This window comes from Homo sapiens, chromosome 4, assembly GCF_000001405.40.
Source record: "Homo sapiens chromosome 4, GRCh38.p14 Primary Assembly".
Taxonomy (NCBI): Eukaryota; Metazoa; Chordata; class Mammalia; order Primates; family Hominidae; genus Homo; species Homo sapiens.
In genome coordinates, this window is record NC_000004.12 from 99,808,204 (window position 1) to 100,096,561 (window position 288,358).

General features: G+C 38.5%; 4 protein-coding genes, 1 long non-coding RNA gene and 2 pseudogenes across 19 annotated transcripts, besides 13 other annotated features; 2 read left to right on the forward strand and 5 right to left on the reverse strand.

Annotated features, from left to right (window-relative positions):
• Positions 1-8,623: 8,623 nt before the first annotated feature.
• On the forward strand, positions 8,624-64,130 carry DAPP1 (dual adaptor of phosphotyrosine and 3-phosphoinositides 1). Of its 7 annotated transcripts, none has more exons than XM_017008024.2 (10): positions 8,624-8,811; positions 27,420-27,542; positions 32,086-32,219; positions 45,015-45,145; positions 53,375-53,422; positions 54,807-54,869; positions 55,567-55,652; positions 57,593-57,633; positions 57,831-57,918; positions 63,951-64,130. In XM_017008024.2, the coding sequence occupies exons 1-9, from the start codon at positions 8,711-8,713 to the stop codon at positions 57,878-57,880; spliced, it is 777 nt and encodes a 258-aa protein (XP_016863513.1). In that variant the 5' UTR covers positions 8,624-8,710; the 3' UTR covers positions 57,881-57,918; positions 63,951-64,130. The 7 variants fall into 7 exon arrangements, 6 of the variants coding, with proteins under 6 accessions (XP_016863513.1, NP_001293080.1, XP_016863512.1 ...); NM_001306151.2 differs by lacking the exons at positions 57,593-57,633; positions 63,951-64,130 and adding exons at positions 58,354-58,415; positions 59,914-61,987; XM_017008023.2 differs by lacking the exon at positions 63,951-64,130 and adding an exon at positions 58,354-58,415.
• Positions 13,844-14,213: an enhancer, noted in NCBI's record as "active region_21741". NCBI's record gives its function as "activates an Ori minimal core promoter by ATAC-STARR-seq in GM12878 lymphoblastoid cells {active_cell/tissue: GM12878}" and the evidence as "EXISTENCE:reporter gene assay evidence [ECO:0000049][PMID:35858748]".
• Positions 64,131-70,132: 6,002 nt separating the features above from the next.
• Positions 70,133-86,343, reverse strand: LAMTOR3 (late endosomal/lysosomal adaptor, MAPK and MTOR activator 3). 3 transcript variants are annotated; one of them, NM_021970.4, is made up of 7 exons: positions 86,132-86,224; positions 85,752-85,797; positions 83,797-83,831; positions 79,093-79,151; positions 77,339-77,472; positions 75,859-75,922; positions 70,133-73,864 (listed from the first exon to the last, which is right to left on the reverse strand). In NM_021970.4, exons 2-7 carry the CDS (start codon positions 85,758-85,760, stop codon positions 73,791-73,793), a joined length of 375 nt encoding a protein of 124 aa, NP_068805.1. In that variant the 5' UTR covers positions 85,761-85,797; positions 86,132-86,224; the 3' UTR covers positions 70,133-73,790. The 3 variants fall into 3 exon arrangements, 2 of the variants coding, with proteins under 2 accessions (NP_068805.1, NP_001230665.1); NM_001243736.1 differs by having other exon boundaries at positions 70,135-73,864; positions 77,339-77,451; positions 86,132-86,343; NR_024170.1 differs by lacking the exon at positions 85,752-85,797 and having other exon boundaries at positions 70,135-73,864; positions 86,132-86,343.
• Positions 86,323-86,412: a silencer, noted in NCBI's record as "silent region_15583". NCBI's record gives its function as "represses an Ori minimal core promoter by ATAC-STARR-seq in GM12878 lymphoblastoid cells {active_cell/tissue: GM12878}" and the evidence as "EXISTENCE:reporter gene assay evidence [ECO:0000049][PMID:35858748]".
• DNAJB14 (DnaJ heat shock protein family (Hsp40) member B14) lies at positions 88,045-138,415 on the reverse strand. 7 transcript variants are annotated; one of them, XM_047416185.1, is made up of 9 exons: positions 122,247-122,336; positions 120,339-120,414; positions 119,514-119,635; positions 114,837-114,982; positions 100,508-100,693; positions 98,314-98,408; positions 97,394-97,503; positions 95,523-95,695; positions 88,045-92,949 (listed from the first exon to the last, which is right to left on the reverse strand). In XM_047416185.1, exons 3-9 carry the CDS (start codon positions 119,552-119,554, stop codon positions 92,825-92,827), a joined length of 876 nt encoding a protein of 291 aa, XP_047272141.1. In that variant the 5' UTR covers positions 119,555-119,635; positions 120,339-120,414; positions 122,247-122,336; the 3' UTR covers positions 88,045-92,824. The 7 variants fall into 7 exon arrangements, 6 of the variants coding, with proteins under 6 accessions (XP_047272141.1, NP_001026893.1, XP_047272140.1 ...); NM_001031723.4 differs by lacking the exons at positions 119,514-119,635; positions 120,339-120,414 and adding an exon at positions 138,236-138,415 and having other exon boundaries at positions 122,247-122,418; XM_047416184.1 differs by lacking the exons at positions 119,514-119,635; positions 120,339-120,414 and adding an exon at positions 116,557-116,612 and having other exon boundaries at positions 122,247-122,318.
• Positions 137,799-137,848: an enhancer, noted in NCBI's record as "active region_21742". NCBI's record gives its function as "activates an Ori minimal core promoter by ATAC-STARR-seq in GM12878 lymphoblastoid cells {active_cell/tissue: GM12878}" and the evidence as "EXISTENCE:reporter gene assay evidence [ECO:0000049][PMID:35858748]".
• Positions 138,019-138,678: a silencer, noted in NCBI's record as "silent region_15584". NCBI's record gives its function as "represses an Ori minimal core promoter by ATAC-STARR-seq in GM12878 lymphoblastoid cells {active_cell/tissue: GM12878}" and the evidence as "EXISTENCE:reporter gene assay evidence [ECO:0000049][PMID:35858748]".
• H2AZ1 (H2A.Z variant histone 1) lies at positions 139,885-142,072 on the reverse strand. The gene is made up of 5 exons (NM_002106.4): positions 141,965-142,072; positions 141,460-141,537; positions 141,070-141,183; positions 140,608-140,737; positions 139,885-140,320 (listed from the first exon to the last, which is right to left on the reverse strand). Exons 1-5 carry the CDS (start codon positions 141,965-141,967, stop codon positions 140,259-140,261), a joined length of 387 nt encoding a protein of 128 aa, NP_002097.1. The 5' UTR covers positions 141,968-142,072; the 3' UTR covers positions 139,885-140,258.
• Positions 140,726-141,331: an enhancer, noted in NCBI's record as "NANOG-H3K27ac-H3K4me1 hESC enhancer chr4:100870086-100870691 (GRCh37/hg19 assembly coordinates)". NCBI's record gives its function as "activates a minimal SCP1, AML or CMV promoter by ChIP-STARR-seq in naive and primed H9 embryonic stem cells {active_cell/tissue: H9 hESC(naive and primed)}" and the evidence as "EXISTENCE:reporter gene assay evidence [ECO:0000049][PMID:30033119]".
• Positions 140,813-140,862: an enhancer, noted in NCBI's record as "active region_21743". NCBI's record gives its function as "activates an Ori minimal core promoter by ATAC-STARR-seq in GM12878 lymphoblastoid cells {active_cell/tissue: GM12878}" and the evidence as "EXISTENCE:reporter gene assay evidence [ECO:0000049][PMID:35858748]".
• Positions 141,483-141,572: a silencer, noted in NCBI's record as "silent region_15585". NCBI's record gives its function as "represses an Ori minimal core promoter by ATAC-STARR-seq in GM12878 lymphoblastoid cells {active_cell/tissue: GM12878}" and the evidence as "EXISTENCE:reporter gene assay evidence [ECO:0000049][PMID:35858748]".
• Positions 141,653-141,702: a silencer, noted in NCBI's record as "silent region_15586". NCBI's record gives its function as "represses an Ori minimal core promoter by ATAC-STARR-seq in GM12878 lymphoblastoid cells {active_cell/tissue: GM12878}" and the evidence as "EXISTENCE:reporter gene assay evidence [ECO:0000049][PMID:35858748]".
• Positions 141,903-141,992: an enhancer, noted in NCBI's record as "active region_21744". NCBI's record gives its function as "activates an Ori minimal core promoter by ATAC-STARR-seq in GM12878 lymphoblastoid cells {active_cell/tissue: GM12878}" and the evidence as "EXISTENCE:reporter gene assay evidence [ECO:0000049][PMID:35858748]".
• Positions 141,903-142,662: a biological region, named in NCBI's record as "H3K27ac hESC enhancer GRCh37_chr4:100871297-100871901".
• Positions 141,937-142,541: an enhancer, noted in NCBI's record as "H3K27ac hESC enhancer chr4:100871297-100871901 (GRCh37/hg19 assembly coordinates)". NCBI's record gives its function as "activates a minimal SCP1, AML or CMV promoter by ChIP-STARR-seq in primed H9 embryonic stem cells {active_cell/tissue: H9 hESC(primed)}" and the evidence as "EXISTENCE:reporter gene assay evidence [ECO:0000049][PMID:30033119]".
• Positions 142,291-229,502, forward strand: H2AZ1-DT (H2AZ1 divergent transcript). The gene is made up of 4 exons (NR_125923.1): positions 142,291-142,477; positions 217,079-217,124; positions 225,731-225,817; positions 229,325-229,502. It is a non-coding gene; the product is annotated as a H2AZ1 divergent transcript (long non-coding RNA).
• Positions 142,363-142,412: a silencer, noted in NCBI's record as "silent region_15587". NCBI's record gives its function as "represses an Ori minimal core promoter by ATAC-STARR-seq in GM12878 lymphoblastoid cells {active_cell/tissue: GM12878}" and the evidence as "EXISTENCE:reporter gene assay evidence [ECO:0000049][PMID:35858748]".
• Positions 142,453-142,662: a silencer, noted in NCBI's record as "silent region_15588". NCBI's record gives its function as "represses an Ori minimal core promoter by ATAC-STARR-seq in GM12878 lymphoblastoid cells {active_cell/tissue: GM12878}" and the evidence as "EXISTENCE:reporter gene assay evidence [ECO:0000049][PMID:35858748]".
• Positions 182,331-183,292, reverse strand: RPL7L1P14 (RPL7L1 pseudogene 14; annotated as a pseudogene).
• On the reverse strand, positions 233,641-233,901 carry DYNLL1P6 (dynein light chain LC8-type 1 pseudogene 6; annotated as a pseudogene).

Below are 288,358 nucleotides of genomic sequence, written 5' to 3' on the forward strand. Positions count from 1 at the left end.
AGCAGAACTAAGAATTGAACCATTTAAAACTTGGTGAGACAGGTAATAAATTATACCTGAATCATTTAATGGTTTAGTAGTCTGGCGTTTAAGGAATCTTCTACAAATGTGGTGTTGGGTAGTATCACCTGAATTCAGCTACTTTAATAAAGAACTATACTTTCATAGAGAGGAAGGAAAAAGCGATGGATCTAATCTTGACTTCAGGTAAAACAGCTCCCCCGCGCCCACCAACGCGGTATTACTGCCACCTAGTGATAGCATATCCTCATCACAGAGGTCCTGCCTGTGGAAGTGGAGGGGAAGAGGTGTAGTAAGCACAGCCAGTAGGGCGAATCCACAAATTAAATACACCCGGGGGTTGGGGGTGGCGAGGGGAGCGCTAGAGTAAGGCTATATTTTCTATAATGTCCATTCTCATTGCTTCCAGGGCTATTTTAAGAAATATTTATTTTGATGGGGTTTCAAAGTAAGTCATATGAGGACCTGTAAGCCACAGTTTTTACTCCCGCGGAGTTTGTTTTACGCAGGCTTCAAATGGACAAATAACATACATCTGAGGTTCAAGCTTTCTATTAATTTAATGCTGGCCTGGAAAACATTTTGTGATTTAAAAGAAAGCACCAAAGTTAGCTGTATTATTACTGGACTCAGCAAGGAAAGAATTGGGCTCAGTCAGAAGTGCCAGAATCCCTGTAACTAGGGGTGAAATCTCAGGCAAGTATCTTAATAGTTTCCAACCCCACTTGCCCAACCTGTTAAATAGGGGAACTGAAGTAGGTTCCCTCTAAGATGCTCTCCATGAAAAGCTCTAAGACTCCTCTTATTCATTTCTGAAGTCCTACCCCAAGGTAGACCAAACGTTCTGACATTTTGGCTGAGCTGCTCCATTCACACACATTATCATGAACGATTTCAAATTTTACCCATTTTCAAAAGCTGAATCTACCCTGGTGCTTCGTGGAAGCTAAGAATCTGGGAGATATCTCAGCTGGCCAGTTGGTCAAATTATCTTTGTTATTTGCCATTAGCTCCCGTTAGTTAACACAGCAATCTTTTCAGATGAAGTGTGGACAAGAAGACAAAAAGTATTTGGATAGGGCCCACAGGATCCAAAAGTGCGTAACCTTGTTTAATTTCATTTGGTTGAGTTAGCAGCTACTTTTGCAGACTTAAATGCAAAAATGCTGGTGTGTTTGAAGTTTCATTTTTGTCCAGGCTTTCATTACTCAGAAATCAGTGCTGACACAATTAAGCATGACCTTTCCATGCAGATGGTGCCTTGCTTCACCAGCACAAACAGCATCTGCCACACTCACCCACAAGTGCACATGTTTGCATATTTTTAAGACACTGCATCTAAAAATGGTAAAGTAAGTGCTGAAGTAAAGCCTTTGCGGAAGGGAGCATAATATCACTTAATCTGTTTGCATTACCTGTTAAGAAAGCCAGAGTGAAGTTCTAGGAAATTAGGAGACATGCAAAACACAGCACTCTTCTTAAACCACACATGTGCTCTCTTAACATTATTGGAATAATGTATTAACACTGCTCTATCTGAAGGCATGTTGATTTGCTGTGCTAAGAGGTGTTTGGTTAAATATAAATCATCCCCAGCTTCAGCAAGAAAGCCTAATATATATTATGTATGTGTGCAGGATAGCTTCAGCAACCCTGGGTATTTGTTTCTAAAAAGTCACATTATTTCAAAGTTAAAAGGGAACTTAAAAGTGACTTAGAATAACTTTCCTTCTAATATAAGAATCTTTTTTACCAGTGACATACAAAGGTGAGGGGGTGCTTGGGAGCACTTTAATCCCTGGTATAGTCAATAACAATAAAGAAACAGGCTGTGCGTTGTGGCTCATGCCTATAAACCTAACACTTTGGGAGCCTGAGGCGGGAGGATTGCTTCAACCCAGGAATTCAAGACCAGCCTGGAAAGAATGGCAAAATCGTGTCTCTACCAAAAAATACAAAAATAAGCCTGGTGTAGTGGTGCATGCTTGTAGTCCCAGCTATTCAGGAGGCTGAGGTGGGAGGATGGCTTGAGCTGAGGAGGCAGACATTGCAGTGAGGTGAGATCATGCCACTGCACTCCAGCCTGGGTGACAGAGCCAGACACTCTCTAAAAAAAAAAAAAAAAAAAAAAAAAAGAAAGAAAGGGAATAAAGAAACAATGATAATGATAAAACCAATGAGAAGTCATTCTGCTCTTTATTATCACCAGAAACCAGCAATTCTAACCAATGTCAATGACAGAATATACCTCTCAGCAGAGGCAAACCATTCCTCACTCCCTACCAAAAACTGAACATTTGTGTCCCACAAAATTCCTATGTAAAAGCCTAATCCCCAATGTGATGGTATTTGGAGGTGGAGCCTTTGGGAGGTGATTAAGTCATAAGGTCATAATTCTCATTAATGGGATTCATGTCTTATAAAAGAGGTCCCAGGGAACTTCCCAGCCCCTCCCACCATGTGAAGACACAGCAAGAAGACAGCCAGCATCTATGAACCATGAATCAGGCATTATCAGACCCCACATCTGCTGGTGCCTTGATCTTGGACTTCCTAGACTCCAGAAATGTGAGAAATAAATTTCTGTTTTGTGTAAGCTACCCAGTCTGTGGGATGGGGTGGGGAGAGTGACCCAGGACCCCTAGTGATGAAGGTGGGGAGAGTGACCCAGGACCCCTAGAAATGGGGTAAGGGAAGAGTAACCCAGGACCCCTAGGGATGGGGTGGGGAGAGTGACCCAGGACCCTAGGGATGGGGTGGGGAGAGTGACTCAGTACCCCTAGAAATGGGATGAGGTGACAGTGACCCAGGACCCCTAGGGATGGGGTGGGGAGAGTGACCCGGGACCCTTAGGGATGGGGTGGGGAGAGTGACCCACGTTATTCACAGTCATATGAATAAGAAATTCACTTCTGTGTTGAAGTGTTAAATTTTGGGTCTTTCTGAAGTAGCAATTTAGCATACCCTGATGAACACAGGAGAGAATGAGGCAGAGTGAAAAGAACCTTGAGTGAAAATGTTATGTGCTAGTTATTCATCAATTGGCTTCAGCTCCACTTCTGACCTCCTCTCCTCGCCTGGTATCATAGGGGACTGGAAGCCCACAAACTACATTTCACTAATTCCCTTGCCAGCTGTCTTCCAGAAAGAATTTGCTAACAGGAAGACTGGAGAAGGGTAGAAATCTGGGGTTTTTTTGTTTTTGTTTTTGTTTTTTTCTTCCTTAGGCAGTGCTTTCAGCACCATGAGCAGCCTTCAGCAATGGTGGGCAGCTGCATGCTCCAAAAGCCTCAGTCCCAGTTTTCAGCTGCATCAACAGAGTTGTGTCCTTCTGGTCCCACAGACCAGCAGTGGCAGCTAAATGTCTACAGTGGCTTCTCTTTTCTTAACTGGATAGTGACTGATGCACATAAATTCTCTTCCTGGTGCTGCTAATTTCTGACAATTTTCTTAACATTTCTGAGCTCCAATTTTCTTATCTATTAAAAAATAACAAGAATAGCAATACCTGCTCTGTGTCAATAACATAATGTTCATGATATACAAATGAAAATGATTATGAACACTCATAATCTAAAGAAATGTATTTTTATGGATCCTGGTTAAGTTTGCTGTTATTGGTCATGTCTTTCTCTTTCTAGACCTCCAGGAGCCTATTGAATGTTTCTAAATTGTGATCCAGTCAAATATGTTAGTTATTTTTTCATTTGAAAAGATGAATATAGCCTGCACCAACAGGGGGAGCTGTTCTTTTATAACCACTGAGAGTGGCTGTATTTCTTCTTTGAGGGCAAAGCTTTAATTGTTTCAACACCAGCTACTGGGAAATGTCACCAGTGAACCAATTAGCCTGGCTTCCTGAACCATGTAGAACTGATTATCCAAGTCAGGCCGGCAATGGGCTTGGGCACAGGGTATATGGTAGACACAAATGAAGAGTGACCTCAATGTCCCATTAATGTTACTTGACTTGTGCTCACTTGACCTCAGGTTGCTTGTAAAAAAGGTAGGGTCTTAGCCCTTTCTCCCTGAAATCCTCCCCAGTGATTTCTGGGAAGGGCTGGCTTTTTATTTCACTTTAGCTTTCTCGTTAGGTAGGTGACTTTGCATAGTTACCTTCAGTGGATTTACTGTATTATGGTTTTTAGGTTGCTCTTAAAGTGAGAAAAAAATGTGCTTGAGGTAGACCAGGTAGCCCTTTTGATACTTTTAGCCAGGTAATTCTTTATTGTGGGGGCTGTACTGCACACTAGGATATTCAGCATCACTGCACACTAAATGCCAGTAGGCTCCCCAGGTTGTGACAACTAACAATGAAAACCACCTCAAAAATGAGGACCCAATTGAGAACCACCATTTTAGGGGCTATGGATACTATATCAGTGAAGGTTCTCCAGAGAAACAAAACCAATAGTATGTATATATGTGGAGTGTGAGAGTGTGTGTGTGTGAGAGAGAGAGAGGGTGTGTGTGTGTGTGTGTGTGTGTGTGTGTGTGTGTGTGTGTGCGTTGTATAAAATAAGGAATTTCCTCACATAATTATGTAGGCTGGTAAGTCCAAGATCTGCAGGGTGGGCTCACAGGCTGGAGAACTAGTTCAAGTCCAAAGGCTGTCTACTATAGTACCAGGAAGAGTTGATGCTGCAAATGAAGACCAAATGCAGTCTACTGGAAAATTATGTTGCTCGGGGGAGGCTGGTCTTTTGGTTCTGTTCAAATTTTCAACTGGTTGGATGAGGTCCACCCACGTTATAGAGAGCAATCTGCTTTACTCAGAGCCTACCATTTAAATGTTAATTCACTCAAAAACACTCTTATAGAAACACCCCGAATAACATCTGACCAACTATCTGGGCAACCCGTGGTCTGGCCGAGTTGACACGTAAAAGTAACCATCAAAGATATAAGGTGATCAAGACCCTGGAAGTCCCTGCCTCTGGGAGCTCACATTCTAGGCATTGACCCAGATGATAGGCAAGTGTTTCAGTTATCTATCGCTGGCTGTATTAGTCCATTTTCATGCTGCTGATAAAGACATACCCAAGACTGGGCAATTTACAAAAGAAAGAGGTTTATTGGAATTACAGTTCCATATGGCTGGGGAGGCCTCACAATCATGGCAGAAGGCATGGAGGAGCAAGTCATCTTATGTGGATGGCAGCAGGCAAAGAGAGCGCTTGTTCAGGGAAACTCCCATTTTTAAAACCATCAGATCTCATGAGACCTATTCACTATCATGAGAACAGCAGGGGAAAGACCCACCCCATGATTCAGTTATTTCACACTGGGTCCTTCCCACAACATGTGGGAATTATGGGAGCTACAAGATGAGATTTGGGTGGGGACAAGGAGCCAAACCATATCACTGCCTAACAAACCATCCCAAGCTTCATGGCATCAAATAGCAAACATCTTATTAAGTGCATGTATTCTTTAGATCCAAAATTCAAACAGGGCATGGTTTGTCTCTCCTCTTTGATGTCTGGGGCCTCAGCTGGCAATATGCAAACCACTAGGAGAGAGTGATTTGAATGGCTGGAGGCTGGAATCATCTGGGGGCTTCTTCAATCAAGTCTGGCACCTGGACTAGAATGATTCAAGCTGGGATTATCTGGGACTGTTGACTGGAGCACACACATGAAGCATTCCACGTGGCTTGGGCTTCTAGGCATAACAATTATGTTCCTAAGGGGAACCCCTGAAAGTAACATTTGGAGAGTGAGCCTTCCAAGAGACCACAATAGAAACTGCAAGGCTTCTTCTGACCTAGCCTCAGAAGTGATCCAGTGTCACTTCCACCACATTTTATTGGTCACAAGTGAATCACAGAGGCCAGGCCAGATTCAAAGGAGGGGAGTTAGGTGCTGCCTCTTGACAGGGAGCAGCAAGGTCACATTGCAGAAGAGCATGTGGGTTGGGAGATGTATGTGTGTATGTATGTATGTATGTATGTATGTATCTATCTATCTATCTATCTATCTATCTATTTATCTATCATCTATCTACTATCTATCCATCAAGAGAATTTGCCACAAGTAAGCAAATATTCTATATAATTTCAGGTAGAGCTAAAAACAGAAGTGGTATTTAGACTGTTACAGATACAAAGGATCTTCTGGGGTGATAAAAACCATTCTAAAATTGTATTGCAATGATGGTTGCACGACTCTGCAAATTTACTCAAAATTATTGTACACCTAAGGAAAATGAACATTATGATATACAAATTGTACCTCAATATACCTGTTAAATATACAACTAGCATGCCACAGGCACTGAAGGATAAGAACAGACATGATGCTGGCCTTGGTTCCAAAACAAGGTTTTTTGTTTTTTGTTTTTTGTTTTTTTTGAGACGAAGTCTCACTCTGCTGCCCAGGCTGGAATGTAGTGGCATGATCTCAGCTCACTGCAAGCTCTGCCTTCCGGGTTCACGCCATTCTCCTGTCTCAGCTTCCTGAGTGGCTGGGATTACAGGCGTCCACCACCATGCCCGGCTAATTTTTTGAATTTTTAGTAGAGACAGGGTTTCACTGTATTAGCCAGGATGGTCTCGATCTCCTGACCTGGTGATCCACCCGCCTCGGCCTCCCAAAGTGCTGGGGTTATAGGCATGAGCCACCACGCCCGGCCCAGAACAAGATTCTAAATCCCCTTTCAGTTACACAGCAATAGATGTCCCGGGAGGGATGGGCTCCAGCATTTTGTTGAAACTATCTAGCAAGCCTCCTGCAGCTGTTACCACTGCAAAACTAAGTGTGTAGTTAGTGGAGTGGGCGGGGTGGTAGGGATACTGTGAAAAATTGAGTAAATGACAAAGTGGGACAATGACATCAAAGGAGAGGGCAACAGACAGGACAGCAACATGAGGAAGGGCAAAAGGCAGGAAGATTCAGCCAGAAAAGCAGGACGATCTTAGAAAATTCTGCTACTTGTACTTCCAAAAAAGTTAAGAAAAAGAACAACCAGAATTTGCTAAAAATGGGAATGAAATAGATACTAAAACACCAAATAAAGGGCTCTAGAGAGGGAACAGGAACTCTAGTGCCCAGGCTGTTCCCCTGTCACTGCTGTATGCATATTCAGTATCTCCCTGGCCTGCACTGGCCTCTCTGTTCAAGTGGGCCCTGTCCTTCTCTGTGAGCAAACTGTAGCCAAAAGAATTTAAGTGCTCATTTAGTCAGTTATATATGTATTATCAGAGCTTAGTCTTCAGCAGACTGCCTCCAGACACTCAGGAACTTCCCACTGGCAACCAGTGTTACCCGGGTCTCACCGATCCCGGGTGAACAGTGGTAATAGGGAGGAAGATGAAGGATAGAACCATTGCACAGCAGCCTTTTGCAATCATCTAGTCCTTTAGGAACAGTTCTGCTGTGCTGTTTAGTCCTCAGGCCACACTGTGAGAACAAGTTACAGAGCACTGTGGTGAGTGCTGAATGAGTCAGGGAGTAGAGATAGGAAGAGAGAGAGAGAAAGGGAGAGGGAGAGAGAGACCTGTAGGTACATAGAAAAGGCAGGAAGCAACATATGTCCTTGACTCATTTGATACTGCACTTTGTTCCACTTCCCAAGGATTCAGTCACTGCAATTTACCTTTAGCATTCCAGGCAGATAGAATCCTGCTCTACATATGAATCTGGGCACAAAGCCATGCAGGTGTGAGTAAGCCCATGAAGGAAGTGGCACTCAAAGACTCTAGGAGTTCAGGCCAGGTGCAGTGGCTCATGCCTATAAGCCCAGCACTTTGGGAGGCCGAGGTGAGTGTATCACCTGAGGGTGAAACCCTGTCTCTATAAAAACACAAAAATTAGCAGAGCATGATGACGGGTGCCTGTAATACCAGCTACTTGGGAGGCTGAGGCAGAAGAATCACTTGAACCCTGGGAGGTGGAGGTTGCAGTGATCTCAGGTCATGCCATTACACTCCAGACTGAGTGACAGAGCGAGACTGTCTCAAAAAAAAAAAAAAAAAAAGACTCCAGGAGTTCTAATATGCCCCATTAGGTGGGCACCAGAATGGCCCCTTGTAACTTTTTCCTACCTTCTCCTCTCCTAATTCTTTTTCTGTGGAGGAAACAATAATTGTCTCTGAATCATCCCTATTCGGAGCATTGAGGATATATTAGAAGGTCTGGGTAAACAAGCAGAAATATTGCAAAAGTGCTAAAACATCAAACTTCAGGGTCGAATTTGTGGTTTGCTTCTGCTTTTTCTATCCACTCTAAAGGTGTTCCTGATAGAGAAGCTTCCTCAGTGTTCCCTGTGTTGGTGTGTAAGACAGAAAGAAGATGGGGTAAAAGAGTGCACGCATCCTCCACTACAAACCAGAGGCTGATAGCATTAGGGAGAAGCTAGGGTTTGGCCTCACACAAGCAGTTTGCACTGTTGTCCAATCCCAGGTGGGGTGGTTGCCTCTTCATTTCCTTTGATAGCAACCGCCTGTTGCGTGATGTAGTGTGGGTGTCCTCAGAGGTAGCTACCTAAGTTTGCATACTTCCTGACTGACAGAACACTCCTGCCAGTGCCTCCAGGCCAGGGTGGTGGTGTTGGTGGGAGGAGTAAGTAACCAAGTTTCACTTCCTTGCCTTGGAGACTCAGAGCCATAGCAGGCTGCTGTCTCACAGAGCGAGAAGGTGTCAGGAGCAGCCCAGTTGTGTCTCTCTCTCTACCTCTGTGAAGGGCGCGAATGGGCAGAGCAGAACTTCTAGAAGGGAAGATGAGCACCCAGGATCCCTCAGATCTGTGGAGCAGATCCGATGGAGAGGCTGAGCTGCTCCAGGACTTGGGGTAAGGCAGCAGATCTCCTTTCAAAGTACCTAGTGGGTGGACATTGACTCCGCACTCCCACCTGCATGCTTTGATTAATGACTATCTTCAGTGCCTTGTTGCCCTCTGCCACCTCAACCATTTATTTTTTTCCACTTTATTCATTTGTATCTGTTAAGTATCTTCTTGTCTGGGGCTAATTCCATTGGAAAAGCAGGCATTATTTTTCTAGATGTGAAAACAAGTTGGTTGAGAAAATAGGGAAAAAAATCAAATGTTGGACATTCTTTGAGAAGAGGGACAGAATTGGGATATAGAGGTGATGTTGCCTGGCTTCCTTGATGTTGCTCTGGTTTATGAATAAATGCGCTGTTCAAGAGTTTCTAGCACTGACCCAGGGACAGTAAAAGGACTGTGTTTCTGGTAAGATAAACAGAAAGCTTACCCTACTGTAAGGGAGAGGGACTTTTTCAAAAGACAGAGAATGAGGAAGTTCCTGCAACAGTCTCGCTTGTATATTTCTTTCTCCTGATACTGCATTTGTGAGATTTGATATCGTATGTATGTCCAGAGAGCCAACTTTGAGCCTTTCAGTACCAACAATCCAGGAAGAGGATAAAATTTCTGCTTCAAACAGGTAAGCATAGGTAGGTGGAGTCATTGGAGCTCTGTCTTTAAGAAGGGACCCAGATGACAACTCATCCGGGTATTTAATAAGAAACAAGTATTACACAAGAGAGGAATTGGGGATTTCCCAGAGAAACTGCCTAATGCACTGGGAATATCCCAATGAAGGTGGCTTTGACACCTGTGCATGAGGAGAGGCAAAACCTTTACCTTCTGCCTGGACAAATAGCTCTAACTCTTCATAGCAATCCAATGACATAGGAGCTGTTGTCATCTTCATCTTACAAAGGATGAAAACAAGTACCAAACAGGTTTGAATAACTTGCTTGCTAGTCACACATCAATTACATAGCAAAGCTGGGCATCCAACCTACCACAGGCTATGTCCGAAACCAAAGAAAAACCAAAATAGAGTTGAAATCTCTCTGTGTTAAGGCTGCAGAGATTGTATCTTTTTATGTTGTATTACTGTAAAAGTTTATTAATAATTCCTGTCTTTAGATTATAAAACTGAGGTCTCGGAATTGAACTCTACTTTCATTTGGCAAATCAGATAAAACACCTGGAATTTTCATTAAAGAAAACTCCCCTTATTAGGAAGCCAGAGCTCTAGAATCTCTCTATCCCTCTAGATTGAATCCCCAAACAGAAGAGGTAAAAGGCCCTTCTGTGAGCATCCAGCACAGGTGTCACCAAGTCCAAAAGCTAAAGCTGAACTGTGGCCCTCAGTGTCTTATTGAACTATTAAGTTACAATGCTTTACATGTTCTGTTAACTGTATTCCCAGCCCACTGTAATAGAAAACCCCAAAGGAGGAGATAGAGGAATATATTCAATTCTGGTCCTTTAGTTAAACAAACAATCCTAGAACCCAGAGTCTATGGTTGAGTACTGTGGGAACACACTTAGATGACAAAGATGAATTAGATGCTGTCTCTGTGCCCCACCATGATGTCAACAGCAAGAAGCAACTACAGGTGAAACCCACGGGTGGAATAGGACTGTGTCTTTCCTCCATGTGCAAAGAATAGACATTGAATACAAAACTGAGTCACACCACTTCCCTGCAAAAAAAAAAGGGTACATTCATGGCCAGATTTCCCTATTTCAGAAGGCGTGAACAATTAATAAACATGAGGATGATTTCTATAGCAATGGGCAACCTGCAGTTATCTGGGAAAACTGCTCTACAGTCCTGGTTCTTGACCTTGGCTGTGCTCTGGAACATCTTGACACCCAAACCACAGACTTGACAAATGATTTCAGTATCTCTGGGGATGGGTGTTTTCTTGTCAAACTCTCCAAGTAATTCCAAAGTGAGACCCTAGGTTGATGATCACTGCATAGAATATGTATCTACCAAATGCATTAGGTAAATGTGGTCTTGTTTTTCATTTTAAGTCTGTTGGGTGTGTACTTGAATCTTAAAATTACTAATAAATGTTGATATTTTGTTTGTTGGTTTAGGGGCATTTCGATTAGCAACTTTATTGAGGTTATTTTACATATCATAAAATATACCCGTTTCAAGTGTACAATTCAATACTTTTGACTAACTTTACAGAGTGATACAACCATCACCATAAATCAGTTTTAGGACATTTCTGTTCTCCCAAAAAGAACCCTCAGATGTATGGCTTATTTAAGCATACTCAACAGTGTGCTGGAAAAACAGCTGGGAAGAGTTGGGGTGTGGAGAAAGCCCTGATTTCAAGAATTTGCCTAATTCCCTGGTATAAATACTCCCACTATAGACAATTTCAAGCTGCCAACAATTTAACATCATCGAATTGAATATTTAATAATCAACTTGTGCCAGTACTTGCTCCTGCAGCACCTCACTGATACATTTTTTATAGATAACAATTTGAGAACTCTTGACAATGACTTGTTGCCTCTGCCAGAATACTGAACATAACTCGAACATTATAATGACTTTTTCTTTGAACCTTTAACCACTGGCGAGATAGAATCTCTACCAAACCTTCTGATTAATTTAGTTTCCAAAGACCTCCTTAAAAACAAAATGATTTAATGTAATGGATAGATAAAAGGTAGCTGGTTTTAATGACTTAATTTTTCAATTATTTTTAAGAGGTTATTTGAGTAGTTAGATAAATCCTTACGTTTATGTTTTTGATAGACATAAACAGATAAGTTAGTGGTTAAATTACAGAAATAGCAGAAGTCTTTGTTCTTGGGCCTCTGTTTTTTTCAGGCTCTGGAATATGTAAATCCTGTAAATTGAGCCCTGAACTGCAGCAAATCCATCACTTGCCTTTCCAGGACATATACAACTTGCTCAGAGTACAGGTTTATTATTTTCTAAAATACCTAAATCAAGCAACACAGTGCTTTTCCATGTCTCATTTATAGAGTGTCAGCCTAAAATCATTAATTTTCTTTCATCTAAAATACATTAATGTGTCCAGAAGCAAAGGAGAAATAAAACCATCTTAAATTGTTGCTCAGCTTCGCTTACACTTCTCAGGGGAGGGTATGGGCTTAGGGGGAAGAGAGGTGTGGGGAGGGCAAGAAGTGAGGGTGTGGAGAATCAGGGGAGAGGAAGGAGGTGGACCATGAACGAGGAGATGGGTCAGGCTGTTTGCTGCTTGCAAAATGAAAATATGGCAAAATAAAACAAGTAACAAATACTGGAGATATCACCTAAGTAACAAACTGGTAAAGAATAGCTAGTTAAATTACTGAAAATTCCAGCAATTCTTTGGCTTTAACAAAGGTTACTATACTATTTCTACATATAGCTATATATATGTATAAACACAAAAGAAATAACAAAATGAAAGTGTTTTAGCATACTTTAAAATTAAATATTCAAATGATCTAGTCAGTTGTAACTCCAAGTGAGAAACATAATAAACGTTCTCTTTTTTAAATACTTTCTCAAATCGAAAGTTGTATAAGAAAGTGCCAGTGTTTGGCTGGATTGGCCAGTGCCAAAGAACTAGATTCCAAGCTCTGAATATTTAAATAAATTGATAACTAATTAGTCACATATAAGAGAAGTTTAGAGTAGACCATGGAGCAGCAAACCTTTTTTTTATAAAGGGCCGGGTAACGAATGTTTTAGGCTTTGCAGGCCTTACAGTCTCTACCTCAACTACTCACATCTGCTGTTGTGCAAAAACTACCAGAGAACACAGAAACAAATGACCGTGATGGTGTTCAAACAAAACGTTATTTATACACTGAAATGTGAATTTCATATAATTTTTATGAATATTTTTCTATTTCCCTCAAGCATTTCAAAATGTACAGCCATTCTTGGCTCCCAGTCCATACTAAAACAGGTGTCTGACAGGAATTAACCCTCAGCTGGTGGTTTGCTGACCCACGGAATAAATGATAATAAACAAAATGAGTCCGTATTATAAGGCAGGCATTTTGTAGACACCAGCTCTGGTCTTTGAAAGGCACTGGTATTCCAGCTTTACACAGGAAGAGACTCAAGAGCAGAAAAATCAGGTTGCCTACAGTCTCTGAGTGTCTGTGTTCAAAACCCATGCTGACTTCACAAACCAGGTTGTTTCCCTGCTGTGATAGTCCTAATTTACTGACCACCTACTATGCATCAGCACCATACCATTCACACGCATAATGCCATTTAGGCTTCACAATAACACTTTCAATACGATATCACCATACTCATTTCATAGACGCAAAAGGTGACTTCAATAAGCTAAGTATACGATCCAGGTCACAGACTTTGTAAGTAGTGGAGCTGAGAGACACACCTAGGAACTTACCCCAGAGCTTTCCACTGCATGGTGCTGCTTTGTAGAGCCCACTGGTCAAAGGTATGTATTCTAGTAATGGCAATTAGTAATTATTGGATGCTTATCATGTGCTAAGCACTAGTTTAAGCCCTTTGCCCATGTGAACTTGTTTAATTTACACATTGCTGTGAGGTGGGTATTATTACTAATGTTGTCCCCATTTATAGATGAGAAAAGTAAAGAACAGAGTTTTAATCACATGCTTAAGTTTCCATTCTAACATACCTTCAAATCCAAGAGTTTTGCTCCAGAGCCTTCATGCTTGACTGCTGATGTAACCTCCTGGTTTTCATCAAATTTCTCTCATCTTACTATACTAGTACATGTTCATAGTTCTTAATATGAACTGAGAGAAGCAAAGAAAGTTCTGTGATTATAACAAAGTTTACTATAAAAGACATTATTCTTTCTATTCCTCACATAATATACATGCACATGTACACAAAGCCAGGCCAGCATTCTAGTTAATCAGAACATTATTGAATTTTGTGTAGAATTCATTTTCAGGACTAGAAAAATTTATTCAGCTAAGAAACGTAAAGTCAAAATTTCAGTGGAACCTGTTTACAGCGGTGTGACACTAACTACAGCAATACAGCTTGTTCCTCTTCTGTGCACAGCTCTGTAATCTTGGATTCTAAAAACGGAAGGTGGTTCTTCTGTGGTTGTATAATTAGTATGTAACTAGTGTACAGTTCCATCTCTTCATAACTCAAGTGAATTTCCTCTTCAGTTGTGGTGTTTTTCTGTTCCTCCAAAGGGTGACTTCCTTCTACTTACAAGTGGAAATCTGTCCCACAGACTGTCCATGTTGTGGGGAGTCACTTTGTTTCATTCATTCACTCTTCTACTGGGTCATAGATCTATCTGTTGTATGATGACGCCAGGCAAGGCAGCATAGAGGAGACTACAATAAAGAAGGCATGGCTGTGCAGAGATGGAGGATTCATATGCATGTAGAGTTAGAATGCAGTGTTGTGTGGGCTGAGGGCTGTGACAGTGTCTAGATAAAACAATCTCCTATGGAAGGCTATCTTCTCCACAGTAGAAGTGGAGAAGATGGCCTTGGAGCTGATATGATTTTTGTCAGTTGAAGTTAGAAAAGGTGAAATTTTCTACAGAGAAAATGGCCTGAATAAAGGAGTGATGGTAGCAAAATATGCAAGGATTCAGAATTGAAAAAGCTCACATGAACTCAGACCCACCCAGTCCCCAAGACCCATCTGGTTTGTCAGCATTCTGGTGGTCTGGTTCTGGTCTCTACCTCTATCCATCTCATCCTATGAGAAGCTTCAACTTGGCTTTTCTCTTGTACTTCTGTTTTCATGACCATACTCTTAGATATTTTGTTAAAACCTGCATTAATTTCTGGCTCCTACCAACTCCCGTAGAGGATAAATTCCTATTCTGAGCCCATCGACCTCTGTGTCCTACTGCCTGATAGAGGCCTGCCTCTACCAAGAGCACAGTGAACACTGCTGGGCCTTATCAGTGTTCGCTGCTCACCACTTGCTTCTTTATGGTCATGCTTCCCCTGACCCTGCCCACTAGCACCTGCCCCCATTATCTGTTGTTAGACCTTCTTTGTTTAAAAATGTTTATAACTTTAAAAAGTGTAAGAGTAATCACTTGTTTTAATAACAGTATGATGATTATGTAAAAGAATGTCACTTTTGAGAGATGCATGTTGAATTATTTAGGGTTAAAGTGTCAGGATATCTGTAATTTACTTTAAAACTGTTCATCGAAAGAGTCAAAATTAAACGTTGTATTAAAAATGTGGCAAAAGGTTAAAAATTATTCTACCTGAAATATGGGTATTATTTCAATGCAGTAACATTGATGCTATTTTTCTACTTTCCAGTATATCTGAATTTATTTATAATAAATAGTTGAAAATAATAGTAATATATATTAATTATCAAAAATTAGAGAGATGAAGAGAAGCATCAAAATATAAAGAAAAGCACTAAAATGTCAGCCATGTACTACTACCTAAAATAACATTGTTCATCTTGATTCTAGTTTTTAAGAAATGTTTTTCTGTACACACACACAAACATATATAGAGATTGAATTGTAATCATATTATATGTATAATTTTGCTTTTGCTTTTTGGTAGGATATTTTTCCATCATCTCCTTCTTGATCTGTCTCAAAGTAGGCTCTTGCTTCCCTCTGAAAGCATGGATATTTAGGTTGATCTAGATTCTGGAGGGCCTAAAATAGATTTGGTCAATGAACAATGTGGACTCACTGAAGGTTCATAGGAATGTGGAATTACATAGTCATCATGTTTTGTTTTTAGGTAGATTAATCTGATAGTTCAGCATGATGGGTGGCAATGGGGCTAGAGCCAAGATAGTGGGTTAGTGAGGGAGTTTTCAGATTGGTGAGTAGGAAACTAGAGTGCTAACCCGGGAATAGTCAGGAAGGAACAAGGGTAGAATCCAGCAATTCCATTGAGCTAAGCAAAATAAGCGACTCATGTCCAAACAAAACTAGTTCTGCTTTTGTGTATGTTTTCAAAATGGTATCAAAGAAATTTTGAAAACCTTAATGTCTCACAAATATATTATAACTCATTGTTTGCTTTATCAGTATAAATTTCTAAATTTTCCTGGGTTTCATGTTACTGCTCCTAGAGTTCTGACTTATACAAGTTGATTGCATGTTTGGGTTGATTCACCAGATACTCTTGAAACCATTTTGCAGATGTCAGTCCTGAGGTACTAAGAGGTTTAGCCACTTGCTTTAGGCTAGAGCACAGTAAACTCCTTTTAATGGTGAACTCCTTAGGAGCAGGACAGTGGTTTATTCATCTTTGCCTTCTCCATCTGAGCATACCACTTGATAAAGAGCAGATGTTTAAATGTTGAATTGCCCCAAGTTGAGTCAAGGCCAAGACCAGAACTCAAGCCTCCTGACTTAAGCCAGTGAGCTTTCCACTGAACCAACGCTGATGATGTACTTGCATTCATCACTTTCAGACTCACTCAGTCCCCTTATGCCCAGTGGTTTTTACTGGTGGAATAAATTGACGTTGGTTAGAGGTATCGCCTAAACCATGGAATAGAGAAGAGATAACTAATGAAACAAGAATCTGCCTGTATTTTTTTTACAGACCCCAATGTACTTATAGCTCTTTCCTATAGCTGAAGCTTCCTGAAAGTGACCCTCTCTGTCTCCTACACTAGCCCACAATGGTAGGTTGTCAATGGCAACCACAGTTTGAAGACAATTACCCTGAACCAGCACTTTGTGAGGGATAAGTTACAAGAGTAACCATAGTAAGCCCAGAGTCAAGCTTGATTTTACTTGAAGATGAGCCCTCTTAAGAGAACCTCTGATTTTCATTCCCTGCCTAGTCATTCTAGGCCTTTTCAAGGTTTTTTCCAATCCAAATAAAATGTTCCCTGAGCCTCAGTTACTGGAGAGCAGTGGTGCTTTTTTGGTCTTGCAGCCATTCCTGTACTGTGAAGGCTTCCCTGGGGACCGAACAGAAGGATCTCAGTACAGTGAGATGCAGTTTTCACCCCTCCCGCAAGTAGTGGCTCTGTCCCTCAGGTCTGTCCAAATCTGACTTCCCTGGGTATGTTGGTCCATCTCTGAGTCAGGCTCTGTGGATTTTTCTTTATCTTTAAAGACATCTTTATCTTTCATTGTTTTCTCTGCCCCTGTCTCCTGGATCACTCTTTGGGTCTGCATGTGCATTCCCTAAGTCTCTGTCCCCATGTGCTTCTGGCTATCTGTGTGAGCTGGCGAGTCTATCTTGGTCTCTTGAGTTTTGTGTCTCTATCTTTCTATCCGTCTGTCTGCAGCTCTTTGACTTTTGTGTCTCTGAGACTTTGTGCCACTCTGTCTCTGAATCTCTGAGTCTCCATGTCTGTCTGTCTCTGTGTTTTCGTCTTCCAGAGCTTCTTGCATCATTTCTCAGACTTCTTCAAGAACAGGTTCATCCTGATCTCAAACTCCTACAGAATTCTCTCCTCCCTTTCAGTTTTGATTTCCATTAGCTGAGCCTTGACTCCCACCAAAAAACTTGGGACCTGCCTTTAACTCACAGATCAATGAGATATTTGCATGCTCCGCCTCTGTCATCACTCAGGTCTGTTTTCTAAAGCCTGGGGCAGCTGGTCTCACCATTTAGCTCTGCTCTTAGCTCATGTAAACATGGGCATTTAGAAAAGCAATTTTGAAAGATACAGCCCTGCTGGTTCCATCACAGAAACGTCTCTATTGGAGAGACTCTAGAGAATCTTTCTTTGGCCTCCCCTGTATATCACACTACACCTGTCTGAGACCATGTAAGAACTTCCAAAATCCTTTATAAGGCTTCGGCTTGATTCCCTCTATTTGAACAGGGTCCATTGCTATTATCAATGGAAAAATAAGCCCACACTTGTGAACATGTGACTTAATGGGCTTGTGTGGGCAACACCATCTTTCTTAGATATGTCACAACCTGATTCTAATATAAATTACAGCACTGGTAGCTCTTGAGTTACATAAGACACCCTAAACCCATGATTTCTAATGGCATAGAGGGCCAAACACTTTACCTTTCACAAAATCAAAGTATCTAGCACCGACCCTATGAACAAATGAGCATGAATGAAATCAGCAGCCAAGGAATCCCATGGAATAGTTCAAGTGGTAAGAACAGATTAAACCTTAGAGTGTGAACGCCTAATAGATTCATCTTTGTTCTATCACTGTTGTGTTCAGAAAGATTGTGAGGCTAAGTATAGGCTCAGCAAGAAAGACACATCAATTAGCTGTGCCATGTATGAACTTAGAGAAGGGGTGTGGCACATATGTTATGCATTTGTCATCTTTGGTCTAGATAGTTCAGAGGGGTGTCAGTGTCATATAAAAGTGAGAACAACTTTGAAAATGAAATAAGAGAAAATTTTCTAAAGAAGAATGCTTTTGTTGGCTGTTCAACTCCAGGGCATTTTGGCTGTTTTAACACAATCAGGAGTTTTTTTCCCACTTTGCGTTGAAATATATGTCCTCTTTATAACTCTGATGAAACAGAATTGAGGTTCTATTTCATGTATCTTTTCCAGGCAGGGAAAAATATATCATTAAATATGTGAATAATCTGTAGACATGAGTTACTAAGACATTTTGTCATCAAGAAATATACTATCTAAATGGATGTGTGGCATGTGTTTTAAAGTGCAAGATTGCTTTCTGTGTCCACCAGTTCTTCCAGAATTATTTTGCACCACTTCCCAACAGGGACCCTGTGCTCCAGCTAGGCATTTGGTTGCCCATGCACACCAAGCCCATGTCCACTCCAGTGCCTTTGCTTATGTCATTTCTCCTCTCAGAATGCCTCTCACTGCCTAATGAATCCTATATTCATTCTTCATACTGCAGTTTATCATTCTCCCGCTCCATGAAGTTTTCCCTGATCATTCCAGCCCACTGTGAGCTCCCCTTCCTATGCTATAATATTTACTGTCCATATCACTAAGATAGCAGCTATTTGGTGATTCTTCTATGTTAACCTGCAGATCCTTCTCTTTTCCATTCTGTTGGTACTGAAAAGTCACTTAGTACTTTGCTTTGCCCTTCTCTTCAAATGCCAAATTCTGTGAACTCAAACTGTTCACATTATTGAAGTGAATTAAAGTTTTCAGGCCCAAGAGTCCTTCCCATACATGCTCCTCAAACTCTAAAGTGCATAACAATCACGTGGGACTTAGCAGGTTGAGGGAGGGGCCTGAGGTTGTGTGTGGTCCATGTTGGCTGCTCATTAGCAACTCTTTTCACTTGACACTTCCCAGTAGTAAAAAGTTTCTTATTGCACCTGATTTTAAAACCATCACTCTTGGCTGGGCGCGGTCTGTAATCTCAGCACTTTGGGAGGCTGAGGCGGGCGGATCACGAGGTCAGGAGATCGAGACCATCCTGGCTAACAAGGTGAAACCCCGTCTCTACTAAAAATACAAAAATTAGCCAGGTGTGGTGGTGGGCACTTGTAGTCCCAGCTACTCGGGAGGCTGAGGCAGGAGAATGGCGTGAACCCGGGAGGCAGAGCTTGCAGTGAGCCGAGATCGAGCCACTGCACTCCAGCCTGGGCAACAGAGTCAGACTACGTCTCAAAAAAAAAACAACAAAAAAACAAAACAAAAAACACCATCACACTTATAAGTGCAGATGAAGGAAATGACCTAATTGGAAGTTTTAATCAACAGTAAGTCCAGTGTGAATCAGCTATGTGATGCAATTGTGAAGAAACTAATGCATTCTCGGGCTGCCTTATGTGTGCCCAGCAGCCAGAATAAGGGAGCTCCTGTGCTGCTTTGTTTTGCAGGTCAGAGTTTAACGTTAAGACAGATTTTTTAAGTTTGAAAGGTTTTCAGATGAGATGAGTTCTTTGGGTGATAAGGTCCCTGGATGATAAAGGAACTGAAAGCCTGTCATAAAAGGAAAAGCTGAAGATGATGGAAAGAGAAGAAGGTGCATTCTAAATGCTTTCAACTCTTTCTATAAGTATCATCTATGTAACTCCAAGAAGTAGCTCTGAAACCATCTGCTGAAAGCCATCTACACAGCAAAAAATGGCAATTCATTGTAGCCCAAGAGTTTTCTAACCATGAATCATGAACATATGGATTAAGCTTGCCTATACAAGTACTGAGTTCCCCATCATTAGCAATATGTAGGCAAAGATTGGATAAGAGTACTATAGAGTTTAGAAATTATTCAAACACTGTTGTTGTGCATTTCTGACAAGATCCCAGGTGATGCTGATGCTGTTGGTCCATACTTTAAGTAGCAAAGCTTTGCACTGTGGTTTAAACATCAGGTACAACCCGTTAGTAGGCTTAAAGTGAATTTAATGGGTCACATCAATATTCATTCAAAATAAAGAGAAAACAATATATTCAAGTTAATAGCCTATAGAAAGATAGGTGTTACGTCCTGTAACTTTTTGTTTTTTGTGCGTCTTTGTGACATATGTATGTTTATATATATACAGAGTGATATAAAATGTATTTTGTACTGTGAGTCAATTCAAAAAATTTAAAAGCCTCTCCTTTAAAGAACAGAACAAATGAGGTATAAAGTTAGATTAGTAAATTAAAACAGTAAAACCCAGTGGGATAAGAAACTATGAAGGTTCCACTATTCTGGAGCAATTTTCCAGAAGATTCTAGCTCAAAGAGGCCCCAGAATGAAAGGAAAGGAAGCTGAACCGAGGACCAGCTTTCTGGATCCAGCCTGTCCACATTCTCTGTGGCTGAGTTTATTTTCTGTATCTTACTAAGAGGCAGCTATGAAAATTCTTTAGTGGGTGGTGTTTCCTAGTTTTTTACTGTATCATGGAAAGGATAATATCACTGTTTCCTTCAAGTTGAATTGCTGGTTTTCATAATCTTATAAACCCAGTACAAATATTCTTTTGGAGCTTGATTAGTCTTTTCTCTGTTGACTTTATCAGACTTGAGACATAATTATGGCAATGTGTGGGCCTTGGGGAAAATGGAGACTATTAACATTCTTTCTAATAGGAGTTTCTTGCTCTTTTTTGCTTCTTCAGGGAAAATGAGACTAGAAGAATTTTTTTTTTAAGTTTCAAAAAATGAACCTATTCCCAACTGCATAACAGTGTGTTCCTACCACTTTGCAAATGTCTAGCATATCCATAATACATTGTTTAATTTAGCAAATCTAGTTTTTTTTCTGTAAAAGTTAAAGAATTGCATAAAAAATTTATAAAAGAAGAAAATTTTTCCAATACATGAAAATAAGAAGGTTCTCTGGCCAGGCGCAGTGACTCATGCCTGCAATCCCAACACTTTGGGAGGCTGAGGTTGGCAGATCACCTGAGGTCAGGAGTTTGAGACCAGCCTGGCCAATATGGTGAAACCCTGTCTCTATTAAAAATACAAAAATTTGCCAGGTGTGGTGGTGCACACCTGTAGTCCCACCTACTCAGAAGGCTGAGGCAGGAGAATTGCTTGAACCCGGGAGGTGGAGGTTGCAGTGAGCCGAGATCACACCATTGCACTCCAGCCTGGGTGACAAGAGTGAAACTCCGTCTCAAAAAAAAAAAGAAAGTTTTTTTCCTAGGCATTCTTACTAGTCACCTTGATGGATGAGAAAACTGAGGTTGCTACTTGCCAGGGGGTCACATAGTGAATAAGGTAAAAATTGTTGGAGCAGATAGACTACCTGAGGGAACGACCAGAGACAAATGCATGACCTCTCCTCACCAACAATTATAAAAACTTCATTACTAATCACATTGAGAAGCTGAAAATAGCTTTTCTATACTATCAAGAAGTTTTTAAAGTGTTCTAGATGAAAGACTGAATTATCATTCCATTCCCCCATAGAAAATTATATTATTAAATTATTACATGAAGAGACAATCAAATACCAGACAGCAAAAATATAGAGAAAAAAATTATAAGGTTTGATTCAACAGTTAATTAATACAAATACGTTATTTTCTCTGTGTTGTGATGTTTGTGATATTTTTGTTTTTAAAATTTGTAATTTGCGATTTCTCATTTTAAATAAATATTCCTTTCTTTTTTGTAATTTTGCATAATTTGTCTTAAAGAGACCTCCAGATTTTATAAGCTTCAAGACCATTGAAATCTGCCTCTTATCCCTAATAACTGGAATATTCAAATTTTTAAAAATTGAATATAGTTCTGGCCCGGCACAGTGGCTCACGCCTGTAATCCTAGCACTTTGGGAGGCCAAGGCCGGGAGATGACCTGAGGTCAGGAGCTCAAGACCAGTCTGGTCAACATGGTGAAACCTCATCTCTACTAAAAATACAAAAATTATGCAGGCATGGTGGCACATGCCTGTAGTCTCAGCTACTAGGAAGGCTGAGGCACGAGAATTGCGTGAACCCAGGAGGCAGAGGTTGCAGTGAGCCAAGATCATACCACTGTACTCCAGCCTGGGTGACAGAGCAAGACTCTATCTAGGAAAAAAAAAAATTGAATATAGAGCAAATTATAGAAACTGTAAGGTCCATGCAATTAGATTTTATGTAATGAGCTATTGGACATGCATATTAAGCCACAGGCAGCTCTATAAACATCAGACAAGGAACTGTCAGTATTCAGTGCCACATATAGAGCCTCAATATCCTCCACCTTCATCTCTCACCATTCCCAACTGCTGTCCTTCATCACTCACTTTGAATTCTCACATGACTACATGATATTCTGATTCTCATACACGCCTTGCATTCTCTCACTTCTAGGCCTTTGCTGCTGCTATTCCCTCCCATGTTATATCTCCCTGAACAACTGCGGATCCAAACCCCACCAGACTTTTAATAGGAAAAAGCCAAACTCTCTCTTTCTCTCTCTCTCTCTTTCTCTTTCTCTCTCTCTCTCTCAATCTTCACCTAAGTGCCTAGGCCAGTCCAAGTACTCAATAAGCAGTAGTTGAATAAATGAAAGAATATGGCAAATTATTAATAAGGTTATCTCTGGAAGTTGGATTAAGTAAGAAATTAGCTATTTTCTTTTTTTCTAATTAAATTTGTAGCTAACTAATATAGAAATCTATTTTTTTCATTAGAACAAGCTAAATTAGAAAAATCTGATCAAGCTAAAGTCTCCTTTGAACAAATTCTGGTTCCTTCTACAAAGAAAATCATACTTATGAATTTGGTGTATATTTTTAAAACTCTTATTTTATGTTTTTATATATCTTAATATGTAAGCATATTTTTGTTGTTGATATTTTATAGGGGAACGTGTTAAAACCAAGTGGTAACATTTGGTGCCTGCAACTAGTTCTTCTAACTTTACAATATATGTTGGGATCTATCAACTTTGATGTGTGTGTGTATACACACCTATCTTCAGTGATTCTCAGTGGTGGGGTGTAATTGACATCATGAACAAGACAATTCTTGGTTCTTCAAGACTGTATCATTTGTAGGATGTTAAGCATCCCTGGCACCCTCTCACAAAATAACAATAGCACCCCGACTCCCTGCCCTCATTATCTGGCAACCAAAAATATGCTCACAGCTTTTCAAACACTTTTGGTTAACTTTTTACATAATCTCATCCTTTTAGCACTCCACTTTATTTATCATCTCCATGTCGATGGACATTTAGGATGGCTCTAGATTTCTTACTCTTACAAACAATTCTGCAGTGAACACCCTTGTTCATATTTTCTTCTGCTCATGTATGGGTGTTTCACTAGGTGGAAACTAGAAGAGGAATCGCTGGTCATATGTGGAGGTTCAGTTACACCCTATGTGCTAAATTCCCCTCCAACTTAGACCCTTATCAACAATGGACAGTAATAGCCATTGCCCAAATTCTCCAATACTTAATACTATCCAATCCTTTCATTATAACCGATCTGGTGGATAAAGAAAAATATCACATTATTATTGTAATCTGCATTTCTCTGATTAATAGTGAGATTATTTATTTGAAACACATCTTTCCTCTTCTGAAAAACACATACTTTATCTTCTTTACATGTATATATTTTAACTTTTACTATATATGCTTTATAATCAGAATAAAAGGTAACACAACCTTAAAAAAAAAAAAACAGGTTATATTTCAAGGCCTATACAGATGTTGGCTCATTCAGGGAACCTGATTTCGATCTTTCTTTTTAGAACATCCCTTGGGTACTTTATTCTCTCTTGGATATAGTTTGCAATATGCTTGTCTTATTCTCCTGACTAGATTAATGGTTATTTGTCACCCAGTCTGAGGCTTTTCCATTTTTGTTCCCTTTGACCTGCCTAGCACAATGCCTTGCACAGATTTGAAGCAATGACTGAAGGCAGAAAAGGTTGATTATGGGAAAACTACCAACTTAACTCTATTTTTAACTTTTATGGACACAGTCTTGAATCATCCTTATCAAAGGTGGACATATTTCTACAAAGAATACAAATGTCATTAGGATATACATTCACTCCCCTGAAAGAAATGCTCATCAGAATGTTCCAGGAAAGGAATGCTTAACTCAATTAAAAGGGGAAGTTTAGGTTTTTGTGGAAAAGCTATTTGGGGAATGAGGATCCTTATTGCACCACTGACATCATGGAATGTAGGTGGCTGCCTGGAAAGCTCTATACTGGGCTTGCCCAGGCCCTGGAGTCTGTAAACTCCTGAAAAGGCAATATTGACTCAGGCAAAGCTGCCACCAAGGAATTGCAGTCTCCAAGAATTTTCCAGACTGCAGCTTAGTGTGATTCTTCTTGCATTATACTCAAGTATTTCTTATGTGTTTATGGTATATAGTTATTGTTTTTTAAATTATCATTAAAACATTATTAGTAAAAACTGTTATCAGGCTATAATTAGACGTCAAAAGAATTCTATAAATGTTTTAAACGCAAACTTCCAATTCTATTGAAAAGAATCCAAAGGAATGTCCAAATCCTTTAAATGTTTTGGAATTTTGCGAATCAAATATTGCTTTACATAAACAACTGTTATCAGGCTATATAATTAGATGTAAGAAGAATTCTATAAATGCTTTAAACACAAACTTCCAATTCCATTGAAAAGAATCCAAAGGAATGTCCAAATCCTTTAAATGTTTTGGAATTTCACAAATGAAGTATTGCTTTAAATAAACAATCTGCTGGCTCGAACTGAAACTTATGCTGAAATGTTTATTATAAAGTTAATTATTGGCAAAATATATCTAAGTTTTTATAACCTTGTGGAAATTTCACCTATCAAAAAGAATTAGAATTTTGGCTTCAGTTGAACTTGAACTTTATTATTGTTTCACTTATAATTCTTCCAATTGTTCTTTGAAAGCATTTTGTAGTGAACAGATTTGAACTTGTCTGGGAATCAGTTCAATGAATGGAGCTGCTTTGGGTAAATAGCTCTGTGTTTATTCTTATAAAATGTGTTTCATGCCATTGCTTTCAGCTAGCAAATATATTTCTAATATAGGATGAAAGCATCTCTGCCCCAAAGATAAAATATGCTAAGAAACATGCATTAGGAAATGCAGATTTAGAAAATAGGTATCTTGGAGACCTATGTAAAAACTTCCTTCCACAGGTGCACTTAGGTTTACTCTTTATTACTCAGGCTAAAAGTTTATGCCACAGGGATGTCTCAGTGGATATCAGTGTGGTTCATGACAACAAGATCCCTTAATGCCAGAATAGGGCTATTCCTCAAAGCTTTTTTACACTATACACACCTCTTTAATAGCATTTAGTTCATCACACTGACATTATTTGTATAATTGCCTGTCTCTCTTTCATCTTCACTGACCTAAACTGTGGTCCCTAGCAGTCAGCAACTGCCTCTGCTGTCTAGCTTTCTGTTATCTGATCTAAATAAAAAGTAACAAAAATTCTATTTGAGCAATAAGAAAGTCATGCCACAGAGGGTAAATTGAAAGTTACGGCTTTTTGGATCTCAATGGCTTCCTGGTAGCAATTAACGCATACTAAGCACTGCTTTAGTTGCCAGGCTTTATGGAGCACATCTCATCCATGTTAATGTGTGCAGGACTCACAACTGGCCTATGCCGTATGCCTATTAGTCATACTATTTTAAACATGAGGAACCAAAGCTCAGATTGGTTAAGTAACATGTCCAAGGCCATACAGCTAGTAAGAGGTACCACCTGGATTGGGACCCAGGCAAAGCAACCCCCGGGGCCACAATCCTAATCATCACATTTCATGCCTCTATGACATCGTTTAAAAGAATGTGAATGACCTGTTATTGGAGAAAAGAAAGATGGTGCAGAGCAATATGCCTAGAAAATAAAAATAATAAATAATGCTCGTATGTTTGTAGAATCAGGAGTGGAGGTACACATCCAATGCCTCTAAGTGTGTAGACTATCTCTTAAGAGGAAGCACAGGAAAATGGTTACCAAGGTGTCCTCTAGGAAAGGAACAGGGAGCCTGAGGGCCCAGGGTGAAGAAAACATGTTTTGCTATGTCTCCTTTTGGACAATTTGAATTTTTTTTTTTTTACCATAGATATATATTACCTTTTCTAAAACACAAATATCATTTTGAATCTCCTTGAGCATTCCCTAGCTCTTCAGATACTTGTCAGGCTGAAACAGTACTTGGTGGCATTTACTTCATACTATAATTCCTTCCATCCAGCTTCGTTTCACTCATGACAATAGCCTTTAGTATTATAGCACAGAGGTTTCGCCGTGAAAAGGTACCACACTTGAAAAAGAGTGTGAGAGACCAAAAAAAGAAGGAAATTGGTCAAAGCCTATTCTTATGGTATTTTGACTTGGACTTTAAAAACCAATTCTGATTACAAAGCAACACTGTATTAGTTTGCTAGGGCTGCTATAACAAAGAACCACAGCCTGGGCAGCTGACTATAAGAAATCGATTGCCTCACAGTTCTGAAGGCTCAAAGTCGGAAATCAAGGTGTCAACAGGATTGGTTCCTTCCGAGGGCCGTGAGGGAGAATCTGTTCCAGGCCTCTTCCTGTGGCTTGGAAGTGACTGTCATGTTCATGCGCTGTTCTCCCTGTAGGCAAATCTATCTCCTGATTTTCCCTTTTTACAAGAGGACACCAGTCATATTGAATTAGGGCCCACCCTAATGACCTCATTTTTTTTTTTTTTGAGATGGAATTGCACTCTGTTACCCAGGCTGGAGTGCAATGGCATGATCTTGGCTCACTGCAACCTCCGTCCCCCAGGTTCAAGTGATTCTCCTGCCTCAGCCTCCCGAGTAGCTGGGATTATAGGTGCCTGCCACCATGCCAGGCTAATTTTTGTGTTTTTAATGGAGACGGGGTGTCACCATGTTGGCCGGGCCGGTCTCGAACCCCTGACCTCAAGTGATCCGCCTGCCTTGGCCTCCCAAAGTGCTGGGATTACAGGTGTGAGTCACCACACCCAGCCATGACCTCATTTTAACTTGGTAAAGACCCTGTCTCCAAACAAGGTCACATTTTGAGGTACTGAGAGGTTAGCACTTCAACATAAGAACTTTCAGGACACAATTCAACCCATGTCACGCTACTATTAGTCAACTCTGTGCTCTCCTTTCAGCCCCACCCAGGGATTTCCTTGTCCTAATGTTGGGGCTGAGAGCTGGGTCTCTGGGCTACTTATCTTGAAGAATGTTGCTAGGTAATCTTTGCAAGGAAAAGCCAGTGCAGGGGGAGTCATGCCATGGTTTGGCCTGAGTGAAAGCGCTGTTCCCTCCTTTCTAGGTGGTATCACGGCAACCTCACACGCCATGCTGCTGAAGCTCTTCTCCTCTCAAATGGATGTGACGGCAGCTACCTTCTGAGGGACAGCAATGAGACCACCGGGCTGTACTCTCTCTCTGTGAGGTAAGGTGCTTCAGGGCTCTACGACTTCAGCATGGGCTCCTCTGTCACTTACTGACTTTATCATCACTCAAATTGCCAGACAGCAAAACTTCCCAATTCCTGTTGGACCACCAGGTTAAAGGATTCCAAACTCTAAATGATGAGGGTGTAAAACAACATTCCTGCTCCATTCATTAGCAGGAAAAAAATTGTTAGAGCTGGAGGAGACATGAGGAATTATTTGATGGAAACCTTTCATGGGACTGTTGAAGAATCTGAAACCCAAAGCGGTGGAATGTCTGGTACCTCAAAAATCAACAATAGAAACAGTGCCAGAATCCAAATTCCTGACACCTGGCTCAGTGTCCTTTTCACTATTCTTTGATTTCTCTGTAAATGCAGAATGATTTATGACTGTACGGCTTTCATAGTCACAACCTCAAGGAGGCAATATACATGTTTAAAATTTTTCCTATAGTGGGCTAGCTTTTCATATTGAGTCTCTATTTCTCCCAAATGGTAAGAAAGTTAATCCAGTCCCCACCAGGTTCATACAGCCAAATGCAGTCATTGTCCAGATCTTTCAGGTCCTCCCCACCTCACACCCCCTTCTTTCTGTCTGGTGCCCCAGATCAGAGAGGCTGACCAAGCTTCTGGTAGTCAGGGGAGGCGGCTGGTTCTCAGTCGCATCTGACACTCTGGCTTCCACTGACATGTAGCAAGTATTCTTGGGTTTTTAGGCGCTTCTCCATGGATTAGGCAGGGGATGTAAGGACTCCATGAAATTTCCCTCAGCCACCCACCCATTAAGCTCAAACTGTTATTGTGTTACTGTTCTGATGGCACCTCCATATACCCTGGAGAGTCACTCTTCCCTTCATAGTGCAGTTCCTCAAGCTAATCTGGCCTCAGAGGCTCTCTCACTTCTTTCCCAGTCTACACGGTCACTACTGGTCACTAACTCAGTAGCAGCATTCACATTGTCTCTTTGGGCTCTGGGCCTTGCTTCTATATTCATTTTCTATGCTACATAACAAATTATCAAAAACTTAGGGACTTAAAGCAACGCAACTGGATTATCTCACAGTTTCTGGCTGGATTCTCTGTCCAGGATCCTACCAGGCTGAAATAAAGGTGTTGGAGAAGCTTGTGGCTCTGATCTGGTATTTAGTGTCTTCTTCCTTCATTTTCTCCTTTCCTCTTCATCCTTTTTCATCCATTCCCTTGCTGCCGTAGAACTGAGGTCCTCCTTTTCCTTTTAGCTGTCAGCCAGGGGCCATTCTCAACTCCTAGACGCCACCCACAGTTCTTTGCCACATGGCACCCATGGCTGTTTACCACATGGGTGTTTGCTTTCTTGCATGCCAGCCAGAACACATCTCCCTGACTTTTTCTTCTGTGAGCAGCCAGAGAAAACTCTGTTTTACAGGGCTCATGTGATTAGTTCAGGCCCACTCAGATAATGTCCATATCTTAACATCAACTGACTTGGGACTTTATGACCTGCTAAATCCCTTCCCAGTAGCATGTAGACTAGTTTTTGATTGAATAATTGGGATAAAGTGTGTGTACTCCAGGGGCTGGGATTTGGGATCATCTTAGAATGCTGCCTGCCACAACTCCCATTCCTGGAACAGTGAAAATCTACAGGCCTACTTGAAGTGGGTGGGTGTGCGAAACAGGTAGAGGGTGATGGGGTAAGTAGGGGTCACAGAGGAAAAACAAGCATATTCATTAACATTTCTCATGTCACCCTGTTATATTTTATTTATAAATTTTCTGAATAACATAGATGAAAAAATTATTAATCCAAGATGGAATTCTGTTTGAGTGGCAACAAGAATTGTGCTTTCTCTGCTCAACAGCAAATGTTAAAAGTTCATCTAATGGTTAAGTTGTAGATGCTTTATTGCACACATCAGAGGTCCTCAACCTTTTTGGCACCAGGGACAATTTTGCCACAGACCGGAGCAGCGGCAGATGGTTTTGGGATGATTCAAGTGCATTACATTTATTGTGTGTTTTATTTTTGTTATTATTACACTGTAATGTATAATGAAATAATTATACAACTCACCATCATTCAGAATCAGTGGGAGCCCTGAACTTGTTTTCCTGCTACTAGATGGTCCCATCTGGGGGTGATGGGAGACAGTGACAGTTCGTCAGGCATTAGATTAACATCAGAGGCACACAGCCTAGATCCCTTGCATGTGCAGTTCACAATAGGGTTTGCACTCCTATGAGAATCTATTGCCTCTACTGATCTGATAGGAGGTGGAGCTCATTGAGAATGCAAACAATGGGGAGCAACTATAAATAAAAATGAGCTTCGCTAGCTCACCCATCACTCGTTTTCTTGCTACGTGGCTGGCAGGGGGATGGATGGGGACCCCTGGCATGAATCTTCCAAAAATGAAAAGTTAATTAACTTTTCACCTATGTATGTCTCATCTGAGCAATTAGATCATAAGCTTTTTATAAATCAATGACATACATATTTCATATACATAAAAAATAAAGAATAAATTATTGATTTTCATTGCAAGCACTAGAGAATGCTTATTAAAAAAATGACCAGCAGAGGTGACAAAAACCACAGACTAATTCAGGAGAATGACTATTTTTGTTTTATGAACAAATATTCACTTATTTGTTCATTCTTTTAATGATGAATATTTGAAAGCATTTATTCTGCACCAGCCACTTTGGTACGTGTTGTAGAACAGTGGTCCCCAACCTTTTTGGCACCAGGGGCTGGTTTTGTGGAAAATGCGGGTTCAGGATGAAACTGTTCCACCTCAGATCATCAGGTATTAGATTCTCATGAGGAGTGTGCCACCTAGATCCTTCACATGTGCAGTTCCCAATAGGGTTCAGGCTCCTGAGACTCTAATGCCATCACTGATCTGACAGGAGGCAGAGCTCAGGCAGTAATGCTTGCTCACCCACTGCTCACCTCCTGCTGTGCGGCCTGGTTCCTAACAGGTACCCAGTCTGCAGCCCCAGGATAGGGGATCCCTGCTGTAGAAGATTGAAATACCTTATTTTGGGGAATTACAGCCTCACAGAGCCAAAAAGACCACATACAAGTAACATACTACAAAGTAGAGGTTGACAAATAACATAAAAGAAAGCAAGATAAGTGTTTAGGTGGTTCAGAAGGGAAAAAGCAGTTAACTTAAGCTGGAATTATCATGTAATACTTGACAGAGGAGGTGGTACTTGAACTGCACCTTAATGAGTGGCTGGGATTTCTACCAGCAGAGACAAAGAGAAAGACCGTTTCAGGAAAAAGGAACAGTATGAACTAAGGGACAGAAGTGGAAACTCCTTGAAGAGCAGTAGATCCAGTTGGACTAGGGCAGCTGTTCTAAAGGTGTGGTCCCCAGACCAGGTGTGTCACCTAAGAACATGCTAGGAATGCACAGTCTCAGGCCCCACCTTGGATCTACCGAATCTCAATCTGCAGGGGTGGAGGTGGAGGTGGCAGCAAGCTGGGTTCTCACAAGCCCATCAGATGATTCTGAAGCATGCTAACATGGTAGCATGGGCTGCACTGAGAGTAATAGCAGGAAGTGAGGCTAGAAAGATAGAATGGGATCAAATAAAGTGGAGAGGCAGATATATATATATAGATATATATAGATATCTATAGATATATATAGATTAGATATCTATAGATATATATATAGATATATATATATTGTTTAATACTCTGCCTCATTTCAAAAATGAAGTGGAAAATGACAATGTAGGAAATTTGATATTTTATTCAGTAGGCAGTGGAACATGCACGGGAGGAAAAGGGCTAGGCTCACGTAACTAATCAAGCGACAGAGCTGAATTCTGATTGACTCCCAAACAAGCAAGGGAGAAAAGCCCAAGGCAGAGGAGAGTGTGGTGAGGGTGTCATATGTCATTTCTATCATTCCTATTCTCTGCCCTTCTTAAACTCATGCCCCTTAGCAGCATAATGTTCAAGGACTCTTTTGGTAAGTCTAGGAGTAGATAGGGAGAACAGTCTCTTGTCTTCCATTAGAGTGAAAAGTTGAGGCTGGGCGTGGTGGCTAACGCCTGTAATCTCAACACTTTGGGAAGCCGAGGCAGGAGGATCACCTGAGGTCAGGAGTTCAAGACAAGCCTGGCCAACATGGCAAAACCCAGTCTTTACTAAATATACAAAAATTAGCCAGGCATCGTGGCAGACACCTATAATCCCAGATACTCAGGAGGCTGAGGCCAGAGAATCACTTGAATCCAGGAGGCGGAGGTTGCAGTGAGCCTAGATCATGCCACTGCACTCCAGCCTGGGGGACAGAGCAAGACTCTGTCTCAAAATAGTAAATAAATAAATGAATTAATTAATTAATAAAAGTTGAAAAGAGCAAACTCTGCCAAAAGAAACTAGTGATGCTATTTAAAACTGTCAGTGGTTTCAATGATTGCCTAATTCTCAGTTCTTATAAAGGGTTAATAGTGATGCTAACATCTGAGATCATATTTCCCTTCAACAAGATATTTATTTGTTAAATAATATTAAATACTTCTTTTTCCCTTTTAGGGCCAAAGATTCTGTTAAACACTTTCATGTTGAATATACTGGATATTCATTTAAATTTGGCTTTAATGAATTCTCATCTTTGAAGGATTTTGTCAAGCATTTTGCAAATCAGCCTTTGATTGGAAGCGAGACAGGTAAGCTATGAGCAGACACTTGACTTATGAAATAATGTTTCGGGATGGAGGAGAGACAAGGCAGATTTCAATTTAAGAATGTCATTGTTGTCATTTATATTTCAGCATTATCTTGAAGAGAAAACAATGTATTTTGTATAAAGTAGATATTTTCTCAGAATGTGTTACTTAATGGATTGATTAAAAGCACACAATTTCTTTAAAATGGGCTCACCATTTTAAAATAACATATACAATACACACAAAAAGAACAAAGGTAAAAATGACTTTTTGATTACTCATAATTTCAGATATAGGCAGTTTGCATATGAGTGAGACCCACAGAAGTAAATTTTGAGCATTTTAAAAACTAAAATTCCCACTTAAATGTTCACAGAGATCACTGAATATTGAAAATATTAACTAGGAAGCACTCTCCTAAGTTATAAAATTCTGTTTCTATTGTCACGGTTTTTTAAATAAGATTTTAAGCTAGACTTAACTATGGCTGGAAAAGTTTGAATTTTCCTGTTTGAATGGTTAGAGAATTAAACCAGAAAAAAATTCATGTGTAAAGAAAAAAAACACAAAAAACAGTCTATCTTGGCACTTGAATTATCTAAGATTGAACATCTTGTTTATTTATATTATTTTAATGAAGTAAAATATCATCCCTGTATTTGTGATATAGAATCACAACACTTTTGTCCTAAATAATGATAAATCTTAGTTAATCAAAGACTAGGAAATTCCAAGAACCTGCGGCACAAGAGGAACTCAAGACTTAATAACACAACCAGTTACCATGAGTTTGTACATACGTGTTTTCTTGGCAAACTTGCCAGTGGGCTTTCTGTTAACTTCAGTGTGATGGGAAGAGATGGCATCATTGGCTTCTGTCTTTTCTGCTATTTATGTGGTGTGGGTAGTCCCTGATGTGACTCACACAGTGTCTAGTATACATGAAGTGCACAGCGGAAACTAGAAAATAGTTGCTCTGCTTTATACTGACCACACCAAGCCCAAGAAAGAATAACCCAAACTACGAAATGAAGTTATAACCTTTTTTTCCTTCTTTCTCCTGGTATAAATTCTCCCAATCAACCCTGAAAATTACTTCACCATTTAACAAGCAGTTGTTCCCATGAACAAATGGCCAGTGGAGGTGTATTTATTTCCACTGCTACCTTGGCCTTGGCAAGCATTTCAGTTTCTCAAATCCCTACACTTCAGTCTCCTTTCCTGCTTGCATCCAATTCCACACTTGATTTTGTTCAGTTATTGGTCACTGGCCATGTAGAGGAGATTTTTAAAGCCAGGGTTTTGTTTTGTGTACCTCTAATTTTTGTATTTCATATCCGCCAGGTCCTGGCCCACTGCAGGGCATTTTGGGTGAATAAATAAATGAATACATGGATAACTATGAGTAAGAACTCTTTGTAGTCTTCAAAGCCACTAGAGTTGTCATTTTTCTACTTTCTCTTTTTCTTCCAACCAAAGACAGCTCCCTTCTTTTAAATTCTTCTCCTAGACTCTATTTTCAACTTCTTTGATCATTCCCTGTGCTCCTTCCTGGGCCTTCTCCAAGTTAGGGAAAAGATACATATTCTGCCTACTGGCAGATTTCAAAACATTTAAGATCAAAGTGAAGGCAGTGCTTTCTGGTTGAACCTTTCTGGCACTGATCCAATCATCAGGCAAGAGGATCACCTAAGGATGCGCCAAAATAAAGATGTTTTGATATTGCATTTGGGACAATGATAAGCTTCCTTGTAAATACACTGTTCTGAGTAAAGAAGCCTTATGATTGATGCATTAGGGATTGTAAGGATTTGTCATCCAGACTTCTACAGTAGTTTCTCTAAAACTCAAACCTGCTGTATTATTATCTTGACTACAATTGCCATTTTATTTATTACAATATAACTCAGGAACCTAATATTTTTATCCTCTCCACTGCCTCTCCTCTGTTCTATTCATTATCCAATGAAGAATTTGCTGCTGTTTGAATTCCTGCTTTCGGCCCCTCGTGCTGATGGATATGCACTTGACTTGCTGGCTTCCAGCCCTTGAGTTAGAGTCCACCAGCTTTATTCCTCTTATCTGTCCCAGCCAGATGAAGGGAAAGCCATCAGGGCTAGGAACAACAGGCAAAACCCATGACAGATGAGTGTTCAAATCTTGCCCCTCTGGGAGTAATAGGCCTTGGGAAACAAGATAATGTGCTCAAGTCATGATGACTTGTAAGCCCAGAAATTCCTCAAGGTTACGGAGTCAGCATTGCAGACTATAAAGAATGGTGAATGGAAACTGACATGCCACCTTCTAAAAATAGGCCTTTTCTTCTTGTTCATTTAAGCATGGGCTCCTAGTATTGGCTCCCAGTGATCAGAAGATCTTCAGGCTAACGATTTCATGTTCACCTTCAGATGAAGTACAGATATTTCTTTCTTTTTTTTTTTTTTTTTGAGACGGAGTCTCGCTCTGTCGCCCAGGCTGGAGTGCAGTGGCGCGATCTCGGCCCACTGCAAGCTCCGCCTCCCGGGTTCACGCCAGAAGTACAGATATTTCTTATAGCTTATGTTTGATTAACATCACCAGGAAAAGCATTTGTCCACACAATGGACAAGCCCCTCCCAGGGCTCTCAACTTCAGATTACCAGAATGACAAGGACTAGAATTGGATATTTCAGGCCACTGCTCTCAGCCAGACCCCACCCAGGCCCAGCCTCACCCTGCAGGGTCTAGAGGGTAAGTTTATTAAAGAGTGACTTTCTTATAATACATTTATCTACTGGCACAAGTGGTATTACCTTTGAGGGCAACAGAAATGATATCCAAATAGCCAAAACTTTACACTTTTGCCTTGCAGTTATATATAATGCCTTCAGTAGAGTGAAACCCAGAATATTTGATTTTGGGTCGTAAGAACATTTTTGCACTCAAAATAGATAAAAGTGTTGACCTAAGGGGATTAATGCTATTTTAAGATATCTTTTTTTTCTATTCCCTACTCTTTACACTTTTAGGATTTCTGTTTGCTAATCTGAAAAGCAAGGATTTCCTAAGCAACATCTAAGCCTCTTGACAACTTTAAGAGTATTTTATGATAATTTCCCTTTCCCTTGCCATAATCTCTATTTCATCTCTCTAATCTCCATTAAAGTTTCTGTTCACTCTAATTTCTTTTTATCAATACCCATAAACACTCTTAAGATACTTCCAATTCTCAAAACCTAATAATTTCCCAAGTACATGATAGAGATATACAATGTACTCTCTTGCTTTATTTTTCTCAATGGCCCTTTTACCTTCTGACATCTATAATTCACTTATGTTTTTTAAAAAAATACCTTTTTTTCCACACTAGTGTGTGAACTCCATGAAGAAAGGGACTTTTGTCAGCTTTGCTTCCTGCTATGTCCCAGGACCTGAAAAAATAAGTACTGATCATTTCCACAATATGTCATGCTGGATGCCCCATTTCCAATGCCTGCATTGCAGTTTTTTGCATGGCAACATCAAAACTAGCAAACTTGTGACAATTTTAACTTTCAAAGTTTATAAAAACATAATTTGAAATGATATTTTGTGTTGCATGTATGCTCAGTGATGATTAAATTCAGAATTTGCCTTTCATTTGTGATAGTGTTGCAGGACTTTTCCTTAGTTCAGCTAAAGATCGGGTCCCTCTCCATCCCACGGCCACAAAAATTTAGGCTCGCAGACGGTTTGAAGGGTGAGTGAAGCAGGGTTTTATTGGATGAAAAGAAAGAAAAGAGGGAAACAGGGAAGCTAGAGCGCTTCCTGCCCAGCAGTTTGAATTCTATGTTCCTCACAGGAAGAGGAGGGGCCAGGCTCCTCCCCACTGCAAAGGACACGAACTTCCTAAGGCTTCACCTCAGTGGGCAGGCCGGTTGGAGTTTTTCTGTCTCAATAGTAGGATATCAAATAAAACATATTCATGTCTGTGCATGAACTCTAAACTAAACTCAAATAGACTTGAAAATTTGAGAAACTTTTTTATTAGTATAAATATGTTTGGTCCATTATTAATTTTGTCGTAGCCTCTTGTAATTAGCTAAGTTTCATATATATAGTCTTGAAAATGTAGACGGCATTTATCTTTATGCTTAAATGTCTAAATATGATTAGAACAAAAAATTACTTTTACCATTACCTTTTGTTTATGTTTCAATAATTCTTAACATGAAATTGCCATGTATAATTTATTACATTGTATTGTGACTGTAATCACCTAACAGGCATGAAAAAATATAATACAAGTCAAGTTCTATGTTTGTGCTTACCCTTTATAATAATTGGTTCCCAATTTTAAAGATCTCATCTGGTTTTTTGGTAAATGTCAAATCTCCATTTCTCTTTTTGTTTTGATATGGGGATTCCCAATCTTTTGACGACAGCTACCGCTATTATTATTTTGTTTTGTGACACCACCCAGGTGATATTTTTAAATAATGTGGTTAAAATTAATTTTAATTTGAGAATTGGGTGGTTCTTCAGAAAACAACTAGTGACAACTTAGAATTTTTCCAAACTTCCTTGGATGTTTGCCAAAAATACAAAATGTTCTCAGTTTATAGATGAGTTTTATTCGAAAAAGGAAAAAGCAGCTGAGGAAGGGAATTAAGCCAACATTTTTAGAGTGTTTGCTAGGTTCCAGGCATTCACCTACATCAACTTATTTCATCTCAGCCACCCACAATAATGCATACAACGGTCCTATTTTCAGATGAGGAAAGGAAAACTCAGAGGTTTTAAGTCACTTGCCCAAGTTTTCACTGCTGGTAAACATCAGGGCTGAGATTGGAATCTGGGCTAATCTGGTTCTAAAGCATAGATGCTTTCCATGCACCTTGCTATCTTTTGAAACTGGTCCCACAATAACAGTACATTGTTGCCATGGTACAGTGTGGCCTTAAATGGATTTGGAAGAACTCAGAGCTGAGATTGGAATCTGGGCTAACCTGGTCCTGAAGCATAGATGCTTTCCAGGCACCTTGCTATCTCTTGAAATTGGTCCTACAGCGACACTGCAATACATTGCTGCCATGGCACAGCATGGCCTTTAATAAATTTGGAAGAATTTCTGCTACAATAATGTAGTAGAATGATTGTAGGATATGGCAGGGCTGTAACACATGTCTTAGTCCTATCCCTCAGTCTCTTCTTTATCTCTTCTTTAAAGTCTACAATAACATGTTTGGTACATGAAGTAAACCTATTGTTCTAAAGAGTGTGAATCAACTTTAACTTCTGCCTTTGTATTTATTGTTATTCCCATTTTATTTACATGAATTGCTATTTCAGAAATTATACCAGAGGAAACTTTAAAACATAAAAAGGCTGAAAAGAAAACATCCCCCTAAATATACAGGCTCATCTTAGTCATGTGTCTTCAGCAAGGATATCAAACAGCCTGTCTAAGTATAACAAAGTAAAATAAAATTTACAGCTTGAGAGAGAAACTGAAAGAAAGGGAAAATGAGAGGTAAGATCAAATGACAGCAGGAACAAAGTATTTCAAATGAATATTGTACATTTACAGGAAGCAGTACAAGCATTTGGTAATGAAGCTTCTCGATGTTTTTTTCCCCTTATTTGGGCCTGTATGCTTAGTTAGATTTACAGGATGTTAGAATTGAAAGGGAGCTCAGGGACTATTGCATTTTTCCTTTATAAATGAAGAAACTGAGGCCTGGTTAGAAATGGGGAAGCAAAAACTCACATCTCCTTTCTCAAGCTGCCTCCTAAAGAATCAATTTCTTCAAACTTTGATTTATACATGTCAACTCTTGCCCACAATACAGCACAGTATTTCACATGCCCTAGAAGTTTCCATGGTGACTAGATTGAGGCTGAGAATAATTATGGTATAATGAGTAAACACACAAATTCTAAGTTTCAACTCCAGCCTCTGCCATTTGCCGGCTCTGTGTGTCTCCTCAGGTAAGTTAAATAATCTCTCTGAGCTTCAGTTTCATCATCTTATGAAACTGATTAGATGGTAGTAGCTCATACTTTAATGACTTATTGTGAAGATTGAATGAAATTAGGCACATAGGACATTTGGAATGATTCTTAGCATAGTATAAGTATTCAATAATTATTATTCATATTTAATAAAATGCTTTTATGGTTATTAATTCCATCAGATTCTATGCAAAAGCTGTACGTTCTTTGATAAATAATAAAGAATTAGTTTAGGGACAATTGAATTTGCATTTATCAAATGTTTGTGATGTCCTCTTCAAACTTTAATCTAGTTCCATAGTGGACTCATATAAGTGGTAGAATCAAGTGAGCACTCCAAAAATAGTGACTTGACTTGGATATTTGAACAGAATTTTCTCCTACACTGACTAACTGGTATGTCTCTCCTAGTTCAGTGCACTTCACCCTATGAGACTGGAAATTAAATATTAAAACCCCTTCACATGTAAATGAACAAGGCTTAAAGTCCATTTGCAGAGCAGGTGGCAAAGAAGGAAGGAAAAAGATCTTGAATAACCCTATTCTCTCCCACCAACCCCAAGAAATCTACTTCTCATTGGAAGGAGGGGAGAGAGGAACTCATTATGCCAGTTGCAGAGCTTATTTTCTGAACCTGAGGGCAGTAATGAAACACGGATGGACATGATCTGATTTTAATTTAATTCAACAAAATGTTTTGAGTGAAATGGCCCTGTGAGCCACTGATAACATAGAAAGATAAATCAGATATTATTCTTGCCTTCAAACACCTTACAGGCTAGCTGGGGTACCTGATGAATAAGCACTGACCTCACTGCATAAAATAAATACTCTAAACAAAAGTTTTTCTTTAGGAGTTTTGTGTACCCTGTGCTACACTCTATTTCAGATACCAAACCAATGCCTAAGAATTGAGACTGTTCTTACTCTCTTTCTGAGTTCCTGCTGGAATACAAGATAAAGGGTCCTTCAATGCAATTTCATATTATTGCATACAGTTATATATGTAACTCTTACACATAACTGTAAGTTACCATTCAGTCAAAGTAAATGGAAATGCCTGCCTTGGTCCAGCTCTGATCATCTCAAAAACATACCTCCGCTAAGCATGGCTGAAACCAGGTTTCATGTCAAAGGCAGGAAACAATAGTCACCTTTACGTAGTTCAGAAACTGAAGTGAAACTTATAGCCAAGTTTCCAAGGCCTGTGGTTACTGGTCTTCCTCATTCTTCTTGCTCTGCTACCCCTGCCTCCTGTTGCCTTTTTCTAAATCTCCCAGCTGAGTCCTGGAGTTCATTTGGTCTGAATCTCAGTAACCCAGGGTCCCTTTCTTCCCGAGCTGAGGCACTAACTTGGACCTTGGAGGCAAAGTATTAAGAGTCTGTGGTAGCGACAGTAGATAAGTTTGTTTGTTTGTTTGTTTGTTTGTTTGTTTTGAGACAGAGTCTCACTCTGTTGCCAGGCTGGAGTACAGTGGCGCCATCTCGGCTCACTGCAACCTCTGACTCCCTGGTTCAAGCGATTCTCCTGTCTCAGCCTCCCGAGTAGCTGGGATTACAGGCATGCGCCACCATGCCCGGCTAATTTTTGTATTTGTAGTAGAGACGGGGTTTCATCATGTTGGCCAGGATGGTCTTGATCTCCTGACCTCATGATCCGCCCCCTCGGCCTCCAAAAGTGCTGGGATTACAGGCATGAGCCACCGCGCCCGGCTGATAAGTTTCTTTTGATTGGAAATGACAGAAACCAGCTCTGGCTAGCTGGGTTTTTTTGGTCTTGTTTTTGATTTTGTTTTTAAGTGAGTAGGGTACAAGAACAGGGAACAGGAGCAGAATTTTTTTTTTTTTTTGTGATGGGGTCTCACTCTGTTGCCCAGGCTGGAGTGCAGTGGCACGATCTCGGCTCACTGCAACCTCCGCCTCCCGGGTTAAAGGGATTCTCCTGCTTCAGCCTCCCAAGTAGCTGGGACTACAGACGCATGCCACCACGCCTGGCTAATTTTTGTATTTTTTTTAGTAAAGACGGGGTTTCACCGTGTTAGCCAGGATGGTCTCCATCTCCTGACCTTGTGATCCGTATGCCTCGGCCTCCCAAAGTGCTGGGATTACAGGCATGGGCCACCGCGCCCTGCCCAGGAGCAGAATTTTTTAAAAGGATATTAACAATATACCCTCCCAGAATTTAAGGGCAAGTTGAACAACCAAGAGACAACAAGGAATCTGCTTAGTAATCATGGCAAGTCTGAGGCTTTCAGTCAATTGATGTGTCTGTCTTGATTCATCTCTGATCGTCTCAGAAGTGTACCTCCGCTCAGCCTTTCTGAAACCAGGTTTCATGTCAAAGGCAGGAAACAATAGTCTACTTCATGTAGTTCAGAAATTGAGTTGGTGGACCTTCTCTCTAGAGAAGCAATTAAGTGGATCCCCAAGAAGTGAATCCAATTAGTGTGACCAGGTCAGGTATTCGAGGGCCGGGCCAGGTCTGGAGGTATAACATGGTTATAGGGAACCTATCTCTGTATACTGGGAGGTACAATCTCTGCAGAAGGGGAAATCATTAAGCCTCACAGCCATGCCAAGAAGTCTGTATATTGGCTCTTCCTTGGGCAAGAATAGTCATCTAAGGAGAACTGTCTTTTAGGACACCAGATTTTTATCAGTATAAGTTGCCGTTTTATAAGTACTTTGTCATCTTCATCTCACAATTTAGTTTAGCCTCATTTGTGGGGTTACTAGTTAAAATCAATCTACAGTCAGTTTTACTCTCTTGGTTGACTCAATGCCATTTTCCTTTGTTTTACTTTTGTTGAATTAAACTTTAGAGGAGGTTTTCAAAATAGAATTTGGGTTCCTCCAACAGAGATTTGAAAAGTTATGCCTGCGGTTATTGTCCTTTCTTGCCTCAGGCCTGGAGAATTGTGGACCTGGGAGGCTGGTTCATCCCAGGTTCTTTCTTGGTTCAAGCCTGCATTACTGTAGCATTCATTCATTAATTCATTCACTCATCTGCCTTCATTATGTCAGAAACTCTATCAAGTGGTAGGGATACAAAGATAAATTTGACTGATAGGTGCGCTGAAGAGGCTCACAGAGGTTGGAAATGCACACGTTGGAAAGGCAGTGGCTGTCTAATACCAAGAGGTGACAGCACTGCAGGCTCAGGCAGCAGCCCAGCCCAGAGATCCTTACCCTGCAGCGCAACTGGCCCCGGTGGCTATTTCTCCTCCAGGGACTGATACTGTGGTAGGAGGATAATGCCCCCACAGGACGTCCACATGTCTCCCTGGACCTGTGAATATATTGTTACATGGCAAGAGGGAATTAAGTTTGCAGATGGAATTAAGGCAGCTGATCAAATAACTTTGGGGTGGGGAGATTATCCTAGATGGTCTAAGTAAGACCACTGTAATTGACAGGGTCCTCATAAGTAGTAGGGAGCCAGAAGGGAGAGAACCAGAAAGATGGCAGCAGGAGAAGGATCTGACTGGCTGTTACTGGCTTTGAAGACAGAGGAAAATGGCCACAAGTCAAGACATGAGGGCACCTCTGAAAGCTGGAAAATGCAAAGGAATGAATCCTCCCTAGAGCCTCCACTAGGAAAGCAGCCTTGCCAGTTTTAGACTAGTGAGACCCATTTCGAACTTCTGACTTCCAGAATTGTAAGATGATAAATCTGAGTTGTTTTAAGCTGTTATGTTTGTGGCAATTTGCTACAATAGCAATAAAAAATTAGGCCAGGCACAGTGGCTCACGCCTGTAATCCCAACACTTTGGGAGGCCGAGGCGGGTGGATCACCTGAGGTCACGAGTTCGAGACCAGTCTGGCCAACATGACGAAACCCCGTCTCTACTGAAAATACGAAAATTGGCCCGGTGTGGTGGTGGATGCCTGTATTCCCAGCTACTTGGGAGGCAGAGGCAGGAGAATCGCTTGAACCTGGGAGGCAGACGTTGCAGTGAGCTGAGATCGTGACATTGCACTCCAGCCTGGGTGACAGAGCAAGACTCCGCCTCAAAAAAAAAAAATTAACACAGGTATTATTATGTGAAGTGTGTGCCTGGTCGTATCAACTAAGTACATCTTTCTGGAGTGTCATTTAAAGCATTATTTTCATATTAAGTATTAAATATATGAAGTAGAATGAAAATTAAGCATCAACTTTGAAGATAAAGTATAAGAGTTCAAAATGTATCTAATTTGGGAGCTGCTTTGATCCCTAGGCTTCAGTTCCCCTCTCCTCTTCTGTAAGGTGAAAGTGTTTGAGAGGCACCAATTTAACTATAGTTAATCACAAGTAGTGATTACTAGACTACCACCATTTTTATTCCTAGCAGAATGTTGCGTCTAGGTCTTTTTTAAGATTTCAAAATCCATGTCCCCAAAGATGCAATCATTCAAATTTTATTTAAGGATTTAAAAATATTCTGTCAAAGAATAATAATATCTAATATGTTATCATTCTCCCACAAACATTTATTTGGTGCCTTCTGAAGGAAGCATAATTATTCTCACTAGTAAGGAGCAGAAGCTTGTAATGGTTGTCCAAGGCCGATAAGTACTGAATGGCGGTAGTGACAATTGAACCCTGTTCCTCTGCCTGTGCATCCAGTGCTCTTTCCAAGGGTCCAGAGTGACTATGAAGCACATCACTGGGAGTGTTTCTTAGGGTTGGGAGCCAGCGCTGAATTTACCATGCATCTACAATGTGAGCACTGTGTTCACAGAGCCCCTGAGCCTGCACAGCAGCTACTCTTGATATAGGTACTGCTGCTTTCATTCTGACTGTAAAACTGTAGCCGGCCCCTTCTCCTCATATGACTGGATCTGTTCTTATGGGAAGATCACATTGACAAAAGAGAGCACAATGTGCAAGAATGGGACGGTTCTGATAATGGCAAAATCTGTTTTTCATTGTGATCCCAATGCTGCAATGCCAATGAGAGACAGAAAGAGGAAGGGCCAGAGGCTTTCATTCTTCTCTGAGGTCGAGATCAGACACCCTCTTCTGGCTTTTCTCAACAGCTTTTCATTTTACAGCAGCACCTTATCTGGGCCCAAGTATCAAAAGCCACAGTTCTGTTTTTGCAGTCAGACATTGTATGTATTCAAGTATCATAGACAGGTTTTGTTTTGTGTAGTTTTTTTTTTTTTTTTTTTTTTTTGAGACAGAGTCTCACTCTGTCACTCAGGCTGGAGTGCAGTGGTGCGATCTCGGCTCACCGCAACCCCCGCCTCCCGGGTTCAAGCAATTTCCCTGCCTCAGCCTCCCGAGTAGCTGAGACTACAGGTGCCTGCCACCACGCTCGGCTAATTTATTTTTGTTTTTATTTTGTATTTTAGTAGAGATGGGGTTTCACTATGTTGGCCAGGATGCTCTCGATCTCCTGACCTCATGATCCACCCACCTCAGCCTTCCAAAGTGCTGGGATTACAGATGTGAGCCACTGTGCCCGGCCTGTTTTGTGTAGATTTATCATTAACATTAGGGTGTTTTTTAACCACAGAGGAGACATTTTTCTTTTTCATTTTCTCACTCTTACTCTAATTCAGGTTCTATACTCTCCAGATCTTTCAAATCTTTTCAAAGACGCCCTTCCTGATGACCCTTGTAAAATATCACCCTCTCCCAACCCTACCTTTTCTATTCTCTATCCCTTTACCATGCCCTATTCATTTTTTCCATAACACTTCTCACACATAAAATATTTTTTAAATTTTTTTTCTGTCTCCTCTACCTAGAACATAAGCTCGATAAGAGCATTTAAACTCCTTTGTGTGCTATTGCATTCCCAGTACCTAGACAAGTGCCTGGCAGAGTGCAAAGCTCTGTAAATATTCGTTGAATGAATTGCTGAATTCTTTACATCTCTTCCATGTCTGGTACAATCTTAGGCTTGCTATAGAAAAGACCCTAGTAAAATTAAAAGCAAGAAACCATAGCAAGAAGAAAAAAAATCCCCTTAAGTTGCCTCTTTTTGTAGTTAGTTTCTAGTTTCTGATTGACTGATTGATTGAGGGAAGGATTTCAAGAAGGAAATGTCAGAAACATAGACTCAGAACTGCTCTGAGCCCTTGGAACAAAGTTCCCCAGCCCCCCATGCCTGGACCCCCTGGGCTGAGCCCTTTTTCTGCCTGGAGGCTCCCCTCTCCAGATGGAAGGGGAAGGAGGCAATCACTTGTGAGCACCAGCTTGTTCAGGTCATGTTCACTTAGTAATGCAAAGACTTTGCTTGGTTACTTTCATTAATTGGGTAGTATCAGAGAGTAGGGAGAATGCTCACTTTTTTGAAATCCACTAATTTGTTACACGTTTATTCGGAAACTGATTGATAGGAAATAAGGGCAATGGAATGGATCTTCCTCTACCCTAGTGCTTTTGTTTAGTCTTGTTCTCATGGCTTTCATAAAGCCTTCCTGGAAAACTTCCAGTTACTACTTAAGATCTAAATCAAATGTCACCTCCTTTATGAAAGCTGTCCTGAATCCTTTCATGGAAAGGTTCTTCAAGCAGTCTGGGGATGATTATCATGCTTTGCTCACACGGCTGCCATTGGTCTCATCACCCTGTTCATTTAAACGACCATATCTGTTACCAGTTCTGAGCACCAGGAGGCCAAGGAACATCTCCATCATGCTTTATATCTCAGTGTCCAGCTTAAGTGCCTTATACCTAATTGGTATTTGATAACTGTTGAGATAATGAGCGAGGGAATACATGAAAAAAACAAAAGACTTTCCAATCCAGCCACAGTTATCCAGTTAGCATTTGGACCTTCCTTCTGGGAACACTGTTCGATTATATATTTTTCATCTTCATTCAGGCACTCTGATGGTTCTAAAACATCCCTACCCAAGAAAAGTGGAAGAACCCTCCATTTATGAATCTGTCCGGGTTCACACAGCAATGCAGACAGGAAGAACAGAAGATGACCTTGTGCCCACAGCACCTTCTGTAAGTGACCTTCAACGTGACCACAAGCTCTCTCCCTGTCTAAAATCAATCAAGTTCAATAAAAGTTAATAAGAGTGTATTTGTTCACATAAAAATTCTAGCTTGGAATATAAAACTTGGAAAGGAATGTGAGATTTGAAGCCTATGACTCAGTTCATCTGGTCCTGGGTAGATCATAAAAATTACAATGCAGCCAGACATGGTGGTTCATGCCTGTAATCCCAACATTTTGGGAGGCCAAGGTAAGAGAATTGCTTGAGCCCAGGAGTTGGAGACCAGCCTGGGCAACATAAACATCTCTACAACAAACTTTAAAAAATATTAGCTGGGCATGGTGGCATGCACCTGTAGTCCCAGCTACTCAGGAGGCTAAGGTGGAAGGATTACTTGAGTCAAGGAGGTTGAGGCTGCAGTGAGCTGTGATTGTGCCACTGCACTCCAGTCTGGGTTACAGAGTGAGACCTTGTCTCAAAACGAACAAATGAAAGCAATGCAATAGTAATAGGATTTTAAATACTTCGAAAATGGAACTTAAATCTCTGTCCTTAGTTAACCAAACAACTTCAAAGTAGAATGGAAAAGAGAAGTTTGCATTCACATAGTTTTCTAAACTGTTTTCTCCTACAATTTTCTTATATTAAGAAAATATATTTTTTTAAATATTTCAACTATCTATGGAAGACAAATATTCTCCACCTTTACTATAAAAACTCAGGGTATTATTTTTTCTAGCTTTTTTTCCTTTACTGACTGAAGTTTACAGACAGAAAACACTTGTGCTTCTTTGCAACGTGAGCCATTGTTCAATTTCAGTGCAATTGGAGCACTCATTGTTTGTCCAAGAGTCCATTTATGTTTGTTCTGTGAACTGTGACTCTGCAGAGGTTCCTCTCCAACACCCTTTTCCCTTCATTATTCTGAAGGCCCTTCTATTTGTTGTCTCTTCCTTGTTTGCTGAATACTCCTGGTATAAGAAACCTCTATTTGGGCAGATGATAAAGAAGATAATACCCAAATAAATATCAAGAACTAATTCTGGATAGTAATCATGACACTTGAAAAATAATCACTTGAAGATATTCAGCTACAAATTATATTAAAATAAGTGTAACTTTCTATATCTGCAGTACTTTTCTCTACCCTTGACCAGAGAGATCTTTCTTAAAAAGAAGGCTTGCCACATGACCTCTGCTTTACATCCTTTGGTGATGCCTTTTGTGTTCATGGCCCACCTGGACCCTGCTTGCCTCTCTGTCTTCATCTCATGCTACTCCCACACTCACACTGTGAAACCTGTCTCTCTCAACATTGTGCTCTTTCTCCTCTCCCTACATCTGAAATGCTGCCAACACCATTGCTATCTACTCATCCCTCAAGACTGGTATCACGGATCATTATCTTCCAGGAAGCCTTTCTTCACCCCCACTAGCTTCTTTTACAATGCTCCTCTTCTGTGCTCCAGAGCACCCTCTGTTTGCCTTTATTCTAAAATTACCATGCTGTGGGCTAATTACCTTCACATCTCTCTGCCCTCCCCACCAGCCAGAAACATCTAAGTACATGAATCATTGCTTGTCCTTGCAGCTTTACAGCCTAGCCTGGCTCATGGCACATCTTACATATTCATTGCAGTGCTACATCTCCTCAGAAATAAAAATCCTGAAAATTGACTGAGAAAGTTATTTTGGCTTTGTTAGAAGTGGGGGAGAAGGCATCAAGAACTCAGAACTTGAGAAATTTAGGAGTGCAAGACAATAAATAGTCCAAAGGCAGAAAAGACCAAAGAACAAATCAAGATCTACTCTGCAACCAATTCTTGTTTTCCAGTTGTCCAGTCCCTTCATAATTTCCTCTTTACCCACCCTTACCCTTAATATAGATCACCAGTCACTTCAACATCTCTTTCATTTGCCCTGTTAGTTTAACTTCACATTCTCCTCTGCTACACTTCCCCTAAAGATCTCCACTCAAGGTCAAACAAACCATGTCCTATTAAGCGTGTTCTTTATCGGCAATAAAATGCAGATAATACCTAATTTGTGAGATTGGTGTGAGCAGAAGATATAGTATCCTTATGCAGAAATAAACCTCTTTAAAGCACATTCTGGAAACCTTGTTACTTACCTTCTTTTCTCACTCCAGCTATCAGATGGATTCACCTCTTTTAAAATGGAGTTTTTAAAATAGTGGTGAGTGATTGGTTGACAATGACTTGAACTCACACTATATAATGACAAGCTTATGAAGTTGATTGTACATCACTATGGACAAAAAAAATGTAAAGGTTTCCTAGAGGATCTGAAATGTTTCTCATTACTTCTCATTGGGGAATCATTGGTGACTGGACCAGTATAGCTGCTGGGGAAAGAGTTCTGGTCTGATCAGAATGCTCTTGTCCCTTATTGAACACAAGTTCTAAGCCTTCATTTGCTACCCCAAATGGCTACATGATGCTGCACCTCCATCTCCAGCCTGAGAGCCCTGAGGGTTTTCAAACTTCTGCATTTTCTTTTTGGGGTGTAGTTCTTGCTCAAGGTCTAGCAGTGGAGGAAGAGAATTAAAAGAACTTCTTGTTTGAAGCGAAAGTGAAAGATGCCCCACTGCCCAGAAATGCAGATGACTGTGTATAACTGTTTAACATCTTTTAGTAACTGCATTTGGGGAAATTGCTATTTATGTCTTATAAACAACATAGCATTGAGTTCCCATGATAGGATTAAATTTAATTAATTCATTTATTAAACAAACTTTTTTTTTTTAAAGTGCTTCCAATACACTCAGAACTGTTTTAAGCACTGGGAGTTTGGCAGTAATTTTGACAAAGGTCCTCCTCCCCTCACTGAGCTCACATTCTAGTGAAGATCACAGACAATAATCAATGCAGTAATCTGATACCAGACAGTAATACATCATGAAAAGAAAAAGTAGGATAAGGGGAGAAGAGGGAAGCAAGGGAGGCCTCTGTGAGGAGGAACCATTAGTAAGAGATTTCACTGAAGGGAAGGAGTGACTCATGTCAAGATGTGGAAAGAGTGCTGCAGGCAGAGGAAACAGTACAAAGGCCCTGGAGTGGAAACAAAATTGAGGTGCTTCAAAGGCTAGGAAGGTCAGAATTACGGGATGAAGTGAGCTAGAGGAAAAGTTGTAGAAGGTGAGATTATTGAGGTAATGAGGGGTCAGATCACATAAGGCAATGGAGTTTTCAAAGAGCAGCACCTCCCAGCTGAGCATTTAGAAATATGAGTGTTTCTGTTGGTGCATTGCTTTGCGGCACTACTATCATGCGTGAGTGTCAAGAGCCATGAAGAGTCTGACTTTACTCTGCTTGCAAGCTAACAAGTTAGCCTGCTGCAGTTTCATGTATGCTGATGGATGACACAAGACTTCTGGGTAAGCGTTGAAAAATAGTTTGCTATTCACAGGAAGAGCAACAGCCAGGATATCAGTATTTATGCTAATTCCCTGTGCTGAGCCGAAGTTCCCAAAGGGCAATATTGAAAGGGCCAGGTGATATCCACAATGGGTTGCCCTACAGGAGAGGAACCCTGAGCCTTGGGAACCCAAATCTTTTCTAATGATCAGTAGACATGTCTTTTGTTCTGAAGGGAAATATTTCTTTATTCCAAGGCTGCTTGTATAAGCATACTTTAAATATCAGTCTGCAGCAAAGAACTGTTAATGCCTTGCTCATAAGACATTTGGAACCTTGACAAGAGACCCGTGGAGATTATTTCCCAACAGTGATCAGGGGCTAACTATTCTTCAAAGAGTGGTAGAGAATTATCTTGCCCAAAATCTCAGTAGTACCTTTTGTACATAACATGAGAATTCTTTACCTTCTGAGCTTGTTTAAAAAAATTCTTGCAGATGGATTGAATGTGATACACGAAAGAAAGAGTAGCAGAGTCATGGCAGAGAAGCCCTGCTATTTACTGAGAAGGCTAACTCTGCAGGAGGGGTGGGTTGAGGGGATGAGAAAGAAGAGCTCTATTTTGGACATGTTAAATGAGAAATACCAATTAGTTGTCTTGGTAGAGATTGAGATTAATATAGTTCAAGTTCCTGACATAATAGGTCCTATCTAAAATGTTAGTTTCCTTAGCTTCCCTTTTGTGGTATTTGACGTTTTTAACAACTCCCTCCTTCTAAAAATTCTGTTTCCTTAGCTTTGGCAACATCTTTCTGTCTTTATTCCGTAATCTTTGACACATTTTATAGTTCCTCTTCTTGGATACTTTCCTTGCACGTTGCCCTTTTCCAGTATTTTGTTTTTGAAACTCTTCTCAGGTTTAACATTTTGTTGCTTATCCTTTCAGTCTTTTACTTGAAAAAAAAAAGTATATGTATGTATATACACACACACACACACACACACACACACACACACATAAAATAATGAGCTCTTCATTGTAGAGTTGTAATATTCTTGTTTAATTAACTATATATTTAAAATTTTTTTCATGTAATTACTTAGTTTTCTGGAACACCATTAAACAAATTCCATAATATTCCATTATTTGAGTATATCAATTTATTCAGTTAATCCACTATTATGTTTTAACATGCTTTTTTATTTGAAATAATGTCAAAGTTACAGAATAATTGCTAGAATAGTACACAGAACTTGGTTTTCCCCAAGTCGTTTGATAGTAAATTGCCTACATGATGCCCCATCACCCTGAATATTTCAGTGTGTATTTCCAAAAATAAGGGCATTTGCCTGCGTGACCAGATAGAGCCTTCCAAACTAGAAAATTAACATTGAGGCTGTGCCACTGTTTCATCCACAGATCTCATTCAAGCTTCACTAGTTTTCTCAGTAAGTTCCGTCAGAGTAAAAGATCCAGTCCTCAAGCACAAGTTGCACTTATCTGTCCTGTCTCTGGAAGATTCTTCACTTTGGAACACTTCCTCAGTTTTTCCTTAATTTCGTGACTTTGACACATCTGAAATTAAAGACCAGTTATTTTGTAAATAGTTTCCCAACTTTGGTTTATATGATATTGAATCATGATTAGATACAGGTTTTTTCATGTTGGCTACAAATACCACAAAAGTGATGCTTTGTTTGTGCTTCTCACTGTGTCTTCTCAGATGGAACACAATTGCAATCTGTCTCATAATGGTGTGTTTGATTACTTAAGTGGTGTCTGCCAGGTTTCTTCACTCTAAAGTCACCATATTCCCTTTGTTATTAAAAAATGTTTGGGGTGAGGTTATTTGAGACTATAAGAATATTCTGTTACTTATTAAATTTTTACTTGCCAATTTTAGCATTTACTGATGTGTCTTGGCTGTTTTAATCATTACTATGATTGTTACCAAACGATGACTCTCTGATTTTCTTATTCCTTTTTACATTCATTGGTTGTCATTCTACTGTAAGGAAAAGCTTTTTATTCTTCAAAATTTTCAATCATTTTTATATCAAATGGTTATAATCATGACTATCATTATTTATTTTGATCCTTCAAAATTTCCCTGATTTGGCCAGTCGGGGAAAGAGCCCTTTCAAGTGGTGTCTGTGTTCATATGACCTCAAAAAAAATTTTTTTTTTTTGGAGACAGTGTGTCACTCCGTCACTCTGTCTCCCAAGCTGGAGTGCAGTGGTGTGATCACGGCTCATGAAGCCTCGACCTCCTGGGTTCAGGTGACTCTCCCTCCTCAGCCTCCTGAGTAGCAGGGACTACAGGTGTGTACCACCACTCCTGGCTAATATTTGTATTTTCATTTTTTTATTTTTTTTTGTAGAGTCAAGGTTTCACCATTTTAACCAGGCTGGTATCGAACTCCTGGGTGCAAGCAATGCTCATGCTTCAGCCTCCCAAAGTGCTGGGATTATAGTTGTGAGCCTCCGTGCCTGGCCTGGCCTCAAAATTCTTTTAAGAACTTTCTTACTTTCTGAATAGCAAGATGATCCAGACTTATCTTGTTCTTTCTTTGTACCCAGCTCTAGAACCAGCTATTTCTCCAAGAAACTCTGCTCTTTTTCCACAGAATAGTACTCTAGAAATCGACATCTAGGTACTATGTGCTTATTGTTATCAGGATGTCACTCTCCCAGCCCACTCAGTGAGCAGAGCTGGGAAAATATGTATGTATATACATATGTACACATATATACTTTTACATCTGTATTTATCTGTCGATTCATTCATCGATCCATGAGTTCACAACAATGCTTCCAATACCACAAAGTTCATTCTAGTGTTTTCCCTTCTCCCACAGTGAGAAAATATGGATCTTATCATCCTCAGTACACTTATGTGGTGATCAATTGAATATAAGCAATCTCCCATTGCTGTTTCTACTACTCAACCCTTACCCCGACACTCCAACCACCCAGTCATGCTTCAATGCTCAGTTCCAGGCCACTGCTGCTCCCACCCTCACTACAGATGTCCACCTAGCCCAACTTGGCTCTGAAACTGTGCAGTAGCTGCCACCTCCACCCCTTCAGGCAGAAGCCCTCCACACCCTGCCAGGCTTCAATGCCTCGCACACAGCTGCTGCTGCCACTGTCACTGCCAGTGTCCACACAGAGGCTCCCTGTGCCCTACTTGGGCTCCACCACCCTGTACTAAGGTGCTTGAAAGCCCTCCACACACACATCAATGCCTGCCTTGCTTCACCTGAACTGTGTTGGCTACTGACTTCATTTAAGGCTGGCAGGCAAGTAGGTAGTAGGATGGCAGGAAGGACAGTCCTTTGTTTTTGAACATTTAGATGGTACCCCAATGGGGGCTCTTATAAACAGCTTTTCTGTTACAGTTCATAGATTTTTAAAGATAAATGTGCTCTATAATTATTTACTTTCTTACATCTGGAGACCCTGAATAAAATTAATAGTCTCATTGCTTTCCCATGCAGCCTTTGGCTTACCTATCAAAACCTTAGAAGAATACTACACTTATAGTACATTGTTTGGGTGGAGGTAAGATGGGATTATTCCCTAGCTTGATTTTAGTAAATAATTCTATCAGGATCTTTTATACAACAATTTACTCCTAGTTATTTTGCCTCTACAGATTTTAACCTGCAACAGCCCAAAATAATTACTTTTTGCCATTCCTATAACACCTGAATTCAACTGAGTCAATTCAATTTATTTAATGTTAAAATAAATCACACCAATTATGAGATATCAAATTCACCAATATTGATTAATATTATTTAAGTGAACATTTGGTTAGTTTATCCTTACTTTTATATCATAAGATTTTAAAAGAAGTGTTTGCTTATTTCCTGCTTTAACTCTTTTTATTGTGGTAGAGATGGTTGTTCCTCTTTTTATTTGGTTGGGAAAATTCACCTTGGAAAAAAATATTCTGGAAATTACCATAGAAAGAACCTTGGTGTCAACCAAATCACTTCCCAATTTTTGTTAATTTTGTTTCTTACTAAGACATATGATGACATCACATTTGAACAAAATATTCTACCACGAATTGAATTTCTTGTGGAATTTATGAAATGATAAATTTCTTGATGTTAAGCTACTTGTCTTATGCAAATTTCTGTTCACACAATTCTCCACCCTTATATTTCGTAGGTGTTAGCTAAGTGTGTGCTATTATTTTTACGTTTGAATTAATGACAACATGAGTTAAAAGAACTGGCTCATTCTTATTTCAGATTCATTTTGGGTAAATCAGGTGTAAATAAATCTACGCTCCTGACAGTCTGTTTTTTGGAACATGGATCTCAAGAGAGTGTGGGGGTGGGGAGGAGGATTATGTGATAAAATAAATAGTAAAAATGCTATTTCTAAGGTTCCCTCTTAAAAATTTACAAAGTATATTAGCATAATACAGACTCTGGGAAGCCCTGAAGTAAAAACATCCTTTTAGTTTTCTTAATCCAGTCTCCCAAACGTATTGACAGTAGATGTGTGCGTGTTTATGTGCTAATAACCCTGTAACAATCCAAACAGCTGGATTTCACATGACACACCTTGACAAACACAGACTTTTATAAGTGAAATGATGTCGTTTATTGTTTGCAAATTGCTAACTGGAGTTAGGAGCTACAGAATGATGCCAGTAGATCCAGTCTGAAAACAATCTCTCACAACACATGGAAGCTTTTCAAGTGCCTAGGTGAAAAATGATAGACAGTAATTTAAAGATCAAAAGCAAACATTCTTCATTTAAAAATAGGACATGAAAGGAAGGACAAACGTCCTGTTGTGACAGTTCTGGTCTTCACTCAGTGCTTTTCTTTTTCAGCTGGGCACCAAAGAAGGTTACCTCACCAAACAGGGAGGCCTGGTCAAGGTAAGGAAGTGTGGTTTTGCTCATGCCAGCCACAGAAAAAAGAGAACACGTCATGTAGACTCAATTCTCATCTTGATAGTTTTTCTTGGAAGCATAATTGCCTGCTCATTTTAACCCATTTGTAATATTCACCTGACTCAAGAGTTCATTTTTATGGCTCATTAGTCAAAATTCTGGAAAATGACTTGACTGTTCTTTGACAAAGCCCTGCATAGGTGTAGCCTGCAGTTAAAAGTCAATAAAACATAGTCCTCATAATGGAATGATTGAGGATGAAGATAGCAAGTTTACTCTAGAACATCTTTCGTTCTTCTTCTAAAACAAGGAAGAAGTCAAAATTGTATAAAATGTTTCTTTAAGGATAGGCCAAAAACATCACTGATGCTACTGAAACTATGTTATAAAATCCAAAGAAAAACACAATTTAAGCTCTTACAAGTTCAGAGTATCCAAATGTTCCCCATTTATGAGACTGTATCTTTAGAATTCCTTTGTTTCATCTCAATGTGCCAAGAAGACCTTCATGGAATGTGTCTGCTCCTTCTCGTTTTAAGAGTCACGGTATTTAACCTCTCACAGACACTGACATGCTTGGAATTAGCCTAAATAATTTCATTATTTGTGTCCCTTCTAGATCGAATGCTCCCTGAGGACAGAGAGTATTCATATTCATAGCATATTTATGTTTAAATCCTCTGTTACTTCTTTTAACTGGGCACATTGACACCCAGGATAGAGTAGGATGCTGTTTGTATATAAGAAGGTAACAGCGGGCAATGATGGTTTTTACCACTGATACCTTGGAGTTCTTAGGCAAGGTTTAGAATATCATGTGAGTCAGGGTTCCTAAACCTCAGTTTTGTTGTTTGTAAGACAAGAATAATAATACTGGCATTGTTGTGTGAGGATTGGATATAATATATAAAGCCTCCAATGATAGTATATCGTCCATATTAGGTACTCAAAGAACAATATTTATCTTTATTATAGAGTTAATAAAATGGAAATTGTAGTGGTTTGTTATAAGTCACATTGAATATTTATGATAGACTAATTCTTTTTGTATTTAAAAATATACTAATGATATATCTGCCTTCATTATGAGCTTAATGCATGAAATTAATTTTTATAGATATTTTGAAACTTTTTTCTCAGAAATGACACAAAAGAATTTTTTGAGCTTAATGCATGAAATTATTTTAATTTTTATAGATATTTTGAAACTTTTTTCTCAGAAATGACACAAAAGAATTTTTTCAGGGTTATAGTATTTAATTTTTTAGATACTTTTAAAATGAAAGTAAATCATCTGGTTCAAATATTACATTCCTGTATTCAAAACTTTGTGTGTCTGTGTGTTTGTGTGTGTGTGTGTTTTTCTCAGACCTGGAAAACAAGATGGTTTACTCTGCACAGGAATGAACTGAAATACTTCAAAGACCAGATGGTGAGAAACATGATAATATATTTTTCCTTTAAAAATCAATTCTCTAGATGAAAGAAACTTAGGTCTTTAAAATCTCTGAAATTATTTTTATATCCACCTGAAATACCTAATAAATGATTGGAGATATGAATTCTTGATTCCTGAAATGAGCAGAGTTATTTTGCAAAGATGAGATGTATGTCCCAGAAATTGCTTTCTTGGATTGGCTAAACCATAGTTCCCCAGGGCACGTAATTCCCTCTGTTTAGGACAATGTAATTATTCTCTTGCCACAATTTATTAACTGTCTCTTTGCAGCAATTTGTCCCTTTATTAAAAATACAGTTTCTCCATTTCCCATGCCCATTTCATTAAGCCAATTTAAAATTATTTTTTCTCACTTTTCTTATATAACATTTCTAAGAAAGTAGAAGTTTTAAAAAATGAGAGAAAAATATACCTCTCTTCCATGTGTTAAAATCCATCTTCATCAGTAAGTTGATAAAGGTAGTAACTTAATGCCCAGTTTTATGAAAGGCTCATTCCAAAACCAAGGACTTCCCTTGGTAGGGCTTTTCTATTGTCAGTCCTGTTAGTGAAAGGAAATATGACAATTGCACATAGTGGAAAACTTGTGAGGGGAATAAGTGAGGGACAGATTTGTCTGTTTTTTTTTTTTTTTTTAATGGTGACATACGTTGCTTTTTATTTTATTTAGTCACCAGAACCAATTCGGATCCTAGACCTAACAGAATGTTCAGCTGTACAATTCGATTATTCACAAGAAAGGGTAAACTGTTTTTGGTAAGTTGTTTTATAAAGAAAACGTTTTTTAATGTCTTCTTGCCAGACACTTATTTTGGCTAAGGAATAGAAAGCTGTATATCTTAATGTCTACAAAGATCAGATATGAGGGGCATGCCTGCATGTAAGGAGTGTTTTCAGCTGAGTGTGACATAACACCTCATTTAAAGTAGCTTAAACAAACAGGCAGGTCAGCTCAGCTTATGTTGCGTACTGGAGAAGTATGACTCACATAGAGGATGCCATTCACATCTTAGACAATTTAATTTCTTTGAGGCTTTCTCCCTCATTTTATTTATAACTTTGTTGACTCTAATGATAGGTGATTTGTATTGTTATGACAATTTCTGGCAAATGGCACAAAAATATTTTGTTCTAACATAATCAGTATGTTATAAAAATGTTCTAACTGGGAGAAGAGTCTTGAGAAAGGAATGTCTTATTTCCCACTACCTTTTATTTTAAAGTTTTTCAAGCATACACAAGTTGAAAGACATACGTTTACATACCCTCCATAGCAGTTATTAATATATCTTACCATATTTGCTTTATCCTAGTCTATCCACTTTTTTTTTTTCCTGAACCAATTGAAAGTAAGTTGCAGACATCATGGCACTTTATTCCTAAAGACTTTAGTATGTGTCTCTTAAGAATAAAATATCACATATAGGACTACAGTATCATTATTACAACTGAAGAAATTAATGTTAATTCTATAATATCAACTGAGAATGGGTGTCTTTTTAAAATTTGCATAGACATGCCCTGTGAGCTAGCAGAGCTTTATTTTTCTCATATATCCAAAAATCAGGAGGCAAGCAGCTATGGTGACAAGGTCAGGTCCAGGGTCTCTACTGTTCTCCTGGCCTTTTCTCATGCTGGCTACTTCAGGATTTGAGTGTCTACTACACCTGTAGGTCTCATATTTTCAACAAAGTACAAAGAAAGATGTAGGGATGATATTACCCGTGTCTGTCCCTTTTTATCAGGAAAACCAATGTTTCTCCAGAAACTCCCCTATGAGACCGGGTGCCATGGCCATCCCCAGCAGCTGATCATAATTGGCTTAAACAAATTAGGATTTATTGCTTGGGGTTCTGTTAGCAAAAGAAAGGGATAATTATCTGTATTAATAGACAGTTAATAATGTCTCCCATAGGGAGTACCAAACAATGACAATGACAGAAACCAGTTTTCGAGTATATGCACTGTATCACTCCCTCCCCACCACTGTCCACTCACTCTCCACTAGACCTCACATCCAGGTATTAGCTTCTATGCACAGAGACTTACCTCTTACCTATTCAACTTTAATTGCTGGTATCAACAAAATACACTGCTTAGGCTTTAAGATATAGAAACCCTTCTGAAGGCTTTTTCACAAAAAGAAAAAAGATTTTTGGTATTTTTGCATCTCAACTGTAAGTAAGGAAGTATGTTCAGTATGTAATTTAGGGCTGACCTTATTGCTTACATAATTTTAACTAGGTAATCAGACACAGTCAAATGAAAAATTACTATACATTTAGGAAAAGTATTTTGTGCCAGTAGGAAAGTTCTTATTCCCTGCAGCAGAGACTGACTCTTGGCCAGAGATGGGAGAAATAACTAATTTAGTTTTATTGTCTCTTTTTATTGTCCCAATAGTTGAAATTGCCCACAACCACAGAAGGCAGAGTTATCCTCGTTGAAGCAAGCTAACACAAATGAGTTCTTTTTAGCAAACTTCTCTGTCTTGCCTATTCTTTGGATCATAGCACAAGTTTTTGAGAGATCAGCTGAATGAATACATAAGTGTTAGAGTTAACCTAAGACATGAACCACAAAAGGATCTAGGGGTGTCCTGAACATGTTTCTTTCTTCTTCAAAGTCTTATTCGAGTATATACATCTGACTTGGAATAATAATATGAATCTACAACTTCCTTAACATTTCTGCAGTTTGCTGGCAGGAGTAGGTGCATATATACCAGCACTTCAAGGTACTTACCTGCATCCTTTATCAATTCTTTTTTCCCTTGCAATACTCTAATTAGTGTTCAACTAATATATATATATATATATATATATAATATATATAATATATTATATTATATATTATATTATATATATTATATATATATATATATATATAGCTAATGATCTGCAATATCTTATGTTCTTTCTTTTGTCCTATTAGTTTGGTATTTCCATTCAGGACATTTTATCTCTGTGCAAAGACCGGAGTAGAAGCTGATGAGTGGATCAAGATATTACGCTGGAAATTGGTGAGAATTTTTAAGCCTTCAGATGTCAAGTCTTGAGAAATAACATGTTGATGATTTCAAACATATTTCTATCAAAAGAGTCAGACTAGACCCAAGAATCAAAGAGATGTCTGGGTGTCTACTTCCAGGCTTGCGGAACAGTCTGTTAATTCTTCTGGGACATGAGAAGAGATGGAGACAGGATTGTAAAAAAGAAAGAATTAAGCCATATTTGGGTCTTAGACATAGAGCCTTAGCCTAATAACCACCTATCAGACTTCCTATAAGGTGTGTCAGTTAGTTCAGTTTTGTCTGGAGGGGGACATTTAGAACCAGAAGGTCTGACAGAGGAAAGCTGACATACTTCTCTAGTTGAAAAGCCTTTTAAATTGTTAGAGAAGAAAGTTTGCCAGAGGCACTTAGCTTAGTTTCCAATGTAAGCATCACTTTGTGCAGGTCAAGGACAAAAGCTGATTTATTTTGTCTGCTCTCTGTATATCTCCCGAGGAGAAGACTGAGTGAGTACTTATAAAACTTCACCAATCTTCTACTTGTTTTTCATGTGCTTGCAAGTTAGTGAGTTCTTAGCCAAGAACTTGTCCTTAAAGCTGACTAAAATTTCCTATAAATACCATCTTAAAAACTTTGATGATTTCTTTTTTTCTATTTTTTTTTTTTTTTTTTTTTGAGACAGAGTCTCGTTCTGTTGCCCAGGCTGGAGTGCAGTGGTGTGATCTTGGCTCAGTGCAACTTCTGCCTCTTGAGTTCAAGTGACTTTCATGTCTCAGCCTCCCGAATAGCTGGGATTATAGGAGCTTGCCACCACGCCTGGTTAATTTTTGTATTTTTAGTAGAGAAGGGGTTTCACCATTTTGGCCAGGGTGGTCTCGAACTTCTCACCTCAAGTGATCCACCAGCCTCAGCCTCCCAAAGTGCTGGGATGACAGGTGTGAAGCACCATGCCCGGCCAGATGATTTCAAACAAAATATTTTTCTTAATTATTTTTTGCAAAATTGTCTGATATATATGAAAATTCCTTTCTAGATACTGAGACTTTTGCTTTCAGTTATGTTTTCAGTTTGAAATTCAAATAAGTATACCATTCATTTTTAAATTCTTCCAATGTATCAGTGAGGGATAATTTGTCTTGTGAAACCTTTGCTCAGATATGGATTAATTTCTTATTCTTTCTATTTTTAATTATCAAAGTAACACAAAATCATTATACAAGAATTATAGAAAAATATATCAAGTATACACACTTTTAGACTTCTCTCTTTACACATAAATATTTAAAAACAAAATTTAATCACTTGCTAGAAGTAAAAACCACAATGATGTACCACTACACACCCTTCAGAACGGATACAATGAAGACTGTCAATATCAAGTATTAGCATGAATGCGAAGGAACTAGAACTCTCCTACATTGCTAGAGGGAATGAAAATGTGTACGGCTACTTTGAAAAATTGCTTGGCAGTTTCTTTTAAAACTATACATATACCTACACTATAATTCAGCATTTTCATGCTTAGGTATATCTAAGAGAAATGAGTGCATGTATCCACTAAAAAATGTTACAATAATGTTCATAGCATCTTTATTGATAATATACAAACTCCAAACAAAACAAATCACTTGCCAGTGTTCTATATTTGCTCACTTCACTTAGCAATATATTATGAACATTTTTCCATATTATCAATTTTAGATCTATATCTTCCTTTTAACTCATTGAATAGTATTGCATTTTATAGATTACTGTAAGTATTAGACCAATTCCCAATTTGTACATGTTTTAGCAATCACTTTACAATATGTGTCCTAAAAAAAAATACAGAAAATTTTTCTGGACACATGATAATTAGCTTATAGTTGGGGGTGAGCACATGATAATTAACTTAGAGTTGTATGACATCCTTACTAATCAACATGTCTTATTTAATATTTGTTAGAAGCCAGGGTTCATTACAATCACTCAATAATGGATACACGTGTGTGTACTTTATTACAGTCACAAATAAGAAAACAGCTCAACCAAGGGGAAGGCACGATCCGATCTCGGTCGTTCATCTTTAAATAGATCTTTCTTGCCAAGGAATGCTCTGGCCCAGGAGCAAGGTGGAATGTTTCCCTGACGCTGTGATCTGCAGCAGGCTTCAAATGAAAACCGACTAAGGATTTTCTTTCAAAAACAAATCAGAAGCAGATGCTGATTGGGACCCATATACCACGTTGCTGACTCACGTTGCTGCCCTTCCATGATGTTGCCATCTCCTTGAGAACACTGAAGCAATCACCATTCTGATAGAAAGTGCTTAAACCACCACTCTTAGGTCTGCTCACTCTTAGAACACACAATGGAAGAGGAAGGGTTTTTGTTTTCACTCATTGTGGTCCCCAAGCCTATTGACACTAGTTGCCTAGAGTCCCACTGTGAGTCATGGTCAGCCTGTCTGACATCCAGGTTGTGCTATTAACCAAGAAGGAAACAGATACTTGGAGGCTTAGATGACTTCTGCAGGATTTATATTCAGATAGAAAACATCAAATATTTTCAGGGGAGAGGTTTTTTTTTTTAATTTTTCCCCCTTTATACAAAAAAAAAAGAACATTTCCAAAACTAAAATAGAAAATGCTTGTGGCATTTATTTTCTCTTTTTAAAAGGTTCAGAAATTTGGCAGGTCCTTTGCTTCTAATGACAAAACTGTGAGAGCTAGATGTCCTATGGGCAATTAGGTAGTATAATAAAGGTAAATGAAGGTACAATTTTTAAACCATTATTTTCACCCTGTTGGGGTAAATGTTTTAAAGAGTGAGAAAACATAAATTGAGAAAGGGTGATAAAGTAATAGATAACTTTTAGTTTAATAATAATTATTGTTATTATACTACTAATAATAGAGCACTTGTAAGCACTAAGTTATCTTTATCCAACATTTCTCCAAATGGACTGAAAGAAACTTTTCAAGGACAGTGTATTATAACAATCCCTTTCCCAGAATTAGTTGTATAGGGTTGGCCCAAGAGATGTAAGAAAAATCTCGCATTGCTCCCTAAGCACCCTGGGCCTTATTAAAGAGCAACTTCTATTTCCAGTCGGGGGAGTAACACTAAAGCTACAAGAAATATGTAATAATGATAGGTAATAATGTGTTCCAAAGCTTTTTCAAACTAGAATAAGGAGGCAAATAGAAGAATGAGATACTGATGTCCACAGTTCATTGGCAGAATCTAACCCCTTCTGTTATCTTTTTTAATACTATTTTTGTTTAGATAGAAGTTTCAAAGAAGATAAAAATGCTTGAAGAGCCTGAGAGTAAAAAGATTATGCTGCAAAGCTATGATATAAACTGCTCTTGCAGTCCAAAGGGATACCTGATTAAAGAAGTTTCTTATTTAAACATCTCAGACGCAAAAATTACATTAAATTTTTGTATATTTCAACAACATTTTAAATGTATTTTGTTATGTTTGTATTATATAGGATAAAGCAAATGTCAAGTTAAAATGTATTGTGTTGTTTGTAAAGTAAGAAGTTACTGGCCAGGAGCGGCGGCTCATGCCTGTAATCCCAGGACTTTGGTAGGCCAAGACAAGCAGATCACTTGAGGTCAGGAGTTCAACATCAGCCTGGCCAACATGATGAAACCTTGTCTTTACTAAAAATACAAAAATTAGCTGGGCATGGTGGCAGGCGCCTGTAATCCCAGCTACTCAGGAGGCTGAGGCAGGAGAATTGCTTGAACCCGGGAGGTGGAGGTTGCAGTGAACCAAGATCGCGGCGCTGCACTCTAGCCTGGGTGACAGAGTCAGACTCCGTCCCAAAAAAACAAACAAACAAAACAAAACAAAAAAAAACAGAAGTTACAAATGAATACTCACGGATATGTATAGTTTTATGTTTGTTTTCTTAGAAACAAATGTGTTTCTTTGGGTGGGTAATATTGTGTTTTACTATGTTTACCTTTTATAAAACATAACCTGTTTATTTATATTCTTTGGCTTTGTTTATTAAAAAGCATGATTTTGCTGTGCATGTACCATTTTGCTATTAAAATTTATTTTTAATATTTGTAACTTGAAAGAAATATACAACTGATTAATATCATAAATAGCAATGAAGAATTCACTTCAGTTAGACTATTAACCACAAAGGATTGGAAGTTGAAGAAATAGTCCAAGGCCTCAAGGAGTTCTTAGTTGAATATGGAGAAAACAATAAACATATATATATATATATGCGTGTATATATATATACATATGACAATATATAGCAGTAAATAAGATCATTACTGTAAGAGAAGTACACAAAGCTATCTGATGGAGCAGGTGCTTCAGCAGGGGATACAACAATTTGTTGGAGGGTTTTGACATGAAAAGGGTGAGCTAACATGTACCTGCTATGTAACTAGTACTAGACTAGGTGTTTTGCCTGCCCTCAGCAGTCCTGCAAAGAAATGATTCTAACTCCCAAGTGGAGCCTGTGAGGGTTCCTCAGCTATTTCTCCAAGTCCAGAGAGAGGGAGGATGTTTTGTGCCAACGGCAGATCAGAGCAGGGGAATATGGGAGAAAAGAGAGTGGGCTATCTGCATTATACCCTGTCTGCTAACAGGTATGAGCTTATCATTAAGACAAAGTATTCGCAGTTATTCTCAGAATTCCCTCTGGGAAAATCCTGGCCCACAGGAGCAGTTTTCTCTGGACAAATGGTGACACCAACATGGTGAGGGAAGGCTAATACAGATGGTTCCTGACTTACAATGATTTGATTTAGGATTGTTCAACTTCACAATGGGTCTATTGGGGTATTAAATGCATTTTCTCCTTATGATATCTTTGACTTAAAATGAGCTTATTGGAATGGAACCCCATCATAAGTCAAGGAACATCTGTACTGTTTCTGGGGGAAACCTTCCCCCTATGCCAGAACACCTGGACATCAGAGAACTCGGTGGGGCAGGACCCTTCTTTTCCCAACCACATGGCATGCAAGAGAGTGGGTTCCTCTCTCCTTATTTCTCACAAGGGCTTGGCATGCAGGTCAGGGCATTATGCTGTGTCCCTGTTTCAGGCAGAAAGCAAGAGAACTACTGTAAGGAGAAGGTCAGTTCTACTTCCTTCCCTCTCCACTACTTCAGATCCACTGCAGCAAATCCATGTTTCTACCAGACTCTTCCTAGCCAAGTATACTACACAGCAGAGTGCCAGGCTGAGCCTACGGTCTGCTCTCTATGAATTCAGGCTGTCTGACCATGATGTCAAGCAGAGTTTCTTAAACCATCTATTGCAAAGGATCTTATTTTCTTTTTTTTTTAAATTTATAATCTATCACAGACTGAGATTTCATAAAATTCAATAAATTTTTAGAAAAATCAAGAAAAAAATACAAATATCACAATCCCAGTTTATTATTATCAGATTCAACAGGCATAAAGTTACTATCTCAAATTGTTGTAAGTTTTTCAACACTTAAAACTGGCATTTCTGTACTTATCTTGCTAGCAAACAGTGTGCACAACAGCCCAGTCTGTGGACCACGTTGTGAGTAGCACAGGTCTAGCTGACTGGCAGGTAAAAGGAAACAGCCTTCTTGAGAAAGAATTCACCTGAAGATAGGAAGGGTTGAGGTTGAGTTGCACATGCTTTGTTGATGGAATACAGGCATCATTAGAGGGGAAAGGTGATTCGGAGCACATTCTTGACTGTTACTCAGCCCCTCCTCAGCAAAATCTAAAAGAGCTATTTCACCAGTCTCCAGTGGCCAGACAATGAGATTGTAAGTTGTGTCACATTTTCAGCTGTGAACAAAGATGGCACCCTTGGCCTTAAGCAGGGGTTGTGTGCCCTTGTAGACAACAGCAGCCACAACCTGACTTAGCAGTAGCAACAATGGCCAGGGTTGTGGGGCATAATCATCCCAGAGAGCAAGAACAAAGAAAAAAAAATGGCAGATGCCATATAGTTTCAGGAGTACATGTGAAGAAGGGTCTATGAGGACTTCCAGAAATATCTGGGAGGCATTTGAGAATGACCATATTTTCCACAGAAAAAGCAAGATTGGAGCCAGAGAAGTTAGACCAGCAGGTCCCTGATCCCATCCTACGGTTATTTCCCCAGTTCCAGATGCATCGTTGGTATAGCCATCCAGGCATACCTTGAAGATATTGCAGGTTTGGATCCACACCACCACAATAAAGCAAATATTGCAATAAAGTAAGTCACACCATTTTTTTTTGTTTCCCAATTCATACTAAAGTTATTGCTAAAAAAAATTATAATGATCATCTGAGCTTTCAGCAAGTTGCAATCACTTTGCTGGTGGAGAGTCTTGCCTGGATGGTGATGGCTGTTGACTGATCAGGGTGATGCTTGTTAAGGGTTGGGGTGGCTGCAGCAATTTCTGAAAATAAGACAAAAATGAAGTTTGCTGCATCAATTGATTCTTCCTTTCCTGAAAGCTTTCACTGTAGCATAAGGTGCTGGTTGATAGCATTTTACTAACAGTAGAATTTCTTTCAAAATTGCAGTCAATCCTCTCAAACCCTGCAACTGCTTTATCAACTAAATTTATGTAACATTCTAAATCTTTTGTTGTCATTTCAAAAGTTCACAGCATCTTCACCAGAAGTAGATTTCATCTCAAGAAACCACTTTATTTGCTCATCCATAAGAAACAACTCATCATCCATTGAAGTTTAATCATGAGATTGCAGCAATTCAGTCCCATCTTCAGGCTTCACTTCTAATTCTAGTTCTCTTACTATTTCCATCACATCTGCTGTTACTTCCTCCACTAAGTCTTGAACCCCTCATAGTCATTCATAAGGGCTGAAATCAAGTTCTTCTCCACTCCTGTTAATGTTGATATTTTGACCTCCTCCTGTAAATCACAAACGTTCTTATTTTTGTTTGTTCTTTGGGTTTTGCGTGTGTGTGTGTGTGTTTTGTTTGTTTGTTTGTTTGTTTTTGAGATGAAGTCTCACTCTGTCACTCAGGCTGGAGTGCAGTGGTGTGATCTCAGCTCACTGCAGCCTCCGCCTCCCGGGTTCAAGCGATTCTCCTGCCTCAGCCTCCCGAGAAGCTGGGACTATGGGTGTGCACCACCATGCCCTGCTAATTTTTGTATTTTTAGTGAAGACAGGATTTCATCATGATAGCCTGGCTGGTCTTTAACTCCTGACCTCCTCTTGGGAGGCCTTGGCCTCCCAAAGTGTTGGAATTACAGGTGCAAGCCACTGTACCTGGCCACAAATGTTCTTAATGGCATTTAGAAGGTGAATCCTTCCTGGAAGGTTTTCTGTTCACTTTGCCTGGATACGTCAAAGGAATCACTATCTATGGCAGTGATAGCCTTATTAAATGTATAACTTAAATAATAAGATTTGAAAGTTGAAAGTCAAAATTACTCCCTCATCTATGGGCTGCAGAATGGATCCTGTTACTAGGTATGAAAACAACATTAATCTTATTGTACATATCAGAACTCTTGTGTGACCAGGTGCATTTTCAATGAGCAGTAATATTTTGAAAGAATTCTTGTTTCTGAGCAGTAGGTCCCAACAGCGGGTTTGAAATATCCAGTGAACCATCCTGTGAACAGACGTATTATTATCAGGCTTTGTCTCATTTATAGAGCAGGGGCAGGGTAGATTTAGCATAACTCTTAAGAGCCCTAGGATTTTCAAAATGGTAAGTAAGCACTGGCTTCAGGTTAAACACCAGCTGTATTAACCCCTAACAAGAGAGTCAGCCTATCCTTTGAAGCTCTGAAAGCAGGCATCAACTTCTCTTTAGCTATGAGAGTGCTAGAGAGGAGAAATCAATGACTGGCTTCAAAGCTTCAAAGGATGGCATCTTCTTCCAATAGAAGGCTATTCAGCTACATTGAAAATGTGGTGTTTAGTGTAGGCACCTATCATCAATGATCTTAGCTAGGTCGTTTGGATACCTTGCAGCATCTACATCATCACTTGCTGTTTCACCTTGCTCTTTTGTTATGGAGATGGTTTCTTTCCTTAAAATTTCATGAACCAACGTCTGCTGGCTTTGAACTTTTCTTCTGCACTTCTTTACCTCTCTCAGCCTTCATAGAATTGAAGGGAGTTAGGGCTTTGATCTGGATTAGGATTTGATTTAAGGGAATATTGTGGCTAGTTTGGTCTTCAATCCAGACCACTCACACTCAAACTTTCTCCATCTTAGCAATAAGGCTGTCTTGCTTCATATTCATGTGTTGATTAGAGTAGCACTTTTAATTTTCTTCAAAAATGTTTCCTTTGTGCTGGGCATGGTGGCTCACGCCTATAATCCCAACACTTTGGGAGGCCGAGGCGGGCAGATAAAGAGGTCAGGAGATCAAGAGGTCAGAAGATCAAGACCATCCTAGCTGACACGGTGAAACCTCGTCTCTACTAAAAATACAAAAAATTAGCTGGGTGTGGGGGCGGGCGCCTTTAGTCCCAGCTACTCGGGAGGCTGAGGCAGGAAAATGGTGGGAACCCGGGAGGCAGAGCTTGCAGTGAGCCGAGATGGAGCCACTGCACTCCAGCCTGGGCAACAGAGTGAGACTCCATCTCAAAAAAAAAAAAATGTTTCCTTTGCATTCACAATTTTTTGGCACAAGAGGCCTAGTTTCTGGCCTATCTCAGCTTTCAACATGCCTTTTTCACTAAGCTTGATCATTTCTAGCTTTTGATTAAAAATGAGAGATGTGAGACTTTTCCTTTCATGTGAACACTTAGAGGCCATTTTAGGATTATTAATTGGCCTAATTTCAATACTGTTGTGTCTCAGGGAAGGGGGTGCCCAAGGGTAGGGAGAGAGATAGAGGAACAGCAAGTCAGCGAAGCAGCCAGAACACACACATTTATTAAGTTTGTTGCCTTATGTGGATGTGGTTTATCGCACCCCAAAATATTAAAATAGTAACATCAAAGATCACTGATTACAGATCACCACAACAGATGTAATAATCATCAAACCAGTTTGAAATATTGCAAGAATTACCAAACTGTGACACAGAGACAAAAAGTGAATATATGCTGTTGAACAAATGGTGCCAATAGACTTGCTCAACTCAGGGTTGCCATAAATCTTTGTGAGAAACACATCTACAAAACACAGTAAAGCAAAGGGCAATAAAACAAGGTATGCCTGGGTAGATGAACTTAGCTATTCAAGACAGCTAAGCACAGCCTCAGACAATAAAGTATCCTTCATGTGATGAAACCAGAATAACAAGTCCAGCCTGGTTTGTTTAAATCAGATACTGAAGTTGGCCTTTATTTAAAAAAAAAATAGGGGCAAACTATGATCCAAAAAGACAGGTCTCAAACAAGGGCAAACTGCATGATCAAAAAACTTACAATTTTTTTTCCTTCCCTACACAAAGATACCATCTGCAACAATGTCATCTTTTTTTTTTGCTTAACTTTTCCTGAAATTTTCAAAATATCATCAATATTTTGCCATATTGTTGAACTCTCCTACACTTAAAAATTTCTTTTTTCTGTTTGGAACACTTTAAAGCAAATTCTAGACATAGTTAATAAATGAGGTATGGTTGTACTCAGCAACTGACAGAACCCCAACATTGGCTCCCTGATCTATAGAGTGTGGGCTATTATCAAAGGAAAGGCCAAGTAGAAACCAGTAGAACTGCCTCCATCTGGAAGATATAAACCAAAAGCAATCCCACATTCCCAGAGGGACTTAGAGGTTAGTGCCACCATCAAGGACTTGATGGATGCAGTGGTGGTGATTCCACTGCATCTCCATTCAGCCCACCTATTTGACCTATGCAGAAAAAGATAGGTCTTGGAGAATGAGTAGATTATCACAAACTTACTCATGTGGTGACTCCAGTTGCAGCTGCTTTTCCAGATGTGATTTCATTGCTTAAGCAAATTAACACATCCCCTGGCACCTGGTATGCAGCTACTGATCTGGCAAATGCCTTTTTCTCCATATCTGTCCATAAGCCCCACCAACAGCTGTATGCTTTCAGCTGGTAAAGCCAACAACATACCTTTACTGTCCTACCCCAAGGGTATATCAGCTCTCTGGCCCTATGTCATAATTTTTCCACAGGGTCTTTGATCACATTTCCCTTCCACAAGACATCACACTGGTCCATTACATTGATGACATTACGCTGATTGGACCTAGTCAACAAGAAGTAGCAAATACCCTAGACATATTGGTAAGACATTTGTCTCAGAGAGTGGGAAATAAATATGACAAAAATTCAAGTGCCTTCCAATTTACCAAAATTTCTAGGGGTCCGGTGGTGTGGGGCCTGTCAAGTATCTCTTCTAAGGTAAAGAATAACTTGTTGCATCTGGCCCTCTGACAAACAAAACAAAACAAAAAAACAGTACATACCTAACAAGCATCTTTGGATTTTGGAGGCAACATTGTTTTCTATATTGCTCATGTAATTCATTGGTCTTACCATGTTCCCCACCATCCTGGAGCAGCTGGCTTGATAAAATGGTAGACTAGCCTTTTGAAAACTCAGTTACAGCACTAGGTAGGTGGTGATATCTTGCAGGGGTGGGGAAATGTTCTCCAGGAGGCTATATATGTTGTAAAATCAGCATCCAATATATGGTGTTCTTCCTTCCATAGCCAGGATTCACAGATCCAGCAATAAAGGGGTGGAAATGGGAGCCATGCCACTCACTATCACCCCTTGTCCACTACCACAATTTTTGTTTTCTGTCCCCAAGTTCCTATGCTCTTTAGGTCTAGAAGACTTTGTTCCAAAACCAGTAATACCTCAACCAGGAGACACAATGATTCTATTAAACTGGACATTAAGTAAGATTGCCACTCTGCCACTTCGCACTCCTCATGCCTCTGACTCAACACATAAAGAAGAGAATTACTGTACTGACTAGGGTAACTAGTCCTGATTGCCCGGGGAAACAGGGCTGCTACTGCACAAGGAAATAAAGAAGGGTATGTCTGAAATACAGGAGATCCACCAGATCTGTTTTACCAAGCCCTGATTAAAGTCAGTGGAAAACTTTAAAACCTATTACAGGCAGGACAACGAATGGCTCAGATTCTTCAGGAATGAAGGTTTGGAATACCTCACCAGGCAGAACCACAAATAGCCAAGTTGCTTGCTGAGTGCAAGGAAATATGGAATAGGCAATGAAAGGTAGTTAAAAATACCAGATACAATCACATGTCCAATTGCCAAAATAAGAATTGTGATTGTCTATTTATGTATACAAATATGTATATATTACACATACACACATATATACTGAACAAATCTTTTCCCCCCTCCTTTATCCTCTTAGCTAATATAAGACATATTAACAGTGGTATCCTTACATCACAGTATTAAGGTACAGGATAGCAAGGAAAAAAGTGATCACCAAAGGACTTTGCATCCTCCTTTGGGGAATGGATTGCATCCTCTTCTGAGGAAACCTCCTCCAGGAAATATTTGTCGTTGTACATGTTAGAAGTACAACCTAGTCTTTATTTGGAGACTAAAATATGGTTTAAGATGCATACAGGCCAGGTGCGGTGGCTCATGCCTGTAATCCCAGCACTTTGGGAGGCCAAGGCAGGCGGATCACCTGAGGTCGGGAGTTTGAGATCAGCCTGGCCAACATGGCAAAACCCCGTCTCTACTAAAAATACAAAAATTAGCCAGGCGTGGTGGTGCACATCTGCAATCCCAGCTACTCAGGAGGCTGAGGCAGGAGACTCGCTTTAACCCAGGAGGCAGAGGTTGCAGTGAGCTGAGATCAGGCCACAGCACTCAAGCCTAAGTGACAGAGTGAGACTCTGTCTCACAAAACAAAAAACAACAAAAAAGATGCATACAGGTGCCAAGCTGACTAGGAATGGACTGTGAACGTTAGTTTTATGCATCAACTTGGCTAGGACACATTGCCTAGTTATTAAAACATGAATCCAGGTACTGCTGTGGATGTATTCTGGAGATGTACTTAACATTTATAATCCCTTAAATTTAAGTAAAAGAGATAATCCTCCATAATGTGGGTGAGACTCATCCAATCAACTGAAAGGCTTTAAGAGCAAAACTGAAGTTTCCAAGAGGACGAACTTCTGCTCTGAAACTGCAGCCTCAGCTCCTACCTGAGACTTTTCAGTCTTCTGGCCCGTCCAACAGATGTTAGACTTGCCAGTCCCCGCAATAGTATAAGCCATTTCCTTGAAATAAATACACATATGTCCAACCGGTTCTGCTTCTTTGGAGAGCCCTGAGACAACTTTCTTCCCCAAATATCCCATTTTATTGTTTGTTGAAATATTTTATTTCTAATTTTATTATTTTTGAACAGTTAAAAACTCAAAGTACAATGAAGTTTACAATGAAAAGGCTCACTCCTGGGATCCTTATCCCCCAGGTATCTAGTTCTGCTCCTTGGAGACTACCAATGTGATCAGGTTCTTCCATATATGTCTTCAGAGACAGTCTACCATATACAAACAAATAGGAATACATACACATTTTTTCTTCTTATACATCAATTGTAGCATGCCATACAGTTTGACACCATGCTTTTCTCAATAAACATTATTATGCCTTAGAGATCTTTTCATCTCAGTACCTAAAGCACTTCTTCATTCCTTTTTCCATTGGGCAAATTAGTTTCACCAATCCTCTGTAATTTATTATCTAAAGTGAGACATTGAGAATGAAAGCACTATTAATAATTATCCAAGAACAGCAGGTATAAACTGGTAGTGTTCAAAAAGCCAAAGCATATGGTTATCCTACCTATGGCAGATATTTAGGTTGCTTCCAATTCTTTGACATTACCAAGTTGCAAAGAATATACTTGTAAATACATACTTTTGCACATCTATGTGCTTTGTTTGGTAGGATAAATTTCTAGAAGTGGAATTGCAGGGCAAAAGGTTATGTATATGAATTTAAAAGTTTCACAGACTGCCAATTGCTGTACATAAAGAGTATAACAAGTCACACTTCCCTAGCAGGCATAGAGAATGCCTGCCCTACTTATTGAATAATCCTTTTCCCATTGTGATCCCGTCTTTATAACAATGTTTTAAGCCCTCACATGTATGTACTGAAGTCTTTTTTCTGGGTGAGTACATACCATTGATATCTAGTTGTGCATTCAGTTCTGTACTACCTTTCAAAAACAGTTAATCTAGGTTTACATTACCCTTTCAAAAATTTCTTAGCAATTTTCACCACCTTATTTTTCCAGATGAACTATGGGATAGTTTATCTATTATACCCCCTCAGAAATTTTAACAGTGGCAGCATTCAACATGTAAAGGTTAAGTAGCTCCATTTGTTATCATTTCTTTTTCTAGGATTTTTAGATATACAATTATTATCTGCAAATAGAAATCTGGCCACCTCATTTCTAAAAGACATTGTTTCATGCACCATTGCACTGGCAAAAATTTCCTGAACGATATTAAATAATCCAGATAATGGGAATTCTGGATTTCAATGAGTACATCTAGTATTTCAATTGTAACAATTAACTACAGTCATGTGTTACGTAACAATGTGGATACATTTCGAGACATGCTTTGTTAGGTGATTTCATCATTATGTGAACATCATACTGTACTGACAGGAACCCCAGATGGTATAGCCTACTACTACACACCTAGGCTATATGGTATAGCCTACTACTACATACCTAGGCTATATGGTATAGCCTACTACACACCTAGGCTATATGGTATAGCCTACTACTATACACCTAGGCTATATGGTATAGCCTACTACTACACACCTAGGCTATATGGTATCGCCTACTACTACACACCTAGGCTATATGGTATAGCCTACTACTACACACCTAGGCTATATGGTATAGCCTACTACACACCTAGGCTATATGGTATAGCCTGCTGTTCTGACCACCCTCGTATGTGGTCCTTCACTAACTGAAACATCATTATATGGTACATGGCTGTATTTATAGCTCTTTGCAGGTAAAGCATTATATCTCTTGCCTCTATTTTATTTACAAAGGCTATTTTCTTGCCCATTTTAAGTGCCCCTAGTCTGTGGTTCTATACCATCCTATGTATAGCTTTATCATAGCACTTTCTATACCTGCTTCCTTTACTGAACTCTAAGTTCTTTAAAGTAAGGTATCACAAATTAATCTCATATTTACACTGAAGAAGGGAGGAAGGATGGAAGGAAGAAAAAGTAGCACATGGCCCGGTGCAGTGGCTCACACCTATAATCCTAGCATTTTGGGAGGCCAAAGCAGGTGGATCACTTTAAGTCAGGAGTTCAAGACCAGCCTGGCCAACATGGTGAATTCCTGTCTCTACTAAAAATACACAAATTTGCCAAGTGCGATGGTGTAAGCCTGTAATCCCAGCTACAAGGGAGAATGGGGCATGAGAACAGCTTGAACCCAGGAGGCAGAGGTTACAGTGAGGCAAGATCATGCCACCACTGCACTCCAGACTGGGCAACACAGCAAGACTCTGTCTCTTAAAAAAAAAAAGAAAGAAAGAAAAAGCAGCACAGCACCTAGCCAATTGCCTCACTGCACAATTCTAGGGATAACAATCACACATATTCTATGTGAAAGGCAACTCCCAGAGCATAGAAATATGATGAGACATGAATGGTGCTTCTTAGAATTGTGCAATGTGATAGCTCGGCTGACTGGCACACAGGTGCTCAATGCATATGTACTGAACTGATCCAGGGAAAAACTGATTGTCAAAGAGCCTAGAAAGAAATTAACTCTGAATGATAGACTGCATTCCTGAACATAAAGGGTATATTCTAGAACTGTAGTACCTCTTTCATGGAGATTAAATTAGGTTCATGCCTGAGGTTTCTTGGTTTCTTTTCTTTTTTGTTTTTGAGACGGAGTCTCTGTTGCCCAGGCTGGGGTGCAGTGGCACAATCTTGGCTGACTGCAATCTCAGGTTTCTTTTCCAGTTAACAGTTCATACTACCGTAAAACAATCTCCAAACCAATACCTACAAGAAACACTCATTATTTATTCATGTGGCTGAAAGAGTATATTAATTATGTTTAGATTTTTGGAAAAAGTCTGAACAAAAAAAGGACCTATACAGTGCTCAAACTATATTTTTAAAAATACTATTTTATTTTTACTCACATATGAAAAAAATGGCTGTACTATCATGTTTACATACATACTAACATTGGAAACAGAATAACGAATTGTATTTAAATTTTATGAAGAACACACAAACATTAAAACACTGATTGGTTACAGAAAGCAGAGTTTGAGGAAAAAACATTAGCTATAATTTTCATTTTCATTAAAGAGCAGCACCCTCTGAGAATAATCAAACTGATTAGTAATATTCATCTATACTGCAAAATAATATGTACAAAGGAAAGTTAGTGATTGTACTGATTTTATTACTTTTACCAAGCCATTTTATGTTCCTCACTCAATGCAAAGAAATAAAACATAATCTGAAGAAAAATATGTCCTTATTATTATTCACAATAAAAAGTTGGCTTTATTCTGCAAGCCTGGGCATATTGTACAATTGGCAGCACTTAACGGCTCAAGTGGATCAATGTACCAGTTTGATTCTGATCCACTGAATAGAATCTCTCATCCATATCTGGTGACCAGACTAACTCCATGGGAGCTGTGATAGACTGAACCATTTCTGTGGTATCCCTAGATCTCACTAAATAAGAAAGACCCTACACCAGAAAATATAGCAACTGATCTATCTATAAATTACATCTATATGCTAGCTCTTTAGTATAAGTTGGAAAAAGGGGCCCTTTCTTGAGCACATGGATAAAAGTATTATTGTAGTCTAAAGATTGCTGGATTGATATTGTGTTGTTATAATGAAGATAAGGTACACACTGAAACCACTGTCAGATTAAGAAACTTCCACAACTTGTCTCAGTTCTTCAAACAATGGAGCAAGTTCCTTTTCTAGGCTGACAATTAGTCCTAAAATAAAGAGATTAAGAAAATTACATGTTAGAAAAATGTTCCTCAAAGCCTGAAACTCAGATTTCCTTATGTCCAAAATACATAGTTACCAAAAGTAAATCAGAACATAGTTTATTTCCCATGACTGAAACAAAATACAGGTTGAATATCCCTTATCCAAAATGCTGGGTATCAGAAGTGTTTTGAATTCTGGAATATTTGTACAATACTTACTATTTGAGCATCCCTAACCCAAAAATCTCAAATATGAAATGCTCCAGTGAGCATTTTCTTTGAATGCCATATTAGTGCTCAGAAAGTTTCAGACTTTAGAATGTTTTGGATTTCAAATTTTTGGATTAGGGATGTTCAACCTGTACTATAACCCTAAATAAAGCAACCAAAAACTTTGTAGTCATTAATAAGTTTATTTTCAGCATCTATTACTAAAGTGAATGAGTGAAAAATACTTATATATTAGGAAATACAGAATAAATTATATGCACTATAATTTGTTAAGAGTTTTGAAAGGAAAATCTTAATTTATACCTTACTGCTTCAAAATTTGCCTTGACTCAGAAATAATACATATGATTTTTACTAAATAAAGCATACTTTTGTCTCTAAGCAAATTTTAACAGATTATATCAAAAGATAGGTGCTTCTATATTGAACAAAGAAAATCAGAAATTTATTTTTATAAATTTGACAAAGCTAAGACATAAATAAATATTTCAAATGAAAAAATATTTTAAAAATAAATGGTAGAGTACAAAACACACTGGAGTTCAATGATGAACCTGGGAGATAAACATCTAGAAATAAGCATATCTTGCTTCTCCTTAGTTTACTAGAGTGAAAGGCTATCTGCCTCAAACAGAGCCTGTTTTATGTTCAAACAAATAAAGATCTTTCTCTGTCTTATAGAATATAAAAAGCATCTGAACTCTCAAGGAAAGGGTCCAAGTACTAAAATATTGTTCTGTACATTATCATAGTATATAACAACTGGTGACTTAGTATGTGATGATAGGTGATTTATCAAAACTCAGATTTAGTATATTTCCTAAATATACTTAAAATCTTAACACCATTACTATCCTATATAATTCAGAAAGTGTTTTTACATACAGTATTTTACAGATTCCTAAAATGTTTTGAAATGGAAGAGATCTAATAGATCATCAAATCTAAACCTCTCATTCTAAAGATGAGGTATCTAAGAACAGGCTTCAGTGACATAGCTAGAAGAACTTGCTCAGTTTGGAAGAAAAAACAAATAGAAAAAAATATATTACAATTCTCAACAGCAATCAAATCTAAAGGAGACAGACCTTTTAATAAAAATCCTACTTTATATAAAATGAAGTAAAAAAATTACAACCAAGTGAATAGTCATTATTTTACACATAAATATCCAGTGAAGGTATTGGATACAATGGAATTTTACTATTCTCTATAAAGGGTACAGCTTCCTAGCATTTGTTCTCAAATTCTTCAGTTCTCAAGAAGAGTGAGACTATGTTCATCCTATTCATGCTCTTTAAATTCTCAATCACATTCATTTTCCCCATTAGGTAAAATTTAAAAAATTCTAATTTAATAGATTGGTCTGTAACTCATCGATCATTTTAATGCGTTTTGTTGGGTTATCTTCACCTTGTTTTCTTAAACTGCTGTAATGGGAGCAAGATGTAGCACTCAGATAACATTTAATTTTCCTGTCTCCAAAAAAAAAAAAAAAAAATCACTTACCCATACACTGTCTCATTTGAACTAGAAAATAACATTGTAAGATGGAGAAAGCATATATTATCTCCATTATACAGATATGGAAACCAGGATTCAGAGAAATCACTTTTCCCAAGACATGGAAAAAAGACAGTGAAACTGGGCCACAAGTTCAAGATTTTTGGCTCTAAATCTACTATTCCTCTTAAATTAAGGTATGGTAATTAAATTAATTTTTTAAAATTAAGGATTAAAGTGATATTTAAGGTCATTAAACACACCTGTATTGGCACTGCTGCTGGCTATGAAACTCACCACCAAAGGTAAACGATTAAATTGAACCACCTAAAAAGAAAATAAGAGCCAAATAATATGTTGCATTATGAAAAGGTAGTATAACTAAACTGAAATGTCTTAATCTTTCAAAAACTTTAAAATCATCAATGTTTTAGCCCAACATTATGGTATTATATTATGAAACAGAAAGGAACTTTATATTTCAGTGAATATTTCCATAAAACAGAATTAGTGATGATCTCTTAGAGACATTAATACCATTTGGCCTGGAAAGTTTTTAAGGTGAAACCATATCTTCATCTTTTTATCTCTAAAGCCCAACAGAATATCAATTACATTGTAAGGACTTAATAAATAGTTGATAATTAAATGGATAAATGCAGTATTTCTCAGTTATTCAAGTAGTTTTATCTTCATGATATTTTCTGGTTCTTGTGTATTACTGTAATTTAAATTAAATTTAAAGTAACTTTAAATCAACTACCTTCAAAAAAAAAGAAAACTTAGTTTAAACCTAATCCTTATTGATGAAATTAAAGGTCAGATGGTTTGGTTATCTTTTACTTAATACACATTAAAATATATAACTTTTAAAATAAAAGATGGGCCTGGCACGGTGGCTCACATCTGTAATCCCAGCACTCTGGGAGGCTGAGGTGGATGGATCACTTGAGGCCAAGAGTTCAAGACCAGCCTGGCCAACATGGTGAAAGTCCGTCTCTACCAAAAATACAAAAATTAGCCAGGCCTGGTGGCACATGCCTGTAATCCCAGCTACTTGGGAGGCTGAGGCGTGAGAATCACTTGAACCTGAGAGGCGGAGGCTGCAGTGAGCTGAGATCATGCCACTGCACTCCAGCATGGGGCAACAGAGCCAGACTCTGTCTTGGAAGAAAAAAAAAAAAAGAGTAACTTACATCAATTGATTAGGAAACATCGCTCTAAAGCACAAGGAATTAATTTAGTCTTAAGAAAATGTAGCTTGAGATCAAGAGACATGCAAAAACTAAAAACTAACTTCTTTCCCACAAATAATAATCTCATTTATTACATATATATATTTCCAAAAAATGAAGGAATTAGCAGCAAGAGCAAATTTAATAAACTTTCAAGGAAAGTTTTTTTTATCTGTTACTACAACAAAAAAAGTGTGTCAGCTGAGAAATCACAGTTGTTTAGCTAACGGCACCATCTACTGGAGGTAACAGTGACCTGACATACTCTTTTTAGGATAACATGTACTTTATTAAATCACTTAATTACTTTTCCATAGTAATTATTTCCTGGTATGAAATGTGAAGAAAATTACTACATTTTAATACAACCAATTTGAAGGCTAAAATTTTACAATTTCATCCTCTTCAAAACTAAAATTGAGAACTATAACACAAACTATTTTATATATATAAAAGGCACAAAAATGACAACTGAAATCAGCAAATCATTTTATAATTATGAACTTACCTGGTAGGTGTTATAGTAACAGATGATACTTTTATTTTTGGAAAGTCCAAGTTTGCTTCCTTGGTCTGTTGCAAGGGCAAAAGTGGATAAGAAACCAGGTCGCAAAGCATGCTCTGGAGCATTGTCATTTGCCACTAGAAAAATAAGTGATTTAAATAAAAATTATGCAGAGGATATGGTAGAGAGATTTACAGCCCTTTTTTTTCATAAACCTCTTTTTAAAATTGAACACAAAGGTTATGTTTCACAATATTGAAAATCATATCACTAATGGGGTCTCATCACTAATCAGGAAAAACTGCTCAATCAAAAGTTCACTGATCACAAGTAAGAGAAAAAATGCTGACTCTCACAATTTTTTTAAATTTTAAAAAGAAAACTAAATGTTTACATTTTCTTGATATCTAACTTAAAACAGATTAATCAAGTACATTTAACTGGTTATCTGAGGACTAGGCTAGAATAAACTAATGAAAAAAGTTACAAAACTTCTGCTCTTATAAAACCCACAGCAGCAGTATCTCTCATAGATATTAACAATCTGCAGCTGGTTACCTGTTTCATGTTTCTCTCACTCATTAAAAGGTTTGCATGGAGTTTGTTATATTAATGAGTGCAGGGCTCAAGGCTTTAACACAGAGATCCTCATGAAGAATATTAGAGCTGGAAAATCTGAGATTATTTTGTTCAAATCCCTCATTACGGAATTAAGAGAAGGCAAGCAATCTGTCCACAGCCATTCAACAGCCATTTTATAGTGGGTTAGAAAGCACACTGGACCACACATCAGGAGATTATGGGTTCTATTACTGTTTTGTTACTGACTCATGTCCGACTTTGGACGGCAATGTCCGAAGATTATAAACCACAGGACCTCCTTTGTTCTTATAATGTGTTTGCCAAAATTCTCCCAGAAATGGAATCAATGTGTATTACAGAAATGTTTATAATCTTTACAAATTCATGCAGTTTATTAATAAGAATCTAAGACATAGCTAACTCTCCATTAAAACTGCTAAGAAGTCCAAGTGTCTTTGCACTTTATCACCTTCACTTATAAAATGAAAGAACTACATTAGTTGACTTCTAAACCTCCTTTCATTTCTAAAGTCTAAAATTATCTGATATATATGACAACTCCAGGTGGAAAATTGTAAACAAAATATACAGAACATTATCCAATCTTTAATCTTTGATAAAGCCACTATAGTGTCCCAATAAAACTAGGAACATCCATTCTCATAATACCATAATATAGAAATAGTAAAAATTGTCTGAATCCATACTGACTCTCTGTGACATCATGTTTACTTATGATCCAAATACATGGGTATTATCCTAAAACAACTAGCAATTTGATAAAATGTGTGTGTGGTATGTATATATATACACACACACATATATATATAGTAGGGGTGTCTGTGTGTATATCTAGCTGAATACATGCTCACTCTCATCACTTAGATTTACTAATGGTTTACGTTACACTGTAAATGTCTTTAATGGGAAATGGGTCTGTGATAAATCCATGCTTAAACTCTAGATGTTAATATGATACATGTGATATATAATACATTGTAGATTCAAATTCAACCTTCAACATACAAAAGCAAACACTTTCCCCAATACTAAGACCATCTCCCAAATTTACTAAAATGAATTTTATGTTTGCCTGCTGTACTACTCAGATGTAAATTACACACATTTTTAGTCAAAAGCAAAGAAGACATTTGCATTTAAATGTTCAGTTTTACCTTTAATAACAGGTACTCCATCTCTATCTGACACAACAATGGCATGGAGCCCTTCAACACTAGAAAAAGAAAATAGTTAAAATATAAAAAAAGTTAAAATATAAAATTTTAAAAAGTTAAAATATAAAATATTTCATTTTCTCAAACTATGCACCTCAAAGACATAATAATTCTCATGTATTTTCTGAAAAACCACAGACCCCAAAATTCTCCCAGAAATTGAATCAATGTGTATTATAGAAATGTTTATAATATTTACAAGTTCATGCAGTTTATTAATAAGAATCTAAGACATAGATAACTCTCCATTAAAACTACTAATGAATGATCAGTCCATGGTACACAAAAGCATGAAAGATTATCAGCAGGGGCTATAGTGACAAAAAACAGCCTTTTTCCTTTTTCATTCATGCAAATATTAAGCGGCCAGTATTTGTGGCACTTAATACTTTGATACTATGAAAAACAGAAATAAGCACAATCATTGCCTTCACATGGCTTCCAATGTAAAAAGTGAATGTGTTACCAATAAAATAATCTCACAATAACAAACGTAAAACTAAAACTGGTGGCAAGTGTTGTTAAAAAGTTCATAGGGATATGAGAACCTAGAAAAGAGGAGGCTGATGCAGACAGACAGTGGGCCAGAGAAGGCTTTCCTGGAGGCAGTAATACATCAGCTGAGACGTTATGGCACTAAGTGAAAAGACGTGGAAAAACTGTTCCTGGCTGAAGAAACAGGGCAAAAGGAATGCAGGCTATGCAGTAATCCTTTCAGCCATGCTTACGTAAGAAGTAGTAAGCAGAACGGTCAAGCTATAGCTCTAAAGTTAGAAAGATCTGGGTTCCAGTCCAGGCTCTGCCACTTATTATTTATGCTATCTTGGGCTAGTTATGAAACCTTTACAAGCCTCAGATTAACAATTTGAAAATGGGAATAACTGTACTTACTTAGATACTGTGAAATTTAATAATACAAGGCATGTAAAGTGTAGGCTGGCACATAATTCAAAAATATCACTTATTAACTAATACCAGTGGTGTCAATTGTGCACACTGACAATGACATAATTTATCACTAAAGTACTAAGTTATCAGTGAGAATCCCTGGGAAATTAGCAATTAAGAAACATATGGTAGAGCACAAATATACTGTGTTAAAAAATATAAGGTGACACTCCTCGACTTTCAACATTTATGCAAAACCCTTTCATTGTTAACATAAATCTTATAGTCCTGTAACTATCTTATGGTATCTATAAACTACAACTCAGAGATATGTTCAATGTCCCTACAGCAACCCGGAATGATCTATTCTTTGTGTTAACTTTAATGTATTAACTAAGGAATAAGAAATACTTATATTAACCTAATGTTTAAATACTGACATTAAATTTTTTAAAATCCCATTGTCAAAAACTTTTAAGTCAGAAAAGTGTTATTAAATATGAATGGAAAATGTTACAAACAAAATCATTTGTCTTCCTTACATTAAAAATAAGAATAAAATAACTTTATAAATGACTTTTATACTATTTTTATCCTATTATTGGCATGATTTCCTAATCATTCAATCCTAAACTTATTTATAGATTAAAATATATCTCTAAGATTAATACATAACATAGGCCGGGCACAGTGGCTGACGCCTGTAATCCCAGCAATTTGGGAGGCCAAGGTGGGCAGATCACCTGAGGTCAGGAGTTTGAGACCAGCCTGGCCAACATGATGAAACCCCGTCTCAGCCAAAAACACAAAAATTAGCTGGGTGTGGTGGTGCTTGTCTGTAATCCCAGCTACTTGGGAGACTGAGGCATAAGAATCGATTGAACCTGGGTTGCAGTGAGCCAAGATTGCGCCACTGCACTCCCAGCCTGGGTGACAGAACGAGAGTCTGTCTCAACAACAACAACAAAAAGATTAATACATAAAATAAATATATTCTTCTAAGTTAAAAACTAGGTTATATAAAACATATACTACAGATATTTGTACATAAGCCAATTATTTTGTGCAGTTACCAAAAGCAACATCATTTGAAACAGTAAAGCATTACAAATCCAACTGTCCATCAAGAAGGACAAGGTAAGTTATGATATACACCTACAAAGGAATACTCTGGAATACTCTGCAGCCATGAGAAAGAGGAAGTTCTCTATGTACCAGGAAAGATTACTCTCAAAGTTACATTCTTAAGTGAAAAAATACACAGTTTAGAACAGTGTATAGAAGAAGCAATAAATTATGTACCAAAATATGCAGGCATATGTGTATGTTGTGTGTATAAATACGTGTATATACATGTCTGCTCATAGGTACATAAAATATCTCTGTAGGTAATGGTGGGTGCCTCTTTGAGGGGAAACTGTGCATGTGGCTGGAGAGGAAGGATGGGCAGCTTCTCACTCTATGTTCTTCAGTTAAGTCTTGAATCTGAACTCTGTGAATGTACTACTTACCCCCAAAATAAATTAAAAAGCAGGTAAAAAGAGGACCACAAAAATGTTTAGAAAAATTAGTGCCACCACAGGTAGCTTCTTTTTTTAAATTTCCATGGAAATTACTTTAAATACAACTAATGCTCCAAAGAAAATAAAAGGACTTTCTTTTTGATGGACTTCACAGAGAAATGAATCAAGAAAGTAGAAAAATTACTTACACTCTTAAGTATATAATTTTAGAAATCAGGTCACAAATATAAAAGCTGTTTTCAATTCTACATACAATGCGCAAAGAGTAATATAAATAGAATTTACTAATAATTAAAAATAACTGGCTCATTAAGAGATACTACACTTTTAGAAGAAATGAATTAAATTTTGTGAAATATTCTGAAGAAATCTAAACCTTAAGCTTACTAAAACAACCATTTTTTTCTAAAAACAAATGTTGCATTACTAATCAAAGACATCGGATTTAGTTTTATACACATAATTATGAAATATTTGGTTGTTTTAAAACATACAAAGTGGGATTATTAAAGCCTGAGACTGCTTTGGGTCACAACCAGATTTTAAATTGCAAATACAAGAACGATATTTTGCAGAGAATTCAAAAAACGCACAAAAACACACATTCCATTAGTATCCGTAGCTGGCTGACTTTGTTACTGAGAGGCACTGAGGTACAACAGTTAAAAGCATGAATCCATGGCTCTGAAGCAGGATGCCTGCATCCAAACCCATACATCTAGCAACAAATCAAAGCGTATATTCTACTATTCTTCATAAATGTTCAAAACATTATTATTTCTTCATTATTACTGTTCTGGGATGCAATAAGCCTATTTTCAATAAATGATATAATGAGTTGAACTGGCTTTTTTTCATTATTAAAAAAAAAACTGACAGTACTAATACCTTTCCTGCCATTATGAAAGATTTTCATAAAGCTTTTAACAAATATCCTTTAACTGAATTTATTTCTTGGATAAGCACAACAACCTGATATTTCCCCTTTTGTTAAAAGATAAGAGACATCTAAATTCAAAGAAGAAGCAAGCATTTACTTTCCAACTATTTTTGATCAACATTAGAACTACTCAGTAATATAATAAATACTTTTGGTATTATTCTCTAATTCCTTTACACAGACAGCTTCATCATATCCAGTGTCACACGCTATTATGATTTTGAGAGCACACTTAATAGTTAAAATGAGATCCCCATTGTCTGAAACATTTTTATTGCTTATAATCACAGATGATGTAATTAGAATCAATTATTGCTTTATTAGATCTCCAGGTGACTAATGAGTATCTTTCTGGTCGGTTTATAACTTAAGAACATTGAATGCAATTTTGCTGTTTCTTCAATAAGAGATGCTAACACTCAAAAGAGGACTGTAAATCACTAAGACTTCTAAGTGAATTAACTATGTACTATTAACTATTTCATCATATCACCAGCGTAGTGGGGTATCTCTCCGTCCCAATTTGAGCGCCCTTTCATTACGCTAAGGTAACTACAGAAAAACACAGAAAGCCCTCATTTTGCATAGTTCCAATATGCACATTTTAGTTACTATGGTTAAGTAATACCACTCCCTGCAGAAGAGCACAGGTCAAATTTTAGTTAGCATGGCATAATACCTCAATAACTACGTAAAGTATAAACTTTTCTAACTCTTTAGTCCACAAATCACTACATAAATAATTATGTAATTAACAGATGCACACTGTCATCAGTAACCAGCCACATCATTTCTTTCAAAGTATGTTGATGGTTGGTCACTGTGCATCTGTTATGCAGCTCATGCAGAGATAGCAAAGCATGTAGTTTTGTACCTCCTTGTCTCCCAATGATAAAGTATGTGACATTTAGAAAAAGAGATAATAAAAAGAGGAAACTGGCCAACAAAGACGAAATACAGCAAAGAAATGAAAAGTAATAATGCTGAAATTTCAAATAGAAATGCTGAATTTCAAATAGAAAGTAAAGAATTATAGAAGAAACAGATGACCAAGGGAATGCTGACACTATCGCTCTAGATACACAGAGAACTCAGTGAAGGCAAACTTATTGACATAAATGAGGAAAGCGGTTGTGACGAAAATTTTCCAGAGGACGTGAGGCTGGCAAAAAATATTCATATTAAAGGAAATCTCAGAGATACTTCACAACATGGAAAATACAGACAAAATGCTTCATAAAATTAACATATGGCATATAGAATTTATTCAATAACAAATTAAAAATTTCTTACCTTGGTAACTTTTTATACAAGAATCGCTTTAGGTCCTGAAAGAGAGCATTAAAAAATAATGTTGTAATAATAGGCCTTCCACTGTTTTCTAGATCCTGTCCTATCCAAATTTTAAGGAACTTCAGTTATCATTCATAACCTTTCTTGCTGTGTTTTATCTTTCTCTGTCTGATTTGGATGTTTACTAGTCACGCAACTTGGAGTAAGTTAACCAACCTTTTTTCGCTAAGCTTATTTCATTATTTGTTGAATAGGGCTAATATAGAACCTACATCATAAAAGTGTTGTTAAAAGTTTATTGAGAAGATGCATGGATTAGCATACCTAGAAATGGGAAACACATTTTAGCCATAAAATTACATCATAATTTTCATACTAGTGTTTTACATCCTGTTGCTATTGTGTTCACTTGAGAAGACGTTATAAACACCTTTCCATGTTCAAAGATAGACTTTCCACCATCATCTTAATGGTCTTGGGTAAGGTGATATGACCTCTGTAAGACTGTTGTCTCACGTGACTATCACATTATAAAAATATGCCTTCCATTGTTTCATTATTTGTTGAACTCACCTACTCAACAAATAATGAAACAGTGTAAGGCATATTATTATAACGTAATTTTTAAAATATTTTGTTTAAGGACCTAAAATAAATTCTATATGACTATGTGAGGCAACATTTTTTTTTTTTTTTGAGACGGAGTTTCGCTCTTGTTGTCCAGGCTGGAGTGCAATGGCGCGATCTCGGCTCACTGCGACCTCTGCCTCCCAGGTTCAAACGATTCTCCTGCCTCAACCTCCCGAGTAGCTGGGATTACAAGCACCTGCCACCATGCCCAGCTAATTTTTTGTATTTTTAGAAAAGACAACGTTTTACCATGTTGGCCAGGCTGGTCTCGAACTCCTGACCTCAGGTGATCCACCCGCCTTGGCCTCCCAAAGTGCTGGGATTACAGACGTGAGCCACCGCGCCCAGCCCAGTGTTACAGAATATAAAATAAATGACAATGTGTGTCAAGTGTTTAACACGAAACACAGTTAAGACTAAAGAAGTAGAAGACTATTTTATTTTTCTAAGCTGGGGCTCACTGCAACTTCCAACTTCTGGGCTCAAGCAATCGTCTCGCCTCACTTCCAGCATAGCTGTGACTACAGAGGTATCAATGCGCCTGGCTGATTTTTAAATTTCTTTTTGTAGAACGGGGTCTTGCTATGTTGCCCAGGCTGATCTTGAACTCCCGGCCTCAAGTGATCCTTCCATCTCGGCCTCCCAAAGTGCTGAGATTACAGACTAAGCAACCGCATTGGCCAGAAGACTATCTTATTTTGTCTCATTACACTCTCTTATCCCAGGAATTTCACTGACAATTTAGGTATCAATTTTGACCTCACATGGATTAATCAGGTATCTCTTGTTTTGAGCATCCAGCACTTACTATTCTCCAAACCCGACTGATCATTTTATCCTCCTACACACACACACACACACGTTACCATGTTTCTAAAGAGGCATGGGTTAGAAATCATCGTAAATTGCTACAATAAACCAAATGAGATATTGTTATCACTTACTGGAAAAAAGTATTGTGGGTACATGTCCTACTGACCAAATTCTGACAGGAAAAGCAGCAAACCATCATTCAGAATTTCAAATGGTAAATATACAGAGCCTCTCTTATGCCCCAGCTGGACTGGGGAGTAGGGAGAACCTAATTTTCTCAGTCTCAAGCACCTTAGTGTCCTACACCCCCATTCGAGGCAGAAACTCAGGATCCTGCAAATTCATTCATATTAGTCTCCCACTTCAGATATCAGAGAAAATAATTAACTGGGATGGGTGGGGCTGGGAGGATCAAAACAAATTTCTGTTTGGGAAGTTCTACCTCTCCCCGCTCAGTATGCCCCTCAAAATTCCCCACTCTCCCCTTCCTCTTATGTAGGGGTGTCACTCACATCCGCCATGATGAACCCCCTTCTCTCGCAGGATCAATCTCCACGCCTGGAAGAGAAACTCCCGGTGACTCTTCCCTCTTTGGCTTCCTCGTCCTCCCCACCCACAACTTAATACGCGAGATCAGCCCTGGTCAGAACCAGGTAAAACCCCCGCGGTTCTAGGGCTTGGCCCAGCGAGCCCAGTGGGAGTCGGAGTGCCCCAGCACCCCCACAGGTACTCAGCTGGCACACCTTACCTCAGCCCACCCCATCCCTGCCCCTCCACCCCAAAGAGCTAGGCCCAAAGAAAAGAAGAGAGGGTCCTCTCCTTCTGTTTAATCTCACCACCCGCGCCACCTGCGGGACTAGGCCTCAAAACCAGGCAAAGTAGCGCCAGTTACCTGGGGTTTCTGGGCTGCCTGGTTCTCTCCGCTGTCACTTCAGGGACAGCTTTAAAGACAGGTTCCTCCTCAAGCCACCGTCACATGATTCATGACCTCGTCTGCGCTCCAGGAAGCACTTTCTAAGCCGCCGTCGCCCTACGATACGGGATTTCCGGAGGGGCCCGGCGGAAGCTGCGAGGGCGCGTCCGGCGGCCGCGCCCCTCCCCTCCCCCCCGCCCCGCACGCGCCCCGCCCCTCCCCCGCCCACCGCGGGCCGCGTCTTGCGCCTGCGCCTTGTGTCACGGGCCGAAGGAAGTCAGCTGTGGGGTAGATTTGTACGAGATCGCTGGACCCTAAGGAACCCAGAAAATGCAAGCAAGGTTATGTGTTACAAGACATTCTTGTGCAGAGAGGGTGTATAAATGTCATTAGTTTTGCAGGGTCTGTTATCTTAAAACCTTTTCTTGTAGATGAAGAAATTTGAGGGGATGGTGTGATGAGCTGAAGAGCAAGCACCAGATTGCCTGTGATTGGAAGTACCAGGTCCACAGGTTTCTGACCTGTTTCCTAGGCTCTTGTGACTTCCCCATGGGTGCTCTTTACTGAAGGCCTTACCTAGATTGAATGGGGAGGAGCCATGGGTTTTCTGGAGCACTTCAAGCGTCTACTTTTAACATGCAGACACTGATTACGGGCACCTTCTATGTTCCCTTTTACATCAGAATTTTTAAAAATTAGTAAGGTCTCATGTAATAAATAATAATTGAAAAAAATAAAAGGCTTTCCGGGTGCGGTGGCTGACGCCTGTAGTCGCAGCACTTTGGGAGTCCGAGGCGGGACGATCCTTTGAGCCCAGGAGTTCCACAGCAGCCTGGCAAGATAGGACCCCATCTCTACAAATAATAATAATAATTAAGAATTATCCGAACGTGGCGTGCACCAGGTACTCGGGAGGCTGAGGCAGGAGGATCCCTTGAGCCCAGGGTTTGAGGCTGCATCGAGTGGTGATCGCCCCACTGAACTCCAGCTTGTGTGACAGAGCGAGACCCTCAAAAGAAAAGCTTCTTTAGAAATCGCATCCTCTTTCAGCTACCACACTGTTTTTCCTCTACTCCCTTTCATAGCCAAATTTTCAGAAAACTTTAGCCTGGTTTTCAATTGCTGCTTCCATATGTCACAAATCTAATCAGAGTTCTGTTGATTCTACCTCCTATCTTTGAAAACTATTCACCTATCTATATTCCTACCCTACTCCAAGCCATGATCATCTCTCTTTTGACAACAACCTCCTATTCTTCTTACATTCTCTTTTGCCCTCCAGTCTCCACACAGCAACAAAAATGATGTTCTAAAGACCCAAATCACATCATTTAACTCCTTCCTTGAAAATCAAGTTTATTGACTTAGGATAAAGTTCAATATCAGCATCATGGTTTATATATCATTCTTATGGGGATCTGGCCCCTATCTTAATTCTCTCACCTACCCTGGATTCCTTATGCTATGATCATACAAGTTTGTTTTCACTTCCATAAAGATTTTTATCACTTTACCAACTTAGCACGTTCTGCCTGAGATATTTCTCTAGCATACCTTAATCCTACTAATCTCATCTTTTGCATTTTGGCTTAAACTCACTCTCAGAGAAGCCTTCCCTGACCCTCACTGAATAGTTTAGGTCTTCTAGATAAATGCTTTCATTGTACCCTGTAATTTTCTTTGTAGAATTTATCATAATTATAATTATTTACTTGATATTTATTTTCTTTGCTAGATGTAAACTCTTTAAGGTTTTTGTCTTTCTTATTCAGTGATTAATTCCCAGCACCCAGCTCACTGCCTGGGATATAGCAAGCATTGACATACTTGTTGAATAGTTGAATGAATGAAAGAGTGGCCATATTGAGTATAAAACATGATAAAAACAAACATTTTACAGTGAGAACAGACCTTTTTATTAATATATTGAGATAAACTACAGAGACTGAAAGACAAAAATTCATATTTCATTCAGAACATTCATTAAAAATCAAATGCATTTGAGTTCTCACAGAAAATTTTATGTAAGTCTGATATAACATTAAATATTTTACAAATCAGACATTTCATTTTGAAATCTAATTTTTAATCCTGAATGCATTATAGACAAAGTAAGCTCTCCTTTACCAATTTCATTTAACTTATACAAGGCTTCCATTATAATTCCATCAAACCTTAAAAATTACCTGCAGCTTTTAAAAACACATAAAGTAAATGGAAAGAAAGTCTTATGTAGCAATCCAAAAACTAAAACTAGAAATTGGCAAGAAGCATTTCTTAATACAGATAAACTGCAAAATATCATTTATGTGTGTTTCTTCTCATTGGTTTAATCATCCTATTAAAAATAATTTTTTGAAAGTAATAATTACAATACTCCAATGTCACTGAAAATCTCTATGATTTTAATGGTGTCCTTAAATGGCAAAGTAGAATATCAGACTGAAATGTACAGAGTGTTGTGCTGAAGTGAATGAGACTTGCCATGCCAGGTGTCATCTGCTATGCAGTTACAAGACATCTTGGCAACTAGTCATCCCAGTTTTTACTAACTTACTAAACAAGGACATTTCAAGAAATACTTCTTACCCCTATGTATTTCCAGATGGCTGGATATAGAAAGATATAATTATGTTTGAAGCATGGGCCTTATAATAGGAATCTCTCCATTAAAATATGAAAAAGAGCAACAAATAATTCACACCAATGAAATTGTGTTGACTGATTTTCAAAGTCAGACATAAAAATATCCACTGCTAATGGAAGCCCTGCTCTGTGCAAACATAGTGTGGTATATATTAAACAATCACACATTTGAGGTAATTAGCTGGGAAAAAAAAAAAAAAATATATATATATATATATACACCTATACATAGACACATCCACAGAATATTCACAAATCTATTGGCCCCAACACCAGCAGATAGTCATATTAAATGAAAAATATCACATACCAACAGGAAAAAGTTACACATAGGGAATATACAAAAAATATGGTGCTATAATCCTTAATATAAGGAGTATGTTTTGAATTAATGTTTTGAGGAAAAGTGTTTCCATTTATATGAAAGTATCTATTTAATAGTAATAAAACCAAAAAGGAAGCTGAATTCTAGGACTGTTTTACCTGCCAAATAATTGAAGGGATGAGCAAGAATTCCTTGAAAAGCCTCATTCTATCCTTTTTCTTTGTAACTAAAAATTAGAATTTAAAATGTTGGAAATTATTGCCAGACAAGTTTCTTTTCATTGGTTTATAGGGAATTTTATGGATTTTAACTAGGCAATGGTCCAATGTGGTCAACAGACATGGTTTTTCAGCTGTTGAATGAAAATTAAAATAAAGATTTATTGTTGATTTTCATTAGTTTTTCTGTTCAGATAAGAAAAAAGATTATGAATTCCCTTTCAGTTTGCTTCACTCATTATGAAGATGGATAGTAATAGGATAGTACTGAACCCAAGCTTCACATGGGGAAGCTCAAGAAATGTACAAATTCTCTTCTTAACCATTTGGTCCTCTGATATAAAACTTGCTTAACTGGCAAGATGGCTCACTTGGTCCTCAAGCCAACATCAAGAAATATTTAGCTGTCTTAACACAGGTGGGAGACTTTTTTTTAATGAAATACATAGGAATCCATTAAGTAACATTAGCATGTCATGTGTTAAATAGCTTCATTTAAAAATGTTACAGATCAACAGAAGGGAAATCAAAAACTTATTTTTCTCAGTAACTACTTTACATACTAGTGTAATTAAAGGTTTAACTGGAAGAAAAATTCAGCATAAAAGTATAATTAAAGTAAAAAGCTGGTATTCCACATTCCTGTTCCTATGAACACCTGAGCTGGCACAAAAGCTGAGTAGTTTAATGCATTGGCATATATATGCCTTAAGGACTGTACTTTTCTCTACCAAATCTTTGTAAATCATAAACAAGCATGTAATGATTATGAAACAAATACTTATTTAGGTGTTCAAATGTAATCTGTTTACAAAATATATTATTTTCACTTATTAGATGAATTCAACTTGACATTTTTCATTGCTGAGAATTCAGTTCACATTTAATCAAACTACATTTCGAAATTTACAGATGACTAAATGACTAGCACCAGTCTATTTGGGAACTAAGGAATCAAAAGAAGAGGAGAAAGGTACTATTTTTCATTTCCCCCAAACCCTCACAAGGACAATAATGTTTGTGTGTATATGCATGGGTGTATTTGTGTTTACACAAAAAGGGGTAAAAATGTAAAGCATTAATAAATATAAGTGCTGCTAAACTGTTAGAATACCAGTTAGAGGAGCTAATAAAGCAATATTCAAAGATTGAGGACTTTTAGGTGGTCATTAGAATGAGCCGATGAAATTGCGAAGTTCATGTAGCTAAACATAAGATGGCAAAATGTTGGGATTTTTATTATAAAAAAAGCAGCAAACATGAAAATCTTTTATCAAGATATCCAAACTCTTCTTACTTTATAAAGTTAACTCCAAATTATAAGATACTTGTTGAGCTTTTATACCATGATATAGATGACATTAAGGACTGAATCTTTACTTGCATACTTCATATGTGGCTTAAATTGTCAGGCACTCAGTCTGTCATTTCTCACTGCAGAAAATTTTATCAAACACATTTTCCCTAGCATTTTATGAAATTTAATGGAATGCAGCACTGCAACTGAAATATAATACTGTCCAAAAGCCATGTATGACTTTATAATATATACTTTATGGTATCACTTAACTTTGTACAATAACTTCACCTATCTCCTTAAAGCTGGGATTAAGGGAAAAAGAATCAGTCAACAAGAAGGTAAGTTCACAGAATTATCAGCCATAATAGTGTAAATTTGCCATTAAAATTAGAAAAATAAATAGATGAAATTTTTTTCATTCAAATTTTCATAAATTTTCTGATGCATATGAACTTTCAAAGTTAATTAAAATGCTATGAACTTATATTTTTAAAAACTTACTCTGCAGGCTCAACAAAATAATTAAAATTGTATTTTCTCTTAAGCACTGCTTTTTTTTTTTTTTTAAGGTAACATTTCTAAGAGCAAGTTGGTTAAGCTCTCCAGTTTTCCTATGACAGTATGTTGTTTAGTTTAACCTACTAATTCAATCAGGCATTTCTATTGATTCACCTGGAAAAGGGGATACAACAGAACATTTTTAAGAGGTCATTTTAGCAGTTTTATTCAACAGATGCCATAAATTAACTACATTCAGGAAAAAAAACTTAAACAAAGAACAAAGCCACCCTATCTAGCATTCTCTCACTCACAAAGAAGTATCAAAGATATGTTTATGTTCCATTAACCGAGTATGAAGCAAAATCATTAAAATATTACAACTGCTAAACACAGAAGACTAGAAATCAAATAGTTTCATATCCAGTATACAGGCATCAAAAACTTCAATTTCCAGCTGTTTTTTTTTTCTAATTCATATCATGGATTTACTTACAAGGAGCTTATTCCTATGGGATTAATTCAATTACTCAATGGTAAATAGATTTTAGCTCAGAATTTTTAAAGGATGACTTGCTTTAAGTTACTATTCTACGTGCTGCTCTATTTCTGCTCACACTTGCATGTGGCCAAACAGATCATGCTCTGATCAGATAAGTATACTGTAATCTACTTATATGTTTAGGAGTTGGCATAGGGTTAAAAGGCACAAAGCTGTATTTTAGTACTCATTTTTCTTATTACTTATTTGTAAAGGAACTTCTTTGGATCCTGCTTAAATGATCACCAAGAAACTGCAAATTTCTATGGGGGAAAATGTGAGTCCTCTTCATAAATTTTAGCAGCCCTTCAAGGACATATACATCAAAATTTGGTGGCCTTTAAAGTATTGGAATTTTAAATGACATAACTGCACTTTACTGTTGAAGACCCTTTTAGTTTAATATTTATAGCCATTTCCTCATATTTTCTTTAAAATTTATCAGTATAGCATTTCATTTCTATGCATGTATATGTATAGTAATTCATAAAACTAAATAGCAAACTGATATTCTACACCAGTTCATTTATCTCAATATATATTTTGGAATATAACGGCAATATTAAAAATATCAATTCCCTCTAAGCTGATAATACTATAAGATTTTACACAAAGTTAAAGTTTTTGTTTTTTCTTTTTGAAAAAGTTTCATTGTTTAAAGTCCACATATTTGACACCTTGATAAGGAAAATGTAAATGTGTCATATAACATTTATTCCATCAATTTAAACTGAAGTGTCTCATGGAGCTAAACACTAAAAGAATTTAAATAAAAAAGCAGTAACCTGTATGTACACAAAATGATCATTCCATAAATATTTACATGACAAGGGAAAAAATGGAGAATCACTAAAACTGGAAATTGCTACAGGTGTGATAATCCTTTCTCATGACACTTTAGTTAGGAATCATGTAAGCTTTTAAAATGAAAATACTTGTAGAAGCGTTAACTAAAATATTCCATTTTAGTTTTCAGTTACTATTTAAAGGAGCCAGTAGGTCATAAACAGTCCAAGATTTCAGGAACCAACTATTCAGTTTAGTTTTCAGTATCAAATCTTTTCCTTCATCCCTCATGATGAAACCAAACTTACTTACAGAAAAAATAAAGAGTACGCTAAAAGGTATAAATAAAAATTCCAGTTCATCCTCCTTTATAAAGACTGGTAAGCCGCTCTAATTCTTTACAGTTGTCCATGCTCAAGGCATCTGCCTTCCTTCGGAGTCGATCATCACGGTATACTTTTGCTGCATACTGCATATCTGTTTCTGTTAATAAAGAAAAATATTTTGCTAATTGAATAAAATTTTTGTCACCTAGTTGCTTAAGCTCAAGTGATGCTTTACAGGAGCCCTTTGATATATTTTGATTAACTGACTTAAAAAAAATCAAAGTACAATTCCTAAAAGCCATTTTAGTAGGAAAAAAATTTTAATGAAAACTTTATTTGAAGTATAGCAGGTAAAACAAACACAGAAAATAAATAAGGATAGAATCCTGTCAACTCACGTTGGAATCCTTTCTCTCTACTCCTGTTCCCCAGTGGTTTAAAAACTATTCCTCTGAAGCATCATCTTGGACTCTTTTCCTAAAAATATTATATGCTTTTCAATACTGCCAGTGGTTGTTTCACTGTGGCCTTCTGTTAAGATTTCAGATTATCCCAAGACTTAAGTATTTAATAAAAAATTTAAAATCTTGTTCTGAGTTTACTTAAATTAAAAAATACATATAATAATATTACTGAAGGAACACAGATAAAAAAAATGCTTGTTATACGATCGTAATATTGCTATTCAGCAAATAAGTACTTCTGAGGCTTCCTTCAGTGTGTGGGACAGCACAGCTACTAATGATATACAGACTACAAATCAAAATTCTTCAAGGAGTATTTCTTGTTTTTTCCTGTTACTCTCAGTCATTTCACTGTTTATTAATACCTGTAAAGACTAGGAGCACTTAAAGAAGATGTAACAGAAAAAGAAATCAGTTACTTTCTGGAACACAATGGCCAAAGTAGAAGACATCTGGTTTATATGGATTAGTCAAGATCACATTCAAGATATACTCACAGTTAAGACAGTATTCCATTTGTAAAGATCTCCAGAAATAATCTTTACTAAATCAACTGGACTAGGATTAACAACTCAATCAATATTATCCTATGCCTTTTATTTACACATAATGCGCTTATATCTATTTACAGATGACTCTTCCCAAAGAAGAAATTTGAGACTTAGATAAACCGAAGTTCACACTGCTAACGAATGGCAGAGTCTAGATTCCAGTCCAACTCTCCAATGCCTAGCCTAATATTCTTTCCATTATTTCAAGTACTGCTTGGGCTGGATAATTTTTTTGTTGTGGGGGGTCTGTGCATTGTAGGATGTTTAGCAGCATCCCTGGCCTTAACCCGCTAGATGCTAGTAGCAATCCCTTTCCATTCCCATCCCATGATGACACACAAAAGTATCTCCAGACGTTACCAAACATCTCTAGGGATGGGTGGGGTGGGGGAAGGGTGGCAACTCACTCCCAGCTGAAAACATAAAAATCACTAGTCTAATGTAAGCTTCTCCACACTGAGGACAGACTGATTTCACAAACTCATTGAGTTAGAAGTCAAAGAGGTCACATCTCTAACTGCCACTAAATAGAGGAGAAAACCAAGACCAGAGAGGTTAAGGACTCTCTTAGAAGTTACATTTTATCAACTTTTCCCTAGCAAGGGGGAGATGATGATAATTGCTGACATTTTCTGAGCATTCACTATGTGTGAAGTACTTTATTGCCTGATTTAATTTTCACAACAAACCCCATAAAGTTGGTTATTTCTGAGAAGACGTTGGAGCACAGGGCCTGGATTCTAGAGACAAATTGTCTGGTTTTCAATCACAAACGACCTCTATGACCTTGGGCAAGTTAGTAATCTCTCTTTGCTTCAGTTTCTTCATGTGTAAAATAAGTATAATCTCACAGGGTTGTTGTGAAGATTAAATGAGTTAATACTTACAATGTGCTTGGGACAGTGACTGAAACAGGCATTATATAAATGATAGCTATTATTTCCTCCTCCCACTCATCATCACCCATTTTACACATGAAACTCATAGAGGTTACAATTCGTCAGCTAAAAATTTCAGAGCTAGGATTCAACTTTACTCAGTTTAATTCCAAAGTCAGTTCTCCTAACACTACACTATATGGTCTACATTATTATTCACAACAATGGTCACAAAAACAAGAACCACAACACTCAATTCACATGCAACATCTCAGCAGATTCTTATATCAATCTTTATAGATGGAACTGTTCCTTAAATTAAGAAAACTGAGGCTGGAAAAGCCTAAGCAAATGAAGTGTTCTGAAGAGTCTCTCTGTGTACAAAGTAAAGAAAAAAGAAATGTCAACAAAACTCATTGTACATTAAATTCTAAATACAAAAGCTAAATTAATAGAGTTTCAAACTTAACTCTGAAAACAGTATGCATCTTAAAATTGATGACATAGTTTATCTGCCAGGATATTTTTTGTTTCTTGGTGGTACATAAAAGAATGATGTGTCTTATGATGGATATTATCAATACAATAAAATTTGGTATTACTTATTCAACCAAATATTTATTGATAACAATAGACAAGTACCATTTATTAAGTCCTTACTATGTGTCAATTCCGATGTTAGGCCACATGTATATAAAACACATGATCTCATTTAAGTACTGTGCTCCAATTATGTGCCAGGGAATTCCAGAACATTCCTTGAATAGGGAAATCTACATTAATCAGTTCCAAAGACTGCGAATAAGTTTTAAAATGTTAAACACATGACAAACTTACTTTGTTGTCTTTCTTTCCAGCAGTTATTTCGAATATTAGTCACATAATCTTCCTCCACACTCTTTTCTACCTTTTGTAATAACATTCCTTTATATTCATTTTTGAAGTCCTTGTTGACATAATAAACAACACCCAAGTTTTCTGTTTGCATTTTAATAGTTTGCCCAGTTCCACTGTAAAAGAGATGCATCATTATTTTAATTAAAATTGGACATTCCAATATGCTGCTATAAACCAAGCAAACAAAAACAATTAAAAATCATTGAAAAGTTAATATTGGTAATACAGGTTGAGCATCCCTAATCCGAAACTCTGAAATCCGAAATGCTCTAAAATCTAAGACTTTCTGAGCATCGACAAGATGGCACAAGTGAAAAATTCCAAAGCTGACCTCATGTGATGGGTCACCTTTTAATCAAAACACAGCATCATAGGTGGAAACTAAAAGCCTGTAGTTGTTTGTCGTTGCTATTGTTTAACAGCTGACACGGGTATTCTGGTGATGCTAATATGCTGGTGGTTATTTAAACCTGAATACATTATTTTTTCACTGTTAAATACTTATATGTGAATTAGAGTAAGAAAATTATTGCTTATCAGTAGCATATAAATTCAGAGTCAGGAATGATGCCAAACAACCACAGGTTGTCCACATGGGTGGCTGAGATAGTGATACCTTTGCTTTCTGATAGTTCAATGTATACAAACTTTGTTTCATGTACAAAGTGACTAAAAATATTGTATAAAATTACCTTCAGGCTGTGTGAATAGGGTATATATAAAACATAAATTTCATTTTTAGACTTGGGTACCATCCTCAAGACATCTCATAAAATATATGCAAATATTACAAAATCTGAAAAAATCCAAAATCCCAAAATCCAAAACACTGCTGGTCCCAAGCATTTTGGATAAGAAATACTCAACTTTTAATTTATTTACATTCTCTCACATTGCCTAAAACCATGATTTCATGTCACAAAAAGTAACCACATTTTTAAATATACTATGCTTTTGTAAAGTATCTCAATTTTTTGTTAATAAAAATCTTATTTGTATTATAAATTACAAAAATCAACTTGTAATTTATTTACGTTATCTCAAATTGCCTAAAACCATGATTTCATGTCACAAAAAGTAACCACACTTTTAAATATACTGTGTTTTTATAAAGTTATCTCAATTTTTTGTTAATAAAAATCTTATTTGGAAGAAATAAGGTAATTGTTATTTTTAGACCAATGTGATTTTAATACTGTAAAATCACTGATTTTTATTATTTTTTCTTTATATGCTTCTTATTTATTCATGCTGCTATAACAGCCAATATGATGTTATAGTTTCCTTTATGTTCACTGTATTAAAGTTGTCTAGATTGCATGCTGTATTAAATTTCCTTTATGTCCTGACCTCTTACACATAAAGTATATGGTGAAAAAAATACATCATAAAAAAGTAATATTTGCTTTTATTTAATCGATATTTTGCAAAATGAAGAGTAAAGTCATTTTCCCCTTAATGATATAAATCTATGTAACATCAATCATTGCTCTGTCTTTAGTTTTGTCCTTTAGAGTATTTTTTGCCTTTAATGTCAACACATTACCTACCACATTAAATTGTTATCAAGTTCAAATATAGCATTTCTGTCCTTATCCACAGTGGAAGAATAGAAATGTAAATTAACAACATAAGACAAATTTATTACTTAAAGTAACTATTTTAAAAAATTAGATAGAAATTTAAAATCTGGTACACTTGCAGTAATAGATTTGGCACTTAAAAGTTTAAAAGAGCACAAGCTCTTTAAAGGAAGCTAGGTCAGAAATAGCAACAATTCATTTTTTGTAAAACTTCACTTGGCTACTTACGATCTGGGATATAAGGAATAAGGAGGATTAGAGACCATCAACTGGCTTAATAATGACACGAGGATCAATACAATTATGGGCATCAGCTGGATAAACACAGAAAAACCTCCCTATAAAAAATGATCAAAGAATAACAAATTGTAATATAACTGTAGTTGTTAATAATACAACAGTTGTCATACATTTTGAGGCAGAAAGCGCATTTGAGATCATCTAGTTCAGTGCTTTCAAATCTGCGTAACCATGCCAATAGGATGATTCTTAAATATAATTATCCAGGCATATCACCAGGAGATTCTGATTTGAAAAACACTGATAAAATTTGATTTCATTTTATAGATGAGGAAGTCTTCATTTCTTTCTCTTTCTCTTTCCCGACTCCCTCCCCCCCACACACAGAGACGCTATCAATATGCTGCAGGCTGTAAAACCATTTTTTACCTTGGATTTGAGGGTAGAAGATGGGAGCTGATGAGTGGCAAAGCTGGGGGCCAGGCCTTTTAATTTCTAGTCTAGTGCTCTTTCCATTTACCTTTCCACTTCATGTAATTAAATTGCTATAGGCAATTAGGTATAACTGCATTAGAACAAGGAAAGTTACCTCCAATTCAAGTTTTTCAGTACTCTAAATTCTTCAGGGCCAACAATAACAAGTTACCTTCACAACATGCATAGTGCAGGTGTACCTTCATTAGAATCATAGAATAACAAATCTAAAGGGGTCATACTATCCAACCACCCCTGGCTGACCTCTCTTCCTATTCCTACAATGTCCCTAAGGATTTTCTAGTCTCTACCAAACACCTCTAGTAAGAGAAAACTCATTATTTCCTACAACTACTTGCCCTCTTTTCAGACAACTCTAATTACTTTTCCTGAGCTGAAATTTGCCATTTTGTGATTTCTAGTCATAAACGTACATCTCCTCTTTCCTCTTCTCTTTCATGTCCACTATGTCGATGCTGATGTTGTTGGCTATAACCAGCTCTTCCATTTGAAAAAGAATGTACACTACCTAAAAAATTAAAAGCAAGGTTAAATTAGGGAGAGCAATTATGATCAGAAAAAATACATTTTCTTTCACATTTTTCTTTAATTTTAAAAAATTACTAAAATAATGCATGTGTATTTTCAGTAGTAAATACTTATTGCCCTCTCCTCTTGTAAGTGAAGGGTGGACAGAAATAGGAATGATTCTTCCCAATCTGCTTCCGTTACAGGTAGAAGTTCCTTCTTTATGAAAACTTGACTAAGAGTTTCTCTACACACATAGAGGTTTTTATAAACCTCTTTTGTTTATGATTAGTTGTGATTAGTTGTTTTTATAAATGTTGGATTATTACTTTGAAACTTTGCTTTTTGCATTTATCAATGAATCATAAACATCTCTAGAAATCAAAAGATAGTGTTCAAATTCATTTTTAAAAAATAGCCCTATAATATATCTTGGTATAGATGGACCAGAATTTATTCAAACACTCTCTTGCTGATAAACATTCAAGTTGTTTTCATATAAGATGACCAATCAGAAATGGCTACCATTGACAAACTATGTTATAACTAGCAAAATAACTGCAAATCAAGTATCAGAAGAAAATTTACTACTGCCTGAAAGATTTCTGATTGTTCCTAGTATACTTCCAGTCAAAATTACTAGTTTTAATAATTTTTCTGTAATTATGTATTCTAACATGTCAAAACACAGGTTATATTTTCAGTCATTAATTTGCATTTATATATCCTCTTTCCTTCAAGGATGCTTTGCAAAACGTCCTATCAATGACCACAACCTTGCCAGGCATGGTGGCTCACCTCTGTAATCCCAGCACAGGATTTGGGAGGCTAAGGTGGGAGGATTGCTTGAGGCTGGGAGTTCAAGACCAGCCTGGACAACATAGCAAGACCCTGTCTCTACAAAAAAGTTTTAAAAAAATTAGCCAGACATGTGGTACATGTCAGTAGTACCAGCAACTTGGGAGGCTGAGATGGGAGGATTGGTAGAGCCTAGGATTTTGAGGCTGCACTGAGCTATGATTGCCCCAGTGTACTCCAGCCTGGGCAACAGAGCAAGACCCTGTCTCTATTAAAAAATAGAAAGAAATGACCACAACCTTTCTCAATAATATTCAGAGAGGGCCACCAGGTCCAATTATACTGCTACATTCATGAAGATTCTCTTAATGTTGAATGGGATTTACTTCAGCACCTGAAGTAAATTTTGTAAACAAGACTAAAGCTATAATTTTAAGTACCTTAGAGGAGCTACATTCAAGGAAAATAGATTTCCACAATAACAACTCACAGTACAGTAAGTCCTCACTTAACGTCATCAAGAGGTCCTTGGAAACTGCAACTTCAAGTAAACATGATGTACTATATGCCTTAGCAATTTAACTGTTGTTTATATCAATTAGCCTGCGGTAAAATTAGTTGTTATACAGAACATTGTTTCACTTACAGTCACAGTTTCCAAAAACCTTATGTTAAGTGACCACTTACTGTAAATGTAAGTGGAGTTTGATACTATTTATGTTGGTACTATAAAATCTTAGTATCACTACAATATTTCACTTTGATAGTCTAGTTAAAGTTAGCTATTTCTATTTTAATGTAAACTTAAAAATCCACTTACTTTGTATATAACCTATGAATCAGATTTTCTACTGTTTAAATGGAAATAGAGATGAGTACCTCTACATATATCCAAATTAGCCAACTATAATGTTATTGATAAAATATTTACAAAGATCTCTAGGGAAGCAATGTCAAATAGTTATCCAGGTTTAAGTAAAGAAAACCATTCATAATTATAATAGTACTTACCTAAGACATTGCCATTACATTTCCTGCTTACATTCCCTTTCAGCTTTATATAAAATACAGAATATCTGTACTCTTCATTTTTTTAAATTAAAATATGTTCTAGGAAAAAGGCAGGCTATTATAAAAGTAATAACCCTAATATTTTTCTCCTGCTTTCATGAAAAACCATTACAGGATCGTAACACTACAAGAAATGTAGGGGAAAAGGTAGATACATCTCTAAATAACGTTAACTGGAGGTAAGACTATGTAGCTTCATAAAATATAATATCTATAATTACATTAAAATACCTGAAGGAAATCCACCCCCAAAAAATATATTAAACAAGTCTTCTGGAGTTATATCAGCTTCACAACCTCTATGGAAATTAAATCTGCCATTGTTTTGGTGGTTACATGCTTGTTCTTCATTGCCCGTGAGGTCATACTGTTTTCGCTTTTCTGGATTACTTAAAACAGCATAAGCATTTCCAATCTCTGAAAAAGTAATGAGTAAAAGTTGGTAAGCAAAGTTTTTATATTATAAAAGGCTGCCCCACATAAAAACTAACATCATGCTGAAAAAAAGACTACCTAAAACTATCCAGAAAATTGTTAAAAATAAGTTCTTTTAAAGATATACATTGTTTGCAATTACATATATTATCTCTCAACACAACTTTTTATACCAGACAAGTCTCTCTACTGCCTTGAAAACAAAGGAATATCCATCTTCCTTTTTTAATATTGTGCTCCATCTCCTAAAATCCTGCCTCTTAAGCCATTCTTCAAGTGGTTTAAACCAATAACAATAGCAGTAGCTATCATTTATTGAGTACCTAAGAACTGCCAGGCTCTGCACCCAATACCTTATTACATTGTCCATTATTATCCTCACTTTACAAATGAGGGCCCTGAAATTCAAGAAGGTTAAATAACTCATGCAAAGTCAAATTATTCTTAGCACGATAAATACACTCTCTTTATGCAGCCCATACCAAAAATCTTTTTTTGCACCCTGGAGCCTGAATGAGCTATTTTTTCATTCTATTATCCCAAACAATTTATCCCCTAAAACAGTAAACTCCATAAAGACAGGGACTGTGTTTATGTTTTCATGGCAATATCCCCAAGGTCCAGCATAAAGTCTGAATTAGTTTTTAAATAAATACAGACAGTCCTCAGTTTTTCTATTTCACTTTGCTACCTTCACAACATTTATTTATAAAAAAGAATTCTCTTTCCCATCTCACAGTCCCAAATCCAAAAGAGGTAATGTTACACTGGTTACCAGAATTTACTTAAAACAGCATAAGCATTTCCAATCTCTGAAAAAGAAATGAGTAAAAGTAGGTAAGCAAAGTTTTTATATTATAAAAGTCTGCCCCACATAAAAACTAATGTCATGCTGAAAAAAAAGACTACCTGAAACTAATCCAGAAAATTGTTAAAATTTACAAATTTACCAATTTACAAGTTGTAATGCTTTGAATCTAAAACTAAGAACTATCCTATTCGTACTCTGACACTTCTAATAGTTAATCACTTCATAAATACATCTTGCTTCTTAAACTAGATTGTAAGCCTCTTGCAATACAGAATATTTTAAAAATAGTTTTTGGATCCCATGTGGTGGCTGCCATAGGTACTGTACAAGCAAACAGATGCTCATTAGGTAGTTGTTTTTGGATGATTACACATTACACTGAAATTAATTATATACAATACTCTGGATATTTTCTTCTAATCGAGCTTCTTAAAACTGGGATTCAGAGATTGCTTTCAAATGGTGAGTATACCCTGCTGAATGAAAAATTAGGTGAATGATCCATCTATCTGAGGAGATACTTTCTTCAGATTCTCAAAGAATCTGTGACTCAGAACTGTGGCCATCATTTATGAGTTATTTCAAAGGGAAAGTATAATCAAAGATCCAAACAATGTACTTACAAACAACATCAAGGTATTAACTCATACCTAAAAAAAGAAGCATATCTATCAATCTCTGCTAAAATTGTATTTTTAGTAACAATATCAATTTTAGGATTTAACATCTATAAACTAAAAGGGCTATCCCATGTAATGCAATAATGCTACTTTAATAGTTTTAATACTTTAAAACTATTAATATATAGGCAACCCAATTCTATTTTAAGGCTTCCTTTTTTAGAAAAAATAATTTCTAAACATTAAGATATTTTAGATGGTATTTGAGAAATACTGTCATAATCTATAATTGTACACATAAGACAATTTATATATTGTGGCCAGAGTAAATTTCTATTCATTTACTTTGTGCTATACCCATATAATCAAGATTTTTTTGCAGTTCCTTATTATCTAAATAATTATATCCTAAATTTATTTTGGTATTCATAAGTTTTACAAAACGCATTTCTACCTCATTGTCACTTATTTCACCAAAAGGTACCTTCCACTTCATTTATTTTTCTTTAAACTTTTAATACACAGATCCACTGTACCTTTCCCCTAATTTTTCCCAACAGTAATATTTTGCAAAATTATCTTACAATATCACAAACAGGATATTGACACTGATATAGTCAGGATATAGAACATTTCTAACACCACTCTCATGTTGCTCTTTCATAACCACATCCAACTCCTCCTCCCTCCCTTCCCAACCCCTGACAACCATTCATCTATTCTCCATTTTGACAGTTTTGTCATTTCAAGAATATTATATTAATGAAATAACACAGTATATAAATGGGATATTATATGATATATAAATGGAATGAAACCTTTTGGGATTGGCTTTGTAAATCATAATACTCTGGAGATCCAGGTTGTCATATATGCCAACAGTTCATTTCTTTTTATTAGTGAGTAGTAGTCCATGGTTAAGGATGTACCACTGTTTAACCATTTACCACTGAATAACATCTAGTTTTTTTCTAGTTTTTGGCTATTACAAATAAAATTGCTATATATATTCATGTACAGGATTAGGTGTAAACATAAATCTTCATTCCTCTGGAATAAATCCCCAGGAGTGCATTGCTGGGTTGTATAGTAGCTGCACAGATTTTTGAGAAACTGCCCAACTGTTGTACAGAACAGCTGTGTCATTATATATCCCATTAACAATGTATGAGTGATCCATTCCCTGCATCCATACCAGCATTTGGTATTGTCATTATTTTTCACTCTAGCCATTCTGATAAATGTGTAGTGATATCCCATTTTGGTTTTACTTTGCATTTCTCTAATGACTAATGAATGACAGAGAAAATCTTTCACTGTGCTTATTTGCCCTCTGTATATCATCTTCAAAGGAATGCCTCTTCATTTTTTTGCCCATTCTAATTGGACTGTCTGTTATTTTACTTTTGAGTGTTTGGAGTTCTTTATATTTAATATATTCAAGATACCTGTCCTTTGTCAAATACGTGCCTGGCAAATCTTTTTTTCCATCCTGGAGCTTCTTTTCATCCTCGTAATAAGGCAGAGCAAGCTTAAAAAATCTTAAAGTCCAACTTAACAACTTTTCCTTTTATGTACTGTGCTTTTGGGATTAAGTCTTAAAAAATCATTGCCTCACCCTAGATCCTAAAGATTGACTCCCATTATTGTTGATTGTTATGTTTTATATTTACATTCATGATCTATTTCGAGTTCATTTTGTGTATAAGGGATGATACTTTTCGTCAGGGTTAATTTTTTGGCCTATGGGTGTCCAATTGCCTCAAAACCAACTGTTGAAAAGGCTATCTTTCCTCCATCGAACTGCTTTTGCATCTTTGTCAAAAAACAGTTGGCTATATTGGTATCAGTCTATTTCTGGGTTTCCTATCTCGTTCTATTGATCTATGTGTGTATCTCTCTGCCATTACCACGCAGTTTTGTTTACTGTTTATCTATACAGTAAATCCTGAAATCAGGAACACTGATTACTCCAACTACATTCTTTTAACAGAAATAAATGTTTTTAAATATTCAGGTTCTTTCTTCCCCTCATATGAATTTTAGAATAAAACTTGTTTCTATCTACAAAACAAATCCTGCTAGGATTTTGACAGGAATTGTGTTAAATCTGTATATCAATCTGTGATGACTTGACTTTTTTTTTTTTTTAAGACAGAGTTTTGCTCTTGTTGTCCTGGCTGGAGCGCAACGGCGCGATCTCGGCTCATTGCAACCTCCACCTCCCAGGTTCAAGTGATTCTCCTACCTCAGCCTCCTGAGTAGCTGGGATTACAGGCATGCGCCACCACGCCTCGCTAATGTTGTACTTTTAGTAGAGATGGGGTTTCTCCATGTTGGTCAGGCTGGTCTAAAGCTCCCGATCTCAGGTGATCTGCCCACCTCGGCCTCCCAAAGTGCTGGGATTACAGGTGTGAGTCACCGTGCCCAGCCGACTTGACATCTTTACTATGTTGAATCTTCCCATCCATGAACATGATATTTCAGTCCATTTATTTAGCTATTTTCTGATTTCTTTAATCAATATTGTATAGCTTTCAGTATATAAATGTGATAAAAGTTTTATTAAACTTACACCTAAGTATTTTTTTGTATGTATGATTGTAAATGCTAATGTATTATTAATTTTAGTGTCTAAATATTCATTGCTAGTAAATAGAAATGCAATTAATTTTTTGTAGATTTATATTGTGTCCTGCAATCTTACGGGATTTGCTTTGTAGTCACAGTTTTTTCTGTAGATTCCTTGGATTTCTACATAGATAATCATGTCATTTGCACATAACAACAGTTTTAGCTCTTCTTTTCCAGTCTGTATGCCTTTTATTTCCTTTTTCTCTCTTTAACGCAGTGATTACTACTTCCTGCACTTTGTTGAATATGAGTGGTAAAGAGATATTCTTGCTTTATTCTTGATCATAGGGGAAAAGCATTCAGTCTTTCACCATTTAATGTTAGCTTACAGGAGTTCTGTAGTTGCTCTTTATCAAGTTGAGGCAGGTCCCTTCTATTGCTATTTTTCTGACAGTTTTTATCATGAATGGGTGGTGAAATGTATCAAATGCTTTTATTCCACTGATTAATATAATCGTGGGATTTTTTTTCTTTAATTAATGTGGTGGATTACACTTATTGATCTTCAAATAGTGAATTGACTTTGCTACCTTGAAATAAACTTCTATTGTTTGGGGTATATAATTCTTTTTATATACTGCAAAATTCTGATATTTTGTTAAGGACATTTGGGTTTATCCCACAAAGTATACTGGTCTGTAGTTTTTTTTTTTTTTTTTTTCTGTAATGTCTTTGGTTTTGATATAAGCAAGGTAAAACATTTCTTAACATTAACTGGAAAATGTCTCTTCCTCTTCTATTTTCTGGAAGAGATTATGTAGAATTAGTTTTAATTCTTCCTTAAAAAGTTTGGTAGACTTCTTCAATAAGAGCATCTGAGCCTGGATATTTCTTTTTTGGGAATTTCATAATTACAACTTTAATTCACTGAACAGTTCTGTCTTAGTCCATTTTGTGTTGCTATAGAAAAATACCTGAGACTAGCTTATGGTTCTATAGGCTGAAAAGTTTGTGGGCATAGCCTTGGCTTCTGGTGAGGGCTTTTGTGCTGCATAACATGGTGGAGAAAATCAAAGGGGAAGCAGACAGGTGCAAAGAGGGGAAAACCTGAGGGGTGTCCTGGCTTTATAACAACCCACTCATTCGGGAAATAATCAATTCCTTCAAGAACTAATCTAGCCTCAAGAGAGCAAGAACTTACTACTGTGAGAACAGCAGCAAGACATTCATGAGGGATCTGCCCCCATAACACAAACACTTCCCACTAGGCTACACCTCCCAACACTGCCACATTGAGGATCAAATTTCAATATACTGAACCAACCCAAATGTCCAACAATGATAGACTGCATTAAGAAAATGTGGCACATATACACCATGGAATACTATGCAGCCATAAAAATGATGAGTTCATGTCCTTTCTAGGGACATGGATGAGGCTGGAAACCATCATTCTCAGCAAACTATCGCAAGGACAAAAAACCAAACACCGCATGTTCTTACTCATAGGTGGGAATTGAACAATGAGAACCCTTGGACGCAGGAAGGGGAACATCACACACTGGGGCCTGTTGTGGGGTGGGGGGAGTGGCGAGGGATAGCATTAGGAGAAATACCTTATGTAAATGACGAGTTAACGGATGCAGCACACCAACATGGCACATGTATACATATGTAACAAACCTGCACGTTGTGCACATGTACCCTAGAACTTAAAGGATAATAAAAATATATATATAAAATAAAAAATAAAAATAAAAATTAAAAAATTTCAATATACCCAAACCACAGCAATTTCTACAGGGCTATTCACGTTATCTATGTCAGACTGAGTTGTGATGATTTGTATTTTTCAACTAACTGGCCCATCTCATCTAACTTGTAAACTTATGTATATGGAATTGTTCATAGTATTCTCTTATTATCCGTTTGATGTCTGCAGTGATATCCTTGTCTCTGACACCATTTCTGACAATGGTCATTTCTGTCTTCTTTTTTTGGTCAGTCTTTCAATTTTATTGATTTTTTTCAGAGAACCAGCTCTGTTTCATTGATATTCACTATTGTTACTCTTTTCAATTGTACTGATTTCTACTCTTATAATTTCTTTTGCTTGCTTTGAGTTTATTTTGCTATTCTTTTTCTAGATTTGTAAGGTAGAAGCATAGATAACTGATTTGAGGCTGTTCTTCTTTTCTAACATATGCATTTCATGTTACAAGTTTCCTCTCAGCATTCCTTTAGCTGGTCTTCTCAAATTTTAATTGTTGTATTTTCATTTTTAGTTAGTTCACTGCGAGCTCCGCCTCCCAGGTTCATGCCATTCTCCTGCCTCAGCCTCCCGAGTAGCTGGGACCACAGGCGCCCGCCACCACGCCCGGCTACTTTTTTGTATTTTTAGTAGAGATGGGGTTTCATCGTGTTAGCCAAGATGGTCTCAAATTCCTGACCTTGCGATCCACCCACCTCGGCCTCCCAAAGTGCTGGGATCACAGGCGTGAGCCACTGTGCCTGGCCAAGTTAGATCAATATGTTTTTTCAAATTTGTTTTGATATTTCCTGTTTGACCCATGGATACTTAGAAATTTGTTGTTCAGTTTCCAAGGACTGGACGTTTTCCTATTACCTTTGTGTAACTGATTTCCACTTTGATTCCACTGTGGTTAGTGAACATACTTGTATGATTTCAATATTTTAAATTAGTGGAGGTTTATCTTATGAATCAGGATATGGTCTCTCTTCCTGTGTGTTCTGTGGGCACTTGAAAAGAATTTGTAGTCTGCTGTTGTTGAGCGGTATGTTGTATAAATGTTGATTAGATCTTGTTGAGTGATGGTGGTGTTTAGTTCTTCTATATTCTTGTTGATTTTCTGTCTAATTGTTCTATCAATTATTGAGAGAGAGGTGTCAGAGTCTCCAACTATAATTGTGACTTTGTCTATTTCTTCCTCCAGTTCTATTAGTTTTTGCTTTACATATTTTGCAGCTGTCTTTCGGTGCATATACATTTATGTCTTAAAGGACTGACCCTTTTATCATGTATGTGTTCATAATGTACTTCTCTGGTAATTTTTTTTACTCTAAAACCTACTTGCTCTAATATTAATATAGCAACTCCTGTTTTCTTTTGATTAATATTTACATGATATATTTTTTCAATCTTATTTTTATTCTGGATATAGTGTTATCAAATAATTTTCTTGTAGACAACATACAGCAAAATCATGTTTTGTTTTTGAAACAAGGTCTCGCTCTGTTACCCCAGCTGGAGTGCAGTGGCACAATCACAGGTCACTGCAGCCTCAACCCCCCAGGCTCAAGTGATTCTCCCACCTCAGCCTCCCAAGTAGCTGGGATAACAGACACGTGCTACCACATCCAGCTAATTTTTTAATTTTTTATAGAGATGGGGGTCTCACTGTTGGCTAGGTTGATCTTGAACCCATGGGCTCAAGTGATCCTCCCACCTTTGCCTCCCAAAGTGCTAGGAATATATAGGCATGAGCCACTTCACCTAGTGAAAACATGCTTTTAAAATGCATTATGCCAAAAGACTTTTAATTGGCATAGACAGGTCACTTACATGTAATGTAATTACTGATAAGTTAGGGTTTAAGCCTGCCATTTTATTTTTTATTTTCTGTTCTTTCATTCCTGTTTTCTTTTTCCTGACATCCTGTGAGTTAGTTTCTTGAACATTTTTTAGAATTCCATTTTGACTTATCAACAGTGTGTTCTGAGTATATATCTTTGTATAACTTTTTAGCGGTTGCTCTAGGTATTATATATACATTATATATACATAATTTATATGTGTTATATATACATAATTTATAACCCTCTGGTGTCATCATTTTGTTAGTCTGAATTAAGTACAGAATCCTTACCTCCCTTTACTTCCCTTTATCTTCCTCCATTTAAAACATAATTGCCAGCCGGGCGTGGTGGCTCAAGCCTGTAATCCCAGCACTTTGGGAGGCTGAGGCGGATGGATCATGCAATCGAGAGATAGAGACCATCCTGGCCAACATGGTGAAACCCTGTCTCTACTAAAAATACAAAAAAATTAGCTGGGTGTGGTGGCACATGCCTGTAATCCCAGCTACTCGGGAGGCTGAGGCAGGAAAATCGCTTGAACCTGGGAGGCGGAGGTTGCAGTGAGCAGAGATTGCACCACTGCACTCCAGCCTGGGTGACAGAGACTACGTCTCAAACAAACAAACAAACAAACAAAAAATTGCCTTATATATTTTCTTTACATACATCTAAAACCTTATCAATGTTATAATTTTTGCTTCAAATATCAAACATAATTTAGAAACTCGAGAAGCAAAAGTATATTGTATTTAACCATATTTTTGCTTACCATGTGTCTTAGTCCATTCAGACTACTATAACAAAATATCATAAACTGCATAGTTTATAACCAAATCTATTTCTCACAGCTACAGAGGCTAAGGCTTAGATCAAGACACTGGCAGACTCAGTGTCTGGTGAGGGCCTGCTTTCTGGTTCACAAATGGTTCCTTCTAGCTGTGTCTTCACAAGGTAGAATCCGACCTCCCAAAGGCCTCACCTCCTAATACCATCACATTTGTGACTAGGTTTCAACATATGAACTTTGGGGCACCACAAATAATACCAGAGTACCATGTTCTTTCTCTCCTCTTGATATTTCAAGATTCTTTCCTTTATTGTGTCCTTTTGTTTAAAGAACTTCCTTTAGCTATTCTCTTAGGTTGTATTTGCTCTTGACAAGTTTTCCCATTTTTCCTTCATCTGAAAAATGTCTTGATTTCCCCTTCATTCCTGAAAGATATTTTTGCTGAGTATAGGATTCTAGGTTGACAGTCGTTTTCCTTCAGCACTTGAAAAATGTGCCACTTCTTTCTGGCCTCTGTGGTTTCTGATGTGAAATTTGCTGTCATTTAAATTGCTTTTCCCCCTATAGGTAAGGCGTCATTTCTCTTTTGCTGTTTTCAAGCCTTTGTCTTTAGTTTTCAAAAGTTTGACAACGATGTGTCTTGGTGTGGCTTTCTTTGGGTTTATCAGTTTGGGGTTCATTCAACTGGAATCTATAGGCTTCTATCTTTTGCCAAATTTGGGAAGTTTTCAACCTTTAATTTTCTGAGTACCTTTTCAGCTCTGCCCTCTTTCTCCCTTTCTTCTAGGACACCAATCACCTAAATATTAGATCTTTTGCTATAGTCCCACCTGTCTCTGAGGCTATGTCCTTTTTCATCTTAGCTTATTTTCTATGTTCAAATTGGAAAACATCTATTTTTCTATTTTCTAGCTCACCAATTATTTCCTCTATCTGTCCATTCTGCTGTTTATTCTAGTCATTGATAGTTTTTGTTTATTTTTGAGTTGTAAAATTTCTATTTTGTTCTTTATACTTTTAATAGCTTTGCTCAGACTTTCTATTGCTTTGCAGAGATTCTTTTAAGTTTATTTGTAGTTGCTCATTGAAACATTTATATGATCATAAACATTTATAGAGTTTGAGATATTCCTGGTTCTTAGACTGACAAGTAATTTTCAACTGAAACTTCGTAATTTGGGTATTATCTTATGAGAGTCTGGATCTTATTTACATATTTTGTTTTTATTGTATTCCTCTGACTCCACTTTGGCAGAGAAGGGGGAATACCATCTCATTGTTCCTAAGTGGGAGTGGAAGTCCAGGGTTTTTCCCTTGGCCTCTGAAGACACTCAAGGGGAGGGGTCCCATTGGATAGATACGTAAGTTCCCTTATGGGAACATCAGGCCTCCACTTACGTCTCCCTGGCTAGGAGGAGAAGAGATACTTCATTACTGTTCTCCATTTAACTTCCCTGATACCATAAGGAAATGACTTTGTTACCTGTGGGTGGTGACTGAAGTCCTGACTGTGCATTAGGCTACCTATGATACTACCCTAGCAGGGAGAATGAGCACCCTTTTATTGCCAGGTGGAGGTGAAAGTCCACATGATCTCCACTGACATCATGAGGGAAGCCTTTCTTACTACCCAGCATAAATGAAAGTCTAAGCTATCTAGTTAACCTTCTCTGTTACCATCCCAGCAGGGAGCTTAGAGCATCTCATTACAGCATAGAGAGGGTGGTAGCATCTCATTACAGCACAGAGGGGGTGGTAGTATAGGCTCTCTACTCAGACTTTGCTAGTGTGGGTCAGGGTGGGGCCACAATTTTTCCTGTGGTGTTTGCAGTAGAGTGGCTACTGTTTTTCTGTCTTTCTAGGCTATCCCTTTCCTGATCATTTGGCTAGATAAGGCAGGCTTTTCTTGGGGCTTTTCTGTCTATATGTATTGGTGTTTTGGGGTTGCCTACTCCTCCAGCACCTAATCTGGGATATATATGGGGTAAAAAAATACCTAGGCCAGGCATGGTGGCTCACACTGGTAATCCCAGCACTTTGGGAGGCTGAGGTAGGTGGATCACGAGGTCAGGAGTTCAAGACCAGCCTGGCCAAGATGGTGAAACCCCATCTCTACTAAAAATACAAAATAATTAACTGGGATTGGTGGCAGGCGCCTGTAATCCCAGCTACTTGGAAGGCTGAGGCAGAGAATTGCTTGAACCCGAGAGGCAGAGGTTGCGGTGAGCTGAGACTGCGCCACTGCATTCCAGCCTGGGTGACAGAGCAAGACTCCATCTTAAAAAACAAACAAACAAACAAACAAACAAAAACCTAAGCAACTAACTAATATGTTGTTCTTTGAATCCTGAGGTCCCTACCTAGTTGGTCTGCCTTTTTTCTCTCCATCTTTCAGAGTCTTCCTATGTTTGTTTTCTTTATTTTATATATTAATGTTTGGGGTTTTCAGTTGTACTCATTGGGAGAAATGGGGAAAAGTATATCTGTCCTATCTTCCTGAAAGTGGAAGTCCTCATGGAATTTTAGATCACCCACCTCATTTTCGCTGCCAAGGTTTTGCCAACCCCTCTCTTTAACCATAGAAATCATGCTAACTCTTGAGAAAACTCTTAATTTTAACCTTAATTCTAACTATTATGAAGGCTTTCCCAATTACTCTGCTCACAATGAGTCTTCATCTTTCTAACTTTTCTTTGGACTTCTGTAGTCTGTTTTGGTATTTAAATATAGTTGGTCTTCTGTGAGATCCTGGGTAAATCTGAGTCTCAATTTTTTTATTTTTGAAATAAGAATGACACTGGTCTCTTAACTATTTGATGAGATTTTTAAATAAGCATTAAATGTAAAAATGGGAATGAAAAACTATGTTTGTTAAATGTGAGGCATTACTATATCGCAAAAGTTCTGTGTAAGGTTTATTTCCCCCTTATGAATTATAAATTATTTGGGGAAGAGGATATCTCAGATTCTCTCACTGTATTTCTCTACAAGAACTAGCCCAAATGGCAGAATTAAACTCTTTGTTCTTAGAGATATACTCTAGATGTTCATATTGAACTACCAGAACTAATACAAGCAACAACTCCCATTCCACTACTACTTGTCAAGCAAACACATAAACAACTAATCCATGCCCCATTATTACATTCATGTGTATGTCAACAGACACAGGTATTATTCAAATAGTCTCTGAAATACTTGGGAATCTTTGAAGATAATGTAGATGGGTATGTTTTAAAGACATCTACATCAGAAAAAAGGAAAGGGACTTATTTCATTAAAATATTTTTTTAAAATATGTTTACATGTATTTTGCAAGTCACTTTACATGTAAATAAAATATTCCCCTCTTGGGAAACATATAATCCTAACTGGAAGGACAAAATAGCTATATGAACATATGAGTTCATTTAGTCCATTCTCCTTGAGAGCAATCTTTTTTATTTTTAAAGCTTTACAAAACACACAAATGAAACATCTCTTCATTTAATTACTAATTACCTCTTCTTTTTCTATTCTTGAAGGAAATGAAAGCAAGTAGTTTCCATTTTCTGTAAAAAGTGTTTTAGTAATTACAGAGCAATCAATCCATACTTTAGCTTTTATAAAAAAGACAATAGTATTGTCTTTGCTCAGAGATAAATGGCTTAGTATTCCAAAAACAGACTGATTGGTTAAAAATAAAATAAGATGATACAGAAGATAATGAGAAGATCCTGTGTGCTAAATGAATGAAACCTGCCATTTCTGTGTGATGATGCCATCTGTAATATTTTCTAATTAACTACTGTTACTCGCCAAGCGTGTGTGGATTACAACTTGAGTTTTCTATGCAGTTTCCACTCAGTGAAAAATGGGCTCATCAGCCAATTCCCTATTCTGATCCTCTTTGGGACTAATAAACTGGCATTCTGATTTACAGGTAATCTCTTTGTGTATTGAACAATGTATCCTCTCCTCAGATATAAATCACTTCCCGGCATGTTGGTAAGTATTAAGTTTCTAGTTTTGCAAAGCAGAGCACTAAACTCTGAAATGTACCACATGAAAGTGTAACCAGTTTTGTAAAACCCCACTGAGTGTCTAGCGGGCTTCCTTAGGTGACATCTATGTTGCTAACCTATTCAAAACGCAACACAGGCTGCAGAAATATGTTACATACATTTAGTGTTATTCAAAGATGCTAACATGACTTCAATATAGAAGTGGAAGAAATAGTTTAATGTTCTTAGCATTAATAAAGAATTAACATTGAAATCACTTAGCAGATCACAAACATACAAATAACCCACTGCCAAAATATTTTAAACATTTTTAAAACTCAAAAAATTTTAAATTAAATTTGTGGAACTCATAAATCTAAACTCACTTTTAGCTTTTGGGGGAATATATGATAATAAATTAGCTATTTAAAGATTTCAGTTACTTTTTCTGGTAACTCTGTGACTGCATACATTAGGCTCAAGCTATAAAACAAATTAAACAAATATTTATTGTATTTGACAATTCCATCAGAAATTTCCCAACTTTCTGTACTATTGAATTATAAATTAACCTAAGTGCTATTATCTGTGTTTTTTTAAAATGAAAGCTTTATCTTTGTTTAATAAAGGTGTGTATTTGGAGGAAATAAAATAATGGCACTATTTTCTGGATACATTCTTCAGGTAATGAACTGACGGAAATGTAATTTGCAAGTTAGTGTTTTGGAGTAAAGCTTTTCCTGTACTTTCAACATGCCACTTTTACTTTAAGGAAACAAACTGAGACAGCTCTCGCTGTCACAGTGGTATTTTACTTTCACCAGCACCACTTTGGCAGTGGCTTTTATTGGAATATATTATTAATTCCCAAATGTATTTTCCTTGGCAACTTCCTTCAAGAAATAAAACTGTTTTGGAAACAATCTTAACGGTATTTTCATGAAGGACCAATTGCTTCTTCTACCTTTTTGGAAGATGTTTAAAATGAGTATCTACTTCCAGTTATTCTAAGACCCCACCATTGTACTGTAAACATTATACACTGGGTTTATGAATGCCAAATTCACAAGAATGAACAATCACAAATTTAGGCATTTAACTATGAATTAGAAATTAATTATTACAAATAAATTGTATTTAACAAAATATAAAACTACAAAATCACTTCTCTGACATTTATTAAATTGGCAAAAAATTTAAAGAATATTGGGATGGAAAATAAAAAAATAAATAGTAGGCAAGAGGAAAGATATTAATTTTTAAAAAGAAAAAAATAACATTAGCTAAAACTACATATATAAAATGAAAAAACTGGGCAAAGTTTAATAGAAATAAAAGAACACTGGGGAGCTATTTCTTAAATATCCAAATTCCACACAGTCTCTTGTACCTTAAAAACTCAAAAAAACTATATTTTGCTTTTAGTTCATTTAGAACCAGATGACAATACGCTAGAAGCTCATGCATAATCATCACCCTATTTGTTCCTGGTAAACAAGAAAGCATGCATATGTGCCTAGAAAAGTTACTTGAGACTGTATCAGAACTGGAATGTTGCTTTTGTGAAGCCAAACTGCATTTGTTTGCCTTCGGGTATAACCAGTTAATACTGAAGTTTTAAAGGATTTTCCAGACTCTTGCTTGTGCTGGTCTCTAAATGCACCAGTCCAAAAGCAGAACTTAATATTCTGAAACGCCGTAAAGTGAATTCTAAAGACAGCTTAGTAAAATTGCTTTAAAAGGTTTACTTTACTTTTAAAAGCATCTGTTGCTCCAGGTGCATGGTTTTTGTCTGGATGAAACTTCAAAGCAAGCTTTCTATAAGCTTTTTTCAAATCTTCATCACCAGCATCTTTCGTAACTCCAAGTACTTCATAGTAATTTTTACATTTGTTTATGCTGTGAACAAGAGAGTGTGTTATAATGTAAATTTCAAGGAAGACGGTCATGTAATATCTCTAATTTTTAATTTATTAGAATACTATAAAGAACTATCTGTGGACTCTTTCTCAAAATCTAATGAAGGCTTATCCCTTTAAGGATTAGTCTGCTTCATTCTCTTTTTCGACCACAGACCATTCCTCCAACCTCTTCCCGAATCTAAGAAGAGTAAACCATGAAAATGTCCTTAGTGTAATGTATCACAACTACAGAGAAGTAAACAAAGCCCATAATAATTGTGGATGAAAGTCAGAGCATATATTGTAACTAAAATGAGACAATAATAATAATTTTTTAGTACTTGTAAGTGGATAAATAAATTCCAAAACTCCTCAAAAGTATGTCACAGCTAAGAATGAACATGCATTACATTCCAAAAATTTTGTTCTTGCATAATGTAGATCTAACCAACTATCAAAGCAACAGTTTAGTACACGCAAAACAACAGCAGTATTCTATGGTTTAAATGTCAATATTTATTTATTTTTGATATAGATGGGGTCTTGTTATGTTGGGGCTGAGGCTAGTCTTGAAATTCGGGCCTCAAATGATCCTCCCATCTCAGCCTTCCAAAGTGCTGGGATTATAGGCATAAACCACTGCACCCGGCCATCCCCGTTATGCCAAAGATAATTTATCTGTATCACTCTCTGAAAAAGATAACATCTCATGATAAAATATAACACGTGACTCAAAAAATGTTATCCCTGATTTTCATTGTGATAAGCACATTTCTAAAGATTATATACATACAGTTTGTACCTTAAAGATTTAAGAGATTTAAGCCTGAAATCTTTAAAGTATATTAGGATTAGAAAATAAATACTCTGAATGGAACAGAGAACATTACGTACATGTGGATGCCAACCTTCTTCCACAACCTAGTAATTTACTTTCACAAAAGCCACAGTACATTTTCAAAATTTTTGGAGAGTACTTTGCAACTTTAGATGTGTTCCATGTGCAGGTGGCTTGATGACAGAGTTAGTGACAGGCAAAATGATCTAGGGTATAAGTGGACACTGGCAGCAAAAGAACTGCAAAGACTGACTCAAAGTTTTCAAAGAAAAGAGACAAGATTTTTTTTTTTTTTTTTTTACTATTACACCTATTAGTTATCACAGTGCTTGGCACACAAAAGGATCTCAGTAAATATTTTTGAAGTAAATGAGCCTTAGCTTTCTTTATATAATGAAGGCATCTATCATTTGTTATATGAACTTGGGGGTAAAAAGGGAAAGTAATATAAAATTGTACAAATTTACAGAAATTAAAATTGGATTTTTCTACTTTAGATACTTAAAAACATTAACATACATCAATTTTATTCCAAAAACATGACATTTCCTTTATTTAGTCAATAATATTTATTGAATACTAACTATGCCCAGACAGTGTTCTAGGCATTTGACATATATCTGTAAACAAAAAAAGAGAATGATCCCACCTGTGTAGAGACTCATTCTCCTAGAAATGTTTAGAAGCTATGTGATAGAAAAAAAGGAAATGGGGGGCATTTATAAAATACCTACTGTGTGTTAGGTACAGGTCCACCATCCCATATCAATGTTCCAATATCCATAAAGCTCTGAAAAATCAAAGTTATTCTATAACTAATTTGACTGCATAAAAAACTGAATTCAACTGTAGATTTTGCCTCTAGGCAAAAATCTGACCGAAAAGATGTGAAGCTACTACAGAATCTTCATTTATCCCATTTAAGTGTGAATACCTGTATGTTTTGCTGTAGAAATGTTACTATTTGTTATGGACTGCTGCCCTAGACTCTAAGATGTATAATATAAAATACACTGTCATCCCTTGGTATCCACAGGGGATTAGTTCCAGGATCCTCCCTCCTTGAATACCAAAATCTACAGATGCTCAAATCCCTGATATAAAATGGTACAGTATTTACATACAACCTTTACACATCTTCCCATGTACTTTAAATAATCTCTAGGTTATAAATAGTACCTAAGACAATGTAAATGCTACGTAAATGGTTGTTACACTATATTGGTTGTTTAATTTGTATTATTTTTTATTGTTGTATTGTTATTTTTCACCAAATACTTTCAATTCAAAGTTGGTTAAATCCACAGATGCAGAACCCATAGATGTGGAGAGCCGACTATATTAGTACCTTTCTAAAATATGAAGAATTCTGAATTCCAAATTGCATTTGGTCACAAAGATTTCACATAAAGAATTGTAGAATTTTATTATACTGATTATTTTACACAAATTATCTCATTTACTCCTCATTTGGTAGATATTATTCCTATTTAACCAATAAGGAAACCAATCTTTGAATGGTTAAGTAAATTGCCTAAATTCACATAACCAAGTAACAGATGAGAATAAGGACTTATTTCTTCAACAAAAATTTACTAACCATTTACTTTCTGTTAGGCACAATTTCAGATGCTACAGTGGTGAATAAAACAGTCAAAATCACATTAAATTTACAATTGGGAGAAAAACAAGCAATAAACAAATATATAAGTAAAATATAATGTACATCATATGGTGATAAATATCTGGAGAAAAATAAAGAAGCTAATAGAAACAGAGAAAGGAAGGGCAGGCCTTCTATTTCAAATAAGTAATAAAGGAAGGCCTCACAGTTAAGAATTCAAATCTGTTTATCTGACTTGAAAATCTTGCTGTCTCAGAACTGGAATACAGAAAAAAGGATACCCTTCAGACTTCAAAGTGACCTATCATCTTCCTATTTCTTTCTTACCATCAGTATTGAAGCTGACTCTCTTACCTCCTAGATCTTTGCAATTGCTTTTGGTGCTGAGCACACCTTCTCTGCCTCTCTTCTTGGTTAGCTAGTTTCTACAACTTCTCCGGACCCTGACTTAGCTCTTCCTTTTCCTAAGAATCCAAATTCCTCAGGACTAGGTTTGCTGCCCCTCTTATATCCTCCCCACATCCTCTGAACTTAGCCTTATCCCAACAATTACCAAAGTGTACTACAGTTGCCTCTTTACTTGTCTGATAACACTTCTAGATCACAGATTCTTTGAAGGCAGGGATTATGTTTTGTTCACCATATATGTTGGATGGATGGACAAATGACTTTCAATTTGAGAGCAGAAATGGTGAGGATCTAAAAAGTCACGTTCAGATCAAATGTGATGAATGCTGTCATGAAAATGTAGTTAGTACTAAAAATCATTTGGAATAGAAGAGAAGCAGTTAATAGAAGTGAAACAGACTGTGAGACAAGGTGGAGAGGTACGAATATGGCAGACACTACCTGAATGCAAAAAATAAAAGGTAAATTAAACACTGAACAATCCTAAAGCCATTACTACTTGGTTTGAGTGTGTAGGATGTTTAATTATGTTCCAGATTAAGCCTCTAAATTGTCTTGTTTATAATTACTGAGCACAAAAGCCTGGTCAACTTAAAAAGACAGCTGGATACTGTAGACAAAGTAGGTGAAAATTTGCAGTGCTCTAGATAGGGTCATAAAGCTAAGAATTGCCACAGACAAACAAAAAAAAAAGGGGGGGCCAGACATGAAAAACAGTTATTTCACTAACTCTTAGCTGTATCCAGCTCCACCATATCTCCTCTGCACTAAATTTTTCATCATATATTAGAGAAGAAATTCTTGAGAAGCCAGAAGTTACAGTCATCATCACCAATGGACAGCCTGAAGACTATGTATTTGAAGTAATGCTCCAAATATACCCATTCACCTAAGTTTTCACACCTGAATGAGAAATTATCATTCATATAATTATTTTCATTCATACTGTTGTTCATCATGCTCCTTTTCATCAGCTACATGTGTTTGTCACACTTTTTACAATCTGCTGCTTTCTAAAAGAGTAAAACCTTCTCCTGCCTCACTGAAGAATTAAAAGAAATTAAAAAGGAGTAACCCATTACCTATCTTGGAAGGAAATAATGTACAACAAGGCCAAAAGGATCTGTGTGGAGCTCAACAATGGGAAAACTCTGCCTGGTCCAGACTTTATATCTTCTCTTATGTGCATGGAAGCATAGTTGGTGGGAGAGGAAGGTCATTTTTCGATTCTCTTTTTTTCATGTGTGCTATATAGCTAATTATTTAAATATACTCCAAATTTAACTAGTGTTTAAGGAAACATTTATTTATTCCTGAGAAAAAGAATTACTTATTTTATAAGTTTAGCGAAATGATTTCTTCTGAAAGAACGGAAGCTTAAATCAAATCTTAAATTCAAATCCCCATAATTAACAGTTGTACAGTGTTTCTAATTGATAAATACAATGATACTCCAGTTAATAATTTCACACTGATCTTGTAAAGTTTTAAAGTTTTTCAATGGTATGTTAAAAATTTCAAATAAGATCCATGACAACTTTGTCTCAATTATTTTTCAATACACTTCAACTCAAAAAAAACAAATCGCCAAGTTTAACAGAATATTAGTTTACAAAGTTACACACTTTCTCTTCAGTCTTACTGTAAGCTAGCTCTTACTTATGCAATGGATGCAGTATTATTGCAAGACTTCTCCCCATTGAGCCAAATTGTCACTGAGCAACTTGTTTGCATAATCGTGCTAACCAACAAGATAACATGGCTTTCTTCAGAAAAATCCCCTGTGTATAGGTAAAAGAAAAAACAAAAACATACATCATGTAAGTGTTTGCTGGTGATCTGTACCCTCACTAAAGCAACACTTATGAAGGCTAATATAAGAGAAAAGGTATATTCAGCTAAGAAACTCACATAAAGTACAGACTAAAGTATTTTGAAAACTTGGGGATTCTCTTAGAGACTGTTCCAATCATATTTAGTCCCCAAAAGAAAAAAAAATTACATTTAATTAAAAAGGTATAATGAGATTATTGACCAGAGGACCAATCTCTAATACAGGTATACTACTAAGCTATTTCTTCCACTCTTAAAGAATTCATGGTCCCAAATGTGGCTGGGCCTTAAAACTAAATCAGCAATACTTCATTCCCTTTGCTTTTCTCCTCTGCAAATATTCCATACTTTTACCACTCTCTTAAGCTTTCAACCTCATCTCTTTTCTTCTAACTCTCAGAAGACAGCCTCATCTCCAATTTGACAGAGAAAACAGAAAAATTCCTTCCACCTTTTATGTCTCCACCTGTATGTCTGTATGTCTCTGGCCACATACAGAGTGTATCTACACTCAGCATCATCTTTCATTCTTCCATTCTCAAGGTGTCTCCTTGCCTACAGCCAGTTCCTCTGGGCTTTGGAGAACCACACACACAACCACCCACATACACACAAAACCAACCCCACCCCACATATATATATAATCAATACCAGAACAAAGAGGCATCAATGCTCTTCCTTCCTTATTTCTACCACACCTTGGACTACTCTTCTTTTTCTTTCAAGGCTAGGGTAGAGGAAATGAAGAAACAGACTTTTTAAAATAACACCAGATTTAGGAGAGTCTTCTTTTTCAAAACTTTCAACCATAGTTTTTTGGTAAACTTTCAAATATATAGGTGATTCTATATTCTTAAATATATATATATAAAATACATTTAACTTTCTTTGAATCCTTCATTGAGAATATGTTCTCCCAACATAAATTAAATCCTATAAGCAAATACAATTTGTTTTAGGATGTGGTTTCCAGAAACGTGTTTCAAGCACACTGCTTACTAATAAACGTTTTTTACAAAATAAATTCAAAAGTAAGTCTCTTACTTATTCACTTCTTTCACTTATTCAGCTACCTCTGACACAGTACTATAAGTATAAAAATGGTTAGCAGCATTATTTATATTCTCAAAGTGCTTCACTACCATTCATACTAATCAAATACTCTACCATGGCTTTACCATGATTAAGGAATCCTTTTTTGTTTGTTTGTTTGTTTGTTTGAGAAGGTGTCTTGCTCTGTCGCCCAGGCTGGAGTGCAGTGGTGTGATCTTGGCTCACTGCAACCTCTGCCTCTTGAGTTCAAGTGATTCCTCAGCCTCAGCCTCCCGAGTAGCTGGGATTACAGGTGCCTATCACCACGCCCGGCTACTTTTTCTATTTTTAGTAGAAATGAGGTTTTGCCATGTTGGCCAGGCTGGTCTTGAACTCCTGACCTCAGGGGATCTGCCCGCCTTGGCCTCCCAAAGTGCTAGGATTACAGGCGTGAGCCACCACACTCAGTCAGAGAATCGTTTTTTCTCATTGTAATCACTCTCAAATAAAATGTTACAATCAAGCTTTAGCATTTAAATATATAGGGACAAATGCAAAATATAAATATATGGGTATTTGATTTTAAAATTAAGATATGGTAACAAATCACTTTCCTTAATAAATAAAACCTGTATCTCAAAATACACTTCAATTACAAATTATGGTAAATAAAAAGTTGAGAATGGGGTAAAAAGGTGAAAAAAGAAATAAAATTAAAAGAGAAACAGACAAGAAAGGACAAATGAGAAAGACTTAACCTAACTAATTTTAACTACTCTTCACTTGAGTTAGTTCACTATATTATGATTCACTCTCCATGAGAATTCTTGAATTAATCTCTGTTCAAAATCCTTAATCTTTAGTTTCCCTAGCAAAGTAATATCAGCACAACATCAATACAGCTTCCATAAGCTTTAGCAGGAAACAAAACAGACTTTTCTCTAGTGTTTCAAACTCAAAGTTTCATTTCATTTCCAGAAAACCTTTTACTTATAAAATTAAAGCCAGATACCCAAAACCCAGTGTATAACTTTTCAACTCTAACATTTCTGCGAAAGGACATTATAGTGTCTGCATATATATAAAGATAGCCCTTCAAAAAGAATATAAATAGAAAAAAATCCTTCACTAATATAAGTAGGAAATTGAAAATGTTGCTATTACACTCAATATTCCTCTCATGAAATTCTCCCATTTTCATCTATGTAAAATAAAACAATTCTTCATCCTCTTTTAATATTGCTACATAAACAACATATTGTGTGAAAAAGCTGCAATAATTTTTCTTAAAAAAATTATTTGGAAAAAGCTTTGTAACTTGAGGTTACTTTAAAAAATAGAATATTCTATAGAGTTGGTACTTTACAGACCAGTTTTATAAAGAATATGAAGCATAAGACACACCCAGAGTTCAATTCCTTGATGTCTATTCTTCTAATGTTATATTTCACTTTTTTCAGGTGTTATAACATCAAAAAGTACATTAATACCAATTATGATTGAGATGTAAACCATATTTATTCCTACCTGAGAACTCCATCTACTTGGTCTTTGGTATAGCCTTTTCCACCTTCACCACTACCAGATGTGCTGTCCTTTGTGCAATTAGGCTTGCTTTGATCGCCACTACCTGATGGTTTTCGGCAATGAGGGCTATTTCCAGCCGTGCTTCCATTTTTCATAATTATTTCCAATAGTGCTGTAGAAAGATAAAGTACACTATGCCTGTTTACATCAACGTACATACACAAGATCCTGAGAAGAAAGTTTTAAAGCAGACAAATTATGAAGTGTGTTCTCCAAAAAGATTCACCATAGGATCTTTTTAATTAGCACGCATTCCCCTAAGTACTTAACTGTTTACAGAACACTAATCACCATCTAGAAGTAGAATGTTAAGTTAAAGCTAGTAACTTGAGATTATAATCATTCAATTATTTATGACATAATTTTATTTGTCATATCATGTGACACTGCAGATTACCAAAGAAAAAGAGGTAAGTCTTTAAAGTAGCCAATGAGATCATCCACAAAGTAACAGAAATTTAGACTTCCTGTTTAATTCTCAATAGCAACAATGGGAGCCAAGATACTGGAATATTATCATCCAAATGCTCAGAAAAAATAAATTGCTAACTTGAGTTATGCACTAATTTCCCAGAAAGTGCACAAGATAAAAACATTTTCCAACAAATAGAAAATTTATCACTAAAAGATTTTCACTAGAGGATACTGTAATATATACATTTCAGGCAAAAGGAAAACATTTACAGATAGGCTGAGATGGAAAAAGGAATGGTAAGCAAATAGTGTGGTAAATATGAGAGTAAATGTGAACAATGAGTGTAAAAAATAATTCTTATCAAGGATTTGCTTTTTAATAATCTGGGGAGGAGAAACATAAAAGTAGGGGTAGAAAGAATGTGAATGAAATAAGGTTGGCCATATATACTCATAATGGTTCAAGACAGGTGAGTGATTGGGAGTGATTATACTATTTTTTTCTCCTTTTGTGTGTGCTTAAAACTTTCCATAATAAAAGTTAAAACTAAACATAAAAAACATTAACAAAACTAATGGAGAAAAAGGGAAATCCATCATCATTATGGATTTTAACACATTTCAATCAGTAACTGATATAAGGTAAATTTTAAGAAATCATTGAGGATACAGATGACTTAGACATCAAATTTATAAGCTTTATCTAAGAGATATAACATTATACCCAACTAGTGAATATCTCTTTCTCACAGGCCCACATTATCGCTAGACCATAGAGTGGTCCTTTTCAAATCTCAGAGAATTATTACCATATATATATATATATATACCACAATCTATGAGCACAATACAGTTATATGAGAAATCAGTTACAAAAAATGTAACTAAAAAAATCATAAATGGGTTGGAAAAGAAAAAACAAAATAAAAAAATCTAGACAGCTTGTGTATCAAAGAAATAACTACAATAGAAATTACAAAATACTTAGAACTGAATAGAAATTAAAACACCAAATATCAGAACTTGTGGGTCAACAACTAGCCATCCACATGCAAAAGAATAAATTTGGACTCCATCACACTGGACACAAAAATTAACTCGGAATGGATCATGAATCTAAGTGTAAGAGCTAAAGCTTTAAAACTCTTAGAAGAAAATACAGAAGTAAATCTTCATGATGTTGATTTAGGCAAAATATTCTTAACTACAGAAACAAAAGTAAATGTGATAAAAGGAAAACAGAGAAAATGGGCTTTATCAAAATTTAAAACTTTTGTACTTCAAAGGCTATAATCAACAGAATGGAAAAAAAAATGTTTACAAATAACATACCTGATTTTCAAAAAAAAGTATCCAGAATATATAAAGAATTCTTACAGTTCAGTAATAAAAAGATCAAAAACACCGGTTAAAAAAACGGGTGAAGGATCTGAATAGACAATTTCTCCAAAACAAACAAACAAATGGTCAATAAGCACAAAAAAAAAGTTGCTCAACATCATTAGCTATTAGGGAAATAAAAATCAAAACCACAAAGAGAAGTATCACTTCAAACCCACATCCAAAAGATGAACAATAGCAAATGTTGAGAAGGATGGGGAGAAATTGGTACCCTAATAAGTTTCTAGTGAGAATGTAAAATGATGCTGCTACTTTGAAAAAATCATCTAGTAGTTCTTTAAAAAAGTAAACATAGTTACCATTTGACTCAACAATCCCATTCCTAAGTACATATCCAAGAGAAATGATATACAAAAACTGATTCACAAATGTTCATTGCAACATTATTCACAATGGCAAAAAGATACAAACAACCAAATATCTATCAACTGATGGATAATGATATATCCAGACAATGAAATATTTTCAAAAATAAAAAGAAACAGAGTACTGATATGTGCTACAACATGAATGGACCTTGAAAACATTATGCTAAGTGAAAGACTCCAGTCACAAAAGATGGTATACTATACGGTTCCGTTTATATGAAATGTACAGAACAGGCAAATCTACAGGGACAGAAAGTAAATGAATCATTGCCAAAGCTGGGGGTGCAGGGGAGGGTGGAACTGGGAATAAATGAGGAGTGACTGCTAAAGAGTAATGAGGTGTCTTTTTGAAGTAAGGAAATGTTCTAAAATTGATTTCCATAATTGTTGTGCAGCTCTGTTAAAATACTAAAGAAACACTGAATGGTATAATTGAAATGAGTGAATTGTATGGTATGTGAATTATGTCTCAATAAAGCATGTATATATATATACACACACTCTCAATATTATGTCTCAATAATGTCTCAATAAAGTATGTATATATATACACACACTCAACTAGGTACCAATCTAATCAGTTATTAATGAGAAATATAACATAAACAGTCTTTTTTTTTTTTTTTTTTTTTTTGAGACTGAGCCAGGCTGGAGTGCAGTGGTATAATCTCGGTTCACTGCAACCTCCGTCTCCTGGGTTCAGGCAATTCTGTCTCAGCCTCCTGAGTAACTGGGACTACAGGTACCTGCCCCCGACACCTGGCTAATTTTTTGATTTTTTTTTTAGTAGAGATGGGGTTTCACCATATTGGCCAGGCTGGTCTCAAACTCCTGACTTCAAGTGATCCACCCGCCTTGGCCTCCCAAAGTGCTGGGATTACAGGCGTGAGCCACACGCCTGGCCAATTTTTAAACTATAGTCTGTATTTAGTCTGCAATCGCAATGAACGGAAACCAGCATGGTCTAAGGGAGGTAGTGGTTCACAACATTTAGACATAAAAACTTTTGTGGGAATTCTGGAAAAAAGGCTATGACATCAGCTTAAATTTTAAATCTCTCCGAATTCCCTCATAAAGTCAGAGAAAACCTCATGCACAAAATCCCAAAATATAAGGTGGGGAAAAACCACCAACTGCCACAAGATCTGTGTGGGCAGTGGAGTATAATACAGGGGCATTTGCCAGCCCACAGAACATAAAAAAAAATTAAAAATAAAAATAACCAACAGGGACTCTCTATATAGCACAACAGGCAAAACTGGGAAAAGTGTGTAAAAAGGAATGAGTTTTGCCTACTACAATAGTACACAAGTGCACGGGTCCACAATAAAGCTTTAAAGGCATGGAAGACTCTAGTCACTACATGCCCTCAAAAATAATCAATCAAAGCTCTCTTCCACAACAAAGCCACACCAAGAAGAAACTCCTGGGAACAGGACCCAAACTGAAGAGGACAGGGAAAACAAAAAAAATGAAAAGAGAAACTCCAGATAAAAGTAGGGAAGGATAAAGGAATGAGAAGATCTCATTTAGCAAGGTGACATTTTTAAACATTACACAAAAACAGAAGGATCTCTACGTATTTACCAGCACATAAAAATGAGTAAAAGAAAATGACAGAAGTCAAATCTGATACAAAATTATAAGAAAAAAAGGATGAGTATGAATTAAACCTCTGAAGACGATAAATACACACCATAAACACTTGCTAACAAAACAGATGAACACTTTAATACTTCAAAACAAGCTGAAAAGACTAAAAAATAATGCATGATATAAAAGAACAATATATATCAAAATTACAACATCAGAAATTACTGGCCAGATGCAGTGGATCACATCTGTAATCCCAGCACTTTGGGAGGCTGAGGCGGGTAGATCACCTGAGGTCAGGAGTTCAAGACTAGCCTGGTCAACATGGTGAAATCCTGTCTCTACAAAAATACAAAAATTAGCCGGGCGTGATGACCAGTGCCTGTAATCCCAGCTACCCGGGAGGCTGAGGTGGGAGAATTGCTTGAACCTGGAGGTGGAGGTTGCAATGAGCTGAGATTGAGCCACTGCACTCCAGCCTGGGTGACAGAGCAAGACTGTCTCAAAAAAAAAAAAAAAAAAAAAAAAAAAAAAGAAAAGAAAAAATTATCTCTCAAAAACTTATGTGATAAAACTCAATAAAAAATAAGACATTTTAAAAAATCAATTAAAAAAAGACTAAACTAGAAGAAACTAGACTCATAAATACAACAGGATAATGCTTAAAAGAGAAAGAAAATATACCAGAAGGAAATTTAAAACATTTTTTTAAAAAGTCAAAAAGACAAAAAAATTTCAAGAGAAAACAGCAAATATTAACAGTAAAGATCCAACATATGTACAATAGGAGTACTGAAGAAAAACAAAAAAATAGAACAAATAAACTTTTCTGACATAAAAACAAAAAATCTGAAACTATTAAATGAAAGGGCAAATCACAGACCTAATACTGACCAAGAATAACTAACACCAAGACATATTCTAATAAAATTAAATATCTAGGCAAAAAGAGCAAATGACTTATAAAGGAGAGGAAATTAGACTGTCATCAGACTTTGTTCATCAGTAGTACTTGCATAAAACAATGGAGTAACAGATACACATGGAAAGAAAACGTACAGCAAAGACTTTCTATCCACCAAAATAACTTCAAGCAGTAAAGCCACAGATGAACTGTTTTCAACATTCTAGAATGAATGGAGCTTAGTTCCCACAAGCCCTTCTGGGAATCCACTATAAAACAGGCTTTAGGAATCCAAAATAATTACATATATGCTGACATAAGGACTGGTAGTAGTAAGCATTAAATGTATAGTTATTTATACAACTAAGACTAAATGACGGTTAAGAGAGAGCATACAGCATGTAATGACAGTATCTTCTAACACTGTAGATACGGTTTGAATATTTTCTAAATGGTGGGCTTCCCCTGTTTTTCCCTCTTCTAATAGAAAAATTATTAGGCTTCTTCCTTTCCCTTCTTTTTCCTTTTGGCATCTGGGGCTGGCAATGCCTGAATCCTGAACCAAGGAAGCTTATTGGGACTCAAGAGACAGTCATGGCCAGGTGCGGTGGCTCACGCCTGTAATCCCAGCACTTTAGGAGGCTGAGGCGGAGGGATCACTTGAGGTCAAGAATTTGAGACCAGCCTGGCCAACATGGTGAAACCTCGTCTCTACTAAAAATACAAAAAGTAGCCAGGTGTGGTGGCATGCACCTGTAGTCCCAGCTACTCGGGAGGCTGAGACAGGAGAATCACTTGAACCCAAGAGGCAGAGGTTGCAGTAAGCCATGATTGTGCCACTGCACTCCAACCTCGGTGACACAGACTGTATCAAAAAATAAAATAAATTTAAAAATAGAGACAGTCACAACCAAAAACATGGCTGAGCTCAAGAGGGCCTGGACCAATGGGCTTTTATGTACTAAAATACATAGAAAATTTTACATAAAAGCTCGATTTTATGTAATGAAGCAATTTGTTACATAAAAGGGAAAATGAGCAAATAAGTGGGAGCCACATTTCTCATTCTGTTCTGATTCTCTAACAGAGAACAGAATCACAAACATGGAAATGGAGATGGCTGGAATGAATCCTGTGGCATTTTACTAAAAATGGAAGTGTGTGAATATACTGTATGTGTGTGCATGTGTCACAGATACTAAAATTAATATTGACCAAATTACTATAAATATGTGTAGATCACAAACACATATAACACACATATGTACAGAAATATACATACATGCATTCACGCATACATTTATTTCCTGGCTCTGTCCACTGATAGGGCTAGAAACAATGACACTTCTGTAAGCTATGAGTTCATTTAGTATCTATATCTAGTTTCTAAATACCATTTTCCAGTAAAAGGAGTCAGGACTTCTTGGAGAACTAGCTGATTCCTAGGGCAGAGAAAGTAAAATGTGAGCCTGAAATTTTTTTGTGTTAGGAAATTTAAAAATTCAAAGAACAATGAGAACATGTCCAAAAGACACAGGAGCCAGCCTGAAGGGGCTCGCACTAACTAAATCTGAACACAAAAATAAATGATGATAATGACAGATTAAATCGGAAACCATGAATCTGTAACAGATAATTGAGGCTGAATGCTAACTGATAAATGTAGAAGGAATTATGGAATTAGAAAACCACATTTGGCAACCATCAGAAATTTTTTCAGGAAAGAATAACCAATGGATGCTACAAAGAGACAGTGAAAGTTTGTTGAGTAACAGGACACATACACAGTTTCAAAGTATTTCCCTACAAAACATGTATTTATTACAAAGAAGAAAAGAATAACATCGCCAGGCGCAGTGGCTCACGCCTGTAATCCCAGAACTTTGGGAGGCCGAGGCGGGCGGATCAGGAGGTCAGGAGATCGAGACTATCCTGGCTAACACAGTGAAACCCTGTTTCTACTAAAAAATACAAAAAATTAGCCAGGTGTGGTGGCAGGCGCTTATAGTCCCAGCTACTCGGGAGGCTGAGGCAGGAGAATGGTGTGAACCTGGGAGGTGGAGCTCGCAGTGAGCCGAGATCGCGCCATACACTCCAGCCTGGGTGACAGAGAGAGACTCCATCTCAAAGAATAACATCATAGTGGAGGAAAACAGCAATCACTAACTTAACTAAGTGATCAAAGTAACCTCACCAGTAAGGACCAAATCAACATCATGTGTCTCCTGATATGTTACACTAAGAACACACATCAGCAGGGCACGGTAGCTCACACCTGTAATCCCAGCACTTTGGGATGCCAAGGTGGGCTGATCACTTGAGCCCAGGGAGTTCCAGACCTGCCTGGGCAACATAGCAAAACCTTGCCTCTACAAAAAACACAAAAATTAGCCAGGCATGGTGGCATACGCCTGTAGTACCAGCTACTCGGGAGGCTAAGGTAGAAGAATTACTTGAGCCCAGGAGGCATAGGTTGCAGCGAGCCACGATCATGCCACTACACTCCAGTCTGGGTGACAAAGTGAGACTCAAAAAAAGGAACACACGTCACTTCCATAGTATTACACCAAAAACAAATACGATGAAATATCAGTCAAAGCCAAATTCAGGGCTGGGCATGGTGGCTCATGCCTGTAATCCCAGCACTTTGGGAGGCCAAGGTGGGAGGATCACTTGAGCCCAGGAGTTCAAAACCAGCCTGGAGAACACAGTGAAACCCTGTCTCTATTTATTTAAAAAAAAAAAAAAAAAAAAGTTGAGGGAAATTCTATAAACTCACTGGCCTAGGCCAGGCACGGTGGCTCACGCCTGTAATCCCAACACTTTGGGAGGCTGAGGCAGGCGGATCACTTGAGGTCAGGAGTTCGAGACCAGCCTGGCTAACATGGCGAAACCATGTTAAAAATACAAAAAAAAAAAAAAAAAAAAAAAAAAAAAATAGCTGGGCGTCGTGGTGCATGCCTGTAATCCCAGCTACTTGGGAGGCTGGAGAATCGCTTGAACCCAGGAGGTGGAGGTTGCGGTGAGCAGAAATTAAAAAAAAAAAAAAAATTGGCATATACTCATCAAAAATACCAAGGTCAAGAAAAAAAAAAAGATGGTATCTGGAGAATAAAACATCATGGCCACATAAATGCGACATGTGGACATGTGCTTTTTTTTTTTTTTTTTTGCCATAAGGGGCATAATTGAGAAAACTGGCAGAATGTGAGTAAGGTGAAAGCACTGATTTCATAAACTTGATGGTTACGCTGTGATTATCTAAGAGAGTGTCCTTGTCTTAGAAAATGTATGCTCAGTTATTTAGGGGTAATGGGAGATCATGTCTACAGCTACTGTTAATTGGTTCCAGAAAAACAGACTGTGGTGTGTGTGTGTGTAGAAAGAGAAAGAGAAAGAGAGAAGGGTAGCAGAGGGGGAGAGAGAAAGGTCCTGATAAAGCAAACGTAAAAATTTTAACAAATACAAAGTAAATGAAATGTATTTGGAAATTAGTATTATTTGTATTAAGTTTGAATGATTTTATATTTGTGTAAGTTTGTATTATTCTTGCAACTTTTCTGTAAGTTTGAAATTATTTCAAAATTTTCCAAAACTAAATGTACTAATATAAAGGGGCTCCCACTAACCAAAAACCTAAAAAATGATAACTTGCTAGTTTTTGGAGAATGAAAAGGAATAGCCTCCTTTTCCTGAAAACTGATAAAAGCAATCAAGCATTTATCATGATTTTCCTATATAAACGATACCACTGCATAACCATAAGACAGGTGGAGGAGGAAGTATCTCTTTATATAAATATTTCGGCCAATAAAAAAAAAAACTTTTTAAAAATTGTAGAGCCAGATATGAAAGTGGTTATATATGTTTAATATTTAAAAGTGCCCACCAGCCGGGTACAGTGGCTCACGCCTGTAATCCCAGCACTTTGGGAGGTTGAGGTGGGTAGATCACCTAAGGTCAGGAGTTCGAGACCAGCCTGGCCAACATGGGGAAACCCCGTCTCTACTAAAAATACAAAAATTACCTGGACATGGTGGTGCATGCCTGTAGTCCCAGCTACTTGGGAGGCTAAGGCAGGAGAACTGCTTGAACCCGGGAGATGGAGGTTGCAGTGAGCCAGGATTGTACCATTGCATTCCGGCCTGGGCAACAGAGCGAGACTCCATCTCAAAAAATTTTTTTAAATGAAATAAAATAAAACAAAATAAATAAACGTGGCCACGAAGACCCACTGCATGCTAATTAGAAGTTATCTGTGTGTTCCTCCTTTCATTTTTAGCACAAACATGTTCTCCCATGGTTCCTCTGGACATTTTCCATGTTAACACCTAGATTTTGGATATTGCTAAAGCAGAATCATATAGTTGTTACAGATTTTTGGCAGTTACTATGATAATGAAGATTTTTCTGGAATTTCATGCACAGGGCTTCTGCCTAACAGTAGCTGTGTGCATACATGAGCTCATACTACACAGTCTTTGGCTCCATCAAGTGAAAATGTGGACAAGCTGTATTACTTCTGGGCCTCAAAATCTAGCTTAATCATCTTAAAAATGGAATCAGCAAAGTTGTCAGTACTAATAATCACTGGAACTGATGCCTAAGAAGATGACTCAGTTCAACTACCATGAGAATTTAGAACACATTGGATCTTTTGGATTTATTAAATGTCTTAGCTATCACATGGGATCTCTTTTACAATAATGCGCAGTGTTACAAACATTAATTGGGATAGTACTTATAAACCAGAGAACATTCACTTTTATGAAAAATTTTATCCAATCTTATTTTATGCATTTACCTTCCAGACGTACTGCTCTACTAGGAGTTTTAACATAATCTGCATGTAATTTAGTATATTCCATATTAAAGACCAATGAAAAAGTTAATATAGAATTTAAAATATTTATGTTGATAATCCAAAAAGGAAGAACTGAGATCTATTTTTATTCTTAAGTTTCTGTTGCACTCCTATATAATGTCCACCATTAGCTGAATTGAATATCAGAACACATGATTTGAAAAACAAATAGATTTTTTCTTTTTCACAAAATACAAATAGCTTTTATTTGTGTGATTATACAAACATGTATGTTCAGCTCATTAAAAAACATAACAGGCCAGGCGTGGTGGCTCATGCTTGTAATCCCAGCACTTTGGGAGGCTGAGGCAGGTGGATCACTTGAGGTCAGGAGTTTGAAACCAGCCTGGTCAACATGGTGAAACCCCGTCTCTACTAAAAACACAAAAATAAGCTGGTGTCGTGACACACGCCTGTAGTCCTAGCTACTCGGAGGCTGAGGCAAGATAATCGCTTGAACCCAGGAGGCGGAGGTTGCGGTGAGCTGAGATTGTGCCACTGCACTCCAGCCTGGGCGACAGAACGAGACACTGTCTCAAAAATAAATAAATAAATAAAATAACAAAGTAAAAATCACTTATAAATCCCCTTCCAACCCTCCCCCAAATCCCCCCCAAAAAATCACTATAGCCTTTTGGTTACTCTAGTTAGCTAGCTGTCTAGCTTTTTAGACATTATTAAATTAAAAAAATATAATAATCTACCTGTTTTTAGCTTAATTTTCTTCAATTGTTGACATATTAGAGATATCACCTTATAGCAATAAACACAGGTCCATGTCATCATTTTTAATAGGTGCATAATTTATGAATGCAATGAATTTAATCAGTTTCCACTAATGGACATTTATACGCTTTCCAAATTTTTGCTACAGAGACAATCCCTATATATATATATATTTTTTTTTTGGAACACTTGGGCTGATTATAGAAAAGCTTCATTTGTGAATATATTAATATAGAAGGCCTTATGGCTATAATATTTTCATTTAGTTATTTATTTAACAAATTATCTTTATTGAAGAGAGTAAAATTAAATAAACAGCTATCATTCCAGAAAATCCAGGCCCATAGATGTCACAAATATATGTAAAATACTGTTAGGCATCATGGGAGTAAAAAAGATAATTAAGATTAAAATAGTTCCTGACCGCTAAGGTATTTTAAATGTAGGAGAGAGACAGCTATATACACAGGCAATGTAAGGGATGAAGTCAGCAAGGCAGAAGAACTAAATGTTAACTAAGCATGGAATGAGTAGTTGAATCCAAATTAATATTACTCCTAATTTAAAGCAATTATCTTATGCTCAAATAATTACTTTAACAAATGACAGAAGAGACAAACATACTATCAACTCCAAGGTACTATTCAAGTTTTTTCCTATAGAAATAATACATGACATGCTTACAGCACTTAAGATAATAAAATATCCTCACGATAAGCCTGCGAAGATTACAAATGAGAAAGCTGAGGCTCAGGAAAGGAAGAGGTAATGACAGAAATGGAATTATTGTGTCATATACCAGATAGATACTTCATGTTTCCCCTAGAAGGTAAGCTCCATGAGGACAAGGACTCTGTCTTACTATCCACTGAATTCCCAGTTCTTAGAATATTGTCTGGGACAGAAAAATGTATATTCAGTAAAAATTTGTTGAATAAATCAAACTCCATTTTATAGATGAGGAAATTGAGGTTCGGAAAGATTAAGCTATATATCCAAGGTCACATCATTATTAAATTAAGATTCAAACCCTGAATCAGTATTCTTTCTTCAACTGTAATATCTGAAATAATTTGGCTACTAGCTGAAATTTGGAAATCATTTTTGTAACACTTCAGTTGGTGCTATAGAAATAATTGTTTTGAATGTATAATTTGTACTTGTCACTAAATTTCAATTAAGTCAGAAACACAAAAGACTGAAATTATCTTAAAAAGAATATGTTGGATAATACTCCAGATGTATAATGACAATTTTAAAAGCTACTTTTTAAACCATTTTAAGTAAGACAAAAAGAGACAGAACTTTGTATTTTTTATTAGATATAAATTTTAAAATAATGTAGCAAAAAATTAGGAAGAAAAAGGACTGTTTAAATTGCTATTGTGCAGATAGATGCTGCAAATTATATACTATTCAATACATAATTTGGATTATCATACTTATCCGTTCATTACAGTAGATGAAGAATGGCCTTTTTTGAAGCTGTAAGCCACCAATTGATTCAAATTACTACAGTGTTCCTGAAAACAATAAAAATGCTTTTCTCTTAAAAAAAAAAATCTACAAACTATTTCCCAATTATTATGAAATTGCAATGCAAAGCATTAAAACAGATTGTACCCCTCTCTGAAAATCCAGAACATATCAATAACTCAATAAATGTACAGTTTATTCAGAAACTACAGTTACTGAGTTCTGCTTACTGACATTTTTTCTAGAATATTTATATTTTCTATGTGGTAGCTATTCATATATATCAATACTTTAAAATATTTGAAAGTTGTACAACTGAATTCACTTAGAAGTCCACTGCAATAAGTAAACTGTAAAATAATATTCTCAACTAAAAACATGGAAAGAAACAATATCCTAGATCCATTTGGGGATTAAGTTTTTTGTCAAGAAAAACTCTTGCCAATTTCTGAAAGTGTCTTATGTATCAGACTTCCTACCTGGCAAAAATAAAATTTTAAGAGGACAAAAATCCTGGAATCTAGCAGGAATTTAGTCTCATGTTTTACCATGTAAGAATAATGGAAATCAAAATGTGATCTTTTCTTTTGCCTCTCTTAGTTTAAGCATATCCAGACGAACATTCAGTCAACTTTCTGAGTTATAAGAATTTGGTGGTGGACTAGTATAAGTGAAATTCAGGGCTAAAATTTTAAAATCTAATTGTAACCAATAGCTTCGACTTCCTTCTATATGAAATATTTTATCAGGATCTCACACAAATGTCCTAGATCTTTCTCTCTCCTGAATTCTTAAATTGTACCAATAAACATCTTCTAGAATGTTCTATATAAAATACACTTCTCTGAGTACTGGCATATAACTTTATTTCAGCTCACATAAATCCTGTGATGACATCTTCACTTTACATATAACTAAAGAAGGCTCAGAGGAGTTAAGTAATTTGTCACTGGTGAAAAAGGAGTCAGAGAAAACATCTGCATCTGAACTAAGGTTTTTGGACTACACAGTTATCCCCTATCACTTTATTTGGTAATCACATACTGCCTTACATTTGTACTACCAACTTTCACCCTTACATTTCTTAATTTTTCCAACATTCATGTCCTTAAGAGCAACAAACTGTGTTGTGCTTTGGTATCTTATAATATCTTTTAGGAGATTTATTCAAATTGTTTGCATGACAGAAGCATGATAGTGTGTACATTTGGGTGGGTTTTAAGAATTCTCAGAGCTTCACACTTGTAAAATGGGGATGACACCAAAATTAATTGAGTGCTTACTGTTAAATGCTTTACCTGTATTAACCCATTTAATCCTCACAACAGCACTATGAGATCAGTACATTGTCTCCATTTTACAGACGAAAAAGCTAAAGGCTAGAGAGGTTCTCTACCCTGCTCAAAAATAAGGTTACAAGCTAGTAGGTGGAGTCAGACTTCAAAAGCCAAGTTATTCTGTCTAGACTGCCTACTCACTTAATGTTAAAACTGTCCCTCTAGGACTAGATAATGACTAAATGAAATCATATTCAACAGTAGGGGAGGATTCAAAAATAATTAACTCCTGGCAATGATTTCTTGAATATGACAGCAAAAGCACAAAAAAACAAAGCAAAAATAGAAAAATGGCACTACAACAAACTTAAAAACTTATGTGCATCAAATAGCACCATCAACAAAGTGATGAAAAGGCAACATATAAATAGGAGAAAACATCTGCAAATCACATATCTGATAAGGGGTTAATATCCAGAATAAATAAGGAACTCCTACAACTCAACAAAAAAAAAACAAGTAATGTGATTTAAAAATGGGCAAAGGACTTGAACAGACATTTTCTCCAAAAATGGGATATTATAAAACTAGCCAATAAGCATATGAAAAGATGCTCAACATCACTAATCATCAGAGAAATGCAAATCAAAGCCACAATGAGATATCACCTCCCACTCAAGGATGGGTACTATCAAAACCAACAAAAACAGAAAATAGGTGTTGGCAAGGATGGTGAGAAACTGAAACCCTATGTACTGTTCGTGGGAAAGTAAAATGGTGCAGGCGCTACAGAAACTGTATTGTGGTTCCTCAAAAATTAAAAATAGAATTACTGTATGATCCTACAATCCCACTTCTTGGTATCCAAAATAATTGAAAGCAGGCTCTTTGCATATCCTTGTTCATAGCAGCATTATTCATAATAGCCAAGAGGTGAAAGGAACCCAAATGTCCATAGACAGATGAATGGATTAACAAAATGTGGTGTATATATACAATGGAATATTATTCAGTTTTTTTACTGTAGCTTTTTTTTGGTCTTTTTTTTTTTGTTTTTTTGAGATGGAGTCTCGCTGTGTCGCCCAGGCTGGAGTGCAGTGTTGCCATCTCGACTCACTGTAACCTCCATCTCCCGAGTTCAAGCGATTCTCCTGCCTCAGCATCCCCTAGTAGCTGGGATTACAGGCATGCACCACCACGCCTGGCTAATTTTTTTGTATTTTTAGTAGAGATGGCGTTTCATCATGTTGGCCAGGCTGGTCTCGAACTCCTCACCTCAAATGATCCGCCCGCCTCGGCCTCCCAAAGTGCTGGGATAACAGGCGTGAGCCACCGCGCCCAGCCTAATCAGTATTTTTTTAAAGAGGAATTCTTCACGTTACAACATAAATGAAACTTGGGAACATTATGCTAAGTGAAGTAAGACAGTCACAAAAAGATACTGCATGAATCTACCTATCTGAGGTAACTAAAGTAGTTAAATTCACAGAAACACAAAGTAGAATGGTAGTTGCCAGGGTCTTAGGAGACGGGGCGGTAGGGAGCTGTCTGATTAGTACACAGTTGTGTTGTAAGATGAAAAAGTTCTGAAGAGTCCTTGCACAACAATGTCAATATACTTCACTAATGGACTGCACACTTAAAAATAGTTAAGACCGTAAATTTGGCAGGTTTTTAAACCACAACTTAAAAAATTATTAACTCTTTTCTTTCATTTTATTTTCCTGTCCTCATGGGTATAGTGTTAGAAGGCAATGTAATGGAAAGGATAGAGAGAAAAGCAAAGAGCACAGGGCTTCAACGACGTAGAGAAAAAAATTTAAGAGACAACAAAACAAGTGGCCCCATATTTTCATTAATAATTTTCTACAATTAATTGAATCTATCGATAACTTTCTTCTTAACCTGGAAATACTAATGGCAAGGCAACAGTGTAGCGGTTAAAGGCCTTTTCGAGTCTGAAAGTTCAGCTACTATTCTGACTTTGCTACTAATTGTTGTGTGACCTTGGGTAAGATACTTTCATTCATTCGCTAATTCATTCATTAATTATCAGAAAGTCTGTTTCCACGTGGGTAAACCTGGTCAAATGAATCCTGCACCTCTACACAGAATTGTTCTGAGGAATAAATGAAATAATCCATGCAAAATGTTGGGCACAACTATTGGCACTTTGTGCTCAATAAATGTTGGCTATTATTACTCCGAAGCCTATCGAGTAGGAAAATAAATAAGCTGACTTCAACTAAAGGAAACCCAGTACCATATTCCTCAGAGATTTGGTTCGTCGATAATCATGGTGTTATCAAATCAGATACTCTTCAGCAATCATTACTGACTCTTGACCATTCTTGCCGAAAGTGTGCTCTTCTCTTTTAAAGGAACTCTCTCCCAGGGAAAAGCAATGTCATCTCAGGTATTCGATGTTTGCTTTGGGAACAGTTTTCTACAGATCTCAGAAACATGGAATCTGAGATTAGCCACTAGAGTACACCATTCCTCTCACTTCGATAGGGGCCTAGGCCTTATGTAGGACTGAGAATGGGGAGGGAGGGGGCCACATAAACAACACAGATACAAATAAAGCCTCACTGTGGTAAGACGGGACCAGACAAGTCTCCTCCAGGGAGAATGAAACCCGGACATTTAGGACAGCGGAACGCGGAGCCGGCGGGCAGGCGGGTGCAGAGGAACCTCGCGCAGCATTCCCCGAGCCCCAGCCCGGAGCCGGGGCTGGGGCCAGGGCGGGGGTGTGTCGGGATGCTCCCCACCGGGCCTGGGGCTGGGGCTGGCTCAGACAGGCCGGGGGCCCCGCAGGCCTCCAGGAGGGGCCGAGGTGGGGGCAGGGGCGGGCTACGCGGTGGTCTGGGGATTGGGCAGGAAGAGAAGGGACGCTGAGGTCTCACCGCGGGCCGAGGGCAGTGGGTAGAGCTTCTCGGCCTTCTGCAGGAAGCGCTGGGCCTTCTCGCGGTTGCCGGCGTTCAGGGCCTCCCGGGCGATCTCGACACATTTCTCAGCCTCATCCCTGTTCCCCTCCATAGCTTGCTCCTTCTTCCGTTTCCTCCGGCAGCGCAGCTAAGAAGGGCGGAAGCCGCCGCCGCGGAGGAGGCGAGGCGGGACCGGCTGGGGGCGTGCGGCGGCAGCGGGGAGGAGCGCAGGGGACCGCGGCAGCGGCTGCGACGGCCCGGGCGGACGGGCGGGCCTCGCAGCTCCGCCTCCTCACGGCGGCCTCCCCGCCCCCCGCGGGCCCCTAGGGCGCGATCCGCATCCGTCCCGGCCCAGGACCAACCTCCTGGGCCGGGGCGTCCGAGCTGACTCGGTGGTCCGCGCACGGCGCCAGCAGGCTCGAAGCGGACCTGCCCGGGAGGCGGACGATAGCAGCCGGGCTGCCCATCGCGGGGAGGGGTTCCGCCCGGGACCCGATTGCCGGCATTGGTAGCGCCGTGCCCTGTGACCTCCAGGCGAGGCCCTCGCAGCTCAGGCCAGGAGGACAGGGTCCGGGAAGGGGACACTCGTTTTCAGTAAAATTGCCAGGACTTGGAGGTTCCGCCTCTGGGCCCCTCAAGCGAGGGAGGATGCGGTCAGGTGAGGACCAAGGTGTCAGTCCAGTCTCAGCACTTCCGGGACACGTTAGAGCGTCGTTTGAACCTAATCTTAGGGCTTGTATGGCAGCCTTATTTCAGCTACATTTTTTCTGACCCGGATGTCTGGCTATCCAAAGTACAAAGCAGTTTAATTTGTAGCTTGCAACGAGTGGTGCAGATCGACCTTAATCCTGTGTAGCCAAAACAAGGCAGGAATCAGCCCCTCAGGGGCTGCCCTAACGAAAGCAAACTTTTGATTTCACCTTTTCCGTCCCATTTGGATAACATTACCACTTGGAAGTACCGTGTCTTGTTAGTCTTCGCGGTGGGGGTGGGGGGAATGTTTGCTATGTGCAAATTTTTTAAAAAAAAACATGACAAACTGTCAAAATGACCTGCTCAACCCAACCACAAGGTAACAATTTTTACATAATGCTGTGAGCCAAGCTGTTAATTCTGCTAACTACCATAACTCGGTACTTTCAAATAAGAAACCCTGCTTCTCTTCGATAAAATGGAGATAGTATATCCCCAATGATGTTACTGAGTACTTAACAACTTCAGACTTCAAAGCAGGGCCTGGCACGTAGCACTATTATCTTTAAAGTTTAAATTCGGAGTTCATTCTGTGGATATACAGGACATTCCTACCTATTCTCTCCCTCCCCAAGTCCACCATGCTAACAGCATACTAGTGCAGTGCTGTCACACAGCAAGCGAAGCCAATGTACAAACTGAAATGGTCACACTTAGCCTAAGAAACTGACAATCCCACTCCAGCTCCTGCCAACTTTTTAAATTAAAACTTTAGTAGCTCATATAACATTAAAAAAATATACTTGGGCTATCTCACTTTGTTGATCTACAGATTTGACAGTTCAGTCACAAAGAAATGTGCTTAGTTATTGCTGCTAGATGAGATACTCAAAACAAGTTCCTATTACAACCAAGCAAATTTAATACACAACTAGTTTGGGATATGACCTTTATTGAACTTATCCACCAGAGTGGAAATAATGTCTGTACAAAACCAAATGTTTGTTACTATAACTTCTGCATCACAATTAAAATCCAAACAGTTTTTTAAAAACAGTCAACTCAATCAAAACCCACTACTTCAGAATCAATAGCTTCTTTGAAGCCACAGTAACACTTAAATATGGTTAAGACTCGAATGCAGAAATTTGGTTGGTTGGAAAGCTAATTAAACTTCCAACTTGCTCAAATAGAATTACAAAAAGGCAAAATTGTGTTTTTCACAGAGATACAGTCCACTGGAATCACCAACACTGGACAGCTGTTAGAGTATTTAGAGTCCTGAGATAACAAGGAATCCAGGCATCCTTTAGACAGTCTTCTGTTGTCCTTTCTTCCCAATCAGAGATTTGTGGATGTGTGGAATGACACCTAGGAGAGTGACAGGAATTAATTCTACTTAAGATTTTTTAAAAAATCACAGTATTTGAAACCAAGAAAGTGTATACTGTTCAACTTGAAAGGTATCTTTAAAAACATGCAGCTCAAGTATGAAGTAAAAATTCATTGAGTTATACATATAAATCAAATTTCATGATACAACCATACTTCCATCATTGAAAATATACTTAAATTTCCTCTCCTGGAAAAACTAATTAAAAGCAGCAAAAAATTCCTTCCTCTGAAGAAATTTTTTAAAATGTTAGAAGTTAACATACCACCACCAGCAATTGTAGCCTTGATGAGAGAATCCAATTCTTCATCTCCACGAATAGCAAGTTGCAAGTGACGAGGGGTAATACGCTTTACCTTTAAGTCTTTTGATGCATTTCCTGCCAGTTCAAGTACCTAAAAGGCAGAATCTGTCAGTTGCCTTCCAACTTTCCTTTGGCCAAGATTCAGAGAACAGAATAAAACCCTCACAAACGCAGATCTACCAACTGGAATCGTTCCTCACTATCTGACTGGCAAGATATACAGGGGGCACGCAATTTTAATTCCAAGAGCAGAGAACTCAAGCTCAGTAGGATCCTTGTTGAACACCAGCTCCCTCTAGCGTTCTCTTAGGCCTCTCGCCGCGTTCAGGGCCTGGGAGTTTTCTTGCATCACTTTCCTCCTTCCCTCTTGCCGCCTCCCCGCCCCCCAAACCTTCTCCGGATTATAGGCGTTCACCCATTTACCTCTGCGGTGAGGTACTCCAGGATGGCTGCGCTGTACACAGCGGCAGTCGCGCCCACACGTCCATGACTGGTCGTCCTAGATTTTAGGTGTCGATGAATACGGCCCACTGGGAACTTAAATTTTAAGCATACACAAACATAAATGCACAAAAATGAGAACTAGAGATGGGGAAATTATATGCGCGCCAAAGCAAGGGGCACGGGCGCAGCAACGCGTCCCGACATCGAAACACGTGATTCCTCCCCCCCATATTTATCGTATGGGCAGCCCAAGTCGCGACACCGCATCACCCACGCATACACAAAACGCCCATCGAGAGCGATGAATAACAAAAAAGGAAATGCAAAGAAAAACATCATGACTCCCAGACTGCACGAACAACTACTGACCTGCAAGCCGGCTCTCTGCGAGCGGGAAACCGCCTTTGTCTTGGCCTTTCCGGAGTCCTTTCCAGCCTTACCGCCAGCCTGCGGCGCGCACACGCCCGCGAGCGGAGGAGGAACGGAGAATATAGAATTACCAAGGCGGCGCGCCCATCCCCCACCGCGGCGCGTCCCGCCGCGAGCGCGTCCCCGCACCCTGCCGGGGTCTCCGGCCCGCGGCGCGCCGCAGGGGCGACCCCGCCCGTTCGCCCCCCGCCGCGCGCTCGCCACGGCCGCGCGCCTCCGCCCGCCGGCCCCCAGCGGCGCTGCGCGCGCCACCCAACCGTCGCCGCCCGCCGCGAGATCCGAGGCTGCTCCGCTAGCAGCCGACAAAACACCTCCCCCCACTCTTCTAAATCCTGTCTCCGCGCGTTCCCAACCGTCGCCACTTCACCCCCATCCCTCTGTGTAACGGGTTTTTCTCTCGCCGGCAAAAACCCGCGGAGTCATCGAGCGTCTCTGCGAAGTTTACCATTTCGAATTCCGCTGAAGCTCAAGCAAGCAAGGCAGAGAAAAGGCTAATCGGACCCACGGTGAGATCCCACCACCTACTCCTTCGTCGCACCGCGATTCAAACTGCGCTGTCTCCCGCCTTCCCTGCTCCCTTTATACTGCAGAATGTTCCCTCATCCGGGAACTCGGATTGCTCATCCCACCAATGGCTGCCACCCGCCCTCGGGACGCGTCCTTGAGACTTCAGCCAATGAGCAAGCGAAGAAAAGGGTGGAGGGGCGGGCGCTTCTAATCTCAAGCCGCGATTGGGGCGTGGGGGGAGAGGCGGGGGAAGGCGGAGGGATGGGAACGGGGGAGAAGAAGGGCACCGCGGCGGGAGGGAAGAAACAGAGCGAGCTACGCTGCAGGAGCGCAGTTACCAGCCGGCTGCGATCACGTGCCTGGGAGGAGGAGCTGAGACCTCAGGGGAGGGGCGCGCGGTAGCGTCCCGGGTCCCCTAGCAGGGCTCTAGAGACCACGTGAAGTCTCCTCGGTATGTAGCACGCCGCCCCCACCACTCCCAGCCCCATTCCCAGCGCCTCTCGGGCGGAGACCTGCGACCCGCAGCCGCTTTCCGGGGCCCCGGACACCCCTTCCCTACCCTCTCAATCCCTGGCGGCTCCTCCCGTCTGACAGGTGGCGCGAACGCGTCCAGTGAGAGGAGTCTGAGGTTTGCCCTGACGCCTTCCACAGCCTTAGTAGAGATTCCGTGTTTCTTCCGTCTAGGCGAGTCCCCAGCCACCAACAGATCACGACCCGCTGCTCCCACTTTATTTTCAGCCGGGTCTTCCACCTCTCCCTCACTACTTATGAAATCCTCCACGGAATAGTTCTGTGACAGCAAACGGTGAAGCCAAGTCACCTCACTGGTCACGAAACCCTTTTTGTCTATACTTAGGGAGCTTCTGGCGAGGCAGTATTCTTTAATCAAATCATAAACCATATTTTTTGGAGACTACACATCAATGGGTTGTACCTGTAGCCTGGTGTGTAAAGCTCATTTAGTGAAACCTCAGAGCTATTATGTGTCAACTTTTCTACAGTAAGTATTTTGCCACATGACAAATGTTCGGCAAATGTCGATGGAGTAACTCTGACATGATTTTCAGGCAGTTAGAGGGTCCATGCAATGCAATCAGTTGCAAATGATGAGGTTAAAGTAATGGTACTGTACACACAGTACTATCCTTCCAACTAGTAGGTTATTAACACCTATGTACATCTCCAGCTGCTTGGGGACAGTAGTGTCTCAATCTCATTTGCAGTGTTTTAGTGTATTACATTTTTTAACATAATTGAATAGTTTCAATGTGACGAACATTTTGAAACATATACTCTATGCTGGGCATGGTGGCTCACACCTGTAATCCCAGCACTTTGGGAGGCCGAAGCGGGCAGATTACGAGGTCAGGAGTTCAAGACCAGCCTGGCCAACATGGTGACACCCCATCTCTACTAAAAATACAAAAATTAGCCAGGCATGGTGGCGCCCGCCTGTAATCCCAGCTACTCTGGAGGCTGAGGCAGGAGAATTGCTTGAACCCGGGAGGCGGCGGTTGTGGTGAGTCAAGATTGCGCCACTGCACTCAGCCTGGGGAACAGAGCGAGACTTTCTCAACAACAACAACAACAAACATATACTCTGAAGTACTTTAGATTGGGTTTCAATTTGAAAGATTTTATCGAATTAGAGGACCTCCCAATTTCTGTGAGATAAATTCTAGAGAAGAGCTTCCCAACAATTTTGACATTGAGGTTTATTATTTCTTGGAACCAAGGAACTCTTATGATGTCGTCGATAGCAAGACTTCAGCCGTTTTCCTACTGATAATATAATAATGATATATTAAGCTATGAAACCTGATAGTTAACGATGGCTCCAGGGAAGCTTTGTGATATATAAAAAACCAACATTAATGCCATCTCTAGTTTAGATAATACTCTGCCAGCTCTTTGCTATGAAGCCCCATAAAGGGAATTTACTGTTGCCTCGCTGAATAGTGGTTAGGAGGATGAACTCAGAAGCAAGTACAGATGGATTCTGTTCTGCCTCCTCCTCACTGTGTCATCTTAGTTACTAATCTTTCTGAGCTTCGAGTTCCTATTCTGTGAAAAGATAGTATCATCTATTTTCACATGGTTGAAAGATTAAGGAAAAAGGTATGCAATGTACATAGTAGCATGTGTTTGGCACGTAGTTAGCCCTCAGTAAATAACTGCTATTATTTTCTACATTGGATGCTGGAGAGGGATGAAATAAAGTATCTTTTATTTCTAAATCTTTTTTGCTATTTGGTTTATTTTCTTTCTTCGATTTGGAAGCAGCAAGCTTGAAACCTGCCCAAAGTATACACAACCAAGTCTTCCAACATCCAAACTAAAATCCAAAATTGGTTTAATAACTCAATAATTTTCCTTCAGAGAACAGGACAGTATTACTTTCTGCACTTTTCTCAGAGTGGTATGATGATTTCCTACTCTTTTTCCTGCCCCCCCCAGAAAAGGTATGATGCAAATATGTTAATATTGTTGGTTTATCTTTCCAGTTCCTGTGTTAATAGTAATGCATGTATATAATGTACTTAGCCAGAGCTATGTAATTACTTTTGTTTAATGCCATACCCAATTAGTTCTCTCACCATAAAAAAATATGAGATGCCAAGGCAAGAGGATCACTTCAGCCCAGGTGTTAAAGACCAGGCTGGGCAACATAGCGAGACCCCATCTCTACTAAAAATACAAAAATTAGCAAGGCATGGTGGCCCCTGCCTGTGGTCCCATCTACTCGGGAGGCTGAGGTGGAAGGACCACTTGAGCCCATGGTTGCAGTGAGCCATGATTGTGCCACTGAATTCCAGCCTGTGTGATAAACTGAGATCCTGTCTCGAAAAAACAACAAAAAATCCTCAGATGAGGTAGGCGAACCCACTATTATTGACACTTTCCTTAATAGCCTTTTCCTAACTAAGCCAGATTTTCCATGACTAGTTGCTATCTCCTTTGAAACACTAGCATGTATGTTAACTACTATTGTTCTTGTCTTTTTATGTAGAGAATTTGAGAGTCTTACAATTGGGAATTATAAATTTCTCAACTACATCTTGCCTTAAAAACGTATTTTTAAGAAAATATGAATAAGTTCTCAAGTTATTTCCAAGGATATTAGCCTAGATCGATAATGGCGGCAAAATTCTTTTCATCAGGAAATCTACATTAGAATCTTGGTTCTCTCTACCTAGGGCACCTAGGAAAAATATGTGCCTTCAAGGATTCACACAGCTGTGAATAACTGAGTTCCAGTGTGGTATTATGCAAAATATTGAACTAGAGTAAAAGAATGAGGGTTGAGTTTGGGTAGCCACTTACTTGCTATATGGCCTGAAGTATGTAAAACACTGAGGCACAGTTTCATTTATTAAATAGGGATTCGTAACACCAGATAAACCAACTTGATAGAATTGTGAAAGAGTTTCGTTAAGTGCGAAGAATATGTAGAGTGATGTAATAATATTTTTGGCACCGAGGCCATAGTCCTTCCTGAATTCTGTTTAGGTTGAGAAGCCTATGTGTTTAATTCAGTGTTGATAAAACCAAAGCCATCGATTTAAATTCCAAATTGCCCAGCTTTGCACTTCTCATGATCACAGATTGCACACAGGTAACAATTCACAAATGCAGGGAATAGATGACAAAGATCAGCAGAATCTACTCCACCCAGATCCACTGCCATTTCAGGAAAACAAAAGATCATGCTTTTAATATAGCACTAATTTACTTTTTCCATACATTAGTCCTCAGAATTTTTGGAAATTTATTGTTTTAAAATTAAAAAATCAAGATTCTTATCATATCCTTTTATTATCTATTATTGATATCAATATCGATCTTTAGGATTTTCAGGGCAGGGGAAGGGAGTCCATGTGTTGAAATTTTTTTCCTAAATAATAGTGTATTTGCCTAGGCAGTGGGTCCTCCTTCTCTGTATTCCTGTGTTCTACATCTATGGATTCAACCAACTGAGGATCAAAAATATTCACAACGTAAGCTGGGTGTGGCCAGGCGCCGTGGCTCACACCTATAATCCCATCACTTTGGGAGGCTGAGGCGGGTGGATCACTTGAGGCCAGGAGTTTGAGACCAACCTGGCCAACATGGTGAAACCCTGTCTCTAATAAAACTACAGAAATTAGCCATGTGTGGTGGCATGCACCTGTAATCCCAGCTTCTCAGGAGGCTGAGGCAGGAGAATCGCATGAACTTGGGAGGCAGAGGCTGAAGTGAGCAGAGATCATGCCACTGCACTCCAGCCTGAGTGACAGAGTGAGACTTGGTCTCAAGAAAAAATAATAATAATAAGCTGCATTTGGGGTGTGGCAGTTCATCCCTGTAATCCCAACAATTTGGGAGGCTGAGGTAAAAGGATCCCATGAAGCCAGAAATTCAAGACCAGCCTGGGCAACATAGCAAGGCCCTGTCTCTAAAAATTTTTTTTTTCAATTAGCCGGGCATGGTGGTACACACCTGTACTCCCAGCTACTAGGGAGCCTGAGGCAGGAGGATCCCTTGAGCCTAGAAGTTCAAGGCTGCAGTAAGCCATGATCACACCACTGCACTCCAGCCTGGGTAATAAAGCAAGGCCCTGACTTTCTAATTTTAAAAAGTATGGTTGCATCTGTACTAAACATATACAGACATTTTTTCCTGTAATTTCCTAAACCACATAGTGTACCAACTATTTACATAGCATAGGCATTGTAATGGATATTATAAGTAATCTAGAGATGATCGAAAGCATACAATCTGCATAGGTTATATGCAAATACTATGCCATTTTATGGAAGGGATTGAGCATTCATGAATTTGGGTATCCAAGCGGTGGGGTGTGGGGACAGATCTTAGAACCAGTCCCCCACAGATACAGAGGGATGATTGTATTAGTATTTTTGTGACACTTATCTCCACAGCTAAATTGTAAATACAGTAATGCCCCTATTGCATATTTCTAACATAGTGACCAAGGAAATTGTTGTAGAGATTTGACACATTTTTATTACTGTATTGTCTTCTTTTGTCTGTATATATGCAACTGAGATGGAAGGCAATACCATACATTATACCGCATGATACATAACCATTCCCTAATAATAGAATATATGATAGCACTAGATTGGTGCTGTCAGCCTGTTAGGTAAAATAGAGCATAGCCATCAAGTCATTCTACTTTCCAGGCAATACACCAAGAATAGCAGTTGGGAGATGGGATATGTAGTGCTTAGGAGCTTCCCTCAATCTAGCTAAGAAGATTAAACAGGGAGGAAAATTCAAACAATGTCTTAATCATTAAAACCACATTAAGAAGGCTGTTACAGGCTGGGTGTGGTGGTTTCCGCCTGTAATCCCAGCACTTTGGGAGGCCGAGGTGGGTGGATTGCTTGAGGCAAGGGGTTGGAGACCAGCCTGGCCAACATGGCGAAACCCTGTCTCTATTAAAAATACAAAAATTAACTGAGCATGGTGGTGCATGCCTGTAAGTCCCAGCTACTTGGGAGACTGAGGCATGAGAATTGCTGGAAGCCAGGAGGCGAAGGTTGCAGTGAATGGAGATCATGCAACTGCACCCCAGCCTGAGTGACAGAGCGAGACTCTGCATCTAAATAAATAAATAAATAAATAAGGCTGTTACAAAATAAGTATCTGATTGGCTGCCAAATCAACAGTACCTCTAGTTTAAAGGACAGAGACAGTTGCAAGCTGGAGCGTTTTGAAGAGTTTACGTTTAAATGGACTAAGGAGAGTGTTTGATTGGAATGGTGAATTGGTGTAAGAAGTAGCACTTAGAAGGTAGGACACATAGTGTTTTAGTCTGTTTCGTGCTACTGTGATGAAATACCTGAGACTGCATAGTTTATAAAGAACAGAAATTTATTTCTTACAGTTTTAGGGGCTGGGAAGTCCAAGATCAAAGCAGTGGCAGGTTTGGCTGTCTGGTTGAGGGCTGCTCTCTCCTTCGAAGATGGAGCCTTGATGTTGTATCTTCTAGAGTGGAGAACACTGTGTCCTTACATTGTGGAAGGCAAAGAAAGTTGAAAAGGGATGAACCCTCTCCATGAAGCCCTTTTATGAGGGCACCTAATCTCAATCATGAGGGTGGTCCCATGACTCAATCTCCTCCCAATGGCCACACCTGCCAACACTTTTGCATTGTGAACTAAGTTATAGCATAATTTTTGAAGGGGACAAAAACATTCCAACCATAGCTAATGTTCATCAGAATAAAGCTAAATTTGGTCTTGAAAATAAGTTTTGACCAAAAGGTGTAAACTTCAGTGGTGGGTGCAACATCCAGGAAGTTTCCTTAAATGAGGCAAACCAATTTTTTATTTTTGCTGACTGGATTGAAGACAGAATTGGAGAGCCATCTTGAACCATGAAATGAGCTTAGGAATATAGGCCACACATGAGGGAATAACAAGATAAATGGAGCAAAGGCCTTAGATACTATGGAGTCTCAAACCTACCCTGGATCTCTCTGAACATGGGCATCTATTTTGTTTGAGCCCCTTTTATTTTGGGTCATCTTTCACTTGCAGCTGAACCCAATCCTAACTATTATAATGAGTCAATACCCTAAATACTTGGAGAAAGATAGCAGACTTTACCCTGAGAGACTGAGGAACCAATTAATATTTCTGAGAAAGAAAGAATACAGGGTTCCTCATTTTTAGGATACTAATCTAATATGGGTTACAGGGCAAATCAGAAAAGAGAAAAATTTTGTTAGAAGGCTGATAAAGTTGATATCAGTTAGGTATAAAGCCTATGATACAGTTTTGCTGTGTCCCCACCCAAATCTCATCTTGAATTCCCATGTGTTGTGGGAGGTACCAAGTGGGAAGTAATTGAATCATGGGGGCAACTCTTTCATGTGATGTTCTCATGACAGTGAATAAGACTCACGAGATCTGATGGTTTCATTGTTTTGTTATGTTTTGCTTTTTTTGAGAAAGAGTCTCCCTCTGTCACCCAGCCTGGAATGCAGTGGCACGATCTCAGCTTACTGCAACCTCTGCCTCCCAAGTTCAAGCCTCAGCTTCCCAGAGTAGCTGGGACTACAGGCGTGCACCACCACACCCAGCTTTTTTTTTTTTCTTTTTTTGTATTTTTAGTAAAGATGGGGTTTCATCATGTTGGCCAGGCTGGTCTCAAACTCCTGACCTCAGGTGATCCGCCTGCCTCAGCCTCCCAAAATGCTGGGATTACAGGTGTGAGCCACCACATCTGGCCGAGATCTGATGGTTTTAAAAACAGGAGTTTTCCTGCACAAACTCATTCTCTCTTTGCCTGCTGCCATCCATGTAAGATGGGACTTGTACCTCCTTGCCTTCTGCCATGATTGTGAGGCTTCCCCAGCCACGTGGAAATGTAAGTCCAATTAAACCTCTTTCTTTTGTAAATTGCCCAGTCTCAGGTGTGTCTTTATTAGCAGCATGAAAACAGACTAATACAGCCTAAAACTTACATAACACTGAAACCAAGAGAAGGTTGTAAAACATCTTGAAAGAAAAAGCACTAATATTTTGTTATTAAATATGCTGTTTAGGAAGATGTAGGGGGGATGGTGGATACTAAGCACTTAAGAGAAAAGAGCCAGGTTTTTGAGGTTGGTGGTCTGGGATATAAAGTAAAAGATCATCTATAGAATAGGAGAGGTAAAAGGATAGATGCAAATTAAGAGGGGTAGAGAAAGAGGTAAGTCAGGAAAGTTATGAAATATTGACTGTACATTGACATTAGGGGAATCCAAGTGGAATTTCCTACTAAGTATGTTGGCAATAAGAGAAAGCAATCATTAAAAAGTCAGGAAACAGCAGATGCTGGAGAGGATGTGGAGAAATAGGAACACTTTTACACTGTTGGTGGGACTGTAAACTAGTTCAATCATTGTGGAAGACAGTGTGGCAATTACTCAAGGATCTAGAACTAGAAATACCATTTGACCCAGCCATCCCATTACTGGGTATATACCCAAAGGATTATAAATCATGCTACTATAAAGACACATGCACACATATGTTCATTGCAGCACTATTCACAATAGCAAAGAGTTGGAACCAACCCAAATGCCCATCAATGATAGACTGGATTAAGAAAATGTGGCACATATACACCATGGAATACTATGCAGCCATAAAAAAGGATGAGCTCATGTCCTTTTTGGGGACATGGATGAAGCTGGAAACCATCATTCTCAGCAAACTATCGAAAGGACAGAAAATCAAACACTGCATGTTCTCACTCATAGGTGGGAATTGAACAGTGAGAACAATTGGACACAGGGCAGGGAACATCACACACTGGGGGAGGCGGGAGGGATAGCATTAAGAGAAATACCTAATGTAAATGACGAGTTAATGGATGCAGCACACCAACATGGCACATGTATACATATGTAACAAACCTACGCATTGTGCACTTGTACTCTAGAACTTAAAAGTATAATAAAATAAAAAAAATAAATAAATAAAAATTTTGAATTAAAAATAAAAGAAAGAAAATTAAAAGGCAGCCAAAGAAAAAGACCTAGAAAAGTAAAGTGTGATTTCACAGTGGGCACAACAACTTTACACTAAACTAGAAAACTCTCTTTAGTTATAACATCTAACAAGATGGTGTTCACATTTCTGCATGTGTATTGCTAGCTTTGCATAATGAACTTCAAACCTGTTTTTGATCTGTGATACTTGACTGTTCACCAAAGATGAAATGTTGACATGGATTCTGTCACTAAATTGGGTATTACCAAAACTCTTGGTTGTTATGTACATTTCTTGTGCCCAATGTTACAAAAGAATCATAACTGAGAAAAACTCATGGGCTAAATTCCTTATGTTTGAAATTCCATACAGCTTTCTTAAAGGGAATCTAAGTGCCACATTTGTCCTAAAAGAGAGGCGCCACAAAATAGAGTGTAAAGTTATACAACATATACTTCACACCCCTCCACAGATTCAGCCTCAGGGCAGGAACCGTATAAAAAGTGTGACCATCACACCTTTTATTAAAATCCCAAAACAGATGTATGTGACTCCCCAGTCCTTTCAATAGGATGGAAATGGCTCAGAGAAGAGTCCAAAGGCTTTTCTTTCAATAAATAATCCTGAGATAACTGGCAAGCCACATGTAGAAAAATGAAACTGGGTCCTCATCTCTCACCTTATAAAAAAGATCAACTTATGATGGATCAAATAGTTAAATCTAAGACCTGAAACCATAAAATTTCTAGAAGATAACATTAGAAAACTCTTCTAGACATTGTCTTAGGTAAAGAATTCATGGCTAAGTACCCAAAAGCAAATGCAACATAAACAAAAATATATAAATGGGACCTAATTAAACTAAAAAGCTTTTGCATAGCAAAAGAAATAGTCAGCAGAGTAAACAGACAACCCACATAGTGGGAAAAAATATTTGTAAACTATGCATCTGACAAAAGGACTAATATCCAGGATCTACAAGGAACTCAAACAAATCACCAAGAAAAAAACCAAATAATCAAAAGACATGAATAGGCAATTCTCAAAAGAAGATATAGAAACAGTCAACAAACATATGAAAAAATGCTCAACATCACTAATTATCAGGGAAATGCAAATTGCAACCACAATGAGATACCACCTCACTCCTGCAAGAATGGCCATAATTAAAAAATCAAAAAATAACAGCTGTTGGTGTGGATGTTGTGAAAACGGAGTTCTTTTACGCTACTGGTGGGAATGTTAACTAGTACAATCACTATGGAAAACAGTATGGAGATTCCCTAAAGAACTAAAATTTGAATGGCCATTTGATTGAGCCATCCCACTTCTGGGTATCTACCCAAAGGAAAAAGAGTCATATGTGAAAAAGAAACATGTACATTCATGTTTATAGCAGCACAATTCACAATTGCAGAAATATGAAACCCTCCTAAATGACCATCAACCAACAAGTGGATAAGGAAAATATCGTATATGTATATATATTATAAATACTACTCAGCCATAAAAAGGAACAAAATAATGGCATTCGCAGCAACCTGGATGGAGCTGGAGGCAATTATACCATGTGAAGTAACTCAGTAATAAAAAACCAAGCATCATATGTTCTCACTTATAAATGGGAGCTAAGCTATGAGGATGCAAAGGTGTAAGAATAATATAATGGACATTGGGGACTCTTGGGGAAGGGTTGGAGGGGGTGAGGGATAAAATACTATACATTGGTGGGCACTGCTCGGGCGACGGGTACACTAAAATCTCAGAAACTGCCATTAAGGAACTTATTCATGTAACCAAAAACCACCTGTTCCCCAAAAACTACTGAAATAAAATGTTTTAAAATAAAGGCTTTTCTACACCCTTAGACTTTCTCAACTCTGTTTTGTAGTGGAATGCGGGGGTAGAGGAGCTTAAAGTCATTGGTTAGCACAGCATAACCTAGTGGAAACAAATACAGCTGTCAATGCATCTGAGAATTATCTTGGTAAATATTGTATCTATTGTTATTGAATTACTGTTATTGGAATTTAATATTGTTAGCGCCCAAGCAGAGAATAAAAGAGCAGTGCTTTTGTGCATAGGAATAGATACATGGTTATCAGATAATGATCAGTGAGTCAGCAGATTTAGGATATTTGAGACATGATATTGAAGATCAACTGCTCTAAAAGACTTCCTGAGGATTCATTTCAATCTCAAAACATCCAAGGTAGACATGAGCAGAGCTTATCTTTATTTTAAAAGACGAAAAAATAGATTTAAGGGACATTCAGACATACAATGACCAGATTCAGGTCCTCCATGCTCTTTCTGTAACTTTGTACTTCTAAATGAAACACTTCTCAGAAGAGGATTTAATTAGTGCCTATGTCTCTACATACCTGTGATTTTCTTTGTCTTTAATGAAATATGTAAACTCTATTATTGAACAACTTTTAAGACATCAATGACATTCTTTCTAGATGAATATTGTTTTCATTGTTTCCTACTGTCCTCATAGTTTGTGAAATAGTCATTTCTTCCATAATCCTTCTCTACTGCTCAGATTCTCAGCAGGAAATAGAGACAATCTCTTCCTCCATTAATGGATTAGTCCAACATCTCTAGGCAAGAGCTGTCCAGGGGACTTCTCATATTTCACCACAAGATATAAAAATTTACATGCTGGCTCTTTGTTTAGTTTTTTCTTTTCTTTTCTTTTCTTTTTTTTTTTTTTTTTTGAGACAGAGTCTCACTCTATCTTAGGCTGGAGTGCAGTGGCACGATCTTGGCTCACTGCAATCTCCACCTCCTGGGTTCAAGCAATTCTCCTGCCTCAGCCTCCCAAGTAGCTGGGATTACAGGTGGGCACCACCACGCCTGGCTAATTTTTGTATTTTTAGTAGAGACAGGATTTCACCACGTTGGCAAGGCTGGTCTCGAGCTCCTGACCTCGTGATCCTCCAGCCTCGGCCTCCCCAAATGCTGGGATTACAGGTATGAGCCACCGTGCCCAGCCTTTTTTTTCCTGTTTTAAAATTAAAACAGTATACTCAACTTAATTCTCAAAAATAAAACAAGTCCCTTTTTTCCCCAGCTAAGCTGACAATTCAGAAATTTTACAAAACATGTAGGGAGAGGAGAAAGTCTGGTAAATAAGTGTTATTGTATATTATAATGTGGAAGTACTTGCTTCACATCACTGATTTTGCAATGTAGTAAAACTACTCATTTGCAGAAAGTGCTTCCTCAAATTAATGAATATTATGAATTATACTGCACTTAAACATAAATGGAGTATAAACATATGAGATGTATAAATATAAACATATAACAAATTTATAATACTTTTACATATGAATATATATAAAACTCCAAGTAGCTGCTAATCAGTGTTGTCAAGAACAAATACTAGTACATTTGCTTTTTAAAAAAAAAGATTTATAATAGCATTATTTGAAAATTTATCAAAGCTCAAGAATTTTAAAAATAATATGTTTGAAAATTTCTACATTTTGTGTTCTCTAAATTGGCTTATAAACATTCTTTATGGATAGTTCAAACTATAGTTTGTTTTTTTTTTTTGAAATGGAGTCTTGCTTTGTCACCCAGGCTGGAGTGCAGTGGCACAATCTCAGCTCACTGCAACCTCCACCTCCTGGGTCCAAACGATTCTTTTGCCTCAGCCTCCCAAGTAGCTGAGACTACAGGCACTTGCCACCATGCCCGGCTAATTTTTCTATTTTTGTGGAGATGAGGTTTCACCATGTTGGTCAGGTTGGTCTCAAACTCCTGACCTCAAGTGATCCGCCTGCTTCGGCCTCCCAAAGTGCTGGGATTACAGGCGTGAGCCACCGCGCCTGGTCCAAACTATAGTTAAATTTCCAAAGACATGTTGAAAATTCCAGATGACTAGTATCTGAAATATTGCAGCTCTGTTCTTGGTTGGCTGTGGCAATTTGATTGTCCTACAATGCTTGGGGACATAACTTGAAACTACAGTTATAAACAAGCAACATTTTTATTCAGACTGCATATTTTGGAGGTGGCCAAATCTCCCCAAGTCACCCCTACATGCTGAAATTTGTTTTGAATGATAGCTAATGTAAAAATGTAGTCTTTTTTTTATTTTTGAGACAGAGTTTCGCTCTTGTTGCCCAGGCTGGAGTGCAATGGCGTGATCTCAGCTCACTGAAACCTCTGCCTCCCAGGTTCAAGCGATTCTCCTGCCTCAGCCTCCGGAGTAGCTGGGATTACAGGTGCCCACCACCACACCTGGCTAAGTTTTGTGTTTTTATTAGAGACAGGGTTTCGTCATGTTGGCCAGACTGGTCTCAAACTCTTGACCTCAGGTGATCCGCCCACTTTGGCCTCCCAAAGTGCTGGGATTACAGGTGTGAGCCATTGTGCCTGGCCCATTCATTTTTAAAATTGTAGCTGTCATTAGCTTCCTCACTCCATTTGCTTCTCACATTTCCAAAACCTACTTTGAGTGGACAAGGCACCATTGCACTTACATGATCTTCCTATGGATTATGGATTATAAATATGTATATAAACATTGGGGAAAAACACTGAAGAATATCAAGTAGGTAATCAAAGCCCTGAATGGCTGAGACTGGCTCACTGTTCACCAGACCCATTTCTTCTTCCTATGAGGGGTGGCCGTGTGATGGGTTCTTGTCAATGTGTCTAGAAGTGACATGTGTTATTTCAACATGGAGGCTTTTAAAAAGTAGGTGTGCCTCCTATGCCTTCTTTTTCTGTATTTGAGAGTTGTACACATATGACTCCACAGCACAGAAGAGGTTAAATTCACAAGATTGAACACATGAAAGGATACCTGACAATCAGGAACACTGACACTTAAATTATGTTAAGCCATCACAATTTTGTTGTTTTCTTTTGTTATAGTAGTTAGCCTTCCCTAACTAGTATGCCTGGTCTACAATCACAACACAATCAATGTAAAGACATTTTAAAGAGATTTATATCTATGTAATAATTCATTATTAGGACACTAGTCTCATTTGCTAATTAGTATATAATAGAAGAAGTTTCGGCAAACATTTTCTCCTAAATAACCCTTATTTTAATCATTCTTTACTTTTAAAAAGACTGTGCTTTGCAAAAATAAGAAGAAAATTATTCACAAGGTTATTTATTGTGGCGTTTGCAACAGCAAGTGATTGGAAAGAATTATCATATGATCATTGATAGATAACTTAGTGAAAAAAATATGGTACATAGACCCAATGACGTAGGATGGAGCACTGAAAAGTAATGAGGAAAATATTTACACACAAATACAGAGTGATCTCCAGGATGTATTATTAAGTGAAAGAAATAAAGTGCAGCAAATGGTATGTAGTAAATTATGTGAGGGATAAAATGTTGCATAAATGGTCATATTTACAAAACAACAATAGTGGATGAATAAATGAAAAATTAATAAAAATTATTACAGTGAATGGAAGGGGAGAGAAGACAGAGAACAAGTTTGAAGACTCTTTCACTGGCCAAAATGGAATACATTGAGCATCAAAAATAATAATGAACACAAGTTTGAGTCAAGCCTATTGAATTTTTAAAAAGTAATGAGTTCAAATTGAAGAGAAGAGAGTTCAGAGAGAAGACAGAGGAGGAGAAAGAAAAAGGTAGAAAGAGAGGAGGAGAGAGAAAAAAAAATTTGCTGGATGCTGTTGGAAGTGTCCACAGCACCAACTCATTACTCATATCTCAAGACTGATAATTAAAGGTGAAGAAGTAGGCCAGGCAAAGTGGCTCCCGCCTTAGGGAGGCTGTAGAGGAGGATTGCTTGAGGCCAAGAGTTAGAGATCAGCCTGGGCAACACAGTGAGATCTCTTCTCTAAAAAAGAAAAATTAGCTGGGCACAGTGGCACTTGCCCATGGTCCCAGCTGTTCTGGAGGCTGAGGTGGCAGGAGGATTGCTTGAGCCAAAGAGGTTGAGGCTGCAGTGAGCCATGTGACAGAGTGAGATCTTGTCTCAAATAAATAGATACAAATAAAGGTGAAAAAATAAGCATTTATCCTGTCTGTATGCTATGAATTATGTTTCAGTTTATACTGAACTAACTGATGAGAAAAATTTCTCTGAACAAAAGAATCTCAGCTAATAAATGCAGAAGAACTAATAGAATTTTTTTTAAATCTCAATTTTTAAACCTTCACATGAATCATTTAAAGGTCATTAATCTGCTGTAAAATCATTAGATGAAAGTTTAGGAAATTTACAATGAAGGAATATGGCTGTTACCCCCCACCATCAATCTTAGTATTGTAAAACTAAAACAACCAGATGAACCAAATGCCTTTTGATGTAATCAACATGAAAATGAACTACACAACCCCACCTATGAAGTATTCTTAAAAAAAAAAACTGAACCCATATCTGTTCAAGTCTTCAGGACTAATTTCTTGGCACTGAAAATAAAAAGCCACCAAGCAGACAATGCAAAGAAGCATTAGCCATATCCACAATGTGTAAAATTGACCTGTTTTTTTTCAATAAGGCAATAGAATTCAGGGAAGGAGAAAAAAGAGGAGAAAACTGTTCTAAATTAAGAGATATTTAAAAAGAATTGTGAGATAGAACAACCCAGTAAAATGTGTGAACCTTGGTTGGAAGCTGATGTCATTAAACCTCTAATTAGTGGTAGTGGTTGTTTTTTTAAGGTTTTACATAATTGGGGAAATTTGAATACAGATTTAGAACTAGGTAATATGAAGGAATTATTGTTAATGCTGTTAGAGAAAACAATGGCATTTGTTTATGTAAGAAAATGTCCTTTGTTTTATTATTTTTAAAGAAAGCACATTAAAATATTTAAGGTTAATATAAAATGATTTCTGAAATTTGCTTTAAAATGCTCCAAAAATTTTTTTAATGCAGGAGGCATAAACAATATGGCAAAATATTTATAATTATTGAAATTAAGTACTTATTTGAAATTTTCAGTAGAGTTCAAAAAGAAAAAATTGGTAATGAAATTGCTGCAGATGCTGTCTCTGTGTAGGAAGAAAAAAATGGTAAACTTTGCTTTGTGGTCATCAGTTTGCCGTTGTTTGGGACCTTTTCATATCATAGTTTTTACCCTTAAATTAAAAAAAAAAAAAACCAACCCCAATATCCTGTTTAAACAAACCAAGCTTCGCTTCTTAGCCACTCTGGTTTCACCACATAAACGATACTTTATTGTTTGAAGTTGTGCTGAGCTGTCTTTAACAGCTAAGTTTATCTACATATATAAATATTCTGACTGTAAATTTTGTTTTGTTGGGCTATACTAAAATAACATGCAGAGAACTTGAACATGAAACACAAACGGTAAGAGGCAAAGATGCAGCAGTGGAAAAAAAGAGGAAAATTGAATTCAGAACAAACTGGATTTGACATTTATGCTTCCCAGCTAAGAGACGTTGGTCTAATCAACCTATGTGAGCATTCCACTTCTCTTGGGCAGAATGGGACTATTGTGAAGACTGCATGAGCTAAGTCATGTGCTTTTTTAACTGTAATGCATCATACCAAGATAAAATATTATTAGCATGAAGAATGAATGCTGGCAATATTTCATGACTATTTTCATTTTACAAAAGTGAAAAATTATTTACACTGATTTTTAAAAAGAATTAAAAATAATTTACAAAATTTATCCTAATAAACAGCAATAAGAAACACATTTGGTCTGCCTTTACATATTTCCATCGGTAGGAGAATCAGATCTGCTCAACAAGGATAGAGTTCCACTTTGGTTTTTGACTTTGTTCCTGCTAAGGATCATTTTACTACAGTGATATTAGGTCTTACTTAGAAAAACTATTATTCTGTCTCTTCAGGTGTAGTTAACTACACTGAAAATTTCCATTAAAAAGATACCAGAGTAAAGAAATAATTTTATAATGCAGAAAATCACCCCAGTTTTACTGTTTTATACCCTATCTTTAATATATCAAGTTTGTTTGTTTTAATTTCAGCACCTAATACAATTTCGCCTCTTCAAAAACTTACAGATAAATTGAGAACTATACTCAGAAGCCACAGGCAACATTAACTGTGACTTAGATGGTTCTGAGTAATTTATAATTCAATTTGCAGCCAATATTCAGTGTTGTTATGCACTTGAACTCAGCTTTTCTGGAAATTGTTTAAGGCACGTAAACATCCTGCGTTAATGAAAAGTTGTTCTTACAACATAATTGTGAGTCATGAAGAGAGAACTGAAGAAAACATAACCTTTTTTCCTTATCCTTTCTTTAGAAAAAGAGGCCAAATGAAAGAATATGAATATCTCTTTAAAGTAATTAATGGCTTAAGGGCTACAAAGTACTTTGAAAACAAAAGCAAAAATTTCTCCTAATAAACAGCAACAAGAAACACATTTGGTCTGGCTGTAGTATTTCTGTCAGTGGGAGAATTAGACACACAAGGATAGAGTTCCACATTGTTTTTCATTGTTGTTGTTGTTTGTTTGTTTGTTTTGAGACAGAGTTTCGATCTTCTTGTCCAGGCTGGAGTGCAGTGGCGCGATCTCGGCTCACTGCAACCTCTACCTCTCAGGTTCAAGCTATTCTCCTGCCTCAGCCTCCCAAGGAGCTGGGAATACAGGCATGCACCATCATGCTCGGCTAATATTGTATTTTTAGTAGAGATGGGGCTCTTACCATGTTGGTCAGGCTGGTCTCGAACTCCTGACCTCAAGTAATCCACCTGCCTCAGCATCCCAAAGTGTCGGGATTACAGGTGTTAGCCACTGTGCCTGGCCCACATTGGTTTTTTACTTTGTGCCTGCTAAGGATCATTTCACTACGGTGATGTTAGGTCTTATTTAGATAAAATGTTATTCTGTCTTTTCAGGTGAATGGTAGAGAAAATAGATTATATTCCTGTGGGCACTGCTAGTACTTTCAATACTTTTATAATGGGCTCATCTGTATCTCTTTACTCTCATTTTTTCATTTTTTAATGGTCTCAATCTAGATGATTCTTTTCCCATTTAAAAAGCCATTATTTATTAATTGATTGATTCTTGAAAAGGCTAAACTTGTCAATGTTTCAACATTTAAAAGGCTAAAAAAAGTGGTATAGAGTGAAAATTCTCTCTCCCACTCCTATCCTTCAGTTGCTCAGCAATGTGTTTTCTCCATAGTTTCCCTGATCACCTGCTTTTGTTTACAAAGCTTTTGTTGCTTCCTCTATCTGAAATGTGCTTCAGATAGCTGTCAATTTTTGCACTTTACTTCTTCAAAATATGGCTCAATACTCTCCTTTAGTGAACATTCCCTGAGCCACCATCTCCAAAATTGATCTCTTATTCCCCTTGATTCTGCATCATTGAATATGGTTTGTACCCTGCTTTCTTTAATATACTTTAAATTGCTAATGCTCCTAAATTACTTTCATATTTTCTGGAATGATTTTAGATTTTTGAATAGCCTACAGATTTACAGTGCCTTGAAAGCAAGAAATGACTTTTATTTTATTTTTCCTACGTAGCAGTCTGGATCTATGCAACTAGTTGGTGCCTAGTATCTTCTGTATCCTCAAAAATTATTAACTGGCATTTCTCAAAATTTGGTGCATATCAGAATCCTGGGGCCGAGAATGGAGGGGAGGTGGAAAGTGGGGAGCTTTTGAAACTCGTGAATGGTAGGATTCACCCCATACCAATTAAATCAGAGTCTCTTGGGAGTGAGATTTGAGCATAAACAGTATTTAAAACCTGCTGGATGACTTCAATGCACAGCTATGTTTTAAGAATCAGTGATCTAACCCACTCCCTGCCCTCAATTTCAGTGATGACCTCATTCCATGAGAATCTGCTCTTCCTACCAGTGTTATACAATTCTCCCTGCATCTGCACCCATCTTCTGCTTTTCCCCCACTACAGCTAAGAAAGAGTTCCTCTGCTTCCCATAGGCCTCCTTCCAGCTGCCACATTGTCTTTGCTCCCTTTCACAGAAACCTTTTCATGGGATTTTTCTTTGCAGGTGGTTGTCACTTTTTCACCTCCAAATCTCTCTTCAACCACTTATATTTGACTTTCATTCCCATCAGGCCTCCCAAATGGTTCTTGTCACTGTTAATTGCCATGTTGCCAAACCCAAGGGTCAGTTTTCTTCCTTCTTTTTACCTCTCAGCAGCATGACCACACTTTCCACCAGATACTGCCATTTCTTGACTTCCAGGATACCATATGGTTGCTTCTCTTCTCCTTTTATTGCTTTCTTTCATTTATTTTCTCTTCACTACCTGACTTCAAGATGGCACTTTCCCAGGGCTTGGTCCTAAGCCCTCCTCTTTCTCCACATATTTCCATGTACAACTTTTAAGTAGAGATGATTTCAGATAGTAGATGACTGAAAATTTTTTACCTTTATAGTTAAGTACAGTTGTCTCTGGTTATCTCTGGAGATTGGTTCTACGAACCCCGGTGGATACCAAAATCATCAGATGCTCAAGTCGCTGATATTAAATGTTGTGGTATTTGCATATAACCTATGCACATACTCCTGTGTACTTTAATCTCTAGATTACTTATAATACCTAATACAATATAAATAGTTGATACACTGTATTGTTTAGGAAATAATGACAGGAAAGACATTCAGTACAAACACAATTTGTTTTCCAAATATTTTTGATCCACTGTTGGTTGAATCCATGGATGTGGAATCCACGGATACAGAGGGTCCACTATTTATTTCACCTTGACAGGTAAGCATTAGAAAAGACTACAACCTGAAAATCAAACTCACATTAAGGTTAGAAAGTGAAGAAGAGTGAGTTCAAATAGCAAATCATATGGCAAATTTCAGAAAATCTGCTTTTTACACATCTCTTTTCTTTTCCTAAATTTCTTCTCAAGTTCACAGCTATCTTCACTCTTTCCAAAAGCCTCTATCTATGGTCAACCATTATATCTTCCCCTGGCCCCTTTATAATTTTTCCCCCAATCATACTCTCCAGCCTCTTGGTTCCATTCTCCCCCCTCTTCATTCATCTCTGGCAGAAGCACATCTTGCTGATGAGCTTCCAGATGCCCTGTATTGAAACTGCATATATTACTGAGAAGTTAGGTTTCACTTAACTGGGAAAGCTTCAAAATAGGGAACAAATACCTTGCAAGGAAGCCGTTGAAAATTTGCTGGATATAGAAGAGATACTCTGGGAAAGAAAGAGGTGTGGTAATAAAACAATATACAAATATTTTAAATAATAAAGTCTGTCTTAGACTTGTTGTCTAAGAATCTAGGATAATTCACATTTAAGAATATTGGTATTCTTTGGGAGCCCAGGAGCCCCAAAAGCACCTGGGTCAAGATCAGAGCTGGCATCTTGATCACCAAGTTAACTTATTTTAGCATTACCAATATATAGTCTCTCTAATTATTAGATTTGCATCTCTAAGATTCTAATATAATGGTCCTGATATAAAACTACTATTTTCTAATAGTTCTGTTAGAATCTTTTTATTTTATTTTATTTATTAAATTTGATTTCATTTCTTAGAGACTGGGTCTCACTGTCACCCAGGCTGGAGTGCAGTGGCACAATCATATCTCACTGCAGCCTTGACCTCCCATGCTCTAGTGATCCTCCCACTTCAGCCTCCTGAGTAGCTGGGACTACAGGTGTGTGCCGCCACACTCGAATAATTTTTTTATTTCTTATTTTTTGTAGAAATGGAGTCCCACTATGTTTCCCAGGCTGGTCTTGAACTCCTGGGCTCAAGTGATCCTCCCGCCTCAGCCTCCCAAATTCCTGGGATTACAGGTGTGAACTACTGTTCCTTGTCCCATAGAATCTTTCTAACTCTGACGTAATAAAATAAAATTTGACCTAACAGAATATCTGCAATAATTCTATTTTTACTTAATAATTCTAGTAGTACCTGCAGGTCATATTTAGATTATATATATTAGATTATAATAAAACTGCAAGCAGTATGTTGTTTTTGTATGACAGGAAATAAAATAATACAAATAACCAATATCTTAATGATTAACCCATTTCTGTTTTTATCCTGGTACCAAATTTTGGCTTTGTTTTTGCCATTTTCAATGGCGTTCTTTAGTATGGGGAGCATTCAGTCATCTCTTTCCAGAATCAACAGACTGTATCACCAGATAAACTGCCAATGAGCCAGATAAATAGGATATAAATCCTCAGTTTCTTTAGAGTAAAAAAAATACTAACTTATACATTTATGTAATGATTTTTAACAAGTCAGCCCTGTTTTATCCTGCTCCAAGATGGCCAACTAGATGCAGGCAGGAGGAACATCTGCAACCAAGTGACCGAGACATTGGTAAGACTGGTGCACTCCTAGCAGAACTTCAGAGGGAAGCCATTGAGAACAGATGGAGAAAAGACACAGATGCTGAGCTGAAGGGGAAGGAAACTGGGAACCTTGCACAGGGCTACTGTTCACCAAGACTCATTCCTGGTGTCCAGCAACTCCTGGGGAAGGGGTGACTTGAACAGGCAAGGAACAACCCACTTTTACCACAGGACTCTGGAATCCTGGCAGGAGGAGACCCTGTGATCACCATGGACACTTGCGTTGGCAGGGAGAGCTGCTTAGATAAGTGGTTGGGGCAGAACTACAGCCAGCATGGAGCCCAGTTGGTTTGATGTGGGAGCATCCTTAGTGGAGAATGGCCAGTGATGCCCATTCCCCTAGGTTCGACTTGATCCCATAGGAGACTTGAGCCCTGGTAGTACTGTGCAACCTGAACTCTGCTGGGTGGTCTTACCTGTGACACAGGGCGGTCTGACCTGAGCACCCTTCATTCTGCTGGTCTCTCCTGGGGACCCGGCTTGACCACGCCTGCTTGCAGTGCAGCCCCCAGGTACCTCCTGGGGACCCACATTATAGCTTCTGGCTGGTGGACCTGGCCTGACCAGCAGAGTGCTCTAGCAGAGAGGCTGGCAGACTCTCACCAGCCCACCTGCACCCTCCCCACTTGGCAGCCTGCCCTGTGTGCTTTGCCCTGTGTGATGGCTACTCACTTATGGCCATCCCTCTGCATCACTTTGCTGGCATGGGTGGACCTTTCCTTTCCTTTCTTACCAGCGTGCGTGTACAGGTGCACCCTGCCATGCCACTGCTGCCTGCATAAGTGCACCCATCCTTCCCCCAACCGCACTGCCATTGTCGTTGGAGCATTGGCAGGCACGAGCCCGCTAGCCCTGCCCTGGCTAATGCCCCAGCCCTGTGCTGACACTGCCGCTGGCATGAAACATAGGCATGGAGGACAGTGGATCTACCTCCACCCTGAGGACCACCTCCACCTACAGGAACAGGCACAGAGGGCACACACAGTCCTGTACCCACTGGCGCCCCACCCCTGTGCTGATACCACCACAGGTGTGAACACGTAAACAGTCGCCAGCAAGGGTCCCCTGTCCCCTTGAGCGGTGTTGCCACCACAGCTGCTGTGAATGCTGGCACAGCAGCCAGCACCCTGGCACCTACTAGCACCCTGACACAGCTAATGAGTATGCAGCCCCTGTGCTGCTGCTGCCTCTGCTGCTGACTTGTGCACACGAGGGTAAATTCTGCTACCACCACCCTGTGAAGTGTTTTGGCTGGCACCACCCATTGGAGTGTTGTGAATAGCAGTCTGGGAGCACCTCAGCTCCTACAGTGCAGCAGGTTCCTAAACTCAAGAAGCCAGAGAACAAAGCTGGGGCTCAGTGCCAGTCCCCTAGAGCTACAGCATGGAGTCCAGGAGTCCTGAGCTGAGCCTTAGCCCCCTAAAATCTTTCAGAAATGAAGCCAGTCGACAGAACCCATGTTATACCAAAATCAAACCCCCAAGGTCATCAAATAGGATAAAATAAATAAAAACCCATCCAAAAACAGCAACTTCAAAGATTGAAGGAACATTATTAGCCCACACAGATGAGAAAGAAGCAACACAAGAACTGACAGCTGAAAAAGTCAGAGTGCCTTCTTTCCTCCAAATGATCACAGTAGTCCTCCATCAAGGGTTCATAACTGGGCTGAGATGGCCAGAATGACAAATAGAATTTATGGCTAGGAATGAAGATCATCAAGATTTGGGAGAACATTGAAACCCAATCTAAGGAAGCTAAGAATCACAATAAAGTGACACAGGAGCTGACAGACAAAATAGCCCATATAGAAAAAATGTAACCAACCTGATAGAGTGAAAAACACTACAAGAATTTCGTAATCCAATTGCAAGTATTAACAGCAGAAGAGACCAAGTGGAGGAAAAAATCTCAGAGCTTGAAGACTGGCTTCCTGAAATAAGACAGTCAGACAAGAATAAAGTAAAAATAATGAAAAGGAATGTAAAGAGAGCAAATCCACAACTTACTGGCATCCCTGAAACAGATGGGAAGAATGGAAGCAACTTGGAAAACATATTTCAGGATATCATCAGTGAGAACTTCCCCAACGTAGCTAGAGAGGCCAACATTCAAATTCAGGAAATGCAGAGAACTGCCACAAAATACTTCACAAGATCATCTCCAAGACACATAATCATAGATTTTTCCAAGGTTGAAATGCAAGAAAAAAATATTAAAGGCAGCTGGAGAAAAGGACAGGTCATCTACAAAGGGAAGTCCATTAGACTAAAGGTGGACCTACCAGTAGGATCCCTACAAGCCAGAAGAAATTGGGGGCCTAGATTCAAAACATTCTTAAAGAAAAGAAATTCCAATCAAGAGTTCCATATCCACCCAAACTAAGCTTCACATGCAAAGAAGAAGTAAGATCCTTTTCAGACAAGCAAATGCAGAGAGAGTTTGTTACCACCAGAGCTTCCTTACAAGAGCTACTGAAAGAAGCACTAAATATGGAAAGATCATTACCAGCTGCTAAAAAAAAATCTAAATACACAGATCAGTGACACTATTAGCAACTACATAAAAAAGTTAGCATAATAACCAGCTAACGACACAATGACAGGATGAATCCATACATATCAATACTAACCTTGAATGGAAACTGGCTAAATGCCCCAATTAAAAGGCACAGAGTGGTAAGCTGGATACAGAAGCAAGGCCCAATGATATCCTGTCTTCAACAGACGCATCTCACATGCAATGACAACCATAGGCTCAAAATAAAGGGATTAAGAAAAGGCAAATGGAAAACAGAAAAAAGCAGGGGTTGCAATCCTAATTTCAGACAAAACATAATTTAAGCCAACAAAGATAAAAAAAGACAAGGGCATTACATAATGGTAAGGGAGTCAATTAAACAATAAGACTTAATATCCTAAATATATATGCACCCAACACAGGAGCACCCATATTCATAAAACAAGTTCTCAGAGACCTTCAAAAGACTTAGACTCACACACAATACTAGTGGAAGACTTCAACACCCCACTGACTGTATTAGACTAATCCTTGAGGCAGAAAAATAACAAAGATATTCAGAGCCTGAACTCAACACAGGACCAAATAGGCCTGATAGACATCTATAGAACTCTCCACACAAAAACACAGAATATACGTTCTTTTCATTGCCACATGGTGCATACTCTTAAATCAACCACAAAGTTAGACATAAAACAATCCTTAGCAAATGCAAAAGAACTGAAATCATATTAACCATTCTCTTGAATCACAGTGCAATAAAAGTAGAATTCAGGAAAAAGAAAATCACTCAAAACCATACAATTACATAGGAATTAAACGACCTGCTCCCAAATGACTTTTGGGTAAATAACAAAATTAAGGTAGAAATCAAGAAATTCTTTGAAACTAATGAGGACAAAAATACAACATTATCAGGATCTCTGGGACACAGCTAAGGCAGTGTTAAGATGGAAATGAATAGCACTAAATGCCCACATAAAAAAGTTAGAAAGATTTCAAATTAACAAACTACATTACAACTAAAAGAACTAGAGAAGCAACAGCACACCAACCCTAAAGCTAGTGGGAGACAAGAAATAACCAAAATCACAGCTGAACTGGAGGAGACTGAGACACAAAAAGCCATTCAAAAGATCAATGAACCCAGGGGTTGTTTCTATGAAAAAATTAATAAGATAAATATATTGCTAGCCAGGCTAATAAAGAAGAAAACAGAAGATCCAAATAAACACAATTAGAAATGACAAAGGGGATATTACCACTGACACCACCAAAATGCAAATGACCATCAGAGACTACCATGTATACCTCTATACACACAAACTAGAAAACCTAGAAGAAATGAATAAATTCATGGACACATATACCCTCCTAAGACTGAACTGGGAAGAAATTGATTCCCTAAATAGACCAATAATGAGCTCTGAAATTAAATCAGTAATAAATAGCCTAACAACCAAGAAAACCCCAAGACCAGATGGAGTCACATTCAAACTCTACCAGATATACAAAGAAGAGCTGGTACCATTCCTACTGAAATGATTCGAAAAAATTGAGGAGGATAAACTCCTCCCCAACTCATTCTGTGAGACCAGTATCATCCTGATACCAAAACCTGGCGGAGATACAATAACAACAACAAGGCCTCAGGCCAATATTCTCAATGAAAATTGATGCAAAAATCCTCAAAAAAATACTAACAAACTGAATCCTGCAGCTTATTAAAAAGCTAATCCACCACAATCAAGTAGGCTTTATCCCTGGGATGCAAGGTTGGTTTGACATATGGACATCAATAAACATGATTCATCACATAAACAGAACTAAAGGCAAAACCACATGATCACCTCTATAGATGCAGAAAATGCTTTCAATAAAATTTAACACCCTTCATGTTAAAAACTCTCAATAAACTAGGCATTGAAGGAATACACCTCAAAATAATAAGAGCCATCTATGACAAACCCACAGCCAACATCATACTGAATGGGCAAAAGCTGGAAGCATTCCCCTTGAAAACTGGCACAAGACAAGGATGTTCTCTCTCACCACACCTATTCAATGCAGTATTGGAAGTTCTGGCCAGGGCAATCAGGCAAGAGCAAGAAATAAAGGGCATCCAAATAGGAAGAGAGGAAGTCAATCTATCCCTGTTTGCAGATGGCATAATCCTACATCTAGAAAATCCCATAGTCTCCTCCCCAAACCTTCTTCAGCTGATAAACAACATCAGCAAATTTTCAGGATACAAAATCAACACACAAAAATCACTAGCATTCCTATACATCAAAACAACCAAGCTGAGAGCCAAGTCCCATTCCCAGTTGCCACAAAAAGAATAAAATACCTAGGAATACAGCTCACCAGGGAGGTGAAAGATATCTAAAATGAAAGCTACAAAACACTACTCAAAGAAATCAGAGATGACACAAAAAATGGAAAAAACATTCCATGCTCATGGATAGTAAGAATCAATATCTTTAAAATGGCCATGCTGCCCAAAGCAATTTACAGATTCAACGCTATTCCTATCAAACTACCAATGAAATTCTTCACGGAAATAGAAAAAACAATTTTAAAATTCATGTGGAAGCCAGGTGCGGTGGCTCACGCCTGTAATCCCAGCACTTTGGAAGGCTGAGGAGGGTGGATCACGAGGTCAAGAGATCAAGACCATCATGGCCAACATGGTGAAACCCCGTCTCCACTAAAAATACAAAAATTAGCTGGGTCTGGTGGCACATGCCTGTAGTCCCAGCTACTCGGGGTTGGGGGTGGGGGTGGGTGCTGAGGCAGGAGAATCGCTTGAACCCAGGAGGCAGAGGTTGCAGTGAGCAGAGATCATTCCACTGGACTCCAGCCTGGTGACAGAGCAAGACTCCATCTCAAAAAAAAAATAATAATAATAATATGGAACCAAAAAAAGAGCTTGAATAACCAAGGCAATTCTAAGCAAAAATAACAAAGCAGGAGACATCACACTAATCGAATTCAAACTATACTATAGGGCTACAGTAACCAGAACACCATGGTACTGGTACGAAAGCAGATGCATAGACCAAGGGAACAGAATCAAGAGCCCAGAAATAAAGCAGCACACCTACAACCATCTGATATTCGACAAGGCTGACAAAAGTAAGCAATAAGGAAAGTACTCCCTATTCAACAAATGGTGTTGGGATAACTGGGTAGCCATATGCAGAAGACTGAAAGTGGGACCCTTTCTTACACCACACGCAAAATCAAATCACAATGGATTCAGAACTTATATGTAAAACCCAAAACTATAACAATCCTGGAAAATAGCCCAGGCAATACCATTCTGGACATAGGAACTGGCAAATATTTCATGACGAAGATGCCAAAAACAATGACAGCAAAAACAAAAATTGACAAATAGGATCTGATTAAAGAGCTTCTGCACAACAAAATAAATTATCAACAGAGCAAACAGACAGCTTACAGAATGGGAGAACATATTTGCAAACTATGCATCTGACAAGTTCTAATAACCAGTATTTACAAGGAACTTAAACAAATTTACAACAAAAAACCAAACAACCCCTTTAAAAAGTAGGCAAAAGACATAAACAGATGCTTTTCAAAAGAAGACATATATAGGGCCAACAAGCATGTGAAATAAAAGCTCAATATCACTGATCATTAGAGAAATGCAAATCAAAATCACAATGAGATACCATCTCACACCAGTCAGAATGGCTATTATTAAATAGTCATTTAAAAAAATAACAGATGCTGGCAAGGTTGTGGAGAGAAGGGAACACTTATACACTGTTACTGGGAGTGTAAGTTAGTTCAACCATTGTGGAAAGCAGTGTGGCAATTCCTCAAAGAGCTAGAAACAGAACTACTATTTGACCCAGAAATTCTGTTACTGAGTATATACCCAAAGGAATATAAATTGTTCTATCATAAAGGCACATGCACATGTATGTTCATCGCAGCACTGTTCATGATAGTAAAGACATGGAATCAACCTAAATGCACATCAATGGTAGACTGGATAAAGAAAATGTAGTACATATACACCACGGAATACCATGCAGCTATGAAAAATAATGAGATCATGTCCTTTGGAAGCAGATGGACAGAGCTGGAGGCCATTATCCTTACCAAACTATTGCAGGAAGAGAAAACCAAAGACCACATGTTCTTACTTATAAGTAGGAGCTAAATGAGACACAAAGAGAGGAACAACACATTCTGGGGCGTTCCTGAGGGTGGAGGGTGGGAGGAGGGAAAGGATCAGAAAAAATAACTATTGGCTACTAGGCTTTGTACCTGGATGGCCAAATAATCTGTACAACAAACACCCATGACATGAGATTACCAATGGAACAAACCTGCACATGTACCCCTGAGCTTCAAATAAAAGTTCAGAAACAGACAAAACCAAACAAAAACCAAATTAGCCCTAGCATTTGTGGAGGCATACATACTATATTCCTCAATATTTACATGTTTAAAGTTAACAAATTATTGAGTAAAATGTTTTATCATCCTACATTGACAAAATTATATTTATAACATTTTTAAATGTGAAGAACTATGTTACATTTAAATAGCTGCAAGTTAGTAAATGTAAAAGATGATTTATTTTAATTATGCTTGGCATGTCTGGCCTTCTAGTGATAGGCCAGTGATGTTTGAATGGTATAAAGCAAAGATATATATAATGAATACATTATTATATATTTATTTCATAAGCATTTTTTTCTTCATTTTAGAAAAATTGCTAATTATGTTATAATCAATATTTTCATTTAATTTGTATTGACAGCATGCTAAATGAGAGGACATTGCTTGATTTATTAAAACTTTTTGATAGATTTTAAAATTAATTTTAATTGGCCAAACTATCACTCTGCTGAAACAATAACATCTGGAATTTTTAATGAAATTCTTAAAGCAATACTTGATTTAGTAATGGACCATGAATTTTACATATCATGTTTGAGCATTGGTTTGCATATGATAAACTAATATTACCCCATGAGATTTTACAAAACATTTAAAATTTCATTGCTATCACTTATGTTGTAATTTATAGTCTTTTAAGTAAGATCTAATCTGTATACTAATGTAAAAAACTGATAGCACAGTCAACTGATGCTATATCTAGATTTATATATTCAGTTATGTAATATTGAAAATTGTTCCTCAGCCACCATGTACAACTTGGTGATTATCATGCTAATTTATGAGTATTTTCAGAACCACAAATGAAACACACACACAAAAACAGAAATGTTCACTTTAGGCACTACTGGGATTTTGGGGGGCGTTTTGTTGTTGTTGTTATGCAAGAAACTATTACATTGCCCTTGTTTCAGAATTGCCTTGTAGATATGTGATGCTGTCAACAAATAGTTCTATTTCTAAACAAAGAAGTATATTTTTAGGTCGTAAGAAACAAAGCCAAATCTCTAGTTTGTTAGATTCTAATGATAGAAGGAAAAGGCAGATACCTTAAAAGATCACAGATATTTGAAATCATAAATTGAACACACATACCTGCCTACCAATAAGATATAAAGATACCATAAATTGTTGATGTTAATTTGTAATTAAATAACATTTTTTAGAAAAACTTTACTTAAAATAGTCTTAAATGTACATAATAATGCCAAATTTCTATGACTCAAAAATATTTACAACCGCCATTTTCAATACAAGTGAAACTCATGAATCATTATAAGAGCAAAATATTGATTTAGCAAGGAGTAGTCTGTTGAATATTAAGAAATAATTAATATTCAGGAAGTTTTTATTGACAACTCTGTGGCAGAATCTCAATATAAACAAGATATAGATGATTTTAAATCAACCTCCCCCACACATATATATACATGCAAAGCATGGCAATGTATTTTATTGCTAACTTGTGAGATCTATTTTGTTACTTCATTGATACCCATTCATATACTTACTTTTGGATTTTTTTTAATTAGAAGTTAGGATGAAGGAATTAATTGAGTTCTAAAAATCCCTAACTCTCTACCTTGTTTAACATACTTAGACTTAAACAGTGAAACTCAATAGCCTTCTGGGCTTTTGATGAACAAAGAGCTATCAGTTTATAGAGCAAAAATAGAACCTGTCCCTGAACAACCAATTATATTCAGTAACTTAATGACTATTTGAGTACATATCATATGCCAGCCACTGTTCTACACATTGATTTACAACAATGAACAAAAGCAAAGCATCCTACCTTCAAGGAGCTTACATTCTAGAAATGGAATGGAGTGGGGGTGGGGGTGTAGAGAGCAAATATATCAGTAAATTATGTGGAATGCATGAGGATAAATACTATGAGGAAAATAAATTAGGATAAAGGAATGGGAGTGCTGGGCAGAGGTTGCAGTTTTAAAGGGATTGTCAGAGAAGAACTTACTGAGAAAATGACATGAGTCATAAAAGAGGTTATTTTTAAAAACTTTTTTTAAATTTTGAAATACTGTCAAATGTACAGAAAAATTACAAGTACAATGCAAAGAATGTTATTTTCCTAAATCATTAGACAGTAAGTGGCTGACTCATCACCCTCAAATACTTTGAGGTATATTCTTTACAAACAAAGACATTCTTCCTACATAAACCATAGTATAACCACTATAATAAAGAGATTATCATTTCTACATTACAAGCATCAAATCCATATCAAGTTCACAGACCCCATTTACATTTCTCCATTTGTCCCAATAATGTCCTTTATTGCAAAAGGATCTATTTCAGAATTGTGTGTTGTATTTGTCTTTTTTTGTCTCTTCAATTTGGAATTATTCCTCAGCCTTTCTTTGAATTTCATGACCTTCACCATTTAAAACAAAATTACAGGACACTTATTTTGTAAAATGTTTTTAAATAGGATTTGTCTGATGTTTCTTTATGGTTATATTCAGATTTTGCATCTATGGCAGGAATATCACAGAATTTCATTCTATCAGGTCGCTAATAATTTAAATTTGTCCCACTATTGAGGCTATTAACTTGAATCACTTAAGGTATAGTCTGCCAGCTTTCTCCATTGTGAATTATTCTTTTTTTTTTTTTTTGTAATTTCTAAGTATTTTGTGGAGAGATACTTTGAAACTTTGCTCCACACTCTATTTCTCATCAAATTTTCTATGTATTCATTTATTTATATAAATTGAAGCCATGCATAATAAATTTTTACTACTGTTACTACCAGGCTTAAGGGCCCCAGATTTGACCAGTAGGAGCTCTTTCAAGCTGATGCCCATGTGCTTTACATGTCCCTATTTTTCTAAGGCACTTCCTTGCTTTTGAAGACAAGATATTTCAGGCCCATCTAGTACTTCGTCAAGCCCATCCCTGAAATCAGTCACTTCTTCAAGGAAGACTTGGCTCCTTTTAGTGGACACTGATTTTTAAGCCATGATCTGGGTGCTTGGTGTGCTGATTCCTACCGCAGGTGGGGTGTGTGGATGGGGTGGTCAGTGCTCCAAGGCCCTGTCAGTGGTTAGATGTAGGAAGTATATGTATGTGGACACATACATATGTGCACACACATACGTGTAAATACACATGTACATATTTAAAACTGCATTAATTTCTACATCTATCTCTAAATATTGAAATCCATGGCCAGGTGTGGTGGCTCACACCTGTAATCCCAGCACTTTGGGAGGCCGAGGCGGGGAGATCACAAGGTCAGGAGATCGAGACCATCCTAGCTAACATGGTGAAACCCTGTCTCGACTAAAAATACAAAAAATTAGCCAGGTGTGGTGGAGGGCGCCTGTAGTCCTAGCTACTTGGGAGGCTGAGGCAGGAGAATGGCATGAACCTGGGAGGTGGAGCTCGCAGTGAGCCGAGATCGTGCCACTGCACTCCAGCCTGGGCGACAGAGCGAGACTCTGTCTCAAAAAGAAAAAAATAGAAATCCATGAGTTACATTGGCACCTTCAATTCCAATCCAACACCAGAGAATCCAACCTAGTTTTCTCCTTTTTGTGTTTATTTTATCAATCTGCTGCTCTGCCTCTCCCAAGTAGAAGCCCCCCACCTCCCCTCGCCCTCCTGAGACAGGGTTACCTCCTTCCCACCAAATGTGCATCTTCCTTGGTCAGGCTTATATACCACATCAGGCTACTTTCCTTGCATGGATGACTTCTTTATCCTCCTTGAACTCTGACACCCCAAACGGGGTCTTCTTCCTATATGGACTCCCCCTTAATCCACTCCAGCTTTGAAACCCATAAGTTGCCCCCATGCATGGATACCCTCCTCAGGCTCTGATTCACTGCAGGACTGCCTCCCCAGGTAGATGCCCTCCTCACTCTCTTCGGGCCCTGATATCCCATACCACATATCTCCTTTGTGTAAGGACCTTCCTTACCCTGCATAAGCTTTCACATCCTGAGCCAAGTCTCTCCCCTCTCCATTGCACCCATTTGAAAGCCCTCCTCATGTGACTCTGGGTCTGACACGTGATGCCAGGTTACTGTCACTCAAGTGTGTCATCCTCACTCTTTTGGGCTCCAAGTCCCCATGCCAGGCTCCCTCTGTGTGGGGGCCTTTCTCACACCACTTGGGAGCTGACATCTCATTCTAGCTCCCTTTTCCTGTGTGGATGCCCTCCTCACCCTTCTCCCATTGACACCACCTGCCAATGTGGTTGCCTTTCTCATTCTTCCTGGGTTTGACACCTCATGCAAGTCAGTCCCTTTGTTGATTCCTGTCTGGCTCTGCTCCACCTAATGTTTTTAAGACTGAATTGCTCAAAAAAAGAAAGGGAAATGGAGGGAAAGGGCAAGTGAAGGGGAGGGGATGGGAAAGAGAAAGCTGAGTTTTATTATATTTTAATAAAAATAATACATGTATGTCACAGCACTATGCCAGTCTGGAATCAGCCTTCAATTTGAACCAGACTCCAACTTTTGTTTCTAAGCCTCTGAGAAAAATAGTTGCCATGAACCTCAATCTCCTGCATGATTGCAAATGTGTAGAATCACTCCACCAACAAATATTTATGTAGTTTCTATGAAGACACAGAAAAGTCACTATTGATAAAGCTTTTCATATTTCAAAAGGATTTCCTCATATAATAACACATTAAGTAATGTTTATACTACTGAATGAGCCATCTATAAAAGGCAAAGTGAGGACCCATTTACTTTATTTTTCAAGACAGAAAAGTGCAAAATGCACACCTTAAAATGTTTCAAAAAATGGCTGACAATTAATTTTGTGCTTACATTTTAGTTATCTGGAAAATTCACACATGGAAAAACTCCATTTCATTTACCTAGTGTCACTGGAAAATAAAGTGCTATTGCATGTATTAAAGCCAAACTAAACTCAAGGTCCTAGACTGTAATGGCCTCCAGCCATTTGCTGGATCTTGGGGTAGTCACTGTAATATTCAGGACCTTTAGTTTCCTCACCCATAAAATTAGAGTTAGTCTAAACTCAAAGATAATTGCCAACTCTAAAATTCTATGACTTAAGGCAGAAAAACATACCGGCTTTTTATCTCCTAAAAAAGTTTAAAATATATATAAATCAGTAAAGGATAAAGTACCTATATGTTGTATTAGGAATTGCCCTGTGGAGCAAAAGGCACTGATTAGAAATGAATCGAATCATAAGATGCCCACACAAGTCTAAGAATAAGGTGTGGTTTTCTCTTAACTGGTAGTACATTTAAATAATGGAACATGGAGTCCATAAGTAACGGATTTACCATTTGTGACCTACATTAGCTATTGGAGATTAGCTGTTGGAATTTCCCAGAAGGTAATTTCCCACTACTGCTTCTTTTTCCCAATGTATGGTCTACTAGAAGGCACACTAGACTATGAATCAGAACAGTAACTAACATTTGATTTGTATATTACATCTACTATAATTATCTGTCACCCCAATTTCCCCCTTCTTGCTTCAAGTCCATTTATGTAAGCTGGCTGCTCAAGGATATCACTCTAAGGTTTAGAGGTTTGGGTTTATTTTTCCCCGACTTAAACCAATCATATTTTCTCACTTGAGATGTTGAAGCAAAGAATACTGAAACTTATTTAGATATAAGTGGAAATCGAAAGACTACATTTAAAATTGTTTCAGGAACCTCCAAACTACTTTCCACAATGGCTGCACCACTTTGCTCTCCCACCAACGGTGCACACAAGGGTTTCAGTTTCTCCAAATACCTGCTAACACATGTCTTGAAAAAAAATTGTAGCCTTTCTGACAGATGTGAGGTAATATCTTATTGTCATTTTGATTTGCTTTTCTCTAATAACTAGTGACACTGAGCATTTTTTCCTATGCCTGTTGGCCATTTATATGTCTTCTTTGGAGAAATGTCCATTCAAGTTCTTTGCCCATTTTTAATTGTTTGTTTTTTTACCATTGAGTTGTAGGAGTTATTTGTATATTTTGGAGATTAACCCCTCATCAGATATATGGGTTGCAAATACTTTCTCCACTTCCACACGTTGCCTGTTTATTCCACTAATTCTTTCTTTTGCTGTGCAGGAGTTTTTAGTTTGATGCAGTCCCACTTGGTTACTTTTGTTTTTGTTGCCTGTGCTTTTGGTCTCATATCCACGAAATTCATGGATCAACTATCACGGAGCTTTTCTCTTATATTTTCTTCTAGGAGTTTTACAGTCTTGGGTCTTATGATTCTTCCTTGTTATTGTCTTTAAAATAATTTTTTTATATTTAAATTTTTAAATATTTTATTATAGTATAATAAAACATTTGTATTACACTATTATAATAACATAATTGATAGTAATATCTAAAACATTTTAGTGTCTATAAAGATAAACATACATTTTACAGTGTTTAGGATACTTTTTCCCCTAGCTTTATTCAGATATATTTGACAAATAAATATTGTATATATTTAAGGCATACAATATGATGTTTTGATATACATAGACATTGCAAAATGATTGCTATAATCAGGCTAATACAACACCTCACATAGTTACATTTTTTCCCTGTGGCCACCTAAGATCTGCTCTTAGCAAACTTCAAGTATACAATACAGTATTATTAACTTTAGTCACTATGATTTACATTAGCTCTCCAGAATTTATGCATCCTGAATGCCTGAAGTTTTGTACCCCTTTAACCAACATCTCCCCATTTCCCTTGCTTTCCCGCTCTGCCAACCACCATTCTGCTCTCTGCTTTTATGAGTTCAATATTTTTATTTTTTGTGTTTTTCTTTCTTTATTTACTTTTTTGTGTGTGAGTTCAATTTTTAAAGAATCTACATATAAATGAGATCATGCAGTAATTGTCTTTCTGTGTCTGGTTTATTTCACTTAGCATAATATCCTTTAGGTTCAATTCAGGTCTTATGTTTAATAAGTCTTTAATCCAATAATCCTGCTGTTATGATCTGAATGTTTATGTCTCTCCCAAATTCATATGTTGAAATTCTCACCCCCAAGGTGACAGCATTAAGAGATGGGGCCTTTGGGAGGTGATTAGGTCACGAGGGCAGAGCCCTTATGAATGAAATTAGTGCCCTTATAAAAGAGGCCAGAGAGAGATTCTTCACTCCTCCTACCATGTGATGCTAAAGTCTATGGTAGCTATCCATAAGCAAGTAGGCCCTTATCAGACACTGAATCTGCCAACATCTTGATCTTGTACTTCCCATTCTCCAGAACTGTGAGAAATAAATTTCTGTTGTTCATAGGCCATTGAGTCTGTGGTATTTTGTTACAGCAGCCTGAACAGACTAAGACACTGTCTTCAATGTATTTATCCAAAAGAACTGAAATCAAAAGCAATATCCTGAAGCACTCCTATGTTCATTGCAGCACTATTCACAATACCCACGATGTGAAAACAACCTAAACGTCTATGGACAGATGAATGTATAAAGACAATGTGGCATATGCATACAATAGGATACTTTCAGCCTTAAAAAGGAAGGAAATTCTTCTGGCTGCCAGAGGCCAGCAGGATTGGGAGCAAAGCAGGGTGAAATGTGGAGTTACTAATCAACCAGCATAAAGTTTCAGTTAAGCAAGATCAATAAGCTCTACAGATCCACTGTATAATTTGTACCTACAATCAATAATAATGTATGTACACATAAACATTGGTACAAAGGTAGATCTTATGTTAAGCATTCTTACCACAATAAAATAAAATTTAAAAAATAATTTGACAAAGAAAAAAAAGAAAAAGACTACATTAAGAGATCTTAACAGGTAGATGTGGGAAATGACGGGTCACATGCATGCTTTGATTATTGGTTGCAGATAAACTAAAAAAGTTGAGGAGGCTGGGTGCGGTGGCTCACGCCTGTAATCCCAGCACTTTGGGAGGCGAAGGTGGGCGGATTACGAGGTCAGGAGATCGAGACCATCCTGGCTAACATGATGAAACCCCGTCTCGACTAAAAACACACACAAAAAGTTAGCCAGGAGTGGTGGCAGGAGCCTGTAGTCCCAGCTACTTGGGAGGCTGAGGCAGGAGAATGGCGTGAACCCGGGAGGCAGAGCTTGCAGTGAGCTGAGATCAAGCCACCGCACTCCAGTCTGGGCAACAGAGTGAGACTCTGTCTGGAAAAAAAAAAAAAAAAAAATTAGCCGGGTGTGGTGGCATGTGCCTGTAATCCCAGCAACTCTGGAGGCTGAGAGAGGAGAATCGCTTGAATCCAGGAGGCAGAGGTTTCAGTGAGCCAAGATCGTGCCACTGCACTGCAGCCTGGATGACAGAGCAAGACTGCATCTAAAAAAAAAAAAAAAAAAAAAGTTGAGGAGAGAGGTGAAAGGAAATGAGGAAAATACAAGTACATGATCTCAATTTGCTTTCACAGCTACTGTGGAGTAGTAGTAACATATTCTTACCACCAACTGCAATTTACAAATTAAGAGACTCATACTTAGGTAAATGACTGATTTTTCAAAGATTATATGGCTAATTACTGCTACAGTCATTTTTGAACCTTAATGTTTTGACCTAAACTAGTTCTTTTTCTACTGCACTGCGCTGATAGTACTGGCTCTGCCATTAGTTAGCATGACCTCGGGAAAGTCCATTAAGTTCTCTGAGTCTCAGTTTTTAGGTCTGCAAAGTGGGGTTAAAATATGAGCCTTATCCTATTTAATAGGATTAATACTACATATCTTATTTTTTATTGTGTTTTATAGTTTGTAAAAGGTCACTGATGTGTGATTTCATAAAATTTCTTACAAAAGTACTGTAAGAATCAAATGAGCATGTATTGCTAAGAGAATAGATTTTACGTTATGTATTCTTATAAAATAATAATAATAACAAAGAGGGTAGGAGGAAACTATTAGAGGTGATAGATGTGTTCATGGCATAGATTGTGGTGATGGTTTCACAGGTGCATACTTATCTCGAAAGTCACCAAGTTATATATAGTCATTTGTCGTTGTGGTAGGTGGAGGGATGGTTCCAGAACCCCCCCAACCCCTAGTGGATACCAAAATCTGAGAATGCTCAAGTCCTTTATATAAAATGACATAATATTTGTATATAACCTATGCACATGCTCCTGTATCCTTTAAATTATCTCGAAATTACTTATAATACCTAATATAAAAATGCTATGTAAATAGTTGTTATACTGTATTGTTTTAATTTGTATTATTTCTTATTGTTGTATTTTTAAAAATATGTGGGACCTACAGGGAGGGCCAACTGCACATTAATATGTACAGCTTTTTGCATGTTAATCATAACTTAATAAAGTGGTTTTAAAAAATCAATGTGAAAGCAGTTGCACAGTAATTATCATCTGACTCTGCTTCCATATACTCCTTCACATCCCTGAAGTTGTTGAAATTCTCGAGATTTTAGTTAAGATTTAAAGGTTGCCTGGGGAGAAATTTCAAATGGACTCCATAGCCTCTGATAATACTTACAACGAAATAAAAGCATAATAAGAATTTTATAACCTGCAAAGTCCAAATCTCAAACAGCCTTTTAGGACTATTAATAATCTATCCACCATGACATAACATTCATCTAAACATCCTCCAACTTTATCATCCCCAGGCCTAAGTGAATTCTTCCTTTATGTAGTCCTGTTTGGGGGTTCTATGAATGGTCACTTCTGTGCCTGTGTCTTGACACATGCAGCCTCCCCTGCCTAGAATACACTCTTTGTGTTCTCTATCTTTCCAGGATAGGTAAGATCTGACCTCCATCTGATTTCTAACTACACCAGTCTCCATTCATAGTTTCTGTTCTCTAATCTCCATTAGTTCTTATTGTCTATAGCAGGGGTCAGCAAACCATGCCCCCAAGCCTACTTTTGTAAATAAAGTTTTATTATAACTTACCTATGGCCATTTTCACACTACAAATGCAGAGTTGAGTAGTAACAACAGAAAGCATATGGCATATAAAGCCTCAAATATGTACTATATAGAAAGAGTTTGCTAACTCCTAGTTTATAGCATATAAAAACCTGAATTGGCATGATGGAGAAAGCACATTGTGTTTTTGAAATTATTTATTATTTACAGTAAGTTTTAAGGATAGCAAGTTGAATGAGTATTTTATTGCTATCCCTTTCAGATGCAATTTAGAAATTCTACTAAAAGATGAAAATGACAAAAATATTTTAGTGTCATAGCAATGATAGCTCATCAGAACCAAATAATATAATATTACACAAGTATTATGCAATAGAATAACTAAGGTAAGGTAAAGGTGAGGGTTAAATAGCAAAAGGTAACTCTTAGCAGGACACATCAACGACACCTACTGAACAGAGAAAGCTGAAGATCACAATCAGGACAATAACCTAGTGCCTACTGTTACTGCAAGCAGAGCCAAACATCATACAGATTGATAATCAATCAAGGCTGTTAGGGTCTGCAGGAAATAGCTCCTTATTTGTGGTGAGGATGAATGTTAAGGAAGAGCAATTTCTGACTATTAGGAAAGCACTGGATTGCATGGAGAGTACTTGTGCGTTCTGTCAAATGGCACCAGCTGAGAAGCACTGGTCTATAGACTCCTTGTTTGTAAGCAATATTTTCCCACCTATACCGTCTATTTAAGGCTATGAACAAAGCCACATACTTTCACCATTCACATTATTATAAGGGATAGTGTTTCCTTATTATGTGTTAAGGCTAAACTGACACTTGATCCCACCCTCCTATGTAACTTTATTATTATTATTATTATTTTATGAGATAGGGTATCACTCTGTTGCCCAGGCTGGCGTGCAGTGATGTAATGATAGCTCACTGCAACCTTGAACTTCTGGGATAATGTAATCCTTTCACCTCAGCCTCCCTACGCACTGGGGTCATAGGCATGAGCCACCATGCTCGGCTCTTTTTTTTCTATAGAACAGTTTCAAGGAAAGATTATTTCCCATGGAAACAAATATGGTCCCCCAGCTATTAACTTGAGAGAACTCTTCAAATGTTACTGAATAAAAGTTTTTAAAAATGAAGTGTCCTTTCTAAATTTCTTCATGAGTCCTGGTAGAAAGCTTTTACTGTCCTCCTCCTCCATAAATATACATTAAAATGTAACTTCATAATTATAAAAATTTTAAATAATTTAGGCATTTATGCCTTTTGAGAATTTAATTTTTAGTTATGCATAAAGATGATCATTTCCTTCACACTTGACAGCTGCCTTTCTACTTATTTTAGTAATAAATTATTTCAAATTCAAGTGATATTTTAAAGAAAAAAATTATTTAAAAACTTAGGCTACATGGAGAAGATGCCCTTATGGAGTTGGGACGTGATTTCTAATTTCATGAAACTAAAGGTAAATGATTGATTTATTTTTTTAGCTTTTAAAAACAACTGTGGTAAAGTATACATAATATAAAATTTACCATTTTAACCATCTTTATGTGTACGGTTCAGTGGCATTAAGTACATTTACATTGCTCTGCAACCATCAATACTATCTGTCTCCAGAACTTTTTCTTCTTTCCAAACTGAAACTCCATTATCTGCTAAAAAATAGCTCCCCATTCCTACTTCCCCCAGCCCCTGGCAACCCATTCTGTCTGTCTCTATAAATCTGACTACTCTAGATACATCATAGAAGTAGAATACTTGTCTTTTTGTGTCTGATTTATTTCACTTAGCATAACACCTTCAAGTTTCTCCATTTTGGAACATGGGTCAGAATGTCATTCCTTTTTAAGGCTAAATAATATTCCATTGTATGTATATACGACATTTTGTTTATCCATTCATCTGTGATGGACATTTGAGTTGCTTCTACCTTTTGTTTTTTGTCACAACAATGCTGCTGTGAACATTGGTGTATAGATAACAGATAAGTCTGATGGTTTTGTTTTGTTTTGTTTTTATTGAAAAAGCTCTCTTTTTTTTTTTCAGAGACAAGTGAACGTTTATTTTTATGCCTTTCTTCCTATGTGTATTTCAAGTCTTTTTCAAAACAAAACCCCAGGAATCTCCAGATTCAATTATGTCCCTGGGCTTGGTCAACTGCTGCAGGAATCTTAGAGAGCCTTGTACAAATGCTAGAGTTACTCATTTACCAACATTAAATCCTAGGATAGAAGATGCAACAAAGCAGGACTCCTTCCTCCATGGAATGTGCTGATTTCAGATGAGGCGGCACCCAATGTAGAAAACGCTGGAATTTTTCCTTGGAATTGGACTGTGATGAGAGGTGCTTGCCATGAACATAAGCTACTGTCTTTGCTTTTTTTGAGATGGAGTTTCGCTCTTGTTGCCCAGGCTGGAGTGCAATGGCACAATCTCGGCTCACTGCAACCTCTGCCTCCCAGATTCCAGCGATTCTCCTGCCCCAGCCTCCCAAGTAGCTGGAATTACAGGCATGCACCACCATGCCCAGCTAATTTTTGTATTTTTAGTAGAGACAGGATTTCTCCATGTTGGTCAGGCTGGTCTTGAACTCCCGACCTCAGGTGATCCGCCTGTCTCAGCCTCCCAAAGTGCTGGGATTACAAGAGTGAGCCATCGCGCCCGGCCAGCTACTGTCTTTTCTTTGACCCTTCCTTTCCAGTTTTTGAAGATAAGGCAGGAAATCTTCTCTAAAGATACTTGATAAAAATTCCCAAAAAAAACCAAAAACACATGCTTCCACTTCATTGATAAAAATTACTGCAGTTTGGCACCTGGGTCTAGTTAAGCTGGCGGATGAGCTGATTGATGCGTTCACCCCGATAGCCAGGTGTGCCCATCTCCTTGAGGAAGCCCACTCTAGTTTTGGTAGCATGACGGGCCACTGAGAAGTGGAAAGGGCGCAAGAACCATGAGCTCTCCTGGAAATGCTTCCCTGGGAAGGCAATTTAATGAATGAGGTCTTCCAAGCCAATGACGCCAAACGTCCCCAGGTGCTCCTCAATCACTATGTTGTCTGTCAGAGGGATGGTCTTATTCTTGACCTTGGCTTGTCCACATTTCAAAATGAGTTCCCAGACAGACTTCAGATTTGGAAATCCCCAGGTCACATAAGGTTCCACTACACGCAGCACTTTTAGGTTCTAGGGGGTGACTTTTACAAAGACACCACTAAAAATTTTCTTTAGGCGAAGTCTTGCAATGGTTCTCTGCACCAGTAAACTCAGGCCATCGGTCCTTTCGATGCGTACAACAAAGGCCAGGGAATGTTTGTCTGGCAGTTCCAATGCATGAGGTTTCACTTCTAGTCGTCTGAGACACAGCTTGTCACGTTTCTGCCGCCAGGAATCATGTAGGAATGATTCCAGTCGCTTAAACCTGAGCCCTTTTCCTTTCCTCTGCTCCTTCTTTGCCAAAAATGCCTGCTTTGCCTGGGTGGCTTTGCGGGCTTGATAAGCCTTCCTCTTTTTCAGGAGATTTTCTGGAACCAAAGGGATTTTTCTTTGCTCTTGCTCCACCATCTTTATGGTGGTGTGGCTCAAAAAAGCCCTCTTATTTAATGAATATTTATAGACTGCCTAATACTTAGTAGATACTGTGCTAGGTGCTGGGTACACACTGTTGATCTTAGAGCTTATCATTATGCCTTTTTTATTTCTTGGATGTATGGGGCCCATATCGTTGGAACCTAGGTTAATAACAAAAACTAATCAGCAGTTATTATGACATAGCTATTCAGCAATCCAAATGCATAATGCCAATTTTAATGTATTTGGGGATTAAAAGTGAAATATACAGAAAATATTTTCTCATAAACTATTAAAAATCATATTGCAGAGGTTTAACATTTAAATGATTATGCACTTTTTGAAAGCAGCACCTTCTTTTAGTTATACAAAGCATGTTTCCTTTGTTTTAACAAAACACTCTCATCTGAAAATTCTCTTGGGAATGGAAGGAACACGTACATCTAGCCTGTGAGGCAGTGATTGGTTGCTTTTTCACTTCATACTAAGCAGAGTGATAAGAAAGAAGAAAAAAGTCTCCACGGCAACCACTTTGATCATTAAAGTTTACATTAAAAGGAGAGAACTAAATCTTGCTTGAACGTTACTCTCCTTTGCTAGGTTCTCTGGCAAGTCATTTTGCCTCTCTAAACCTGTTTCCCAGGGATAGTAAATACTCTATCTACTTTGCAGAGGTGTTTCAAGAATGAAATAACTCATATGAGGGTATTTTGTGACTCAAGCGCTACACCAATGTAAGGGTTTTAAAAAGTTGTTATTTTGCTAACATGCCCAGATATTAAATTCTAATAGCTACAAAGAAATGCCAAAATCTCTCAACATCCTGCTGTTTCTTAAAGAATTTAATCTAAGTTGTAAAAAGCTTTCCCCAGTGGAATTCAGGAAAGCTATTTTGAGTTAAAAAAAAATGTGTCCTACAAATTTTTTTTCCCCTGAATTGGGCCATGTGCTGAAAAGTTTTTTCTCTATCATGCAGTGAAGCACATGGCTCCCTTCACAGATCACACACAAACCCTTGTGACACAGAAGGCCTCCCGCCACACTCTATTCCACTTCCACAGCTTCTACTAACTCATCCTAGTTCTGCCCCTATACACACACAGAATATCCCTAATTAAATGCTCCTCAAATATTTAAAGAAGGTTATCAAGTCCTTTGGCTATGACCTTTTCTCTGGAAAAACTAGGTTTTCAAAAATTTTACCCATTGTATATTTAAATTTTTTATTTTCTCTATTTCTCATAGTGTCTAGAGTGGAGCCCAATATTCTAGATACAGTATGAATATTAAAGGAAAAAAATCACTTTCCTTATGCTGAGCCTTATGCTCCTATTAATATGTTCTAGGTTCATATTAAAGTTTTAATTAAAATCTTGGCTTTTTTTTTTAAAACAAGAACTGATAGTTGAGCCATATTTTACTTATTCCTTTTTCTTATAATGGCTTTTTAAGGTTCCGCTGCAAGAGTTTCATCTATTCTATTCTTTGTAGATTTTGTCCTATCAGATGCGAAACTGAAAGATTATACAGAAAACATTTTTGATTCCCAGTTTTGCTTTTTTTTTTTTTTTTTGAGACAGAGTCTTGCTGTCGCCCAGGCTGGAGTCCAGTTGTGCCATCTCTGCTCACTGCAACCTCTGCCTCAGCCTCCCGAGTAGCTGGGATTATAGGTGTCTGCGGGATTATAGGTGCCTGCCACCATGCCCAGCTAATTTTTGTATTTTTTTAGTAGAGATGGAGTTTCACCACGTTGGCCAGGCTAGTCTCCAACTCCTGACCTCAGGTGATCCACCTGCCTCGGCCTCCAAAAGTGCTGGGATTACAGGTGTGAGCCACCGTGCCCAGCCCCAGCTTTCCAGTTCATGTAAAACCTGTCCTTACTTCTTTACTCTCCTTGAATTATGTGAAACCCAAAAACAGTACTTCTGCATCCCAGGTATTAGCACTCCTTTTACTCGAACTAATTTGAGTTGTCTTCTGATATTTGCACCCAGAACAGCCTTGGCTGGAGCACAGCATTAACCCAACTTGACCTTACTTTACATATCCTTCGTCTGCAGAACTAAAGTCCAGCTGAAAGAGTTGTACCGAATGTATAGAAATTTAGCTGCTCTGGCTATGGGGTTACAAGAGAAGGGGGAAACATGCCTCCTTCACTTTGTTTCATCGCTTTTATACTGAACATGGAAGAAGCACCTCCTTCCACATATGGAAGGATTACTTCTGGAGAGCAAGCAATTCATGTGTGTAGTGGAAAAAAAAGTACTGAACGTGGATTTGAGGAAACATTGGTTAGGGGAAGATTTATCCTAATTCCCCTGGATTCAGGCAGTGTAAATTCAGGCAAGTCACAACTTCCCTAGGTTTCAGTTTGTTCATATGTAAAAATTAAAGAGTTAGGAGGTTTATATACTATGTCTAAAGTCTCTTTCTGCTTGAAATGTTAGCTTTAAGCATACCTCTGGCAGTGCATACAAAGAACTACTTTGCCATCTGCCGTAGGAGCCATCTTTCTCATTTCTGTGTTGAAAAGACATTTCTCCCCAAATCTTGGAGACAGCCAGGGCTGTCAAGGTGTGTAACGATGCTCCATGGATTCAAGACCCCTCTTCTTTCTCTCTAATTTGTATCTCTTTTTCTTCGCTGAACACATACAAACCTTCTTCCTCTTTGTTCTTAAGACTTTGAACAAGTCCATTCTTGCTTTGCCAAATTGTCCCAGGCCTATGGTAAAACCTAGGTCAGAGGGAAAGAGTTTTATCTACCACACTGTATCAGCAAAAATAACAGACATGGGTTATTTAACTAGAAACAAATTTATGGATATTTTCTGCGTGAATCTAATTCCTAATAAAGTACTTACTTTTGGAATTTTGGGTTTATTCTTATAATTTTTAAAAGATTTTTATATACTTATATTTCTTTAAGAGAAATCCTACATCCTATATCCATGCATATATGTATAGTCTACTTTAGTACCTTTTGTGATTTTAAAATCAATAATACAGAAATGTGTTATAAAATTCAAAAGATACAAAAGGGCATAATCTACCCATCGGCCCTATTCCCTGGACACCCAATTTTCCTATTCACAAGTAATCCCTACTTGTATTAACAGGTTTTTTAAAAAAGAGACCTTCTAGAGATATTCTATCATACACAAGCATATACACACAAATATAGTCATAAAGATCATTATAATTATTGTTTTCCCCTAATGGTAACATACTATATAAGTAAGCATTTTTTTGCCACTTACCAATAAGTCCTGGCTATGATTGTCATATCAGCATTTGGAGACCTCCCTGGCTTATTTTAACAGCTTCATAGTATTCTATTTTTTTGATATACCAGAACTGATTTAATTAGTTCTTGATTGTGGTTGCCATTAATATCCTTTTACTTTTGTAGTTTTATGCATGTATATATCTATTTGCAGCATTAATTCCTAGAAATAGAACTGCTGGGCCAAAGGGCAGCTGCATGAGTCATCTAGATGTATGCTTCTGAATTTGCCTCCCAAAACATGGTTGTCCTGATTTATATTTCCACAGGCAACATGAAAGGGCCTATTTCCCCACATTTATTCCAGCATAGTGTATTATCACACTTTTGTGGTCTTGTCATTTTCTGGGGTGAAAACCATTATATCACTATACTTTTAAATTGCATTCTATATTATATTATCTTCTCTATTAGGGTTTCTATTTAGTTATCTTAAATAAATATTTGATATAGATTTTTCAAGTTAAGTAAAGTATGGGCCAAACAATGGTGAGAAATCAAGAAGGTTTTTAATCTTAAAACTCTAAAAATCAAACTTCAGAACATCTAATAAGTTGTCTTTCTTTCTGCCTCTTATTCTCTATTTTCTTTTCCTATTTACCTCTATCTGTCAACCATTCATGAAGAATTTAAATCTACATTTAATATTTCTATTTACTGAGTAAAATGTTTTGATCCCTTTATTGTAAAAAGCAAAATAATTAGATAATTCTATATTTCTTAAAAGATAAATTTAAAAAAACCATATCCTTTAGGTCAGTCAGTTTTTGGTTGGAAGCAACAGAAACTATGGCTGATTGAAGCACAAATGGGGTAGCTCTAACTGTAGGTGAGCAGGCTCATCAGCCATGAACAGTGTTCAGAATCATGCTACAGAATCACACAGGCATCACCATTGTTGTGCGCTATCCTCTGTGGTTTGATTATTCCCGATTACCGACCTTGAGTGCTGTGCTGGCACAACTGCTCCTGTTACCTCAGAAAATGGATGTGGCTGCTACTGGCTTCTCCAAAATGAAATTGGAGCAGTCCCTGCTTCTTTAGGCTTACAGCATCTGATTTGGTCAGTGTAGGCCATGTCTGGTCTGTGGCCTTGGTCGGGTGTCCATGCTGTGCCTGTAAAGGAGGTTATGGAAACCGTTATTAGGCATTTTCAGCTTCATAGTTAGAAGCAGGCACATCTTCCCCTCTAATAGGTGGGGACACACTATCATTGAAGGTTGGTAAAAAAAGGTTGAAAATTATCATCAATAATTCTCAATTGGTGTTCTTTTCCCCCAGGTGATGGTCTTTAAAAGATTGTTACTTGAGAATCACAAAACTAATATTCTTTTTCTTCTCTTGGCCTGAAATATTGAGGGTTAAGGAGGAAAATAATTGGTCCTCTCTTCACATAGCCTGATAGAATTTTGGCTGGGAAAATAGGAAGATGGGAAATAGGAAGATGCAGTTAGAGAAATAACTGCCAATGCCAATATTTATGCCTGTAAGTACCAATTTTTAATCTTCTACTTTGATTATTAAAGTATACAATCTCTTTCCAGGGTCTTAGTTTTTCTCAAAAATGATTTAACACACTAACAGTTTCTGGATGAAAATAACAATGTATTGTTCTTGTATTTTCTAGAATCAGAACAGTAAGTTAGGGCTAGCCACAAAGATATACATGCCTAAAAGGAAGTTAATATAAACCATTTCTACCAATCCAATTGTATTAGTTTGCTAGGGTTGCTGTAACAAAATACCACAGACTTGGTGGCTTAAACAACAGAAATTTATTGTCTCACAGTTCTGGAACTACATGTCCAAGCTCAAGGTCTCAGTAGGGTTGGTTCCTTCTGAGGGAAGGATTTGTTCCAGACCTCTCTTCTTGGCTTGTAGACAGCAACCTTCTCCCAGTGTCTACACGTTGTTTTCTCGCTGTAACTGTTTTTGTGTTCACATTTATTCTTTTTATAAGGATACAAGTCCTGCTGGATTACAGCCCATCCTAATGATCTCATTTTAACTTGATTACCTCTGTAAAGATTTTATCTCCAAATAAGGTAACATTCTGAGGTACTGGGGATTAGTACTTCAACATATGAATTATGGGGCAGTGGGACACAATGTACCCATAACATGAATCTTTTTGGTGATCTAAATAAAATTTGTGTTTAAGAGAGAAGGCAAGGAAGCTGCAAACAACCAGATTGGCTGTTTTGACTTGTGATTTGGGAAAAAAGTAGTGCTGAGGTCCAGGGGTTTGAGATGATAGGATTCCTAAATGTGGGCAGGACCAGGAAGACCTCTCTTAGTTCAGAATTGAAGGTTGTAATATTTTTAAAGAATAATTTGTGGACAAGATCTAAGCACTTAAATCTAAGCAGAATTTAGTAACTATGTGTCCTGTATGTAGCACTAAAAAACTTTTCTCTTTTTTATAATTTAAAAATGTGGAACTTCTCCAATTCTCTTTCTAGGTGCTAAAACTAATTCTGAAAACAATTTGGCAATTAATATTATAATAGAACTTAATCCAACTCATTTTACTAAATTTTGCTTTGATTATAGAAAATTATATACAAAATCTCAAAATGTTTGAGTATTTTTACATGAATTCATCCAATCAAATTAAACCACATTTTTTAGCACCTACATATAAAGCAAGGTTCAGTAAAAAGAAGTTCTTAAGTTAGAAAATTTCGATGAAATCTCAAATCTTCCTGCCTTATCCACCACTCAGGACTCAGAGACAATAAGGTAAACTATATAAAGCTCTATGAGTCCAAACTATGAGCAAAGACTCTCACTTTTAACTTGCATAGACATTTGGCATATTCTCTGTTGGTCTCAAGCACTTCAGAATTAAAACAGAGATGATTGCTGAGATGTTGCAAGGAATTAATAATATATGTAAATACAGTGGACCCTTGAACAACACAAGGTTGAACTTCACAGGTTCACTGACAGGTGGATTTTTTTCAACCAAACACAATGGAAAGATAGTATTCACAGGATACAAAACCCACATATAGTGGGGGCCGACTTGAGTATGCATGGATTTTGGTATAAGCTGGCGTTAACCAAGGGATTACTGTACTGTCACATTTTATGAAACAGTTTTGCTAAAATTACAGCTTTAAACTTTTTTTTTTAATAGATTGAAATCTAAGAGAGTTGACTCTCCCTTCTGAGTCTCCTTTGTACTCTGTCTCTTTAGGTTCCTACCACATTCTACCTTGCATTTTGGCAAATAACACATATATTTCTACCATCCTCTGCACTAGGATTATGGGAAGAATATATTTTCTTCCCTTCATTTTCTTTGGGAGCTTCCTCTTAGTACCTTGCTGAGTAAGAGTCACTATAAATGTGAACTTTGAGACATTTGAATGTGAATGAGCAAAGCAACCACATGATGGCAGCATGTTAAAAGAATAAAGAATTATTTACTTGAAGCCATCCTTTTAATTTTTAAAATTTGGTATGAACAAAGAAGAAAACCTCATATCTACCTGCTTTGTGAATCCCGTATTCTAGTCAACTCTTACAGATGCAGGAGATGAAGTGAAGTGACCAGTTTCAAATCTCAAAAACAATAAGGAACAAAAGAACAGAGAGCTCTGTGTTCTTAGATTTTAAGCTAGAACCAGACAGTCAGTCTGACTCATTCTTAAAGCTGACAGTTTTTGGTATTCAGTATGGGGATTATTTGGTGAATTATGCAAAGCAGAATGATAACTTATGGATAGTGCCTAAAATTAATGTCTAGTAGTTACACAGATGTTTTTGGTTGCTCCGCAGATTACTGAAAAAACAAAACAAAACAAAAACAAAAACAAAAGAGCTCTCAGTTATCTACATGTGCATATAATGTGTTTTTGAATGAATCACCAAAACATTGCAATGATTAATTTGAACATCTTTGCTTTGTCATCTGTGATTAAGGATTTTTTTTTCATTAGCAAACAAGTAAGTCAACATTTGTTGAAAGTCTCCAACTGCATGATAATTGCCTAGGTAGGAGAGAGAAAATGAGAGAAAGCTTTTGTATTGGAAAAGTCTAGATGGGATTAATTCAAGGCCTAAACAATGTCATAGACATATCTGCCATTTTTACACTCTCATTTCTGTTTTCTTTTGCATTGGCTGTATTCCCAACCATGCTTTCTTTTGTGATAGCAAACACGACTCTAGGCTACTGGTTTATCTACTTCAAAAAGGCACGGTGGCTCACACCTGTTATCCCAGCACTTTGGGAGGTCGAGGGGGGCAGATCACGATGTCAGGAGTTTCAGGTCAGCCTGGAAAACATGGTGAAACCCTGTCTCTACTAAAAATACAAAAATTAGCTGGGCGTGGTGGTGGGCACCTGTAATCCCAGCAACTTCGGAGGCTGAGGCAGGATAATTGCTTGAACTCAGGAGGCAGAGGTTGCAGTGAGCCGAGATCGCGCCACTGCACTCCAGCCTGGGCGATAGAGCAAGACTCTGTCTCAAAAAAAAAAAAAGGGGGGTTCTCTTTCTCAAAGATCTCAGCAAAAGTTCTGGGGCTCGCTCCTATTGGCCAGGCTTGTGTCACTTACAAATTCCTGAACCATTTTCAGTGCTAGGAAAAATAGAGTGCTCTGATCTGCTAGGCAGATCACAGGCTCATTGCTAGACCCAGACTTGAACCACTCCCCCACTTCCCCAACATGAACTGATAATGGAAGAACAGAGGTTCCCCAAAGGAAAGCAAGGATGTTGTTACCAAAGCAAGGGGGAAGAAATGTCAGGCAGGCAGAAAAAATAGCTATCCACTAAAAGAAATTTAAAAGATGCAATCCTTACCTTCAATAAGTTTATAAACTTGAAAAGAATTATGAACTGAATAAATATTATCAAAAACAATACATTTAAAGTTGCTTTAGAGCTTTTGAAATACTTATTTCATGTGATCCTTTCAAGAATATTTTTAGGTCAGTTCTATTTTGTAGTTAAAGTCAAAGAGAAACACAGACATTAAATTATTTGCTTACCTGATGCTTATCATGCCCAATGTAGAGCTTATATCAAAGTTGAAACTCATATTCATATTTCCCAAATGACAGTAGTTTTACTTATATATGATAGTAAGATTTATGAATATTTATATATGGGTGGTAGAAAATATGTTTATATTATATGATCTAATATGCAAGAATCAAACTATGTTTGACATGAGAAAAAAAATCACCTAGCACGGAGTTTCTCAAATTGTGTTCTGCCTACATTATAATTTCCCAGGTTGTTTGTTATGAATTTCAAGGCTTCATTCATGAATCAGAATATCTACAGATGGGGCCCCAGCAATTCGTCTTTTTTAACAAGAGGCTCAGGTGATTTTTATGCAGTGATGTTTAAGAACCTCCAACAACATATTTAACTGCAGCCTTAGAGACCTTATACTTATAGAAATGAAAACAGAGATCCACAAGATATTTCTCAGGTTTTGTATCCTATTCTGGTCACCTTTCCTTTTTTGTGCTTTTCTCTTCTTTCTAAGTTAAAATAGTCATCAATTAGAAAGGTTAGGAATTATACCATCATTATATCTAATTTGTGATCTTCCAGATTAATCAGTGAAAAAGAGTATTAGTTTTCACAGCAAATAACTAAAACTCAAAACTTAGAATTAAAAAGGATCTTAGCTGAACTGCCCTATGCTCAGATAAGGAAATCAATTTCTCAAAAAATAAAGTGACTTGCATAGCTAAGTCAATTAGTATTGACAGCCCTTTTAGAATCTACTCATTTTTTTTTTATTATCATACTTTAAGTTTTAGGGTACATGTGCACTTTGTGCAGGTTAGTTACATATGTATACATGTGCAATGCTGGTGTGCTGCACCCACTAACGCGTCATCTAGCATTAGGTATATCTCCCAATGCTATCCCTCCCCCCTCCCCCCACCCCACCACAGTCCCCAGAGTGTGATATTCCCCTTCCTGTGTCCATGTGATCTCACTGTTCAATTCCCACCTATGAGTGAGAATATGCAGTGTTTGGTTTTTTGTTCTTGCGATAGTTTACTGAGAATGATGGTTTCCAATTTCATCCATGTCCCTACAAAGGACATGAACTCATCATTTTTTATGGCTGCATAGTATTCCATGGTGTATATGTGCCACATTTTCTTAATCCAGTCTATCATTGTTGGACATTTGGGTTGGTTCCAAGTCTTTGCTATTGTGAATAATGCCGCAATAAACATACGTGTGCATGTGTCTTTATAGCAGCATGATTTATAGTCATTTGGGTATATACCCAGTAATGAGATGGCTGGGTCAAATGGTATTTCTAGTTCTAGATCCCTGAGGAATCGCCACACTGACTTCCACAATGGTTGAACTAGTTTACATTCCCACCAACAGTGTAAAAGTGTTCCTATTTCTCCACATCTTCTCCAGCACCTGTTGTTTCCTGACTTTTTAATGATTGCCATTCTAACTGGTGTGAGATGATATCTCATAGTGGTTTTGATTTGCATTTCTCTGATGGCCAGTGATGATGAGCATTTTTTCATGTGTTTTTTGGCTGCATAAATGTCTTCTTTTGAGAAGTGTCTGTTCATGTCCTTCGCCCACTTTTTGATGGGGTTGTTTGTTTTTTTCTTGTAAATTTGTTTGAGTTCATTGTAGATTCTGGATATTAGCCCTTTGTCAGATGAGTAGGTTGCGAAAATTTTCTCCCATGTTGTAGGTTGCCTGTTCACTCTGATGGTAGTTTCTTTTGCTGTGCAGCAGCTCTTTAGTTTAATTAGATCCCATTTGTCAATTTTGTCTTTTGTTGCCATTGCTTTTGGTGTTTTGGACATGAAGTCCTTGCCCACGCTTATGTCCTGAATGGTAATGCCTAGGTTTTCTTCTAGGGCTTTTATGGTTTTAGGTCTAACGTTTAAATCTTTAATCCATCTTGAATTAATTTTTGTATAAGGTGTAAGGAAGAGATCCAGTTTCAGCTTTCTACATATGGCTAGCCAGTTTTCCCAGCACCATTTATTAAATAGGGAAGCCTTTCCCCATTGCTTGTTTTTCTCAGGTTTGTCAAAGATCAGATAGTTGTAGATATGCGGCATTATTTCTGAGGGCTCTGTTCTGTTCCATTGATCTATATCTCTGTTTTGGTACCAGTACCATGCTGTTTTGGTTACTGTAGCCTTGTAGTATAGTTTGAAGTCAAGTAGTGTGATGCCTCCAGCTTTGTTCTTTTGGCTTAGGATTGACTTGGCGATGCGGGCTCTTTTTTGGTTCCATATGAACTTTAAAGTAGTTTTTTCCAATTCTGTGAAGAAAGTCATTGGTAGCTTGATGGAGATGGCATTGAATCTATACATTACCTTGGGCAGTATGGCCATTTTCACGATATTGATTCTTCCTACCCATGAGCATGGAATGTTCTTCCATTTGTTTGTATCCTCTTTTATTTCCTTGAGCAGTGGTTTGTAGTTCTCCTTGAAGAGGTCCTTCACATCCCTTGAAAGTTGGATTCCTAGGTATTTTATTCTCTTTGAAGCAATTGTGAATGGGAGTTCACTCATGATTTGGCTCTCTGTTTGTCTGTTGTTGGTGTATAAGAATGCTTGTGATTTTTGTACATTGATTTTGTATCCTGAGACTTTGCTGAAGTTGCTTATCAGCTTAAGGAGATTTTGGGCTGAGACGATGGGGTTTTCTAGATAAACAATCATGTCGTCTGCAAACAGGGACAATTTGACTTCCTCTTTTCCTAATTGAATACCCTTTATTTCCTTCTCCTGCCTGATTGCCCTGGCCAGAACTTCCAACACTATGTTGAATAGGAGCAGTGAGAGAGGGCATCCCTGTCTTGTGCCAGTTTTCAAAGGGAATGCTTCCAGTTTTTGCCCATTCAGTATGATATTGGCTGTGGGTTTGTCATAGATAGCTCTTATTATTTTGAAATACGTCCCATCAATACCTAATTTATTGAGAGTTTTTAGCATGAAGGGTTGTTGAATTCTGTCAAAGGCTTTTTCTGCATCTATTGAGATAATCATGTGGTTTTTGTCTTTGGCTCTGTTTATATGCTGGATTACATTTATTGATTTGCGTATATTGAACCAGCCTTGCATCCCAGGGATGAAGCCCACTTGATCATGGTGGATAAGCTTTTTGATGTGCTGCTGGATTCATTTTGCCAGTATTTTATTGAGGATTTTTGCATCAATGTTCATCAAGGATATTGGTCTAAAATTCTCTTTTTTGGTTGTGTCTCTGCCCGGATTTGGTATCAGAATGATGCTGGCCTCATAAAATGAGTTAGGGAGGATTCCGTCTCTTTCTATTGATTGGAATACTTTCAGAAGGAATGGTACCAGTTCCTCCTTGTACCTCTGGTAGAATTCGGCTGTGAATCCATCTGGTCCTGGACTCTTTTTGGTTGGTAAACTATTGATTATTGCCACAATTTCAGATCCTGTTATTGGTCTATTCAGAGATTCAACTTCTTCCTGGTTTAGTCTTGGGAGAGTGTATGTGTCGAGGAATGTATCCATTTCTTCTAGATTTTCTAGTTTATTTGCATAGAGGTGTTTGTAGTATTCTCTGATGGTAGTTTGTATTTCTGTGGGATCGGTGGTGATATCCCCTTTATCATTTTTTATTGTGTCTATTTGATTCTTCTCTCTTTTTTTCTTTATTAGTCTTGCTAGCGGTCTATCAATTTTGTTGATCCTTTCAAAAAACCAGCTCCTGGATTCATTGATTTTTTGAAGGGTTTTTTGTGTCTCTATTTCCTTCAGTTCTGCTCTGATTTTAGTTATTTCTTGCCTTCTGCTAGCTTTTGAATGTGTTTGCTCTTGCTTTTCTAGTTCTTTTAATTGTGATGTTAGGGTGTCAATTTTGGATCTTTCCTGCTTTCTCTTGTAGGCATTTAGTGCTATAAATTTCCCTCTACACACTGCTTTGAATGCATCCCAGAGATTCTGGTATGTGGTGTCTTTGTTCTCGTTGGTTTCAAAGAACATCTTTATTTCTGCCTTCATTTCGTTATGTACCCAGTAGTCATTCAGGAGCAGGTTGTTCAGTTTCCATGTAGTTGAGCGGCTTTGAGTGAGATTCTTAATCCTGAGTTCTAGTTTGATTGCACTGTGGTCTGAGAGATAGTTTGTTATAATTTCTGTTCTTTTACATTTGCTGAGGAGAGCTTTACTTCCAACTATGTGGTCAATTTTGGAATAGGTGTGGTGTGGTGCTGAAAAAAATGTATATTCTGTTGATTTAGGGTGGAGAGTTCTGTAGATGTCTATTAGGTCCGCTTGGTGCAGAGCTGAGTTCAATTCCTGGGTATCCTTGTTGACTTTCTGTCTCGTTGATCTGTCTAATGTTGACAGTGGGGTGTTAAACTCTCCCATTATTAATGTGTGGGAGTCTAAGTCTCTTTGTAGGTCACTCAGGACTTGCTTTATGAATCTGGGTGCTCCTGTATTGGGTGCATAAATATTTAGGATAGTTAGCTCCTCTTGTTGAATTGATCCCTTTACCATTATGTAATGGCCTTCTTTGTCTCTTTTGATCTTTGTTGGTTTAAAGTCTGTTTTATCAGAGACTAGGATTGCAACCCCTGCCTTTTCTTGTTTTCCATTTGCTTGGTAGATCTTCCTCCATCCTTTTATTTTGAGCCTATGTGTGTCTCTGCACATGAGATGGGTTTCCTGAATACAGCACACTGATGGGTCTTGACTCTTTATCCAACTTGCCAGTCTGTGTCTTTTAATTGGAGAATTTAGTCCATTTATATTTAAAGTTAATATTGTTATGTGTGAATTTGATCCTGTCATTATGATGTTAGCTGGTGATTTTGCTCGTTAGTTGATGCAGTTTCTTCCTAGTCTCGATGGTCTTTACATTTTGGCATGATTTTGCAGCGGCTGGTACTGGTTGTTCCTTTCCATGTTTAGCGCTTCCTTCAGGAGCTCTTGTAGGGCAGGCCTGGTGGTGACAAAATCTCTCAGCATTTGCTTGTCTATAAAGTATTTTATTTCTCCTTCACTTATGAAGCTTAGTTTGGCTGGATATGAAATTCTGGGTTGAAAATTCTTTTCTTTAAGAATGTTGAATATTGGCCCCCACTCTCTTCTGGCTTGTAGGGTTTCTGCCGAGAGATCCGCTGTTAGTCTGATGGGCTTCCCTTTGAGGGTAACCCGACCTTTCTCTCTGGTTGCCCTTAACATTTTTTCCTTCATTTCAACTTTGGTGAATCTGACAATTATGTGTCTTGGAGTTGCTCTTCTCGAGGAGTATCTTTGTGGCATTCTCTGTATTTCCTGAATCTGAATGTTGGCCTGCCTTGCTAGATTGGGGAAGTTCTCCTGGATAATATCCTGCAGAGTGTTTTCCAACTTGGTTCCATTCTCCCCGTCACTTTCAGGTACACCAATCAGACGTAGATTTGGTCTTTTCACATAGTCCCATATTTCTTGGAGGCTTTGCTCATTTCTTTTTATTCTTTTTTCTCTAAACTTCCCTTCTCGCTTCATTTCATTCATTTCATCTTCCATTGCCGATACCCTTTCTTCCAGTTGATCGCATCGGCTCCTGAGGCTTCTGCATTCTTCACGTAGTTCTCGAGCCTTGGTTTTCAGCTCCATCAGCTCCTTTAAGCACTTCTCTGTATTGGTTATTCTAGTTATACATTCTTCTAAATTTTTTTCAAAGTTTTCAACTTGTTTGCCTTTGGTTTGAATGTCCTCCCGTAGCTCAGAGTAATTTGATCGTCTGAAGCCTTCTTCTCTCAGCTCGTCAAAATCATTCTCCATCCAGCTTTGTTCCGTTGCTGGTGAGGAACTGCGTCCCTTTGGAGGAGGAGAGGCGCTCTGCGTTTTAGAGTTTCCAGTTTTTCTGCTCTGTTTTTTCCCCATCTTTGTGGTTTTATCTACTTTTGGTCTTTGATGATGGTGATACACAGATGGGTTTTCGGTGTGGATGTCCTTTCTGGTTGTTAGTTTTCCTTCTAACAGACAGGACCCTCAGCTGCAGGTCTGTTGGAATACCCTGCCGTGTGAGGTGTCAGTGTGCCCCTGCTGGGGGGTGCCTCCCAGTTAGGCTGCTCGGGGGTCAGGGGTCAGGGACCCACTTGAGGAGGCAGTCTGCCAGTTCTCAGATCTCCAGCTGCGTGCTGGGAGAACCACTGCTCTATTCAAAGCTGTCAGACAGGGACACTTAAGTCTGCAGAGGTTACTGCTGTCTTTTTGTTTGTCTGTTCCCTGCCCCCAGAGGTGGAGCCTACAGAGGCAGGCAGGCCTCCTTGAGCTGTGGTGGGCTCCACCCAGTTCGAGCTTCCCGGCTGCTTTGTTTACCTAATCAAGCCTGGGCAATGGCGGGCGCCCCTCCCCCAGCCTCGCTGCCGCCTTGCAGTTTGATCTCAGACTGCTGTGCTAGCAATCAGCGAGATTCTGTGGGCGTAGGACCCTCTGAGCCAGGTGTGGGATATAGTCTCGTGGTGCGCCGTTTTTTAAGCCGGTCTGAAAAGCGCAATATTCGGGTGGGAGTGACCCGATTTTCCAGGTGCGTCCGTCACCCCCTTCTTTGACTCGGAAAGAGAACTCCCTGACCCCTTGTGCTTCCCAGGTGAGGCAATGCCTTGCCCTGCTTCGGCTCGCGCACGGTGCGCGCACCCACTGACCTGCGCCCACTGTCTGGCACTCCCTAGTGAGATGAACCCGGTACCTCAGATGGAAATGCAGAAATCACCCGTCTTCTGCATCGCTCACACTGGGAGCTGTAGACTGGAGCTGTTCCTATTCGGCCATCTTGGCTCCTCCAGAATCTACTCATTTTTAAGTGACTATTTCATTTGGAGAAATGGTCATAAAAGTCAGTTAGCATTTATAATTAAAACTCAGCTTTAGTTAAATTTAATTGTGTGTGCAGCAGAGCATAGAATTCAATTTCAAAATCCTGAACCATATTTTATGACTTGTCTTCATTAGCAGTTATTGGAAATTTGCTATCTCTCTACATGTATTCCTCATTTAATTCCCACAACTCTAGGAAGTAGGTACTAGTATGCCCATTTTAGAAATGAGAAAGCTGAGACATGAATAGATTAAGAAACTTACCCTAGACCAGTGTTTCTCAAACTTTATGTGCAAAAGAATCACCCAAGAGTCTTGATAATTTGCAAATTCTGACTTGGTAGGTCTGGGGTGAATCCTGAGATTCTGCATTTTTAATCAGCTCCCAGGTCAAGGCCAACACTGTTGGCTTGTGGATCATACATTGTGTAACAAGGTTCTAGATTACATGTCCTAGGGTCTTAACACTGCCTGTCTGACACTGAAACCCATGCACATAACCCCTATGCAGAGTATGCATTGACTTTTCTCTTTACTACATTGTAATTTACTTCCTACAGATGAAACAGTTACATTAGTTCTTGATGCATATACATTTGTGATGCAATTTTACCCTTGAGGAATATCCAGGGAAGCAAAGCATTACTGGGACCATCATCCTCATCCTAAAGGCTCTCTTCTACATCTGCCTCTTCTGGGACCACAGCTCCCAAAAGGAAACATAGAGGTGGCAGTGGCAGCTGACAATTTACCTTATTCTTTGGAATCTCAGGGTTTCTCCTGCTCAATGAGTGCAGCCATTCAACTTTGACTTCTCCTCCTCGATCCTCCCGTGAATATGTAGTATATAAAATCATACTATGCTTCATGCTTTCTTATGCATGTTTATTTAAATATATATATTATATGCATGTGCTTTCTTTACTTCTCATTTTACTTGGTATTCACAGTTCATTTTCTTCCAGTAAGTCTTTTTATCCTATTCTTTGTTTGTATCCCCAAACTCTTCCTTTGTGGTTACGCTATAATTTTAATATTTACCAAAAAAGAAGATTCAAGTTAGACACTTTTCATATTATATTACTTTGGTTAAATCAGCCTGGCCTAGAGGATTTCCTTTTCACCATTTTCTTTCTCATCAGGTGAGGTAGTTTGACTGACTTGGTTTGTTCAAGCAAAAGGACAATGGGAAATAAATCTAGGTGTTCAGCATAAAAACAGCTAATGACAAAGCTATTTTTAGGGACTTCTTGTCTTTCCTATGTTATTCTTTATGTCTGTTTGATATCTATTTTCTGGCTCTTATCTTTAAAAGACAGCTGCTTTGCCTCAGGCATAAATCAGAAGAGGAAAACCAGCTTCTGGACCTGGAGAGAGGATGAAAGGGAATAGGAATTGAGGGAAGCGGAAGGGAAGAATAAGGGACCCCTGGAGAGTCCCTACCAAGCCAGACATAACAAACAAAAGTCCTCTACTACTGAGGAAGACAGAACAGGGAAGCCAGCAGGGGAAGAAAAAGATGCTGCTGCTCTTGATGCCTCAAAAACAGCAAGGAAGAACCCAAGCAACTGATGTACACACCCTTGGAACAAATCTGCCCCAGAAGTACAAGACACACTCTTCGAATTCATGGAATAAATGGGAGGTGAGTGTTCAATTCCAAGACACAAGACAGAATTGGGCAAGAGGGAGGAATGCTACTACTTGTAAGTCATAGTTACATAAAAACAGCAACCACATTGTGTTTTTCTGTAATGCTCTAGATCTGTGGTCCCCAATATTTTTGGCACCAGGGACTGGTTTCCTGGAAGACAATTTTTCCACTGACTGATGATTCAAGCACATTACATTTATTGGGAACTTTATTTCTATTATTATTACATTGTAATATATAATGAAATAATTATACAAACCATAATGTAGAATTGGTGGGAGACCTGAGCTTGTTTTCCTGTGACTAGAGGGTCCCATCTGGGGGTGATGGGAGACAGTATCAGATCATCAGGCATTAGATTCTCATAAGGAGTGTGAACCTAGACCCCTCGCATGCACAGTTCACAATAGAATTCGCACTCCTATGAGAATCTAATGCTGCTGCTCATCTGACAGCGGGTGGAGCTTGGGCAGTAAAGCTCTGTAGCCCTGCTGATCACTTCCTGCTGTGCGGCAGGGTTCCTAGCAGGCCATAGACTGGTACCAGTCTGTGGCCCAGTGGTTGGGACCCCTGCTCTAGATTTAAGTGTTTGTAGATGAAGCACTTTAGCTTTCCCGGAAAATGTATTGAAGATAAATTTATTCAAAGTTATCATACATTTAAAAAACCCCACAAAACTCTTAACCCCTGTAACCCCAGTAGGTTTGGGAGGCCGAGCTGGGAGGATTGCTTGAGGCCAGGAGTTTGAGACCAGCACAGGTAATATTGAGAATCTCTGCTTTTACAAAACAACTCTCAAAATTTTATATGTACACACAAATTTGGACTTCCTGAATTAACCAGTTAATAGATTTTAAAATACACATTAACCCAAGAGGTAAATAATTCATCAAAATTCAGCAAAAATAATTACTTGACACCAGATAGCTAGTTTTACATTTTCCAATTTTTTAGCCAGTTGCTAGAAATCACATAAACACAGTCTGATTTTTATAAATTTGGCTGAAAAATTGAAGGACTATTATCAATTTCAGTTAACGTTTCTTTTTAAAAATTAGCTTAAGTTTGATATTGAAAATATAAAGCTTTTTAAAAATTGAAATGCTGCATGAAAGGAATAAAAATCATGTTATAATGTTAGTAGAGTTCTCAACCAGCTCACTCATATTTTAACATACTCTTACCCTAAGGTATTAAAGAGTGGATTATTTAAATACAGGTAAATAAAAGTGATAGGAGTTACAGAAATGGTGAAAAGAGGGAATGCTAGCAATTTTGTGGTGGCCAAATAAAAACAATGTATTTATCAGTAGATAAAAATGTGCAGATTAATTCTTATTTTAGATATCTGTGGCAGCTAGAAGTACAACTTTAGGCTCTTCAAGAATGACAGTTTTGATTTATATTATTCTCCACAGCTCCATTTAAGTACACTACTATGCTCTCTGCATTCCTTTTCTCTTACTTGATGGCTAATAGGCATTGCCATTCCTTGATATCTCTCAAAGAAATAAAACTAGAAGGATTTTTAAGGAGCATAAAAATTCAGCTCCCAGCTGTGTACACACACCCATACACACACACACTCACACTCACGAAGTTAGAGAGAAGCTCATAAAAACAACAACAATAAAAAGCCAGGGAATGTATAAATGTAGAACCTGAGTTTCTACTGAATATTCTTAAACAGAAACTACTAAACTACTGTAATTGTTGTGCTAACAGACAGCACTGATGTCTGAGTGAGAGTTTAAATATATGAAGATTATAAGACTATAGATAAATCTGCATATATAGCTTTTTTTTTTTTTTGAGACAAGCTCTCACTCTGTTGCCCAGGTTGGAGTACAGTGACACGATCATGGTCCACTGCATCCTCGACTTCCTGGGCTCAAGCAATCCTCCCTCCTCAGCCTCCCAAGTAGCTGGGACTGTACGTGCATGCCACTACACCCAGCTAATTTTCTCTAGTTTTTGCAGAGATGAGGTCTTGCTATATTGCTTAGGCTGGTCTCAAACCTCTGGGCTCAAGAGATCCTTCTGCCTTAGCCTCCCAAAATACTGAGATTATAGGCGTGAACCACCATGCCTGGCCACATATAGCACTTGTAAAAAAATGTTATAGTAATATATGCATGTGGTACAAAATTGAATGGTTATGCAGTAATCAGAAATCCCTCTATCCTAACCTTCATCCACCCAATCCTCCTCCTAGAGGCAACCACAATTAGCAATATCTTGAATATTTTTTCAGAGATACAACAAGAAAGATTTTAATCTCCCTTTAGTCCCTCAGTTGAAACTTAAGAGGTTTAGATTTCCGCTGACTTAAAAACAATGCAATGGAATTCTGGTCTTTGGTTCAGATCTGAAAACAACTTCCATTTATCAGTCCAGAAAACTGAGAACTTACTGGTTATATCACTAATGGTTCAGGATTCCTCCTTAGAAGAGAGTTCTTTTCTCTAGCAACAAGATAAATAGCTGATTTCTTGGAAGCTGTCCTTTCTTTATAGGCCCTATTTCATTAGTTCATTGCCTGGTAATTACAGCTGCATGGAAATAAAAATGTAAAATGAGTGTGATTTCCTTTTATAGGTTGAATAATATGGGTAGCCCTGGATTGTGAAAGGAAACAGATTGCTCCTCGGTTTTTTTTATTATATCCAAGGTTTCCTATCTGCTTTGGGTGAATTATCACTAGTCACCTAAAAACACACTGATTAAAAAAAAGGGAGAAGTCACACATCTCCCTCCTGTGCAATGCTGATAAATTTATACGGCTATTTAAATAGTCATATGAAATATCAATTATTAATAACAGCAGTAGATCTTTTGAGTTCTAAGAGCTTTAAAACTGATGATCTCTCCAAAACATCTATAATTTGCAACTATTTACAGTACAGCAGAACGACCTCATGAAAATATTTATGGCTCTTACAGTGTCAAAATTTTGTTTTGTTTTGGCATTTACAGCAGTTAACTAAATGCTAGTTCTGTGTTAGTTCTCATTGCTATAAGTGTGGGAGTAAATTGAAACAATTGTGACAAACATACCATGATGGCAATGAACGATGAAAACATTATTTTCATTCCCTGCTTACATCGAAATTTTTCCAGGTATCAAACCAAGAGGTGGATTACTGGGTGCCATATAGGACTCTGCAGCTGAAAGCTCCTTTTAATTTTGGCAGAACAAATAGTTATAGTATACAATGATAGAATTGAAGGTGGAAATGTCACATCTCAGAAAGTATGCTAATAGTATTACTAGCTATGAATTATTACCTTCAGTATGTGCCAGCAGGAAATCACATAGATCTAAACATGTTCAATACTTGTTTTCCTAGGTCAACCATCTAAGATGTTATTTGTCATTATTTATAAATTATATTTGAATTTCTGAATATAAAGCAATCAATTTTTCTACTATTTAAGCTGAATTTTTATTTTCAAAGCTATGCACATACATAGCTTAAAAAGTCAAATATTTCACAGGGCTAATAATTTAAAAACAGCATTCTTCTGTTCCTTCCCCTGATTATTGCTCCTCAGAGAAAACCATTTTTAATTCCCTCAGCTCTTTTTCCTGGTGTCTACTGCTATAAGTCTAAGAACACTCATTTAATGCTATTTTTTCAAATTTTTATTATACTGTTGGTTAATTTCTTATTTCTAACCCCTGCCCTCCTACCACCTCAATCACAGTTACCTTCTCCTTCTCTTCTCAGTATAGCTACAGCTTTATTTGGCTAAACCAATGTTCAGTTTTCATTATGACCAATTAGATATCATTCATAGCTGATGCATGTAGTATATCAGGATTGTAATTATTTCTTCTACACTTTGTTTTCTGGGTACTTTAAATTGTATCTTTTAAAAAAATTTTTGCTTTGTTTTCTGTGTGCTCATGGCTACCAGAGTCATCCTGTGTTGCTTCACAAAGTGTTGAGTTCCTCTTAATATAGTCTAACACTTCAGGAAATCTCAGTTTCCCTGTTGTCTTGAAGATACACTTTCCACCCTGCTGCTCCTATCTGGGCTGCTTGTCTTCCCCATCTGCCCCTCAGCTGTCTTCCTGGGATATCCTGTCACATCATCTGGGATATTTCCTTCACCTTCCTTCTGTCTGAGATCCTTATTCCTGGATCCCGAGACTTCCTCTTTATTGATTTACTCTCTTGTTTCTGGTGGGGCATATTTTCCAGTAGCTTCCTGAGAGACTGCCTGAGAGGTGAACTTTGAGACCTTGCCCATCTGAAAACGTCCTGATTCTACCATCGCACGTAATTTATAGTTAGACAGGGTGTAGAATTCTAGGTTTGCAATACTTCATTCTTAAAATTTGAAGGGATTCTTCTACTATGTTGCAGGTACTAGTTTTGGTACTGAGACATCTAGTGCCTTCAGATTCATGCTTGTTGGTATGTGACCTGCTTTCTCCTTTCCACCTCTCCAGAAGCTTTTAGCATCTTCTTTTCTATTTGTGATGTTCTGAAGTTTCTCAGTCATATGCATTTATAGGACTGTTTTTCTTCCCATTGTGCTGGACACCTTGTATCATGGTGTCACCTTTCAGTTTGGAAACTCATGTTTTTTAGTTCTGGAAAATTTTCTTGAATCATTTGTTGAATACCTTCTTCCTCTTCTTTATTTTTTCTGATTTCTTTATGAGACTCCCATTATTTGGAAGTCAGATATCCTGGAAAAAAATGCCATAATTCTCTTTGACCTTTTTGTTGTCCTGTTCTCTCTCTCTCACGTGGCTTGTGAACCTAATTGTAAACTTGATCAGTAAAAACCATTGTGGCAGTGCAAAGGCAAATTCAAAATTGTTATCTCTGGTTATTTTTAGTGTTTTTTCAGCTATTTCAGTTTTGTCATTTATCAATGTATCTTATGTTTTTATATTCCTCAATAAATATTTGAGTGCCCTACACTGTTTTTTCCTGATGAATTGAAGCTAGGACAAACTAGAGATAATCAGTAAATTCATTAAATTGAGTTCAAATTCTGCTCCACTCAAACTTATTCCGTTTATTCATTCAAACATTAAAAGAACTACAGTGTATGAAGCAGTTAGCTGGGTAGTAGGTACACAAAAATAAATGAAAATAAACAAAATGTCTTTTTCTTTGTGGAAATTATAAAATGTGAATGTATGTGTATGGGGATAGATGGGCAGGGGAGTATCATTGTTACTGCAATGGGGGTGAGTACACATGTTGTTACTGAAGAAAAGGAAGCTCATCTAACCCTGGCTTGGGGACAATTCATTCACACTGTCTGTGGTCTATAGAATGGGTTGGAGGGCTCAGGACAGTCTTGGAGACGAACTAAAACACCAATGAATAATTCAGGTGAGATGGTAGTGGTCTGAATTAGGTCTGTGACAAGAAGGAGAAAAGTGAATTTTGAGACACTAGGAGTTTAATTAGATAGGACTTGAATTTCATTGAATTAGAGGAAGTGAAAGTGAGTTCTAAGGCAGAAGATAGTGAATTTAATTTTGGAAAAGTTTAATTTTATGTGGGATGTGCAAGTGGGGATTTGAATCAGAAGCTCAGAAGGGACAGAAGCCCTGGAAATAGATTCTTGGGTGTCACTCACATATGGTACTGTCTGGAGCCATGTGAATTGAGAGCACAGGAGGAAAGTGTGTCAACTCAACAAGGTCAGAGAAAGTTTGATGAAGAAACCTAAGGGAACATGGAGATTTAGAGGCTAGAAAGAGAAGAATATCCCACATATGTCAAGAGAAGAGAGGGTTAAAGAAATGAATACTTGGCATGATCAAATGCTACCATACATTCATATAAGGCTTTATGATATGTGTGATTTTGCATATATTTTCTTACTTAATCCCTGTAATGGCTTTATGGTTCATCTATCTCACTTTTCCACTTTTTTCTAAAAGTGTTTAGATAAGAAAACGGAGGCCCAGGAACACAGCAATTTGTTCAAGATTACAAAAGTTGGCTGGGTGTGGTGGCTTAGCCTGTAATCCTAGCACTTTGGGAGGCTGAGGCAGGCGGATCATGAGGTCAGGAGATCAAGACCATCCTGGCTAACATGGTGAAACCCTGTCTCTACTACAAATACAAAAAACAATTAGCTGGACATGATGGCACATACCTGTAGTCCCAGCAACTTGGGAGGCTGAGGCAGGAGAATTGCTCGAACCCGGGAGGCAGAGGTTGCAGTGAGTCGAGATTGTACTACTGCACTCCAGCCTGGGTGACAGAGCGGGACTCTGTCTAAAAAAAAAAAGATTACAAAAGTTGTGAAAAGCAAACTCGGGTGTTGAACAGATTTCTGGAGTTTCTCAGGTGCAGAGTGGTGAGTCCAGACTGCAAAGTGGCGCAGTTAATGTGAGCCCTCACTGTGTGCAGGCACTGTGCTGAGTGCTTTGTGCACATTATCTCATTTAATTTTCAAATCTTATACTATAAACTTGTTAACATTATAATCCCCATTTAAGGAATGAGGTAGAGGAAGCTCAGAGGTTAAGCAACCTGCCCAAAGTCATAAAACCAGTAAATGGTAGAAGCAGAGGAATTCACGTCCATTTGCTGTATGACACACGTATTAACAATTCCATCATTACGTATGAATTTCTTTCATCCAAAGACTTCCCTGATTTTTTTTTTTTTTGCCTACTAATGCTTCTGGGCTGCATAAAGATAAAAATCTCAATAAATAATAGTTATTTTGAAAGGCCTACAATGTGGTGAGGTGCTCAACTAAATAATTTATTTGTAGTCTATTCACTCTTTACAAACCTGAATGGGAAAGTATTTTTACCCCCATTTTACAGATGAGAAAACTGACCCCCAGAGATTAAATAACAATACACATTGTACGCATGTTTCAAAATATCACTTGTACCCTTAAAAATTTTTTTAGAATCACATGGGTCCTATAAATATGTACAAATATTACATATCAAAATGTTTTTAATTAAAAAAAATAAGGACAGAGTAGGCATTCTAGCTCAAATCCTTTTCCTTTTCTTCTTCTCTTCTTTCTTCCTTCCTTTCCTCCCTTAGCCAACCCTCCTTCCCCATCTCCTCTATCCTTCTCTTTCATTTGGCCTACTGCTTCTTAGGTGACAATAAGAGTGAATTTAGAATGAGGCCTTTAGGAATGGGATATAGGTCAAGGCACTGGGATTCAGAGGAGACAAGGGGTAAGCACTTTGCTAGTGTAATTGTAATGTTTGGAACTCAGTTAAAATGTTCACCAGACTCTCTGGTGCCCTGATATACCCACATAGGGGCTTGTGTGATTGAGAACTAAGGTTTTTAGACATTTAGTTTGAAATATAATTAACTGTGTATATCAAAGTTTGTAATTTGAGACTAATAATTGAGAATAAAATTGATGGATAATTAAGTAAAATAAAATATATCTTAGACATAAAGAATAAGATACCTTAGTGGTCATTCATAATTTGTTTCATTTTTATATAAAAATTATTTGCTTCCCATACACAAAACCTGAGTGCTCATCTACTTGATGATTTATGACACAGAACTGGAGTTACTTATGTCAAAGCTCTGCTTTGTTTTTTTTTCTTCTTTTGAGATGGAGTTTTGCTCTTGTTGCCCAGGTTGGAGTGCAGTAGTATGATCTCGGCTTACTGCAACCTCTGCCTCCTGAGTTCAAGTCATTCTCCTGCCTCAGCCTCCCAAGTAGCTGGGATTACAGGCGCTTACCACCATGCCTGGCTAATTCTTTTATTTTTAGTAGAGATGGGGTTTCACCATGTTGGTTAGGCTGGTCTCAAACTCCTGACCTTAGTGATCCACCTGCCGCGGCCTCCCGAAGTGCTGGGATTACAGGTGTGAGCCACTGCACCCGGCCCGAAGCTCTACTTAGAAGGACAGCAGTGCTCTATGTTCAAGACAGAGCTTTTCTCTGTGCCTCAAAAACCAGTTGAAAAAGAGCATTGCAATATTATGTGTTAACTGTTCTGTAGACCAAAAATGTTGGTTATATTGATGGCAAAACCTGAAAGAAATCCACAACGCAGAATTAGGTAGATACTGCCCCCTCTCCCTTGGAACTTTATACATTCCGCATTTTTACTAAAATGCTTATGATGCTGTTTCACGATTTGTTTATATCTCTGCTCTGCAACTTTGAAATGCTTGAAAGCAAGGTTTAGGTCATATGTTTATCTTTGTAACCACAGAGTTTAGCACAAATTATGTCCTCAAGTTTACAGATTTAACTAACCATAGTCAGGGACTCAAATATTGTGTAGCCAGGCATATGTTCTAAACCAGAAATTGTCCCAGTGTTTTCCTCACTTCACTTAGGATCACATATGGTGTTTTTTTTTTTTTTTTTAATACAGAGTCTCGCTCTTGTCACCTAGGGTGGAGTGCAGTGGCACGATAATGGCTCACTGCAGCCTCAACCTTCTAGGCTCAAGTGATCCTCCTACCTCAGCCTCCTGAGTAGCTAGGACTACAGGCATGCACCATTACTAGATAATTTTTATATTTTTTGTAGAGACAGGATCTTGCTATGTTGCCCAGACTAGTCTCCAGCTTCTGGGCTCAAGTGATCCTGCTGCCTCAGCCTCTCAAAGTGCTGGAATTACAGGTGTGAGCCACCACACCTACCCACTTAGCATCCTGTACAAATTTTACTGTTAAAGAATTTTATGTTTTAATAGACTTCTACCAAGCAAACTACAATTTTAAAAATAATCTCTGGCTTCTGTTCATTGTTGATACATACATATACAATACTGGTTGAAAAATTCCAACCAAGAATGAAGAAATGTGATGTTTTGGTTAGCCTTGGTAATGCTATTGTGGTTAACTAGTATTCTTATTTAACCATGTGAACTACTAAAGTATCATTCAACTTCATTTTTTAACTGTATCATTTATTTTAAAGATTTATCCCTATTGATATAGCTAAACTTAAGCCCATTCTTCCTTAAAAACATGCATTAGAATGTCAAACCTCTAATACAGGTTTAGTGGTTACACCTGGGAAGAGAGGAGGGCAGAGATGAGGGTAGATATGTTTCTATTTCTGTAATGCTTTATTTCTTTAAGAAAAAATCTGAAGCAAATATGGCAAAATATAAACCTGTTAAATGTGGCTGGTGGGTACATATCTATCTAATTCATTTTCTGTATGTTTGAAAATTTCATACTTTAAAAAGTGAAACAGCTGATTTCAAATGCCTCTTTTAAACAAGCACCCATGTAAAATGGCATTAATACATTTACTTATTTTTAAAAAGTTAAAAAAAATTCTAAGATTGAAAACATTTGCCCTTAACTTTAGAAAAACTTTAAAAGCATCAGAGTAAATATAGAATTCTAATTATAGACAATAGAAAAAGACAGATCAAGAGAGATTTGAAGCTCTCAAAAATTGAAATTTTGATATTTAAAGTTAAGATTTCATTAAAGCCTATGCATCCTAAATTACCACCTGTACTTAGACAACTCAATGTTTAGTATAGACATTTGTAAATTCCAGACACTCACACCCAACAGTCTGCTTTACAGTTTTTCTCTGAGCCCCATATGATCCAAACGAAAGTCATGGGCCCCTGCACTGTCTTTAATGTAATACACATAAACCTAGTTCTCTTATTCCAGTGACTGGAGTCATGCAAGTCAGAAACCCAGGGAAGTTTCTTAATTGCCACGCCTTACAATGTTAATATTACTTCATCACATGGGTTTTTTTTTTACAGCAGTCTTTTAAAGATTATGTCTATTTTATGAAGATTATTTCAGTTAAACTAGCACTATATTCATAAAGCTACTTAACCTGGCATACATAAACAGAGGCACAGTCAATATGTGAAAGTCAACACTGTGGAACGCTCATCCTTTCCTTACATTACCTCAGCTACCCTAAATGAGTCATGACACCTGTCATACTGACTAAGTGAATCCCTAGGATAAATATTAATGAAGCTTAAGTTTTTAATATGTGTTTGTACAAGTTTGAACACTTTGTCCTTGCTGTCCAGTGGAACATCTTGTATACTCCATATTGGAGACTGCAACTCTATACTGTGGTCAGAATATTTTTGAAACTCAAAATGATTATGTTTCTCTTTCCTCCCTATCCTTCATATATTAACCTTCCAGAGACTTCCTATTTGCTCTAAATATGAAGACCAAAATCTTTAGCATGGCGTTTGGTCAAGTCTTTTCACAATTTGTCCTCTATCTCCCTCTTCAGCCTCACCTTACCAAAAGCTAACCCTTGCTCTTTGATACAAAGATATGAAGAAATGCACCTCCCTATGGTTTGATCGTAGCACTTATTTCAGTTGTAATTTTACTTGCATATTTTATTGTTTGTTTAGTATCTACCTCCTATACCACAAGCTATGTAAGTTATTTTAAGAAGTAAACAATCAAAATGAGAAAGAAGATAAAGCAATTTCTCAAAAGATTGATATTTTCACAAGACATCGGCCAATGAACCTAGATAAAAGATCATGTGTAAAAACACCAAAGGGTCAAACGATGGGAAAATATAAAAAATAATATTTATTGTTTATAAGAAGAAAATAGAGGCTTTAAAAAATATCTTATTTCCACTTTTTTTTAGGCTTTTTAAAATTAGAAAAAATAATAAAAAATGGCCATAACTTTATTTTGGAGAAAGGCTCAGACCCACCACTTTGAGCTGATGGTATAAAATTATAGATGACAGTGACAAAACTATTCAATGTTTATTTCTTTATCAGTATTGCCATTTAGATATGCTGATTATGAAATATTGCCTAGCTGTTCTTTATAGTTGTTCTTTATAGATTCTTTATATATATATATACACACACAATATATATACATACATATTGGCCATACATATATATATGGCCAAGATGAATTATAACTTTAGGAACAGAAAAAATTAGCAGATGGATTTTATAAACCAATAATATATATATATAAGTATATACATATGTATTTAAGGAACTGCAATTTGCTTTTTAAATTAAAAAATTAAACTAGTTTCAAACCTATAGAAATGTTGCCGGAATAGAACAAAATTATTTTTTTATTTTCAGACAGGGTCTTGCTCTGTCACCCAGGCTGAAGTGAGACGGAGTGATCATGGGTCACTGCAACCTTGACCTCCTGAGCTCGAGCTATCCTCCTCTCTCATCCTCTCAAGTAATTGGTGCCATTGTGCCCAGCCAAATTTTTAATAGTTTATAGAGATGGGGTCTTACTTTGTTGCTAAGGTTGTTCTCAAACTTCTGGCCTCCAGCAATATTCCTAGCTTAGCTTCCCATAGCGCTGGGATTATAGATGTGAGCCACCTTGCCCGGCTTGAACAAAGCAATCGTTTTTGTTTGGATGATTGCTTAATATTTTACTATGTGTATATATATTTATTGCTTCTCTCTCTCTCCCCCAATCTGATGTCCCTCTACTCCCTAAATACTTCAGTATATACATGCCCTAAACTGGGACACTCTGCTGTAATAGTATCAATATACTTGGCTGCCAATAAGAAAATCAAAGTTGATAGAACACTACCATTGAATCCACAAACTTTGATCATATTTTGCCAACTGTCCCAACAATGTTTTCTCCTCTTTTTGGTCCAGTATCCTATACAGGAAATTGCATTGCATTTAGTGGTCATGCCTCTTTAGATTCCTTCAATTTGGAACATTTTGTTATTTCACTCTCTCTCAAGTCCCTGGGTTTTAAAGAATGGATTCCTTTTATTCTATGGGACAACCCTAAACACAGGTCTGTCTGATGTTTCCTCATGACCAGACACAAGTCATGCATTTGTGGCAGGAATATCACAGAAGTGATGCTGTGCTCTTCCTAGTGCCTCATATCCGGAGGCACCACACAATGTTGATCTGTTCCACTGCTTGATCTTGGGTGCCTGTTTATGTTAGTGTTTACTAGATTTCCAAAGGCTCAATTTTTCTTTAAGACCAATTAACATTTGAAGGCAAGACTTCTAAGATTTTACACTAATATCCCGTTTCTCATCGAGTTTCCCACACCAGCAATTGCATTCATTGACAATTTCCACCTGAGCCAACCATCATAATGAGGGTTGCCAAATGGCTGCTTATTTGCTTCTTTCTACAATTATTAGTTGATACTCTACTATAACAGTACATTTCTCTTCTCACATTTCTTTATTATTTATATTAGTGTGGATTCATGGATTCCAGTTTTAGTTACTGAGTTTTCATTTGATAATATTATTATTTATTGTGATGTGGATATTATCCCAGATTTGACCAGTTTTATCCCTGTTAAACTGGCTTCTGTATCCTTTTGACATATCTCCATCACTCATTGTATATGTTTTTTAGAGATAACAAAATGCACCAGGTACATTTTTTCATTCCATATTCCAGCCCTGGCATTAGCCATTTCTTAAAGGACCCTTGATTTCTTTTAATAAAGGATAATATTCATTAAAGGAATGAAACAATGACCTGGGTCACCTGGAGTTAGCCATTTCTTAAAGAACCCTTGGTTTATTTATTTATTTATTTTTTGAGATGGAGTCTTGCTCTGTCACCCAGGCTAGAGTGCAGTGGCACGATCTCCATTCACTGCAACTTCTGCCTCTTGGGTTCAAGTGATTCTCCTGCCTCAGCCTCCCGAGTAGCTGGGGTTACAGGCATGTGCCACCACGCCCAGGTACTTTTTGTATTTTTAGTAGAGACAGGGTTTCACCATGTTGGCTAGGCTGGTCTCAAACTCTTGACCTGAAGTGATCCACCTGCTTTGGCCTCCCAAAGTGCTGGGATTACTGGCGTGAGCCACCATGCCCAGCCAACCCTTGATTTCTTTTAATGAAGGATACCATTTATTAAAAGAATGAAACAATGATCTGGGTGCTCATGTTCATCATTACCGAGGTGTCATTGCATTGGGAATTTTCAGTAGAAAGAGCTAGAAAATGTTGTATGTATATACGCATGTACATGTGTATGTATACGAGCATATGATTGTAACTATTTTTATTTATGTACATGTGTATGTGTGTGTGTGTGTGTGTGTGTGTGTTTTCATACCTGACTTGATGCTGATACTTTTAATTCTAATCGTATACCTTGGGGTTCTTTTTATTTATTATGTGTTTTATTTTTAGAGACAGAGTCTTACTCTGCTGCCCAGGCTGGAGTGCAATGGTGCGATCATGACTCACTGCAGTCTCGAACTCCTGGGCTCAAGCGATCCTTCTGCCTCAGCTCCCCAGTAGCTGGGACTACAGCCATGTGCCACCATGCGCAGCTAATGTTTTTTATTTTATGTAGATCGGGTGTCACTGTGTTGCCCAGGCTGGTCTCAAATTCCTGGCCTCAAGTGATCTTCCCGCCTCAGCCTCCCAAAATGCTGGGATTACAGGCATGAGCCACTGTGCCCAGCCAAGATTCATTTTAGTCTGCTTCCTTTACATGGTGCAAATTCCTTCTCAGATATTAAGAAATATAGTTTTTAATATCTTCACCTCTTTCCTTTCTTCCCTCTTCCTTCTTTCTTTCCTCCTTTTTTTTCTTTTTTGTTTCCTCCATTTCTTCCTTTCTTTCTTCCTTCCTTCCAAGACATAGGGTCTTGCTGTGTTGCCCAGACTGGACTTGAACTTCTGAGTTCACATCATCTTTCCTCCTTAGACTCCAGAATAGCTGGAATTACAAACATGTGCCACTGCGCCCAACTGCAGTAGTCTTCTAATTGGTTTCCCTGCTTCTTCACTTGCTCCCATATGGCCAATTCCCTATATAAAGCTAGAGAGATTTTCTAAAACATAAATCATATGTCTCTTCTCTGCTAAAAGTGTGCCAATGGCTTCCCACTAAAGTTAGAAAAAAAAATCTTTGAAACTAAAGATTGGACTGTCTTAAAAGCAAACAGACTATATAACAGGCACATGTCTTAATCTGTTTGCTATAACAAAATACCACAGACTGAGCAATTTACAAACAACAGAAATTTATTTCCGACAGTTCTGGAGGCTAAAAAGTCCAAGATCAAGGTACTGGCACTGGTGCATGTTAAGACCTGCTCCCTGCTTCCAAGATGGCACCTTGTTGCCATGTCGTCATGTGGCAGAAGGTGGAAAGGCAAGGCTTTCTTCAACCTAGAGCCCTTTTTAATAATGGTTCTAATGCCATTTAGAAGGGCAGGACCCTCATGACTTAATCACTTCCCAAAGTCCACATCTCTTAATACTGTTGCATTGAGGATTAAGCTTCAACCTGAACTTTGAAGGGGACATAGCAGCATAGTAGACTTTTAATGAATATTCACCAATTGAAAGAATAAATTAGAATTTCAAAACAAATTGAAAATGAAGAAAGTAAAGGTATACACTCTCCTATCTCTATCACACCCACATCCAAACAGAAGATGCTCTTAGATCTAATATCAGCGTTTTCAGAATTGGATTACTTTGCTATTGTCTCTATTCCCACCATGGATCATGCTCCCATCATATCTTCAGTATTGCTTGCATTTTCACGATAGTTCCCTAACTGTTATTTCAGTTTCTGCCCTTGCCTCCCTTCACTCTATTTTCACAGAGGCCAGAATAATTCGGTTAAAAAATGCCAGATCACATCACTTCTCTCTTAAAACCCTTCAGTGGCTTTCCGTTTTACTCTGGGTAAAAGCCAAAGTGCTTTAAATGGCCAACAGGCCCTGTATTCATTATCTGTTGCTATGTAACAAAGTACTCAAAACTTAGTTGCGTCAAAACATACATTTATTATCTCATGGTTTCTGTGGGTCAGGCATCTGGGCCCAGGCTCTCTTGTATGGCTGCAATCAATTTATCAGCTGGGGCTGAATTGTTGAAAGGCCTGACTGAGGGAGGTTCTGATTTCAAGCTCACATTGCTGTTGTCAGGCTCCGGTCCCCTGCTGATTGTTGGCTGGAGACATCAGTTCTTTGTCATGTGGCCCAATCCATACGACTGTTTACAACATGGTAGCTTGCTTCCCCCAGAGTAAGGGCTGTGTGTGTGAGGGAGAGAAAGACAGATATTCCCTAATGTCTTTTGAGTCTTTATACTTTTCTATGGCATTTATTGTATCCAATATCTCATGTGTTTTACTCATTGTCTGTTTCCTCATTTCTCTATCCTCATTACAATATAAGCTATAATAGAGCAGGACATCTTGCTTGTTTCACTGACTATTTTATCTACAGTGATCAGAACAGTGTTAAACACATTCAAAACAAATACTGAATAAATGCAATCATTTCAGAAAAGATTTGAGGAATCTCAAAAACAGACATCCATCTGCTATGAAACCCTGTAACATACAGAATTACTGTAAAAGGCTGTAGTGTATTCATGAAACAGAATCCAGAGATTACTGTATAGGAAGAAAAAAATTAGAACAGTCCTACCAAACATACACCAAAAAGCAAACAAAAATTCAGCAATATACAAAGAATATTATTAGTATTTAATATATATACACATAAACACAAAGACTGTCATACAGATTTTGTCATATGTGGTTATGTATAACCACCAATAATCACCAATTTTCAAGTTCAGTTCTTGGTCTTGGAGTCAATGATAGATCTGTACCCTTCATGACAGCACAAGAGACCTGGGTTTTTGGGGTAGATGCAGCATTCCTTTCTTCTCTTAGAAATACATTGCACCTGAAAGGGAAAATGGTCAACCCCACTGTATTTTTTCCAGATTATGAGCTCCTCCTTAGAAGCCAGCCAAGCATGCCCAGATGATGGGTTAAGGCTACTGAGCTTTCCATGGTGCTAGTGCAGTTTGCAGTCTTGCTGTATTTCATAGTTGCCCCACAGAATTTATTTCCCTGTCAGCCATGGACAGCTGTATGAATTGACATCTCAGAGGGTATCTGCCAAGTCTCTGGAAATGCTAATGCCCATGCTGATTAGGTTGGACAATGTCAACTTGTTCTGGGCATCAATCCATTGAGCTACAAGCTTCTCATGATGGGAAAAGAGGGCTTCCTGAAGAGAAGTAGACAGCATGCTCAAACTGCTAAGAAGGGTGATGACAAAGCTCCTGCTAAGGCCCTGGTTCTTTTAGGAATTATCCTCATATTGTCAGCTCAGGCTATGGTTTGGGCTGTGAGATCTCATCTTCCTTCATCTTCTGTGGACCCACTGGCTTGCCAAGACCTCTTTAGGAACGAAGCAGTCTGAGGAAGTGCAGTCTGAGGGTCTGTCATTTCTATAGAAGCAGCTGGAGATATTGGGAAAATGGGCCAGGATTGTGGCTTCTCCAGACTGCAACAGAGCAGGACAGGAATTTTTCTCTGCTCCAAATCTCAGCCCCTCACCATGTCCCTGCCTAAACAACAAACACATACATTCTTTTTTTCACTTCCGCTTTTGCTTCTGCATCAGTTGTTTTTCTTTTACAAACTGTCAAGATCCTATTGATCAGCATCCAATTCATTTAATTATGCAATCCAGTTATCTTGTATCACCTAGGAAAAGTACATATAAGACTGTCTTAAAATAAAAGACTAGTGACAATAAAGATTTTTTGCCCAACAGAGGCCATTGAAGGATACACTTCCTCTTTAAATCATGTGAAATTCATCCTGGAATGCTTTTCTCATAGAATATACTCATTTCTTTCATATCTGAACCATAGCTGAAGTAGTAGATTCCCATGCTTTTCCTCCTGTCTCATTTTTCTTTTTTGTAGCTCCTGGCCACAGTGGGAGCCATGATCTCTCTCCTTTACATGTGGCTGTATTCCCAGAGCTTTCATTTCCATGTGGCACATTTTTATGCTCATTTTGGGTACCCCAGTGCTCAGCATATTGTTAGGCAAAGATACGTGAAAAGTAAGGTAACTTTGTTTCTCTGGTGCTATTCCACTGGGGGAAAAGAGGTGGGGAGAGATTTGCTGGTTAGAGTTCTAAAAGTAATGGCAAAAACCACAATTAACTTTGCACCAACCTAATATATCTGTAGGCTTATAGGTTTTAGCATTAAGCAGTTAATTGAGTCCGTTTTTAAAAATATAATATCTTTTGTTTACCTAGGAGCTGGTGTAGTGAAGGATGAAGAGAAGGCAATGCATTGGTTTAGGTAAGATGATGACATCTGCCCAAAAGCAAAGCTTCAGAGTTACCTGTTCAGAAAGTACAGGTTGAGCATCCCTTATCCGAGATGCTTGAGACCAGAAGTGTTTTGGATCTTGGATTTTTTTTAATTTTTTTATTTTGAAATATTTGTATTATACTAACTGGTTGAGCATCCCTAACCTGAAAATTCAGAATCTGAAATGCTCCAGTGAGATTTTTCTTTGAGGGTCATGTTGGTGCTCCAAAACTTTCAGATTTTGGAGCATTCAGATTCAGATTTTCTGATTAGGGATGCTCAACCTATGCTGAAATAGAAAACCTTATAATTTTGGTGCTCTTTCCCTAGAGCAAAAATAAGCTAGAGATCTTAATATTAAAGTCTTGGTACCCTTTTTACTTTTTCCACTTGGTGATGAGGTAGGAGTACTGGTGGAGCTATGGAGAGGGCGGGGCCAATGCATTTTAAAACAGTCTACACAATGTAAGCAAAGAGCAGATTAGATTCAAAAGAGCCAAACTGGGGAACGTGGACCAATCTAGGTCAAGATTCAGAATATCAATAAGTTTATTAACAATGTTCTGTGTTAACGTTACTTTGGTTATTAAGGTTTTGAGCTCTTGACTATAAAACATACACTAATTTGAAATTTACAAACTGGGCTACATGTTAGAATCACCTGGGGAGCTTCTGAAAAATGCTGATGCCCAGCTCCAGATTGATTTAAATGAGCAGAAAATGATTCCTAGGTGAGTGTAATATGCTGCCAGCTCAAACTACTCCAGAAGTCTATAATGGTTAATAAAGTAAACATGAACCAGCAGAAGAAGGCATTTCAGGAACATATTCTAAAGCTTAAAATCGATATTCTGATAAAGTTCACCTGACAACAGAAGAAACACCTTTGAGAATCAGGAAGGGAGTGACATGGTTCCAAAGTGGCAAAGTGTCGTTGGTGATTAACTGCACTTGGCTGAAGTGCTTGCCACTGGGAGTATAGTCCGTACACCCAGAGCATTGGCATCGCCAGGTGGGCACTTGGTAGGAATGCAGTCTCTGAGGCTCTAACACAGACCCACTGAAGTAGAATCTTCATTTTAATAAGTTCCTGGGGTGACTGATATGCACTCTCCGATATTGTAGCCAACAGCCACAATGTGGCCATATAAATGTAAATGAATTAAAACTAAATAAAATCAGAATTTTAGTTCATAGTTGCACTGTCTACATTTCAAGTATTCAATAGCCAGTACTGGCTACTGTACTGGACAGTGCAAATATAGATCGATTCTATCTTTGGTAAAAATTCTACTGGAAAGTACTAGCAATTTACATTTATGTTTCAGCAATTGGAAATAGTGCTTAAGGGTCAGTTTACGTGTTATTGAATTTCTAACATTCCCAGATAGTCCTTTCCAGCATTTTGATTGCCTGTATAGTTTGGAGAAAAGAGTATAATTATATTAATATTTGGAAAAGCTGATGAATTGATTGAAACAAATACGCAACTAATTTTTTTAAAAGTACTGTACTTGTTTCAAGTAAGAAAAACATTTTTTTTTTTTTTGAGACAGAGTCTCCCTCTGTCACCCAGGCTGGAATGCAGTGGCGTGATCTCAGCTCACTACAACCTCCTCCTCCTGGGTTCAAGCAAGCCTCAGCCTCCCAAGTAGCTGGGATTATAGGCATGTGCCACCATGCTCGGCTAATTTTTTTTTTATTTTCAGTAGAGACTGGGGGTTAGTCAGGGTTCTCTAGAGGGACAGAACTAATAGGATAGATATTTATATATAAAGGGGAGTTATTAAGTAGTATTAACTAACATGATCTCAAGTCCCACAGTAGGCCATCTGCAAGCTGAGAAGCAAGGAAGCCTGTCTGAGTCCCCAAGCTGAAGAACTTGGAGTCCAATGCTTAAGGGCAGGAAGCATCCAGCATGGGAGAAAGATGTAGCCTGGGAGGCTAAGCCAATCTAGCCTTTTCACATTTTTCTGCCTGCTTTTATCCTAGCTGCGACAGCAGCTGATTAGATTGTGCCCACCCAGATTAAGGGTGGGTCTGCCTTTCCCAGCCCACTAACTCAAATGTTAATCTCCTTTGGCAACACCCTCACAGACACACCCAGGATCAATCCTTTGCATCCCTCAATCCAATCAAGTTGACACTCAGTATTAACCATCACAAGTCCACCCCTTGTCAACTTTAACCGATACACATCTCCTGAGATCATACATAATCTTCAAATAAAAGCAATAATAAGCTCATAATTATGCCTAACATAATGCAACTATCCTTCATACAGCCAGAAATGCACCACTCCCCAACCCAAATACTCTTACATAAAGTTAATGATGCTCGAATGCTGATATGAAGTAAATAAATCTTATGTCACATGATAAACGAAAAAGGAAATAAAATGAAGTTATTTTCTTAGTACAAGTGTATATATGCACACACATGTTTTTAACAAAAGAAGGAGGAAATACTCATGACAATTACAGTCTCCATTTCTGCAACTGGTCACGGGGCCATTGATGATTACCTTCTTCTACTACCCATTCGTATTTCCTTTACCTTCATCAAGCACCTTAGCAGATCATGGTTTTTTTCCTACCTTCTTCTGCTACTCATTCGTATTTCCTTTGCCTTCATCAAGCACCTTAGCAGGTCATGGTTTTTTTCTTGGTGGAGTGACCCAAACCTTCATTCCTGAATGGTCTGGGCCAACTGCCTGGATTGGGCTATTGTAGTTTCCCATTGACCTTAATCACAAAGCATGATAATACTAAGAGACATCCTAAGGGATCTCCTGTATTCCATACATACTCTTCCTTACCTCTGTTGTGGAGTAGTAGACTGACTTCATCTTGATAGCCCGGGTCAATCACCCTAGCCAACACTGTAACTCACTTCTTAGCCTGTTGACTTAAAGGTAGGAGGAGCCTAAAGTGTCCAGTTGGCAATCTTAACTTCTAGTTTAATGGAATCACTGTGTCTCCTGGTGGCAACATTTCTCCCACTGGAACTAAGACCTCTAGGCCAGCAGAATGTAATGTCATGGAAACAGGAAGCAAAAATTTTGTTAGTGGATCACTAGGGGTGATGGTGAGTGGTGCCACTTCCATTTCCAACCCTTGATTCCTGGACCCATGAATCCTGGCTATGGGAGAAACAGTACCATATATTGAATGCTGATTCAGAGCATACATGGCCTTTTGGAGAACTTTGCCCCAGCCCTGGCAAAGTATTGTCACCTAGTTGGCATTGTAATTGTGACTTCAAAAGGGCATTCCACCATTCTATCAATACAGCTGCTTCAGGATAATGGGGAACATGGTAAGACCAATGAATTCCATGAGCACAAGTCCACTGCTGCACTTCTTTAGCCATAAAGTGAGTGCCTTGGTCAGAGGCAATACCATGACTGTGGATAAGGCATTCCGTGAGCCCATGGATGGTAGTCTTGGCAGAATCATTGCATGCAGGATAGGCAAACCCATATCTGGAGTAAGTGTCTATTCCAGTGAGGACAAACCTCTGCCCTTTCCGTGATGGAAGAGGTCCAATATAATCAAGTTGCTACCAGGTAGCTGGCTGATCACCCCGAGGAATTTTGCCATATCGAGAGCTTAGTGTTGGTCTCTGTTGCTGGCAAATTGGGCACTCGGCAGTGGCCGTAGCCAGGGCAGCCTTGGTGAGTGGAGGTCCATATTGCTGAGCCCATGTGTAACCTCCACACCTGCCACCATGGCCATGTTGTTCATGGGCCCATTGGGCAATGACAGGAGTGGCTGGGGAAAGAGGCTGAGTGGTAACCACAGAATGGGTCATCTTATCCACTTGATTATTAAACTTCTCCTCTGCTGAGATACTTGTAGGTGAGCACTCACATGGGATACAAATACAGTTTTTGATCACCTAGAGAGGTCTATCCACATACATCTTTCTCAAATTTCTTTGTCACCAATTTTCCAATCATACTTCTTCCAAGTCTCTGACCATCTAGCCAAACCATTGGCTACAGCCCATGATTCAGTATATAATTGCATATCTGGCCATTTCTCCTTCCATGCAAAGTGTACAACTAGGTGAACTGCTTGAAGTTCTCCTCACTGGGAAGATTTCCCTTCACTGCTGTCCTTCAGGGATGTCCTAGAAAGGGGCTGTAGTGCTGCAGCTGTCCACTTTCAGGTGGTGCTTGTGTATCGTGCAAAACCATCTGTCTTCTCTTAAAAAAACCCTAGTCTTCTCTTCCTCTGTCAACTGATCATAGGGAACTGCCCATAAGGCCATTGGTGTATGCTGTGGGAGAGAAGATAGGGTGGCAGGAGTGGAGACCATGAGCATTTGAACCACTTCCTCATGTAACTTACTTGTGCCTTCAGGACCCACTCGAGCCCAATCACGTATATACCACTTCCATTTAATAATGTAATGCTGCTGTGCATGACTTACTTTATAGCTAAATGGGTCATAAAGCACTCAGTTCATGATAGGCAGTTCAGGTCACATGATGACTTGATGACCCATCATTAAACATTCAGTTCCCACCAAAACCCAGTAACAGGCCAAGAGCTGTCACTCAAAAGGAGAGTAGTTATCTACAGAAGTTGGCAGGGCCTTGCTCCAAAATCCTGGAGACCTCCACTGTGATTCATCTATGGGGGCCTGGCAAAGGCTCCAAACAGCACCCCTATCTGCCACTGACCCCTCAAACACCATTGAATCTGCTGGGTCATATGGTCCAAGTGGCAGAGCAGCTTGCACAGCAGCCTGGACCTGTTGTGGAGCCTTCTCCTGTTCTGGACCCCACTCAAAACTGGCAGCCTTTTGGGTCACTGGATAAATGGGCCAGAGTAACACACCCAAATGAGGAATGTGTTGCCTCCAAAATCCTAATAGGCCCACTAGGCATTGTGCCTCTTTTTTGGTTGTAGGAGGGGCCAAATGCAGCAACTTATCCTTCACCTCAGAAGGAATATCTTGACAGGCCCCACACCACTGGATCCCTAGAAATTTGACTGAGGTAGAAGCTGCCTGAATTTTTGTTAGATGTATTTCCCATCCTCTGGCATGCAAATGTCTCACCAATAAGTCCAGTGTGTTTGCTACTTCTTGCCCACTGGATCCAATCAGCATAATGTCATCAATGTAATGGACAAGTTTGATATCTTGTGGAAGCGAAAGGCGATCAAGTGCTCTCCGAATAAGATTATGACACAAAGGCAGAGAGTTGATATACCCCTGAGGTAGGACAGAAAAAGGTATATTGCTGGCCTTACCAGCTGAAGGCAAATTGCTTCTGGGGGGCTTTATGGACAGGAATGGAGAAAAAGGCATCTGCGAAGTCAGTGGCTGCATACCAGGTACCAGATGTGCTAATTTGCTCAAGCAATGAAACCACATCTGGTACAGTTGCTGCAGTTGGAGTCACCACTTGGTAAAGCTTACAGTAATCCACGGTCATTCTTCAAGATCCATCTGTCTTCTGCACTGGCCAAATAGGAGAGTTGAATTAGGTTGTTGTGTGGATCACCACCCCTGTGTCCTTCAAGACTTTGATGGTGGCGCTAATCTCTGCAATCCCTGCAGGGATGCGATATTGTTTTTGATTTACTATTTTTCTAGGTAGAGGCAGTTCTAATGGCTTCCATTTGGCCTTTCCCACCATAATAGCCCTCACCCTACCAGTCAGGGAGCCAATGTGGGGGTTCTGCCAGCTACTAAGTATGTCTATGCCAATTATGCATTCTGGCACTGGAGAAATAACCACAGGATGAGTCCAGGGACCCAATGGACCCACTGTATGTTGGACCTGAGCTAAAACTCCATTAATTACCTGACCTCCCTAAGCCTCTACTTTAACTGGAGAACCACAATGACATTTTGGGTCCACTGGAATCAACTTCAGCTCAGAGCCAGTGTCCAGTAGTTCCCCAAATGTCTGATCATTTCTCTTTCCCCAGTGCACAGTTACCCTGGCAAAAGGCCAGAGGTCGACTTGGGGAAGGATGGGAGAAAAATTAACAGCATAAGTTGTCAGTAGTGTAGTGGGGTCCTTCCTTAAGGGGACATGTCCTCCCCTTCATTCAAGGGGCTCTGGGCCTGCAAACTGGCTCAAGTCTGGAAATTGATTGAGGGATCATGATTCTCTGTTTTTATAATTCAAATTAGTCTTTTGTCCATTCCATCTGGAAGTTTTCTGCTTGTCTAAATTGAGTAGGAATGCAGTACACTTCCCATCAATTTCACTTCTAGGAACACTGTGATTAATTAGCCATTGCCAGAGCTCTACACAAGTCAGAATATTCTAATTTCTGCTTTGCCTCTGCTGTCCATTATAGTAGCTATGCCCACCTTGCCTTTGATGGTTAAGTGCCATCACTTGGCCTCTGCCACCTTGGGATCCAATTATTCTCATTCTATTTAAATTTTGTAGTTGAGTGACTGCCATTCCCACTGTTAGATCTGCCACACGGAGAAGAGCAATTACAGGACTCTTCAAAGGTGCAGATGCTGCCCTCACAAATCTATTTTGCAATGCATTGGTCAAGGGTATATCTTCTGGACCCTCCCAATTGAAATATATAGGTCTAAAGTGACTCCAGCATCCTAATCTCCCTAAGCCTTTGGATCCCTTCCTCTACATTAAACCAAGGGAGATCAGGCATTTCCAGCTCGCTCACAGTGGGCCATCGTTTAATCATATTTCAGCTAACTAAGCAAATAAACTATTGAATCTTTTTTAACTCCCCAAGCTGCAACATTAAATGCAGAATCCCTGCTTAGTGGACCCAAATCAATAAATTCAGCCTGATACAACTCTATTTTTTTCCAACATTACACCACACGCTTACTATCCATTCCCATGCCTGTTCTCCAGATTTCTGTTTACATAAATTACAAAACTCAAGCAGTTCTTTTTGAATGTTGCACACCGCCTCCTGGATCACACTCTGAACCTCACATCTAGAGGCCTGCCAGGACTTTAGTTATAGGTCTAGAGGCAAACAGGGGTATTGGGGGTGGCTCCTGAGGAGAATCAACATTATCTTGCCTGGCAACTGCCTCAGGGGAAGCCATCACTGTTGCCTCAGGCAGCATAGGGTTTACCTCCTCAGACAAAGGTGGAAAGACTGATGGCAGCATGGGTTGGGGAGGGGATGTTGCCACTACTGGGGATTTGGCAATTGTTTCTTCTGGCAAAAAAGTTTCATCAGAATTTACAAACACAGTGTCCCCAGTTTCATCAGGGTCCTCCCACACATCCTCATTCCAAGTTGCAGGGTCCCATTCTTTTCCAATCAATGCCCTCATTTTAATAGTAGACACCTGGAAAGGCCGTGCATGCACCTTTCATTGCAGGTCAGCCACTCATGAGAAGAGCTTGTGTCTGTTTTTTTGCAATTTCAGCTCTTTCTCTACAGGAGATAAGACTCAGGACAATCTTGGCAGACTTGAGGCTCAGTATCTGCTTCTGAAGCCAGGAGTTAGAATCTCTAACTTCATAATTTTCTTTCATCACTTTGTCCACTGAACTTAGGAGCAACCAACCAACTTCATTATGTTCCTTGGTCCTTCACATATGGTCAAAGGTATTATGTATAGAGTCACTAGACTCCTTGCCTCTCATGAGCAGTGAATCAGGAGTGTCAAATGCATGTATTTTGCATAACTCTCTAAACAGTTCATGCCAAGGACTATCAGTGTTCTCCATAGTTTTAGAAGTAGAGTCCTTAGCATTTTGGGGTCTAATCATATTAAGCAGTGAACTCCATAAACCCCAAAACCATCCTTAATATTCTGTTCCTCTGGAACCACTCCTGGTACCAAAATCTGTATTAGTCAGGGTTTTCTAGAGGGAAGAACTAATAGGAGATATATGTGTGTGTGTGTGTGTGTGTGTGTGTGTGTGTATGGGAGTTATTAAGCAGTATTAACTCACCCAATCACAAGGTCCCACAATAGGCCATCTGCAAGCTGAGCAGCAAGGAAGACAGTCTGAATCCCAAAGCTGAAGAACTTGGAGTTCGATGTTTGAGGGCAGGAAGCATCCAGAATGAAAAAAGAGTAGATTGGGAAGCTAAGTCAGCTAGCCTTTTCATGCACTTCTGCCTGCTTTTATCCTAGCTGCTCTGGCAGCTGATCAGATTGTGCCCACCCAGATTAAGGGTGGGTCTGCCTTTCCCAGCCCACTGATTTAAATGTTAATCTCCTTTGGCAACACCCTCACAGACACACCCAGGATCAATACTTTGCATCCCTCCGTCCAATCAAGTTGACAGTATTAACCATCACACAGGGTTTCACCATTTGGCCAGGCTAGTCTCGAACTCCTGACCTCAAATGATACACCCACCTAGACCTTTCAAAGTGCTGGGATTATGGGCATGAGCCACCATATCTGGCCAAGAAAAACATTTTTAATGAAGGAGGCTTATTATTTTTTGGCTAGATATATGGTAAGATAGAAGTAATGGTTTCTAGTAATAGTCTTTATTGGTGCTGTCCTTGGTTTTATGAAGGGGATGCTTTTTTATAAGGTTGTTTCTTTGTTTTCTATAGCATGCTTCCCCCCATCACCAGTTCCCTTTCTTCTTCCTCCTTTTCAGACAAGCCTCCCAGCAGGACCATCCTGGTGCTGCCTTTAACCTTGCAGTAGGAACACTGAAAAACATGACTGCCTCCATGGAAGCAGGGTAATAAAATTTGCTGTCTTTTCCCTTCTAGCTGACATGTCATTCTTTCCAAAGATGCCCCTCATATACTACCTGCAATTCACAGGCAAAAACATTTTTTATATAGCTCACTTTCTGCTCTTGCCTTTCTATGTTCTTACATTGCTGAGTTACAATAAAAGTCACAAAGCAAGGGAATGCAATATTCATATATGTGCATATATCCCACTGACTAAATTCTTCAGGCATTCTGTGAGCCTGAGATGAAATGCTGGGTTATTTCATGGTCCTCACACTCTCCTGTGAATTCTTATGGCCCCCTTAAATATCATCTTTACAGCCTTACCACATTTTCTTATAAACAGAATAGAGCAGACACGAATATAAGGTAGAGAACTCTCTTTGGGCACAAATATCTTTAGTGTCTGTTGGACTAATCCTCTTGATTACTCACAGTTATAAAAATAAATATACCACTACTTTCTCTGGAGAAGATTTTCTTAATGCTTTTGAATAGTTCATAGTCTATGACATTTTTATTCAGCTATTTTGAGTCAGACACATTTTTTGATAGGGTCCCGAAAACAAACCATTAAACTTTCAGCTTGTTTTCTCTTTTTTTAAAGTAATGCAACTGACATCTACTTCATTTCCAATTAATGTGTACAACAACCTCCTGCAACTCCAGCATTTAATCTTCTACCTCAGGCTAAGAGGTAGACCAGGTTTAGAAAAAAAGTTCAGTAAGGGGCTGAGGATGGGGTGAATCTTTGGAATTTGTACAATAGTCAGGGATGTTGCCTGCACAATTGGTAATAAAATTTTGAAATGACCATTTTGAGGCAGCCAAGTCAAAATGGCGAAGCCAATATGTTCTACTTTACAACTGACGGTTACCAGATGGGAGGTTGTATAGAATCCCTCTCCAGTTAGCACTCCCAAACCAAAATATAGAATTTGCTTGCAAGAGAGGGGTGCCTCCAACATTACATGAGATTCTTGGCTAGAAAAACTTCTCTAAATAGGGCAAAATAATCTAGCTAGGCTCTGGTCTTTTAAGAATATTTATTTGGGTAGCTCTGATTGTATTATGAAGATTCTTGTATTAGTCCATTCTCATGATGCTATGAAGAAATACACGAGACTGGGTAATTAATAAAGAAAAGAGGTTTAATTGACTCAGTTCTGCATGGCTGGGAAGGCTTCAGGAAGCTTACAATCATGGCAGAAGGGGAAGCAAACACGTCCTTCTTCACAAGGTGGTAGGAGAGAGAAGAATGAGAGCTGAGTAAAGGGGGAAGCCTCTTATAAAACCATCAGATCTTGTGAGAACTTACTATCACAAGAATAGCATGGGGGAAACCACCCCCATGATTCAATTACCTCCCACTGGGTCCCTCTCATAACACATGAGGATTATGGGAACTACCAGTAAAGAGGGAGACTCAACCATACCATATCATTCTGCCCCATCCCCTCCCAAATCTCATCCTCACATTTCAAAATACAATCATGCCCTTCCAACAGTCCCCCAAAGTCTTAACTCATTCCAGTATTAACTCAAAAGTCCAAGTCCAAAGTCTCATCTGAGACAAGGCAAGTTATTTCTGCCTATGAGCCTGTAAAATCAAAAGCAAGTTAGTTACTTCCTAGATAACAATAGGGGTACAGACATTGGGTAAATACACCCATTCCAAAATAGAAAAATTGACCAAAACAAAGGGGCTACCAGCCTTATGCAAATCTGAAATCTGATAGGGCCCTCATTAAACCTTAAAGTTCCAAAATGATCTCCATTGATTGCATGTCTCATATCCAGGTCATACTTACGCCAGAGGTGGGCTCCCACAGCCTTGGGCATCTCCGCCCCTGTGGCTTTGCAGGGTACAGCCACCCCTCCTGGCTTGTTTCATGGGCTGGCATTGAATGTGGCTTTTCCAGGTACAAAGTGCAAGCGGCCAGTGGATCTACCATTCTGGGGTCTGGAAAATGGTGGCCGTCTTCTCATAGTTCCACTACTCAGTGCCCCAGTGAGGACTCTGTGTGGGGGCTCTGACCCCACATTTCCCTTCCACACTGCCGCAGCAGAGGTTATCCATGGGAGCCCTGCCATGTAGCAAACTTTTGCCTGGACGTCCAGGCATTTCCGTATATCTTCTGAAATCTAGGTGGAGGTTTCCAAAACTCAGTTCTTGACTTCTGTGCACCCACAGGCTCAACACCACATGGAAGCTGCCAAGGTTTGGGGCTTGCACCCTCTGAAGCCATAGCCTGACATGTACCTTGGCTCCTTTTAGCCATGGCTGGAGCGGCAAGCACACAGGGCACCAAATCCCTAGGCTGCACACAGCAGGGGGTCCCTGGGACCAGCCCAGGAAACCACTTTTTTCTCATAGGGCTCTGGGTGTGTGATGGGAGGGGCTTACATGAAGGTCTCTGACATGTCCTGGATACAGTTTCCCCATTGTCTTGGTAATTAACATTGGGCTCCTTGTTACTTATGCAAATTTATGCAGTGGGCTTAAATTTCTCCTCAGAAAATGGGGTTTTCTTTTCTATCACTTTGTTTGGCTGCAAATTTTCCAAACTTTTATGTACTGTTTTCTCTTTAACATTTTGCTACTTAGAAATTTCTTCTGCTAGATACCCTAAATCATCTCTCTCAAGTTCAAAGTTCCACAGATCTCTAGGTCAGGGGCAAAATGCCTCCAGTCTCTTTGCACGGCAACAGTGACCTTTACTCCAATTGCCAACAAGTTCCTCATCTCCATATGAGACCACCTCAGCCTAGACTTCATTGTCCATATCAATATTAGCAGTTTGGTTGAAGCCTTTCAACAAGTCTCTAGGAAGTTTCAAACTTTCCCACATTTTCCTGTCTTCTTCTGAGCCCTTCAAACTGTTTCAGCCTCTGCCTGTTACCCAGTTCCAAAGTTGCTTCCACATTTTCAGGTATCTTTACAGCAGTGCCCCACTCCTGGTACCAATTTACTATATTAGTTTGTTAATATGCCACTCTGAAGAAATAACTGAGACTGGGTAATTTATAAAGGAAAGAGGTTTAATCGACTCACAGTTCTGCATGGCTGGGAAGGCCTCAGGAAACTTACAATCATGGCAAAAGGGGAAGCAAACACATCCTCTTCACAAGGCAGCAGGAGAGAGAAGAATTAGAGATGAGCAAAGGTAGAAGCCCCTTATAAAACAATCAGCTATCACGAGAACTTACTCACGATCATGAAAATAGCATGGGGGAAACTGCCCTCATGATTCAAATACCTCCCATTGGGTCCCTCTCATGACACATGGGGATTATGGGAACTACAATTCAAGATGAGATTTTGGTGGGGACACAGCCAAACTATATCAGTACTCATGATGAAACCCAGGTGAAATGGCAAGTGTTTCCCTCATCACCTTACAATGAGTTTAAACAGCTGGTACTCTGGCCCTTAACTCAAACTCTTGAATGTGCAGGTGCTTTTGGTTTACTCTTTCTTAGCACTACTAAATAACTGTTTCTTCTAGGGATGTAGAAATGCTCCTTAATGTTGCTGCAAAATGGGGGATCCAAGAAGCCCAAGAACTTCTGGAGAATGTTATTTGGACTAAAAGCAAGCTCTTGCCAACTGAAAGAACCAGGAGTTCTTATAAACCATAATGTGTGCCTGCATGCTCTTCCTGGAACATGGGATGTTCTGCTCTCACTTGTCCACTGTGGCCTTGCAATGCTTTGTGGCATTTTCAATGGAAGCTCCTTTTACTTATAGTCTCATATGCTGCTGCAGCATTAATTTGCTGGTTAAAATCCTTTAAATGAAGTGTTACTTATATGTTTTCCTGGGATCTGAGTTTGATCTCTTCTGGATAGAGGAATATTTTATTTGGGTTTCATTACTGCTCACTTCAGCTAAAGTTTCATTCAAGCCAGTGAGCATTCTATAACGTGGTAAGTGGAAAATAACGAAGAAACCTGTCATACCAGAGATTGGCTTCTTGGATGTGTTAGCTGGCACTCACAGATCCACTGAAAGAGCTAGACTCATCATTAGCCTAATCTATGACATGTGATGTTCTGCCTAAAATAAGCCTGTTTTCATTTCTCTCCATTTCAATTTTCTGCTCTATTAGGTTTCTATAGTATTTTATTACACTCACTTTTTGTATTATAGAAAGTCCTTTATAGGGGTAAAAAGGCTGTTATTGTTGTCAATTAAAGGGAAAAGGATAAAGTATAAGACCTAACAATTATTGACCATCTGCCACATGCAAGATATTTTCTTAGCTGTTTAACATATATATATATATTTGAGACTGAGTTTCGCTCTTGTTGCTCAGGCTGGAGTACAATGGCATGATCTCTACTCACTGCAACCTCAGCCTCTCAGGTTCAGGATGTTATCCTGCCTCAGCCTCCTGAGTAGCTGGGATTACATGCGTGCACCATCACATCCGGCTAGTTTTTTCATTTTTAGTAGAGACGGGGTTTCACCATGTTGGTCAGGCTGGTCTTGAACTTCTGACCTCAGGTGATCTACCTGCCCTGCCCTCCCAAAATGCTGGGATTACAGGAGTGAGCCACCACGTCTGGCCTGCTTAACAAATATTTTAACATTCACTAGTTATAAAAGTCTTATAAGGTGGATCTTATAACTCCTATTTTACAGAGTGAAAACAGGTGTAGAGAAGTTGTGATATGTGCAAAGTCACAGAGTGAGTGATAGAGTGGGGTTTTTAGTGCTGGCAGTCTGATTCTAGAGTCAACATTCTTAACCAGTTCTACCAACATTACTCTCCCAAGTCATTAACATCTCTTTCCTAACAACAAAGATGTTCTAAGAACAGATAACTGGGTTTATTACTGGCATATGGTGAACACTTATCTTAGCAAATAACTCAGCCCCATTTTCTGACTATGATTTTTTTAAGGACAAACCACGTAGTCCTATTCTTCAAAAGTGATGTTTTTAACCTTAATTATAATTAGCTGTATTTATCTCATTTAGATTATAGCGCAATTTTCTCCTTGGAATATACATACAGAAACACAAATTGAGGGTGACAAAAGTGTCAAACTGGAATTCAATATGATGATTAAGCTGTGTTTAAAATATTTGTTTCCCTTTTGATTGCCTTGTTTACACTGTATACATATGGAATATGACTGTAAGCCTTCAGCAATCTTCTCTTTGTCCAACGTGAACACATAAACCTTTAAAGATGTACATGAAATGGTCACATGCAATTTTAAATTCTTTAATGTAGAAAATCCCAAATTCATAAACTAAATTCTTCACGTGAACCTTTGGTAATAGTATTTTTATCTTCTCTAGAAGCACTTTATTTTTCTTACATTTTTCCCAGAGAAACCAGTCTTCATTTCAGTTTATGTTGTTCAAGATACAACTCTGGAAATTTTATTCTGTGCCACAAACACTTATAAAATACTAGGACAATAATTTCAATCATCGTGTTAGTGTGCATTTTTTTAACCTTCACAGTAATATCCTCTTAACTGTCTTGTAATTTAAATGCTTGTTTACAGTAACAACCCAAACTTACAAGTATGAAAATATACCATAGGAATATGATCACTAAATAGTGTTTTTTTATTTTAAAAAATTCCTTTAGGTGTCTTCTATAAACATCTCCAACTAACATTGATTTAGGTTGTTTTAGGGTTCTAATGTCTTCTAACAGTTCTTTGTTGTTGAAATAAAGTAATAGAGTAGTTGAAAAAGCATAACAACAATTAGAAAGACTTTGTAAAGCCTCACATATAAAACCCCTTCACTTTTAACTTCGGTAATACTTGGGTTTAAGATCGGGAATAACCTACCAGTCCATCAGGGTTGAAAAATAATGCTTCATGCAAAACCAGAAAATGTGATGGATGAGGATTCCCCTGAATCCAAAGCTCTGCTTCTACTTCCTTTGCTGTATCTGGGCAAAAATTCAGGGGAAAAGCAAGACATAAGAAAGAAATTGGATCATAAAGAGAGTGAGAGCATGAGAGAATGAGAATGGATTTGCATGTGTTTGGCCGGTTCAGATACCCCAGGTTCTGCTTGCTTTCTTCCTTCCCTGTGCTCCTTCTGGGCCACAGAGGTTGAGAACCTCTGCACTCTTTTAGATGCCCCAGGTTTCCTATTTAGCCATTTGATGTCTTGATCCTTTTTCTCAAGGTCTGCCTTAATGTTAATATAAAAATATTTTACATTAAATATGACATATATTTACAGTACACATATCTTAAATCTACAACTAAATGAATTTTACGTATATATTACCCATGTAACTACTGCTCAGATGAAGATGCAGATTTACAATATTCCTTCCAAGTCAATACTCCCAGGTAACTGCTATCCTGATATATATTCCTACAGATTAGTTTTGCCCACTTGTGAATGCTATCATATTTGTTTGTAAATTTGGTTGTACATATTATACTGTACATTCTTTTGTATCTAGATTCTTTCACTCATGATCATTTGTGAGATTTATCCTTGTTGTTGCCTGCTGCTGGAATGAGTTCATTCTCATTTGTATAGTATTCTGTTGTATGATTACACCACAATTTATCTTTCTACTTTTGATGGGCATTTATATTACTTCTAGTTTCTGGCTATTGGTAAAAAAAAAAAAGTACCTATGAACATTCTTGTTCATGTATTTTCATGGATACACTCATATCTTTTGAATATATACCCAAGAATGGAAATGCTGGATTATAGGGTATTCATATGTTTACCTTTGGTTAGGTCTGCCAAACATTTTTCCAAAAGGGTTGTGTCATTTTACACTCCCACCATCAATTTATGAGAATTCCATTTGCTCCACATTCTTGTCAACACTTGGTTTTGTCAGTCTTTAAATTTAAGCCATTCTAGTCAGTGTAGAGTGGTATCTTATCATAGAAATTTGAATTTCTCTGGCAAGTAATAATGGGAAGTATATCTGTTTGGAGGTATTTGAGAAAGGGAGTTGGGTACACAGTGCAGCATGTACTGCACTTAAGACTTCCAAAAGGAGGCTGCCTGATTTCTTGGAGGTGAACTTTCTGGTGTGGCCACATTCTCAGTGACTTGAGATAGACTAGTGTTCAAACCTAAATTGTAAATAGATGGCTTTTAATGATCTGAACAGAACTAGGGTTTTAATTGTAGGTTGTCACCCTGTGATTTTCTTGTATAAGAGATGTAAACTTAGCCAGGAACTCAGAGTTATTTGAATTTAAATAGGATAATTTTCTTATAATCATGCTTTATTACAAATAATCTTCTAGGCTGCAGTCTATACAACCTTGCCCTAGTAAGCAATATCAAATTATGCTACATATATGTTATTGGTAAAATCCATTTGAATTGTGATTCAAATATGGCAATATTTTTATTATTACTACAAGCTGTTATTTGGCATGTGATAAAACAGAGTTAAACTGTTGGTGAATGGCTTACACAAGTTACCCAATGACAGTATATTATCTGAATTAACTTTTTGGATTCTTAGCCCCGTGCCCAAACTTACTATAAGAAAGTACTGATGCAGTGTTTTACATTTTTTTCTTTCATATCTGTAACAGATTTATTTTTTAAAGTAATGGATTTTGAGGGAAAGAAACATGGGACAGAAGTATGGAATACAAATATATGTGTGTTGCTAATTATCTTATAACCACAACAAACTAATACAGAGAATGCCCTGTACAAAACACAATAAAGTTTCAAAGATTGAGGTGTTCCTTAGCAAGGCTGAAAATTTTAGTCTCTGGTATTTGTAATTTAGGCTGCAGTCCTCATTTCTGGATGAGTCACTCTGTGTGTGTGGCACAGTCTGTGCCTTTAACCAGATTTGAACAGAAGAATGCCCATTTGGCCCAGGTAGAAGTAGATGAAGTGCTTGGTTTCATGTGTCAGGCAACTACCAAAGTTCCTCCCCGTGATGCAATGTCGGGTGGGATTGTACTTCTTGTCAAACTGCTTCTCGATATGGGCTGAAATAGTCTTTTTTATGTTCTCCAATGCCTGCGTAGCTCACACCACTAAGCCCTGATGCATCTCTTCCAACGTGACTGCATTTTTTATCACAGCCTTTCAATTTCACATGGTTACTGTGGAGCAGAGGCTGGTCAACTGGAGTAGTCTCCTTGGGGAGGTGCTAGCATGGCTCAGGCCCTCTGGAAGCTATGTTCACTACTGGAGCCATGGTACATCTAACACAGTTTATATTCTTAATGAGACTCTGTATCTAGTCGTGTTCTTTCTGTGCCTAGGAAAGCATAGAAAGTTCTTCTCATGCTCTTTCCCCACCTCAGTTTTCTCAAGGAAGCAGGACAGCACATTTGCATATACCAGCATTGGAACCATTGTACCAGTTTACTTATCTTGAACAAGTGGCTTAACCTTTCAGAGCTCCAGTTTCCCCAGTTGTGCAATAACTACTACCTCATAGTGTTGGTTTGAGGATGGATTAGCTAATGTTTAAAAAACACATAGCACAATCCTTCACATGAAGTAATGAAACTGAAGGTAGTTATGTTAAAGTTGTCAGGCATGAGAAAACGAGAAAATAATCACTTTCTGTCAGAGGTGGACTTACACTGAAGCAAATGCAGTTTAAATTTTAATGAAGTTTAAGGGCCCCTTGCAAGTAAGTATACTCAAAATAAGATATTTTAACTACAATTGGCTAGGATGACTCTTCTCATTTTGATTTCATCTCCATCACATTTGCCTTTATTTCAACCGGTATTGGAGGGCTGTAGGCATTCTTGGCTTTCAGCTGTGGGAAAGTTGAGTAGGGAATATGTTCAGTTTGGGCTTATGAGATATGTTTGACTCACATTTCTATACATAATTGGGTTACTTCTAGCTGTCTTGGTGTTGGAATGGCTTCTAGAAAACCTCTGACTGCCCACTGTGCTATGTGCAGATGCAAAGGCCAGAGTTGTGGCCAAATGGTTGGACGTGTGCACAGTATCCAGCTTCAGAAGAATGTGGGTGGTAGAAAGGGAATGGTTTCATATATTCCTTAGATGCACCTAGTGGAAAATTCTTCTGAACCTTAGAGCTCACATGTGAAAGACACTTGGATGGAAGTGTTTCTAATATTTGACCACAATCCTGAAACTTTATGTGAAGTCACCAATCATTTGTTGTGAAACCAAAAGATACTTTATTCTAAACTATTGATAAAATAAATTTTAACACATTGATAAATCTATTTTAAACTATTGATAAAATAAATTTCAAAGATGCACTGAAGTCCTATTCTATAATAGATATTATGAAATAATTATCATCCATAAAGGTGCTCAAAGAGCATGAAGTCCAAAACATAGGAAAAAGAGACAACTAGAAGTATATCAGGACATTAATTAATAAAATTATATTATTTTTCTGGCCTTTTGGTTGATTGTAGTATTTATCAGTTTTTAATGTATTTGTTGTGTTTTTTTTTCTCATCCCTGATACTTTTGTAGTCAGTTTGGATTCACAAGTTTGCATGTTTTTTTTCTTTTTTTTTTTTCTTTTATTATTATACTTTAAGTTTTAGGGTACATGTGCACATTGTGCAGGTTAGTTACATATGTATACATGTGCCATGCTGGTGCACTGTACCCACTAACTCGTCATCTAGCATTAGGTATATCTCCCAATGCTATCCCTCCCCCCTCCCCCCACCCCACAACAGTCCCCAGAGTGTGATGTTCCCCTTCCTGTGTCCATGTGATCTCATTGTTCAATTCCCACCTATGAGTGAGAACATGCGGTGTTTGGTTTTTTGTCCTTGCGATAGTTTACTGAGAATGATGATTTCCAATTTCATCCATGTCCCTACAAAGGACATGAACTCATCATTTTTTATGGGTGCATAGTATTCCATGGTGTATATGTGCCACATTTTCTTAATCCAGTCTATCATTGATGGACATTTGGGTTGGTTCCAAGTCTTTGCTATTGTGAATAGTGCCACAATAAACATACGTGTGCATGTGTCTTTATAGCAGCATGATTTATAGTCCTTTGGGTATATAACCAGTAATGGGATGCCTGGGTCAAATGGTATTTCCAGTTCTAGATCCCTGAGGAATCGCCACACTGACTTCCACAATGGTTGAACTAGTTTACAGTCCCACCAACAGTGTAAAAGTGTTCCTATTTCTCCACATCCTCTCCAGCACCTGTTGTTTCCTGACTTTTAATGACTGCCATTCTAACTGGTGTGAGATGGTATCTCACTGTGGTTTTGATTTGCATTTCTCTGATGGCCAGTGATGATGTGAGCATTTTTTCATGTGTTTTTTGGCTGCATAAATGTCTTCTTTTGAGAAGTGTCTGTTCATGCCCTTTGCCCACTTTTTGATGGGGTTGTTTGTTTTTTTCTTGTAAATTTGTTTGAGTTCATTGTAGATTCTGGATATTAGCCCTTTGTCAGATGAGTAGGTTGCGAAAATTTTCTCCCATTTTGTAGGTTGCCGGTTCACTCTGATGGTAGTTTCTTTTGCTGTACAGAAGCTCTTTAGTTTAATTAGATCCCATTTGTCAATTTTGTCTTTTGTTGCCATTGCTTTTGGTGTTTTAGACATGAAGTCCTTGCCCATGCCTATGTCCTGAATGGTATTGCCTAGGTTTTCTTCTAGGGTTTTTATGGTTTTAGGTCTAACGTTTAAGTCTTTAATCCATCTTGAATTGATTTTTGTATAAGGTGTAAGGAAGGGATCCAGTTTCAGCTTTCTACATATGGCTAGCCAGTTTTCCCAGCACCATTTATTAAATAGGGAATCCTTTCCCCATTGCTTGTTTTTCTCAGGTTTGTCAAAGATCAGATAGTTGTAGATATGCGGTGTTGTTTCTGAGGGCTCTGTTCTGTTCCATTGATCTATATCTCTGTTTTGGTACCAGTACCATGCTGTTTTCGTTACTGTAGCCTTGTAGTATAGTTTGAAGTCAGGTAGTGTGATGCCTCCAGCTTTGTCCTTTTGGCTTAGGATTGACTTGGCGATGTGGGCTCTTCTTTGGTTCCACATGAATTTTAACGTAGTTTTTTCCAATTCTGTGAAGAAAGGCATTGGTAGCTTGATGGGGATGGCATGGAATCTGTAAATTACCTTGGGCAGTATGGCCATTTTCATGATATTGATTCTTCCTACCCATGAGCATGGAATGTTCTTCCATTTGTTTGTATCCTCTTTTATTTCCTTGAGCAGTGGTTTGTATTTCTCCTTGAGAGGTCCTTCATATCCCTTGTAAGTTGGATTCCTAGGTATTTTATTCTCTTTGAAGCAATTGTGAATGGGAGTTCACTCATGATTTGGCTCTCTGTTTGTCTGTTATTGGTGTATAAGAATGCTTGTGATTTTTGTACACTGATTTTGTATCCTGAGACTTTGCTGAAGTTGCTTATCAGCTTAAGGAGATTTTGGGCTGAGGCAATAGGGTTTTCTAGATATACAATCATGTCGTATGCAAAGAGGGACAATTTGACTTCCTATTTCCCTAATTGAATACCCTTTATTTCCTTCTCCTGCCTAATTGCCCTGGCCAGAACTTCCAACACTATGTTGGATGGGAGTGGTGAGAGATGGCATCCCTGTCTTGTGCCAGTTTTCAAAGGGAATGCTTCCAGTTTTTGCCCATTCAGTATGATATTGGCTGTGGGTTTGTCATAGATAGCTCTTATTATTTTGAAATACCTCCCATCAGTACCTAATTTATTGAGAGTTTTTAGCATGAAGGGTTGTTGAATTTTGTCAAAGGCCTTTTCTGCATCTATTGAGATAATCATGTGGTTTTTGTCTTTGGCTCTGTTTATATGCTGGATTACATTTATTGATTTGCATATATTGAACCAGCCTTGCATCCCAGGGATGAAGCCCACTTGATCATGGTGGATAAGCTTTTTGATGTGCTGCTGGATTCATTTTGCCAGTATTTTATTGAGGATTTTTGCATCAATGTTCATCAAGGATATTGGTCTAAAATTCTCTTTTTTGGTTGTGTCTCTGCCCGGATTTGGTACCAGAATGATGCTGGCCTCATAAAATGAGTTAGGGAGGATTCCCTCTTTTTCTACTGATTGGAATAGTTTCAGAAGGAATGGTACCAGTTCCTCCTTGTACCTCTGGTAGAATTCGGCTGTGAATCCATCTGGTCCTGGACTCTTTTTGGTTGGTAAACTATTGATTATTGCCACAATTTCAGATCCTGTTATTGGTCTATTCAGAGATTCAACTTCTTCCTGGTTTAGTCTTGGGAGAGTGTATGTGTCAAGGAATTTATCCATTTCTTCTAGATTTTCTAGTTTATTTGCATAGAGGTGTTTGTAGTATTCTCTGATGGTAGTTTGTATTTCTGTGGGATCAGTGGTGATATCCCCTTTATCATTTTTTATTGCGTCTATTTGATTCTTCTCTCTTTTTTTTTTATTAGTCTTGCTAGCGGTCTATCTATTTTGTCGATCCTTTCAAAAAACCAGCTCCTGGATTCATTAATTTTTTGAAGGGTTTTTTGTGTCTCTATTTCCTTCAGTTCTGCTCTGATTTTAGTTATTTCTTGCCTTCTGCTAGCTTTTGAATGTGTTTGCTCTTGCTTTTCTAGTTCTTTTAATTGTGATGTTAGGGTGTCAATTTTGGATCTTTCCTGCTTTCTCTTGTGGGCATTTAGTGCTATAAATTTCCCTCCACACACTGCTTTGAATGCGTCCCAGAGATTCTGGTATGTTGTGTCTTTGTTCTCGTTGGTTTCAAAGAACATCTTTATTTCTGCCTTCATTTCGTTATGTACCCAGTAGTCATTCAGGAGCAGGTTGTTCAGTTTCCATGTAGTTGAGCGGTTTTGAGTGAGATTCTTAATCCTGAGTTCTAGTTTGATTGCACTGTGGTCTGAGAGATAGTTTGTTATAATTTCTGTTCTTTTACATTTGCTGAGGAGTGCTTTACTTCCAAGTATGTGGTCAATTTTGGAATAGGTGTGGTGTGGTGCTGAAAAAAATGTATATTCTGTTGATTTGGGGTGGAGAGTTCTGTAGATGTCTATTAGGTCCACTTGGTGCAGAGCTGAGTTCAATTCCTGGGTATCCTTGTTGACTTTCTGTCTCATTGATCTGTCTAATGTTGACAGTGGGGTGTTAAAGTCTCCCATTATTAATGTGTGGGAGTCTAAGTCTCTTTGTATGTCACTCAGGACTTGCTTTATGAATCTGGGTGCTCCTGTATTGGGTGCCTATATATTTAGGATAGTTAGCTCTTCTTGTTGAATTGATCCCTTTACCAGTATGTAATGGCCTTCTTTGTCTCTTTTGATCTTTGTTGGTTTAAAGTCTGTTTTATCAGAGACTAGGAGTGCAACCCCTGCCTTTTTTTGTTTTCCATTTGCTTGGTAGATCTTCCTCCATCCTTTTATTTTGAACCTATGTGTGTCTCTGCACATGAGATGGGTTTCCTGAATACAGCACACTGATGGGTCTTGACTCTTTATCCAACTTGCCAGTCTGTGTCTTTTAATTGGAGCATTTAGTCCATTTACATTTAAAGTTAATATTGTTATGTGTTAATTTGATCCTATCATGATGATGTTAGCTGGTTATTTTGCTCGTTAGTTGATGCAGTTTCTTCCTAGTCTCGATGGTCTTTACATTTTGGCATGATTTTGCAGCGGCTGGTACCGGTTGTTCCTTTCCATGTTTAGTGCTTCCTTTAGGAACTCTTTTAGGGCAGGCCTGGTGGTGACAAAATCTCTCAGCATTTGCTTGTCTGTAAAGTATTTTTTTCTCCTTCACTTATGAAGCTTAGTTTGGCTGGATATGAAATTCTGGGTTGAAAATTCTTTTCTTTAAGAATGTTGAATATTGACCCCCACTCTTTTCTGGCTTGTAGGGTTTCTGCCGAGAGATCCGCTGTTAGTCTGATGGGCTTCCCTTTGAGGGTAACCCGACCTTTCTCTCTGGCTGCCCTTAACATTTTTTCCTTCATTTCAACTTTGGTGAATCTGACAATTATGTGTCTTGGAGTTGCTCTTCTCGAGGAGTATCTTTGTGGCATTCTCTGTATTTCCTGAATCTGAATGTTGGCCTGCCTTGCTAGATTGGGGAAGTTCTCCTGGATAATATCCTGCAGAGTGTTTTCCAACTTGGTTCCATTCTCCCCGTCACTTTCAGGTACACCAATCAGACGTAGATTTGGTCTTTTCACATAGTCCCATATTTCTTGGAGGCTTTGCTCATTTCTTTTTATTCTTTTTTCTCTAAACTTCCCTTCTCACTTCATTTCATTCATTTCACCTTCCATTGCCGATACCCTTTCTTCCAGTTGATCGCATTGGCTCCTGAGGCTTCTGCATTCTTCACGTAGTTCTCGAGCCTTGGTTTTCAGCTCCATCAGCTCCTTTAAGCACTTCTCTGTATTGGTTATTCTAGTTATACATTCTTCTAAATTTTTTTCAAAGTTTTCAACTTGTTTGCCTTTGGTTTGAATGTCCTCCCGTAGCTCAGAGTAATTTGATCGTCTGAAGCCTTCTTCTCTCAGCTCGTCAAAGTCGTTCTCCCTCTAGCTTTGTTCCGTTGCTGGTGAGGAGCTGCGTTCCTTTGGAGGAGGAGAGGCGCTCTGCTTTTTAGAGTTTCCAGTTTTTCTGCTCTGTTTTTTCCCCATCTTTGTGGTTTTATCTACTTTTGGTCTTTGATGATGGTGATGTACAGATGGGTTTTTGGCATGGATGTCCTTTCTGTTTGTTAGTTTTCCTTCTAACAGACAGGACCCTCAGCTGCATGTCTGTTGGAGTACCCTGCCGTGTGAGGTGTCAGTGTGCCCCTGCTGGGGGGTGCCTCCCAGTTAGGCTGCTCGTGGGTCAGGGGTCAGGGACCCACTTGAGGAGGCAGTCTGCCCGTTCTCAGATCTCCAGCTGCGTGCTGGGAGAACCACTGCTCTCTTCAAAGCTGTCAGACAGGGACATTTAAGTCTGCAGAGGTTACTGCTGTCTTTTTGTTTTTCTGTGCCCTGCCCCCAGAGGTGGAGCCTACAGAGGCAGGCAGGCCTCCTTGAGCTGTGGTGGGCTCCAACCAGTTCGAGCTTCCCGGCTGCTTTGTTTACTTAAGCAAATAGCAATCAGTGAGATTCCGTGGGCGTAGGACCCTCCAAGCCAGGTGCGGGATATAATCTCGTGGTGCGCCGTTTTTTAAGCCTGTCGGAAAAGCGCAGTATTCGGGTGGGAGTGACCCGATTTTCCCAGGTCACCCCTTTCTTTGACTAGGAAAGGGAACTCCCTGACCCCTTGCGCTTCCGGAGTGAGGCAATGCCTCACCCTGCTTCGGCTCGTGCATGGTGCGCACACCCACTGACCTGCGCCCACTGTCTGGCACTCCCTAGTGAGATGAACCCGGTACCTCAGATGGAAATGCAGAAATCACCCATCTTCTGCGTCGCTCACGCTGGGAGCTGTAGACCGTAGCTGTTCCTATTCAGCCATCTTGGCTCCTCCCTCTGCATGTTTTTTTTCTTAAGGGAATCTTCAGATTGTGAAAACTTCTGGCCACATACTACCTGAATCCACCCTTGTTTGTGATCATATACCCTGTTGCCAGTGACCCAGAAGGACCTTGTAGACACACCTTTCAGTTTGTGGTTATCTTTGGCTGTGATTTCTGATGTACCATGAAACTGAGAAACCTGCATTACATAGTATTTGCAGGGACAGGAATTTTTTTAAATTTCATCCTCATTCCACATTGCTTCACTTCTTTTAGGCAAGCCAAGTATGTATTGCCTTTGCATTACTGAAGGAGAATATGGGGGTTCTTTGTCCTCTTTTGTTCCAGGGTAATTACATAAAAGAAGCTGACTCTATAGATCCCTGACCATGCATAATGAGATGACAAACTATACATCAGATAGAGGGATTATGCCCCAGAAGTAAATTGCTAGAAACAACAACCTCATAATCATTTTTACTTTATATGTAAAGAAACTGAGGTCTAGCTGATTTATCAGGGACATAGTGATTGGAATTAAGTCCAACTCTGGATTAACTCAGTTCTACAACTTGCTGCTGCCTTGCTAAGTGATTCACTTCAATGATTCACTTCAAAAACATGAAAGAAGAAAGATTTACCTTGAATGTACTTGGATATTGATGTTTCCTTGGCAACAGGTTCTAAATTAAGAGCAAAATAGTGATTGAACATATGCAGTTTTGTTAAAAAATTGTGGGCTCTGAAGCAGCAGCCTCAGAAATTCCTCATTCTTTGTTAATTGAAAAGTTTTATTCCTGGATACTGCCATGTAGCAGTTATTTTAGAAAAATCTATTTTCTAGGCAGGAAAACAGGAGGCCATTCCCCTTTTCCTCTGAATCTCCCTCTGCTTTGGCCTTTTTTACTTTCTTGTAGTAAATCAGAGTCACGTGCATAATCAGCACTTAACACCCCCTCATTGAGATCTAATCAACAGTACCTGTCTATAATTGAAGGGATTAGACATAATTTAGTTGCAGTTAAATGCTGCCTAGTATGAACATAAGGTAAATTATTAATAGAATATCCATTTTTTTGTCTTGATACTTTAAATTCCTTGTTTAGTCCAAATCATTCCAGTGCTACATTCCTTGTATAGCTTTTCTTTTAAAAAGAGATGCTTTTATGGAAATGCTGTGGTTTTGTGTCATCTACTTCCTTTGAGGGATGCTATAAAATAGAACCCCTTTAAACCGTAGGGATATTGTTCGTTCTAGCTTTGCTAATCACAGTGTGGTTCAGGCCAGAAATTCTGGGGTCACCTGGTAGCTGGTTAGAAATGCAAAATCTCAAATCCCGCCTCAGAGCTAGTGAATCAGAATCTGCATTGTAAGATCCCAGGTGGTTTATATGTGCAATGGAGTTTGAGATGTACTGTTCTACATTGCTCGGTCTATTTTCTTGAGGACTTGCAGGATAATTTACTTCAGAAATAACCTAATGGTTAAGTTCCTCAGCTTGAGGTAGGCAGAAAGTTTGCTTGATTTGGAGGGTGCTTGCCCCAATTACTGATTTTGTGTTGTATCCATCTATTTTCATGCTACTGATAAAGACATACCCGAGACTAGAAAGAAAAAGAGGTTAAACTGGACTTACAGTTCCACATGGCTGGGGAGGTCTCAGGATCATGGTGGGCAGTGAAAGGCACTTCTTACATGGCGGTGGTAAGAGAAAGTGAGGAAGATGTACAAGCGAAAACCCCTGATAAAACCGTCGGATCTCATGAGACTTATTCACTTCCCTGAGAACAGTGTAGGGGAAACTTCCCCATGATTCAAGTTATCTCCCGATGGGTCCCTCCCACAACGTGTGGGAATTGTGGGAGTACAATTCAGATGAGATTTGGGTGGGACACAGCCAAACTGTATCATCTCATCCTTGGCCTCTCCAAATCTCATGTCCTCATATTTCAAAACCATTCATGCCTTCCCAACAGTTCCTCAAAGTCTTAACTCATTGCAGCATTAACCCAAAAGTCCACAGTCCAAAGTTTCATCTGAGACAAGGAAAGTCCCTTCCTATGAGCCTGTAAAATCAAAAGCAAGCTAGTTACTTCCTAGTTACAATGGGGGTACAAGTATTGGGTAAATACAGCCATTCCAAATGGGAGAAATTGGCCAAAGGAGTTACAGGGTCCATGCAAGTCCAAAATCCAGTGGGGCAGTCAAATTTTAAAGCTCCAAAATGGTCTCCTTTGACTCCAGGTCTCACATCCAGGTCACACTGATGCAAGAGATGAGTTCCCATGATCTTGGGCAGCTCCACCCCTGTGGTTTTACAGGGTACAGCCTCCTTCCCAGCTGCTTTCACAGGCTGGCATTGAGTGCTTGTATCTTTTCCAGGGGCATGGTGCAAGCTGTTGGTGGATCTACCATTCTGGGTTCTGCAGGATGGTGGTCCTCCTCTCACAGCTCCACTAGGCAGTGCCCCAGTAGGGTCTCTGTGTGGGGGCTCTAACTCAACATTTCCCTTCCTCACTGCCCTAGCAAAGGTTCTCCATAAGTGCCCCACCCCTGCAGCAAATTTCTGCCTGGGCATCCAGACATTTCCATACATCCCCTGAAATCTAACTGGAGGTTCCCAAACCCTAATTCTTGACTTCTCTGCACTGGCAGGCTCAATACCTCATGGAAGCTGCCAAGGCTTGGGGCTTGCACCCTCTGTAGCCGTGACCCAAGCTCTACATTGGCCCCTTTCAGCCATCATTGGAGCAGCTGGGATGCAGGGCACCAAGTCTCTAGGCTGCACACAGCATGAGGACCCTGGGACCGGCCCATGAAATCATTTTCTCCTGGGCCTCTGGGCCTGTGAGGAAACGGGCTGCCGTCAAGTCCTCTGACATGTCCTGGAGACATTTTCCCAGTTGTCTTGGGTATTAACATTTGGCTCCTTGTTACTTATGCAAATTTCTGCAGCCTGCTTAAATTTCTTCTCAGAAAATGGGTTTTTCTTTTCTATCACACTGTCAGGCTGCAAATTTTCCAAACTTTTTTGCTCTGCTTCCTTTATAAAACTGAATGCCTTTAACAGTGCCCAAGTCACCTCTTGAATGCTTTGCTGCTTAGAAATTTCTTCTGCCAGAAACCCGAAATCATTTCTGTCAAGGTCAAAGTTCCACAAATCTCTAGGGCAGGGGCAAAATGCCACCAGTCTGTTTGCTAAAACATAATAAGTCACCTTTACTCCAGTGTCCAACAAGTTCCTCATCTCCATCTGAGACCACCTCAGCCTGGACCTTATTGTTCTTATTGCTATCAGGGTTTTGGTCAAAGCCATTCAATAAATCTCTAGGACGTTCCAAACTTTCCCACATTTTCCTGTCTTTTTCTGAGCCCTCCAAACTGTTCTAGCCTCTGCCTGTTACCCAGTTCCAAAGTTGATTCCACATTTGTGGGTATTTTTCAGCAACGCCCCACACTACTGGTACCAATTTACTGTATTAGTCTATTTTCATGCTGCTGATGAAGACATACCCGAGACTGGGAAGAAAAAGAGGTTTAATTGGACTTATAGTTCCACATGGCTGGGGAGGCTTCAGAATCATGAAGGGAGGTGACAGCACTTCTTACATGGTGGTAGTAAGAGAAAATGAGGAAGATGCAAAGGTGAAAACCCCTGATAAAACCATCAGATCTCTTGAGACTTATTCATGACCATGAGAACAGTATGGGGGAAAGTGCATCCATGATTCAAATTATCTCCCACTGGATCCCTCCCACAACATGTGGGAATTATGGGAGTAAAATTGAAGATGAGATTTGGGTGGGGACACAGCCAAACTGTATCATGTGTCTTTGGGAAATCTATTTAACTTCTCTAACTCCCAGTTTTCTTCTCTGTACAATGAAGACCATAATATGATCTACCTTGTAGGGTTATTGTGGTCATCAAATGAGAAAATACATGTAAATTAATCAAGCCCCAGTATTTGCATATGAGAACAAATAATAGCTATTATCATTGTTATTACTACTATAATAAATTATTATTTTCTTCATTGAATGGTATTGTCTTATCAAATAATAATAACTGATTATTTTTGGGGGGAGCAGGGTAATGACTGCTAGGAAGCATAGAGCCAAATTTATACCCCTTTCCAGCCAGTATTTGACGTTTTAACTGATCTTACTCCAGCTTCCTCTTATTATTATATTTATTTATTTATTTATCTGAGACAGAGTCTCACTCTGCTTCCCAGGTTGGAGTGGCACCATCTCGGTTCACTGCAACCTCTGCCTCCTGGGTTCAAATGATTCTCCTGCCTCAGCCTCTTGAGTAGCTGGGATTACAGGCACATGCCATCACACCTGGCTAATTTTTATATTTTTAGTAGAGATGGGATTTCACCATGTTGGCCAGGCTTGTCTTGAACTCCTGACCTCAGGTGATCTGCCTTCCTTGGCCTCCCAAAGTGCTGGGATTATAGGCATTAGCTACCGTGCCTGGCCCATCTTATTATTGTTATTATCTTTTTTAGGGACAGAGTCTCACTCATTCTCCCACTCTGGAGGGCAGTGGTGTGTCCATACCTCATTGTAACCTCAAACTTATAGGCTCAAGTGATCCTCCTACCTCAGCCTTCGGAGTAGCTGGGGCTACAGGCAGGCACCACCACCTTGGCCTCCCAAAGTGCTGGGATATCTTATTTATATTTATATTTTTCCACCTCAATTTTCTTATATTTTAATATTTTATGTTTACCATTGTATCTTTGTAAGCTACTTCAAAATCATTTTATATTGAGTATGACGTAACAATAAATTAGTAATCACAATTACAAATTTGTTACTCCATAACTTTTGGTCCAAATTACGTTGACAGCCTTTTCTTATTTTTCTTTCTACCAACCCTTTGGTAGAGTCATATTGGTCAATGTCATAACCCTTGTAAGGTAGGGGCACTTAAGACAATTTTTAAAGAAATGCTGTTTTCCTCACATTGCCTTCTTTTTTTTTTATCATTATATCCCAAGCATAATATGCTACACATAATAGATGCATAATACATTTCTTGAATGGGTATGTAAAAATTTATATCACATCCATTTACATCTCTTCATGCTTGCTGTTAAATTCAAACCTGGAATGAGCTTTCTTTATCCTTTTGATTTGTCCAGTAAAGAGACCCAGATCAAGTGTCACCCTCCACTTGAAGACTTTCTTGACCTTTGTTCCAGACAGGGGGCTCCCTTCTCCAAGAACTACGGAATTCACTACGTGTCTTATTCAGGTGGCACTTGACATTTCTCTTTATGATGGTAGCTATCCTTGATTAAAAAGAACAAGATTTGGAATCAAGAAGTTATTGGTCCAACACTATTCGGATTACTTACCAGCTGTGTGACTATAGAAACTTTCTTACCTTCTCTAGGGCTGTTGCCTCTTCTGTAAAATGGGGAAACTGAGTTTTGTATTGCTAACATAGATAACATATGTGGATGTTTAGCATATTACAGTTGATAACTGTGCCTTTTTTTCCAAATCAAATTCAGTAACCTTCTCCTGTAGAATCAGCAGGGAATTATGACAGGATTATGAATGAAGTCCTGTTCCTATCATTCTCAAGGACAGTTTTTGCCTCTGGGCTCCCCTGACTGACGGAGTTGCAGGGGTTGTGTCTATTGATGATTTGTGGTGAATGTAGCTGTGATTAAATATTGTCTAGATTTCATGACTTATCATGATGGCAGAGGAGGAAGGTAAGAAATATTTGCTGTTACCCAGGGAACACTGCACAACACAGTTTCAAACTCTTCTTGGATTCCCTTTTGTTGTTTTTATTTCCCCTCTTTTTATTTTATAGCATTATTTCTCTTTTTTACATTTCTCTTCCTAAGAATACATTTTAGAAACCAGAATTAATTTATTTTTAAGGGAGTTCTGTTGATTTTATTTCACTTTCAGACATTTTAAAATAACCTCCAACCTCTTTGTTGCTGTATGCAGGGGCATATTTTCAAGGTCTTGAATTGCAAAATGCCTGAGAGTCAAACAGAAACATCTTTGAGTGTCAGAATTCTGAAAAAGTGATTAATGAAGCCAATTCTCTCATGAAAGATGATACAAAGTTATCACATGAGATACTTTTCCTATTCACTAAATAACTAGAAATAACAAGATAACTGGAAAGTTAATCTGTATTTTCAGAAAAATTTTCTTATTAATATATACTCAATAAAAGAAGAGTGCTTTGAACAACAAGGAGGCTGGTCCATCAAAGAAGTATGCTCATTTTACATCTGATATGGGTCTCTACTTATTCTAGTTCTTTCTCCATATGTTAGTTGGGGAAACATTTGAGATTAAATCTGATCATCTTGCTTTCTGCCTAAAATCCCACTGACTCCTTATTGCCCACAACATTAAATCTGGGATGAAAGGCTTTGCTTGATCTGGCCCCAAATAACTTCCAACCTCAGCTTCTGCCCCTGCAGCATGGGTTCCAGGAGCTCCAGCTGCTCTGCCCCAGGTGATGCCCTTTCACCGCGGGTTCTTTCCAGAGGTCTTTTCCTCTGCCTGCTCACCATCAAGAACCAGCCCAAATGGCCTTCCTCTCTAAAGCCTCCCTGGACTCCCCCAAGCTTAAGCAATTATTTTTTTCTTTGGGGTCCCATGACAATTTATATATAACTTTGTAAGGCACTTACTATTCTGGCTAGTTATATTTCCATTTATAAATGGCTTTACTTATTTAGTTTTTAAAGATACAGTCTGTTTGTTGTCCAGGCTGGAGTGCAGTGGCACAATCATAGCTCACTGCAGTCTCAAACTCTGGGGCTCAAGAAATCCTCCTGCCTCCGGCCTCCCAAAGTGCTGGGACTTCAGTTATGAGTTACTGTGCCTGAATGCTTTTATAAATTTCTTATTAGCTTATGAGTGATTTGAAGATAGGTACATTGCTTCTATCTTGTTTGTATCACAGGTAACTTGTAGTACAATGTCTATCATGTAGAAGGTGCTCAATAGAGATTAACTGAATGGCTGCATTCATCTAAATTTATATATTTTAAAGGAAGAGCATACATTTTGCTTCTCTCATCTTCAATTTAATTTTGTTACTCTTAAATATATTTAATAAATATTAATGCCTATTAGCTTTCTATACATATTTATAATGAGCAATGGTATATTTGAATTAATTTTTAAAATAAGCTCAAATCACATTGATTTTTACAATTATGAGTACTGAAAAACACATTTTCAATGTTTTCTCCTTGTGTAGACCTGTTATTTGAAAGGAAATGTCAGCTCCAAGATGCCTCAGGTTGCCTGTGAGCTCCTCTGCTGTTTTCAGCTTGTCAGTGAAACTCCAGTTCAGATTCCCTATTGGTCACTTAACTGATCTTTTTGGGTAGTAAGGGATCAAGACTACCCACAGAATGCTGTAACCATGGTGATAAGATGCCCTATTTTAACTTTTCAACAGAAAAGATGAGATGCTGTAGCACTTCTGTGCCTGTGTTTCCCCATGGAATTTTGGGGAGGCATTCAAGCATTTAAGCAATAGAATCAGGCCTTGAACAGATAATTACGTTTTACTTTATACTGGTACCTTTTAAATTAGGGGTGCTGACAGACGGCACATAGAGTTCATGACGAGCCAAATGTGAGGTTCAGGGCAAACCAGGGAGGCTTGTCATTCTTATACACAGACTGAGGAAAAGCTCCTTTAAGTCAACAGTTTTACTTTTTAAATAAAATTGAAGTACTTATCAAAAATAATGACCGTGTACTCTTTTTGAGGGTGACAAAATACAACTGTAATGGAAGACGAATGTGAATCTTGCAGAAAAATCAAAGTATTCATATAGACTATGTTTTCCAAGATTAGTCTTAGACCTAGTTAGAATGGGCAGAAGTGTACACTGCGAGATTTAGGGGGCACTAGGAGGGTGTCCAATATCTTCCCTTTTCTTTAGTGTGAAAATCCAACTTGCCAGAGTTTTTCCCTTTAAAGGTTTGTAAGCCATTACAATGTAAGCATCTCTGGAAAGGCTTCACAGTAGGGGAGAGGCTGAAATTTAGTGGCCTGTGAAATCAAACTGGTTGGTAGCTGTGTTTGGCCTGAAGACTATCTTATATATGTTTTTGAACCAACATTTAATCATAAGGAGACTTCACATAAAAACCTACATTACTCTATTACCTTTAAACAATAGGGGATGTGGCAGAATGAAATCCTCACAGGACTGGAGCTGAATAGCTGCTGTCCTATTTAAGTGGGCCACATTCTCTCTAATTTGTCACAGCTTCCAGCCCTCCCACCCTGACTTCAGATAGAGTCCTTTAGGCCTTCCTCACTCATTTACTTACACTCCCAACCCTCGTAAGTAAAAAAACAGAGTAGCCTCAATAACTGTGCAATTCAGAAGCTGATGATAAGGCATCTGCTTCGTGTTCTGCCTGGGTTTACTTTCATCTCTGGGAGCGTTCTCAGAACATTAAGACTTTCCCATGTCTCTTCTCTTCTGTTGTTTCTACCCGTGTTCTTCTCCGGGATATTATCAGAAAGTAAACACACCAAAGGAAATAAACAAAATATGCATTTCCAATATATTTTCCTTCAAGCATTCACTAAAAAACTTACTATTGGCAGGGAAGAGTGGCTCACACCTGTAATCCCAGCTCTTTGGGAGGCTGAGGCAGGAGGATTACTTGAGGCCAGGAGTTTGTGACTAACCTGGGCAACATAGTGAGACCCCCATCTTTAAAAAATGTAAATAAATTAGCCAGGTATGGCAGTGCATGCCTGTAGTCCCAGCTACTTGGGAGGCCAAGGCAGGAGGATTGCTTGAGCCCAGGGGTTCAAGGCTGCAGTGAGCTGTGATAGTGCCACTGCACTCCAGCCTAAGTAACAGAAAAGACCATATCTCTAAAAAGAAAAAAAAAACCCAAGCACCTATATCTATATTTCTAGCACAAACACACATACACACACACGCACATACACACACATGCATGCGCACATATATATGTATAAATATGCCAAAGAAATTCCACTTGTACTTGAGGCTAGCTTGAATGGAAAGTTTGAGTTTTCCTGAGTGTTGAGTACTACCTCAGCTGGGAAGACATTGTGGTTGGGCCTGAAGAATGCAGCAAAATCAAGTTGAGGCATGGAATTTATTCTGTAAGTATAATCAGTGTGGAAAAAGGTTGAATAATCTGTCTCCAGACCTTATTCTCCAGAGGAGAGGCACTGTTAAGGGTCCAAAGGCTCTCCCTGACTTCTCCTGCAACTTTTCCTTCACTGGCATTTCCATCAATAAATCTCTTGCACCTCTAGTCTTGTTTTGGCATCTGCTTCTCAGAAATCCAAATTGACACATGGTAAATGGCTAAGTATTATTAGCAGGTATCAAGAGGAATTATAAAACAATCCATGCTGAAGACCTGAGGAGGACTATGCGGGTGAGGTAAAAGAACAGCAAATGATCAAAGATCAACTTTCCTATCAGCATGGATATTTTGTCTCTAGATAGTGTAAGGACAAAAATGAAAAATAGAACAAGATACTGGTGGCTGGTCTTTGGGAGTAGTATTGGAACAAAATCTGGTGGAGACCAAGCATAAATTTATGAGGGGCTGAATGGAAATACAAGCATTAAATAATAACAGTTGGAGATGCAATATGTATAAAAGGTTTCCGTGATAATTGCCAAATGAATGTTACGGTCAATAAATGCTTTGAGTTCAGAGAGTGAGAGACCACATGGAAGTTTAGAAGGTTTTGGAAATATTTTCAGGATAGACATTTCTCCAAAAAGCTCTGGATATCACAACTGGATAAGACCTGGTTACTTTTACTGCTAAAGAAGTGAAAACAGAGGAGGTTGAAATAGAGGAGTCATTTGAATGTTAGGGAAGGTAGTCACCATGCAATATTTTGAAGACATGTTTCTTGAGTGGAGTCTCAAGACTTCTGAGGAATCGCAACTTATTTATAAAATTTAAAAACATTATGTTTTCATTTTGATGTTAATCTTAAAAAATTATTATTAATGTATTTAGGATCCCGGCATCATCTTCTGAGAACCACCTCTCGATTTCTTGGCCTCCTTTTGTATTTGTGTTAATACTTACGTTGGCACAAAACAGTACTGCTTCAGTCATAACAGGCTGATAAGAAAAAACAGAAGTAGGCTACATATGTAAATGAACCATTCCTGTGACATGCTCGTATGTGCTCAAAGATAGACAGGAGGCTGAGCGCGGTGGCTCGCACCTGTAATCTCAACACTTTGGGAGGATGAGGCGAGCAGATCACTTGAATTCAGGAGTTAGAGACCATTTTGGGCAACATGGCAAAACCCTGTCTGTGCAAACAATACAAAAATTAGGCTTGCTGGTGTGTGCCTGGGGATGTTGAGACAGCAGTGAGCCGTGATGGCGCCACTGCACTCCTGGAAACAAGAGTGAGACTTTGTGTTAAAAAAAAAAAAAAAAAAGGCCGGGCGCGGTGGCTCACGCCTGTAATCCCAGCACTTTGGGAGGCCGAGGCGGGCGGATCACGAGGTCAGATCGAGACCATCCTGGCTAACATGGTGAAACCCCAACTTACTAAAAATACAAAAAAAATTAGCCAGGCGTGGTGGTGGGCACCTGTAGTCCCAGCTACTCGGGAAGCTGAGGCAGGAGAATGGCGTGAACCCAGGAGGCGGAGCTTGCAGTGAGCCGAGATCGCGCCACTGCACTCCAGCCTGGGCCACAGAGCAAGACTCCGCCTCAAAAAAAAAAAAAAAGACAGGATTCCTTGGGGTTGGGTCTTTTGATATTTTCATCAATATGAGCTGCTGATATGATGGTTTCTCTAATTATGGGCCAGTTAAATTAAGCACATGCAAATCTCTTGAGGACAGACATTAAATTGGGAGCTACCATCCATTCTCATTTTGAGAAATAAAATATTTAAAATATTCTGTCAAGTAAGAAGCACCAATTTCAATCCGAAGTCTAAGCTGCCATTATTTTCTAGAATAGGAAAATTAGCATTTGATTTCTCTCTTGCTATGTCTGGGAGACTTATCAGAATAATACGAGAGATACTGTGGTCTTCAGTAAACTTAAGATTCATAAGTTCTTCCAATTCTTCCATTGTATTAGCTAAATGGAATTCTGTGGTAGTGCTGTCCTGTAGGAAGAAACCTATGCCCCAGAAGACACCTAGCCTCCAGGTAAAATGCAATTAGCTCAGCACAGAAAATATAATTAGCATCCTGTCCATTTTATATGTCAGATAGCTCTTGCAGGAGCCCATTCATCTCAATCCCTATTCCCGCTCATCTCCTTTGTATTGTTAAAATGGTTTTTAACCGGAACCTGTGCTGCCAGGTGGTATGCTTTCCTTTTGTTTAAATCCACTCACTGTATGTATTTCTTGAATGCTGCTATGGGCTGCTCACCAAGTTAGATGCTGTAATAAGCCCCACAGACACCGTCTCTGCCTTTGCAGAGGTTATAGCCAAATGAGAACAGAGACATGAAATGAGTAATCATGCAAATGACAAGTGTGATAGGGCTTGAGAATCTCATTACAAGGGAAAGGAAAGTCTGGGAGCTCAGAGAAAGGCTCCCAGAGGAGCACAAGGGTCTTTAACCTGAGGCTTGCCACTTGAGAGAGAAGTCACCAAGCAAAGGGCAAGCAGAAAAGCAGTGGGACGAGAATGTTTCTAGTATAAGACGGAGAGGCTGAGTGGTGCCCCAGAGTACTAGCATTTGGGGTATGGGTGGGACTGGCTGGGAACAGCTCAAGTGAGTTCTGCCCTCAGTCTCAGATCTTGAAGGGCCCTGTAAGCCTGGTAAGTATTTGGGTCTTTATTCTAAAAACAGTTGAAGGCAATTAAAGATTTTAACTTAGGAGTAATAAGATTGGCTCTGGGTGGGGAATTCATTCCAAGTGGCAGCTAATCTTTTTGGGTTGTTTGGTTTTGTTTTTTTGAACCTCCGCCTCCCAGGTTCAAGCAATTCTCCTACCACAGCCTCCCGAGTAGCTGGGACTATAGGCGCATGCCGCCACGCCCAGCTGATTGTTTGTATTTTAGTAGAGATGGGGTTTCACGATGTTGCCCAGGCTGGTCTTGAACTCCTGAGCTCAGGCAATCCACCTGCCTTGGCCTCCCAAAGTGCTGGGATTACAGGCGTGAGCCACCACACCCTGCCCTAATCTTTTTTAAGAGTGCAATCTGATTGTCATTCTCCTGTTTAAAAACATTTAGTGACTTCTTCCCGCTGTCAGAATGGCTTCTAAACTTTTAATAAGGTTTACAAGGCCCCTCTTGAACTAATCCCTCCTACTTTCCTAGGCTCATCTTTGATTATCATGGCCCCCCCGCCGCCCCTCCCCTGCCCTTTTCTTCCTACTTCTGCTCCCACCACACTCCTCCCCTGCTCCAGCCCAGGACCTTTCATGCTTTTTTTTGACCTCGACCAAGTAAATAATTCTTAGCATTTTACAGTGTGACTCAGTATGCATTTACACACATATACATATATCAGATAAAAGCTTTATGGAGCAATGGAGGAGGAATTCTAGTATTTTCCCTTTTCTTTCTTATAAATGTGGGTTTACACTTACCAAACTGACTTCATGACCCACTCTGCTCAGTAGTTCTTTCATGAGCCAGTTCTCCCTTTTTGTCTGAGACTTTGCACATGTGCTTACTTCTGAGTAAAGCACTTTCTTCCTGCTCTGCTGCTTGCCAGGGAATTCCTGCTCTACTTTCCGTCTCAACCAGAAAGTCTCAGGGAATCTTTGTTAACTTCTCAAGTCCAGCTTACGCACTATTTCTGACTTTTCGTTGCCTTCTCTCTGCCTGTTCTCCACACCTACCTCCCTTTCTTTTTTTTCCTTTTTCACAACTATTTATTGAAAGCCTACTATATGCCAGGCACTGTTCTAGGCATGGGGGTAGGGCTGCCTTCATGGGGCTCTGTGCTCAGAGGACCCCCACACTTGGTTTAACGCTCTGCTATTGCTGCCTTGAACATCTTAATATTTTTTTATCAAGGGGTCTCACATTTTCATTTCATACCGAGCCTCACAAATCATGTAGCCAATCCTGCAATGGGGGTGCAAGGTACAAAATAGACCCAAATTCCTACCCTCGTAGAGTTCACATTTTCGTGCTTACTGCAAACTCATCTCTTTCCTTAGCAGTTGTCTCAATGTACAGTATTTGACTATTTACCTTCCTGTCATCCCAACTAGTCTCTAAACTCCTAGAGGGCAAATACTCCTTTGCCCAACTATTTCCAGTGTATATTATACTGCCTGGAACCCTTTAACCTTGTATACACTAACAAGTTTATGTAGAATGAATGAATGAACAAATATGTTGCCTCCAACCCTTGTCCTATAATACATGGCTCCCTTGATCAATGCTATCCTTGAGGCTGCTTTGACAAGTTTTCGCTTGTATTAAAGCTCTGTCACTGGCTATGAAGCCCATCAACTCTGAAGTGATAACTTTAGAAGAGTTACAATTTTATGTACATTAGTGAGTTTTATTTACACTTATGATTGTGATTAATTCACCAAGCAGATGACCTCCACCAAGAATTTGAGGCCCAAGTATCATTCTCAAAGTGAGCACAGAAAGTTTGAAATGTTTTTGAGATGATTAATGACTTCAACTGGAAGAGATAAAAGCAGAGGAAGAGCATCAGGACTTGAGAATGCAGGGAAACTGAGATGAAAAGCTTGTCTTATGCTTTTTAATTCTCTTTAAAATATAACCTAGTTACTCTAGAATTTATTTGTAATAATATTGGTTCAAACTTGAAGATAGAGTTATAGGATGACTTCTTAAGATGTCATAATCATCAGTTGGGCATCATTATTTTCCTGAGGAAACCAATTTTAGTCTAATAACCCCAGTATTTAAAACTCCAGGATGTTTGTTTTTTGTCTGTATCTGGTTTGAAGAATGGCATACAGGTTATGTTCAAATACTTGAAGTTTCTGTATACCTTAAAGCACTTTTAAGGGTTAATAAAAATACATGTCCTATCCTTATCACTTACCTTTTACTGCCATCCTGTGGCAAATTTATTTTCTAGATAAAAATCCATTTGCAAAACCACGTTTTTTATTTTTATCATGGATCACGGTTTCAGATTTTATCAGTCCTCAGTTAACACAGGCACACCATAATACACACATATTTAGCAGCATTTTGCTTTACTGGCATGTTCCACAATGCAGTAGCATACAGTTTATAATTGTGAGATTTCACAAAACATTTTTCTAAAGGACTCTCCTCAATTATCTCCTTATTTCTTTCCTCAGTGGGTTTTCAGTGGATGCTTGGGCAGTAACAGTTTATCATAGCTTCAGTGAGACTTCCTTGGTTGTCTCTCTGTATTTGGAATACTTACAGATACTTTCCGCTGGAACCCAGATTTGGATTTCCTTTCTTGGATGTCCTCTCTTCTGATCTTCTAGACTTCTACTAAGTTCCAGCATTCTTATTGGCGAGATAAAAGGCACAAGCAAGATCAGGCAGGGTGCTTATGACAGAATGTGCTCATGTGTCGCCTGGTTTTGACCATCTCAGGTCAGCATCTCTGGATAAGCAGGGTCCACATGGGGCTCGGGGAGATAGCGGGCAATAGTGTCCTTGTTTGGAGTTTGACGTAGCCTCTGTGACTAGGAGGCTGACAGCAGGCAGGTTTCACAAGGGTAAGTTTTGTTCATGCTGTCTACCCTAAACCATTAGGACCTAGATTCTATTATAGTGGAAAATAATAAGTCTGAAAAATAATAACAACAATGCTAATGGCTAATCCTTTGGAGTCCTAATTTATATGCCATGCCATGTTCTAAACACTTTACATGCATTATTTCATATTTCAAACTATCCTATGAGTAGAGGCCATTATTATTCTTATTTTACAAATTAAAAAAAAAAAAGCCCCGAGTCTTACAGTGACAAGATGCCTTGTTTAAGTTTACTCAGCTGTGGACTGGAGGGCTGGTGGACCCAATGAGTGAGTGAATAAAGTGTTAGGTTGGATGCCCAGTGTATGTACTTCAGTTTTTTCTTCCTTCTAAATCATTTCCTTACAGCTCAAGGAATCTTCCAGAAGTTGCATTTTCTTTAATTTTTCTTATACCTCATTCAATATAACTTTCTCTTATTTGTTTGGAAAGAAAACCTAGGGATCATGAGATGTCCTTCATTTATCCTGGGCCAGGTACTAGTAGTAAAGTTGTACTGTTTTTCTACTGAAAAAAGTACATCTCCAGTCTTTGACAGCACTTGGACTGATAATCAACTTGGAAGCAAAAAATGTTTCCCTAGACCAAAGAGAGAGTCCCATTTTCTTTCTTTCTTTCCTTCACTCCTTCCCTCCCTCCTTCCCTCCCTCCTTGCCTCTCTCCTTGCCTCCCTCCTTCCCTTCTCTCTGTCTCTGTCTCTCTCTCTCTCTCTCTCCCTCCCTCTCTTTCTTTTTCTCTCTTTCTTTATTTCTGTTTTTTATTTTTTTGACAAGGTCTCACTCTGTCAGCCAGGCTGGAGTGCAGTGGTGCGATCATGGCTCACTGCAGCCTAGACCTCCCGGGCCCAAGCAATCTTCCCATCTCAGCTTTCCAAGTAGCTGGGACTACAGGCATGCATCATCATGTCTGGCTAAGTTTTTTATATTTGGTAGAGACAGGTTTCACTATGTTGCCCAGGTTGGTCTCAAACTCCTGGGCTCAAATGATTCTTCCGCCTCGGCCTCCCAAAGTGCCAGGAGTCCTATACCTAAATCATTCACTGATAACCATAATAGGGGACCCCTCTAGACAATTTTTGGTCAAAACATCATGCTAAAGTAAACTAACCACAGAATTTATTTTAATGTACATTTATTTTCTGCTTTTGGTTTTGTGGAAAATTCAAGTGTTTAATTTCCTGCCACTTGGCTGTTAACATGACACTCTTATACTGGTAACAGACACTGTTGTGCAGGATTGGATGGGGTTTAGTATGTCCAAATGATATTTCATCATTCTAGGATTATGTTCAGTCTCTTTCTCTAATGCATGCTGGACACAACATGACCTTGTTTGCTGGTTCTGATTTTCCAAAGGACCTTTGACATTCTTTCAGAATAAAGGTTCCCTATTGAAATTTTAGCTACATATCTTATTCTGCATTTTTATTATGCTGCTTTAACTACTGTCCCATAAATTGATCTTCATCAAACTTTTTTTTCTCATTCATGATTCAACTTATTTCATGGTGCTCGGAGGGTCTGTCCATATGTAATAATAAACAAAATAGCCTTATATTTTATATCTGTAATGATAAATATTTATTGCATGTTTACTATATGCCAGGCACTGTTCTAAGTGCTTTATGTGTCTGTCTCATTTAATATTCACAACCCTATAAGATTTTTACTATTATCGTCTCCAATCATAAAATACTTCATACTTCCTCCATAGAGGAGAAGAGTGATGCAAGCATGGAGAAATGAATCAATTCACCCAAAGTCACATAGTTTGAAGCAGCAGAAGAAATGTATGTGTAATAAATATTAATTGCTTTTGAAATTTTATATCCTAAATTAAAGCTATTTTAAAACAAATCAAAAGAAGAAATATAATCTTAATCCCTTATATCTCATTCCACATCTGGTTTTGATCACTTGTATGTCAACAGAATCGTTTTTCTGTATCAGATTCTCCCCTGGCCACCAGCTTAATAAGGGATTGTATTAGTCCGTTTTCATGCTGCTGATAAACACATATTGGAGACTGGGCAATTTACAAAGGAAAGAGGTTTAATGGAGAACTCACAATTTCCACGTGGCTGGGGAAGCCTCACGAAGATGGTGGAAGGCAAGGAGGAGCAAGTCCCATCTTACTTGGATGGCGGCAAGCAAAGAGAGAGCTTGTGCAGAGAAACTCCCTTTTTTAAAACCAGCAGATCTCGTGAGACCCATTCACTATCACAAGAACAGCATGGGAAATACCCGCCCCCAGGGTTCAATCATCTACCACCAGGTCCTTCCCACAGATGCGGGAATTATGGGAGCTACAAGATGAGATTTGGGTAGGGACACAGAACCAACCATATCAGGGACCATTGAAGGGGCACTGGCAGCACAATAATGAGACAAAACCCACAGTCTGCATCCACTTCCCATCTCTCATAATTTTGGAATCCGGTTCATTTTAGCTGTTTTACTGACACACACAGAGGTATATCTACCCTGGCCTCTAAGGGTGGGCTGGTCAACTGAGAGTGTCTGTTCCTGGTCACAGCTCCACTCCTACCCCTCCCATGCACCCTTGTTACCCAGTTGCATCTAATTCTAGAGAATTGGCTCCATCTCTTGTTTATCATTCTGTTCCTGCTTTTGGGATTTACATTTGGTTTCTCTGGTACTTGACTTCCAGCTTCTTTGTAGGACCATGTGACGGACTTTCATCCTGGGAAAGGCTAGCATTACATTTAAGAGTGAGGTTTCTGGAATCAAGCTGCTGGAGTTCACTGCCCAGATCTGCCACTCACCACCACGTGATCTTGGGCAAATCCAATAAAAATAGCTAAAAACCTCAGTTTCCTTATCTGTAAAATGGGAATAATTAAATGGAAATTGTGAGATTTCATGTAAAGCACTTACAGTGCCTGACAGATTGCACTCACTCACTCACTCACCCATTTATTCAGCAAGTATTCACTGAGAGCTTTTTTTTTTTTTTTTTTTTTTTGAGACAGTGTCTTGCTCTGTCGCCCAGGCTGGAGTGCAGTGGTGCAATCTCTGCTCACTGCAACCTCTGCGTTCTGGGTTCAAGTGATTCTCCTGCCTCAGCCTCTCAAGTAGCTGGGATTACAGGCGCACACCATGGCACGCGGCTAATTTTTGTATTTTTAGTGGAGAAGGGGTTTCACCCTGTTGGCCAGGCTGGTCTCGAACGCCTGACCTTAGGTGATCAGCCCGCCTCGGCCTCCCAAAGTGTTGAGATTACAGGCGTGAGCCACCGCGCCCAGCCCACTGAGGGCCTCTTATGTGCCAGGCACTGTTCTACTTCTGAGACCACTAAAATGAACCAAACAGACAAAAATCTCCACTTTTTTGGAGCGTACATTTGGGTGTGTGTATGTATGTGTGTGAGTGTGTGTGTGTGTGTGTATGTATAATAGCAGAAAATAAGTTAACTAAGAACATTTATATTATATTAAATGATGATAAGGGCTAAGAGGAAAAATAAGGCAAAAAAAAGGACTGGAAAATGTTGGAGGGCTGGTCTATAATTTTAACTACGCTAGTTAAAGGGGCCTCATTAAGATATTTGAGTAAAGACTAAATGGGATGAGTGAGCCAGCTAGTCAGTTTTCTCAGGACACAGAATACCAGGCTGAAGGAACAATGGGTGCAAAAATCCTGAGGCAGCAAGATCTGGTGGATTAAGAAAACAGAAGGAAGACAAGTCTCACTGAAGCAGAATAACGGGATTTGCTGAGGCATCACATGTAGGATGTGAGAGAAGGAGAGCAGTCAAGAAAGACACCAACTTCTTTGTCTAAACTATAGTCAGTATGTAATTGTCATTTACTGTCATTTACTGAGGTGGGCAGGCTGGTGAGAGAAGTGAGTTTGGGGCTAGGGTAGGGGGATGGTTAATGTGGTTAAGGACATCAACCTCAGATTTGGACATACCAGATGCCAGTTAATCACCTTCACCTAAGCTAACGTATCAAGAAGCCAGTTGGATATGGAAGTCTGGAGTTCAGGGGAAAGGTCTGGCTAAAACAGAAATTAGTAGCCTGTAGCTAGTATTGAAAGTTATGAGATTTGGGTAGGGACACAGACACAACCATATCAGGGACCATTGAAGGGGCGCTGGCAGCATAATAATAAGACAAACCCCACAGTTTGCATCCTCTGACAATGGGATCATCAGAGGAATTTAGTTGGAAAAGAGGAAATCCAATGTTTAGAAGTCAGGGAGATAAGTAAGTATCCCGTAAATGGTGGCTGCTAGTGTTACCATCACAATTGCTTCCCCAGCTCCCCCTACTTGAGGTCCACCCATCAATCTAGCTCACGGTCAATCCCAGCTTCCACCAGCTCTCCATGTTTCCTCTAAGAGGCCCTTTGGAAAAACTCACCCTCTGCTGTGTCTTTCAGTTTCTCTAGAGGACGGTATTGTAGTTGAAAACATCATTTCCAGCTATGGTCATCCAATTGGGATCACATTGCCTTTTCCTGACAGCACCGGCCATCCTGGGTAGAATCAATTGCACCCTCCTGCTTTTAGCACATTGCTGTCCTCTTAGAAAAGTTCCCTTCAATCCCCTACCTTTCACTGGTCACCACTCCACCCACACTCCAAACACTGGGAAGCCAGCAGTCTGCTGCCTCAACACCCAGCAATCTGGATCTGACTGCTTCTTTCTGCCTCTGGCTGCACAGAGACCAAGTCTCAGGGAGCTAACAATGCCTTTCTCTTTGACCAGGGGCAATTCTTTCTCTCCTTTTCATTTAAGGCTTTTGGACTTTTCTTGAAGATTTGAACTCTCTGGCTTAACACATCTCGCTATGGTTTTGTTTGTTTTTAACTTTTAGTTGGAAACTTCACAACATAAAGAGTATATATTATATTTTGTACAATTTAAATAATATTATAAAATGAATGCTTGCATATCCATACCCATACCCATCTTAAGGAAAAGAACACTCCAGTGGCTCTGAAATCCCCTGTGTGCCCTGCCTTAATTCTGTTCATTTTCCTCCCCACCAGACGCTAAGTTGTTCCTTTGTAGCTTTGTCATTACATCACTCAGAATTTCATCGGGAAAGAAGACTCACTATAAAAGATTTAAGATAGGGGTTATTATAGGACTTACACCTTATACCTCCTATACCTTTCAGTGAAGATCTGAAAGGGGAAGTGCGAAAAATGGAGTAAAAACCACTAACCAGCCCTCCTGAAGCACCATGTTGATGGGTAAGTCGGAATTTCAAGGAGGAGCTAAGAATCCAAGTGCATCTAGCAACGGGAGTGGGGCCACAAAGAGGGAGATGGAAAAGAATCCTACGGGAAGTGATTGCCACTGTAGCTGCCCCCTCTGTAGGTCTACTGTTGGTCAGCAGGCCCCCAGTGAGGAAGAAGGGCTGGGAGCTGAGTTGAGCAGAGGAAGTATAAGCTGCAACCTCCTGGCACTTCTGCATGTCTGTCACCACATTTGATGGCACAGATCTTTTGAGAAAATTGGATGCTGCTTCACTCTGCTTCCAATATCTTGTTCAAGTTCCTCTTTTGACCAAGTTTTACTTTAATCTGCACAGGGTAGAAAACTCTGGGATATATAGTTCCTAGCTTAGTCAGGTTGTCAATAGAATAAACCAGCACTGCCATCTATAAATAAATCCTTAGGCAGTATATTGTTTAGTTTTGGCTTTATTTTATCATAATAAGAAATATGCAGCATATTTTTTTCTATCACTTGCTTGTATCTTTTTAAATTATTGTTAACATAAAATTTGGGGAATCCTTCCTGTTGTTTCATTCACTTTTAATTACTGTATATGATATTCCAAAATATAAATATATAATTTATCTATATAGAATTAGATATTTGTTTTTTCCCCCAAGTATTGCTTTTATGAGTAATGTTTCTTCTGAGTATTGTATGTCTTTTCATGCACTTGTGCAAGGCTGTCTTTAATACATACATATAGGAGAGAAATTGCTGAGGAGTAGGGTATGCTATATATACTTTATTATATATTGTCAAACTGTTTTCAAAGGGGCTTGTGCTGATACACTCCCACTAGCAGACTAAAAGTGTTTCTGTTGCTAAACATCCTCATATGAAGATACTTGACAGCATATATTTTAATATTTGCAAAATCAGGGCAGTATAAATACCATTTGATTTTGGTTTCAATTTGTTTCCCTAATTACTAATGAGACTAGACATCTTTTTTTGTGTGTATTCACCATAAGTATTTTCTCTTCCCTGAAATGTCATCTTTTGCCCTTTTTAATAGTTCTTCATACATTTTAGATAATGACTTTTTGTTGGTTATTTGTATTGCAAATATTCTCTTGCAGTTTATGGTTCATGACCAGTATAAGACCTTTCTGTCTTGCTGTTCTCTTCCATTCATCTACTTACCTATCTCTGTTCATTTTCACGCTGGTTTGTCTTGTCGTGTTCTTTATTCTGTCTTTTGATGAACAGAAAGCCCAAATTTAGTATAATTAAATGTGGCTATTTCCTCCCCTTATGGTAACTTTGGGTCTTACATAAAGCATCCTTGTTTTCCTCCAGGTCATAAAGATATGCCTGGTATTGCCTTCTAAAATTGTTCTGGTTTTGCCTTTTACATTGAAGTCTTTAGTCCTTGTTATGGTTTGAATGTTTGCCCCCTCCAAAACTCATGTTGAAATTTAATTGCTATCGTAAGAGTATTGAGAAGTAAGACTTTGAAGAGGTATTAGACAAGAAGAGCTCCACCCTCATTGGTGGGATTGGTTCGCTTATAAAATGGCAAGTTAGGCTCCCTCTTTCTCTCTTACTCTCTCTTACTCTCCCACCTTCTGCCATGGATGATGCAGCAAGGAAGCCCTGGCAAGATGCCAACACCTGGATTTTCCAGTCTCCAAAACTGTGAGCCAATACATTTGTTTCTTATAAATTACCCAGTCGGTGGTATTCTATAGCAGCACAAAATGGACTAACATAGTCCTTAGTTTCCCACAGATACGTAATACATATTTATAATAGAGTTTTTGTATATGCATGGGTTTGTTTCTGGCCTGTAATCTGTTACATTGGTTTTGATATCTGCAAAGGAAAATGTCTCCATCTTGTTCCTCTTTAGCATTGTCTTGGTACTTCTCATGTAGAAAAACCATACGCTTTTCAACATAAATTTTAGAATCAAATTGTCAAGTTCCCTAAAAAAATTGGTGGTAATTTTGATTGGAATTGGGGAACAATGGAAATCTTTACAAACTGCTGATTTGTTCCCAAGAGATATGTTCTTCCTGCTCATAAGTTTATGGCTGCCATTTGAAGACTCTATCACCCTTTTTGGCAGCTAATTTTGGCCATGTGTGGTAGAGTACTTGTAAATAGCTGCAATTATTCCGCTCCCTGTATTCATACTCTTTTGCAATGTGACTTTGATGCTTCTCCTTTCATTATGCAGAGTCTATTTCACACCTTCTGAGTATGAGCTGGCCTCATGACTTGCTTTGCCTAGTAGAATGCAGTGGGAGTGATATTGTGTCAACTCTGAACCTAGACCTCAATAGGCCTTTTGTACCATTGCCCTCTCTTAGAATTTCACGGTTGTCTGTGACTACCGTCACAGACTGGGCTGGCCTGCTGGTTGGTGAGAGACACATGGCTAGTCTGCTCATCTCTTCAGCTGACAGTCAGTGAACCCTCCAGAAGCAAAACCACCTAGCTGACCTGCAGATGATGAAAGATGCATGAGGGATTCTAATAGAGACAGAAACTACCCAGCTGAATGTAGTCTACATTGCCAACCCACGGGATAATGAGCTGAAGAAAATGGTTGTTACTTTAAGCCACTAAGTTTTCAGGGTGGGCTGTTACTCAGAAATAGCTAATTAATACCATGTGATCAAGTTCTTACCAGTATAATGTAAGCAGAAGTGACACATACTCATTTTGCTTCAATAGCTTTCCCCATACAACAGGCCGATATGGAGGTCAGCTAACTTGGACCATGGAGATGCAGACAGAGCTCTAAGACAGTTGATCTCAAAGTGTGGTCTGCAGACTCTTGCAAGTTTGCAAGACACTTTGAGGGTCTGAGAGGTCAAAACTATTTTCACTGCAATATTAATTTGTTATTTGCTTTATACATTATGTTGACATTGGCTCTGCGGGTGCAAAATTAATGGTGGGTAAAACTGTCACTTTAGCACAAATCTAGGCAGTTCACTCTATTGAAAAAGTAGTCATTTGATTCATCACTACACAGTCGTGAAAAGTGCCAGTTTCACGTAAAGTTTTCCTTGATGAAGTAGTAAAAATCATTCATTTTATTAAATCTTGGCCTTTGAGAATACATCTTTTTAACATTCAGTGTGACAAAATGGCAAGTGTGCATCCAATTCTTCTGCTGCATGCCTAAGTACGGTGGGTGTCTCAAAGCCTCTGTGTGTTTGAATAGATGAACTTGCTTTTTGTTGTTTTGTGGTGTACCACCATTTGTATTTAAATAGGTAGACAGAAAAACTATGGTTATTTAGACTTGGGGATTTCAGCAGACATTTTTTGAAAATGAACGAAGTCAGCCAATGTTAAAATTTGAGCAGGTAAGCAAAAATATGTTTAAAAAAACTTATATTTGCTGCTGTGACCTCAATAGCTTCCCAATATTTAAATACTTCTGTTGATGATGTTGGCAGTATATTAATTAATAAGTTTTTAAAATATTGCATAATGAAGTGTGTCAATCCTATAGGATTATAGGAGAGTTATACCAAAACTTGGTAAGTTATAGGACAGTTGCAGGGTAGAATCTTAAACCTGATATTAATGAACTGTTCATGTCCTATTATATTAAAATCTATTGGTTTATCATGCAATTTGAACCTACATTAACTCAGTTAACCAGTGTTTTCTAAATGACCAATGGATGTTACAACCTCACACATAGTAAAAAAAAAAACCCATGCAAATTGCATGATAAACCAATGGATTTTAATATAATAGAATATGAACAGTTCATTAATATCAGATTTAAGATTCTACCCTGCAACTATCCTATTACTTATTAAGTTTTGGTATAACTCCTCTATAAACCTATAGGATATTCTATCTTAACTATCCTATAACTTGTCAAATTTTGGTATAGTATCCAACAAGAATAGCCATAATTATCTCAAAAGACTATTAGAGTAGCCCTTCCTTTTCCAACTACAAAACTCTGTGTGGCTGGCTTCTATTCATCCATTTTAATGAAAACAATACAGTGAAACTGACTGAATGCAGAAGAATATATGAGAATCTAACTGACTTCTATTAACCCAGGTATTTAATATTAAAGAGATTTTCAAAAACAGAACAATTTCACTCTTCTCATTACATTTGTGTTTTAGTAAATAGATCTGTTTTTCCCAGAAATATATTACTTATTTTCATATATAATGGGTTAAGTACTATTTTTGAAAGAATTAATAATTATTGTAAAAATTTTAGTTTTAATTTTGAATGCAATAGTCATTGATAGATATAATTCATAAAATCCAAAGCTCTTTGGAGTCCTCAGAAATTTTATTTTGACATGATTTTTTTTACAGACATTTTAGGTACACAGTAAAATCAAGTGGAAAATATAGAGAGTTTTCATATACACTTCCTTCCCAAATGCACACAACCTCCCCAACTATTAACATCCCAAACCAGAGTGATACAGTTGTTACAATCAATGAATCTACATTGACACATCATTATCACCCAAAGTCCACACATTAGAGTTTATTCATGGCATTGTGAATTCTATGGATTTTGACAAATGTATAATGACATGTATCCACTATTATAGTATCATACAGAGTAGTTTTACTGCCCTAAAAATCTTTGCTCTGCCTACTCATCCCTCCCTCCCCCTGACCCCTGACAACCACTGATCATTTTACTGTCTCCAGTTTGGCCTTTTCCAGGGTGCCATGTAATTGGCACCATACAGTATGTAGCCTTTTCAGATTGCTTTTTTCACTGCATAATATGCATTTAAGGTTTTTTCATGTTTTTTATAGCTTTATAGTTCATGTCTTTTTAGCACTGAATAACATTCAATTGTCTGGATGTACCACAGTTTATTTATGTATTCACCTACTGAAGGACATCTTGCTTCCAAGTTTTGGCAATTTGAATTAAGCTGCTATAAACATCCATGTGCAGGTTTTTTTTGTGGACATGTTGTCAATTTATTTGAGTAAATACCAAGGAGCACGATTGCTGGATCATATGGTAAGCGTATGTTTAGCTTTGTAAGAAACTGCCAAATTGTCTTCCAAAGTTGCTGTACAGTTTTGTATTTCTACCATCAATGAATGAGCTCTTCTCTTGCTCCGCATCCTTGCCAGCATTTGGTGGTAGTAGCGTTTTAGATTTCATGGTTTCTCAATAATTTTTAAGAGTATAAAAGGGTTCAGGGGCCAACAGATTTAAGAGCTACATCCTTAGAGGATGGCTGAGCATCAACGTGGAAGGAAATTGAGTGCTAAATTAATAAAGAGAACAGCCTTTCTGATCCAGAAAAGTCAAGCCTCAGTCTTATTTAATCTATTTTGATTGGGTCTCTCTGTTACAGAAGCTTAGACTTCAACTGGCTTTTATATTCATGTTAGAGTGAGACTCTTCATGCCTCAGTTTCAATTGAGGCACTAAGATAGTAGCTATTGATAGCCAAATGGAGAGTGGGATGTATCTGTAAATAAAGACTTAGTAAAGGAATTCTCTGAGAATCAATTCCCTGACTTAGCAGAGCAAAGAAATCAAAAGTGTTCAGAGGATGGGAAGAGAGAGAAGACTGCTAAATAAGTGTATTTAGGAATACTTTTCTTCATGCTCTAAAATCTCATCACCTGCCTTTGGGAGGGAGGTGGCAGGGGATTTTTACATTCTTGCCCAAGCTTAGTGAAAGAAAGGGATATTTGGTGGACTTTGGAATGTGTTCCCTGCAGTTATGAGAACTGGTGCCTGACTCTCTCTGAGAGAACTAAGGTAAACTGTGGTTTGGGGTCTGATTCTTGTCCAGAAAGTCTAGAAGGAGAGACAAGGGATGACTAATTGCTTTGGCAGTGGTTGCTGCCACTCTGGGATCAGCCTGCCTCAAATACATTGTCAAGGCAAGGGATGCATGTTTCAAATGGACTAGATGTGGGCTGCACAGGAGTAGTGATCCAGTGGAATTCTCATCTGTCCCATAGACCTCCTTGAATGAAGTCCTCAGCAGAAAGAGTATGGAAGTATGCCTGAGAAAGGAGTTATAAGTGACCACCTAAAAGGGAAAGTCATCCTTCTGGGTCAGAGATACTGCAGGGGAGAGTGGCACAGTGGTAAAATACAGAGACAGAAACCCAGTAAAACACCACCAGAGAGGGAGGTCAGCTGAACTCACTAGCCAGGAGCATGCAATATGAGACCAGTTCATGATAAGTTAGTCCTTTCTTGCCCCTTTCCGTTTCTCCCTCCTCTGAACCCACACAAGAGGGCCAGGGCTCATGATTCAGCTGGGGAAAGCATTGTGAACAAACAGAGAAGCAGCTACCACAAGTGCCTTTCTCATTGCAGACTTCCAGCCTTATGATGGAGCCAAGGAGAGAAGGAGCATTTAGTCAAGTTCAGAGTTTTAATTATTGTATGTGGCTGCACATATAATATTTGAATTAGACTTTTTCCCCAATTATTTTTATGGTGGTAAAATACATATGACATAAAATTTACCAGCTTAACTATTCTTAAGTGTACAGTCTGGTGTTATCAAATACATTCATAATGCTGTGCAAGCATCACCATCATCCATCTTCATAACTCTTTCATTCTGCATAAACAGTAACTCTTCATTGCCCCGGGCCCTTGGCAACCACCATTCTGCTCTCTGGAACTGAGGCTTCTTTTGGTGTGACTAAACTCATTGTATAACTGTCATTGAAGAGTGGAATTTAAAAATTCTTAGACCTGATAGAGTTTTTATTCTGGTGTAGGAGACTACCCAGATGAATAAATTTTAGAGAGATAATGGAGAGCCAAAAGCAAAGTTGTATTTTAATTATGTCATGTATCATGCATGCATTTTCAACATACCCAATATTAAACTCATCTGTTCTGTATATATATTTTAATTTTTCAGGTTTTCTTTTCTTTATAGAGATGAGGTCTCATTTGGTAGCCTAGGCTGGAGTGCAGTGGTGCAATCATAGCTCACTGCAGCCTCAAACTCCTGGACTCCAGTGATCTCCTGCTTCAGCCTCCCCAGTAGCTAGGACTACAGGTATGCACCACCACATTTGGCTAGTTGTAAAAATTTTTTGTAGACAGGCTCTCACTATGTTGTTCAGGCTGCTCTTACACTCCTGGCCTCAAGTGATCCTCCCACCTAAGCCTCCCAAAGCTCTAGGATTACTGGTGAGCCACTGTGCCTGGACCCAGGTTTTCTTTAAGAGGGTACATTTCCATCAGTAAATAGTTAAGAAAATAACTCAAATGATTTGCAAGTTCATGGGTGTGTAATTAAATAGGCAGGAGGCCATTAGCCTGAGGCTCTCTGAGTACTTTCAGTTCTTACATAACAAATTACTACCTAACTTAGTGCATAAACAAGCTGAAACCTAAATTAGGAGTATATTTCTTTCTAACTAATAGCCAGGTTTCAGCCAATCACAAATAGTACAGCTTTAGCCAATCACTGGCAGCCACCTGGTAATACCATGCCCAAATAAGGCAAATGCCTCATCACACCATGCCCAAATAAGGAAGATATCTAGCTGTAACCAATCAGGTGATTTCTCTATTTTGCTTCTGTGTTTGGCCTATGAAACCTCACTGCTCACACTGCTGGATGGAGCTCTCTGAACCTGCTCTGGTTTTGAGTGCCTCCTGAGTCATGAGTCACTCTGTGCAAATAAATTTTGTTAAATTTATTGTGTCTAAAGTTTTTCTTTAAACATGGGAAAGGTAATGAATTTAGTTCGGAAATGTTGGCTTTGAATTATCTGGCCAGGGAAAAAGTGGATTGGACAATTTACAAATAAAGTCTTAGAACAGTGATGAACAGATAGTAAGAATTACATGTTACCTACTATCATGATTGTTATTTTGGATCTAAATATATGATGCAAACCTATTCACTTCCGTGCCCATAGACCTGATGTTCATACCCAATAATTTAGAGGAAGAAAGCAATCAAATAAAAAATACCAGTTTTTCTGTATGAAGTAGAGTATGTTTTCTAATCTCTTCTCTTCCTACCTTGAAGCATTAGATTAAAGATCCTCTGAGATTGTAAATCCTGATTATATTTCTGTGTGCTACAGGTGTCAATCACTATTCAGGCACTTCTTTGGCAATTAGTGGAGTATTCTTCCCAGTAAATTATAATCTAGTTCAGTTTATATTAATTATACTTTGGTAGCAGTGCCATTATGTGAATGTTAATTTTATTAACAATATATTTTGACTATGGTGGATTGGCAAATTAGAAACAATTTCAGTGTTTCTTAAAACTTTATTATGTTATGCTTTTGCTGAGTACTAAAGCATGAAAAATGCATTCGAGGCACATCATCATATAAAAGCATAGTTATCTTCATTTCATTTATGTTAATTGAGCTTTATTTTCTGGAAAACGTTTTAATATTTTGATTGAATTCTTTAAAAATAGATTTGACAAAAATAAAAGGCAATTAATTTTGATAGAACATCATTTTTATTGGCAAATTATACGTATAGTAATCTAAATTACTCACTAATTTTTGAGCAATTATGTAGTAAAAGAATCCAAAGAGCTGAAGTTCCAAATCTCAAAAAAGGTAGCATTTGCTTTTGTCTTAATTGATTCATACTGATTTATAAAATCATCCTATATTTTTCCATCATTAGTCTTTCATTATGCACTCTCCATTGTGGGAGAAAAAGCATCTTTTCTTTTCTCTTTTGGTAAGGAGTAGTATCCCTAAGGTTTTTTGAAGGTCAGAATGAGATTAGGTTAATTTGTTAAGTTATTAATCTACTCAGTAACTGCTTAGGAAGAACCTATCATGGGTAGGTGCTTAACAAGATACTGGGCTTATGAAAAAGAAGAGGAAGAACAATAACAAAAAAATTTTTTTGGGAACTTATACACTGTTCTTGCATTGCAAAGAGATAAAAACCATGTAAATGAATAAATTAATAATATAACTTCTAGAGAATGGTAGTGCTATGAAGAAAATAAAATATGGCAATGGAACAGAGAGCAACTCTTTCTTTATTAAAATAACTATTCTTCTGTTATTCCAATTGATAAAAAAGCTTGTAGTTCATATTACTGTCATCTATCTTGATGTTAAATAATTTACTAACATATATTGAGCATGTACTTTGTACTAGGTACTGTTAAGCACTTATATGCATTATCTTATTTAATGCTCAACACTCTCCAAAGAGTGTGTTATTAATATTTGCATTTTACACATTAGGACACTAAAGCTTAGAAAGGCTTATTGTCTTACTTCAGAGCACATGAGTTGTAAAAGGTACAGCTGGGAATCAAATCTAAGTCAGCATGAGTCTAAAGTTGCACTGTTCAATATGGTAGCTATCAGCACATGTATTTAATTTAAATTTAAATTAATTAAAATTTAAAATTTAATTTTTAATTGTACTAGCCACATATTAAGTGCATAATAGCAACATGTGGCTGGGGCTGCCATATTGGACTGCACAGACATAGAGTGTAATCCATAATCTCTCAATATTGCAGAAAGTTCTATTGGACAGCATTGCCTAGAGAACAGCTCTTATAGATTCAACTATACTTCCTCCTTCTCACTATATGAAGAATTATTTTAGTCAAGTGTCCAAGTTTTCTGTCTTTGACTTTCAGAAGAGCAGTAGAAATATTTCTTTTTGGGTTTTGGATTGGTATTAAACATTTACTGAATGTCTATTGTAGGATTTTTTTCTATAACTCTCTTTTGTCCTCAGGGAGTGGTGCTTTCCTTTCCTTTGGAGAAATTCAAAGTTTTTGTATTACTCTATTGTGTGCATGTCTGCTTTCAGCTATTCCTCTAGCATCATGGGTCTTCCGCTACCCCAGCTTTGCTCCCTGTCATCTTGCAATACCACTTGAAGCTCAGCACCACTTAGCACCATTGACACCTTTTCTCCACTGAGGCCAAAGATGGAGGGGTGGCACAAGTTGCGTTTTCCTGTCACCACCCACTGTCTTCAGCAGCCCTAAAGCACTATCTGAGACTGGGAATTTCCACATCAGAGAATGAAAGCAGAGGAAATTACAACTAGAAGAGACAGTTTAGCTCAACTGTACTTTATCTTGAATCTCAGAGAAATTAGACCACAACTCCCCAGCCACCCTAGCTGCCAGGGGATAGCATGCCTACTCTCAGGGTATTTTGGGCTTTTCTTCGTCCTTGTCCCACAAAAAATACCTGTTTTTTCTTTTTTTTCTTTTTCTTTCTTTCTTTCTTTCTTTTTCTTTCTTTCTTTCATCTTTCTTTCTCTGTCTCCTTCTTTCCTTCTTTCCTTCTTCCCTGTCTTTCTTTCTCTCTTCCTTTCTTTCTTTTGAAAGGGTCTCACTCTGTTGCCCAGACTGAAATGCAGTGGTACAATCATGAGTCACTGCAGCTTCAACTCCCCAGACATAAGTAACCTTCCCACCTTAGCCTCCCGCGTAGCTGGGACTACAAGCACACCAGCATCCCTGACCATTTTTTATTTAAAACTTTTTTTTTTTGTAGAGACAAGTGTTCCAGCGTGTTACCAAGGCTGCTGTTGAAATCATATGCTCAAGTGATACTCTTGTCTCAGCCTCCCAAAGTGCTGGGATTATAGGCATGAGCCACCATACCCAGCCAAAACAACCCTTTCTCAAGCAAGCTTCTTAGTGTAAAAAAATCTAGCTCTCCTCTCCTCTGCCAAGTACAAAAATCCCAGGAAAGCCTACGCTTTAAGGGAAAATGGGATGTATGGGTGAAGGAAGCGTTTGGCTGTAGTCCTCTAGTCAGGGGAGGCCTCAACATGAGTTTCCTTCTTAAAACTCCCACCAGCAAAATTGCAGACCTGCTGGCTCCTTTACTGGATGTTTTAGTTCATTTTGTGCTGCCATGACAGAATACACAGGCTGGGTAATTTATAAAGTACAGAAATTTCTTATGGTCCTGGAGTCTGGGAAGTTCAAGATAGAGGGGCCAGCGTCTCGTGAGGACCTTCTTGCTGTGCCATCCAATGGCAGAAGGTGTAAGGGTGAGAGAGAGCAAGAGGGGGCCGAACTTTTCCTTTCACAAGGGCACCGATCCCACCCACAAGGGTGGAACTCTCATGGCTTCTTAAAAGTCTCACCTCTTAATTTGGTCATATAGGCAAATAATTTCAAAATGAGTTTTGGAGGGGATAAAAACTCAAACCATAGTACTGGCTAACCTATAATGTAAGCAACGGCTTCTAAGAGAAAGTATTAATGTTATTCTCAGAGATGGTAAGGTCTAAACTGATATTGAAGTAAGAACATTTTCTTTATTAGTGAGAATCCTGCCCAGAGCAGCTCTAGGCATTCATAACCACCAGAGTAGTACAGAATGGCAGCTTTTTGTTACTCTGGGATGGGTGCAGCCTAGGTTATAGTCTATACTTAGCAATGGGTTTTTTTTCTGATTAAAGGCTGTAAGTGTGGGGACAGGGTTCCTCTGCTAATTCCTCCAGCCACATAAAGATGAAGTCCATGGCCCTCTATTCCCAGCCTAATAAGAAGTCAAGTAAACACCTCAATACAATCCGATGGATTATGTAATGTTAGGCAGAAGTGCCATAGGAGGTACAGAATAAATCTGTCATCATCCCTGGGGTTATTATAGGGACAGCCTCAAGGACGGCCTTGGGAGGAAGTGACATTTAAGCTCAGTCCTTAAGGATAGTGCTTAAGGTAGATATTTGTAAGAAAAACAAAAGGGTGATTGGGAAAAATGATACAGAGGCATGGAGAAGAAAAGTCTTAGATAGTTTTCTCAGTTTATTAGAATTTATTTTATTCGGACAAATGTGTTCAGTGGCTTTGAATATGGTATTAAAATATAATAAACTATCAGAGGATAATCCATTTATCACATTCTTTTTTCATTGTTTGCCTCTTTACTTTTTGCTTCAATTTCCAAAAAAAAAATTATGACATACCTGTTATGAATGAAACTACAAACTGTGTGTACTGGAGTTAAAACAAAGATCAATAATGAAATAAGCTTCTGACTTTAAGGAGCTTACCTCAGGTGAGGCAAAGGCAAATACATTGAAATACAGACAAGTTAGAAAGTCAGCTCTATTAGAAACTAAATATTGGCAAGAGGCTAGGGGATTTCAGGAGAAGCAAGGATAGTGGGAGATCAAGGAAGTCTTCGTAGAGGAAGTGCCATTTAAGTTGAGACTTGAAGGCTGTGTATGGGATTCAGAAATGCAGAGGTGGGGACAGGCAGAAGTAAGAGAATAGGGAAGCAGGGAGCATAATGATTCAGAATATTCCCCTGGAGCTAAACTTGTCTGGGATCACAGCCAGACTTTCCTACATACTGTGTGACCTTAAGCAAGGTGCCTCAAGTTCTTCATTTCTAAAACAGGGTTAATAGTGATAGCCACCTAACAATGTTGTTGTAAAGATTAAATGAGTTAACATATGTAAAGCACTTAGAAGAGGGGCTGGCATATAATGACGACTCTTTGCAGGTTGGTTATTATCATTATGATCAAAGATTGCAGATATTAGGGAATAACATTGATTTGCCTAGAATACTGAGTGTGTGATGGGTTGGGAAGAAAGGGCTGGAAGGGTAGGAAGGTGCAAGATTATGACCAGCCTTAAATATCAACCTCAGAAATATGGATTTTTATTCTACAGATATTAAGGGATCACTGGAAGTTTTGAGCAGATAAGAAACATGGTCAGTCTATTTATATATTTAAATAAATTATCACATGAATAAACTACCATAATTCTACCATTCTCTCCAACAAATTACTTACTGAAGATACAATTGATGGCAAGAAATCCAGAACTGTTAATTTATTTTGGAATTGGGATAGGTAGGTTGGTTTTGTTTATATCCACATGATTGTATAGCTGTTGCTTTTGCAACAAAAGCAGAATTTGTGGTTTATGTTTGAGAATTGGGCAACTTATAGCAGGACATTAATCAGGCTGAAAGCATACCTCCAGAGTTATTGTCCAGGTCTATAATAAATAGTCAATACATTTTTAAATATATATGAACATGAATACTTATTTTTCTTGCTTTTGATAGAGAAGACACAGTCCTCACTGTTCTAAAGCTTATAATCCATTGGGCATTACAGACAAATGTATAGCACTTTCATAACATAGTATGGTAAATGCTATACAATAGTGTTACTGACTAGATACCTGGATTTAGAGAGATATGAAAGATGAGATGTCATAGATGGTTCAGAATTTGCTAGGCAGAAGCAGGCTGCAGGTTTCAGACAGAGGGAACAGAGTGTGTAGAGACCTGAAGGCAAGAGAAAACATGGACAGGGTTTTACAAATATGTATATATGAGTGGGAATATCATTTATCAATACTAATATTTTCGCTTATTGTTTCTGAAGTTGTATTGTGGACAGTGTCACAAAGCCAGGTGGGCTGCATGAAGTCTGTTGGCTGTGAGTTGCTTATCAGCTCACAGTCTGTTGGCTGTGAGTTGCATTAGATGAAAGACACTTAAGAAATAAGTCAGTGAAAACCCAAGGAGGTAGCTTGAGTTAACAATCTGAAACTCAAGTGAGGAGGAAGAGTATCCATAACACATATCAAAATTTGGATGTGAAAGCAGAAGAGCTCAAGAAATCTTATGACTCATGCTTACCAATTTGCTGGTAGAAGATTTTGTATGTCATTTATATATACATAGTGTATATTGCCAGACACAATGAGTTTCAAACATAGGGCGTTCTAGTATGTTTGGTTTTACAGTATTAGGTTAGCATAGTGTTCCTTAGTGTTTTATTTTGATGGCTCTGCATGGCATATAGTAAGCACTCAATAAATATTTGCTATGATTCTATTACCATTTCATCATTATTAAAGACAATATGATTCAAGGTAATTTAACAAAGAAGTCATGTAGAAGCCACAGTTGGAAAACACCACAAATATAGTCAGCTCTTGATTATTTTTTCTCTCTTTCACAGTCATTTTATTTTTCATGGTATTTTTACACAAAAGAAATATAGAAAGATGTGACTCAACTCCAGTAAAAGATTAGTGTTGGGAGTTGTTCAGTTTTGGTTCCCTGAATAAGGCCTATTACCATCACCTCTAAACAGAAAGTGCTGGTAAATTACACATGAGGGGATTTTTCAATAAAGCTGCAGATAGAAGATTGTTCAAGTTAGAGGAGTGAAATTGTTGTCTATATTGTTAGAATTATATCAGACTGGCTGAAATACTAAAGGAAGCCTGCTACTTTGATTAGAGTATATTTAGGAAATGTATTCAAGGATGACTCAATGCAAAAATTTAAAGCCAGCTGCAAAGGAGCTTGGGAATGAAGGAGAAAACACCTGGGAAGATTAAAAATAGAAATAAAACTCCCCAACTGCCTCATGCCCAAATTCACTAATATAAGCAACCACTCCATATCCCTCTTCACCAAAAAGGCTTCAGAGTTTCCATATTATGGACAAGAAAATATTCATATTTTTATTTTGTATACAATCATAATTTAGGCAAGCTAAATGGAAAAAAATACCTTTGTAATTAGTCATACATCTTATACATCTTATATTTATCATAAATATGTTTTTGTTTACCTTCTAACTTTTATTTTAGGTTCAAGGGGATATGTGCACAGGTTTGTTACGTGGTTATGAGTAAATTGCATGTCACTAGAGTTTGGTGTACAAAGGATTTTTTCACCCTTCTCCCACCTTCCACTCTCAAGTAAGCCTCCAGTGTCTGTTGTTGCCATCTTTATGTCCATGAGCACCCAGTGTTTGGCTCCTACTTATAAGTGAGAACATGCAGTGTTTGGTTTTCTATTCCTAAATTAATTTGCTTAGGATAATGGCCTCCAGCACCATCCATGTTGCTGCAAAGTATATAATTTCATTCTTTTTTATGGCTGCATAGTATCCCATGGTGTATATGTACCACATTTTCTCTATCCAATCTACTGCTAGTAAGCATCTAGGTTGATTCCATGTCTTTGCTATTGTGAATAGTGCTGCAGTCAATGCATGTATGCAGGTGTCTTTATGGCAGAATGATTTACAGTCCCTTGGGTATATATCAAGTAATGGGATTGCTGGGTCCAATGGTATTTCTAAGTTCTTTGGGATATCTCCAAACTGCTTTCCACAGTGACAGAACTAATTTACATTCCCATCAGCGTGTATAAACATTCCTTTTCTCTGCAACCTCACCAGTCTGTTATTTTTTGAGTTTTTTTTAATAATAGCTATTCTGACTAGTGTGAAATGGTGTCTCATGCGGTTTTGATTTGCGTTTCTCTAATGATTAGTGATGTTGAGCATTTTTTCATATGCTTGTTAGCCATATTTATGTCTTCTTTTGAGAAGTTTCTGTTCGTGTACTTTGCCCCCAAATTTTTTTTTTTTTTTTTTGGGAACTTTGCACCATGTTTGTAAAGCGACATTTAAATGGTATTAACTTGTTTAACTCATATTTACTGGACACCTTCTAAGCACCAGGTATTAAGCAAAGTGCTAGAGATACAGTAGTGAATAAGACTGACTTACTGCCTGAAGGAGGAGATAATCATTAATCAACTAACCATACAAGTAAATGTCAAACTATAACAGTGATAAGTACTACAAACAAGAAGGGTATGCTCCCTGAGACTGTATAGTGGGGCATTCGACCTAGTTTGAGGTAAAAGAAGGTTTTCCTCTGAAGGTGTTGTTTTGAGTCAGAAGGATAGATGGGGTTTATTAATAGATAGATAAGGAGGGTAGGCCATGGGAGAAGAGTGGCTCAGACAACAAAAGAGAACATACAAAGACCCTCTGTTGTAAGGGAGCCTGATCTAGTCAAGGCACTGGGAGCAGGCCAGTGTGGCAGAGCTCAAAGAGTGGGGGTGAGCACAGTGAGATGAGGCTACTGAGGTACACAGGGGTCAGCAATACAACACCTAATTTTAAGCTGGCACATGACTACTTGGAAAAAAGACTACATTTCTCAACTTCCTGCAGCTGGGTTTGGCCACATGGTTAAGTTTTGGCCAATGAGGTGTAAAATGAAGTACAGGTTGCAATTTCCAGCAAGTGTCTTTAAAATGAGAAGGCATGTCCTTTCCCCCTACTTCATCCTTTCTGTTGACAGAAATTTGGATTACATGGTTGGGGCTCAAGTAGCCCTTTTGAAACACGAGGTGATCTTGGGATAGAAACTCTGCATGGCAGAACCACAAGGTGAAAAGAGTCTGGGTCCTAACACTTAGAGTGCATGGTGGATGTGGCCTGACTACATGACTTTTTGGGGAGGGGAATTAAAATGTCCTTCTGTCTTGTTTATGCCACTATTATTCATGATTTTTTTTTCTGTTACAGAAAATCTAATTCCCAACTGATAACCCTGGGGTTTCAGCAGGCTAAAATTAGCCCAGCTAAATCCACTGAGTGTACTCTACTGCCACTTTTTTTTAAATTTGTCAATGATTGTAGAGTGGAGAAGATTACTAGCTTTGTCAGTCAGTTTTTGTATCACTATAAAGAAATACTTGAGGGTATTCTGCTTCTGGTGAGGGCCCCCCAAATCTCATGACCTTTTCACATTTTGAAATACAGTCATGCATTCATGATAGTTCCCCCAATACTTAACTCATTCCAGCCTAACTAAAAAGTCCCAAGTCTCAAGTCCCAAGTCCCAAGTCTTATCTGGAGATGAAGTTCTTTCAACTATGTGCCTATCAGATAAAAAATAAGTTATGTACTTCCAAGATACAATGGTGGTAGAGGCATTGGGTATACATTCCAAAAGGAAGAAATTGGCCATAAGAAGGGATAACAGGCCCTAACCAAGTCAGAAACCCAGCAGTGCAGGCATTACATTTTAGAGCTTTAACATAATTCTTGACTTCACGTCCCACATCTTTGTGTGAGGCTTGGGATCTCAAGGTTCTGGGAAGCCCCACTGCTGTGGTTTTGCAGGGTGCAGGCCATGTGGCTGCTCTCACAGGTTGGAGTTGAGAGAGTGTAGCTTTTCTAGGTAAAGGGTGCAAGCTGCCAGTGAATCTACCATTCTGCAACTCCACTAGGCCTCCCCTTCCTACAACTCCACTAGGCAGTGCCCTGGTGGGGATGCTGTGTGTGGGCTCCAAACCCACATTTCCCCTTAGTATTGCCCTAATAGTGCTTCTCTATGAGGGCTCCGCTCCTATGGCAGGCTTCTGCTGGGCACCCAGGCATTTCCATACATCTTCTGAAATCTAGGTGGAAGCCACAAAGCCTCCCTCATGCTTGCATTCTGAGCATCTGCAGGCTTAACATCATATGGCAGCCACCAAGGCTTATGGCTTGCACCCTCCAGAATGGCGGTCCAAGCTGAACCCGGCTTCTTTGAGCTGAAGCTGAAACTAGACTAGTTGGAATGTGGGGTGCAGTGCCCCAAGGCTGCTCAGGGGAGGGGGCCCTGGGCCTGGCCACCAACATCATGCTTTCCTCCTAGGCCTCTGGGCCTGTGTGGGGAGGCTGCCCTGAAAACTTCTGAAATGCCTTCAAAGCCCTTCATCCATTGTCTTGGATATTACTAGCACTTGGCCTCCCTTTTAGTCATGCGAATCTCTACAACATAGCCTGCCTGGATTCCTTTCCTGAAAATGCTTTTGCTTTCTTTACCACATGGCCAGGAGGCAAATTTTTCCATTTTTTTGCTCTGCTTCCCTTTTCATTATAAATTCCAACTTTAAGTCATTTCTTCACTCCTGTATCTAATCATAGGTTGTTGGAAGCATCCAGTTCACATCTTGGACCACTTTGCTGCTTATAAATTTCTTCTGCCAAATATCTTAGGTCATCACTCTTAAATTCGAACTTCCACAGATCTCTAGGTCATGAATCCAACCCAACCACATTCTTTGCTAGGGTGTAACATGGGTGACCTTAACTCCAGTTCCCAATAAGTTCCTCACTCCCGTCTTCCTTACTTCATCAGGCTCATTTTCACTCCATATTTCGATCAGCACTTTGGTCACAACCACTTAACAGCTTTCTAAGTCGTTCCAAACTTTCCTTCATCTTCCTGTCTTCTGAGTCCTTCAAACTCTTCCAACCTCTGCCCATTACTAAAAGCCACTTTCACATTTTCAGGTATCTTTATAGCAACATCCCTCTGCTCAGTACTAATTTTCTGTGTTAGTCAGTTTCTGCATTGCTATAAAGGAATATCTGAAACTAGGTAACTTGTAAAGAAAAGAGGTTTAATTGGCTCACAGTTTTGCAGACTGTACAAGCATGGCTCCAGAATCTGCTTCTAGTGAGGGTCTTAGGAAGCTTATAATCACGGCAGAAGGCAAAGGGAGAGCAGATGATGTCACATGGTGCGAGTGGGAGCAAGAGAGAGAGAAGGGGGAGGTCCCAGAGTCTTTTAAACAATCACATCTCACATGAACCAACTGAGCAAGAACTCACTCATCACCAAGGGGATGGTACTAAACCGTTCATGAAGGATCTGCTCCCGTGATCCAATCTCCTCCTACCAGGCCCCACCTCCAACACTGGGCATTATTTCAACATGAGATTGGAAGGGGACAAACATCCAAGCCATATCACCAGCTAACAGGAAGTTCTATTTGGCTGCCTCCTTGACTTTATTTTAGCACAGCTGTGAAGCAACTGTAGCATGTTACACAGGGTAGGGATTCTTAAAAAATATTTAGGCAAAGTGTGAAAACATAAACTATTGTATAATGAGTTAAAAAATAATTCAGATAATCAATATATATCGTTCAGTTAAGTAAATCCTCTTTCCTTGAGGAATGGCTCTCAATTAAAGGGAGACAGGAATCCAGGAGGAAGGAGAAAACATTCTATGTCCTTGTTTAGTTTATGTACATCCTGATGAACTAATGGCTGTACTTTGAAACGTAGAAGGCCCTGGATAAAACATTCTCTACGTTAATGTAATTTCACATTTCCTAGGCTACATCAGCTTAGGGCAGTGGTTTTCAAATTTTCTCAGTTGCAAAACAGTTTCTTAGGCAAAAGCTTACATGGAAGCTATAATATAGAAAGTTGGAGGGCATATAGCTGCTCTGATTAACAGAGATGTCAGGGACAAAGAACCCTGCCTGAGTCTCCAGCCCCGCTCCAGCTGTGTGTGGCTCCCGCACAGGTTTTAGTGGCACTCCTTAGGGTTCCAAGGAGTATAGTTTGAAAAACAATTTTGGGGATTTTAAAGGCACAAAGTAATGGTTGCAAAATGGCACTTTTTTTTCTGGCTTTACCCTGACCTCTTGAAAAAGTCCAATGCCCCTAAGATTCTTCTCAAAATTTTCTGGATATTTCTGGATGGAGTCAGCTAAAATGTCACCTACTCTTGCCTAATCATCCTGTCTGGAGTTGCATCCCTCAATTATGTTTTAAATATTGGTAAGTGTTTCTATTTAAAATTTTTAAATTTCAATAGCCTTTGGGGTATAGGTGGTTTTTGGTTATGTGGATGAATTGTGTAGTGCTGAAGTCTGAGATTTTAGTGCACCTGTCACCTGAGTAATGTATATTGTACCCAATATGTAGTTTTTTTATTCCTCACCCTCCTCCCACCCTTCCCGTTCTGAGTCTCCAGAGTTCCTTATTCCACTCTGTATACCTTCGTGTGCCCATAGTTTAGCTCTCACTTATAAGTGAGAACATACAGTTTTTGGTTTTCTATTCCTGAGTTACTTCACTTAGAATAGTGGCTTCCAGTTCCATCCAAGTTGCTGCAAAAGACATTGTTTTGTTCTTTTTTAATGGCTGAATAGTATTCCATGGTGTATTTATACCACATATTCTTTATCCTCTCATAAGTTGATGGGCACTTAGGTTGGTTTTGTACCTTTGCAATCATGAATTGTGCTGCAATAAACATGCCTGCAAGTGTTTTTTGTTTGTTTGTTTGTTTTGTTTTGTTTTGTTTTTGATACAGAGTCTCGCTCTGTCGCCCAGGCTGGAGTGCAGTGACCTGATCTCGGCTCACTGCAAGCTCCGCCTCCCAGGTTCACGCCATTCTCCTGCCTCAGCCTCCCGAGTAGCTGGGACTACAGGCGCCCGCCACTAAGCCCGGCTAATTTATTTTTGTATTTTTAGTAGAGATGGGGTTTCACCGTGTTAGCCAGAATGGTCTCGATCTCCTGACCTCGTGATCCGCCCATCTTGGCTTCCCAAAGTGCTGGGATTACAGGCGTGAGCCACTGCACCTGGCAAAGGGTTTTTTTGATATAATGATTTCTTTTCTTTTGAGTAGATACCCAGTAGTGGGATTTCTTGATTAAATGGTAGATCTACTTTTAGTTCTTTAAGAAATCTCCATTCTGTTTTCTATAGAGGTTGTACTAATTTACATTCCTACCAGCAGTGTAAACGTGCTCCCTTTTCACCACATCACCACATTCACACCAGCATCTATTGTTTTTTGACTTTTTAATAGTGGCCATTCTGGCAGGGGTAAGGTGGTATTTCATTGTGGTTTTAATTTGTGTTTCCCTGATGATTCGTGATATTGGACAGTTTTTCATGTTTGTTGGCCATCTATATGTCTTCTTTTAAGAAATATCTATTCATGTCATTTGCCTACTTTTTGATGGGATTATTAGTTTTACTGTTGCTGATTTGTTTGAGTTTCTTGTAGATTCTGGATATTAATCCTTTGTCTGATGCAAAGTTTGCAAATATTTTCTCCCATTCTGTGAGCTGTCTGTTTATTCTGATGATTATGTGTTTTGCTGTGCAGAAGATTTTTAGTTTAATTAGGTCCCTTTTATTTTTGTTGTTGTTGCATTTGCTTTTGGGGTCTTAGTCGTAAGATCTTTGCCTATGTCAGTATCCAGAAGAAAGTTTTTCCTAGGTTTTCTTCTAGAATTTTTATGGTTTCAGGTCTTAGATTTAAGTCTTTGATCTATCTTGAGTTGATTTTTTATACGGTGAGAGAGAGGGATCCAGTTTCATTCATTCTTCTACATGTGGCTATTCAGTTTTCCCAGCACCATTTATTACATAGGGTGTCCTTTCTTCAATTTATGTTTTTGTATGCTTTGTCAAAGATCGGTTGGTTGCAAGTATTTGTCTTTCTTTCTGGGTTCACTATTCTGTTCCATTGTTCTGTGTATCTACTTTTATACCAATACATGCTGTTTGGTAACTATAGCTTTGTAGTATAGCTTGAAGTCAGGTAATGTGATGACTTCAAATTTGTTCTTTTTGTTTAGAATTGCTTTGGACATTAGGACTCTTTTTTGGTTGTATATGAATTTTAGAATTTTTTTTTTAATTCTGTGAGAGATGATGCTGATATTTTGATAGAAACTGCATTGAATCTGTATATTGCTTTGGGCAGTATGGTCATTTTCATGATAGTGGTTCTTCCATTCTGTGAACATGTGTTTCCATTTATTTGTATCGTTCATGATTTCCTTCAGCAGTGTTTTGTAGTTCTCCTTGTATTAGGAGGTCTTTCACCTCCTTGGTTAAGTATATTCCTAGTTTTTTTTTGCAGCTATTGTAAAAGAGATTGAGTTCTTAATTTTATTTTCACCTTGGTCTTTGCTGGGGTATAGCAGTGCAACTGATTTCTGTACATTGATTTTGTAACCTGAGACTTTGCTGAATTCATTTATCAAATTTAGGTGTCTTTTGGAGGATTTTGTACAGTTTTCTAGGTATATGATCTTTACCACAGGGCCATGTTTGACATGTTTATTTGCAGGACTTTTCACTCTCAAAAAAATTTTTGTTTGTTTGTCTATTTGCCAGTGTATAATCTCTTTTCTCTTTGTAAAATAAGCTCCATGAGTGCAGGGGCCTTTGTTTGGTTTACTGCTGTATCACTGGTGTCTGGCATAGTGTTTGGCATGGAGAATGTGTTCAGTCAATTTTTTTGAAAATGTATTAATTTTCTAGGGCTGCCTTAAAACTTATGATAAACTGGGTGATGGAAAAAAAATGGAAATTTATTCTCTTATGGTTCTGGAGGCCAGAAGTCAAGCTGAGGTGTTGGCAGGCCAATGTCCCCTCCACAGACTATTAGAGAAAAATCCTTCCCTGCCTCTTCCAGCTTCTGGTGGTTCCAGGCATTCCTTGGTTTGTGGCTGTGTAATTCCATTACTTGCCTCAGTCTCTATATGACTTTCATATCTGTCTCTCTATATCTCACCCCTGTACCTTTCTTTTTTTTTTTCTCTTGTTGCCCAGGCTGGAGGGCAGTGGCGTGATCTTGGCTCACCGCAACCTCCACCTCCCAGATTCAAGCGATTCTCCTGCCTCAGCCTCCCGAGTAGCTGGGATTACAGGCATGCGCCACTACGCCAGGCTAATTTTGTATTTTTAGTAGAGGTGGGGTTTCTCCATGTTGGTCAGTCTGATCCCTGTGTCTTTTATACGGATACTTGTCATTGAGTTTAGGGCTTACCTGGATAATCCAGAATGATCTCATCTCGAGACCTTTAATTTAATGACATCAGCAAAATCCCTTTTTCCAAATAAGATCATGTTCATGGGTTCCAGGGGATTGGACATAGACATATCTTTCTGGGGTGTAACCATTGAATCCACTACAAAAAGCATGCTCAAAGGACTCATGAATGACAAGCTAGTCCTTGAAAACCTGTGCTGTCTGCCATTTTCCTTTTCTGTTCTGGCTGCCTGGGGTGATGTTTCCTGTCGCAGCTAATGCCGCAAGTGATAGCTCTACCTCCAGTGACCACTAAGGCAGGACAGTCAGCAAGAAAGCCAGAGATATTGTTATAGAAGAATTTTAGACAAATTCGTTTAACAGACTTTATTTGATCAAAGAACAACTCGTGAATTGAGCAATACTCAGAACCGGAAGAGGTTTTAAGAGCTCCACCCAGCAGTGTAAGCAGTAAGCTTTTATAGGATGAACACAGAAGAAAAATAGAAAAAAAATCATCTGATTGGCTTCGGCTAGGCATTTGCCTTTTTGGGCCACGGCGTGTTGAGGCATCTGCCTTATTTGAGCATGATCTGATCAGTTGGCTCCCTGTGATTGGCTTGATGGTCAGCTGTTTGTGATTGGTTGAAACTTGGCTACTCGCAAGAAGAAAATATACTCCTAAGTTAGGTTTTGGCTTGTTTATGTACTAGATTAGGTTGTGGTTTGTTATGTAGGACCTCAAAATATGAGACAGTCCCAGGCCAATGGTCTCCTGCTTATTTAATTTAACAACACAAGATTGCAAATTTCTGAAGGTGGGTCCTTAATAGCTATGCCTAGTGTGCTGTCTCTAGGCTACGCTGAAGCTTCTGGTACCTCATCTGTTAGTGGATGTTAAGTGTGGTGTTGCACTCTCTTCTTTAATTGCCGAAAGAGGAGTTAGCTTTGGGCCTCATCATTGCGAGGAAAGAACTGAGGCTTGGAGGGCTGAATTGAAGATTAATCTGAATGACTAACACTATGTTGTTTCCAAAATCACCCCCTGTTCCACTTTGAAACAAACTTGTGTTTTCTCAGTTTCTCCCCGAAAGGAAAAGTTTCTCACCAGGAGTGTCGTGGTGCTTTGTGTATATAAATCCTTGCTGGGTCCATATCTATTCTCCACACATGCCTGGAGTCGAGGCTGAATCATTTATTATTTATTCCCCAGCATGATATAGCTTTATTGCTTATGTTCACTGGGGTTTGGGAAATAAAGACTCAGGAAGCAGAAACACACCAGCTACAAGAGTCTGACATTTGTTTATGAGCAGGACAGCCTTGACTTATTATTCTACTTCTTCTCTTGCGTCTCCGGGAACAGATCTAAGAAGTGGGACCTTGTATGCAGTCACTGAGACAGCTGTTCCCATGAAAATCAGGGCTCATGGAGGACATGCAAATGCTTCTCTGTCAGTCTTCAGCCTGCTTGCTCTGCCTTCTGCTTTCCTGGTGAGGATTAAAAGAGGATTTCAGAGCTCTCCTTCAATTTGATGCCATCATTTTGATGTCTATGCCACCCGTAACTCCAATTTCTAAACTTGAGAGCTGTACAGGCCTGTTACAAAGTGGTTACCTTTTAACCACTAACTTCCGAGAAAAAACTTGGATCACTGAGGAGAGAACGAAGACAAATACAATTGAAGCCCCAGGTAGTTTTCCTGAGGCCTCATGATTTCTTTTGGCAGAGAAACCTATGATAGCTGGTGGCCACTAGGGGTCCCCAGAAGGCTTTTTTAATGAACAAGAGGCACCCGCGCTCCTCACCCCTCCCTTTCCTTCCCACAAATGCCAGGGGTAAAAACAACTTTAAGCTCTGACGTCAGCCAGCCAGGGGAGCCACCCTGTTGTGCCCATAGGTATAGCTAAGCTTCTGAGAACTGGGGCCTGGTGCTTTCCCTGGCAGCCCAATTTTCAGCTTAAATCATTGCCTTAATGTTATTTTAATGTGCTTGGGGTCCCTGGGGGACAGAGTGGGTGGCAGGGGAACAGCATTTAATTTCCTTTGGAGTTTGGAATGTGCCTGACACTTCTTAAGTACTTGAGTGAATATGAGAGTCTGTAATCCTTGCAAGAGCAAGCAACTTTGGGGGCCTTCTTATTTGGCAAGCTTCAAGACAAAGTTAAATTTTTGCTAGGAGAGAGGGAAAAAAGGAAATAAACATGTATTAAAAGTCTGATATATGCCATGGGCTTTACATTTATTATATTATTAAATCTCAAAAATAACCTCATCCAGTTGGAATTATTGTTCTAAATGCTAATATTAGGAAGGAGACATTCAGATTAAACAATTTGCCTACTGTTTACAGCTGATAAATGACCCAGGTAAGACCACAGCACTGGTCAATTAGGATCCGCAATCCAGGCTATGCTCTCAGTATCCTTCAGCCTTCTGGTTTTACTGTGAGGGCTCTCACAAAGGAATCTACTCATTGTTTTACCTGAAGCTTTTAAAGTACATAACCAAATCCAAACCTATAAAGGTGAAATAGCACTTTTCTAGATAATAAAATTAAAGCCTGAATGTAATCAAGCAAATGCTTATTAGGGATATTTTGTCCACCAGGTGCTATGTCTAATGCAGGTTCTGTTGAGGGCCTCATGTGCTTAATTCAGAGTAAAAACAAACAAACAAACAAAAAACACTAATGTTAGGGCAAATGTATTATTTTGACCAGAATGACATAGATTGGCTGTGTCCACATCAACTAAATAAAGTGAGCAATTATCTGATGAATTGCTGCTGAAGAGAAACACTTGATTCTTTACCACATTACCAAAAGGGTAGATTGACAAATAAAGAAGAATGTATCAGGCTTGAAGGTTGGCCAAAAATTGCCAGTCAATACTCTGGAAGTTTAGCAACAGGGAAATATCATAAGGGTTTATTTGAATCAGCCCTGTCACAGTGCCCAACCCAGTGCCTGGTGTAGTGTAGGCTCTCCGTGAAGGCAGAATCAACGTTGAATGATGTTTTTAAAAATGTTTATAGGCCCACTGTGAACATCCCAGTCTCCCTTCAGCTGAAGTCACTTTATGTTGACTCAAAACAATCTGCCCTCCAAACGAAAGTGTAAAATAAGAAACCAAGGCTTAGACGCTTCAAACACCAAAGCACCCTCTTCTTATATTCCTCCTAATTGTTAGTAGAGTAAGGTGTTTGGCTATTATTAGTCTCCCAGTGCTTACGTATTTGCTGGAAATATGCCTCATCCTCATGTATTACACCTTCTGCATAATCTAGTTTTATCATGTAGAAATTCCAAGGATTTATGAAGGTGAAATGACTCTGAAGTCCCTTGGATGAGGCTTATTAAGTGGCCCATTTCTTCTGAAATTCAGGGAGCTGAACTACAGCAAGGATGGATTGCCAAAATACATATTATGTAATTTTAAGTCACTTGCGCATGACTAAAACCTTAACCATGGTCAACGTAGGAGAAAATGATAATGATGTAATTTATTTGTGCTCACGTTACCATCTCCCCACCCAACAGTGCCTTAAAATAGATACAACGGATAAACTAGTAGAACCCTTTTTAAAAACATCAATGGCCACTTTCAAAGGAAAACAAAGTAAGGAAAGGAAAAAGAAGATCTGAAAAGGAACATTCAAAGGTGGGGTCTTAATTTCATCTGTGCTCATGGGAGACAGGGGGTGACATCATTTGGTAGAGAAGATGTCTGAAAATTCAGCCTCTTGAAAAGAACAATGTCAATCTATTCTCACTTTTAAAATTTGAAAAAGAGGAATGGTAATAACAACATTTACCATTTATTGAGCCTTCTTATGTGCCAGGTTCTAACCCGAACTGAAATCTAAAATAATTTCTCTTGAATCCTTAGAAGTTTGATGTTATTATCCTGATGTGTATGAGGAAAAAACTTAAAGAAGTTAGTATTTGCCTACCCTCCTACAGCTCATGAGTTTTGATGGTTTCTTGAGTTGTTGGGAAGATTTGCTAACACTGGTGGTCTCACTGTGCTTTTTCACTGGGGCATATGGTTATGGGTTAAAGAGTGGTGGCCTTGGCTTAGGGTTAACAAAAGTAATATTAATAGTAGCTGCAAGTTATTGAGTGTCCACTGTGAGCCAGTCTCTTCACGCTTATCATCTCTTAATTTTCACCAAATTATCTGCAAGGAAAGTTTTATCTTTTAATTTTCACAGAGGAAAGAAAGTTGACTGAGGAAACTGAGGTTTATGTTGCAAGAAAGTGATGAAACCAGGATCAAAGCCAGCTTTGCCTGTGTTCTTTCCACCTTCCAGTCCCCGCTGTCCTGTGAGGATAATTAGCAAACGCAGACGTGCTCGCTCGCACAGAACACGCTCCCTCTGGTGGAAGTCAGAGAGGTACACAATGAGGCCCTTGTATGAGTCAACCCTTTCTGGGTTTCAGGAGAATCTGACCTTGTTTCTTACTTTGTCATCTCCTGTTGCTTAGCTAGAGACCCTAAATATGCATCTTCTATTTGTGACTCTGTTTTTCTGTTTTGCTTATTATTATTAAAAATAGCTGACAAAACAAACAGTAGGGCAACTTACAAAATATGAATGAATGACACATACCCACAGTCTCTCCTTTTTTTTTGTTTTATTTTGTTTTCTTTCCCACTTTAGACACTTTGGGTGGTTAGCAAAATCTACCAGAATATATCTTACTTGTTTTCAGGATCTGTCAGAAAATTGTTAT

Excerpts from the sequence above, each read along its gene's own strand:
- DAPP1 (NM_014395.3), top strand. The coding sequence starts at position 8,711 with ATGGGCAGAGCAGAACTTCTAGAAGGGAAGATGAGCACCCAGGATCCC. Across the intron at positions 32,220-45,014 it reads TTTGATTGGAAGCGAGACAG|GCACTCTGATGGTTCTAAAA; the intron begins GTAAGCTATGAG and ends ATCTTCATTCAG. Across the intron at positions 54,870-55,566 it reads AATACTTCAAAGACCAGATG|TCACCAGAACCAATTCGGAT; the intron begins GTGAGAAACATG and ends TATTTTATTTAG.
- LAMTOR3 (NM_021970.4), bottom strand. Across the intron at positions 79,152-83,796 it reads TTGTATAAAAAGTTACCAAG|TGTTGAAGGGCTCCATGCCA; the intron begins GTAAGAAATTTT and ends TTCTTTTTCTAG. Across the intron at positions 77,473-79,092 it reads TGGAGTACCTGTTATTAAAG|TGGCAAATGACAATGCTCCA; the intron begins GTAAAACTGAAC and ends TTATTTTTCTAG.
- DNAJB14 (NM_001031723.4), bottom strand. The coding sequence starts at position 138,368 with ATGGAGGGGAACAGGGATGAGGCTGAGAAATGTGTCGAGATCGCCCGG. Across the intron at positions 114,983-122,246 it reads CAAGTAGATGGAGTTCTCAG|CATAAACAAATGTAAAAATT; the intron begins GTAGGAATAAAT and ends TCTTGTTCACAG. Across the intron at positions 95,696-97,393 it reads TATTCCTTATATCCCAGATC|TGGAACTGGGCAAACTATTA; the intron begins GTAAGTAGCCAA and ends TCTCTTTTACAG.
- H2AZ1 (NM_002106.4), bottom strand. Across the intron at positions 140,738-141,069 it reads TGGAGTACCTCACCGCAGAG|GTACTTGAACTGGCAGGAAA; the intron begins GTAAATGGGTGA and ends TCTGCCTTTTAG. Across the intron at positions 140,321-140,607 it reads GGCTACAATTGCTGGTGGTG|GTGTCATTCCACACATCCAC; the intron begins GTATGTTAACTT and ends TCACTCTCCTAG.